Raw genomic sequence first — 216,496 nt, 5'->3', positions numbered from 1 at the left:
CAAGGAAAGCGCCAGCAGCTTGTTTGGATCAACAGGAGAGCAAATAGGATGGGGATAAATGAAATTAGCCCCAGGGGAAATGCCAGCGGACATCTACTCATTCCTGAACCGGAGCCCACTGCTATCCCAATGCTAAGATACCCCTACTGCCCACAGCTCTATTGATGATGTTCAATCCCCACCCACAGCCCCCTGCTGTCCCTGCCCTGGGCTCTTCTCCCACAGCGCTGCTAGTGCCCCTCAGTTATGACCTCCAGCCCTCTGCTATACTAGCCCTGTGCTCTCCCCTTTAACAACTCTGCTGCTGCCCCTAAATCCCACCCTGCATCACTCCCCCTCCGTGTTGCTACCCCAGATATCTGTGTTAAATCGACTGCAGCGTTATTAGGCTTTCAAGGATTAGAATATATTGGCAAATGTTACTAAACATTGGTTTCACCGTGCATGCACAACCGAACGAAAAAATAGTTCCATCAATAATAATTGAGATTTACCGATACGTGAAGTAAGGAACGTGCTGTTTACTTTGTATCTTTTGAGTTTTATTAGCTTCTGAAACGTTAAGTTTTTGAATCTCACCTGTCATTAAATAACTGTCTGCCCCCCAAGCCCCATCATTTCACAGAACCGTGAACATTTAAACGTATAAACATTGAAAACCACTCTTCAAAATGAACATTGATATTACCCACCGAAATTACAAAGGAACAAAGGTTGAGTTTTGCCAAGCTTAAGTAATATTCACTCCATGTTCTGCTGTAACTCTCCCAACTTACCGGTAGGTCAGTCGTGATCAACTTGTGACAACGTTGGCAACTAAAAATAACAAAACCTCTCTTGGCAAGTGAGTATGAGAAGGAACCCAGGGCCCTTAGGGCAATTTCAAATCCATCCCACAAGAGGAATGAACATAGCCCGAGCTGTCAGTAATGATCTTGACCTAACCACATGTTCTCAGAGCCAGCATCTCACCTGGAGCAGCTGTCATAAGCAAAGCTGGTTCTGGCAAGGGCAGGATGTCTAAACGAGACCTCAGAAAGTCAGCAGGTGCTACAGGCAGGAGGGTAGGGGAGGTCTCACCTGACAGACAATGCTTATTCTGATACTCCAATGAGGAATAAAGGGGCTCTGTGATACAGGGAGCAGGGTGCGAATCTCAGTAGGGGGCAGTCTTCCCTGGCAGTGAGTGCTGGTTTGAAAGCCCCAGTGTGGCGCTAGGGATTGTTGTGCTGCAGGGAGTGGGGTGGGAGCTCATTAGGGGGTGCTCCCCTTGCAGCCACTGCAGACCCCAATGCCCCACTCTGTCATTGTACATCCCCTGGCACTTTCTCTCCTCAGTGAGGTATGAACCCTGTTTTCCTGGCATAATGCCACTTTTAGCTGGTCTATTCTTCCCCCTCCTCTGAAATCCACTTGTGCTTTGTTTGGACACAGGATCCTTCTACAATGAAAGCTTTTGAGACGTTGGGATGAACCAGTATGGGTGCTGTAGGAAGGATAAGTTGCAGCTGATTGAATACATGCTGGGCCTCAGTAGACCAATGGAACCGGGCATTTTTCTGGAGGAGAATGGTCAGGGGCTCAATTTGTTTTGAAAAGTTCAGGATAAATCATTGATAAAAGTTGGCAAACACCAGGAAGTGTTGCAGGTCACATACTCTGTGTATGTGTGGGGTGTGTTAAGTCCTTGGGGCAGCTGGTGTAGGAAACAATCACTTGAGGCCAGAGAGCAGACAGCTAACCAAACCCTCCATTTTATTTACAGAAACAGAGAGCTCACTCAGCCGGTTGAAACCGGCTGAGCTATCCCTTAATAGTCTAACTCAGTTGCCATAGTAACAAGACCTATGACAACCAAATACACAACATATTCCTCCCCCCCTAATAAGAACATCCCCTAAATAAAACACACACTAAACTAGAGAAGGAGGGTAGACTGCCTCCATTCCCGGCTAAACCCTGGGGATTATTTTGCCCCATAACCGTGGGTTTGCCCTAACTAAAGATCCAGCCAATGAGGAGGCCTTCTGTCTCTAGGTGGATTACGGCGAACTTCTGGTGTTGTTGCACCCGAAAGTACTAGGGGCTCAGGGTCCGCAGCACGAATAGGTAAGGAGGTGGTATCAGCTCGTGCTGGGCAAAGGGGTATCTCAGCTGCCGGCAGTAATGGAGGAGAACAGTCAGGAACAGGTGACTCATGATTCGGTGTCTCACCAGGAGGGGTGAAGTCAGACCCCTCAACTGCAGATGGGTCCTGAAGACTGGCATGACCTGGCAACAGCTGATCTACATGTCGCCGCCAGGTAAGATTCTCTGCAGTCCGGACTGTATAGGAAACAGGTCCTGTTTGAGTGATGACTGTGGCCGGGACCCATTTAGCTCTGGAAGTATAATTCCGAGCCAAAACTGGCTGCCTTGGGCTAAAGGTTCGGTCTTTTGCTCTGGGTGCCCGTCTGATGACTTGATATTGCTGCTGATGTTGCACAGTTTGTCTGGGTTCAGAAGGTTTCAGCAGATCAAAGCAAGTGCGCAGCTGTCGTCCCATCATTAGAAAGGCTGGGGAAGCCTGGGTCGTAGCATGAGGTGTGTTTCTATAGGAAAGTAAGAAGGTATCCAGACGCTTTTGAATGGAGTGTTGTCCCTTTGCTGATTTCAAAGCGTTTTTCATTGTCTGCACAAATCTTTCAGCTAATCCGTTGGTGGACGGATGATATGGTGCTGACGTGATGTGGTGTATCCCATTTGCCTTCATAAAATTTTGAAACTCCTGAGAGACGAACTGCGGTCCGTTGTCGCTCACAAGTTGTTCTGGCAGACCAAAACGACTAAAGAGTCCTCGTAGTTTTTGGATAGTACTCTCTGCAGTAGTGGACTGCATTATAGAGACTTCTGGCCATTTAGAATGGGCATCTACTGCCACCAAGAACATGCTTCCTTCAAGGGGGCCAGCAAAGTCAACGTGAATACGTTGCCACGGGTTTTCAGGCCAGTCCCATGGGTGTAGGGGTGCCCACTGGGGTGCATTTCTTACACTCTGACATGACATACAAGCTTTTGCCTTCTCTTCAATAGCACTGTCCAATCTAGGCCACGAAAAATAGCTTCGTGCAATTTCCTTCATGCGCACTATTCCACAGTGACCGGAATGTAGCTGTTCTAACATCTGTGATCTCAGGGGTGGTGGAATAATGACACGCCTCCCCCACAACAAACAACCAGATTGGACCGATAACTCCGTCCGCCTGGACATGTAGGGAACAAGGTCGGGTGAGACCGGAGAGGTTTGTCGAGATTTTCCATGCATCACCAGGTCCATAACTTGGGATGATACTGGGTCAACGCGGGTTGCCTTCTTTATCTGAGTAGCACCAGGATCCCACCCTCGTCGCCAGTGTTAAGTCCTTGGGGCAGCCGGTGTAGGAAACAATCACTTGAGGCCAGAGAGCAGACAGCTAACCAAAACCTCCATTTTATTTACAGAAACAGAGAGCTCACTCAGCCGGTTGAAACCGGCTGAGCTATCCCTTAATAGTCTAACTCAGTTGCCATAGTAACAAAACCCATGACAACCAAATACACAACAGGGTGGGGGAAGGGTGGAGGGGCCGTGGCGGGTCAGGCAATCTTGGAGAGCTTGGGTCCATCTGGATCCCTTCTGCAGATAAGATGAAGCTCAAGAATTCTGTGGAGGCCTGATTAAAGGCACACTTTGCTAGCTTGGTGTAAAGGCCATGTTACCATAAGTCATTGGTCCCCAACGCAGTGCCTGCGTCCGCCACGGCGCCCACCGGGGCATCTATGTGCACCTGTCTACTGACAAGGGAGCACCCCACCGCCAAGGAGTGCAGCCGCCGGACAATCAGCTGCCGAAATGCCACCAAGAAGCGGCAACATGAAGAAGCGTCGCTGCCGAAATGCCACTGCTCGGTGGCATTTTGGCGGAGATGCTTCTTGGCGTTGCCGCTTCTTGGAGGCATTTTGTCGGCTGCTTGTCTGGTAGCCGTGATCCTTGGCAGCATTTTGGTGGCCACTCATCCAGCGCCCACTGCACTGAAAGGTTGGGAACCACCGCCATAAGTATTCCAGGACCATTCGGACATGAGCGTAGTCGGCCCAGCCTGCCTGCAAAGTGCCACTCATCTTGTCAGAGCAGGAGAAATAATAATAGATACAGCAGTTATCGATGGGAGAAATGATGGTTCGGTGCTTCTTCATCTGAGCTCTGAGTTGATCTGAGAGAACTGAGCCATAAGGGGGTGGGATAGCTCAGTGGTTTGAAGATTAGTCTGCTAAACCCAGGGTTGTGAGCTCAATCCTTGAAGGGTTCGTTTAGGGATCTGGGGTAAAAATCTGTCTGGGGTCATGTCCTGCTTTGAGAGGGGGTTGGACTAGATGACCTCCTGAGGTCCCTGACAACCCTGATGTTCTATGAAAGGCGTGCTGGAAGTCAGGATCTGGGGTCTTGCCCTTCCAGGGGATGGCTGCTCTGCAAGAGTTGTGCCAATCTCATGTGCTCTAGGGGTCTGTGCCACCAGCCCTGGTTACTGGGACAATGATTAGGTGGTTGAACATGGGCCTTTCCCCTCTAGGGGATCCTGGATCTGAAGTGAGGAGGGGCGGGAACCAGCTGGTTCAGGGGATGGGGAAAGGGACATGAGGCCTTGATGCTCTCAAGGGCTCTGGTTCCAGATTTTGTCATTTCCATCAGTGCGCACTGAGTTGTGGAGGCTCAGCCCAACCCCGAGGTGGACCAGGGCCCCTGTCCCAAAGCCCACCAGCCCCTGAGCAGGGAGACTGAGGGCTGATTGGACCACAGAGTCCCTGCCCCTCAGAGGGGATCTGTGCAGGGCTGGGGGTCATGGGGAGAGGGTGCTGTGTGCATGTGGGGCACTCTCCCTATCCCTATCCCCACTTAGCCTCCTCCCCAGACCCTGCCAGCTGGCTGAGAAAAGATCTGTCTCTGTGGCTTGTATTGTATAATGGCTCACAAATGTCATCAATAAACCACCGATTTCCTTAAACTCCCTGGTGTGTACGGTTCTTCCTCACAGTCCACTGAGCACCATCAAGGAGGGGATTGGGGCTAGTGGGTTAGAGCACAGAGGCTGGGAGTCAGGATTCCTGGGTTCTCTCCCAAAGACTGGCAGGGGAGTGGTCTCTAGCAGGGCCGCCTCTAGACCCCAGCGCGCCAAGCGCATGCTTGGGGCAGCGTCCCGCGGGAGGGCGGTAGGCGGCTCCGGTGGACCTCTCGCAGGCATGCCTGCGGAGGGTCTGCTGGTCCCACGGCTCTGGTGGACCTCCCACAGGCGTGCCTGCGGAGGGTCCACTGGTCCCGCGGCTTCGGTGGAACATCCACAGGCGTGCCTGCGGGAGGTCCACCAGAGCCGTGGGACCAGAGGACCCTCCACAGGCATGTTTGCAGGAGGTACACCGGAGCTGCAGGACCGGCGACCGCCAGAGCGCCCCCTGCGGCGTGCCGCCCTGCTGGGGCGGCGCAATTCCTAGAGCCGCCCCTGGTCTGTAGTGGTTAGAGAAGAGTGGGGCTGGGAGTTAGGACTCCTGGGTGTTATCCCCTGTCTGGGGACGAGATGGGGTCTAAAGGTTAAGAGACGTGTGAGCTGGAAGTCAAAACGCCTGGGTTCTATCTCAGAACTTAGAGGGGATTGGGGTCTAGTTGGTTAGACCGGGTAGGCTGGCGTCAGGACTCCTGGGTTCCATATCTTTGGGTGCAGTGTGTTATCTCTGAATTTTGTCCTTTGCCTCTTCAAACACCAGAGCAGCATTTACCCCCTACGTAATCTTTGTTCCCCATTAACTCAACACAACTCCCATCGCGCCAACACTCTCTTTGTCTCCTGCTCAGGAGCAGCTGGTCAACCTCACACACCAGGGTTCTGTCTCCAGACTGAATATGCTTTAATGCATTGGGGATGGAGGAATTGCTGAGGGAGGGTCAATCTGTGGATTCCCAGCTGGTTCATTAGCAGGATCCTCGTTAATGAATTGCAGGCACTAACAGGAACTGGAGGCTCTTGTCTGCAGGGAGGGCTCCCCCCCCTTCAGGGGATTGTAATTGCTCAGCTCTTCATTCACGGCCCCCCACGCTGGGCACGTCTGCTCCTGTGGGACACACAATGAGTGGGGTTAACAGCAGCGGGATGAGTTCAGACTATGCAGGGGTTGGTCTATTTGTAAACAGGAGAGGAGACCTGCAGGGAAAACCAGGTGCTGCACAGGCTCAGTATGGGATGCTCAGCCCTTATGATCAGTGGTAATCTCTGTGCACTAGGGGGCGCTTTTCTGCAAAGAGCGGCATGCGAGGGGGTCAGGCGAAGGACGTCCCCCCACATTTAGTGCCACCCAGTGCTGTATTCTACCAGTAGGGGACGCTGTTCTGCTTGTTGGAGCCATCCACAAAATAAAGGAGATCAGGATTTTGCAAAGGCACATCTAGTAAATCATCTCTAGGACGAGTAAGGACAGATGTTACAAACACACAATCATGTGGTTCTCCGTCTTCAGGCCCAGGCAACAAAGAGGCCGGATTAAGAACAGGGCAACGAGCCAAAGTAATGTGAGATGAAGATAGCAAAACGAGCTCATATTTTGTAAGAGGAGAAGTGGATAAATGCTGTGTCTTAGGGTATGTCTACACTACAAGAGTAGTTCGATTTAACTTAGGTCAAATTTGTGGATTTGACCTGATGAATTCGAATTTGTGTATCCACACTAAGGACACTAATTCGACTTTGTGAGTCCACACTAACGGGGCAAGCGTCGACATTGGAAGCGGTGCTTCTTCTTCGAGTGATTGCTCCTATGCATTCCAGTCAGGTGTGCGCGCCGCGCGTGCACGGCTCTTCGGAACATTTTTACCCTAGCAACTCCAGCGGGCCGGCTGGCACCCCCTGGAGTGGCGCCGCTATGGCGCCTGTTATATACCCCAGCCGGCCCATCCGCTCCTCAGTTCCTTCTTACCGCCCGTGACGGCCAGTTGGAACTGTGGAGTGCTCTCTGTCCTCCACAACCCTAGCTCTCGCTACTTTTTCGTGTATATAGTTCGTTTAGTGATTATTATAGATAGTTTCTGTTAGTTAGATAGTTAGTTTTTAGGATAAGGTTAAGGGGGGTTTCCCCTCCCTTTCCTCCCCCGGTGCGGGCTCATGCCCAAGGCACCAGGCTTTAAGCCCTGTGCATCTTGCCAGCGGCCTATGCCAGTAGGGGATCCGCACGACTCCTGCCTCCGTTGCCTCGGTGAGAGTCACAGGACAGATAAGTGCCCTATCTGTTCCGCTTTCAAACCCCGGACGCGTAAGGAGCGGGACATAAGATTAGAGCTTACACAGGCACCGAGCCTCCAGCCACCGGCACCACCGGTGCGGGCTGTCGTATCGGTGGGAAAGCCGGCCATGATGATCCGGCCGCCCTCTCCGAATAGACGGCACGGACGATGCTCCCGGTCCCGGTCACGTTCCCGGTCCCGCCGCAGGTCACCGTCCCGTCGCTCGAGATCTCGGCACCGCTCGCCATCATGGTACCGGTCGCCGTCCCGACGCCGGTCGCAGTCCCGGTACCGTTCGACATCGCGGTACCGGTCGCACTCCCGGCGTCGCTCCAGGTCCCGATCGCCTTCGCGTCGGCACCGACGGAGGTCTGCTTCCCTGCACCGTTCCCGGCACCGTGACTCGCGTAGCCACTCCCGGCGCCGCAGGTCCAGATCCTGGTCGAGCTCCCGGCACTGGTCGAGCTCCCGGCACCGCCGCGGACGTTGGTCTCGGTCACCATCCCGGTACCGTGCAGACCGGCACCGATCCTCGGCACCGTCCAGGGACAGACTGCCTCATTCGACGGTGCAATCCGTCAACGCCTCGGCACCTCCATGGCCATCCCGCCCCGCGTCGGTTGCTTCCGGGGCAGACAGCAACAGGCACCTGCCACCTACCCCACAAGGCCAACCTCAGGGGGCACAGCAGTGGGGCTTCTGGGTTCCCTGGACCCAGTATGAGACTCAGGGGGTGCCCTTCCCTCCAAGAGCCCCTGCCTCCGAGCGCAGGGTATCAGAGGCGACCGTCAGCCGACCGCCCCCTTCGCCACCGGGCGTGGTTTCCATACCGCCTGGCCCCCAGAGGCACACGCAGCCCGACCCAGCCGACGAGCAGTCAGCAGGTCCATCGACGGAGGCTGTCGTCCAGGGCTTGTTCTCGTCGTCCTCACCTGACGAGGCATCTGCCAAGGATCCTCCGCCGATAGACCTAAGGGCGCACCAAGACCTGCTTCGCCGCGTGGCGACAGCCATGGCTCTCCCTGTGGCGGAGGTCCAGGAGGACGAGAACCCCATAACAAATGTCGTTGGAGCGGAGGCTCCAGTGCGCGTGGCATTACCGTTCGTTCGGACGATACAAAAGAACGCCACCACACTCTGGCAGACGCCTGCGTCCATCCCTCCTATGGCCCGTGGGGTTGAGCGCAAGTACTCAGTCCCCCCCACGGGCTACGAGTATCTGTATACTCACCCGACCCCGGACTCGTTGGTCGTTCAGTCGGTCAACGACAGGGAGAGGCATGGTCAACCTGCCCCTGCGCCAAAGTCAAAGGGCGCGCGGCGAATGGACCTGTTAGGCCGCAAGGTCTACTCGGCTGGCGGCCTGCAACTTCGCATCGCCAACCAGATGGTCCTCCTCGCCAGGTACGTGTATGACATCATGGCGTCCCTGGCGAAATTTACAGAGCTCCTACCAACAGCCTCCCGCCAGGAGTTCTCCGCGTTGTTGGAGGAGGGGAAGAAATCGTCCAGGTCCTCCATCCAGGCCGCCCTTGACTCTGCGGACTCGGGAGCTCGGACCTTGGCCTCAGGGGTGACGATGCGGCGCATCTCCTGGCTGCAGTCCTCCACCCTACCACCGGAGGTGCAGTATACGTTGCAGGACCTGCCCTTTGACACCCAGGGTCTTTTCTCCGAGAAAACTGATTCCCGGATCCAGACCCTGAAGGACGGTCGCATTGCCATCCGCACCCTCAGGATGCACACACCGGCTCTGCAGCGCAGGTCCTTCCGGCAACAACCCTCCCGGTCTTTCCCTCAACAACGGTACCGCCCGTACAACAGCAGGCGACCAGGCCCGAATCGCCGTCGACCATCCGGCAACAGGCGCAACCAGGCCCAGGCCCCTTCCAAGGCCCCTCAGGGGTCCAAGCAGGCCTTTTGATGGGACGCCTGAGGACGGCCCATCACTCTCCCTACCGGATCCTACCCTTCTCTTCTACAACCGCCTCTCCTATTTCTTTTCGGCGTGGTCCCAAATAACAACGGACAACTGGGTGCTTCAAACAGTCCAGTCGGGATACCGCCTTCACTTTGTTTCGCCCCCACCTTCCCACCCACCCTCCCTGTCCCTCTTCAGGGACCCCTCTCACGAGCAATTCCTCTTACAAGAGGTCCAGACTCTGTTGAGCGTGGGTGCCATAGAGGCAGTGCCTCAAGACAGGCGGGGCAGGGGATTCTATTCTCGTTATTTTCTCATCCCCAAAGCGAAAGGAGGGCTACGTCCTATCCTGGACCTTCGCGAGCTCAACAAATACCTGCTCAAGCCCAAGTTTCGCATGGTCACCCTGGGGACCATCATTCCCTCTCTGGATCCGGGAGACTGGTTTGCCGCCCTCGACATGAAGGACGCCTACTTCCATGTCGCGATCTATCCTCCTCATCGACGTTACCTCCGTTTTGTGGTCAACAACGCCCACTTCCAGTTCGCCGTGTTACCATTCGGGCTCTCCACCGCACCGAGGGTATTTACCAAATGCATGGCAGTGGTTGCCGCAGCCCTCCGCCGTCGTCACATACACGTTTACCCGTATCTCGACGACTGGCTGGTTCGCGGAAAGTCTCGGCGGCTGGTAATGGGCCAGTTGACAGAAATCCTGTCCCTCTTTCAGCGACTCGGTCTTCTCATCAATGCCGAGAAGTCTACCTTGATTCCGTCACAGCAGGTGGAGTTCATTGGAGCAGTCCTCGACTCCTCGTTGGCCCGCACCTGCCTACCGCGATCTCGGCACCAGACGATGGTCTCCATCATCCGGGACCTCGTCACCTTCCCGACCACGACAGTGCGATCCTGCCTCCGCCTCCTGGGCCACATGGCATCGTGTACGTATGTCACCGCGTATGCGTGGCTCCACCTCCGCCCGTTCCAGTCCTGGCTCGCGTCGGTGTAAAGGCCGCATCGAGATCCCATCGACATGGTGGTCACGATCACCAAGCCGACCCTCGAGTCCCTACGCTGGTGGCTAGACCCGGAGGTCGTGTGTGCGGGAGTCCCGTTCCACCCTCCTCGTCCATCCGCCTCTCTGACCACGGATGCCTCAGTGCTCGGTTGGGGAGCTCACCTGGGCGACCTTCACACCCAAGGCCTTTGGTCACCCCAAGAGCTCACTCTGCACATCAATATCCGCGAGCTGCGAGCGATCCGTTTGGCGTGTCACACCTTCCGCACCCGCCTGCAAGGCCGCTGTGTGACAGTGTTCACGGACAACACCACGGCAATGTTCTACGTGAACAAGCAGGGCGGAGCCCGCTCCTCCCTCCTCTGCAAAGAAGCGATGCTCCTGTGGGACTTCTGCGTAACCCACTCGATTCACCTGGAAGCGTCCTTTCTTCCGGGAGTGCAGAACACGCTGGCCGACCATCTCAGCAGGTCGTTCCTCTCCCACGAGTGGTCTCTCCGTCCCGACGTCGTGCACACAATCTTCCGGAGGTGGGGGTTTCCCCGGATAGACCTATTCGCCTCCAAGGCGAACAGGAAGTGCCATCTGTTTTGCTCGTTCCGGGGTCACTCGCCGGGCTCCCTGTCGGACGCCTTCCTGTATTCCTGGAAGGATCACCTCCTCTACGCCTTCCCTCCGTTCCCGCTCGTGCACCGAGTGCTACAGAAGCTTCGGAGGGACAGAGCCAGCGTCATACTCGTGGCTCCGGCCTGGCCGAGGCAACATTGGTACACCCTGCTGCTCGAGCTCTCCGTTCGGGATCCTATCCCCCTTCCGTTATGGCCGGACCTCATCACCCAGGACTTCGGCAGACTCCGCCATCCGAACCTGCAGTCCCTCCATCTTACAGCTTGGTACCTGCGTGGTTGACCCACACAGAGAGGGACTGTTCGGCAGCAGTTCAGCACGTCCTGTTAGAGAGCAGAAAGCCTTCCACTCGCTCCACCTATCTGGCGAAATGGAAGCGGTTCACGCTCTGGTGTGACCAACGAGGCCTCAATCCCTTCGTAGTCCCTGTCCCTACCATCCTGGACTACCTCTGGTACCTTAAGGAGCAAGGTCTTGCGGTCTCCTCCTTGAGAGATCACCTGGCAGCAGTGTCCGCCTTTCGTCCATCTGTGGAAGGTCGGTCCATCTTCTCCAACCAGATGGTTTCCCGCTTCCTTAAAGGCCTGGACCGCTTGTACCCGCCGCTGCGGCGTCCTGCCCCGACCTGGGATTTGAACCTCGTGCTGGCCAAGCTGATGGGTCCCCCCTTCGAGCCCTTGGCCACGTGCTCCCTGCTCTACCTCTCCTGGAAGACAGCCTTTCTAGTCGCCATTACATCAGCGAGACGAGTCTCTGAGCTCCGTGCTCTAACGGTGGGTCCACCATACACCGTCTTCCACGGAGACAAGGTGCAGCTTCGACCACATCCGGCCTTCCTCCCTAAGGTGGTCTCGGCCTTCCACCTCAACCAGGAGATCTTCCTCCCGGTCTTCTTCCCGAAGCCGCATGCCTCGTCTCGGGAGCAACAGCTTCACACCCTCGACGTCCGCAGGGTGCTCGCTTTTTACATCGAGCGGACGAAGCCCTTCCGGCGTTCGCCCCAGCTGTTCGTAGCGGTTGCTGACCGCATGAGAGGCGAGCCGATCTCCTCCCAACGGATTTCCTCCTGGGTCACAGCATGTATCCGGACCTGCTACGAGCTTGCTCACGTGCCACCATGCCGCCTCACTGCTCACTCGACGAGAGCGCACGCCTCGTCGGCCGCCTTTCTGGCCCATGTCCCCATCCAGGACATCTGTAAAGCTGCCACCTGGTCTTCTGTACACACCTTCGCTTCCCACTACGTGTTGGTGCAGCAGTCTCGAGACGACGCAGCCTTCGGCTCCGCGGTATTACACTCCGCCACGTCTCACTCCGACCCCACCGCCTAGGTAAGGCTTGGGAATCACCTGACTGGAATGCATAGGAGCAATCACTCGAAGAAGAAGAGACGGTTACTCACCGTAGTAACTGTTGTTCTTCGAGATGTGTTGCTCCTATCCATTCCAGACCCGCCCTCCTTCCCCACTGTCGGAGTAGCCGGCAAGAAGGAACTGAGGAGCGGACGGGCCGGCTGGGGTATATAACAGGCGCCATAGCGGCGCCACTCCAGGGGGCGCCATCCGGCCCGCCGGAGTTGCTAGGGTAAAAATGTTCCAAAGAGCCGTGCACGCACGGTGCGCACACCTGACTGGAATGGATAGGAGCAACACATCTCGAAGAACAACAGTTACTACGGTGAGTAACCGTCTCATTCTGGGCAGCTATCCCACAGTTCCCGCAGTCCCCGCTTCCCATTGGAATGCTGGGTAGAGCCCCCAATGCCTTCTGGGGGGAAAATGTGTTGAGGGTGGTTTTGGGTAACTGTCATCATTCAACCGTCACTCCCGCCCTCTCTCCTTGAAAGCGCCGGCGGGAACTCTGTTCGCGCACTTTTCTGGTCAGTGACAGCGCGGACGCCACAGCACTGCGAGCATGGAGCCCGCTGCGATCATCGCTGCACTTATGGCCGTTGTCAACTCCTCGCACCTTATCGAACACCTCTTCCACAGTCAGCTGCTGAGAAATCGGGCGAGGAGGCTCCGGCAGCGCGGTGAGGACGTGAAGTGTGAGAGTGGCACAGACCTCTCACAAAGCACGGTACGCCGCGCCGTGGAGATTATGGTGGAAATGGGTCACGTTCATGCTATGGGACGGCGATTCTGGGCCCGGGAAACAAGCACGGACTGGTGGGACCGCATAGTGCTGCAGGTCTGGGATGAATCACAGTGGCTGCTAAACTTCAGGATGCGTAAGTGCACTTTCCTTGAACTGTGTGACTTGCTGGCCCCTGCCCTGAAGCGCCAGGACACCCGGATGGGAGCAGCCCTGAGTGTGCAGAAGCGAGTGGCCATAGCCCTCTGGAAACTTGCAACGCCAGACAGCTACCGGTCAGTAGCGAACCACTTTGGCGTGGGCAAATCTACCATGGGGGTTGCTGTGATGCAAGTAGCCCACGCAATCGTTGACCTACTGCTCTCAAAGGTAGTGACCCTGGGAAACGTCCAGGTCGTCATAGATAGCTTCGCCGCGATGGGATTCCCAAACTGCGGTGGGGCTATAGATGGCACTCACATCCCTATCCTGGGACCGGCCCACCGGGCCAGCCAGTATATTAACCGAAAGGGCTACTTTTCAATGGTGCTGCAAGCACTGGTGGACCATAGGGGACGTTTTACCAACATCTACGTCGGGTGGCCAGGCAAGGTTCATGATGCGCGTCTGTTCAGGAACTCTGGTCTGTTTAGACGCCTGCAGGAAGGTAGTTTCTTCCCGGACCACAAAGTAAGTGTTGGGGTGTAGTAATGACGGAGCCGAGTCAGTCAGTCTGTTTCCGTGGAGCCGCTCTAAATCCGGGGGCGGTATTCCAACCCCCTTAGCGCTTAGGAAGTGTAACGTTCCTACATCCCCTCCTTTACTATTTTATCGACCTGTGCCTGGTCCGCATGTTTCAGGATTTTATAGGCATACATGACGGCCTGGGGTGTAGGCAGGGGTTTGCGCCGACGGGGTGTAAAACACAGCCCAATTATGTTAGGAATACACTGAGCTAAGCAACATAACCCAATCAAGCAGGCGGTAACAATCAAAACATATTGCAGAACAGTTCGGACCCATCCCATGGATGGCAGCCACGCCCAAAGGTTATCCCACCATGATGGGTTCTTGTCCTGCTGAATGTGTTGTGCCATTTCCTGGAGGTTATCTATGTGCGCCTGAATCCGTTTAGAATTATCTGTCAGATTAAAACAACACATGTCATATACCTCTTCACAACCCACATGGCTAAGCAATAGCAGATAATCAATTGCCGCCCGATTATCCAGTATGGCATCGCGAAGCTCCTCCAGTTCTTGATTCAACAAGGCTAGGGCGGCAGACGTATAATTAATATTTTTCGCTAGGGCACATGCCAATCGACTAAGCTGTTGGTGATTGGCTACTCCTAACGCAGGGAGACCCACCAAGGAAACGGCCAGAGAAACATACTCGGCCTGACTGAAAAGGCTGACATTGGCATTACAATCTGACCTCATGGGGGTTGAGCTTCGCCGGCGTCGGGTACGGGCCTCATTAATGTGGGAATCAGTCAACATTGACCTCGTGGGGAGTATCAATGTGAGCCCACTTAGGCAACATTGGGCTTCTGAAATATTGGCCGGAATATAATTAAAGGTCCTCTGACCACATGTAAAAAACCAACCCTCCGGTAACGCGATGTGCCCATAATTGCTGGACACATTATGAAAATGTGTACAATTCCATCCTGGGGTACCCACCCGCAAACATCCTTTTGGGGGCTTGTGACGTGTGCAATTAACCATCCGTGCACAGGTCAAATTGGCATGATTGGCTACCCATGGGGTGAAAAGGGACAAGGCACCCGCGGGTTTCACATAAGTGGCTTGGCCCCACAGGCTCATAAAAGAATATCGAATCTCGGTGGCATTCATAAAATTTAACATCCCCAATGCCTCTGCAGCATCGCCTGGTGCCTTACATACTGGGACCAGGCAGGTGCCCAACAGGCCATGCATCTCAGGGGCCTGCTGTAAACAAAAGGAAGATTGATTGGCAAGGATCGCAAGTCGAGCCCATATATTATAACGCATGCGGCTATGCAATTCGGGTTCGGCCCCGACCGACAACACGCAAAAACAACACAACAATATGGTAAAAGAATTAACAGTCAAACAGGCAAAAATAGCTGCAGTAAAATTTTTGGGGGTAGGCTCGGCCTTGTCATTCTCCAGCGTTTGCCGAGCCTGCTGCGTCAGTCGCTTCACCTGCCCCCAGGTGACCTTTGGTGCCGTCGTCGTGGCTCGGCACGCTGGAAAGGTCTCGGTTAGGTTCAGGTTGAAATTGGGTATCGGGTTCTTGAGGCCTTGATGCCACGTCATCGTGCCACGGTCGCACGTTTTTGGCAGGGACCCACAATGGACCTGTAGGAGTAAGCACAGCGGCATGCCCCCGTCCCCAGGTTATCAGTGGAACGGGACCATGCCAATTAGGGTCTGGGCTCTGCCTATATTTGACAGATGGGCGTGGGAGTGGGGTTTCCGTCTTAAAATGTCGTTCAGTGGCTGTAAAATTCTGAAAAACATTTAAAGTATTTAAGGTAAACAATACTATCGCCAATTGATTTTGTTTGGCGCCCAGGGTTGGCCCATCATCCCCCACTGTTTTGTTTTGCTTTTGTAGGTACTCTTTAAGTGTACGATTGGTTCGTTCCACAATGGCTTGACCTGTGGAATTATACGGAATGCTAAAAACGTGGTTAATTTGCCACTGTGTGCAAAGTTCTGCAAATTTGTGAGAAATGTAGGCGGGGCCATTATCGGTTTTTATCTGTCGGGGGCGGCCCATAACGGCCACTGCAGCAAGGACATGATTAATTACATGTTTGGTCTGTTCGCCCCGTTGGGGGGTGGCCCAAATGTAATGGGAATAGGTATCAATGGTAACATGTAAATATTTCCAAGGAGAAAAAGGGGGGTAAAGCGTGACATCCATTTGCCAAATTTGATTGGATTGAAGGCCGCGGGGATTAACACCCAATTCGGGATAATGCTGAAGACCGGCACAATGATTACAGGTTTGAACAATACGTTGGGCCTGAAATAAAGGAATCATAAAATGCTTCGCCAAGGATTTGGCGTTTTGATGAAAAAAGGCGTGACTATCAATGGGATCCGAAAAAACGGGAGTTAACTGGAGAGGGGAGGGACTGAGTTTCGCCGCTGAGTCGGCGACCCGGTTATCCTCCACTAAAAATCCAGGGAGTGGCTGGTGACTGCGTATATGGGCAATATACAACAACTGGCAACAACTACAAAGAGCCAATTGCAGGGTTATAAATAAGGCCATGAGGTCGCTATCAATAGCAGGAGTGACATAGGCCCCAGGCAGGTGTCGCACAAGGTCGTGCACGTAAAGGCTGTCCGTAATAATATTAACGGGGACATCCGGAAAGGTACGAAGCGCAAGGATCACAGCGGCTACTTCGGCGCGCTGCGCGGACACTTGGGGTAAAGTATATTTCGTCCTCCATTTCCCCATGTCCTGCCAGGCTAATACCCCGTAGGTTGCCCCACCGTCTGTAAACACCCTCGTGGCATCCTGAAGGGGTTGGGAGGCCAGAACAGGGCGAAGGGAAAGGGAAATATGAGGGGAGGCGGTAAACCGGGGATCCTTGGGCCCATGGTACTGAAGCACCCCCACAAAGCCTCCAAGGGCCATTTGTAATGAGGGCGTCAAGGCAATATACTGCTCCATTTCTTGCAAAGGGAGTGGTATTGTGATGGTCTCGGGGTCTTGACCAAACAAGACCAAACAGCAAAAGCGTCCCTTGGTGATAATATTTGCAATTTGGTCCCAATAGGGGGATAACGTTTTTGGTGGGGTGTGAGCCAACGTTACCCATTCCAAAATATGAACCTTCCTGGTGGCTCGATTCAATTGATAAATAGTGGCAGTGGGCTGGCTCAAGGTTGGCAGGATGGCATACTGGGGTGCTTGGCCAAAAACTTGTCTATCAACCCACACAGAAGCAAGGCGTCGATTAAGTTCTTTCAACGCTTGCTCGGCGGGCTGCGTCAGCGATATCAGGTCGCTAGGCTGCCGGCCCAGGGACAACAAGGAAAACACCGGGGACAGCAAGGAGGTGGGAATATTATAATATGGACGGATCCAATTAATGGCACCAAGGAGTTGTTGCAACTTCACATAGGTGCATGGATTTGGAATGCACAATTCGGGCAACACTGGAGTGGCATAGGTTTGCAACATCTTGTGCCCCAAATATAAAAATGGTGGCACTCACTGAACCTTTTCTGGTGCAACACAAAGACCATATCTAGATAATGCAACTTGCAAATCGGCCTCCCAATCCGGAGGAATGCATGGGGCAGCAACAAGAATATCATCCATGTAATGATAAACAATGGCCTCGGGGTGAAGCAGGCGAAAGGGGCACAAAGCCTGTTGCACATAATATTGACACAAGGTAGGGCTATTTAGCATGCCCTGGGGTAAAACTTTCCATTGATAACGTTGGGTGGGTTGGGAATTATTCAGGACCGGTAAAGTAAAGGCAAACCGCTCCCTATCTTTAAAACAAAGAGGGATAGAAAAAAAACAATCTTTAAGATCTATTATCATAAGCTGATAATCATATGGAATAAGATTGGGATTAGGGGTTCCACACTGCAGGGGTCCCATGGGTTGAATGCAGGCATTAATCGCTCTAAGATCATGGAGCATTCGCCATTTACCAGATTTTTTCTTGATAACAAAAACTGGCGAATTCCAGGGGCTGGTGGATTTTTCCACATGGCCCGCCTGGTATTGTTCCTCACATAAGTGACACAATGCAAAAAATTTCTCCTGGGGCAGTGGCCACTGTTCCACCCACACAGGGGTACTGGTTAGCCAAACAAGGGGAAGGGCAGTAAACCCAGTCATAGATGATATCCAAAAAGAACAGAATGGGTTAACTGAAAAAATCCAAAAGTAAACAGCAGCTGCAGTCAAGGACACTTCCGACTGCCCAGACTTGGCGAGCAGCCAAGGACAAGGGGACTTGGCGGACAGCCAAAAAAAACAGCACTGAGTGCGGCAGGACTCAGCCAGACACTAACAAAATGTGTTAACCAAAAAAAAGGGGGGAACAGTAATAACTCAATCATTAATAGTAAGCTGTGATCCAAATTTGCTTAACAAATCTCTTCCCCATAGGGACACAGCAATATCCATAATATAGGGCTTAAGGAGAATCTCTTTTCCCCCTTCTTGTGGAGTTATGGCAATCCATCGGGTGCTGTGTTGAGCAGCCTGCAATCCGCCCACTCCCCAAATGGCTGGCACTTCGGATTTGTCCCAGGTGGACGGCCACTGCCGAGCGGAGATGACTGTAACGTCAGCCCCAGTATCCACCAGCCCCTCAAGGGGGATACCGTTGCAGTAATAGGTACGCTTTTAACATTTCTGCCAGAGAGTACTCCTGTTTGGTCACAACGGACTGCAACGCCTTGCGGCAGTCCGCATTAGCATTCTCATAAGCAAGTTTCCTCATTAATTCCCACTGGGCATCAGGATTATCAACCTGCCTCTGGATAGCCTCCTGTAGTCTGTTAATAAAGTCCACATACGACTCTTGAGGGCTCTGGCGGGTGATAGTAAAAGACCGGGAGGGTTTCCCCGTCTCCGGTACTTTAAACAGGGCTCTTAAAACACAACGCCCCACAACCTGGAGCGTAACAAGAGGGATGTTCGCAGCCTGCTCTTGTAAGCCAGCAAACTGTCCGGCTCCATACAACTGCTCGGGAGTATAGACCCCCCCCCGAGGCCCGCGCCTGTTGTAATGCCTGCTGTTGAAATTCACTATCCCAAATAACATACTGCGCAGGGCTTAAAAGCATCCTACAAAAATCCTTCCAATCTTGGGGGAGCATGCTATACCCATTTGCAATCCCTTCTAACATGCCTCGGGTAAAGGTGGATTTCAACCCAGTCTCGGTAACTGCTCGTCTTGCCTCCCTGAGAACAGAATAGGGGAGGGTTGTGATTTCCACTATGACCTCCCCCTCTGCGTTGCCAGGGAGATGTGTCACCGGGAAGGCAGCCAGTAGCTCCGTTATCTCCTGGCCTGTGAGCTGCCCTGATTCCTTCTCCCTCTGTATCATTGCCTGAAAAGGAGACAGCCGATGATTCAGCTGTGAAGTGCCATCCGTACCCGGGCATGCATCATGGCAGTCGGGTACCGCCTGAAGCGGCTTGGGAGGCAAGATCCTAGGGTAAGGAGGGGGGACCCAAGGCGCGGGGGTGAGAAGGCAAGCCCTGGAGGACGCTCCAATCCCGATTGTCTCCAGAGCCTCCTTGCATCGCTGCCAAAGCAGGAGCCACTGCACCGCAGCTCTAGGCTCTGCGTGCAGTGTCGCCCCTATTTTTATCCAATCATCTACCAACAATGACCCGCGATCCGGGTACCAAGGACATTGGCAATTAATTTCAATTAACAACTGTTCTAACTGGCTCAGGGAGGCTGGCCCGCCAGCCTGTTTTAAAATAGCTTGCAACTCTTTCGCATGAACTTTCTGCCGAGTTGACAAATCCCCCCCATACTCACGAAATGAAGCTTTTCTAGCGAAGGTCGGTGCACCGGGGGCTGTTCCAGCCGATGAGCAGGGGGTATCACGTCGGGGTCACCAGATGTAGTAATGACGGAGCCGAGTCAGTCAGTCTGTTTCCGTGGAGCCGCTCTAAATCCGGGGGCGGTATTCCAACCCCCTTAGCGCTTAGGAAGTGTAACGTTCCTACATTGGGGATGTGGAGATGCCTACAGTGATCCTCGGGGACCCAGCCTACCCGCTAATGCCCTGGCTCATGAAGCCCTATACAGGTGCCCTGGACAGTGACAAGGAGCTCTTCAACTACCGGCTGAGCAAGTGCAGAATGGTGGTGGAGTGTGCTTTCAGACGTCTCAAGGGGAGATGGCGGAGCTTACTGACTCGCTCGGATCTCAGCGAAACCAATATCCCCATTGTTATTGCAGCTTGCTGTGTGCTCCACAATCTCTGTGAGAGCAAGGGGGAGACCTTTATGGTGGGATGGGAGGTTGAGGCAAATCGCCTGGCTGCTGATTACGCTCAGCAAGACACCCGTGCGATTAGAAGAGCCCAGCGGGAAGCGCTGTGCATCCGGGAGGCTTTGAAAGCTAGGTTCCTCAGAGAGCAGGGTAACCTATGACTGTCCAGTCTCTTTACAGAGAAGCTGAACCTGCCCCTGTTTCAGTTACTATTGACTTTTTTCAGCGGTTACATACCCTGTTCACCAGGTTTCCCCCCTTCCAACAGACGTTTAAAAATAAAGTTATTGGAACATTTTTAATTAACAAAGTTTTCTTTACTAACGAATTCTCGTTCAAGGGTTCAAACAGGGACGCAGACTGTGGTGGGTACGGTGTGCAGTGATGTACAGGCCGCTTCTACACTCCAGGACTGACAGGCTCCTGCTCCTACAGTGGTCTCTGGGGGGAGGACGGTTACCGGAGGGTGTGCAGGAAGGGGTGGGTTTGCAGGAAGGGGTGAGGGGTGTGTGGGAAGGGTGAGTAGGTGTGGGGGGATGATGGCTCTGGCTGGGGCTCAGGGCATCGGAGAGGTTCATGGCTAGGGTGGAAGGGCATGGTAAGGGCAGCCTGCCTTGCCATTTGTGGCCAGGCGCTCGGACCCTGGGGCAACATACACCTCCCAGACTGACCTGGGGCAGCAGACACCTCGCAGAGTGACCCGGGTGCCTAGTGACTGCACTCTGTGTGTGACCTGCTGTTGATCCTGCCCCCATGTCTGTACCCTGTTAATGGTGGCTGTCCTATGCAATTAACAAACCCCTCCCCCCACCTTCACACAAAGTCTTCTGCAAAGAAACATGACGGAAACAGTAATGAACAGCAAACTATTTTTAATACTCAACTACACAGTTGGGGGATGAAACTGGGATTTGGGATCGGGTGAGCCAGGAAGCCAAGCAATTCTCAAACTTTAGGGAATGAGAGCTGTTTGGTACATGAGCGCTCTGCTGGGGTGGAGTGACAGTTTTCACGGCCCCTAGTGCCCCTCCTTCTTGTGATTTTGGGTGAGGGGGGGACAGGACTTTGTGGCGGGGGAGGGCGGTTGCAGATACAGTTCAGGGGGGCTCTCTGCTCCTGCCTGCGGTCCTGCAGAACATCCACAAGGCGCCGGAGTGTGTCCGTTTGCTCCCTCATTAGTCCAAGCAGCGTTTGAGTCGCCTGCTGGTCTTCCTGCCGCCACCTGTCCTCCCGTTCGCTGTGTGAGCGCTGCTGCTGAGAGAGGGTCTCCCTCCACTGGCTCTGCTGGGCCGCCTCGGCTCTGGAGCAGGCCATCAGTTCAGCGAACATCTCGTCCCGAGTCTTTTTCTTTCGCCGCCTAATCTGCGCCAGCCTCTGTGAGGGGGATGCCGGGGCAGTTCGGGAAAGAGCCGCAGCTGTGTGATGGGAAAAAGGAAGTGATTTCCTTCCAAAGATACATGTTTGCGAACACTGAACACAGTCTACTCAGTTTCTGTGAACAAGACCATACAGGGCACCTAATCTCATGTGCTCTCAGGACAAGTTCGAATTTTTGGCATTCACTTTCATTGCCTGGGGTCTTGCACTGGAGATCGGACAAGCGGGACAGGACAGCAGAATCCGTGTAGCAGCCAGGCCTGGTAAGCTGTAAACTTTAGGCTGCTTAACAGTTAATGGATAGCAGTGCCCTCCTGCTGCAGGCAATCTGGAAAGCATAAAGTCTGACCCTGTTCCAGCCCCTCGCGGCTGTCCCCGGGAAAGATCCCTGTATGCTTTTCCTCTGCAGCCTACAACACGTGGCTGTTAAACGACGGTCATTGTTATGCAAAGGAAAAGTCAAGCATTCACAATAGTAACATTAAAGTAATTCCCCTAATTAGATGCAGCAGTCGCCGAACGAGATCACCCCGAGGCGGGTCTCCAGGAGAAACAGAGAGCGCATGCTGCGTGAATCCCTGCACAGACCAGGGCCCTATGCTGCCATGCTGGTCGAGGCGATGCTCCCATTATACCTCCTGATGGCCTGGCGCGGAAGAGTGTGCTTCCACGGAGCACCCAACAAGGCACCTCTCCCCAGGAACCTCCTGCGGAGGCTTTTCGAGTACCTCTCAGAGAGCTTCGTTGAACTGTCCCAAGAGGATTTTTGTTCAATCCCTATATGCATTGACCTTCTTTTTATATAGTTTTTATTCCTGTTTTGTTAAGAAATAAATGTTTACATGTTTATAGCACTTACCGACTGATCCTTCCCCTGATTCGGAGTCCGGGTTAACGGCCGGGGAGGGTTGGTAGGGGATCTCTGTGAGGGTGATGAAGAGATCCTGGCTGTCGGGGAAAGCAGTATTGTAACCGCTGTCGCCTGCCTCGTCCTCCACAAACCGTTCCTCATCTTCCCCATCGGCAAACATCGCCGAGAAACTGCCCCTCGACGCTATCTCATCCTCAGAGTCCATGGTCACTGGTGGGGCAGTGGTGGCAGACCCACCGAGAATGGTATGCATTGCCTCGTAGAAGCGGCATGTCTGGGGCTGGGCTCCGGAGCGTCCGTTTGCTGCTTTGATTTTTTGGTAGCCTTGTCTCAGGTCCTTGATTTTCACGCGGCACTGCGTTGCATCCCGGCTGTATCCTCTGAGTGCCATGGCTTTGGAGACCTTCTCGTAGGTCTTTGCATTCCGTTTTTTGGAGCGCAGCTCCGAAAGCACAGACTCATCGCCCCACACAGCGATCAGATCCAAGACTTCCCGGTCAGTCCATGCTGGGGCCCTCTTTCTACTCTGAGATTGCATGGACTCCTCTGCTGGAGAGCTCTGCATCGCTGCCAGTGCTGCTGAGCTCGCCACGACGTCCACACAGGAAATGAGATTCAAAATGGCCAGACAGGAAAAGGAATTCAAATTTTCCCGGTGCTTTTCCTGTATGGCTGATCAGAACATCTGAGCTCGGACTGCTGTCCAGAGCGTCAACAGAGTGGTGCAGTGTGGGATAGCTTCCGGAGCTAGTAAGTTCGATTTGCATCCACACCTAGCCTAATTCGACATAGCCATGTCGAATTTAGCGCTACTCCCCTCGTCGGGGTGGAGTACCGAATTCGAACTAAAGAGCCCTCTAGGTCGAATTAAATGGCTTCCTGGTGTGGACGGGTGCACGGTTAATTCGAATTAACGCTGCTAAATTCGAATTAAAGTCCTAGTGTGGACCAGGCCTTAGATTTAAACAAAAGTGCAGCCACAACATGAGGAACAGCAACAATCAAAGGAGATCCTAAAACAATAGATTCAGATACCTGAACCGAAAGGGCTGCTGCAGCCACAGCCCGAAGACAAGGGGGAAATCCAACTGCCACAGCGTCTAGGGTAGTACTGTAATAAGCAATGGGACGGTGTTTGTCTCCGTGCTTTTGCGTTAGTACAGCCAAAGCAAACCCATTATGCTCATGACAGAAAAGAGTAAATGGTTTAGTATAGTCAGGAAGCCCCAGAGCCGGTGCGCTGGATAGTCTCTTTTTGATAGCAACAAAAGCTCTCTCAGCCTCTGGGGGCCAAGGAAGTGGCTCAGGGGTACCTGACTTAGTCAGATCTTGTAAGGGTTTAATCACTGTTGCATAACCTAAAATCCACTGTCTGCAGTATCCAGTCATGCCCAGAAAAGTACGCATTTGAGAAATAGTACCAGGCCTAGGCATATTTAAAATAGCTGAAATATGAGAATTTGACAAATGACGCATGCCATGAGAAATATCATGACCAAGATAATGAACCTTGGGTTGACACAGTTGGAGTTTTTCCTGGGATGCTTTGTGACCTTTGGCAGCTAAAGCAGTTAAAAGTGTCAAAGTATCAGTTTTACAAGATTCAAAAAAGAAAGATGCCAGCAAAAGGTCATCCACATACTGTATAAGCACTGATTTACCGGGGAAAACCACATCATCCAGATCCTTCTTTAGGATCTGGGAAAACAGGGATGGAGACTCAGTATACCCTTGGGGTAATCTGGTCCAGGTATACTGACATCCTTTGTAAGTGAAGGCAAACAAATACTGACTATCTGGGTGAATGGGAATAGAAAAAAAAGCTGAACACAAATCCACAACAGTAAAATAAGTGGCTGACGGTGGAATACAAGAAAGAATTGTAGCTGGATTTGGAACCACAGGAAAAGAAGGTAAAACAACAGCGTTAATCGCGCGGAGGTCTTGAACAAACCGATAGGTGTTCTTTCCTGGCTTCTTTACAGGAAAGATAGGAGTATTACAAGAACTAATCGTGGGAACAATAATACCCTGTTGTAATAAAGACTCTATGACTGGAGCTATTCCTTCCTCTGCTTCAGGACGCAGTGGGTATTGTGGAACCCTTGGCAAAGTTTTAGCAGGGTCAATAAGAATTTTAACCAGCTCGGCTGTCCTGATCTGTCCCACTTCATTTGCATGACGAGACCAGAGATGGGGGGGCACTTGTGATAACAAATGCACAAGGTCAGGGCTGAGATGTATCTTTGATTTTGTTGGCTCTGCTATATGGAGTGTGGCCAACACCAGTAGTATTCTCATCAGGAACTTGTAGGAATACGCCATCTGGTGTACAATAAATGGTACAACCTAATTTACACAACAGATCCCTTCCCAGCAAATTCACAGGAAAGGAGGGGCTGAGCAAAAACGCGTGCTCGACAGCGAGGGGCCCTAGCAAAACAGCAAAGGGTTTTGTGACAGGATGCGAAACAGGACAGTTTGAAATGCCTACAGCATTAACAGACAACGCTGACAAAGGAATAGAGGGAAACTCTGAGGATCTTAAAGCAGACTTACTAGCTCCGGTATCCACAAGACAAGTAACAGATTTTTCTGCAATTTTACATTGAACATATGGGCCTTCCTGATTAATAGGAATTAAAGGATTCATGATGCAGTTACGTTCCCTCAGGCTGTCCTAGTAAGGGGTATTCTGTGGGGAAAAAGCAGGCGCTTCAGGATTTGGGAACAGAGGAGGGTTTTGAGATAGTCGGTTTGGACTCTCATTTCTCCAGTGTCCCTCCTGACCACAAAAGTGGCATGCAGTGCTCCCAGTCGGGGCAGGATTCTGGGCAGGATACGAGGGACCCCTTCCCATACCTCGCCCACGACCTCGTCCTCGTTTTATTCCCCCACGGCCCCTGTTTTGATAAGTTTGTAATTGCAAAGCCATAAGTTTTGTTTCAGTATTTTCTTTTTTCTGCTCTATGCAAGCTGTACAATGATTGGCAACTGTCACCAATTCTGAAAGGGGTTTAGTTTGCCAGCCAATACAAATAGTTCTTAATGGTTGCTGAACTTTTGGTAAGAGTCCCTGAATAAAAGCAGCTCCTACCGCTTCTCTGGCATTTTCAGCTGGATTAGCAATTCCCGAATGCTGTTCAAAGACCTTTGTCAGTCTATCTAGATAATCAGCAGGGGACTCTCCTTTGTTCTGTTTACAGTTAGTAATTTTTGTCCAATCTGTTTTCTTAGGACAAACCTCCGTAATAGAGGTTAAGAGACGGTTCCTAGCCTCTCTCAATTCAAGCTCAATTCCATTGTCGGTATCAGGCCAAGCTGCCTGTCTGATAAGCCGTTGATGAACTTCAGCTGGCAGTACCGCTCGCAAAAGTTGATTAATATCTGCCCAAGATGGATTATAGCACTGAATCACTGTCTGGAGCTCTTCTCTAAACTTTTCTGGCTCCTCCCTGATTTTAGGAAATTCTTTTATCAAGTTTCTAAGATCTCCAGGTGTCCAAGGGGCATGCACCATATCACTGATGCTGGGAAGGCATTGCAGTGGGATCCAGACTAGACTTGGCCCACTGCCCTTACAGATGCATCAGGAGTACCATCTGATCTGTGGTCATGGAGACATACTTGGACACTTTCTGGGTGAAAGTGTGGACATTCACAGTGCTCCTTCCAAGCATATGGACTGGTTAGGGTGGGTGTGGTTCCCACATACCGAATCCTGCTGGGTCCATCACCAAGACATCTGGGAAATTAAACCACTTGGTATACCTACCTGATTTATAGTCAGTGCCCCAATCCCTTAGTTGTTAAATAAACATTCCACTCTTTTGTCCATTCCTGGGCTGGGGGTAACTAAGCTCAAAAGATCAGTTATATATATATCTGCAAAGCTTCATTGCTTTTTGTCTTTAAAGTTTGAGAAAACTCGCCAAAAGTTTGTTGAGTATTCTCAAAGGGGGGAATTGTTGGTGTCACTAGGCCTGAGTAAACCAAAGTTGTGACTGCAGGCCTGAGTGAACCAGAGGTCTTCCATGCTGTGAACTTTAACCAGCCTAAGATGCTAACAGACTGCAAGCAAAATGTGTAACTGTCAGCTGTTTCAGCTTGCAGATGCAGGAGTTTGAAACAGCAGAAGCGGCGGGGAGGAGGGGGAGAGGGGGGGAGGAAAATCTGTATGCGTTTGTTCTATGAAGGCCAGATATAAGCTTGTGGATGAGAACTTTTTCTAACACGCTGAAATGTAATGCCTAATGTAGCTGCTGCTGGGAAGGGAGGGGTGAGGGGGAAAACCGAACAAAAGGCTTACACAAACAAGGGGGGTATAAATGCTGGGATCCCGCCTGCGCGCGGGTGTGCAGGATTTGAGAATGCTTTTCTCCCTGGCACCTTTTTTTGGGCTCAAATAAACCTGGTTTTGCTTCTCCACCCTGGTGTGATAATTAGTGCGACGCACACCGGGCAACGTACCTGCTGTTGCTCCGCCTCGGGCTCTTTGAGCCGGCAACAATATGGTGGTCATTTTTTGTAAGGGCAGCATCCTAGTTGAAAGGACAAGTGAGAGACGCCATCTTAAGTAAGAGCAAAACTTGACACTCCCTCCCAGTTCAGATCCTCCTATCTATGCCCCCACATTCCCTATCCATGCCCCCCCTCAGAACCCAGGAGTCCAGACTCCCAGCCCCCCCTAATCTAACCCATTAGACTCCACTCCACTCCCCTCCCCGAGCTAGCGTCATAGTTGATGCCAATCTGGAAGTTGAGCAGGGAGCCAGAGAATGAGTGGTACACACCAAGGGGCTCTATTTCCTAACTGGGATCTAGTCTGAACTCGGAGCTCCCTTCTGATGGTAATTAGGCGGCTGGGACTGGATGGGACCCAGCTCCCCCTAGAGGAGAAAGGCCTCGGATCCTGTTCCCTGTAACTCCCTGGGGGCGGGGGGTTCCCTTACAGCTGCCGCAATGCTGGGACTCCTCCCCGCACTCTCCTGCCTGCTCCTCCTCTCCCTGACAGGCCCCAGCTCTGGCTCCGATGACGATGGCACCGTGGTGCTCACCACCAGCGGCCCCATACGGGGCAAGCGCCTACATGCCGGCTCCGGCACAGTGACGGCCTTCCTGGGCATCCCCTACACTAAGCCCCCCGTGGGGGCCTTGCGCTTCCGGAAACCGCTTCCCCACCAGCCCTGGAGCCAAGTCCTGGAGACCACCAACTTCGGCAACACCTGCCACCAACCTCCGCTCCCTGGTTACCCTCAGGCTGATGTCTGGACACCCAAAATACCACAGTCTGAGGACTGCCTCTTCCTCAATGTCTGGGTGCCCCATCCCCAGCCTAATGTGATGGCCCCCATTTTCGTCTGGATCCACGGCGGGGGGTTCTTCACAGGGGCAGCCTCCCTCGATGTCTATGACGGGCGCTTCTTAGCCGACACTGAGAACGTGATCGTGGCCTCCATGAACTACCGGCTGGGGGCGCTGGGTTTCCTGTCTCTGCCCCCGGCCACCCCAGGGAACGCCGGCCTGTGGGACCAGCGCCTGGCACTGCGCTGGCTGCAGGACAACACAGCCACCTTCGGAGGGGACCCAGCCCGTTTCCTCCTTTTCGGCCAGGACGCTGGGGCTGTGTCAGTCAGCTTCCACCTCCTCTCCCCGGGGAGCCAGCCCCTCTTCACTCGCGCCGGATTTCAGAGCAGAGCCTCGAACGGACCCTAGGCTTGGATTTCACTTGAAGAGGCCCAGGAGAGAGACCAGAGGCTGGGCCAGCTGCTGGGCTGCACCGATGGTAACAGCACAGCCCTGGTGGGCTGCCTGCAGGGGAAGGAACCCGGTGAGTTCTCCAAACACGAGTTCTCCATCTTGAACCACAAGAAGCAACTGAGGCTGCCCTTTGTCCCGACACCAGATGGGGATTTCCTCCCTGATACACCACCAAGACTCCTGCAGGCTGAGCACGGCCAGCGGATACCTGTCAGGGTTGGTTTCAACACCAACGAAGGCTCCTACATATTATACTTTGCTGCCTCTAGCCTCAACCTGGAAAACGCCAGCTCCATCAGCTGGGAGGAGCTGCTGCAGGTGGTGAGGCTGATAGTGCCAGGGGTGCCAGACGAGGCCATCCAAGTTATGGCACGATGGTAGATCCAGGAGGGGGAGGAGCAGGGATTGGCACGGTACCGATGGGCCATGGAACAGATTGCTGGTGAGTATGTTGTTGTGTGCCCGATACTGAAGATGGTAAGGCAAGAGGCAGAGGCAAAGGCTGGAAATCCTGTGTGCACCTACCACTTCGCCCACTGTAGCAGCTGCTTGTCCATACCTGAATGGATGGGGGTGCCACAGGGCTCTGAGATTCCCTTCTAGTTCGGGGCCCTGGCATCTGTTGTAGGATCCAATTACACAGAGGCTGAGGTAGCGCTCAGCCACAGGGTGATGCATTACCTTGCGGTGGGCGCCTGGAGCGGGTAAGGGAATCCCCCACAATCCTCTTGTCTCCCCGATCCAGACCATGAGAGCAGCTGTAACTCTTTGGCCAATTGTCCTCCACATCCAGGAACTCCTGGCTCAAAGACATGGCAAAGAAGGGGTCTCAGAAAAACAGATAATCTATTTGGGTGAACCACCTGACCCAGAGCTGAACTTACTTCAGGGAGGTAAAATCTCAGCCCCCTGGTTCCAGGTTAGGGATAATTCCCTTCTTCCCACATCAGGATGTCACTGGTCTTATGAACACACCCAAGTAACAAGGTTTTCAGCTAGTAGTGAATGATCTCAAAGCTCTGCCTGCCCTTTCCCAGCCCTGCCACACAAACTCAGGGGAGGTTTATGCTACAAACACTATTCAGGCCTGGCTACATCAGCTCATCATGTCGATATAGCCTGCAGCAGCAAACGCGGTTGCTCCAGTAGCTGAGAAGCATCATCTTCCCAAAAAACAGGAGCTACATTGACAAAAGCATCTTACCATCGGCATAACTACAGTTACCCTACAGGCTAGGTCAGCATAGCTGTGACAGTCAGGGGGGTGGTTTTTTCACATCTCTGCTTAAGAAAACTGTGGCAATGTAACTGTTAAGCATACAGTACGGCATAGATAAAAGACATGCTCCCTTGCAACAAAAATAAGCAAGCAAACCCCCAAAAGAACCCTCTTCAATATTCCCCATTCTGGTCCCAATCATCCAGCATGGGCTAATTTCTTCCCAGATTAGGGAAGGCAGCTGTGGAAAAACAAAAAACATAATATACCACAGATGGAAGAAAGGAGACGTTTATAGTAATGAGTATAAATCAGACATTAGGAATTGTAGAAAATTGATAAGGGAAGCAAAGAGGCACATGGAGAACTCTATGGCCAGCAGCATTTAGGTCAATAAGAAGGAGTTCTTTGACGATATTAGGAACAAAAAGAATCCTTACAATAGAATTGGTCCATTACGAAATGGAAATGGAAATGCAGAAAAGGCTAAATCTGGGGAAAAAACAAATGATGTAGAAATGATGCACAAATGATGTAGTCTCATTCTATGATAATGATAACACTCTTTCCATTCCACTAGTATCTCTGGAAGCTTTTAAAGAGAAGCTACTAAAGTTAGACATTTTTAAATCAACAGGTCCAGATAATTTATATCCAAATGTTTTGAAAGAGCTGGCTGACGTACTCACTGGCCTCTTAACACTGATTTTCAGTATGTCATGGAGCACTGGGGAAGATCCAGAAGATTGGAAGAAAGCTAATGTCATGCCAATTTATAAGAAAGTTAAATGGGATCACCTGGGTAATTATAGGGTGTTGATAAATTGGAAAGGGTTCAGAGGTAGGATGACCAGATGTCAAAACTGAAATATTGAGACGTGGGAGGGAGGGGGGAGCCTATGCGCAGGAGCCTTTGCTTGTTTGTCCAGTGTCCCGGCCTAACATCGGTCGGGACGCAGGACAAACAAGCAAATATCGGGACAGTCCTGATAAAATCGGGACGTCTGGTCATCCTATCCAGAGAAGAGCCACAAGAATGTCTCAGGGATTAGAAACCTTGCCTTACAGCGATAGACTTAAGGATCTCAATCTATTATCTTAACTAAGAGAAGGTTAAGGGGCCTATAAATACCTACCCGGGGACCAAATCTTTAATAACTGGTCTTCAGTCTGGCAGAGAAAGGTCTGACATGATCTAAAGGTGGCAAGATCAATTCAGACTTCAAATAAGGTATAAATGTTTGACCGTTAGAGTAATTAATGATTGGAACAGTTTTCTAAGGGTCGTGGCAGATTCTCCATCACTGATGATTTTAAAATTAAGTTTGAATCTTTTTATGTAAGATCTGCTCTAGGAATTGTTTGGGGGAACAACTGTGGCCCATGATATACGGCAGGTTCTACTAGATGATCACAATGGTCTCTTCTGGTCCTGGACTCCAGGGAGGGCCACCCCCATGTGTTCGGACACATACCCTGTTCACATCCCTGCTAGTTGCCCGTCTTCATGTTCAGGGAGGCCATCTTAACTGAGGGTAGTCATTGGCTTCTGTCCCTTTGGAAACCAGGGGGAAAGGTAGCCATCTTCCTTGAGGGCAGCCTGTGGCTTCTGCCTCCTTAAGAACAATGGCAGGTGGTGGCCATCTTTCCTAGGAACAACCTGGCTGCCATGCGCAAGGGCTGTAGGCAAATGGCAGCTGACTCAGGGCAGCTGGTGGCTTCAATCACCTTGATCACAGTGAGATATGGTGGTCATTTTTTGTAAGGGGAGCATCCTAGTTGAAAGGATAAGTGAGAGACGCCATCTTAAGTAAGAGCAAAACTTGACACTCCCTCCCAGTTCAGATCCTCCTATCTATGCCCCCACATTCCCTATCCATGCCCCTCCCCGCATGTTGCTCTGCTCCCCACACTGGCCTTTCCTGTCTGTGAGCACTAAGGATGCCCATCTTCTCTGAGGGAAGCCTGGCTTCAGTCCCATTGCAAACAAGGGAAAACAGTGACCATCTTCCCTAGGGGAAATCTCATTTTACAAAGAGTCTCAGCCCAATGGCAGCCATTATTACTCAGGGCGGCCTGTGGCTTCAATCTCATGGAGAACAATGGAATAAAGTGGCCATGTTTATAAAGGGCAACCTGTAGCATCACCCCATATGAAAAGACCAGGAGGCACCACCCTTCTTAACTGAGGGCAGCCTCTGGCTTCACTCTCATTTGCAACAACAAGGGATGGCAGCCATTTTGGAAAGAGGCCAAACTTTTCAAGTTGGCTCATAATCACCCCTGCATCCGGGATGTTAGACGCCAGGTGGGGCACATTCCTGTCCCCACCAAGCCACAGTACTAACCTCAGTGGGGCATGTTCATTTTCCATGCAGGAAACCCATGGTGGGGGAGGGCAGCGAGAAGCAGTGGCCCGCCTACGACCCCGCAAAGGAGAACTTTGAGCGCATCGCCCCGAAGCCGCCCAAACCTGAGACGGCATCATCCACCTCGCGCTGTGAATTCTTGGCATCACTGCTGTCAGAGAAACCAAAGGCCCCAAGTGAGCATCAGCGGGATGAGAGGATGACGGCCCTAGAGGGGAAAGGCCCTGTCTCTCCCCACCCCTCTCAGCCACCCTTGGGCTGGATTGGAGAAGGCTCCCCTCTAGAAGCAAAAGATCCAGGCTCACATTCCCATTTCCATTGGCTCTTCTGGTCTCCTAGAGATGCTCCATTCTCCTGTCTGGGGTACAACTTGCATATCCTGGCAACTCCAGATCCCATCGGCTGTGGTTCTACCCCATCTTCTGGTGCTCAGCCCCTCTGGGTCGGAGGATGACACCCATGTTTCCTCTCCAAGGTCTCCCCGTGTAGCTCCCATTTCAGGGGAGGAGGCATGAGCTCAGACAGAGGGATTCCCAGTAGGGTGAGTGGGGATTGAGGGAAGGATCAAGGACACTGTGGGCTGAGGGTAAGTGGCCTGTAATGACACAGAAGAGAAAGGCGGCAATGAAAGAATGACGTGCAGCTGGCTCTGGGGATCGATGCAGCTGCTGTGTAACTGTGTAAGACGGGGATTCAAGGAGACTCCAATAACCACTCGGAATCCTGTATGCCAGGGGGCCTCTTATGGGAGGCAGAACAGACCCTTGCATGTTGGACTCCGGGGTAACGGATGCTGGGAAACATGGGAACTCCAGCATGTGTAAGCAGGGAAAGAATTAACAAGGATTTGAAGGGGATTTTAATGCATGTCAGTCAGTTAGCAAGAGTTAGGCTAGCTGTAACCCTTATGACGTGAGACTTGTAGAAGCAAGGATAGTGTGAGGCGAGAGGAAAAGAACTGTGTAAAAAGTTATTACGACCTTGTACTGATAACCAAATATGCAGGCTTGCGTCTTCTTGGAGTGAGACAAATAAGATAGCAGAAAGGCTTATGTATAAACAAAATGTAGTTGTTGCTCATTATTGTCTGTATTATTGCTAGTTATTGTCTGTAACAAAGGTATAAAGGCTTGCTGTAATTGTTTACCACTTGAGAGACCTGTCCGGGACTGGGGTGACCCTGTGTCCTGGGGCACTCCCTCCCTCTATTGTAATTACTAGAGAAAGAATAAAGTATTTGATTTTGCTGCACCCAAAGAAAAAGCGAGAACTGAGTTTTTCTCCGACAATTTGGGGGCTCGTCCGGGATGGCAACGCCCACGGACCCACAGACGGCTACTACGGATCGTTCCCCTTCGAACTCCATGGCGCCACAATAGAGGTAAGAGACCTTTTGAAATCTCTATTGGGGTGTCAGAGGAGGACTGTCTGTGGGGACGTCTGTCTCTGTTGGGCTCACGCCATCTGAACTTATTGACTGTGCAGCAAGATCAGATGCAGAGTGGTATTGGGGAAAGGCCCCAAAAAGGTTAGTTTATAGCAGTATTGGGAACTGCTGAGTTGGCCAACAAGGTAAATGCATAGGTAAATGCATAAGGTAATGCATAGGTAAATGCATTAGAATGTACCGGTGCTGAGGGTTTTTTTTACCGCCTCAAGGGGGGTTGTCATACCGCCTCATGGTATTGGTCTGGACCAGGTAAAGATGCATCGTGGTTAAAAAAAAAAAAGGGGGGAAAAAAGAGGCCTTGGGGTGTGTGTGTGTACACCAGTGTGAGTGACCGTTACCGGAAGACGCCCAGAGTACCCTGTGAAGCGAAAGCTCGTGACCAGGACTACTCTAACGCAAGCCCGGTAACTAGTGGATCTTTAGGAGATCCGACCCACGGTGGGCTGACTCGGCCTGGCATAGTCCGGCGAGGAAGCTACCTGGGTCTAGGAGTGTGAACCCATCTTCCCTCCCCTTTCCCTTCCGTGTGGGCTACTGACAGTCTGATCATCTCACTGGATGCAATCAGAGTAAGCGGCGCCGTCTCCCAGAGACTAGCCGACGCTCTTTGCTGAAGGGAGGAGTAGGAGAGTCGTGGTCATCCTCGTTAGTCTCTCCTGTGTGAGTACCCTGTAGGGAGAGATCCTCAGTTTATGATCCGCTAGCGCGGACAGGGCACCCCCCCTGTTTGTGTGATTGGAAAATGGGGGAGGGACAGTCTAAACATTCCACCTTACCCCCTAAGAGTACCCCAGCATATTACATGTACGTACATTATGGTCCTAAAACCTGCAGGTATTTAAATGATTGGAATCTGTACACGCGTGAAAATTCATTTAAACAATACCTATTAGAAGGTACCTTTGAGTTAGATAAACTTACATACCTCAGCGGAACCCTTACTTCACAAGCCTCTGATGCGCAGTGGGAGCAGTTTATGTATTGGTGGGAGGAAGCAACAAAGAGACTCCATGAGTCTCGGGTGCGGAGTCTAAAGGGCTCCCAGGAAAAATTAAAAACTGAAGTACAGGATTTGAAACTTAAATGTAAGACATCCAAATGTCTTCCTGCTCGAGCAAATCCCTCTGCTTCTCTTTATCCCCAATTAGTTAAGGCTGAAAGTGAGGAGGAGACTGCTGAGGACATAGTGGTTTTTTTTAGCAGCATTCCACAGCCGCAGCCAGTACCTCCCACTGCCCCCCCTACTCAGGCTATGTCGGCGGTGGTAATATCGCCGCCGCAAGTATCAACTGCACAAATTGTTCATTCTCCTTCTTCGGAAGAATTGTCTTCTTCACTACTGAGTGATTCTGATCTTCCCAGTAGCCCAATCAACCCTGGTTCTGCTGATAACAATGCCCGCTACTTTCTTAGAAGCACGGCACAGACACTCCAGGCTCCTTTGAGAGACTTGCCTGGAGCTGTAGGGGGGTTAAAATAGCTGGGTCCTGGGTTCTGTAGGGGGGTTAAAATAGCTGAGTTTCAAGAATAAGGCTAGTAGCCTTTTCTAGTTGGCCCAATTTCTTATCATGTTCTTGTCTTTTAAGATATTGACCCTAGCCCACAGGGATTTGCTCAATTCTTTTTCTTTCCAGAGGAAATAACCCAGGCCCTCTGTTGTGCTAATCTAATGGCAGCCCCTTGTGAGCAATCTGGGTATGTAGAAGTGATTTGAAAACTTGATAAGGGCAATGTCATTTAAAATCCAATTAGGGAGGGCAATACATACTGAAGGATTTATCCAAAACACAGGGCACAGCCTGTAGATTAAACCCCAAAATCCAATTAATACCACATTCCCAAGCATGGGTCCCATAAATTTCTTCTTGCCAGTGTACAATTCTTTGTTTCTTCACCAGGGTCAGTTCTCAATGTCCTTTTAGTCAGGAATTCCTGGACTTTGGCAATGTCAGTGGAGTGAGTGTTCCTTCTTCTTTCCCAAAACAATTGTGGTTTAGCATCCTACAGGGGAGAGGTTGCCAGCACATATCACCCTGTAATAGCTTTGCTTTTTCTAGAAAAGTCTAAAGGCACAGTTGGTCTGTCAGTGGACAAGAGAGAGGTTACAAGCACGTCACCTTGTCCTTTTTCCCTGCTGTCCAGAAGCACAGTAGAACTAGAAGAAAGAATAGGCTAATCATCAATAGGAACATTTTTCCGATGTGGAGGGGTCTTTTTGCAGTGAGAATCCTGGGTCCAGGCAGTCAGTCTTTGGCACTTCACAGCAGTGTTGGTACACAGGACTTGGAAAGGGCCTTTCCAGCGTGGAGCCAAGGCAGTCTTTCGTTGATGGATCTTTATGTAGACCCAGTCTTCTGGTTCCAAGGAGCGGCAGGGCTGCTAGGATCTTTGGGTTGTTTCTTCTTTACCTGTGAGAAAAAAACCTAACACATTGCATTAGTGTCTTTGCAGATTTTACAAATTTTATAGCTGCATGGGCAAATTTAAGTCCCCCCTTTTTCTGGTTTTTAGCCAAGTAATGGTTCTTATACTTATCAGTGCCAAAGGAAGGGCATCTGGCCACTTTAAGTTTGTCTCAGCACAAATCTTGGCCAGTTTATTTTTAGCATGTTAACTATTCTTTTTTCTTAGTTAACTCATTTTTTTTCCTTTTCCCATTTTTTTCTTTAACCTATAAAGGAAACTTTTACTTATACACCTTTTGTTAACAATAAACACATACACAGTACATTAGTCTTATTTAACATATGCCACATATACCCTTTCACTAAAATAACCTTATTACAGAGCTTTAGAACAACAAGCCAGGACAAGCACACCCACTTTGATGAGTTCACTTAATATAACCTCTAGTCCAATAGCTTTCCACCATCCCCAGCCCTCTGGCTAGAAATCTAAGGTAGCCAGAAGGATCCCATGTACAATATGGGGAGTGGGTTAACTTTCCATGTCCTTGCTTTTAAAGACTGTTAGTATGCAAATTTTAATAACAATTCTCAATTAAAAGATTTGGCTAATAAAGTTTCTTTCTCTTACTTAGGAAAATGTATTAGACTTTAGTATATCACATTTTTCTGATATATCCAAACACTTTATATTCTAAGTTAAACAAAACAAGTATCTACATTTAAATTTAACACTGCCACTTGATTTTAAATCAGACCATCCCATAAAAATATTAAACACAACAATTCTGGCCACGAGACAAACACCACAAGACAGAACATAGAACACAAAACGTAATTGTTACTCTGTCAGTAAATGCATGATATGTTGAATGCTGTTCAGCTGGCATTAGTTTTCTCTTTGATCATCTGAAAGACAAAAACAAAAGTCTACCCCTTCTGAGCAGTCAATCATTACTTAAAATATACAAATACTCTTGTTAATTCAGGAGAATTACCCCATATTTTCTTTGCCTGAATTTATTTACAAACATTTCAAAGACACCAAAAACTTTTCTCTTTAGCATTTTTACAAAGTTCAACTGCTGTTCCCTCCAGCAACTAAAGAGTTAACTTTTCACTTTCCCTTAAAAATCAGTTGCTCTCCCCTTAAATCACTTGCTTTTTCCTTCAGCAGCCACTTACCAATTCAAATCACCATTCCAAATATCCTTCTGAGTATTTGAAATTTCCATGCTTATACTCACTTACTCCTTCTTTCCACTACACCCTCAAAAGTTTCCAACCTGTTTTCCAATCTCTCTGTTGCCTGCCCGCCTGGGCCCGATCCTGCTTTTCTCGCTGAATCGTCCCTATCCTGGACACAAACTTATTCCACTACCAGTTTAGCTAGGAGGGTGGGCTTCACAACTAGCCCCCACCCTTCTGGTCTTTTCCCTAAAACATTTTTACTCCCAAAACTACTCGAGTCCTCCCTAGTAAGGCTTGCCACCTGGCAAAAATACATGGCCATTGGGTAAAGGCCATTTACTTAACACATAATCCAAACCCCTTTAGGAGGTCTACCCAGAGACCCACCCATTTGTCTGCTGACACTTAAACAGAAAAGAAAATTACACAGAGAGCAGAGAAAATTACAGTCTAAGCCAGATTTTTCCTACTTCTATTACATTGTCCGTTACGGGGGGGCGGGACAGTAGGATCTCAATACAACCTCAGAGCTTCATCGCACACATGGCTTCCACCCTGAGGAATTACGAACGAGAAGTTCAGTTCCGCCCACACACCTAACGCCCAAATGAACAGAGCAGAAAAACAACAGTAACCGGTTAAACAGAATAGAACCAGAACCAGATAGTGCACCAAAACTAGATAGTGTTTCCTTATTCTATTAGGGCTCACCTTTAATCATACAATCCTTATCATATAATACCAACAATACCAAACAAAGCAAACATAAAATGACAAGGGTAAAACAGATAGATGGTGTAAATTCTGCAGGGTTCCCCCATTCTCTATTGTTCACCAAACTGTGACAAATTTCTGTTACCAAGTTATCCCTCATGTCAGGTGATCAGACTGACAGAGCACATAATCAAACTTTAAAGCTTCATTAAAAATAATAAAACAACAATGGAGAGTATTGGGAACACTCCCACATCACTCAGGAAAAATATGAATGCCCCAAGCCTTAAGCCACTTTAATACTTACACATATCCAGACTGGCCACGTCTGTGTATAATGTTCAGAGAAGGGAAATAGGTGGACGGGAGATTATCCTGTATACAGCTTGTCCAGAATTTCCAACATGCTTCCGCTCTTGGGATGGCTGTTCTTTTACACCCTGGACTCTCCTGCGGCGTCTCTTTCAGAGATTCCAGTTCAGGTCAGCTGCCTGTGGCTTTTCCAGTGTCACCGAGCCATACCAGCTACAGGGTTGCAGAAGCACACTGCTGAATCTCACTGGAAAGTTAAGCTTTGCAAATGTAATTTCAGTTCTGTAACTTGTATTGCCTTTGGTTTGCCTTTGTCTCTATTTTCCCACAACCAGCTGGGGCTGAAAGCAGTTTTACTTAGCATAGTCTGTGCTGGTTCTTGACCTTGTACGCAGAGCAGCTCTCTCTTTATCTCTGGGGTTAGCCGAGTTTCAAATTAACCCGTTCCTAGACAAATTGCTCACACTGTGTCAGAGGCTTTTCTTTGTGATTAAAAGCTCCTCTGAGATATATGATCTTATCTAGATTGAAGATACCTTCTAATGGGCACTGTTTAGATGGATTTTCACACATGTGAAGATTCCAATTCTCTAAATACCTGCAGGTTTTAGGACCATAATGTACGTACATGTACTATGCTGGGGTACCCTTAGGGGGTGAGGTAGAATTTTTAGACTGTCCTTTACCCATTTTCCACTTACACACACAGAGAGGGTGCCCTGTCCGCGCTAGCGGCTCATAAACTAAGGATCTCTCCCTACAGAACACTCACACAGGAGAGACTAACAAGGATGACTGACTCTCCTACACCTCCCTTCAGCAAAGAGCGTCGGCTAGTCTCTGGGAGACACAGCGCCGCATACTCTGATTGCATCCAGTGAGATGATCAGACTGTCAGTAGCCCACACGGAGAGGAAGGGGGGAGGGAAGATGGGTTCACACATTCCTAGACCCAGGCAGCTTCCTCGCCGGACGATGCCAGGCTGAGTCAGCCCACCGTGGGTCGGATCTCCTAAAGATCCACTAGTTACTGGGCTTGCGTTAGACTACTCCTGATCATTAGCAATCGCTTCACAGGGCAGTCTGGGCGTCTTCCAGTAACGAACACTCACACAGGTATACACACACACACACACCAAGGCCATTGTTTCCTATTACCACGATGCATCTTATCTTGCTGCACAGTCAATAAATTAAAATGGCATGAGCCCAGCAGAGACAGACATTCCCACAGACAGTTCTCCTCCCAGTGCAGCTCTGGGGCATATGATGAGGGATTTTTTACAAGAGCTCTACATACAAACAGCTTCAGAAACTACCCATTCGCTGACAAAACAGAAGTAATTGAAGGATCATGTTGTAATTAAGTGATCCTTCTGGTGGCCACCTTTCCTGGTCCTCTAACTGATACTGAGGCCAGTCTACTGTATAAAATCTTTTCAGTTCACTTTTAGTCAATGGATCTGATTCAAACACTTTCCAAGTCGCCAGAATGCATTCTAAGGGTGTACACCGTGCCCTGCCTATACTCTGTCCCTGCCCCATACCACGGGCTTGCCCTTGACCCACTATAGAACACTCTCTTGTCTAGTGGGAATTACAACGGCTGGGCGTCCCCAGCCTCAGGCAAAAGTCCACACCACTGGACTGTTCCTACCTTACCACAGGACCGGTTCCTCACCGTCGCCCGCAACAGCTTCTCCACTATCTGAGTTCGTTGCACCGTTGTGTCCTCCAAGGTCAGCCTGACGCGTCTCTGCCGAGGCCCCCGGTAAAGGCACCGGTGCGCGCTGGGCGTCGGCTGTGACCATCGTCCACTGGCCATTGGAGGAGTCCGGGCAAGGCACAATTTTGCCTCGAGCCCACCCAGGGACGCCAAAACTGTTGCCAGCTCAAAGAGCCCGAGGCGGAGCAACAGCAGGTTCGTTGCCCGGTGTGCGTCGCACTAATTATCACACCAGGGTGGAGAAGCAAAACCAGGTTTATTTGAGCCCAAAAAAAGGTGCCAGGGAGAAAAGCATTCTCAAATCCTGCACACCCGCGCGCAGGCGGGATCCCAGCATTTATACCCCCCTTGTTTGTGTAAGCCTTTTGTTCGGTTTTCCCCCTCACCCCTCCCTTCCCAGCAGCAGCTACATTAGGCATTACATTTCAGCGTGTTAGAAAAAGTTCTCATCCACAAGCTTATTTCTGGCCTTCATAGAACAAACGCATACAGATTTTCCTCCCCCCCTCTCTCCCTCCTCCCCGCCGCTTCTGCTGTTTCAAACTCCTGCATCTGCAAGCTGAAACAGCTGACAGTTACACATTTTGCTTGCAGTCTGTTAGCATCTTAGGCTGGTTAAAGTTCACAGCATGGAAGACCTCTGGTTCACTCAGGCCTGCAGTCACAACTTTGGTTTACTCAGGCCTAGTGACACCAACAATATCTCACTGTGATCAAGGTGATTGAAGCCACCAGCTGCCCTGAGTCAGCTGCCATTTGCCTACAGCCCTTGCGCATGGCAGCCAGGTTGTTCCTAGGAAAGATGGCCACCACCTGCCATTGTTCTTAAGGAGGCAGAAGCCACAGGCTGCCCTCAAGGAAGATGGCTACCTTTCCCCCTGGTTTCCAAAGGGACAGAAGCCAATGACTACCCTCAGTTAAGATGGCCTCCCTGAACATGAAGACGGGCAACTAGCAGGGATGTGAACAGGGTATGTGTCCGAACACATGGGGGTGGCCCTCCCTGGAGTCCAGGACCAGAAGAGACCATTGTGATCATCTAGTAGAACCTGCCATATAACACGGGCCACAGTTGTTCCCCCAAACAATTCCTAGAGCAGATCTTACATAAAAAGATTCAAACTTAATTTTAAAATCATCAGTGATGGAGAATCTGCCACGACCCTTAGAAAACTGTTCCAATCATTAATTACTCTAACTGTCAAACATTTATACCTTATTTGAAGTCTGAATTGATCTTGCTTTGACTCCCCACCTTTAGATCATGTCAGACCTTTCTCTGCCAGACTGAAGACCAGCTATTAAAGATTTGGTCCCCCGGTTGGTATTTATAGGCCCCTTAACCTTCTCTTAGTTAAGCTACATAGATTGAGATCCTTAAGTCTATCGCTGTAAGGCAAGGTTTCTAATCCCTGAGACATTCTTGTGGCTCTTCTCTGGATAGGATGACCAGACGTCCCGATTTTATCAGGACTGTCCCGATATTTGCTTGTTTGTCCTGCGTCCCGACCGATGTTAGGCCGGGACACTGGACAAACAAGCAAAGGCTCCTGCGCACAGGCTCCCCCCTCCCTCCCACGTCTCAATATTTCAGTTTTGACATCTGGTCATCCTACCTCTGAACCCTTTCCAATTTATCAACACCCTATAATTACCCAGGTGATCCCATTTAACTTTCTTATAAATTGGCATGACATTAGCTTTCTTCCAATCTTCTGGATCTTCCCCAGTGCTCCATGAAATACTGAAAATCAGTGTTAAGAGGCCAGTGAGTACCTCAGCCAGCTCTTTCAAAACATTTGGATATAAATTATCTGGATCTGTTGATTTAGAAATGTCTAACTTTAGTAGCTTCTCTTTAAAAGCTTCCAGAGATACTAGTGGAATGGAAAGAGTGTTATCATTATCATAGAATGAGACTACATCATTTGTGCATCATTTCTACATCATTTGTTTTTTCCCCAGATTTAGCCTTTTCTGCATTACCATTTCCATTTCGTAATGGACCAGTTCTATTGTAAGGATTCTTTTTGTTCCTAATATCGTCAAAGAACTCCTTCTTATTGACCTAAATGCTGCTGGCCATAGAGTTCTCCATGTGCCTCTTTGCTTCCCTTATCAATTTTCTACAATTCCTAATGTCTGATTTATACTCATTACTATAAACGTCTCCTTTCTTCCAGCTGTGGTATATTATGTTTTTTGTTTTTCCACAGCTGCCTTCCCTAATCTGGGAAGAAATTAGCCCATGCTGGATGATTGGGACCAGAATGGGGAATATTGAAGAGGGTTCTTTTGGGGGTTTGCTTGCTTATTTTTGTTGCAAGGGAGCATGTCTTTTTATCTATGCCCTACTGTATGCTTAACAGTTACATTGCCACAGTTTTCTTAAGCAGAGATGTGAAAAAACCACCCCCCTGACTGTCAAAGCTATGCTGACCTAGCCTGTAGGGTAGCTGTAGTTATGCCGATGGAAAGATGCTTTTGTCAATGTAGCTCCTGTTTTTTGGGAAGATGATGCTTCCCAGCTACTGGAGCAACCCCATTTGCTGCTGCAGGCTATATCGACATGATGAGCTGATGTAGTCAGGCCTGAATAGTGTTTGTAGCATAAACCTCCCCTGAGTTTGTGTGGCAGGGCTGGGAAAGGGCAGGCAGAGCTTTGAGATCATTCACTACTAGCTGAAAACCTTGTTTCCTTGGGTGTGTTCATAAGACCAGTGACATCCTGATGTGGGAAGAAGGGAATTATCCCTAACCTGGAACCAGGGGGCTGAGATTTTACCTCCCTGAAGTAAGTTCAGCTCTGGGTCACGGGGTTCACCCAAATAGATTATCTGTTTTTCAGAGACCCCTTCTTTGCCATGGCTTTGAGCCGGGGGTTCCTGGATGTGGCGGACATTTGGCCAATGAGTTACAGCTGCTCTCATGGTCTGGATCGGGGAGACAAGAGAATTGTGCGGGATTCCCTTACCCGCTCCAGGCGTACACCGCAAGGTAATACATCGCCCTGTGGCTGAGCGCTACCTCAGCCTCTGTGTAATTGGATCCTACCACGGATGCCAGGGTCCCAAACTCGTAGGGAATCTCAGAGCCCGATGGCATCCCCATCCATTCAGGTATGGACAAGCCGCTGCTATGGTGGGCGAAGTGGTAGGTGCACACAGAATTTCCAGCCTCTGCCTCTGCCTCTTGCCACCTCCAGTATCGGGCACACAACGACATACTCACCAGCGATCTGTTCCATGGCCCATCGGTACCGTGCCTCTCCCTGCTCCTCCCCCTCCTGGATGTACCACTGTGCCATAGCTTGGATGGCCTCGTCTGGCACCCCTGGCACTATCAGCCTCACCACCTGCAGCAGCTCCTCCCAGCCGATGGAGCTGGCGTTTTCCAGGTTGAGGCTAGAGGCAGCAAAGTATAATATGTAGGAGCCTTCGTTGGTGGTGAAACCAACCCAGACAGGTATCCGCTGGACGTGCTCAGCCTGCAGGAGTCTTGGTGGTGTATCAGGGAGGAAATCCCCATCTGGTGTCGGCACAAATGGCAGCCTCAGTTGCTTCTTGTGGTTCGAGATGGAGAACTCGTGTTTGGAGAATTCACCGGGTTCCTTCCCCTGCAGGCAGCCCACCAGGGCTGTGCTGTTACCATCGGTGCAGCCCAGCAGCTGGCCCAGCCTCTGGTCTCTCTCCTGGGCCTCTTCAAGTGAAATCCAAGCCCAGGGTTCGTTCGGGGCTCCGCTCTGCATCCCGGCGCGAGTGAAGAGGGGCCGGCTCCCCGGGGAGAGGAGGTGGAAGCCGACTGACGCAGCCCCAGCGTCCTGGCCGAAAAGGAGGAAACGGGCTGGGTCCCCTCCGAAGGCGGCTGCGTTGTCCTGCAGCCAGCGCAGTGCCAGGCGCTGGTCCCACAGGCCGGCGTTCCCTGGGGTGGCCGGGGGCAGAGACAGGAAACCCAGCGCCCCCAGCCGGTAGTTCATGGAGGCCACGATCACGTTCTCGGTGGCGGTAAAGAAGCGCCCGTCATAAACATCGAGGGAGGCTGCCCCTGTGAAGAACCCCCCGCTGTGGATCCAGACGAAAATGGGGGCCATCACATTAGGCTGGGGATGGGGCACCCAGACATTGAGGAAGAGGCAGTCCTCAGACTGTGGTATTTTGGGTGTCCAGACATCAGCCTGAGGGTAACCAGAGAGCGGAGGCTGGTGGCAGGTGTTGCCGAAGTTGGTGGTCTCCAGGACTTGGCTCCAGGCCTGGTGGGGTAGCGGTTTCTGGAAGCGCAAGGCCCCCACGGGGGGCTTAGTGTAGGGGATGCCCAGGAAGGCCGTCACTGTGCCGGAGCCGGCATGTAGGCGCTTGCCCCGTATGGGGCCCCTGGTGGTGAGCACTACGGTGCCATCATCATCGGAGCCAGAGCTGGGGCCTGTCAGGGAGAGGAGGAGCAGGCAGGAGAGCGCGGGGAGGAGTCCCAGCATTGCGGCAGCTGTAAGGGAAACCCCCCCAGAGGGAGTTACAGGGAACAGGATCCGAGGCCTTTCTCCTCTAGGGGGAGCTGGGTCCCATCCAATCCCAGCCGCCTAATTACCATCAGAAGGGAGTTCCGTACTTCAGACTAGATCCCAGTTAGGAAATAGAACCCCTTGGTGTGTACCACTCATTCTCTGGCTCCCTGCTCAACTTCCAGATTGGCATCAACCATGATGCTAGCTCGGGGAGGGGAGTGGAGTCTAATGGCTTAGAGCAGGGGGGGCTGGGAGTCTGGAATCCTGGGTTCTAATCTCAGGTCTGAGAATGGGGTCTGTGGAAAGGGTAGTACCTATTGGTTTTCCGGGAAGCGGGTGGGCGGAAGCTAACAGATCCCGCCCCCCAGCCTAAGGGATGGATAGGGAGTGCATGGAGAAGGAGGTGGGGGGAAAAGTGCAGCCAGAAACGAAGCAGGATATTGGTGAGGAGCCGATATAGGGGCTGCAACCGGGCGCACTCTAAGTAAACGTGCGCCACGGTCTCCCTCCCGCCGCAGAAGGGGCAGGTGTCTGGGGCAGGGGTAAACCACGCCAAATACACGCCCGTGCTCACGGCCCCATGAAGGAGCCGCCAACTGATATCCCCAGCGGGCCTCGGGACCAGGGGAGAGTATAGGCTGGCCCAAGATGGGTAATTACCTAGAGTGATCCCAATTCCAGCTGCTCTTCTACCTCCTTCCCTCCCTTTGCTCCTCTGTCCCTAGCTCGCCAGTGGCACAGACTCACCTGCCCTTCTCCTTGGTGCAATTGCGGCTTTGTGGCTTTCTCTGTGTCTCTCAGCTCAGCACAAAGGCGAATGGGGGATGCTGGGGAAACGGGAAGCCTCCAATGCTGAGAATAACAGCCAGGAAGCAGCCACTGGGGCTTATTTATCCTCAAATCTGTGTCCTCATTGGACTCTGCAAACACAAAGGGGGGTGGGATCTGTGCCAACCAGGTGGGTCTGGAGCCAAGGTGCAGAATCCCTCCCCGCCCCAAACCTCTTCTGGACTTCTCCCACCCACACCCAGCAACCCTCCACGTTCACACCCAGGCTCCTTCCCAGCAATTACTTCCCTCTCCCTCTGACCTCCGTGACCCCGACTCCCCCAACCCTTTGCACTGGTTCTGAGGAGCTGAGAAATACATCTCTGTATTGTAGTCTAAATGAATTATTACTCCGAGTTGTGTATTAGTATGCCTATTAAGGAATAGATTTGTCAGAAAACACTTCCTGAATCTTTTTAGTTGTCTGCATTGCTACAGACATACTTGGCGTCAGGTATTTTGAAAGAAATTACCAAAATAGTTGAAACAGGTGTGATTATATTGTGTTATTTTGCCAAGTAAAATATGCATGATTTTGCAGAATTTTAAAATATTTTGCACTGAATTGTTTTCTGGTGCAGAATTTTTATTTTTTGGTGCAGAATTCCCCAAGAGTAAAGGGGAGAGCGCCCCCTAGTGAGCCCCCCACTCACTGCAGCACAGCACCCCCAACACCATGCTAGGGTATTGGCATTAGCACTGACTTCAAGGGGAGATCACCTCCTACTGAGCCCTGCTCCCTACAACCTTGTGCCTCCTAGGACCAGGCTGGGACATCTGGGTCTGCATTGACTGCAAAGAGAGAAGACTCCCTATTGAGTGTCCCCATTCATTCTGAACAGCGCCCCCTAGTGCCCTGCTGGGGCATGGAGAACAGCACCGACTTCTCTGAGGACAGCGCCCCTCTGTGTAGCATTTGCAGACTTTTGGAGGTTTCCTTTTGAAATCCTGCCCATGCTGCAACCTTCTTACCTTGTGAGAACCGCTCCAGGTGAGATCCTGGTTCTGACAACATGTGGTTGGATTATGATCATTATTGACAGCTCTGGAAATGTTCGTTCCTCTTGAGGAACGGGTCTGAAATTGCCCTAAGGTTCCTCGGTTCCTTCTCATAGTCATGCGGCAATAGGGTTTTGTTATTTCTAGTTGCCACGGTTGGTCACAGTTGACCTAAGTTGCGTGAGTCACAAAGAACATTGAGTGCACGTTACTTAGTCTTGGCAAAACTCAGTGTTTCTTTCTTTATCAGTTTGAGTGATATTTTTCATGTTCATTTTAAACCCTTTCTTTAACTTTTATTTATTTAAACTTTAGGGAAAGGTGGGGACGGGTCAGATCTAAATGTCAGTTTAGATCGAAAAAGACTAAGTGAACATTTTATAAACTGTTACAACCCAAATTGCTAACATCACATCTCAAAAGATACAAAGTAAATAGCTTTGAAGAAGCAGGATTTTCCTTACTTTGCCCATCTGTATATTTCAATTATTACCGACGGAAATATTTTTGGTCACTTTGTGCATGCTTAGTGAAATCAACGTTTAGCAACTTTTATCGACATATTTGAACCCTTCCAAGCCTAATATCACTGCAGTACCTTGAGGATAGATATCTGGGGTGACAACTGGGAAAGGGAACTTCTACTGAGGGGAATCGGCAGTGCTGTGGGATGGGGGGAGCCCAGAGCTGGGTCAGCAGGGACATGGAGCGGAGGGGAACAAGATTGAGGGGAATGGCAGAGCTGTGGGGAATGGAGGGAACTGAGGGATGTGAGGGGATAGCAGGGGGCTGCGGGTTTGGAGTGAGTAGATATTGGGTGAGTTGTTTCCTTGGGCTAATTTATTTTATCCCCATCCCTTTTCCTGAGAAAAGGTTAAAAAAAATGGGGCAGTTTTATTCTTGAGAAGTGAAGACTGAGGGGGAACCCGATAACAGTCTTCCAATATCGTCAAGAGGACGGTGACCAATTGTTCTCCATGTCCACTGAAGGTAGGACAAGGAGTAATGGGCTTAATCTGCAGCAAGGGTGTTTAGGTTAGATAATAGGAAAAACTTTCCAACTCTAGGAGTAGTTAAGCTCTGGAATAGGTTTCCAAAGGTGGCCTGGAGTCCCTATCTTTGGAAGTTTTTAAAAATAAGTTGGACAAACACCTGTCAGGAATGGTTTAGGTTCAGTTGATCCTGCCACCGTGCAGGGGCCTGCACTTGATGACTTCTCAAGGTCCCTTCCAGCTCCTCATTTTTGTAAGTCTATGATTAACCCATTCTGGACCAGAGCCATTTTTAACACCAATAAAGACCCAGAAAATCAGTTCTGAAAGTGTACCAGGAACCAAAAGGATCCACATAAGACAACCAACTTAGACTAACACTATGCCACAGGAAATCTAACTTCAAGTTCCCATTCTGGGCAATAAGCATCTTTGTTGATAGAACGGCACAGAACGCTCGGTTCCAAAGAGACACCGGACCAAAATGATACAGAAAATACAACAAATTGAGAATGATGCTATGCCGTAGAAAACTGCTTCTGAACGTACCGTCAATTGCCTGCCCCTGTCAATAAACAGCTTTCTTGATAAAATCGCCAAGGGCACTCTGTTCTGAAGCGGTACAGAGGGAAAAAATGATACACATAACACACTAAGAATGACACTATCCTACAGAAAATCACTTCCAATCCCACCCGGAAATGCCCATTTCCAGCTCTAAGCCGCTTTATGACTAAACCTTCAGAACGGGGCGTTCTGGGTGGTTTTATTAATAAGGCGATTTACGGAGCGGAGCACTTTATTGAAGGTGGGTTCTGCCAAGGTTTTTTGTAGTACAGAGTTGTTCTCAGAAAGGTGTATTATGTCGATCATTTTAGTCACTGGAGGCTCTTTGGAACCGAGTATCCATGGCGTTTTTATCAGTAGAGCTATTTATTGTCCGGCACCAGCAATTGAAGGTGTTTAGAAGAGGTTTTCTGTAGCATAGCGTTGTTCTCAGTTAGTTTCCTGTGGCATAGTGTTAGTCTAAGTTGGTTGTCTTATGTGGATCCTTTTGGTTCCTTGTACACTTTCAGAACTGATTTTCTGGGTCTTTATTGGTGTTAAAAATGGCTCTGGTCCAGAATGGGTTAATCATAGACTTATAAAAATGTGGGGCTGGAAGGGACCTTGAGAAGTCATCAAGTGCAGGCCTCTGCTCGGTGGCAGGACCAACTGAACCTAAACCATTCCTGACAGGTGTTTGTTCAACTTAATTTTAAAAACTTCCAAAGATAGGGACTCCAGGCCGCCTTTGGAAACCTATTCCAGAGCTTAACTACTCCTAGGCCTTGTCTACACTACAAGACTATTTCGAATCTACTTAAGTCGAATTTGTGGATTCGACCTTATGAAGTCGAATTTGTGTATCCACAGTAAATACACTAATTCGAATTTCTGAGTCCACAGTAACGGGGCTGGCGTCGACTTTGGAAGCGGTGCACTGTGGGAAGTTATCCCACAGTTCCCGCAGTCCCCGCTCCCCATTGGAATGCTGGGTAGAGCCCCCAATGCCTCCTGGGGGAAAAATGTGTCGAGGGTGCTTTTGGGTAACTGTTGTCATTGAACCGTCAATCACGCCCTCCCTCCCTGAAAGCTCCGGCGGGAAATCTGTTCGCGCCCTTCTCTTGTCAGTTACAGCGCGTACGCCACAGCACTGCGAGCATGGAGCCCGCTGCGATCATCGCTGCACTTATGGCCGTTGTCAACTCCTCGCACCTTATCGTCCACCTCTTCCACAGTCAGCTGCTGAGAAATCGTGCGAGGAGGCTCCGGCAGCGCGGTGAGGACAGGAATTCACAGAGTGGCGCAGACCTCTCACAAAGCAGGGTACGCCACGCCGTGGAGATCATGGTGGCAATGGGTCAAGTTCATGGTGTGGAACAGCGTTTCTGGGCCCGGGAAACAAGCACGGACTGGTGGGACCGCATAGTGCTGCAGGTCTGGGATGAATCACAGTGGCTGCGAAACTTCAGGATGCGTAAGGGCACTTTCCTTGAACTCTGTGACTTGCTGTCCCCTGTCCTGAAGCACCAGGACACCCGGATGCGAGCAGCCCTGAGTGTGCAGAAGCGAGTGGCCATAGCCCTCTGGAAACTTGCAACGCCAGACAGCTACCGGTCAGTAGCGAACCACTTTGGCGTGGGCAAATCTACCGTGGGGGTTGCTGTGATTGAAGTAGCCCACGCAATCGTTGAGCAACTTCTCTCAAAGGTAGTGACTCTCGGAAACGTCCAGGACATCATAGATGGCTTCGCCGCGATGGGATTCCCAAACTGCGGTGGGGCTATAGATGGGACTCACATCCCTATCCTGGCACCAGCCCACCAGGCCAGCGAGTACATTAACCGAAAGGGCTACTTTTCAATGGTGCTGCAAGCACTGGTAGACCATAGGGGACGTTTTACCAACATCTTCGTTGGGTGGGCGGGCAAGGTTCATGACGCGCGTGTGTTCAGGAACTCTGGTCTGTTTAAACGCCTCCAGGCAGGTACTTTCTTCCCGGACCACAAAATAACGGTTGGGGATGTGCAGATGCCTACAGTGATCCTCGGGGACCCAGCCTACCCGCTAATGCCCTGGCTCATGAAGCCCTATACAGGCGCCTTGGACAGAGAGAAGGAACTCTTCAACTACCGGCTGAGCAAGTGCAGAATGGTGGTGGAGTGTGCTTTCGGACGTCTCAAGGGGAGATGGCGGAGCTTACTGACTCGCTCGGACATCAGCGAAAAGAATATCCCCGCAGTTATTGCTGCTTGCTGTGTGCTACACAATCTCTGTGAGAGCCAGGGCGAGACCTTTTTGTCCGGATGGGAGGTTGAGGCAAATCGCCTGGCTGCAGTTTACGCTCAACCAGACACCCGTGCCGAGAGAATATCCCAGCGGGAAGCGCTGTGTATCCGGGAGGCTTTGAAAGCAAGTTTCCTCGGAGAGCAGGGTAACCTATGACTCTCCACTTGCTTTCAAGAGAAACTGACCCTGGGCCTGTGTCTGTATGTGTCGATTTCGATCTGCGGTTACATACCCCGTTCTCCAAGTTTCCCCCACTTCCAAAGCACGTTTTAAAGCAAATTAATTGTTATGCTCATTATTAATAAATCTTTGTTTTACTTTGCATTTCTGTTCAGGTGTTGAAACATGGATGCATACTGTGCTGGGCACGGTGTGCACTGATGTACAGACCACTTGTTCCATAGAGGAATGACATCCTCCTGCTCCTACATAGGTCTCTGGGGTGGGGGATGGTTGCAAGTGGTTGTGCATGAAGGGGAGGGATTGCAGGAAGGGGTGGGTTTGCAGGAAGGGGCGAGTGGTGCCTTCTTTGGATAGGGGTTTGGATGACGGCAGTGGGCTGCGGGTTTGGGCGTAGGAAGGGGTGAGGGGTGTGGGGGAAGGGTGAGTATCTGTCCGTTGATGAGGGCTCTTGTTGGGGCTCAGGGCAGCGGAGAGGCTCGTTGCTACGGTGGAAGTGCATGGTAAGGGCAGCGTGCCTTAACATTAAGGGGGTGGCAGGCGCTAGGACCCTGGACAAGCATACACGTCACAGAATGACCCGGGGCAGCATACACCACACAGAGTGACCCTGGTGCCTACTGACTGCAGTGTGTGTGTGCCCTGCAGTTGATCATGCCCCCAAGTCTGTACCCTGGTAATGTAGGCTATACCGTGCAATTATAAATCCCCTCCCCGCCCATATACAAAAAAATCCTCTGACACGAAAGACGTGACCGAAACAGTGAATAACAGCAAACAGCTTTTAATAATCTAATACACAGTGGGGGGATGAAACTTGGATTTGGGACTGGGTGAGCCTGTAAGGGAAGCACTTCTACAAATTTATAGCGTGAGAGGTGTGTGGTACATTAGCGCTATGCAGTGGTGCAGTGACAGTTCTCACGGCCCCTACCGCCCCGCCGTCTTGTACTTTTGGGTGAGGGGGGGGCAGGACTTCTTGGCGGGGGAGGGCGGTTGCAGATACACTGCAGGGGGGCTCTGTCCTCCTGCCTGCGGTCCTGCAGAACATCAACAAGGCGCCGGAGCGTGTCCGTTTGCTCCCTCATTAGCCCAAGCAGCGTTTGAGTCGCCTGCTGGTCTTCCTGCCGCCACCTATCCTCCCGTTCGATGTGTGTGCGATGCTGTTGACATAGGGTCTCCCTCCACTGTCTCTGCTCTGCCGCCTCGGCTCTGGAGCAGGCCATCAGTTCCGCGAACATCTCGTCCCTAGTCTTTTTCTTTCGCCGCCTAATCTGCGCCAGCCTCTGCGAGGGGGATGCCGGGGCAGTCCGGGAAAGAGCCGAAGCTGTGTGATGGGAAAAGTAACTGATTTCCTTGAACAGATACATGTTTGCGAACAGTGAACACAGTCTAGTCAGTTTCTCTGAACAAGACCATACAGGGCAACAAGTCTCATGAGATCTCAGGACAAGTTCGAGATTTCGGAATACGCTCTCATTGGCTGCGGCATTGCACAGGAGAGCGGACAAGTGGGGAGAGACAGCTGAATCCGTCTAGCAGACAGTCCTGGTAAGCCTTACAGTACATTCTGCTTATCAGTTAATGGATAGCTGTGCCCTCCCACTAAAGGCAATCTGGAAATCATATACTCTGACCCTTTTCCAGCCACTCCCGCCAGTGCACGGGAAAGATCAATGTATGCTTTTCCTATGTGGCCTACAACACGTGGCTGTTAAGCGAGGGTCATTGTTATGCAAAGTAAAAGTCAACCATTCACAACAGTAACAATACACTAATTGCCCTAATTAGATGCAGCATTTCATGAACGAGATCACCCTGATGCGGGTCCCTCGGAGTCACAAAGAGCGGATGCTAAGGGAAGCCCTGCAGAGACCAGGACCATATGCGGCCATGCTTGTGGAGGCGATGATTCCCATCTACATAAGGATGTCCTGGCACGGAAGAGTGTGCTTCCACGGAGCACCCAACAAGGCACCTCTCCCCAGGAACCTCCTGCGGAGGCTTTTCGTGGACCTAAATGAGACCTTTCTTGAATTGTCCCTGGAGGATTATTGTTCAATCCCTATATGTGTGGACCTACTTTTCATATAGTTTTTCATTGAAAATTTTATATATAGTATTTCTATTTTTATACCTGTTTTATAAAAAATAAATGTTTACATGTTTATAGCACTTACCGCCTGATCCTTCCCCTGATTCAGAGTCCGGGTTAACGGCCGGGGAGGGTTGGTAGGGGATCTCTGTGAGGGTGATGAAGAGATCCTGGCTGTCAGGGAAAGCGGTATTGTGTTCGCTGTCGCCTGCGCCGTCCTCCACAGACCCTTCCTCATCTTCCACATCGGCGAACATCGAGGAGGAACTGTCCAGGTTCACTATGCCATCCACTGAGTCCACGGTCACTGGTGGGGCAGTGGTGGCAGACCCACCTAGAATGGCATGCAGTGCCTCGTAGAAGCGGCATGTCTGGGGCTGGGCTCCGGAGCGTCCGTTTGCCGCTCTGACTTTTTGGTAGCCTTGTCTCAGGTCCTTGATTTTCACGCGGCACTGCATTGCATCCCGGCTGTATCCTTTCTCTATCATTGCTTTGGAGACCTTCTCGAAGGTCTTTGCATTCCGCTTGTTGGAGCGCAGCTCCGACAGCACAGACTCCTCGCCCCACACACCGATCAGATCCAGGACTTCCCGGTCTGTCCATGCTGGGGACCTCTTTCTATTCTTGGATTGGCCGGACTCCTCTGCTGGAGAGCTCTGCATCGTTGCAGGTGCTGCGGAGCTCGCCCCGATGTCCAGCCAGGACGTCAGATTCAAAGTGCCCAGACAGGAAAAGGAATTCAAATTTTCCCGGGTCATTTCCTGTGTGGCTGGTCAGAGAATCCAAGCTCGGACTGCTGTCCAGAGCGTCAACAGAGTGGTGCACTGTGGGATAGCTCCCGGAGCTACTAAGTTCGATTTGCATCCACACCTAGCCTAATTCGAGCTAGCCATGTCGAAATTAGCGTTACTCCACCTGTCGGGGTGGAGTACCGATTTCGAACTAAAGAGCCCTCTAGTTCGAATTAAATGGCTTCCTGGTGTGGACGGTTGAGCGGTTAGTTCGAATTAACGCTGCTAAATTCGATTTAAAGTCCTAGTGTAGATCAGGCCCTAGAGTTGGAAAGTTTTTCCTATTATCTAACCTAAACACCCTTGCTGCAGATTAAGCCCATTACTCCTTGTCCTACCTTCAGTGGACATGGAGAACAATTGGTCACCGTCCTCTTGACCATATTGGAAGACTGTTATCGGGTTCCCCCTCAGTCTTCACTTCTCAAGAATAAAAATGCTCCATTTTTTTTAACCTTTTCTCAGGAAAAGGGATGGGGATAAAATAAATTAGCCCAAGGAAACAACTCACCCAATATCTACTCACTCCAAACCCGCAGCCCCCTGCTATCCCCTCACAGCCCTCAGTTCCCTCCATTCCCCACAGCGCTGCCAATTCCCCTCAATCTTGTTCCCCTCCCCTCCATGTCCCTGCTATCCCAGCTCTGGGCTCCCCCCATCCCACAGCACTGCCGATTCCCCTCAGCAGAAGTTCCCTTTCCCAGTTGTCACCCCAGATATCTATCCTCAAGGTACTGCAGTGATATTAGGCTTGGAAGGGTTCAAATATGTCGATAAAAGTTGCTAAACGTTGATTTCACTAAGCATGCACAAAGTGACCAAAAATATTTCCGTCGGTAATAATTGAAATATACAGATGGGCAAAGTAAGGAAAATCCTGCTTGTTCAAAGCTATTTACTTTGTATCTTTTGAGATGTGATGTTAGCAATTTGGGTTGTCACAGTTTATAAAACGTTCTTTTTCGATCTAAACTGACATTTAGATCTGACCCGTCCCCACCTTTCCTTAAATTTTAAATAAATAAAAGTTAAAGAAAGGGTTTAAAATGAACATGAAAAATATCACTCAAACTGATAAAGAAAGAAACACTGAGTTTTGCCAAGACTAAGTAACGTGCACTCAATGTTCTTTGTGACTCACGCAACTTAGGTCAACTGTGACCAACCGTGGCAACTAGAAATAACAAAACCCTATTGCTGCGTGACTATGAGAAGGAACCGAGGAACCCTAGGGCAATTTCAGACCCATCCCCCAAGAGGAACGAACATTTCCAGAGCTGTCAATAATGATCATAATCCAACCACATGTTGTCAGAACCGGGATCTCACAAGCTAAGAAGGTTGCAGCATGGGCAGGATTTCAAAAGGAAACCTCCAAAAGTCTGCAGATGCTATGCGAAGGGGTGCTGTCCCCAGAGAAGTCGGTGTTGTTCTCCATGACCCAGCAGGGCACTAGGGGGCGCTGTTCAGAGGGAATGGGGACACTCAATAGGGAGTCCTCTCTCTTTGCAGTCAATGCAGACCCAGATGTCCCAGCCTGGTCCTAGGAGGCACTAGGTGGTAGGGAGCAGGGCTCAGTAGGAGGTGATCTCCCCTTGAAGTCAGTGCTAACGCCAATACCCTAGCATGGTGTTGGGGGCGCTGTGCTGCAGTGAGTGGGGGGCTCACTAGGGGGTGCTCTCCCCTTTACTCTTGGGGAATTCTGCACCAAAAAATAAAAATTCTGCACCAGAAAACAATTCAGTGCAAAATATTTTAAAATTCTGCAAAATCATGCATATTTTACTTGGCAAATAACACAATATAATCACACCTGTTTCAACTATTTTGGTAATTTCTTTCAAAATACCTGACACCAAGTATGTCTGTAGCAATACAGACAACTAAAAAGATTCAGGAAGTGTTTTCTGACAAATCTATTCCTTACTAGGCATATTAATAAACAACTCGGAGTAATAATTCATTTACACTACAATACAGAGATGTATTTCTCAGCCCCCTCAGAACCAGTGCAAAGGCTTGGGGGAGTCAGGGGTCACGGAGGTCAGAGGGAGAGGGAAGTAATTGCTGGGAAGAAGCCTGGGTGTGAACATGGAGGGTTGCTGGGTGTGGGTGGGAGAAGTCTAGAACAGGTTTGGGGCGGGGAGGGATTGTTAGGGATCCTCCCCCAGGCAGACCCTGGCTGACCCGTAGCCTCTCTCATTCAATCAGGCACCTCTGCCCCTGTCCCCATGTGGACCTACCCCCGCCCCCTGTATGTTCTTCTACCTCCACTCAGTCACCCCTTCCTCCATGTGTCCCTGCACCCTCCTGCCCCTGTCCTCAGCTTGCCCTGCACTCCCCCTCGGCCCCTCTCTGCCCCCTGCCCCCATGTGTCCCTGCACCCCCACTCCAATTCAGACCCCCCAATCTGTTCCCCCACTAGCCCTTACGAACCCCACTCTGTGACCCCCCAGCAGCCTCATGTGCCCCTCACTGTCCAGCCCCCCCATATCCCGTGCCTTCCAACCTGGCCCTACCAGCATGGCCCTGTGAAGAAAGCAACCCCTTCTCTTCCCTGTCCACACCTGGGGCTGGCCCGGGAGTGGCTGCTCTCTGTTCTGGCGCCACAGCAGCCCCTGGTGGCTGAAAGACATAACTGCAACAGAATGTATTTTCTGCAGAATTCTTTTTGCGTGGCACATGAATTCTGGGCAGAATTCCCTCAGGACCACCTCTTGCAGCTGGAGCTGTCTGAAATACCCCGCTGGGGTGCTGAGCTGCAGGGTATGCTGCTTTTCACATTTGAAATAACCAACTCTCACTTCTCACTGCATATCCCCTAGCACTTTCCCTCATTGGAGGGGTAGAAACCCAGGCAACTGTCCAATCATCCCCTAGAGTTATTCCATTCTGCCCCTTCCTCTAAAATCCACTTCTCTTTTCTTTGGACATGAATTCCCCATTCACTTCCAAATGCCTAGATGACCTACCCCAGCGTTGGCTGCAATTCAGGGATCAGGGCATCTGCATCCCTAGAACTCTCACGCTGTTTACCCAACTGAGTCTCTGTTTCCAAACCCCTTGGCTCCAGACCCACCTGGCTGGCACAGATCCCACCCCCCTTTGTGTTTGCAGAGTCCAATGAGGACACAGATTTGAGGATAAATAAGCCCCAGTGGCTGCTTCCTGGCTGTTATTCTCAGCATTGGAGGCTTCCCGTTTCCCCAGCATCCCCCATTTGCCTTTGTGCTGAGCTGAGAGACACAGAGAAAGCCACAAAGCCGCAATTGCACCAAGGAGAAGGGCAGGTGAGTCTGTGCCACTGGCGAGCTAGGGACAGAGGGGCAAAGGGAGGGAAGGAGGTAGAAGAGCAGCTGGAATTGGGATCACTCTAGGTAATTACCCATCTTGGGCCAGCCTATACTCTCCCCTGGTCCCGAGGCCTGCTGGGGATATCAGTTGGCGGCTCCTTCATGGGGCCGTGAGCACGGGCGTGTATTTGGCGCGGTTTACCCCTGCCCCAGACACCTGCCCCTTCTGCGGTGGGAGGGAGACCGTGGCGCACGTTTACTTAGAGTGCGCCCGGTTGCAGCCCCTATATCGGCTCCTCACCAATATCCTGCTTCGTTTCTGGCTGCACTTTTCCCCTCACCTCCTTCTCCATGCACTCCCTATCCATCCCTTAGGCTGGGGGGCGGGATCTGTTAACTTCCGCCCACCCAGTTCCTGGAAAACCAATAGGTACTACCCTTTCCACAGACCCCATTCTCAGACCTGAGATTAGAACCCAGGAGTCCAGACTCCCAGCCCCCCCTGCTCTAACCCATTAGACTCCACTCCCCTCCCCGAGCTAGCATCATGGTTGATGCCAATCTGGAAGTTGAGCAGGGAGCCAGAGAATGAGTGGTACACACCAAGGGGCTCTATTTCCTAACTGGGATCTAGTCTGAAGTACGGAGCTCCCTTCTGATGGTAATTAGGCGGCTGGGACTGGATGGGACCCAGCTCCCGCTAGAGGGGAAAGGCCTTGGATCCTGTTCCCTGTAACCCACTCTGGGGGGGTTTCCCTTACAGCTGCCGCAATGCTGGGAATCCTTCCCGCACTCTCCTGCCTGCTCCTCCTCTCCCTGACGGGCCCCAGCTCTGGCTCCGATGACGATGGCACCGTGGTGCTCACCACCAGCGGCCCCATACGGGGCAAGCGCCTACATGCCGGCTCCGGCACAGTGATGGCCTTCCTGGGCATCCCCTATGCCGAGCCCCCCGTGGGGGCCTTGCGCTTCCAGAAATCACTTCCTCACCAGCCCTGGAGCCAAGTCGTGGAGACCACCAACTTCGGCAACACCTGCCACCAGCCTCCATTCCCTGGTTACCCTCAGGGTGATGTCTGGACACGCAAAATGACACAGTCTGAGGACTGCCTCTTCCTCAATGTCTGGGTGCCCCATCCCCAGCCTAACGGGACGGCCCCCACACTCATCTGGATCCACGGCGGGGGGTTCTTCACAGGGGCAGCCTCCCTCGATGTCTATGACGGGCGCTTCTTAGCCGCCACCGAGAACGTGATCGTGGCCTCCATGAACTACCGGCTGGGGGCGCTGGGTTTCCTGTCTCTGCCCCCGGCTGCCCCAGGGAACGCCGGCCTGTGGGACCAGCGCCTGGCACTGCGCTGGCTGCAGGACAACGCAGCCGCCTTCGGAGGGGACCCAGCCCGTTTCCACCTTTTCGGCCAGGACGCTGGGGCTGTGTCAGTCGGCTTCCACCTCCTCTCCCCGGGGAGCCGGCCCCTCTTCACTCTCGCCGGGATGCAGAGCGGAGCCCCGAATGGACCCTGGGCTTGGATTTCACTTGAAGAGGCCCAGGAGAGAGGCCAGAGGCTGGGCCAGCTGCTGGGCTGCCCCGATGGTAACAGCACAGCCCTGGTGGGCTGCCTGCAGGGGAAGGAACCCGGTGAGTTCTCCAAACACGAGTTCTCCATCTTGAACCACAAGAAGCAACTGAGGCTGCCCTTTGTCCCGACACCAGATGGGGATTTCCTCCCTGATACACCACCAAGACTCCTGCAGGCTGGGCACGGCCAGCGGATACCTGTCTGGGTTGGTTTCACCACCAACGAAGGCTCCTACATATTATACTTTGCTGCCTCTAGCCTCAACCTGGAAAACGCCAGCTCCATCGGCTGGGAGGAGCTGCTGCAGGTGGTGAGGCTGATAGTGCCAGGGGTGCCAGACGAGGCCATCCAAGCTATGGCACAGTGGTACATCCAGGAGGGGGAGGAGCAGGGAGAGGCACGGTACCGATGGGCCATGGAACAGATCGCTGGTGACTATGTCGTTGTGTGCCCGATACTGGAGGTGGCAAGGCAAGAAGCAGAGGCTGGAAATCTTGTGTACACCTACCACTTCGCCCACCGTAGCAGCGGCTTGTCCATACCTGAATGGATGGGGGTGCCATCGGGCTCTGAGATTCCCTACGAGTTCGGGACCCTGGCATCCGTGGTAGGATCCAATTACACAGAGGCTGAGGTAGCGCTCAGCCACAGGGTGATGCATTACCTTGCGGTGGACGCCTGGAGCAGGTAAGGGAATCCCCCACAATCCTCTTGTCTCCCCGATCCAGACCATGAGAGCAGTTGTAACTCTTTGGCCAATTGTCCTCCACATCCAGGAACTCCTGGCTCAAAGACATGGCAAAGAAGGGGTCTCAGAAAAACAGATAATCTATTTGGGTGAACCACCTGACCCAGAGCTGAACTTACTTCAGGGAGGTAAAATCTCAGCCCCCTGGTTCCAGGTTAGGGATAATTCCCTTCTTCCCTCATCAGGATGTCACTGGCCCTGCGAACACACCCAAGGAAACAAGGTTTTCAGCTAGTAGTGAATGATCTCAAAGCTCTGCCTGCCCTTTCCCAGCCCTGCCACACAAACTCAGGGGAGGTTTATGCTACAAACACTATACAGGCATGGCTACATCAGCTCATCATGTCGATATAGCCTGCAGCAGCAAACGGGGTTGCTCCAGTAGCTGGGAAGCATCATCTTCCCAAAAAACAGGAGCTACATTGACAAAAGCATCTTTCCATAGGCATAATACAGCTACCCTACGGGCTAGGTCAGCATAGCTGTGACGGTCAGGGGGGTGGTTTTTTCACATCTCTGCTTAAGAAAACTGTGGCAATGTAACTGTTAAGCATACAGTACGGCATAGATAAAAAGACATGCTCCCTTGCAACAAAAATAAGCAAGCAAACCCCCAAAAGAACCCTCTTTAATATTCCCCATTCTGGTCCCAATCCGACGTGTTGTCAGAGTTGTACCGGTGTGGTGCTCTGCTTTCTCCTTGTTGATATCACTCGGCTGCGTGCTTGAGTTCCCTCTGTGTGCTGCCCCAGCTCTGCAGATAGCTGACACAGCAGACCCGACGAGAACCCCCAATAACCACAGAGTCCAGTAAGATGCAAATTCACGTCGACTAGGTTTATTGCGACCTTGGACACAATGGCAGTTCCCTGTAGGTTTCTTAGCCTAACTCAGGGCATACTATGAGAAAGTGCCTCTTGGCAATGGACTCAGCTCAGTCAGTGGTGGGAGTTTCCACTGCCCCCTCGGCTGGACAAAGACACCGCCTTAGGAATGCATTCTTATACACAGATACAAACAAGTTACACATCACTCCTGACGTATGAGGTGCAACCTTTCCACGTAGCACGGTACAACCCCTCTACGTAGTAAGGTGCCGCCTCTCACCTTGTACATGTTGGTTCGATCGAAACAACTCTATCCATCATATTACCCTTTTGCCCCTGTCATTGGGATGGGCCAGCCTGTTCCTTGTTATCTGTGTGGAATGTGCAAGTATGTGAATGTTTAGTACCTTTTAGGTACGTATCAGCCCTTTCCTTGCCAGCTTCTGTGAGCAGGGCCTGCCTCTGGCTCACAGCTTAACTTTGCTTTGTGTTAGCAAAGTCTTGACCATTACTTTAGTTCAGGCCTCAGGCCTCATACCGGGCCTCTGATACCAAGGTTTATATCTTAGGGCCTCCTCTTACTACAACTGCGACCATCAAACATGGGGAAATCCCTGACTGTGCAGCTTTGGGAACTGCATGGAGCATCTGGGAGGTCTGTAAATTACAGCTACCAGCAGGCTGCCTCCAACATCTTTCCTACAGGCAACATCCCTGCTAGTTGCCCGTCTTCATGTTCAGGGAGGCCATCTTAACTGAGGGTAGTCATTGGCTTCTGTCCCTTTGGAAACCAGGGGGAAAGGTAGCCATCTTCCTTGAGGGCAGCCTGTGGCTTCTGCCTCCTTAAGAACAATGGCGGGTGGTGGCCATCTTTCCTAGGAACAACCTGGCTGCCATGTGCAAGGGCTGTAGACAAATGGCAGCTGACTCAGGGCAGCTTGTGGCTTCAATCTCCTTGATCACAGTGAGATATGGAGGTGATTTTTTGCAAGGGCAGCATCCTAGTTGAAAGGACAAGTGAGAGACGCCATCTTGAGTAAGAGCAAAACTTGACACTCCCTCCCAGTTCAGATCCTCCTATCTATGCCCCCACATTCCCTATCCATGCAGGGGTGAGCTGGAGCCGGTTCGCACCGGTTCGCACGAACCCGTTGTTAAATTTAGAAGCGGTTTTAGAACCGCTTGTTAACTAGCTTCCCTGCGAGGGAAGCTTTGATGGGCTCTGCCTGGGAAGCCTGTAATTCCTCCTCCCGGCCGCCGGGGGGCGCTGCGCTGTGCTGCGAGAGCCATGTGAGCTGCCTCCTGGCCCTGTTGCTGCTCCTGCTCTTTGGACCTCTGGCCCTGGGGCTCCTGCTGCTGCCTGGTGAGTCCCCGGCTGCGTCCTGCTGCTCCCAGCCCCCCCCCCCCCCGTGTGAGTGTCTGCGCCCCTCCCCCGCCTTCCCTGCCCCCAGCCAGCCCCTGCCCCCAGCCAGCCCCTGCCCCCAGCCACCCACAGCCACCCCCTGCCCCCAGCCAGCCCCTGCCCCCAGCCAGCCCCTGCCCCACCCCCTGCCCACAGCCACCCGCAGCCAGCCCCTGCCCACAGCCGCCCTCTGCCCGCAGCCAGCCCCTGCCCCCAGCCAGCCCCTGCCCACAGCCACCCGCAGCCAGCCCCTGCCCACAGCCGCCCTCTGCCCGCAGCCAGCCCCTGCCCACAGCCAGCCCCTGCCCACAGCCACCCGCAGCCAGCCCCTGCCCACAGCCGCCCTCTGCCCGCAGCCAGCCTCTGCCTGCAGCCCCTGCCACAGCCACCCCCTGCCTGCAGCCAGCCTCTGCACACAGCTGCCCGCAGCCACCCCCTGCCCACAGCCACCCGCAGCCCGCCCGTCTGCATCACCTGCCCACAGCCAGCCCGTGTCACTCCCTGCCTCCAGCTAGCCCTGCCCCGCGCCCCTATCTGCAGCCAGCCCCACATCCACTGGTGCCCTGCAGTTCCCAGGGCAGTAACCCTGCACACCTGCTTTAATGAGGGGGGGGCAGGGAGCAGCTGGGACCCACACATGTGCACACCCTAGAGTGACCAGACAGCAAGTGTGAAAAATCGGGACGGGGGTGAGGGGTAATAGGAGCCTATATAAGAAAAAGACCCAAAAATTGAGACTGTCCCTGATCACCACCCACACATGTGAAACGGAGCTCATTTCCAGTTCAGCCCCATCTTTTTAAAAAAGAACTTTAGGTAGGGTTAAAATACATCTGAATTTTCCTGGACATGTCAGGCTTTTCGGTTCTAAATCACCTCCTGGGAAAATATGGACGTATGGTAACCCTATGGGTACAAAAAATACATGCTGTCGCACATCCCTTAAATCAGAACTTTTTATAGGGAACCCGTTGTTAAGATTTTGGTAGCTCATCACTGTATCCATGCCCCCCCTCCCCCGTATGTTGCTCTGCTCCCCACACTGGCCTTTCCTGTCTGTGAGCACTAAGGATGCCCATCTTCTCTGAGGGAAGCCTGGCTTCAGTCCCATTGCAAACAATGGAAAACAGTGGCCATCTTCCTAGGGGAAATCTCATTTTACAAAGAGTCTCAGCCCAATGTCAGCCATTATTACTCAGGGCGGCCTGTGGCTTCAATCTCATGGAGAACAAGGGAATAAAGTGGCCATGAAGGGCAACCTGTAGCATCACCCTATGTGAAAAGACCGGGAGGCACCACCCTTAACTGAGGGCAGCCTCTGGCTTCACTCTCATTTGCAACAACATGGGATGGCAGCCATTTTGGAAAGAGGCCAAACTTTTCAAGTTGGCTCATAATCACCCCGGCATCCGGGATGTTAGACGCCAGGTGGGGCACATTCCTGTCCCCGCCAAGCCACAGTACTAACCTCAGTGGGGCATGTTCATTTTCCATGCAGGAAACCCATGGTGGGGAAGGGCAGCGAGAAGCAGTGGCCCGCCTATGACCCCGCAAAGGAGAACTTTGAGCGCATCGCCCTGAAGCCGCCCAAACCTGAGAGGGCATCATCCGCCTCGCGCTGTGAATTCTTGGCATCACTGCTGTCAGAGAAACCAAATGCCCCAGGTGAGCATCAGCCCTGTCTCTCCCCATCCCTCTCAACCACCCTTGGGCTGGATTGGAGAAGGCTCCCCTCTAGAAGCAAAAGATCCAGGCTCACATTCCCATTTCCATGGGCTCTTCTGGTCTCCTAGAGATGCTCCATTCTCCTGTCTGGGGTAGAACTTGCATATCCTGGGAACTCCAGACCCCATCGGCTGTGGGGCAGCCTCAGGTTCTACCCCATCTTCTGTTGCTCAGCCCCTCTGGGTCGGAGGATGACACCCATGTTTCCTCTCCAAGGTCTCCCCGTGTAGCTCCCATTTCAGGGGAGGAGGCATGAGCTCAGACAGAGGGATTCCCAGTAGGGTGAGTGGGGATTGAGGGAAGGATCAAGGACATGTGGGCTGAGGGTAAGTGGCCTGTAATGACACAGAAGAGAAAGACGGCAATGAAAGAATGACATGCAGCTGGCTCTGGGGAGGGATGCAGCTGCTGTTTAACTGTGTAAGATGGGGATTCAAGGAGAATCCAATAACCACTGGGAATCCTGTATGCCAGGGGCCCTCTTATGGGAGGCAGAACAGACCCTTGCATGTTGGACTCTGGGGTAACGGATGCTGGGAAACACGGGAACTCCAGCAGAATAGCATCCCCTACTGGTAGAATACAACACTGGGGGGGCACTAATTGTGGGGGGATGGCCTTCGCCTGACCCCCCACATGCCGCTCTTTGCAGAAAAGCGCCCCCTAGTGCACAGAGATTACCACTGATCATAAGGGGTGAGCACCCCATACTGAGCCTGTGCAGCACCTGGTTTTCCCTGCAGGTCTCCTCTCCTGTTTAGACCAACCCCCGCATAGTCTGAACTCATCCCCGCTGCTGTTAACCCCACTCATTGTGTGTCCCACAGGAGCAGACGTGCCCAGCCTGGGGGGCCGTGAATGAAGAGCTGAGCAATTACAATCCCCTGAAGGGGGGGAACCCTCCCTGCAGACAAAAGCATCCAGTTCCTATTGGTGCCTGCAATTCATTAACGAGGATCCTGCTAATGAACCAGCTGGGAATCCACGGATTGACCCTCCCTCAGCAATTCCTCCATCCCCAATGCATTAAAGCATATTCAGTCTGGAGACAGAATCCTGGTGTGTCAGGTTGACCAGCTGCTCCTGAGCAGGAGAGAGAGAGTGTTGGCGCGATGGGAGTTGTGTTGAGTTAATGGGGAACAAAGATTACGTAGGGGGTAAATGCTGCTCTGGTGTTTGAAGAGGCAAATGACAAAATGCAGAGATCACACACTGCACCCAAAGATATGGAACCCAGGAGTCCTGACTCCAGCCTCCCCGGTCTAACCAACTAGACCCCAATCCCCTCCAAGTTCTGAGATAGAACCCAGGCGTCTTGACTTCCAGCTCACACGTCTCTAACCTTTAGACCCCCTCTCGTCCCCTGACAGGGGATAACACCCAGGAGTCCTAACTCCCAGCCCCCTCTTCTCTAACCACTAGAGACCACTCCCCTCCCAGTCTTTGGGAGAGAACCCAGGAATCCTGACCCCCACCTTCTGTGCTCTAACCCACTAGCCCCAAGCCCCTCCTTGATGGTGCTCAGTGGACTGTGAGGAAGAACCGTACACACCAGGGAGTCTAAGGAAATCGGTGGTTTATTGATGACATTTGTGGGCCATTAGACAATACAAGCCACAGAGACAGATCTTTTCTCAGCCAGCTGGCAGGGTCTGGGGAGGAGGCTAAGTGGGGATAGGGATAGTGCCCCACATGCACACAGCACCCTCTCCCCATGACCCCCAGCCCTGCACAGATCCCCTCTGAGGGGCAGGGACTCTGTCCAATCAGCCCTCAGCCTACCTGCTCAGGGGCTGGTGGGGTTTGGGACAGGGGCCCTGGCCCACCTCGTGGTTGGGCTGAGCCTCCACAACTCAGTGCGCACTGATGGAAATGACAAAATCTGGAACCAGAGCCCTTGAGAGTGTCAAGGCCCCATGTCCCTTTCCCCATCCCCTGAACCAGCTGGTTCCCCCTTCCCTCCCCCTCCTCACATCAGATCCAGCACCCCCTAGAGGGGAAAGGCCCATGTTCAACCACCTAATCATTGTCCCAGTAACCAGGGCTGGTGGCACAGACCCCTAGAGCACATGAGATTGGCACAATTCTTGCAGAACGGCCATCCCCTGGAAGGCAAGCCCCCCAGATCCTGACTTCCAGCATGCCTTTCATAGAGTGGATGCCTTTCGTAGAACATCAGGGTTGGAAGGGACCTCAGGAGGTCATCTAGTCCAACCCCCTGCTCAAAGCAGGACCAATCCCCAGACAGATTTTTGCCCCAGATCCCTAAATGACCCTCTCAAGGATTAAACTTACAACCCTGGGTTTAGCAGGCCAATGTTCAAACCACTGAGCTATCCCTCCCCCCGTATGGCTCAGTTCTCTCAGATCAACTCAGAGCTCAGTTGAAGAAGCACCGAACCATCATTTCTCCCATCGTTAACTACTGGATCTATTATTATTTTTCCTGCTCTGACAGTGTGAGTGGCACTTTGCAGGCGGGCTGGGCCGGGCCATGCTGGGTTTACAATCTGGATAGGCAAGGAAGGAAGTGGGGTTGGGCTTCGGGTTGGCTCAGATCTAAACTCAGGGGTCTGAAGCCAGCTATGGTTGTGAGGAGAGCTGAGCATCAGGGTGATTAGGAGTAGGTTTAAGGGTTCCAGGTTTAAGAGTTAGAGTCAGGTAGTCAGATCTGGGGAGCCAGGTAATAATTAGGGTGTTAGGGTTGGAAATTGGAGCTCAGGGGTTCCAGGTCCCATTGGGTGTTAGGGTTAAGTATTAGTGTGACAGAGATGGCTGGAACCATTAATTTCTGGATTAGAGTGGGATGGTTATGCCTGGGTGTAGTGTTAAGGTGTCAGTGTTAGGATTAGAGTCATGAGGATAGGTTTATGGTTGCTGTGTCATTGTTATCACTACAGGCATAGAGTTCAGGTGTCAGTGTTAGGGTTAAGGTTAAGGTTATGTTTTAGGGTTAGGGTTTCGGCATAGCATTAAGGTATCAGTATTACAGTAGGGCTATGGACATAGGGTTACAATTTCAGTGTTAGGGTTAAGGCTATGGTCATAGATTTAGGGCATCAGAATTAGGGTTGGGGTTCTATGGTTGTAGAATTAAGGTGTCAGTATTAGAGTTAGGGCTGTGGGCATATGGTTAAGGCATCATCCGAGGCATGAGGGGAGATTGTACAGAGAGGGGTCTCCTTGCAGAAATCCTTGTGGCTGCAGCAGCTGTGGTTGTGGATGGTGTTGGAGCTGTGGCTTTGCATTGCCATGTTCTGCTCCATCACTCCCTGACAGGTGCAGCGCAGGTGGCTGTAGCGCACACAGCCGGCTGGGGAGGAGGTGAGGACACGCTCTGTCACAGGCGTTGAGGGTATCTCCTAGCCAGCCCAGCCCCGAACAGGCTCCTTGCCGTGCCGCCGGCTCTCTCGGGTTTTCCACCAGTGATGGGTTTTGAGCTGGGGCTGGAGCCTGTCTCACGATGATGTCCCAAGAAGTTCCAGCCCTTACATTAATTTGAGTCCTGTCATTGGTTACTCACCCTGGTTGCCCACCTCCCAGGACAGTGCAACCAATCAGAACTGCTGTAGCCCGATGCTGTTCTCATGGGAGAGTGAAGTGGGGAGCACAAGGCGCTGGGAAGCGCTGCCCCCTCCTCCCCCGCCCCTCCTGTGAGCAATGGGGACATGACGGTGCCTCTGCTCCTCCCCCCTGCAGCACCCACCTGGGAAGGGGCACTTTGGAGGTGAAAAGCCCCTGGAGCTGCCCAGTCCAGGCTGGGAGAGGGGGGGACACCCTGCTGCAGCCCCCCCAGCCTTGGGGGAGGGGGATGAAGAACCCCAGGAGCAGCAGAGGTGGGGCTGGGGGGCTGAACTGAGGCAGGGCTTGGGGCTAAAGTGATATGAGTAGTGGCTGGGTAGGGGCAGAACTGATGGGGGCAGTGGAGGGACAGGAGGGGTCGGGAGGTTGGGGAGCAGAAGTGGGCAGGGTGACCCGAAGAGGGAGAACTGATGACGCTGTTTAGGAGCATTTCCAACCTGGGGAGGCGCTCACCAAATCCCTCTGCTCCCAGCCTCCGGCATGGGGGGGGAGGCACTGCCCCAGAGTCACTTACCCCAGCCAGCCAGCCTCTTACGGTGCCCTTTGCACAGCGTCACCTTCTCCGAAATGGTCTGGGTGAGACCCCCTAAGGCAGCGGCCATCCTGGGACCAAGAGACAGGCACTCCCCATTCTCCAAGCTAAGCACCCTGTGATAGTGCAGGAATGGGGGGGTGATGCATGACTTTTACTGTCATTCCCCTGCTATTGCCTGGAATGGGCATCACACACACACACACACACACACACACACACACACACACACACATGTTCTCTAGCAGCTGGAATGTGCATCTCACAAACAGACACACACAGAGTCCTCTAGCACCCGTCCTCCATCAGACAACAGCCCTACCACTGCTGCCAGCTAACAGAGCGCTCTTTTCAGTCCAAGGGACAGCTTTCTGCTCTGGTGCTAAAAGTCCTGGGTTCTCTCCTGGCTGCTGATCTTGGGGGGTTGTGTGTAAATGAAGGCACATCAGAGTGGGAAGTGGGGGTGTCTCAGACTCACACTGGATGACTGTGATGATGCTGCAGAACTGTCCTGGCCTGGCAGTGCAGGTGTCCCCCTTCGGCGTGCAGCCAACCTGGGGGATCGCGATGGTGCACTGCAGGCCCCCCGCAGCGGGATGCAAATGGGCATGGAAAGAGAGTCAGAGAGATGGCCGGGGGCGGGAGAAGAGAGAGATGTGGGGAGGGAGAGAGGTGGGTGCCCATCCGCACACAACCCCCCCCCGCCACCCCCTGCAGCCAGCACAGCCCTGTGGGGTACACCCTGCAGCAGAATCCCCCTGGTGGCCCCTAGTCTCAGCATGGGCCACCAGGCAGAGCTGTCCCCAAGTGTCAGCATGGGCCAAGGCATGCCACCCCTCCCTCCAACCTACTCCAGCCCAAGGCACAGCATGGCAGCAGCTGCGAGGAGCAGAGCCCTGGCCCTACTGGCCTTCTCTGCATCACTGACAGACACTGGGCCAGGGAGAGACGACTCCCCCGCGCAGATTGACGACCACTTCCCGGTGTAAATAGCACCTGGGAGATGGCAGATCCAGTTCTGAGGCCTAGGAACCCCCCTCCCCGGGCGGGAGTTTCCCAGAGGGGAATTATACAGGGTATAGTAGAAAGAGGCAGGAGCATTGGGCCTGCTGCACCATCTGAGGCCTGAACCAGCGGCTGTGAACTAAAGTCAGGCCGTGTATTAAAGCAGATGCTCAGAAATTCACTATCTAGTACATGAACTTGGGGACGTTGTTGGTAATATTGTAGGCATGAGGCATGTACGTCAATATAGTCCAGCTAGTACAGAGACATCCCAATCCGGTACAAGAGAAGATGGTTTCACAGAACAATGAATAGAGATTTTTTGTTCGAGGTATCAGGAACAAGGCGAGGTAGCAGACAGATGTCATGAAATACGTAAATTGTGTATTCCCGGTTTTTGCCTCAGCCTATAAATGTTGCGTCTTAACCCTTTGTCCAGCATAGGGGGCAGAGGAATGTGCCACCGCTGACTAAGCTGGGTCCATTGTAACGAGCACCTTTGTCACCGGACCGAGCCTGTGGTCTTTGTTTACGAGTAACATTGAGGCCTGCGCTGAATGAACATGCTGCACTACCTACGAATGACATTGCAGCTCCAAGGCCAGACGCACCAAGTGGCCTGAACGGCGTTACTAATGATGTTCCATCTTCGGCACTTAACAATGCTGGGTAGTGCTATTGAGGTCGGCTAAACCAGCTCTCTGCACAGAGCTGCACAGCACATGGAAAGAACACACACACACACACACACACACACACAAGCCAACTGATAACCCAACATGTGACTTGTTTGGATCAACAGAAGAACAAACAGGATGAGGATGCATTAAATTAGCCCCAGGAAAAAATTCAGCTGATATCTATTGTGACAAAGTTCCTCCTCTACCTTCGTGGGTCCTGTGCTTATTGGCGGATTTGCTCACCTCAGTGAACTTTCCCTCTGGTGGAACCCACAGTCTGGGTCAACTCCTTCTGTGTCTGATCAGGAGTTGGGAGGTTTGGGGGGAACCCAGGCCCGCCCTCTACTCCGGGTTCCAGCCCAGGGCCCTGTGGATTGCAGCTGTCTATAGTGCCTCCTGTAACAGCTGCATGACACCTACAATTCCCTGGGCTACTTCCCCATGGCCTCCTCCCAACACCTTCTTTATCCTCACCACAGGACCTTCCTCCTGGTGTCTGATAATGCTTGTACTCCTCAGTCCTCCAGCAGCAGCACACCCTCTCACTCTCAGCTCCTTGCGCCTCTTGATCCCAGCTCCTCACACCCCAAACTCACTGACTAACTGGGAGACTTTTAACTAGTTCCAGCCAGCCCTGGATTGGCTTCAGGTGGCCCAATCAATGTAACTATCTCCACTGCCTTCTAGAAAGATCTCAATTGGCCCCAGGTGTCTTGATTAACCTGGAGCAGCTGCCATTTGGTTACCATGGTACTAGGGACAGGGGCGGCTCTAGGATTTGCGCCGCCCCAAGCAGGGCGGCAAGCCGCGGGGGGCCGCTCTGGCGGTCGCCGGTCCCACAGCTCCGGTGGACCTCCCGCAGATGTGCCTGCGGAGGGTCCGCTGGTCCCGCGGCTCCGGTGGACCTCCCGCAGGCACACCTGCGGATGCTCCACCGAAGCCGCAGGACCAGCGGAGCCTCCGCAGGCACGTCTGCTGGAGATCCACCGGAGCTGCCTGCCGCCCTCCCGCGGGACGCCGCCCCAAGAGCACGCTTGGCACACTGGGGTCTGGAGACGGCCCTGACTAGGGATTTGGTTAGCCTGGGGCTAACATACCTGTTTCTTACTACTTTACTGTAGCCATCTGGCCTTGCCCCCATCACACTATTCACTCCTGACCCACAAGCCCTCGGCTAACCCCTCACTGCCCTGGGCTCCCCCACTCCCCACAGCTCCACCAATGGCCCTCAATCCCAATCTGCATCCCCCTGCTATCACAGCTCTGGGCTCCATCCCTCTCCCCCAGCTCTGCCAATCACCATCAGTCCCCTCCTGCAGCCCCATCCAAGCCCTCACTTCCCCCCACTCCCCACAGGTCCTGACCCACAGTCCCTTGATTTCCCAGCTGTGGGCTTCCCCCCTCCACAGCTCTGCCAGTTCTCCACCATCCCACCCAGCAGAACCTCCCCTCCTCTGTTGCTAAATCTCCTGTAGTGATATTAGGCTTGGAAGGATTAGAATACATTGCTACATGTCACTAAACACCAATTTCACTGCGCACACACAATCTGACAGGAAAATATTTCCATTGATAATCAATGAAATTTACAGATACTCAAAGAAAGGAAAATCCCGCATGAAAATGTATTGGAGTTCAACTCACTTTATATCTTTGGGGGGCGGGCAGGAGTGTTGATAATTGATGTTTTTACAGTTCATGAAACTTTAACTTATTGGCTGTCACCTGCCATTAAATAATTGTCTGACCTGCCCCCAGAATGTCCCAAAAGTTGAAATTAATAAAGATTGAAAAAAAATCCTGTAAAACGAACTTTGATATTATCCATCAAAATTATAAAGAAATAGATGTTGACTTCTGCCAAGCCAAAGTAATATGCAGTCAGCGTTCTGCAATGACTCACCCAACTTGGGTCAACAGTGACTAACTTGTGACTAGTGGTGGCAACTAGAGTAAACAAAACCCCAATTGCCACATGAGGATAAGAAGCAGCCCAGGGCCTTATGGCAATTTGAGACCCACTCCCCGCCCTTCCAGGAGTAACAAAGATGCCCAGAGCTGTCATTAATGTTCATGACTCAACCACATGCTGCCAAAACCAGGATCTCGCCTGGAGCTGCTCTCACAAGCTAAGAGGGCTGCAGCATGGGCAGGATTTGAAACGGAGACCTCCGAAAGTCTGCAGATGCTACAGGGAGCTGGGCAGCGGCGGTGCCCCCACACAGGTTTCAGAGTAGCAGCCGTGTTAGTCTGTATCAGCAAAAACAACGAGTCCTTGTGGCACCTTAGAGATTAACATATGTATTTGGGCATAAGCTTTCATGGGCTAGAACCCACTTCATCAGATGCATAGAGTGAAAATACAGTAGGCAGGTATAAACACACAGCACATGAAAAGATGGGAGTTGCCTTACGAAGTTGGGGGGTCAGTGCTAACGAGGCAAATTCAATCAAGATGGATGTGTCCTATTCCCAACAGTTGACAAGAAAGGGTGAATATCAACAGGGGGAAAATTACTTTTGTAGTGCTAATGAGGTCAATTAGATAGATAGATAGATAGATAGATAGATAGATAGATAGATAGATAGATAGATAGATAGATAGATATGCCATCATGTGCCAGCAATGCTCCTCTGCCATGAACATTGGCCAAATCGGACAGTCTCTATGCAAAAGAATAAATAGACACAAATCAGACATCAAGAATTGTAGCATTCAAAAACCAGCAGGAGAGCACTTCAGTCTCCCTGGACACTCAATAACAGACTTAAAAGTGGCCATTCTTCAACAAAAAAACTTCAGAAACAGATTTCAGTGAGAAACTGAGGAACCGGAATTAATTTGCAAACTGGACACCATCAAATTAGGCCTGAATTAAGACTGGGAGTGGCTGAGTCACTACAGAAAGTAATTTTGCCTCTGTTGATACTCACCCATTCTTGTCAACTGTCGGGAATGGGCAACATCCACCTTGGTTGAATTAGCCTCGTTAGCACTGATCCCCCCCACACACACTTGATAAGGCAACTCCCATCTTTTCATGTGCTGCATATTTATACACCTCTACCCCATATAAGGTGACCTGATATAACACAAATTAGGATATAACGCGGTAAAGCAGCACTCCAGGGAGCGGGGGAGGGCTGCGCACTCCAATGGATCAAAGCAAGTTCGATATAACGCGGTTTCACCTATAATGCGGTAAGATTTTTTTTACTCCAGAGGACAGCGTTATATCGGGGTAGAGGTGTACCTGCTACTGTATTTTCACTCCATGCATCTGATGAAGTGGGTCATAGCCCACCAAAGCTTATGCCCAAATATATTTGTTAGTCTCTAAGGTGCCACAAAGACTCCTCATTGTTTTTGTCCCCAGACAGTTAATGCTGATCCAAATACCCCAGGGTGGCGTTATGGTGTGCTGTACAAAAGGGATGTATGCATTCACTAGGGGGCGCTCTCCCCTCACAGTCCGTGCTGACCTCAATACCCCAGCATGGCACTAGGGGGATCAATGCAGCCGGGAGGGGCGCGGGGACTCACTAGGAGGCACTCTCCCCTTGGAGTCGGTGCAGTCCCAAATGCCCCAGGATGTCGCTGTGCAGCAGCAAGTGCTCACCTGCACATTAGCCATAAGCCCCGCTTGTCACTGAACATCTCCTCACACTTTCCTTCCATGGCGGGGAATGCGCCTGGGTCCCCTGGCTAAACACCCCCTTTAGTTTTTCCATTTTGCCCCCTACCCAAATATCAACAGTGGACACTGAATCCCCCATTCATTTCCTGTTACCCAGCTGCCCCTCCCCAGAGGTGGCTGCAATTCAGGGATCACGACCCTTAAGTCCCTAGAGCTCTCACCCTGTGAACCCAACTGGATCTTTGTTCCCAAAGCCCTTGGCTCCTCCCCAACAGTCCCACCCAGTCAGCCCAAATCCTCCCCCCGCGTGTGTGCACAGCCCAATGAGGACACGGATTTGAGGATAAATAAGTCCCTGTCGCTGCTCCCTGACTGTTAGTTTTGGCATCTGAGGCATCCACTCAGCTTCCATTCAAGCAAGATGCGAGACCCAACGAGTGTGCCAAGGAGAAGGGCAGGTGAGTCTGTACTACCCAGGGCCCCACTGCCTCAGAGCTAGGGACAGAGGGGCCCAGGGAGTGAATGAAGTGGAAGAACAGTGGGAATTGGGATCATTCTGGGCAGTTACACACCTAATAGCCTTCCTACAGACCCCATTCTCAGAGCTGGGGAGAGAACCCAAGGAGTCCTGCCTCCCAGCACCCCCTGCTCTCCCACACTGGTCCCCACTGCCTTTCCAGAGCCAGGGACAGCACCCAGGACTCTCGACTCCCGGCCCTCAGTGGTATAATCCGCCATACCCCACTCCCTTCCCAGACCTGGGGATAGAACCCAGGAGCCCTGGCTTCCAGAGCCCGTCACTCTAACCCATTAGACCCCACTTCGCTCCCAGAGTAAAACCCAGGAGTCCTCAATCCCAGCCTCTCTCCCAACTCTAACCACTAGATCCCACTCCCTTCCCAGAACAAGAGTCGGGATTGATGCAGACCAGGGAACACAGCAGTGAGATAGAGCATGGGTGGAACAGACCAGGGGACTCTATTTGCTAAAGGGGATCCAGGTTGATGTAGGGAGCATCCTTCTGCTGTCTGAATTTAGGTGGCTGGGACTGGATGGGAGCCAGCACCCACTAGAGGGGAAAGACCCCAGATCCCGTTCCCTATAACTCCCTCTAGGGGGGGTTCCCTTACAGCTGCCGCGATGCTGGGACTCCTCCCTGCGCTCCCCTGCCTGCTTCTCCTCTCCCTGCTGGGCCCAAGCTCTGGCTCCGATGATGACGGCACCGTGGTGCTCACCACCAGCGGCCCCATCCAGGGCAAGCGCCTCCAGGTCGGCTCCGGCACAGTGATGGCCTTCCTGGGCATCCCCTACGCTGAGCCCCCCCTGGGGGCCTTGCGCTTCCAGAAACCGCTTCCCCACCAGCCCTGGAGCCAAGTCCTGGAGACCACCAGCTTCGGCAATGTCTGCCTGCAGTCTCCACTTACTGGTTACCCTGAGGCCGAAACATGGACACCCAAAACGCCGCAGTCCGAGGACTGCCTCTTCCTCAACATCTGGGTGCCCCATCCCCAGCTCCCCGCGCCGGCCCCCATAATCATCTGGATCCACGGCGGGGGGTTCTTCACAGGTGCAGCCTCCCTCGATATCTATGACGGGCGCTTCATAGCCGCCACCAGGAACGTGATTGTGGCCTCCATGAACTACCGGCTGGGGGCACTGGGCTTCCTGTCTCTGCCCCCAGCCGCCCCAGGGAACGCCGGCCTGTGGGACCAGCGCCTGGCGCTGCGCTGGCTGCAGGACAACGCAGCCGCCTTCGGAGGGGACCCAGCCCGTTTCCTCCTTTTCGGCCAGGACGCTGGGGCTGCGTCAGTCGGCTTCCACCTCCTCTCCCCGGGGAGCCGGCCCCTCTTCACTCGCGCCGCGCTGCAGAGCGGAGCCCCAAACGCACCCTGGGCTTGGATTTCACTCAAAGAGGCCCAGGAGAGAGGCCGGAGGCTGGGCCAGCTGCTGGGCTGCACCGATAGCGATGACACGGCCCTGGTGGGCTGCCTGCAGGGGAAGGCAGCAGGGGAGTTCCCCAAACAGGAATTCTCCGTCTTGAACCACAAGAAGCAACTGAGGCTGCCCTTTGTGCCGACACCAGACGGGGATTTCCTCCCTGATACACCACCAAGACTCTTGCAGGCTGAGCATGGCCAGCCTATGCCCATCGTGGCTGGTTTCACCGCCAATGAAGGCTCCTACATGCTATTCTTTGGTGCCCCCAGCCTCAACCTGGAGAATACCAGCAATGTTGGCTGGGAGGAGCTGCTGCAGGTGGTGAGGCTGACAGTGCCAGGAGCCCCAGAAGAGGCCGTCCGGGCCGTGGCACAGCGGTACAGCAAGGAAGGGGAGGGGCAGGGAGAGGCACGATACCGATGGGCCATGGATCAAATCGCTGGCGACTACCTCTTTGTGTGCCCGATAGCCGAGGTGGCTAGGCGAGAGGCAGAGGCCAATAGTTCCGTGTATGCCTACTACTTCACCCACCGCACGAGTGGCTTGTCTACACCTGAGTGGACGGGGGTGCCCCACGGCTCTGAGCTGCCCTACCTGTTCGGGACCCTGGCGTCCGTGGGACAAGCCAACCACACGCACACGGAGGCCGAGGCGGGGCTGAGCCAGAGGATAATGCAGTACTGCGGGAAGTTCGCCAGCAGCGGGTAAGGGAATCTTCCTGTGCCCCTGGGGCAGCCCGGGAAAACAGCTAGCCTGGAGCTCTTTGGCCCAGTGTCCACAACATCCAGGAAGCCCTGGCTCAATACCATGGCAAAGGAGTCCCTTTGAAATGTAGATAACCTGTTTGGTTGAAGGCCCTGACCTACAACTGAACTTACTTCTAGATTAGGGCTAATTCCCTTCTTCCCTCATCTGGATGTCAGTGATCCCATGAACACCCCCATCCTCATTCAAGGAAACAAGGTTTTTAGCTAGGAGCTACACTCAAAGCTCCGCTTGCTCGTTCCCAGCCCTGCCACACAAACTCAGGGGATTGCTCTGCTACAGAGACTATACGGGCATGGCTACACCAATTATCATGTAGCTGCAGCCTGCTCCAGCCAAAGGGGTTGCTCCAGCAGTGGAGCAGCAGTCAGGTGCGTGGTTTTCTCACATCTCTGATTGTGTTAAGTGTGGCCACTTCACTTTTAAGCATACACCAGGGCATAGATACAAAGGCATGCTCCCTTACATCAAAAATAAGCAAGAACATTTTCCAAAAAAATAATCTCTTCAACATTCTCCATTCTAGTCTTATCCACCCAGCTTGGGCCCATTAATTCCCAGATTAGAGAAGGGAAGGCAGCCATAAAAAAGTAATAATAATAATATACCACACATGGAAGAAATGAGAAGATGATAGTAATGAATATAAATCAGACATTAGCAATTGTAAAAAATTGAGGAGGGAAGCAAAGAGTCACAAGGAGAAATCTATGACCAGCGGAGTTAAGGACAATAAGGAGTTTTTTAACAATAGTAGGGAAAAAAAGAATCCTGACAATGGGATTGGTCCATTACTAGGCGGAAATGGCAGAATTATCAATAATAATGCAAATCTACAATGAATAATTCTGTTCTGTATCTGGGGAAAAACGGGTGATATAGTCTCATCGTATGGGGATGACAACACTCTTTCCATTACACTAGTATCTCTGGAGGATGTTAAACGGAAGTTACCAAAATTGGACATTTTTAAATCAGCAGGTCCAGATAATTTGGGTCCAAGAGTTTTAAAAGAGCTGACTAAGGAGCTCTCTGGCCCATTGATGTTGATTTTCAATACATTTTGGACCAGAGGGGAAGTTCCAGAAGATTGGAAGAAAGCTAATGTCATGCCAATTTATAAAAAAGGGTAAATGGGATCACCTGGGTAATTATAGGGTGTTGATAAATTGGAAAGCGTCCAGAGAAGAGCCATGAGAATGACCAAAGGATTAGAAAACCTGTTTTATAATGATAGAATCAAGGATCTCAATCTATGTAGCTTTCCTAAGAGAAGGAGAAGGTGTCTATAAATACCTACCTGGGTACCAAATATTTAATAATGGGCTTTTCAGTCTAGCAGAGAAAGGTCTGATGTCAAAGCAAGATAAATTCAGACTTCAAATAAGGTATACATTGTTAACAGTTAGAGTAATTAATTACTGGAACAATTTTCTAAGGGTCGTGGTAGATTCCACTGATGATTTTAAGCTTAAGATTGTATTTTTTTCTAAAAGATCTGCTCTAGGAATTGGTTGGGGGAACTCCTGTGGCCTGTGTTATAGAGGAGGTCAGATGAGATGATCACTATGGTCCCTTCTGGCCTTGGAATTTATAAATCTAGGAAGGGCCATCGTCTACCCTTTACCCATGTGTTCCCATCCCTGAAGTAACACAGCCAATGTGACACATATTGTGAGCTTTACACATGGGAAAATCCCCAATTGTGCAGCGTTGGGCACTGCATGGAGCGCCTGGGATGTCTGCAAACTACCTATTAGCAGGCTGGTGCCCCTTCTACTTTCCCATGTACCCACAGGGTGAGCCGGGGAGCTGCATATGCAGATTAGCCCAGTGTCAGGCAGGAAGCTGGCCTCTGTTCCTCTACTTTGCCTACAGAGGGAGCCATAGAGTTGCTGTTCCCACAGGCCACTTCCACCATCTTTCCTCCAGGCAATGTCCCTGCTACTTGCAGGGCTTCAAGGAGAGGGAAACCAACTAAACTTAGGGCAGCCTGTGGCTTCTGGCTCCTTAAGAACAATGGCAGGTGGTGACCATCTGTCCTAGGGACAGCCTGGCTGATGCGTGAAAGGGCTGTAGGCAAACAGCAGCTGATTCAGGGCAGCTTGTGGCTCCAATCTCATTGAGCCCAGTGCGAGATGGTGGCCATTTTGGGTTAGGGCAGCATGTGACCTCATCCTAGTTGGAAGGACAACTGAGAGGAGCCATCTTAAGTGAGGGAAAATGGTAGCTTCAGACTGCCTTCCAGTTCAGATCCTCCTACCTATGCCCCTATGTTCCCTGACATCCCAGTGTCACTCCTTGTCTCCCCCACCTCCATCCGCACATGTTGCTCTGCACCTTGCATTGCCCCTTCCTATGTCTATGAGCACAAAGGATGTCCATCTTCCGTGAGGGACGTCTGGCTTCAGTCCTATTAGAAACAATGGGAAACAGTGGCCATCTTTGCTAGGGGCAGTCTTACTTTACAAAGTGCTGTAGCCCAATGGCAGCCATCATAATTCAGGGCAGCCTGTGACTTCCGTGTCATCAAGATCAATGAGGACATTGCTCATCTTTATAAATGGCAACCTGTAGAGTCACTCCATATGTAGAGAACAAGAAGCAGCAGCCATCTTAACTGAGGGCAGCCTCTAGCTTCAATCTCATTGGGAACAAGGGATGGCAGCCATTTTGGAAAGTGGCCAAGTTTTTCAAGTTGGCTCCTAATGACTCCTGCAACCAGGATGTCAGACTCAAGCCAGAGCATGGTCCCGTCCCTGCCCAGGCCTGGTACTAACTCTGTGGGGTATGTTGAATTTCCCCACAGGAACCTCACGGGAATAGGGGGCAGTGGGAAGCAGTGGCACCCCTACGGCCCCACAAAGCAGAACTTCTTCCGCATCGGACTGGAGCCGCCCCAAGTCAAGGAGACGTCCCCTGCCAACCGCTGCAGCTGCTTGGCATCACTGCTCAAAAGGAACCAGAGCCATATTGGTGAGCATCAGAGGGCTGAAAGGACAGCAGCCCTAAAGCGGAAAGGCCTCATGTCTACCTACCCCTCTGAGCCAGCCAGTCCCCCAATCCCTGGGGCTGGATTGGAGCTGGTGCCCCCTAGAGGGGAAAGACTCTGGATCACCTTCACAAATCCATGGGATCTTCTGGCCTCCTAGAGAGGCCCCATTTTCCTGCTTGGGGTAGATCTCACATCCCCTGGGAACTCCAGAACCATCTGCTGTGGGGCAGCCCCAGGTTGGCCCCATCTTCACAAGCTTAGCCCCCTCTGGGTAGGACAACAACACCTTTGTTTCCTGTACGAGCCAAACTCCATATAGATCCCTTTCCAGTGGAGGAGGCATGAGCTAAGACAGAGTGATGCCTAACAGGGTGGGTGGGGATAGAGGGATGGAGAGGACAGCAGGGCCTGGGGGCAGGTGGCCCATAATGGCACTGAAGAAAAAAGAGGCAGTGAAAAAATAACACACAGCTGGCTCTGGGGAGGGGCATGGCCATTGTGTAACTGTGCAGCACAAACAGTGAAGGAGAATCCAACAACCGCTAGGAATCCTTTGTGCTGGAGGTGGTGGGACTCTTATGGGAGGCAGAGCAGAATGTTGCACGTTGGACACTGGGATTCACAAATGCTGGGAAACACAGGACCTCCACCAGCACAGCATCCCCTACTGTTACAATATAGTACTGGGGGAGCACTGACTGTGTGGGGACAGCTCCCTGCTGAGCCCCCCATGAAGCTCTTTGCAGCAAAGCGCCCCCTACTGTAGAGGGATTAGCACTGACCGTAAGGGCTGAGCACCCCATACTGAGCCCGTGCTGCACCTGGTTTCCTCTGCAGGTCTCCCCTCCCATTTGCAAGTAGACCAAACCCTGCACAGTCTGAGCTCATCCCCACTGCTGTTAACCCCACTCTCTGTGTGTCCTGCAGGAGCAGACCCAGGACGTGCCCAGCCCGGGGGGCCGTGGATGAAGAGCTGAGCAATTACAATCCCCTGAAGGGGGGGAACCCTCCCTGCAGACAAGAGCATCCAGTGCCTGACAGCTCCTGCTGATTCATTAATAAGGATCCTGCTAATAAACCCCCTGGGAATTTACAGATTGACCCTCCTTCTGCAATCCCTCCATCCCCAGTGCATTAAAGCATATTCAGTCTGGAGACAGAACCCTGGTGTGTGAGGTTGATTAGCTGCTCCTGAGCAGAGGGGATAGAGTGTATGTGTGTGTGTGTGTACACGCACATTTGTGTGTGTGTTGGGGGTTGTGATTCAGTGCTGAAATAATGAGGGACACAGATTACATTGGTGGTGGGGGTAAATGATGCTCTGGGTTTTGAAGAGGCAAATGACAAAGGCCAGAGATCACACTGTGCACCCCAAGCTAGAAACGGAACCCAGGAGTCCTGATGCCCAGCCTCCCCTGGTCTAACCAACTAGATCCCAATCCCCTCCCAGAGCTGGAATAGAACCCAGGCATCTTGGCTTCTATATCACACTTGTCTAATCCATCAAACCCCACACTTGCCCCCAGAACAGGGCTGGCTCCAGAGTTTTTGCTGCCCCAAGCAGCAAAAAAAAAAAAGAAAAAAAAAAGCTGCAATCACAGTCAACTCTATCGCTGCCGCTTCAGTCTTCGGCGGCAATTCGGCAGCTGGTCCTTCCCTCCGACAGGGAGTGAGGGACCCACCGCCGAATTGCCACAGAAGAGACGGACATGCCGTCCCTCCCCGTTGGCCGCCCCAAGCACCTGCCTCCCTGAAGCCGGCCCTGCCCCAATATGGGGATAATTACTCCTGGGGGGAATTCACCACCACAAAATTAAAAATTCTGCGCACAATATTTTAAAATTCTGCATATTTGAATTGTCAAAATAACATAATATAATCAGACCTGTTTCCATTTTTTTGGTAATTTCTTTCAAAATACCTGTCAGCAAATATGTCTGTAACAATACAGACAACAAAAAAGATTCAGGAAATGTTTTTGACAAATCCTTTCCTTGCTAAGCATATTAATACAGAACTTTGAGTATTAATTCATTTAAATTACAATACAGAAATGTATTCCCACCCCCCCCAGAAGCAGTGCAAAGGCTTGTGGGGGTCGGGGTAATGGAGGTGCTGCAGGAGAGTGAAGTAATAGCTGAGAAGGAGACTGGGTGTGAACTTGGAGGGTGTGGTTGGAAGAAGTATAGAACAGTTTTTTGGGAGGGGTGGGAGGGATGGTTTGGGAGCCCCAGCCATGCAGACCCTGTCTGACCCATAGCCTCTCTCATTCAGTCATGTACATCTACCCCTGTTCCCATGTGTCCCTGCACCCCCACTCAGCCATCCCCTTCCCCCCATCCCCAGGTGGTCCTGCAACCCCTACCCCCCTCCCCATGTGGCTCTGCATCCCACTCCAGTCTGTCCCTCGCCCATCAGCCCTTATGAACCCCAGTCTGTGACACACACCCCCAGCAGCCCCATGTGCCCCACTCTGTCCGTCCCCCCATATCCCTTGAGTCCTCACCTGGCGCCAGCAGCGGGGCGCTGTGAGGAAGGCAGCTTCTTCTCTTCCCTGTCCACAGCTGGAGCTGGACCAGGAGTGGCTGCTCTCTGTTCTGGAGCCACAGAGGACCCTGGAGGGCAAAAGGCATAATTGCAACAGAATATATTTTCTGCTGGGAAAAAAATTCTGCACAACACATGAATTCACATACTCAGTGGCGCAGAATTCCCCCAGAAGTTGATAATACCCGGGAGTCCTAACTCCCAGACCCACTCTGTTCTAACCACTCCCCTCCCACTTCTTGGTTAGGCAAGGAAGGAAGCGGCATTGGGATTGGGTTCAGACCTAAGTTTTGGGAGTCTGAAGCTGGCTAAAGCTGGGAGGGGCTTGAGGAGAGCTGAGGGGTGGCAAAGGTTAGTCTTAATGTTAAAGGTTGAAGAGTTCGGGTCAGATTTGGGGAGCAGCGTTATAATTAGGGTGTTAGGGTTGGGAATTGGGATGTATGGGTTCCCGTTCCAGCTGAGGGTTAGGGTTAAGTGGCAGGATGATGGGGGATGGGTGGAAATGTTCAGTTCAGAGTTAGGGGGTGACTGTTAGGATTGTAGAAGAGGCAACAGGCTTATAGGGTAGGACTGGCTGGAGAGTTAAATGGTGGGGTTCTCGGTTAGCATTAGTGCGGATGTGGTGGAGTGTAAAGGGGAGAGAGCGAGAGGGCTGGGAGGCTGGGCGAGATGGTGGGTTATAGGGTTATGGGATATACGGAGCATAATAGGGCTTGAATTAGGGGGTAGAATAAGGGTTGGGAGACAGGATTAAGGGACAGTATTTGGGCACTAGCAAGTGGGCAGGTTAGGACTGGGGTGTCAGTGGTAGGGTTAGGCCTATGGGCATACGGTTAAGGCATCAGTGATAGGGTTAAGGTGTCAGTGTTAGGATTAGGGCTATGGACATAGGGTTAAGGCAACAGTGTTAGGGATCGGGCTATGGGAATGGGGTTAAGAAATGAGTGTTAGGGTTGGAGTGTTAGGGTTAGGGCTATGGGCATAGGATTAAGGTGTTAGGGTCAGGGTTAAGGCTATGGGTATAGGGCAGTGGTTCTCAAACTTCTGTACTGGTGAGCCCTTTCACATAGCAAGCCTCTGAGTGCGACTCCCCCTTATAAATTAAAAACACTTTTTATATATTTAACACCATTCTAAATGCTGGCAGTGAAGCGGGGTTTGCAGTGGAAACTGACAGCTCGTGACCCCTATGTAAGAACCTTGCAAGTGACTGTCCCCACCAGATAATAGCCCTACCACTGCTGCCAGCGAACAGAGCGCTCCCTTCAGGCCAAGTGACAGCTCTCTGTTGCGGTGCTGAAAGATCTGGGATCTCTCCAGGCTGATGACCATGGGGGGTTGTGTGTAAATGAAGGCCCATAGAGGTGGGGCGATGAGGGTGTCTCGGACTCACACTGGATGACTGATGATGCTGCAGAACTGGCCCGGCCTGGTGGTGCAGGTATCTCCCTTTGGCATGCAGCCGGCCTGATGGGTCGTGCTGGTGCACTCCCAGCACTGCAGGCCCTCCGCTGAGAGGTGCAAACAGACATGGAGAGGGAGTCAGAGAGATGGACAGGGTGAGGCGGGAGACAGAGAGATTCGGAGAGGGAGAGGGGTGGGTGTCAGCCCCCGTCCCTGTGCCCCCTGCTGCCAGCTCACCCTGTGGGGTACTTGCTGCAGCAGAATCCCTGCTGCTGTCCCTTGGGGGCCGAGACAGCCAAAGCTGTCCCTGAGTCTCTGCCAGGGCCGACGAGAGGGGGGGAAGCCGGTACAAATTACCGGGGCCCGGCAGTCCGGAAGGGGGCCCATGGCCCGGTTTCCCCGGCTTCATCGGCCCTGTTTAGCCGGTCCGCCCTTGCTGGGGGCCCAAAAAAAAATGTCACTGGGGCCCGATCCTGCTTTCGGCAGCCCTGGTCTCTGCACCAAATGAGCTGTGCCATCCCTCCCCCAGACCTACCCCCAGCATGAGGCACAGCAGGGCAGCGGCTGTGAGGAGCAGAGTCCGCGCCATGCTGGGCTTCTCCAGGTCACTGGCAGATGCTGGGCCAGGGAGAGACGATTCCCCAGCACAGAGAGACGACAGTTTCCCTGCTGCCCCGGAGGCAGCAGATATTTCTGAGGCTTGGGAACCATCCTGGCAGGAATTTCCCAGCGGGGGATCATTCAGGGAAAGGGACAGTGGCTTTTTGGATCAACAGGAGAACAAACATGATGGGGAATACATGAAATTAGCCCCAGGAAAAAATTTTGCTGACACCAAATCACTCCTGACCCACAGCCCCTAGCTATCACCTCACAGCCCTGGGCTCTCACCACCGCTCCGCTACTGCTCCTCAATCCCAACCTCCAGACCTCTGCTATCTCACTCCTAGGCATCCTGATACCCTTCAATGATGATCCACAGCCCCCTGGCATCCCAGCTCTGAGATCCCGCACCCCACAGCTCTGCTGGTGGCCCTCAGTTCCAACCCACTGCCTCCTGCTAACCCTTCCCTGAGCTCATCCCACACCCTGCAGCTCATCCGATGCCCATCATTCCCAACCCCCAGCCCTGGGCTCCCCTACTCCTACAGCACTGTCAATGCCCCTCAATCCCACCTATCAGTGATTCTCCTACCCTGCTGCCACAACAGATTATCTAGGCTACATTTTTTGGTATAATATGCACTCAGGGTCCTACGGTGACTCACCCAACTTGTGACAAATGGTGACAACTAGAAATAACAAAACCCTATTACCAAGTGACTATGAGAAGCAATGCAGGAACCTCAAGGCAATTTCCGACCCACCCCGCAGGAGAAACAAACATGCCCAGAGCTGTCAATAATGTTCATGACCCAAGCACGTGTTGTCAGAACCAGGATCTCCCCTGGAGGGGCTCTCACAAGCTAAGAGGGTGGCAGCACGGGCAAAATTTCAAAAGGAGATTTCCAAAAGTCAGCAGATGCTACAGGGAGTGGGGTAGGGATGCCCTCCGCTGGCAGTCGGTGCTGTCCCCAGTGCTCCAGTGTGGCATTAAGGGCGCTGTGCTGCACAGATGGGGGCACTCAGTAAAGGATGCTTTTCCCTCGCTTGCAGTCGCTGCTCTGCTGGTTTTCCCATTAGAACTAACCAACTCATTGGCCTCGCTTCTCACTGAACATCCAGTGAATGCCAGTGAAAATGAGGTAGGATCAGAGGCTAAAATAGGGAAAGAACAAGTTAAACATTATGTAGACAAGTTAGATGTCTTCAAGTCACCAGGGCCTGGTGAAATACATCCTAGAATACTCAAGGATCTAACTGGGGAGGTATCTGAGCCATTTGCAATTATCTTTGAAAAGTCATGTGTGATGGGAGAGATTCCAGGGGACTGGAAAATGGCAAATATTGTGCCCATCTATAAAGAGGGAAATAAGGACAACCTGGGGAATTAACTTCAGTACCTGGAAAAATAACGGAGCAAACAATGAATTAATCAGTTTTCAAGCACCTAGAAGATAATAAAGTGATAGGTAAGAGTCAGCATGGATTTGTCAAAAACAAATCATCTCCAACCAGCCTGGTAGCTTTCTTGGACAGGGTAACAAGCCTTGTGGATGGGGTGGGGAAGCGGTAGACGTGGTATATCTTGACTTTAGTAAGGCTTTTGATACTGTCTCGCATGACCTTCTCATAAGCAAACTAGGGAAATACAACCTAGATGGAACTAGTGTACTATAAGATGGAGCTGCTACATAACTGGTCGGAAAACCATTCCCAGGGAGTGGTTATCAGCGGTTCACAGTCAAGCTGGAAGGGCATAACGAGTGGGGTCCTGCAGGGATCAGTTCTGGGTCCGGTTCTGTTCAATATCTTCATCAACAATTTAATTAATGGCACAGAGAGTACACTTATAAAGTGTGCGGACGATACCAAGCTGGGAGGGGTTGCAAGTGCTTTGGAGGATAGGATTAAAATTCAAAATGATCTGAACACACAGGAGAAATGGTCTGAAGTAAATAGGATGAAATCTCCAATTAGGAAGGAACAATCAGTTGCACACATACAAATGGGAAATAACTACTTAGATCAGGAGTTCTCAAAGTGGGGATCCGGACCCCTTAGAGGTTCTGAGGTTATTATATGGGGGGTCACGAGCTGTCAACCTCCACCCCAAGCCCTGCTTGCATCCAGCATTTATAATGGTGTTAAATATATTAAAAAGTGTGTTTAATTTATTAGGGCGGTGGCACTCATAGACTTGCTGTGTGAAAGAGATCTCCAGTAAAAGAGTTTGAGACCCACTGGACTAGATATAGTACTGCAGAACGGGATCTGGGGGTCACAGTTAAGGCTACGTTTTAGTCATAGGTATGTTTAGTAAAAGTTATGGACAGGGCAGAGGGAGTAAACAAAAATGTACGGCCCGTGACCTGTCCATGATTTTTACTATACATTGCTAAGTAAAACTTGGGCCAGGGGGCTGCGGATGCTCTGGGAGGGCAGACCAGGGGCACCGTGGGTGCTGGGGGGATGGCATGGGACCTCTGCTGGTGCTGGGTGTGAGGCGGGCAGCAGCACACAGCACGGGAACCCCGCTGATGCTGGGTGGGGAAGGTTGGTGGGGCTCACAGGCTCTGTACCCAGTTTTGTGTGTCCCTGCAGCTCCTAGGCAGAGGGGCAGCCAGGAGGGCTCTGTGCGATGCTCCCACCAAAAGCGCCAGCTCAGCAGCTCCCATTGGCTGAGACCTGCAGCCATTGGGAGTTTTGGGGTGGCACCTGCGGACATGGGCAGTGCATGGAGCCCCCGGCCCCTCTGCCTAGGAGCTGCAGGGACATTCTGGTGGGAGCTGGGCCCCACCCCCAGCTAAGCGCCGCCCTGCATCCCAACCTCCTGCCCCAGCCCTGAGCCCCCTTCCACACACCCAAACTGCTGCTGCTGGCCTAGGGGCTGCGCAGCCAGGTTCCTGCAGCTTCCCTGAACCCACTTGAGGAGAACAGGCAGTCAACTGAAGTACTAGGAGCCAGTTAGGCCCTTAAGACACTGATATCTTCCCTCCAGGGCCGGTGCAACCATTTAGGCAAACCCTTCTGCCCGTCACAATTGGCAGCAACAAGGGCTGGGTTTAGTATCCAGGGGTTCCATTTCAATACCACAATGCAAAACCGGCTCGAGCCCCCACCTAGTGACCTGGGACAATTACACACACACACACCCCCGGGCGCCTCTACGAGGCAATGCTTCCCCTCTCTCAAGCACAGAGTCTGAGTGTAACAAAAGCCTTTTAATAAAGGAGGGAAACATTGCAGCACTATGTTGGGGAAACATCACAAACAGGATTCATAACACAAAACATTGCGGCATTATGTTGGGGAAACACCACAAACAGGACTCATAACACAAGCCATGAGAAAAGACCCTCCCCCAAGTAAGTGGGCAGTGTCCTTTTCCCCTCAGGGTCTTAAGTCCAGCAACCCAACAGTCACCCCCACCCACAGTTTCTGTCCTTGGTCAGTGCAGCCCCCAGAGTTCAGAAGTTCATCTGCAGAGTTTACCTCCCAGCCTGGGTGGAAGTGTGGGGAGGTGTGAGAGGGAAGCTGACATGCTTCGCTGCTCAGGTCGACGGCCGAATGCCACGCCTCTCCGCGGGGTTCTGCTACAGTCTTCACTGCCAGCCGTCCTGCTGGCCACTCCTCTCCGCCCGCCATCCTGCCCACCACTCCACTCCACCAGCTATCCTGCTAGCTGCTCCTCTCCACCAGCCATGCTTCTGTGCACCTCTATACTAGCCACCCTGCTAGCTGCTCCTCTCCACCAGCCGTCCTGCTAGCCACTCACCAATATGTCTTCAGGACCCCCTTACTTAACACAGCTATCAGTGATTTCAGCTGTTAGTAGAGGGGCCCCAGTACTGGCACACTCAGAACCACTTGCCCAAAGTAGGTCTAGTGCTTAGACCTAGAAATCAGTGATTTCAGCTCTGCAACATGTAACAAGACTCCCAACAAAGTCAAAATTAGCTCTGTTATTACACAGTGGAGAGATTAAAGCAGGGGTAGGCAACCTATGGCACGCATGCCGATTTTCAGTGGCACTCACACTGCCCGGGTCCTGGCCACCAGTCTGGGGGGCTCAGCATTTTAATTTAATTTTAAATGAAGTTTCTTAAACATTTTAAAAACCCTATTTCCTTTACATACAGCAATAGTTTAGTTACATATTATAGACTTATAGAAAGAGATTTTCTAAAAACGTTAAGGTGTATGACCAGCACACAAAACCTTAAATTAGAGTGAATAAATGAAGACTCAGCACACCACTTCTGAAAGGTTGCTGACCTCTAGATTAAAGTGATGTTTAGAATCCTCAGGCAAAACCCACAACACCTGATACACATACCTCTCCCACAGCCTCTCTCAGTTTACTGGACTTGAGAACCCATGTTCCTTGCCTAGGGAGTGCTGCTTAGGTGAGGGCGAGTCCCTCTGTCATAAAATGCCAAGTACAGTTCTACTGCCCTTGATTCCATAATCAGGATAACACCACTTTATTACTCCTGACCCAATAACAAAGAGATTAGGGGTCCCACAGCAGACAAAGTGATTATTTGGGCAAGCAGTCCCTTCATGCTAGGCGGGGTGGGTGTGCCCATGCAAATGAATCAGTCCCTGAAGTCCTTTTCCACAACTCATCACAAGATGTCAGGGTAGAACTCATTCTGACTCTGCTTACATCCACCCCACAGCTGAGAATTTGTCGTCCCGACATACCAACTCATTGGTTCCCTCCAAAGGGCCTCAGGAAGCTCACTATGGCTTCCACTAGCCTGTGTGCTAAACATACTGGCTCCTCACTAGTCACCCCAGGTGCATCACAAGTTAACCGTTTTACTGGTCTTATTACCCTGTCCCGTCTATTGAGAATCTCTGTTGCAGGGGTAGATGGGACATCTTTTTGAGTGACAGATGGAGAGGTTTCCTTTGAGGGTCCCTCGGCTACTAGCATAGGCCCCTGCACCTCTGGTTCTAACAGTGGAAAGTCCAAGGTGCTCAGGACACCCTCCACCTGTATGTCTCCACTGTCCAATAACCTGCGTGTGTCATCACAGGGGGGTCCCATCGGCGGCACAGGATGCCAGTAACGGGCCTCAATACTTCTGCCATGGGGTTTAGGGCTGAGGAGGGGGAGCTCTCTCTTGGTTCAGCTGATCGAGACCGAAATCTTGTCTCCATTCTAGGATACACCATGGTCTTCCTCCTCAGACTCACGCTCAGATGTGTTGAATAGGGGTAGGTTAGCTGCAGGGAGCCTGCTGTCCGTGTTGGATGGCGGCTTTGGTCTGGCACTTTTGTCCTGCCCGGTTGCCCATCTCATAAGGGGCGCCTACCAATTCCCCCACAGGGAGCAAAAGGTTTCTATGCACCATCTTTATTTGCCCAGCACCCACTTCAGGTTTGATCTTGTAGACCAGCAGATCTCCCAGCTTTTCCATCACCAGGTAAGGTATTGCCTTCCACCTGTCAGCTCTCTTGTGTTTGCCAGCAATACCCAAATTTTGCAGCAAGACTCTGTCCCCCAGCTGGAGCTCCTGCGAACACACCCTAGCATCATATCGATGTTTGTCGCGGTCTGAGCTCTTCCGAGCTGCAGACATAGCTAAGTGATAAGCATCCCACAGCTTTTCTCTTAGTCAGGATACATATTGCTGATGAGTTTCATAGCTATCTCCATCCTCTGATACACCAAAGCACAGGTCTATGGGCAATCTTGGTTCTCACCCAAACATCAAGAGATATGGGGTGACTCCTGTAGCATCGTTCTTTGTGGCATTGTAGGCATGCACCAGAAATGCGACATGCTGGCTCCAGGTTGCCTTCTGCTCTGGTCGCAAAGTCCCCAACATATCTAACAGGGTTCGATTGAACCTCTCTGGTTGAGGATCACTTTCCAGGTGATAAGGTGTTGTCCTAGACTTTTTAATTCCTGCTACCCTCAGCACCTCCTTCAGAAGGTGACTCTGAAAGTCCCACCCCTGGTCAGAGTGTATCCGAGCCGGGAATCCATAAACTGAGAAATATTTCTCCCACAGTACCTGAGCAACAGTGGTGGCCTTCTGATCACACGTGGGATATGCCTGCACATACCGCGTAAAATGGTCAGTCACTACTAGAATGTTCCCGACATTCCTCTTGTCTACTTCTACAGACAAGAAATCAATGTATACCAGCTCCAAAGGTTTGCTGCTGGTGATGTTCTTCAGATATGCAACCCTCGTGGGCAGAGTTTTCCTCTGAACACATCGAGTGAAAGTCTCACATTTCCTGAGAACATCTTCAGCCATCCAGGGCCGATAGAACCTACTACGAATAAGTTCCAGAGTCCTCTCCATCCCTAAGTGTCCAAAGTCATCATGCAGGGTCCTCATGGCCAGGGCTCTGTATTCTTTTGGCAGCACTAGTTGTGCTCATTGCTTTTGTAAGGGGCCCATGATCACTCGGTGTAGCACTCCCTGAATCAGTTTTAGTTTGGTCCATTCTCTCAATAGTAGTTTCCCTCCAGGTTAGGTGGAACAACTACAGCTGGGCTTCACCCCTCCCTTTTGGCAAGTAGTGTATCACGAATGTCAATATCTTGCAGCTGGGCTTCTTGCCAGTTGGCCATGTTGAGCATGGGCAAGGGGATTGGTCCAATGCAATATAGTTCACAGAAGCAGCAGGCACGCATTCAGGGGGCAGGCCCAAAGCTTCTGCAGCACATCCATGAAGGCTCCAGTGGGCCTCTGGCTCTCGACGACTCACACTGCAAATAGCTCTCACTCCATCCATGGGTATCACAGAAACTTCCGGTGCCTGCAGACGCCTAAATTGCTTTTCCCTGATCGGTACTGAATGCTGAAGTCATAGCTAGCCAAAGCGGCCACCCATCTTTACCCTGTAGCATCCAGCTTGGTACTTGTTAACACATAAGTCAGTGGGTTGTTGTCTGTCCACACCTGGAACTGAGCACCATAAAAGTAGTCTCGAAATTTCTCAGTGATGGCCCATTTCAAGGCCAAGAACTCCCGCTTGTGGGTGGGATAGCGAGTTTCACTATCAGACAGTCCTCGGCTGGCAAAGGCTACGTTTGCCTTCCACTTCCTGGTACAGGACTGCTCCTGGACCCTCCAAACTAGCATCAGTATGCAGGATAAACAGTTTGCCTGGGTGAGCAAAGACTAGGACTGGAGCATGAGTTAGGCAAGTAATGATTTCTCAAAAAGCTCCTTCACATCTCTCATCCCACCGTGTCCCAAATGGTTCGAAGGGGACATAGTGTCTCTGCACAGGAGGCTTTGGGGACCTCCCTTTATTCTTGGTCTTAGATTTGTTCTTGCTGGACTGGTAGCCCCTGGTAAGATCATTCAGAGGCTTTACAACCGTAGCATATGTAAGCAGAGTCAGGATGAGCTCTACCCTGACATCTGGTGGTGAATTATGGGGAGTGTGGAAAGGAATTTCAGGTATTTGCATTGGCACACCCACCCCACGTAGTATAGTTCACGGCAGCCTGGGATGGTTATTTTGACAGCTCTGGGATCCCCAATTTCTTTGTTATTGGGGCAGGAGGAATAAAGTGTTGTCACCCTGATTATGTGAATGCTTTATGACAGAGATGTCTCAACATCAATTAAGTAGCACTTGCTAGACAAGGGACATGGGTGCCAAAACCCAGTGAAAGGAGAGAGGTTGGGGACTGGTGTGTGTACCTGATGGTATGGGCCCCTTTTGAGGGCCTGGAACACCAATTGCACATCCTTCTCTCTCCACTGTTGAAGAGCAGAGCTAATTTTGATTCCATTAGGAGTCCATCTAGAGGCTGCTGAGCTGAATTCACGTTGGGCTAATGGTGCATCAGCACCGGGGCTCCCCTACTATAAGCTGAAATCAGTAAAAGAGCTAAGCTTACTGAGCTGAGATCACTGAGTGCTGTGTTAACTAGTGGGGGAGCCTGAAGATCTATCGCTAAGCAGCTGGCAGAGCAGTTTGCAGCATGTTGGAGCAGCCCATGGAACAGTGAGTGGAGCAGTTTGCAGGGACGGCTGGAGGAGCGGACAGCTGGTGTAGTGGAGCTGGTCGTGGTGAAGGCTGCAGCAGAACTCCACGGAGAGGTGGAGCAGTTGGTCCTGGCCCACGTAAGGTGCCCCTTAACACCCTGTGTGTGCGCCCCCCCCCATTTCCACCCAGGCTGGGGGGGTAAAACTCTGCAGATAAACTTTTGAACTCTGGGGTGGCACTGACCAGAAAGTTTTGGGTTGTTGGACTTTGGGGTGATTGGACTTAAGACCCTAAGGGGGAAAGGACATTGCCAAACGTACTCGGAGGTGGGTTTTTTGCTTATGGTTTGTGTTATAATCCTGGTTGTGGTGTTTCTCCAATGTGATGCCGCATTGTTTCCCTCCTTTATTAAAAGGATTTTGCTACACTCAGACTCCGTGCTTGCGAGTGGGGAAGTATTGCCTCCTAGAGGTGCCCGGGGGGGTGGTATGTAATTGTCCCAGGTCACTGGGTGGGGGCTCGAGCCGGTTTTGCATTGTGTTATTGAAACGGAACCCCTGGATACTGAACCCGGCCCTTGTTGCTGCCAACTCAGAGGGGCAGAAGGGTTACACATCATTTTTCACAAATCTGCGGTAGTAGCCACTAAATCCAAGCAAGGTCTTGAGTTCTCTATAGTTGCTTGGACATGGCCATGTAGTGAGTGCTTCTATTTTATCAGGATCAGTACTCATACCCTCTTGGGACACGATGTGACCCACATACTTCACTCAGGTTCTGCAGAACTGGCCTTTGTCAATTGAAAGCTTCACACCATAATCCTCCAACTCATCAAGCACTTTAAAAAGTCTTTCTTCATGCTCCTCCAAGGTTCTTCCAAACACAATCAGGTCATCCAAATAAACTAACACTTGCAGTAAATTCATGTCTCCTACAACTTTTTCCATAAGATGTTGAAATGTGGCAGGTGCACCAGAAATCCCTTGGGACATGCATTCAAATTGGTAAAACCCTAATGGGGAGAAGAAGGCTGTCTTCTCCTTATCTTCTTCTCCCAGAGGGATCTGGTAGTATCCTCTCCAAAGATCCAACACAGAGAACCACTGGCTTCCCAGCAAACAGTCTAAGGCATCTTGGACTCGAGGCATTGCGTACTGGTCAACCACAGTACGGCTGTTTAGGGTGCAGTAGTCAATACACATCCGGATTTTCCCATTCTTTTTACGGACCACCACAATGGGTGAGGCATATGGGCTGCAGGAGAGCAATCCTCCTAGATCTCTCCCTGAAAGGTCGAGAGTCATGTAGTCTAATGTTGTGCTCTACTCCTTTTGCACATCCCACATTCCACTCATGCAGTGAGAACATCTTGGATCTTTCACAAAGTTTCTTCCTTGGGCGATCTTTCCACTCCTCGGACAATGGTGAATCTCCAAAGTCAAACTTTGCTGAGTCTATTGTCAGAACTTGAGTTTCACATTAGGGCAGGGATAGGTAACTTATGGCACAGGTGCCGAAGGCGGCGCGCGAGCTGATTTTCAGTGGCACTCACACTGCCTGGGTCCTGGCCACCAGTCTGGGGGGGCTCTGTATTTTAATTAAATTTTAAATGAAGCTTCTTAAACATTTTAAAAGCCTTATTTACTTTACATACAACAATAGTTTAGTTATATATTATGACTTATAGAAAGAGACCTTCTAAAAATGTTAAAATGTATGACTGGCACGCGAAACCTTAAATTAGAGTGAATAAATGAAGACTCGACACACCACTTCTGAAAGGTTGCTGACCCCTGCACTAGGGTTTTACAATTGATTCAGGCTCAAAGAGGTCTGCTACCTTTTGTCCTTGTTTCACAACAACATCATGACTTGTTTCATTAGCAATCAGCATAATCACCTTTCCTGGGCTTCAGCTGGTAGGGTTATGACTCCACTGGGGACCAGCACTCCTTCCGGGAGTTCTCCCTCAACCGGCTGCTCTACCATTGCTAATGCCCCTTTACTGCCTTTCAGCCTGGTACTCATGACAAGCATTTCTTGCTCCATCCTTGCAGGCACTACTAAGGGGGTTGTGCCCGCGTACTTCAGTGCCCCAATCGGTAGCTCAGATGTCTCCTTTTCAGTGCTCTCAATCTTCCTATAGGCTTCAGCACAAAGTGTATGGAGTCTTGTTCCATGCTGCAGAGCTGAAATCACTGATTCTTAGGTCTAAGCATTAGACCTGCTTTGGGCAAGTAGTTCTGAGTGCGCCAGCCCTGGGGCTCCCTACTAACAGCTGAAATCACTGAGAGCTGTGTTAAGTGGGGGGGCCTGAAGACATATTGGTGAGAGACTAGCAGGACAGCTGGCGGAGAGGAGCGGCTGGCGGGCCGGCTAGCGGAGATGGCTGGCGGAGAGGAGCAGCTAGCAGGACGGCTAGCGGAGAGGAGCGGCTGGCAGGACAGCTGGCAGGATGGCTAGTGGAGAGAAGTGGCTGGCAGGACGGCTGGCGGAGAGGAGCAGCTGGCGGTGAAGACTGTAGCAGAACCCCGCGGAGAGGCGTGGCATTCAGCCATCAACCCGAGCAGCGAAGCATGTCAGCTTCCCTCTCACACCTCCCCCCACTTCCACCCAGGCTGGGAGGTAAACTCTGCAGATGAACTTCTGAACTCTGGGGGCTGCACTGACCAAGGACAGAAACTGTGGGTGGGGGTGACTGTTGGGTTGCTGGACTTAAGACCCTGAGGGGAAAAGGACACTGACACACTTACTTGGGGGAGGGTCTTTTCTCATGGCTTGTGTTATGAATCCTGTTTGTGGTGTTTCCCCAACATAATGCCGCAATGTTTTGTGTTCTGATTTGTGTTATGAATCCCGTTTGTGATGTTTCCCCAACATCGTGCCGCAATGCATTAATAGGCTATTGTCCCAGGTAACTGGGTGGGGGCTCGAGCCGGTTTTGCATTGTTGTTGAAATGGAATCCCTGGATACTGAACCCGGCCCTTGTTGCTGCCAGCTCTGACGAGCAGAAGGGTCACATTAGCAACAGGAAAAAAACTTCACCTGACACCTACTCACTCCTGACCCACAGCCCCCAGCTATACGCTGACACTCCTGGGCTCCCCTATTCCCCGCAGCTCTGCCGATGTCCCTGAGTCCTGACCCATAGCTTCCCTGCTATCCCAGCTCTGGGCTCCCCCACCCCATATTCCACAACTCTGCCAATACCCCTCAGGTCTGACCCACAGCGTCCTGCTATTCCAGCTCTGCTGAGGCGTTTCAACCCCAGCCTGCAGCCTCCTGCTATACCAGCCCTGGGCTGCCCCCCATCTGCCCCCACAGCTCTGCCATTTCCCCGCAGTCCCACCCCACAGCGCTGCCCCTCCTCTGCTACCACACCAGATATCCAGGTGACACTTTTTGATGTAACATGCACTCAGCATCCCGCTGTGACTCAGCCAACTCAGGTCCACAGTGACCAACCTGTGACCAATGCTGGCAACTAGAAATGACAAAACTCCTGTTGCCGAGTACCTATGAGAAGCAACCCAACTTGGGGCAATTTCAGACCCAGGAAGAACAAACTTTCCCACAGCTCTCAATAAAGATCATAACCCTACCACATGGTGTCAAAACCAGGATCTCGCCTGGAGCAGGCAGGATTTCAAAGGGGCCCAACAGATATCTGCAGATATGACAGGGAATGTAGGGGCACCATCCCCTGACAATCAGCACTGTCCCCAATGTCCCAGTGTGCCACTAGGGGGTGCGGTGCTGCGGGACGGTCTGCCTTGCACGTGAGAAATCACTATACTTGGGACAAAGCAATTTTTAACGGTAAATGTCAGGTGACATCGCCTCCATTGTAATCAGGTGCAAACAATATTTCCACTGATAATCATTGAAATTTACAGATAGGTCAAGTGAGAAGAAACATAGAAATGTGGGACTGGAAGGGGCCTTGAGAAGTCATCAAGTCCGGCCCCCTGTGCTGAGTTAGGACCAAATAAACCTAGGCCACCCCTGACAGGTGTTTGTCCAGCCTGTTCTTAAACACCTCCAGTGAGAGATTCCATAACCTCGGCTGGACATCTGTCCCAGAGTGTAATTCCCCTGCTGCTTGAGGATGCTGTAGATTTAAGGCTACTGACTTTGTGTATTTTGCCCCGTGACGGCGACCATTTGTGTTTTAACGGTTTATAAGGCTTTACCTTTTTGAATCGCCACATCTACTGTCATTAAATAATTACTGTCTGACACGCCCCATTGTTTGACACACACACACCCCATAACTTGGTGGGAAATTTTAAATAGATAGAAATAGAAATATCTGGTTAAAGATAAAGATCAATATTCTCCGTCAACATTATTTTTTTTTAAATCGAATTCTGCCAAACCAATGAATAACCAAATCACTGTCCCTGCTTTGTCTTTGAACATCCCCTAGCACTTTCACTCATCGGTGGGGTATGAACCCCTGTCTCCTGGCTAAATGCCCCCTTTATATAGTCCATTCTGCCTGCCCCTCTAAAATCCACTTCTGCTTTATTTGGATACAGGATTCCCCATTCGCTTCCTGGTACCCAACTGGCCCACCCCAGTGGCTGCCTCTCAGTGCTGGGCAAAGGAATTGGAACAGTTTATTGTGCAGCTGTTATCAGCTGTCCCACCCCAGAGGTGGCTGCAATTCAGGGGTCACAGCCCTTCCGTTCCTAGAAATCTCATGCTTAAGATTTTGGCATAGGAATTTTTATTAAAATGCACAGGCAGGAGACAGGCAATAAGATATAATCACGGAAGTCAAAGCCCTGTGCTATGGGGACTGACAGCCAAGCCCCGCTGGCTGCGGAGGGCTGACAGCCAGAGCCCCACCAGCTGCATGGGACTGATAGCCGAAGCCCCACCAGCTGTGGGGGGCTGACAGCCAGAGCCCCGCTGGCTGTGGGGGGCTAAAGCATGGGCCCCACCATCCATGATGGGTTGACAGAGCCTCACTGCCCGGGGCTGAAGTGGAAGTCATGGAGCTCTGTTAAAGTCATGGAATCCATGACCTCCGGGACCAAATCATATCCTTACTCATGCTGTTTACCCCCCTGGATCTCTGTTTCCAAATCCCTTGGCTCCAACCCAACTGTGCCATCCAGCCAGCCCAGATCTCCCTCCCCCTGCGTGTGCAGAGCCGACCTGAGGATAAATATGCGCTGGTGGCTGGTTGCTACTCTCAGCACCTGAGGCATCCAGTCAGCTCCAGCACCAGCCGATATCCTTCGCACTCAGCACGAATCCCTGCAAGGGCCACGAAGCTGCGACTGCACCAAGGAGAGAAGCAAGTGAGTCTGTGCTGCCTGGGGCCCACCAGCTCCAACACGGGGGGCCAAGGGGACCGAGTGGGTGAATGATGTGTCAGAACTGGAACTGGGATCTCCCCATTCATAACCCTTTCAGCAGGCCCCAGTTCCTAGAGCTGGAGATAGAACCCAGGAGTCCTGTAAATAAATTAATGGAGATATCTTATCTCCTAGAGCTGGAAGGGACTGTGACAGATCCAAACCAGTGGGGTACAGGAGTCTGGTAGAGGGCAAATATACTGGTCACTGGATGAGTAGTTTTCTGTTCCCTGAGTGACCAGGGCAGGGGCTGCACTAGAGTAATCAGGAACCTGCGAGAACCAATTAAGGCCGACAGGCTGATTAGAACACCTGCAGCCAATCAAGGCAGGCTAATTCGGGCACCTGGGTTTAAAAAGGAGCTCACTCCAGTCAGGGATGGGAGAGTCAGAGGAGAGGAAGTGTGTGTGAGGAGCTGGGAGCAAGAGGCGCAAGGAGCTGAGAGTGAGAGGGAGAGGATGTGCTGTTGGAGGACTGAGGAGTACAAGCGTTATCAGATACCAGGAGGAAGGTCCTGTGGTGAGGATAAAGAAGGTGTTGGGAGGAGGCCGTGGGGAAGTAGCCCAGGGAGGTGTAGCTGTCACGCAGCTGTTCCAGGAGGCACTATAGACAGCTGCAATCCACAGGGCTCTGGGCTGGAACCCGGAGTAGAGGGTGGGCCTGGGTTCCCCCCAAACCTCCCAACCAGACACAGGAGAAGTTGACCCAGACTGTGAGGAAGATCACTGAGGTGAGCAAATCTGCCAATAAGCGCAGGACCCACCAAGGTAGAGGAGGAACTTTGTCACAGGACCCTAAAAGGTCATTGAGTCCAACCCCCTGCCTTCACTAGCAGGACCAAGTACTGATTTTGCCCCAGATCCTTAAGCAGCCCCCTCAAAGACTGAGCTCACAGCCCTGGGTTTAGCAGCCCAATGCTCAAACCACTGAGCTATCCCTGCCCCCCTGCTCCAACCTGCTCCCCTCCCACTGCCAAGGTGAGAAGTACTGACTCCCACTCCTGCCACTTTTCTAACCCACTAGAGCAGTGGTTCCCAAACTTTAACAACCCACGAACCCCTTTCACTAAAATGTCACATCTCATGGACCCCCTCCTAAAAATGAATATTTCCAGGGATTTTCTCCCTTAGCTCAACATAAATTATAAAAGCAGTGATCTTGGCAATATACAATTTGTTTTTATGACATGCTTATTACACACTATTTATTATTAGTTATCATTACAGTATTTTTATTACGTTGTGAAAACGGCAACTCTTCCAAGATCTCACTTTTGTAGCTTATCACTTTTGATTAAGCCTGTTATAAGACAAGGCTCCTATCAGAGGTGCCAGTAGAAAAAAAAGGTGTGCACCCTAGGGCCTGGGGGGGGGGCACTGCCAGAAAAGTGGGGGGGCCTTGCAGTGGCCATGGGGAAAAAAGTGGAAAGACTTGCGGAGGGATGTGTCGACGCGGGGGCGGCACATGACCCTTGTCGTCCCCCTCACCTGTACTGGCACCTCTGACTCCTATGTTTCATCAAGGAGCATCAGATGTGAAACAGCAAGAAGGTATTTAAGAAGCCAGCTCAATGAGTTCCTCCTACACAAGCATTCAGGTCTTGAGCAACAACGCACATTACAACAAAGCTTAAACTTGTTCTTCATAATAATTTAAAAACAACACTAGCTGCCTATTTAATTTTAAAAACAGCACAAAATATCCACCTCCCTTTCTGATAAAGAGTTTTGAAGTTTATGTCTCCTCAGTGTGATAGATACACTTGCTTTGATCTGCCTAGCTCCTGGAAGTCCCCAAGGCTCCAGACTGCCCGGGGTCCCTACCGAGAGCTGTCTGCCCTTAGGGAATTTTTTCCTGAGAACCCCCTGTAACATTTCACAAACCCCCCCAGGGGTTCCCAGACCCCTGTGTAACCACTAGGCAAACTAGGAAGCTGCCTGGGGTTCCCAGTTTGGGAACCACTGCACTAAACCCTATTCCCCTTCCACTGCCAAGGAGAGAACCCAGGCACCCTGGCTCCCAGCACCCCCTGCTGCAACCCCTTTGATTCACTCCCCTCCCATAGCTTTGGATAGAACCCAGGAGTCCTGACTTCCAGCCCCCCCTGCTCTAGCCCACTAGACCTGATTCCCCTCCCAGTGCCAAGGAGAGAACCCAAGAGTCCTGACTCCCAGCCCCCCCTGCTCTAACCCACTAGACCCCACTCCCTTCGCAGGGGAGGGGGAAATTCATCATCCCTCCCCCACACCCACCTTGTGGTGGTTCCCCCTGGCTATGCTGTGGAATCTCACTAACTACACCTACTTCCTCAAACCGTAATTTCCTGCCTCCTCCAGGCACCAAATGGGTCACACCCAGTGGGGGGAGCCAGGGAGGCATTCTATACCCAGCTGTAGGAGGGGAGTTTGGGTCTAGCCAGGGCCAGTGTAACCACTAGGCAAACTAGGAAGCTGCCTGGGGTGCCAAAAAGCAGTGCCCCACAAAATTTTTTACACTACTGTATTCATTTTTGAAAGTTTACAATAAGCGATGCTCCAGGAGGAGGAGAGGGGAAGGAGAGGCACAAGGTGGAAGTTTCGCCTAGGGCACAAAATATCCTTGCCCCGGCCCTGGGTCTAGATGTTGGAGCAGGGCAGGTTGAGAGCCGGGCTTCCTGGGTTCCCTCCTTGGCACAGGGAGCGGAGTGGGGTCTAGTGGGTTGGAGCCGGGGGTGGGGCTGGGAGCCAGGACTCCTGGGTTCTATCCCCAGCTCAGGCAAGGGGTGTGTAGATGCCTGTCCCAGCCTGTCAAACTTGGTCCCTGGCAGGAAGGGGCCTCTTGACCCCCCACCCCCACCCCGTGGGGAACAAAGCAAAGTGCACTGACATGGAGCGGGGAGCTGTGGGGGGAACAGACCAGAGAGTTGTAAGTGCTAAAGGCCATCGATTCTGATAGCAGGAGCTCCCTCCTGCTGTCTGTATTCAGATGGCTGGGTGAGAGCGCCCCCATCCCATTCCTTGTGACAATGTTATTCCCACCTGTGAAAGTAAAGGCTCCACTCGATTCAAACCTGCCACTCTCGGCGATGTGCACCCCTTCTTCCCCCTGGCTCTCCTCCATCTACCTTGACTCCTCTGTCTGGTGCTGACTCGGTTTACCTGTCTGTCCTAACCCTCCGGGGTGGGCTGCACTCATCTCTTGAGCACCCCCTTGCTGCCCCAGCGTGGTACTGCTGGTTATGAACAAAATAGTTTCTTGCCCTTCTGTCACCTTCTGCGGAGCGATCCAGACCAGTGGGGGGGCTGTCACCACCTGCTCTGCAACCTGGGGGGCCTTTTGCTGCTGTAGCTCCCAACCTGGGTCCCTCACAATCCGCCTGCCAGCATGCGCGTCACCAGGGACGGCTCTAGGTTTTTTGCCACCCCAAGTAAAAAAAATTTTGGCTGCCCCCCACCCCAGCCCTGGGCTCTCACCCCCTTCCATGCCCTCCCCCACCCACACCCCCTGCCGCCCCAGTGCTGGGCTCTCTCTTCCCCCCCGCACATCCCCTGCTGCCCCAACCCTGGGCTCTCTCCCGCACCCCCACCCCTGTCACCCCATCCCTGGGCTCTCTCCCCCCCCCACCTGCACCCCCTGCTGCCCCAGTGCTGGGCTCTCCCCCACACTCCACCTGCACCCTCTGTCACCCCAGCCCTGGGCTCCCCCCGACCAGCGCTGACTCCGCCCGCTCCCCCCTCACCTCCAGCCGGTCCAGCGCTGGCAGGGTCGGGCTAAGCAGCGGGGCTCCCCGGCCGCGCCTCAGCCCAGGGTCCCTCCAGCCAGGGCTCCCGCCTCCAGGAGGGCTGAGCTGGGGGACCGCCACAGCAGGGGGCTGAGGAACCGGGGCAGGGAAGCCCCAGAGGGAGTGAAGCTCCGGAGAGCGGGACGCGGGCTCCGCACGGCAGCATCCCGCCCTCTATGGCCCCGCTGCTGCTGCTTCTTCTGGCCGCCCTGCCGCAGCCCCTGGGCGGCTCAGGCCACTTCACCCAGCCCTGGCTGCGGTGCTGGGGACTGGCTGCCCTGCGGCAATCACAGGTGGCTCCATGTGCCCCGTGGGGCAGCCCCCAGCCTGAGTGTCCCCCGCTCGGAGCCTGCCCGGCCTGGCCACAAGGTGCGGGCGCCGCTCCCCGCAGTGCAAACCGCAGCGGCCCCAGGGCGCCCCCCGCGCACGACGCACTGCTGCTACCAGGGCCAGCTCGAGGCTTTTGCTGCCAGAAGCAAAAGGAAAAAAAAGACGTCCGGAATGCCGCCCCTGAAAATGTGCCGCCCCAAGCACATGCTTGGTTTGCTGGTGCCGAGAGCCGGCTCTCCGCATCACACCCGGAGTGTCTGTGTATAGCCACAGCCCTGGTCCAGCAACTCTGACCCCAGCAGCCTGTCCGCAAACACCAGCCACAATCTGGCTTCCTGCAGCCTTGGTTACCACTCGCAGGGTGATACGAACACTCCTAGTCCTGGATTCCCCCCCCCCTCCGCTTCCAAAAATAAAAATAAACATGTGTTCTGCACTGTCCAGCCCTCTCCTGGACAGTCCAGGTATATTAGATCCATTGCTCCTCTAAGGGGATCAACATACAGCAGCCTACTACCTTAACGGGAGTTACCCAAACGATCCACAACACTGGGTAAGTTTCAATTAAAGAATAAAACAAGTTTATCTAACTACAAAGAGACAGATTTTAAGTGATGAGGCATGAAGTCAGGAACGACTACAAAAAAAAAACAAAGATAAGATACTTTCTAAACTCAACAGTCCCTGTGTTCAGTGCATTGCTGACCAGACTCTCAGGCCAGGATGTGTTCCCAAAGCCTGATGGCTGTTTCTTTTGTCGTCTTAGATGAAAAGAGAGATGAGTAGGGAGAGATCCCATTGGGGTGGTTTTGCCCCTCACTTTTATAGTTCAGTCACCCTCTCAAATGTATTTTTCTGAGCGGAACCCCTAGATAAAGTTATTTCCCACTGAGAGCAAGGAGGCATGGAGTCTGGGGGTGGGAGAAGGAGGTTTCCTGCTCTTGCTTGCTAAGATCAGAATGTTTGTTCCTACCCGCACACACACCCCGCGCGCACGCACACACATATACACACACACACACCCACTTCCTTACCAAAGAATGGCCACTTGACAGCCCATCAGCTTTGATGACACCTGGCAGGGGTGTCACCTTATCCTTAAGAAACAGGTTTACCCCCTGCCCAGACTTGTCTGAAAAACACCGGATTTCGGCTTATGGTCATAACTTTACACAGAATGTTGCTACACACATTTCACCATGACGGTATTGACCAGCGAGTTATTCGTTTTCAAATGAGACCTCACACGGCATATTTTGCACAAAGGTTATTGCAATAGCGTGAAGGGTGTGAATGCAGGGGTGTATTCTGTCCCACCTTCAGGGTTAAATCCCCTCTCGGGGATTGAATCAGCAGGGCTCCTTCTGAACACCAGCCACTGATGGTGGCCCAGCCTGGGCCACACTCAGCTTGGGTCTCAGTCCACTAACTCCAAGAACTGCCATACTAGCAGCCAGTAGGTCCTTTAATTTCAGCCTGCGGGGTCTTGATTGGCCCTTGCTGATCCCCAGCCCTTCTAGCAGCTGGGGAAACAGAGATCACTGAAGTGTCCAAAATAGCTGCCAGCTGGGAGGTCTAATATTCCCTGCTCTTTTCCTCTCAGAAAGCTGTTTCCTGGGCCAGGGTGCAGCAGATTAGCAGGGGCTCCAGCCTGGGCCACAAAGGCCTGGCACCCCCTCCACAGGCCCTTGTTAACAACCTTCTCGTGTGTAAATCACAATTAGTAACCTAACCTAATGCATTTTTACTTCTCCTGCTAAACTTGACTTGCATCTGTCTGGCTTCCAGCCCATCTCTGCCTTGTTCTTACACATCCACACACCAGCCAGGTGTTCTGACCTTCCAACAGTTCTTACTGCTCTGTTTCTGTGGTTTGCTTCTTCGTGCCCAGCCGGCATTAACAGCTCCCTCTTGACTCTCTGCTTCATCCTGCTATTTGAACAGCCCGGGGATTTTGCACAAACCAGTTACTGGATGTGGAAACGGTCGCAGCAAAGTCAAAAGTGCTGTATTATCAAAATCACATGCAAAAGCAAAAACTCCCCTATACTTTCGTATACTGTTATATATATATATATAATATTCATGCCGCTCGCATTATTGAGTATATATTTGACTAACGCAATTCATTACACAGTTCTCCAGCACATCCCTTCCAGCTGCTGCCATGATGGGACTCCTCCGCGTGGTTCCCTCCCTGCTCCTCCTCTCCCTGCCGGGCCCCGGCTCTGGCTCTGATGACGACGGCACTGTGGTGCTCACCACCAGCGGCCCCGTCCGGGGCAAGCGCCTCCCAGCCGGCTCCGGCACAGTGACGGCCTTCCTGGCCATCCCCTATGCCAAGCCCCCCGTGGGGGCCTTGCGCTTCCAGAAACCACTTCCCCACCAGCCTTGGAGCCACGTCCTGGAGACCACCAGCTTTGGCAACGCCTGCCACCAGCCGCCACTTACTGATTACCCTGATGCCGACATTTTCTTCGTCAATACACCACAGTCCGAGGACTGCCTCTTCCTCAATGTCTGGATGCCCCATCCACAGCCTCCCGTGCCGGCCCCCATCCTCGTCTGGATCCATGGTGGGGGGTTTTATATGGGTGCAACCTCTGTGGAGCTCCACAGTGGCCGCTTCTTAGCCGCCACCGAAAACGTGATCGTGGCCTCCATGAACTACCGGCTGGGGGCCCTGGGCTTCCTGTCTCTGCCCCCGGCCGCTCCAGGAAATGCCGGCCTGTGGGACCAGCGCCTGGCACTGCGCTGGCTGCGGAACAATGCAGCCATCTTCGGTGGGGACCCGGCCCGTTTGATGCTTTTCGGCCAGAGTGCTGGGGCTGGCGCGGTCGGCCTCCACCTCCTCTCCCCGAGAAGCCGATCCCTCTTCACCCGCGCCGCGATACAGAGCGGAGCCCCGACAGCACCGTGGGCTTGGATTTCACCCACAAAGGCCAAGAAGAGAGCCCGGAGGCTGGGCCAGCTGCTGGGCTGCACCGATAGCGATGACATGGCCCTGGTGGGCTGCCTGCATGGGAAGGAACCCGGTGAGTTCCCCAAACATGAGTTCTCCGTCTTAGGCCGCAAGGACCTGCTGGGGCTGCCCTTTGTGCCAATACCAGATGGGGATTTCCTCCCTGATACACCACCAAGGCTACTCCAGGCCCAGCATTACCAGCCTATAATACCCATCCTGACCGGCATAACTGCCAACGAAGGCTCCTACTTACTAAGCAGCAGTGTCCCCAGCTTCAACATGGAGAACGCCAGCTCCATCGGGTGGCATGAGCTGCTGAAGCTGGTGAGGCTGATAGCGCCAGGGGCACCAGAAAAGTCCGCCCAGGCCGTGGCACAGCAGTACAGCCAGGAGGGGGAGGAGCAGGGGGAGGCACAGTACCGATGTGCCATGGAACAAATCATTGGTGACTACTTCGTTGTGTGCCCGATAGCCGAGATGGCTAGGCGAGAGGCGGAGGCGGGCAATCCCGTGTATGCCTACGACTTCACCCACCGAAGCAGCGGCTTGTCTTCACCTGAGTGGATGGGGGTGCCACACAGCACTGATCTGCTCTTCATGTTTGGGACCCTGGTGTCTGTGAGAGGAGCCAACCACACGCACACGGAGGCCGAGGTGGGACTGAGCCGCAGGATGATGCGGTACTGGGCGGAATTCGCCAGGAGCGGGTAAGGGAATCCCCCACAATCCTCTTGTCCCCCTGAGCCAGACCATGAGAGCAGCTGCCACTCTTTGGCCAGGTGAACACAACACCCAGGAAGACCTGACTCAGTGCCATGGCAAGAAGGACGCCCTGTGAAAAATAGTTAATCTATTTGGTTGAAGCCCCTGACCCAGAGGTGAACTTACTTTGGGGATGTAAAATCTGAGCCCCCTGATTCCTGGTTAGGGATAATTCCCTTCTTCCCTCATCGGGATGTCAGTGATCCCATGGACACCCCCACTCTCATTAAAGGAAACATGGTTTTTAGTTAGTAGCCAATGATCTCAGAATTCTGCCTGTCCTTTCCCAGCTCTTCCACGCAGACTCAGGGGGTGTCTATGCTACGAAGACCATATGGTCATGGCTACAGCACCGTAGCTAGACCGGAGTCACCTCATAGTGTAGACACGGCCTACCTTGAGGGAAGGGGATTTTCCACCGGTGTATGAACACTGCCTCCCCAAACCACAATTGCTGCATTCACAGCACCCTCCTTCATAGGCGCCGACTCCGTGGGTGCTCCGGGGCTGGAGCACCCACGGGGAAAAATGAGTGAGTGCTCTGCACCCACCGGCAGCCAAGCTCCCCTCACCCCGTGCCCTGGCCCCACCTCTTCCCCGCCTCCTCCTCTGAGTGCGCCGGGTCCCCGCTCCTCCGCCTACCTCCCAGCGCTTCCCGCCCCGCAGCTGCCAAACAGCTGTTTGCACTCTCCGGGAGGGAGGCGGAGGAGCGGGAATGTGGTGCGCTCAAGGTAGGAGGCGGGGAAGAGGCGGGGCCTGGACAGGGATTTGGGGAAGGAGTCAGAATAGGGGCAAGGCAGGGGTGGGGCCTCATGGAAGGGGTGGAGTGGGGGTAGGGGTGGGGGCGGGGGCAGAGGGAGGACGAGCACCCACAGAAAAGAGGGAAAGTGGGCGCCTATGCCCTCCTTCCACCAACATAACTGCAGCTACACTGGGTGTTGGGTCAGCACAGCTTCCTCAGTCAGCTCTGGCAGCCTAACTTTTAGGGCTTAGATAATGGAAAACAGTGGCCATCGTTCATGGGTGGCACGTGAACCACCGGCTGGGGGAGGCTAAGCCGCCAGCCCCGCCCCTTCCACCTGAGGCCCTGCCCCTTCTGTACCCCCCACCAACGCCCAGAACTGTCCCCACCGCAGCCACTGGCCCCCACCCGAGGCTAGTGCCCCCAGCCCCGGAGCACCCCCAACCCCGGAGCGACGAGAGAGCAGGTGGCGTGGCCCCAGCCGGAGCCACCCCACAGGGAGACTGGAACCGTGCCGAGTGGAAAGCGGGGGGGTGGACGGACATGGGGGCGGGGCATGGGCGGGGCCACGCCTGGCTGTTTGGGGAGGCTCAGCCTCCCCCAGCCTCTGATACCCGCCGCCCATGCCATCATTCCTAGGAGCAGTCTCACTTTATGCAAGGGCTGTAGGCCAATGGCAGCCATCATAACTTAGGGCAGCCTGTGGCTTCAAACTTGAGAACAACTGAAGACAGCAGCCATCTTTATAAAGGGCAACCTGTGGCATCACCCCATGTGAGGAGAAGTAGAGGCAGCCACCATCTTAACTGAGGGCAGCCTGCGGCTTCACTCTGACTGGGAACAACAAGGGATGGTAGCCATTTTGGAAAAGGGCTAGACTTTGCAAGTTTAATGACCCCCTGGTCTGGGATGTCAGACTCCAGTGGAGCATGTTCCCATCCCTGCCCAGGCCTGGCTCTGTGTGGGGAGTGTGATCTATGGGCTTCATCAACTGTCTGTTGAAACCTCAGAGCATCATTCACCTCCCCGTGTGGGGCGTGTCCCCCCCCAGGAATCCCACAGGGGCAGGGAACAGCAGGGAGCAGTGGCCCCGCTATGACCCCATGGAGCAGAACTTCTTCCGCATCGGCATGGAGCCGCCCCAGGTCAAGGGGCCATCACCTGCCCGGCACTGCAGGTTCTTGGCATGGCTGACCAGAGCGCAGCAGAACGCCAAAGGTGAGCAGCAGTGGGGTGAGGGGACAGCAACTCTAGAGGGGAAAGGCCGCATGCCCCCTCCTCCCCGAGCCAGCCAGTCCCCCCTCCGCACTGGACCTGGATCAGAGCTAGCGCCCCCCAAAGGGAAAGGGCCTCATATCCAGTTCCCCTCACCCCATGGGAACATGGGATGTTACACCTCCACAGTGTGTCTTCCCAAGAGTCAAAACTTGCTTGCACACTAAAGAACTTTGGAAGACTGTGTACCAGCGCCACCTAGTGGTGCTTCCTCTTGTTCTCTTTCTTCTCTTTATATCCCCCCAAAAGCATGATTTTGTCCCCAGCGTGAGGATGCACCCCCTTCCCCGCCCCATGGTTCATTCGCCGGTGTCTTTTCTCCTGTGCTAAGTTCACATCCTCATATGGACGCCGTATGTAAATGGAGCTTCATTTACACGAGCACCGAGGTAGACAGGCAAATAAGCCATTCTTTGCCCGCCAGAACTCTGCTTTTCCCTTGGTCTCTAAGACATATTTTCAGTACTTAAGCACAGCTCCTTAAACATCCTCCGTACGTACATCTCGCAATGGTTACGGGGCTCGGTATAACAGAAGCTTCACATGACGGAGTTTATGGATAAATACCGTGAAAGCGGGGGTGTTAGGTGTAGTGAGTTTGTCAGGCCTCTCCGAAGTGGCTGTTACAGACCAGTAAAACCTTTGCCAGCTGGGACCAGCTCTGTGTCAGCATGGCAGGATGGATCCAAAGACAGAGGATGCTGGGGGCCACTAAAGGTGAGGAAGAAAAAGAAGGTGATGAAAGAATGAAATGCAGCTGGGTTCGGGGTAGGGGGGAGGCTGGCCGCTGTGTGACAAGAGAGTAAAGGAGAAACCAATAGACACTGGGAATCCTATGTGCCCCTGGCCTCTTATGGGAGACAGAACAGACCCTTGCATGTTGGACCCTGGGGTCACAGATGCTGGGAAACACGGGAACCCCAGCAGCACAGCATCCCCTACCAGGGGCGGCTCTAGGAATTCCGCCGCCCCAAGCAGGGCGGCGCGCCCGGGGGGGCGTTCTGGCGATCGCCGGTTCCGTGGCTCCAGGGGACCTCTTGCAGACGTGCCTGCGGAGGGTCCGCTGGTCCTGCGGCTCTGGTGGACCTCCCGCAGGCATGCCTGCGGATGCTCCACCGGAGCCGCAGGACCAGCAGACCCTCCGCAGTCATGCCTGCGGGAGGTCCACTGGAGCCGCCTGCCGCCCTCCCGGCAAAATGCCGCCCCAAGCGCGCGCTTGGCGCGCTGGGGTCTGGAGCGGGCCCTGTCCCCTACTGCTAGAATGTAGCATTGCAGTCGGAACGGACTGTGATGGGAAAGCGCCCTCTAGTGAACCCCCACCCTGCTCCCTGCAGCACAGCGCCCCCTAGTGCCACACAAAGGTCAGCACTGACTGCCAGGGGACAGCACCACCTACTGAGCCCCCACCTTCCAGCCCCTAAGTTTCGGCTGCAGGTTTCCCATCCCGCTTTCAACCACACCAAACCCCGCTCAGGCTGAGTGTATCCCCGCTGCTGTTAACCCCACTCACTGTGTGTCCCGCAGGAGCAGACCAGGATTTGTGGGGCCCAGGAAGTGGCGCATGAGGAGCTGAGCAATTACAATTCCCCTGCCGGGGGGACCCCGACCCTCCTTGCAGATGACAGCATCCAGTTCCTGTTAGCGCCTGCGGCACCTGCTGATTTATTAATCACACTGATAAACCCCTCAGTCATCGCTGGACTAAACCACCCCCTGTAGCCTCCTGGTGCATTAAAGCATATTCAGTCTACAGACACTACCCTGGTGTGCAAGATTGGTTAGCTGCTCCTAAGCAGTGGGGAGAGGGAGAGCGCGCGCGTGTGTGTATGTGTGTGTGTGTGTGTTGGGGGCAGGGAGGTCCGTGTCCAGATAACGAGGGGCACAGATTATATGGGGAGGTGAATGATGCTCTGGGGTTTCAACAGACAGTTGACGAAGCCCAGAGATCACACTCCCCACCCAGAGCCAGAAATGGACCCAGGAGTCCTGGCTCCCAGCCGCCCCTGCTCTAACCACCAGACTCCACTCCCCTCCCAGAGCTGGGGAGAGAACCCAGGAGTCCTGGGTTCCGGCCCCCTACTCTAATCCTGGACCTCACTCCTGTCTTTGCTGGTGCTCAGTGGACAGTGAGAAAGAGCCGTACACACTCAGGGAGCCTCAGTAATCAGTCCTTTATTGATGACAAGTTGTGGGTCATTATATAATACAAGCCACAGGGACAGTTCCTGCCTGGGCAGTTGTCACCCCGCACATGCCAGGGATGTGGTGGAGGCTTCTTTGTATCCCAATATACAGAGACAGGGGTCGGGGGGACAACAGGCTAGATCAGAAACAGAATCCCCTGGAGGGGAAAAGCCTCATGTCCCATTTCCCCCCCCCCGGATTCTATATTTGCCATTGCTCCCACGAGATGCATTTCCAAGCAGGGGTTGAAGCGCCGAACCTGGCTCTCCAGCGCAAACGTCAATTCACATGTGCACTAGTTACACACAGCTTGGTTGAAACCTTTCAAGCCCTAACCCTCTCCCGCATCCTTCCCCCCAGCTGCTGGAGCAGGGAGTCGATCCTTCACTTCAGCTGCCAGTGGGGCAGCCGCTCTGCCATGTACTGCCTGGGGCAGAAAACATATTTCCCCCAGGTCTTTCCAAGGAGGCCTGCCCCCTCCCCAGCGTCAATGAACCCCCAATGCGTCCCCCACTCCCAGTAAGATATGGGAGGTGAACTCTGCCTTCCCAGCTCCTATGCAATCCCCTGACTCCTAAACCGTGTGCTCAACGGCTGCTGTGCCCCACCCCAGAGGTGGCTGCATCTCGGTGCCGAGGGAGTGATACCCGTGCAGCGCTGCTGGGTGGATGTTATCTGCTGCCCCACCCCAGAGGTGGCTGCATTTCATCCAGGGGAGCCTTTCCGCTGTGTATCGAAGCCTTTGGCCCCTGCCCTGGACTCTCTTTGGCCGGCCCATGCCCCCTCCCCCCATGCATGTGCTGAGCTCAGCAAGGTCACTGCTCTCAGGATCAATAAACCGCGGGGGCTGTTAGTCTCTGGGTTGGAGCCGTCCAGTCGGCTCCATCATCCCCCGTTTGCTGAACTGTGAGCCGCAGCGAGAGCCACAAAGCTGCAACTGCACTGGGGAGACAGACAGGTGAGTCTGTGCTGCCGCTGGCCCCCCACGGGAGAGAGGGGTCAAGGGAGGGAACGATGTGGCATCGAGCGCTGGATATTGGATCTGCCCTGCTTATTACCCGTCCAATACACCAGTTCTCAGACCCCACAGCAAGAGCTGGGGATAGAACCCAGGAGTCCTGGCTCCCAGGCGCCCCTCCTCTAACCACTAGACCCCACTCCCCTCTTTGCTGGTGCTCAGTGGACAGCAAGGAAGAGCTGTATTCTCCAGGGTGCCCAAGAAAATCGGTAGTTTCTTGATGACAGTTCCAGGCCCTTATACAATACAAGGCGCAGGGAAAGGTACCTTCCCCGGCCAGCTGGCAGTGCACATGACAGTCACCCCACCCCACACACACACACACACACACACACGACGGTGGGTAGGGGAGTTGGATGAGTCTTCTTTCTACCCCAATGTACAGAGACAGGGGCAGGGGGATCGGAGCCAGCATCCCCTGGAGGGGAAAGGTCCCCTGTCCCCTTCACCACACTGGGGGCAGACAACAACCAGTGTCCCCATGGAGGAGAAAGACTCTGGGTCCCATTCCCTACCCCCTAACCCAGCCAGTCCCCCACCTTGGGCCTGGATTCTATATTTGCCGTTGCTCCGCATTTCCAAGGACGGTTTGATGCTCCGAACCTCCCTCTCCAGTTCTGACTCCCAGACCCACTGCTCTAACCCACTGGACCCCACTCCCCTGCCAGAGTTGGGGCTACAACCCAGGACTCCTGAGCCTCCTCCCAACCCACTAGATCCTGTGCCCGTCCACACAGACCCTGCAGCTTCCTCCCCGGGTCTGGACCATCTGTTTGTCACTGTGTCCTCATTACCTCTACTCTATATGGTTCCTCTGCTCTCTGCTGCCTTGGTCAGTATCTTGGGTCCCACAGCTGCTGGGCTCAGGGTACAATTTGTGAAGCCACTGTGTGAGATGACCATGTGCCGGACTCCTGGGTTCTATCCCCACCTCTGGAAGGGGAGTGGGGTCTCATGGGTTAGAGTAGAGGGGGCTGGGAGTCAGGACTCCTAGGTTCTATGAGTCTAGTCGTTAGAAGTGGGGGAGCTGGGAGCCAGGACTCCTGGGTTCTACCAGTAGTGGGTAGGGGATTGTGATGGTTGCCATCCTGCCCAGGCTCATTCTCCCCGAGGAAGAAGGGTGCTCTCACCTGCAGTGGGGTGAAGGACGTACCAGGGTAAGCTCAGCAAAAGGCTGAATGACCGGAGGGGCTGTATTTGCTAAAGGGGAACAAGGAGAGCAAAGGAAACTATCTGCCCCCATCTATTGGTGGAGGGCTTGGATCAGATCAGGACTGTGGCAATGGCTGAAGGGGAAAGGCCTTATGGCCCTTCCCCTGTAACTCCCTTGTGGGGGGTTCCCTTCCAGCTGCCGCGATGCTGAGACTCCTCCCCGGCCTGCTCCTCCTCTCCCTGACGGGCCCCAGCTCTGGTTTTGATGACAACAGCACTGTGGTGCTCACCACCAGCGGCCCCATCCAGGGCAAGCGCCTCCTGGCCAGCTCCGGCACAGTGACAGCCTTCCTGGGCATCCCCTACGCCGAGCCCCCCGTGGGGGCCTTGCGCTTCCAGAAACCACTTCCCCACCAGGCCTGGAGCCATGTCCTGGAGGCCACCAGCTTTGGCAATGCCTGCCACCAGGTTCTGCTTACTGGTCACCCTGAGGCTAATGTCTGGACACCGAAAAGACCGCGGTCCGAGGACTGTCTCTTCCTCAACGTCTGGGTGCCCCATCCCCAGCCTAACGGGACGGCCCCCGTCCTCATTTGGATCCATGGCGGGGGGTTCTTCACAGGTGCAGCCTCACTCGACATCTATGACGGGCGCTTCTTAGCTGCCACCGAGAATGTGATCGTGGCCTCCATGAACTACCGGATGGGGGCGCTGGGCTTCCTGTCTCTGCCCCCGGCCGCCCCGGGGAACGCCGGCCTGTGGGACCAGCACCTGGCACTGCGCTGGCTGCGGGACAACGCGGCTGCCTTTGGTGGAGACCCAGCTCGTTTCCTGCTCTTCGGCCAGAGCGCCGGCGGTTCCTCAGTCAGCTTCCACCTCCTCTCTGCGGGGAGCCGGGCCCTCTTCACCCGCGCCGCGCTGCAGAGCGGAGCCGCCACTGCACCATGGACTTGGATTTCCCTCGAGGAGGCCAAGGAGAGAGGCCGGAGGCTGGGCCAGCTGCTGGGCTGCGCCGATGGTGACGACACCGCCCTGGTGGGCTGCCTGCAGGGGAAGGAACCTGGGGAGTTCCCCAAACACGAATTCTCCGTCTTACGCCGCAAGGACCTGCTGGGGCTGCCCTTTGTGCCGACACCAGATGGGGATTTCCTCCCTGATACACCACCAAGGCTGCTGAGGGCCGGGCACAGCCAGCCTATGCCCATCCTGGCCGGGTTCACCTCCAACGAAGGCGCCTACATGTTAAAATTCAGTCCTCTTAACTTCAGCCTGGAGAACACCAGCCACATCGGCTGGGAAGAGCTGCTGCAGGTGGTGAGGCTGGCAATGCCAGAGGCCCCCGAAGAAGCCGTCCAGATCGTGGCACGGCGGTACAGCCAGGAGAGGCAGGATGAGGCACGGTACTTATGGGCCATGGATCAAACCACCGGTGACCACCTCTTTGTGTGCCCGGTAGCTGAGGTGGCTGGGCGAGAGGCGGAGGCCGGCAGTCCCGTGTACACCTACTACTTCACTCACCGCATTCCTGGCTTGTCTTTACCTGAGTGGATGGGGGTGCCACACGGCTCCGAGGTGCCCTACCTCTTCGGGACCATGGCATCCATGTGGGGCGCCAACTACACTCTCACGGAGGCTGAGACCGGGCTGAGACGCAGAGTGATGCGGTACTGGGCGGAGTTTGCCAGGAGCGGGTAAGGGAATCCCCCAGAATCCTCTCGTGCCCCTGAGTCCTAACATCCCAAAACGCAACCCCAGCGATCAAACCAGCACAGCAGATGTCCCCCTGGAGCCAGTTGCCCACAACGTGGTCCGGCAGCCAAGTCTCAGAAGAGTTCCTTTCTAAATATAGGTCACGATATCTCCAACTTACACCCCTGGCTGGAGGGAGAGCTAAATTTTTATGAGGGAGGCAAAATTTTAAACATGATGATTCATAGTTAGTAACAGTCCCCTTCCTCTTTCACATGGATATTTTGAAAACACAACAACACTAACACGCTCCTGCAGGAAAACACGTAGCTTAGATAACAGCCCCTGGCTGGCTCCTCTTCCCCAGGCCCGCCCTGACAAAAACAAAGCTACAAACCCCAGATACTCAGAAAACCCTGATACTACCACCACCGCCACCTGTGGCTTCAATCCCATTGAGAACATTAGAAGGAAGTGGCCCTCTTTAGTTAGGGAAAGACATGGCTTTCTCCTGTTTGGAAGGGCAAGAAACAGTGGACATCTTAAATGAGGGCAAACTCTGGCTTCAGCCTCCTTCCCGCCCAGGTCTGTGGCCCCATGTTTCCCCACCACCACAGTGTCCTTCCCTCTCCCGCTATGTTGCTCTGCTCCCGACACTGCCTATTCTATGTCTGAGAGCACAAAAGGAAAGCCATCTTCACTGAGGGCAGCATGTGGCTTCAGTCTCATAGAGAAAAGTGGCACCCTGAGTATTAGTCCATTTGAGAAGAACAGGAAGTGGCAGCCATCTTAACTGAGGGTGGCCATTTTGGAAAGGAGCCAGACTGTGCAGGTTGACTCCCAATGACTCCTGCATCTGGGTGTCAGACTCCAGCTGGAGCACATTCCCATCCCCACCCAGGTCCAATTCTAACCTCCACGGGACGTGTTGAATTTTCCCCCAGGAACCCCACAGGGTCAGAGGGCAGCCAGGAGCAGTGGCCCCTCTACAACTCCAAGGAGCAGAACTTCGTCCGCATCAGCACAGAGCTGCCCCAGACCAAGGGGACATCGCCCGCCCAGCATTGTGGCTTCTTAGCATCGCTGCTCAAAGAGAAGCCAAGCCCCACAGGTGAGCATCAGTAGGGTAAGAGGATTGCAGCGCTAGAGGGGAAAGGCCTCATGTCACATTCTCTGTCCCCCTGAAGCAGCCAGTGCCCCCATCCTGGGGCCAGATTGGAGCTGGCACACCCTATAGGGAAAATTCCCTCTGTGCCATTCCCTGCCCTCCCGAGCCATCCAGTCCCGTCGATCTGGGGGTGGATTACAGCTGGCATCCCCTAGAGGGGAAAAGCCCAAACCACAAACGCTGCATTCACAGCACCCTACTTCATAGGCACCGACTCCGTGGGTGCTCCGGGGCTGGAGCACCCACGGGGAAAAATGAGTGAGTGCTCTTCACCCACCGGCAGCCAAGCTCCCCTCACCCCGTGCCCTGGCCCCACCTCTTCCCCGCCTCCTCCTCTGAGCGCGCCGGGTCCCCGCTCCTCCGCCTACCTCCCAGCGCTTCCCGCCCCGCAGCTGCCAAACAGCTGTTTGCACTCTCCGGGAGGGAGGCGGAGGAGCGGGAATGTGGCGCGCTCAGGGGAAGAGGTGGGGTCTTGGCGGGGATTTGGGGAAGGAGTTGGAATAGGGGCAGGGAGGGGGTGGAGTTGAGGCGGAAACTTTGGGGAAGGAGTCGGAATAGGGGCAAGGCAGGGGTGGGGCCTCATGGAAGGGGTGGAGTGGGGGTGGGGTGGGGGTGGGGGGCAGAGGGAGGTCGAGCAGCCACAGAAAAGAGGGAAAGTGGGCACCTATGCCCTCCTTCCACCAACATAACTGCAGTACACTGGGCGTTGGGTCGGCACAGCTTCCTCAGTCAGCTCTGGCAGCCTAACTTTTAGGGCTTAGCTAACGGACAACAGTGGCCATCGTTCACTGGTGGCACGTGAACCACCGGCTGGGGGAGGCTAGCCGCCAGCCCCGCCCCTTCCCCCTGAGGCCCTGCCCCTTCTGTACCCCCCACCAACGCCCAGAGCTGCCCCCACCGCAGCCACTGGCCCCCAGCCGAGGCTAGTGCCCCCAACCCCGGAGAACCCCCAACCCCGGAGCGACGAGAGAGCAGGCGGCGTGGCCCGAGCCGGAGCCACCCCACAGGGAGACTGGAACCGTGCCGAGTGGGAAGCGGGGGGGGGGGGACCGGGAGCGGGGCATGGGGGGCCATGCCTGGCTGTTTGGGGAGGCTCAGCCTCCCACAGCCTCTGATACCCACCCCCCATGCCATCGTTCCTAGGAGCAGTCTCACTTTATGCAAGGGCTGTAGGTCAGTGGCAGCCATCATAACTTAGGGCAGCCTGTGGCTTCAAACTTGAGAACAACTGAAGACAGCAGCCATCTTTATAAAGGGCAACCTGTGGCATCACCCCATGTGAGGAGAACATGAGGCAGCCACCATCTTAACTGAGGGCAGCCTGCAGCTTCACTCTGACTGGGAACAACAAGGGATGGTAGCCATTTTGGAAAAGGGCTAGACTTTGCAAGTTTAATGACCCCCCTGGTCTGGGATGTCAGACTCCAGTGGAGCATGTTCCCATCCCTGCCCAGGTCTGGCTCTGTGTGGGGAGTGTGATCTATGGGCTTCATCAACTGTCTGTTGAAACCTCAGAGCATCATTCACCTCCCCGTGTGGGGCATGTCCCCCGCCAGGAATCCCACAGGGGCAGGGAACAGCAGGGAGCAGTGGCCCCGCTATGACCCCATGGAGCAGAACTTCTTCCGCATCGGCATGGAGCCGCCCCAGGTCAAGGGGCCATCACCTGCCCGGCACTGCAGGTTCTTGGCATGGCTGACCAGAGTGCAGCAGAACGCCAAAGGTGAGCAGCAGTGGGGTGAGGGGACAGCAACTCTAGAGAGGAAAGGCCGCATGCCCCCCCCTCCCTGAGCCAGCCAGTCCCCCCTCCGCACTGGACCTGGATCAGAGCTAGTGCCCCCAAAGGGAAAGGGCCTCATATCCAATTCCCCTCACCCCATGGGAACATGGGATGTTACACCTCCACAGTGTGTCTTCCCAAGCGTCAAAACTTGCTTGCACACTAAAGAACTTTGGAAGACTGTGTACCAGCGCCACCTAGTGGTGCTTCCTCTTGTTCTCTTTCTTCTCTTTATATCCCCCCAAAAGCATGATTTTGTCCCCAGCGGGAGGATGCACCCCCTTCCCCGCCCCATGGTTCATTCGCCGGTGTCTTTTCTCCTGTGCTAAGTTCACATCCTCATATGGACGCCGTATGTAAATGGAGCTTCATTTACACGAGCACCGAGGTAGACAGGCTCGTCATTCTTTGTCCGGCAGAACTCTGCTTTTTTCCCTTGGTCTCTAAGACATATTTTCAGTACTTAAGCACAGCTCCTTAAACATCCTCCGTACGTACATCTCGCAATGGTTACGGGGCTCGGTATAACAGAAGCTTCACATGACAGAGTTTATGGATAAATACCGTGAAAGCGGGGGTGTTAGGTGTAGTGAGTTTGTCAGGCCTCTCCGAAGTGGCTGTTACAGACCAGTAAAACCTTTGCCAGCTGGGACCAGCTCTGTGTCAGCATGGCAGGATGGATCCAAAGACAGAGGAGGCTGGGGGCTCGGGGCCACTAAAGGTGAGGAAGAAAAAGAAGGTGATGAAAGAATGAAATGCAGCTGGGTTCGGGGGGGGCGGGGGCTGGGGGCTGTGTGACAAGGGAGTGAAGGAGAAACCAATAGACACTGGGAATCCTATGTGCCACTGGCCTCTTCTGGGAGACAGAACAGACCCTTGCATGTTGGACCCTGGGGTCACAGATGCTGGGAAACACGGGAACCCCAGCAGCACAGCGTCCCCTACTGCTAGAATGTAGCATTGCAGTCGGAACGGACTGTGAGGGGACAGCGCCCCCTACTGAACCCCCACCCTGCTCCCTGCAGCACAGCGCCCCCTAGTGCCACACAAGGGTCAGCACTGACTGCCAGGGGACAGCACCCCCTACTGAACCCCCACCTTCCAGCCCCTAGGTTTCGGCTGCAGGTTTCCCATCCCGCTTTCAACCACACCAAACCCCGCTCAGGCTGAGTGTATCCCCGCTGCTGTTAACCCCACTCACTGTGTGTCCCGCAGGAGCAGACCAGGATTTGTGGGGCCCAGGAAGTGGCGCATGAGGAGCTGAGCAATTACAATTGCCCTGCCGGGGGAGACCCGACCCTCCTTGCAGATGACAGCATCCACTTCCTGTTAGCGCCTGCGGCACCTGCTGATTTATTAATCACACTGATAAACCCCTCAGTCATCGCCTGACTAAACCACCCCCTGTAGCCTCCTGGTGCATTAAAGCATATTCAGTCTACAGACACTACCCTGGTATGCAAGATTGGTTAGCTGCTCCTAAGCAGTGGGGAGAGGGAGAGCGCGCGCGTGTGTGTGTATGTGTGTGTGTTGGGGGCAGGGAGGTCCGTGTCCAGATAACGAGGGGCACCGATTACATGGGGAGGTGAATGATGCTCTGGGGTTTCAACAGACAGTTGACGAAGCCCAGAGATCACACTCCCCACCTAGAGACAGAAATAGAACCCAGGAGTCCTGGCTCCCAGCCGCCCCTGCTCTAACCACCAGACCCCACTCCCCTCCCAGAGCTAGGGAGAGAACCCAGGACTCCTGGGTTCCGGCCCCCTACTCTAACCCTGGACCCCACTCCTGTCTTTGCTGGTGCTCAGTGGACAGTGAGAAAGAGCCGTACACGCTCAGGGAGCCTCAGTAATCAGTCCTTTATTGATGACAAGTTGTGGGTCATTATATAATACAAGCCACAGGGACAGTATCTCAATATACAGAGACAGGGGTCGGGGGGACAACAGGCTAGATCAGAAACAGAATCCCCTGGAGGGGAAAAGCCTCATGTCCCATTCCCCCCCGGATTCTATATTTGCCATTGCTCCCACGAGATGCATTTCCAAGCAGGGGTTGAAGCGCCGAACCTGGCTCTCCAGCGCAAACGTCAATTCACATGTGCACTAGTTACACACAGCTTGGTTGAAACCTTTCAAGCCCTAACCCTCTCCCCCATCCTTCCCCCCAGCTGCTGGAGCAGGGAGTCGATCCTTCACGTCAGCTGCCAGTGGGGCAGCCGCTCTGCCATGTACTGCCTGGGGCAGAAAACATATTTCCCCCAAGTCTTTCCAATGAGGCCTGCCCACTCCCCAGCGTCAATGAACCCCCGACGCGTCCCCCACTCCCAGTAAGATATGGGAGGTGAACTCTGCCTTCCCAGCTCCTATGCAATCCCCTGACTCCTCAACCATTACGTTACCTTCCCTTGTGCTCAACGGCTGCTGTGCCCCACACCAGAGGTGGCTGCATCTCGGCACCAAGGGAGTGATGCCCGTGCAGTGCTGCTGGGTGGATGTTACCCACTGCCCCACCCCAGAGTTGGCTGCATCTCGGCTCCGAGGGAGTGATGCCCGTGCAGGGCTGCTGGGTGGATGTTACCCGCTGCCCCACCCCAGAGGTGGCTGCATCTCGGTGCCGAGGGAGTGATACCCGTGCAGCGCTGCTGGGTGGATGTTATCTGCTGCCCCACCCCAGAGGTGGCTTCATTTCAGCCAGGGAGCCTTTCTGCTGCATATCAAAGCCTTTGGCCCCTGCCCTGGACTCCCTCCGGCCGGCCCATCGCCCCCTCCCCCCATGCATGTGCTGAGCTCAGCAAGGTCACTGCTCTCAGGATCAAGAAACCGCAGGGGCTGTTAGTCTCTGGGTTGGAGCCGTCCAGTCGGCTCCATCATCCCCCGTTTGCTGAACTGTGAGCCGCAGCGACAGCCACAAAGCTGCAACTGCACTGGGGAGACAGACAGGTGAGTCTGTGCTGCCGCTGGCCCCCCCAGCTCCCAGATGGGGAGAGAGGGGTCAAGGGAGGGAACGATGTGGCATCGAGCGCTGGATATTGGATCTGCCCTGCGAATTCCCCATCCAATACACCAGTTCTCAGACCCCACAGCAAGAGCTGTTGATAGAACCTAGGAGTCCTGGCTCCCAGCTGCCCCTACTCTAACCACTAGACCCCACTCCCCTCTTTGCTGGTACTCAATGGACAGCAAGGAAGAGCTGTATTCTCCAGGGTGCCCAAGAAAATCGGTAGTTTCTTGATGACAGTTGCAGGCCCTTATACAATACAAGGCACAGGGAAAGGTACCTTCCCCGGCCAGCTGGCAGTACACATGACAGTCACCCCACACACACACACATGGTGGGGGGTAGGGGGGGTGGATGAGTCTTCTTTCTACCCCAATGTACAGAGACAGGGGCAGGGGGATCTGGGCCTGGATCGGAGCCAGCATCCCCTGGAGGGGAAAGGCCCCCTGACCCCTTCACCACACTGGGGGCAGACCACAACCAGTGTCCCCATGGAGGGGAAAGACTCTGGGTCCCATTCCCTACCCCCCAACCCAGCCAGTCCCCCACTTTGGGCCTGGATTCTATATTTGCTGTTGCTCCGCATTTCCAAGAGGGGTTTGATGCTCCGAACCTCCCTCTCCAGTTCTGACTCCCAGCCCCCCTGCTCTAACCCACTGGACCCCACTCCCCTGCCAGAGTTGGGGTTAGAGCAGGGGTGCTGAGAGCCAGGACTCCTGGGTTCTATCCGCAGCTCTGGGAGGGGAGGGGGGTCTCATAGGTTAGAGTAGAGGGGGCTGGGGCTCAATCCCCACCTCTGGAAGGGGAGTGGGGTCTCATGGGTTAGAGTAGAGGGGGCTGGGAGTCAGGACTCCTGGGTTCTATCCCCACCTCTGGGAGGGTAGGGGAGGGGAGTCTAGTCGTTAGAAGTGGGGGAGCTGGGAGCCAGGACTCCTGGGTTCTACCAGTAGTGGGTGGGGGATTGTGATGGTTGCCGTCCTGCCCAGGCTCATTCTCCCCGAGGAGGAAGGGTGCTCTCACCTGCAGTGGGGTGAAGGACGTACCAGGGTGAGCTCAGCAAAAGGGTGAATGACCGGAGGGGCTGTATTTGCTAAAGGGGAACAAGGACAGCAAAGGAAACTATCTGCCCCCATCTATTGGTGGAGGGCTTGGATCAGATCAGGACTGGCAATGGCTGAAGGGGAAAGGCCCTATGGCCCTTCCCCTGTAACTCCCTTGGGGGGGGTTCCCTTCCAGCTGCCGCGATGCTGGGACTCCTCCCCGGCCTGCTCCTCCTCTCCCTGACGGGCCCCAGCTCTGGTTTTGATGACAACGGCACTGTGGTGCTCACCACCAGCGGCCCCATCCGGGGCAAGCGCCTCCAGGCCGGCTCTGGCACAGTGACGGCCTTCCTGGGCATCCCCTACGCCGAGCCCCCCGTGGGGGCCTTGCGCTTCCAGAAACCGCTTCCCCACCAGGCCTGGAGCCATGTCCTGGAGGCCACCAGCTTTGGCAATGCCTGCCACCAGGTTCTGCTTACTGGTCACCCTGAGGCTAATGTCTGGACACCGAAAAGACCGCGGTCCGAGGACTGCCTCTTCCTCAACGTCTGGGTGCCCCATCCCCAGCCTAACGGGACGGCCCCCGTCCTCATTTGGATCCATGGCGGGGGGTTCTTCACAGGTGCAGCCTCACTCGACATCTATGACGGGCGCTTCTTAGCTGCCACCGAGAATGTGATCGTGGCCTCCATGAACTACCGGCTGGGGGCGCTGGGCTTCCTGTCCCTGCCCCCAGCCGCCCCGGGGAACGCTGGCCTGTGGGACCAGCACCTGGCGCTGCGCTGGCTGCGGGACAACGCGGCTGCCTTTGGTGGAGACCCAGCTCGTTTCCTGCTCTTCGGCCAGAGCGCCGGCGGTTCCTCAGTCAGCTTCCACCTCCTCTCTGCGGGGAGCCGGGCCCTCTTCACCCGCGCTGCGCTGCAGAGCGGAGCCGCCACCGCACCATGGACTTGGATTTCCCTCGAGGAGGCCAAGGAGAGAGGCCGGAGGCTGGGCCAGCTGCTGGGCTGCGCTGATGGTGACGACACCGCTCTGGTGGGCTGCCTGCAGGGGAAGGAACCCGGGGAGTTCCCCAAACATGAGTTTTCCTTCTTTCGCCGCAAGAACCTGCTGGAGTTTCCCTTTCTGCCGACACCAGATGGGGATTTCCTCCCTGATACACCACCAAGGCTGCTGAGGGCCAGGCACAGCCAGCCTATGCCCATCCTGGCCGGGTTCACCTCCAACGAAGGCGCCTACCTGTTAAAATTCAGTCCTCTTAACTTCAGCCTGGAGAACACCAGCCACATCGGCTGGGAAGAGCTGCTGCAGGTGGTGAGGCTGGCAATGCCAGAGACCCCCGAAGAAGCCGTCCAGATCGTGGCACGGCGGTACAGCCAGGAGAGGCAGGATGAGGCACGGTACTTATGGGCCATGGATCAAACCACCGGTGACCACCTCTTTGTGTGCCCAGTAGCCGAGGTGGCTGGGCGAGAGGCGGAGGCCGGCAGTCCCGTGTACACCTACTACTTCACTCACCGCATTCCTGGCTTGTCCTTACCTGAGTGGATGGGGGTGCCCCACGGCTCCGAGGTGCCCTACCTCTTCGGGACCATGGCATCCATGTTGGGCGCCAACTACACTCTCACGGAGGCCGAGACCGGGCTGAGATGCAGGGTGATGCGGTACTGGGCGGAGTTTGCCAGGAGCGGGTAAGGGAATCCCCCAGAATCCTCTCGTGCCCCTGAGTCCTAACAGCCCAAAACGCAACCCCAGGGATCAAACCAGCACAGCGGGTGTCCCCCTTGAGCCAGTTGTCCACAACGTGGTCCAGCAGCCAAGTCTCAGCAGAGTTCCTTTCTAAATATAGGTCACGATATCTCCAACTTACAACCCTGGCTGGAGGGAGAGCTAAATTTTTATGAGGGAGGCAAAATTTTAAACATGATGATTCATAGTTAGTAACTGTCCCCTTCCTCTTTCACATGGATATTTTGAAAACACAACAACACGAACACGCTCCTGCAGGAAAACACGTAGCTTAGATAACAGCCCCTGGCTGGCTCCTCTTCCCCAGGCCCGCCCTGACAAAAACAAAGCTACAAACCCCAGATACTCAGAAAACCCTGATACTACCACCCCACCACCGCCACCTGTGGCTTCAATCCCATTGAGAACATTAGAAGGAAGTGGCCATTTTTAGTTAGGGAAAGACATGGCTTTCTCCTGTTTGGAAGGACAAGAGACAGTGGACATCTTAAATGAGGGCAAATTCTGGCTTCAGCCTCCTTCCCGCCCAGGTCTGTGGCCCCATGTTTCCCCACCACCACAGTGTCCTTCCCTCTCCCGCTATGTTGCTCTGTTCCCGACACTGCCTATTCTATGTCCGAGAGCACAAAAGGAAAGCCATCTTCACTGAGGGCAGCATGTGGCTTCAGTCTCATAGAGAACAGCGGCACCCTGAGTATTAGTCCATTTGAGAAGAACAGGGAGTGGCAGACATCTTAACCGAGGGTGGCCATTTTGGAAAGGAGCCAGACTGTGCAGGTTGACTCCCAATGACTCCTGCATCTGGGTGTCAGACTCCAGCTGGAGCACATTCCCATCCCCACCCAGGTCCAGTTCTAACCTCCACGGGACGTGCTGAATTTTCCACCAGGAACCCCACAGGGTCAGAGGGCAGCCAGGAGCAGTGGCCCCTCTACAACTCCAAGGAGCAGAACTTCGTCCGCATCAGCACAGAGCCGCCCCAGACCAAGGGGACATCGCCCGCCCAGCACTGTGGCTTCTTAGCATCGCTGCTCAAAGAGAAGCCAAGCCCCACAGGTGAGCATCAGTAGGGTAAGAGGATTGCAGCGCTAGAGGGGAAAGGCCTCATGTCACATTCCCCGTCCCCCTGAAGCAGCCTGTGCCCCCATCCTGGGGCCAGATTGGAGCTGGCACACCCTGTAGGGAAAATTCCCTCTGTGCCATTCCCTGCCCTCCCGAGCCAGCCAGTCCCGTAGATCTGAGGATGGATTACAGCTGGCATCCCCTAGAGGGGAAAAGCTCAAACCACAATCGCTGCATTCACAGCACCCTCCTTCATAGGCGCCGACTCCGTGGGTGCTCCGGGGCTGGAGCACCCACGGGGAAAAATGAGTGAGTGCTCTTCACCCACCGGCACCCAAGCTCCCCTCACCCCGTGCCCTGGCCCCACCTCTTCCCCGCCTCCTCCCTTGAGCGCACCACATTCCCGCTCCTCCGCCTACCTCCCAGCGCTTCCAGCCCACAGCTGCCAAACAGCTGTTTGCACTCTCCGGAAGGGAGGCGGAGGAGCGGGAATGTGGCGCGCTCAGGGGAAGAGGTGGGGTCTTGGCGGGGATTTGGGGAAGGAGTTGGAATAGGGGCAGGGATGGGGTGGAGTTGAGGCGGGGACTTTGAGGAAGGAGTCGGAATAGGGGCAGGGCGGGGGTGAGGCCTCATGGAAGAGGTGGAGTGGGGGTGGGGGTGGGGGCGGGGGCAGAGGGAGGACGAGCACCCACAGAAAAGAGGGAAAGTGGGCGCCTATGCCCTCCTTCCACCAACATAACTGCAGCTACACTGGGCGTTGGGTCAGCACAGCTTCCTCAGTCAGCCTCCCCCAGCCTCTGATACCCGCCGCCCATGCCATCGTTCCTAGGAGCAGTCTCACTTTATGCAAGGGCTGTAGGCCAATGGCAGCCATCATAACTTAGGGCAGCCTGTGGCTTCAAACTTGAGAACAACTGAAGACAGCAGCCATCTTTATAAAGGGCAACCTGTGGAATCACCTCATGTGAGGAGAAGTAGAGGCAGCCACCATCTTAACTGAGGGCAGCCTGCGGCTTCACTCTGACTGGGAACAACAAGGGATGGTAGCCATTTTGGAAAAGGGCTAGACTTTGCAAGTTTAATAACCCCCTGGTCTGGGATGTCAGACTCCAGTGGAGCACCACAGCGTCCCCTACTGCTAGAATGTAGCATTGCAGTCGGAACGGACTGTGAGGGGACAGCGCCCCCTACTGAACCCCCACCCTGCTCTCTGCAGCACAGTGCCCCCTAGTGCCACACTAGGGTCAGCACTGACTGCCAGGGGACAGCACCCCCTACTGAGCCCCCATCTTCCAGCCCCTAGGTTTCGGCTGCAGGTTTCCCATCCCGCTTTCAACCACACCAAACCCCGCTCAGGCTGAGTGTATCCCCGCTGCTGTTAACCCCACTCATTGTGTGTCCTGCAGGAGCAGACCAGGATTTGTGGGGCTCAGGAAGTGGCGCATGAGGAGCTGAACAATTACAATTCCCCTGCCGGGGGGACCCCGACCCTCCTTGCAGATGACAGCATCCAGTTCCTGTTAGCGCCTGCGGCACCTGCTGATTTATTAATCACACTGATAAACCCCTCAGTCATCGCCGGACTAAACCGCCCCCTGTAGCCTCCTGGTGCATTAAAGCATATTCAGTCTACAGACACAACCCTGGTGTGCAAGATTGGTTAGCTGCTCCTAAGCAGTGGGGAGAGGGAGAGAGCACGCGCGTGTATGTGTATGTGTGTGTGTGTGTGTGTGTGTGTTGGGGGCAGGGAGGTCCGTGTCCAGATAACGAGGGGCACAGATTATATGGGGATGTGAATGATGCTCTGGGGTTTCAACAGACAGTTGATGAAGCCCAGAGATCACACTCCCCACCCAGAGCCAGAAATGGAACCCAGGAGTCCTGGCTCCCAGCTGCCTCTGCTCTAACCACCAGACCCCACTCCCCTCCCAGAGCTGGGGAGAGAACCCAGGAGTCCTGGGTTCCAGCCCCCTACTCTAATCCTGGACCTCACTCCTCTCTTTGCTGGTGCTCAGTGGACAGTGAGAAAGAGCTGTACACACTCAGGGAGCCTCAGAAATCAGTCCTTTATTGATGACAAGTTGTGGGCCATTATATAATACAAGCCACAGGGACAGTTCCTGCCTGGGCAGTTGTCACCCCGCACATGCCAGGGATGTGGTGGAGGCTTCTTTGTATCCCAATATACAGAGACAGGGGTCGGGGGGACAACAGGCTAGATCAGAAACAGAATCCCCTGGAGGGGAAAAGCCTCATGTCCCATTTCCCCGCACCCCTTCCCCCCCCCCCCCCCGGATTCTATATTTGCCATTGCTCCCACGAGATGCATTTCCAAGCAGGGGTTGAAGCGCCGAACCTGGCTCTCCAGCGCAAACGTCAATTCACATGTGCACTAGTTACACACAGCTTGGTTGAAACCTTTCAAGCCCTAACCCTCTCCCGCATCCTTCCCCCCAGCTGCTGGAGCAGGGAGTCGATCCTTCACTTCAGCTGCCAGTGGGGCAGCCGCTCTGCCATGTACTGCCTGGGGCAGAAAACATATTTCCCCCAGGTCTTTCCAATGAGGCCTGCTCCCTCCCCAGCGTCAATGAACCCCCGACGCGTCCCCCACCCCCAGTAAGATATGGGAGGTGAACTCTGCCTTCCCAGCTCCTATGCAATCCCCTGACTCCTAAACCATTACGTTACCTTCCCTTGTGCTCAACGGCTGCTGTGCCCCACCCCAGAGGTGGCTGCATCTCGGCTCCGAGGGAGTGATGCCCGTGCAGCTCTGCTGGGTGGATGTTACCCACTGCCCCACCCCAGAGGTGGCTGCATCTCGGTGCCGAGGGAGTGATACCCGTGCAGTGCTGCTGGGTGGATGTTATCTGCTGCCCCACCCCAGAGGTGGCTTCATTTCAGCCAGGGAGCCTTTCCGCTGTATATCAAAGCCTTTGGCCCCTGCCCTGGACTAACCTGGCCGGCCCATCGCCCCCTCCCCCCATGCATGTGCTGAGCTCAGCAAGGTCACTGCTCTCAGGATCAATAAACCGCGGGGGCTGTTAGTCTCTGGGTTGGAGCCGTCCAGTCGGCTCCATCATCCCCCGTTTGCTGAACTGTGAGCCGCAGCGAGAGCCACAAAGCTGCAACTGCACTGGGGAGACAGACAGGTGAGTCTGTGCTGCCGCTGGCCCCCCCAGCTCCCAGATGGGGAGAGAGGGGTCAAGGGAGGGAACGATGTGGCACCGAGCGCTGGATATTGGATCTGCCCTGCGAATTACCCGTCCAATACACCAGTTCTCAGACCCCACAGCAAGAGCTGGGGATAGAACCCAGGAGTCCTGGCTCGCAGCTGCCCCTGCTCTAACCACTAGACCCCACTCCCCTCTTTGCTGGTGCTCAATGGACAGCAAGGAAGAGCTGTATTCTCCAGGGTGCCCAAGAAAATCGGTAGTTTCTTGATGACAGTTGCAGGCCCTTATACAATACAAGGCGCAGGGAAAGGTACCTTCCCCGGCCAGCTGGCAGTGCACATGACAGTCACCCCCACACACACACACACACACACACGACGGTGGGTAGGGGAGGTGGATGAGTCTTCTTTCTACCCCAATGTACAGAGACAGGGGCAGGGGGATCTGGGCCTGGATCGGAGCCAGCATCCCCTGGAGGGGAAAGGCCCCCTGACCCCTTCACCACACTGGGGGCAGACAACAACCAGTGTCCCCATGGAGGAGAAAGACTCTGGGTCCCATTCCCTACCCCCTAACCCAGCCAGTCCCCCATTTTGGGCCTGGATTCTATATTTGCCGTTACTCCGTATTTCCAAAGAGTGTTTGATGCTCCGAACCTCCCTCTCCAGTTCTGACTCCCAGCCCCCCTGCTCTAACCCACTGGACCCCACTCCCCTGCCAGAGTTGGGGCTAGAACCCAGGACTCCTGAGCCTCCTCCCAACCCACTAGATCCTGTGCCCGTCCACACAGACCCTGCAGCTTCCTCCCCGGGTCTGGACCATCTGTTTGTCACTGTGTCCTCATTACCTCTACTCTATATGGTTCCTCTGCTCTCTGCTGCCTTGGTCAGTAACTTGGGTCCCACAGCTGCTGGGCTCAGGGGTACAATTTGTGAAGCCACTGTGTGAGATGACCATGTGCCGGACTCCTGGTTCTATCCCCAGCTCTGGGAGAGGAGTGGGGTCTCATGGGTTAGAGCAGGGGGGCTGAGAGCCAGGACTCCTGGGTTCTATCCGCAGCTCTGGGAGGGGAGTGGGGTCTCATAGGTTAGAGTAGAGGGGGCTGGGAGTCAGGACTCCTGGGCTCTATCCGCAGCTCTGGGAAGGGAGTGGGGTCTCATAGGTTAGAGTAAAGGGGGCTGGGGCTCAATCCCCACCTCTGGAAGGGGAGTGGGGTCTCATGGGTTAGAGTAGAGGGGGCTGGGAGTCAGGACTCCTGGGTTCTATCCCCACCTCTGGGAGGGGAGGGGAGTCTAGTCGTTAGAAGTGGGGGAGCTGGGAGCCAGGACTCCTGGGTTCTACCAGTAGTGGGTGGGGGATTGTGATGGTTGCCGTCCTGCCCAGGCTCATTCTCCCAGGGCAGGAAGGGTGCTCTCACCTGCAGTGGGGTGAAGGACGTACCAGGGTGAGCTCAGCAAAAGGGTGAATGACCGGAGGGGCTGTATTTGCTAAAGGGGAACAAGGACAGCAAAGGAAACTATCTGCCCCCATCTATTGGTGGAGGGCTTGGATCAGATCAGGACTGGCAATGGCTGAAGGGGAAAGGCCCTATGGCCCTTCCCCTGTAACTCCCTTGTGGGGGGTTCCCTTCCAGCTGCCGCGATGCTGGGACTCCTCCCCGGCCTGCTCCTCCTCTCCCTGACGGGCCCCAGCTCTGGTTTTGATGACAACGGCACTGTGGTGCTCACCACCAGCGGCCCCATCCGGGGCAAGCGCCTCCTGGCAGGCTCCGGCACAGTGACAGCCTTCCTGGGGATCCCCTACGCCGAGCCCCCCGTGGGGGCCTTGCGCTTCCAGAAACCGCTTCCCCACCAGGCCTGGAGCCATGTCCTGGAGGCCACCAGCTTTGGCAATGCCTGCCACCAGGTTCTGCTTACTGGCCTCCCTGAGGCTAATGTCTGGACACCGAAAAGACCGCTGTCCGAGGACTGCCTCTTCCTCAACGTCTGGGTGCCCCATCCCCAGCCTAATGGGACGGTCCCCGTCCTCATTTGGATCCATGCCGGGGGGTTCATTTCAGGTGCAGCCTCACTCGACCTCTATGACGGGCGCTTCTTAGCCACCACCGAGAACGTGATTGTGGCCTCCATGAACTACCGGCTGGGGGCACTGGGCTTCCTGTCTCTGCCCCCGGCCGCCCCAGGGAACGCCGGCCTGTGGGACCAGCACCTGGCGCTGCGCTGGCTGCGGGACAACGCGGCTGCCTTTGGTGGAGACCCAGCTCGTTTCCTGCTCTTTGGCCAGAGCGCCGGCGGTTCCTCAGTCAGCTTCCACCTCCTCTCTGCGGGGAGCCGGGCCCTCTTCACCCGCGCCGCGCTGCAGAGCGGAGCCGCCACCGCACCATGGACTTGGATTTCCCTCGACGAGGCCAAGGAGAGAGGCCGGAGGCTGGGCCAGCTGCTGGGCTGCGCCGATGGTGACGACACCGCCCTGGTGGGCTGCCTGCAGGAGAAGGAACCCGATGAGATCCCCAAACACGAGTTCTCCGTCTTACGCCGCAAGGACCTGCTGGCGTTTCCCTTTGTGCCGACACCAGATGGGGATTTCCTCCCTGATACACCACCAAGGCTGCTGAGGGCCGGGCACAGCCAGCCTATGCCCATCCTGGCCGGGTTCACCTCCAACGAAGGCGCCTACCTGTTAAAATTCAGTCCTCTTAACTTCAGCCTGGAGAACACCAGCCAAATCGGCTGGGAAGAGCTGCTGCAGGTGGTGAGGCTGGCAATGCCAGAGGCCCCCGAAGAAGCCGTCCAGATCGTGGCACGGCGGTACAGCCAGGAGAGGCAGGATGAGGCACGGTACTTATGGGCCATGGATCAAACCACCGGTGACCACCTCTTTGTGTGCCCGGTAGCCAAGGTGGCTGGGCAAGAGGCGGAGGCCGGCAGTCCCGTGTACACCTACTACTTCACTCACCGCATTCCTGGCTTGTCTTTACCTGAGTGGATGGGGGTGCCCCACGGCTCCGAGGTGCCCTACCTCTTCGGGTCTCTGGCATTCCTGTGGGGCGCCAACTACACTCTCACGGAGGCCGAGACCGGGCTGAGACGCAGGGTGATGCGGTACTGGGCGGAGTTTGCCAGGAGCGGGTAAGAGAATCCCCCAGAATCCTCTCGTGCCCCTGAGTCCTAACAGCCCAAAACGCAACCCCAGCGATCAAACCAGCACAGCGGGTGTCCCCCTGGAGCCAGTTGTCCACAACGTGGTCCGGCAGCCAAGTCTCAGAAGAGTTCCTTTCTAAATATAGGTCACGATATCTCCAACTTACACCCCTGGCTGGAGGGAGAGCTAAATTTTTATGAGGGAGGCAAAATTTTAAACATGATGATTCATGGTTAGTAACTGTCCCCTTCCTCTTTCACATGGATATTTTGAAAACACAACAACACGAACACGCTCCTGCAGGAAAACACGTAGCTTAGATAGCAGCCCCTGGCTGGCTCCTCTTCCCCAGGCCCGCCCTGACAAAAACAAAGCTACAAACCCCAGATACTCAGAAAACCCTGATACTACCACCACCGCCACCTGTGGCTTCAATCCCATTGAGAACATTAGAAGGAAGTGGCCCTCTTTAGTTAGGGAAAGACATTGCTTTCTCCTGTTTGGAAGGACAAGAGACAGTGGACATCTTAAATAAGGGCAAACTCTGGCTTCAGCCTCCTTCCCGCCCAGGTCTGTGGCCCCATGTTTCCCCACCACCACAGTGTCCTTCCCTCTCCCGCTATGTTGCTCTGTTCCCGACACTGCCTATTCTATGTCTGAGAGCACAAAAGGAAAGCCATCTTCACTGAGGGCAGCATGTGGCTTCAGTCTCATAGAGAACAGTGGCACCCTGAGTATTAGTCCATTTGAGAAGAACAGGAAGTGGCAGCCATCTTAACTGAGGGTGGCCATTTTGGAAAGGAGCCAGACTGTGCAGGTTGACTCCCAATGACTCCTGCATCTGGGTGTCAGACTCCAGCTGGAGCACATTCCCATCCCCACCCAGGTCCAGTTCTAACCTCCACGAGACGTGTTGAATTTTCCCCCAGGAACCCCACAGGGTCAGAGGGCAGCCAGGAGCAGTGGCCCCTCTACAACTCCAAGGAGCAGAACTTCGTCCGCATCAGCACAGAGCCGCCCCAGACCAAGGGGACATCGCCCACCCAGCACTGTGGCTTCTTAGCATCGCTGCTCAAAGAGAAGCCAAGCCCCACAGGTGAGCATCAGTAGGGTAAGAGGATTGCAGCGCTAGAGGGGAAAGGCCTCATGTCACATTCCCCGTCCCCCTGAAGCAGCCAGTGCCCCCATCCTGGGGCCAGATTGGAGCTGGCACACCCAATAGGGAAAATTCCCTCTGTGCCATTCCCTGCCCTCCCGAGCCAGCCAGTCCCCTAGATCTGAGTATGGGTTACAGCTGGCATCCCCTAGAGGGGAAAAGCCTTGTGTCCCATTTGCCACTTTTCACGTGAACATGGGATGATCCTCTGGCCTCCTAGAGGGGCAGACACCTGTGGGGAGCTCTCCCATCCCCTGAGGTTCCCAGAACCCACGTGCTGTGGGGCAGCCCCAAACTCAAGCCCAGTTTGTGGTTGTTTGAGCCTTTCCAGTGGCAGAATGACATCTGCGTTTCCTCCCCCAGCTGAGACCCACAGAACCGCTGACCCCTCAAGGAAGAAGGAACATGAGGAAGAGAAGGAGAACTGAGCCCCATAGAGGAAGCCAGGACCTGCAGCATCAAATCCCAGACGCCTACCACCAGCTGAGCAAAGGGAGTAATTCCCCCAGCGGGGAGTTAGGAGGCGGCTGCTATAGTAATTAATCTGGCCACTAGATGGAGATATCATCCTATTCACTTAGCACTGACTACCTTGCATCCGAAGAAGTGGGCTGTAGCCCACGAAAGCTTATGCTGAAATAAATTTGTTAGTCTCTAAGGTGCCACAAGTTCTCCTGTTCTTTTTTCCAGGCATGGTTCCTAGCAGTATGTCATTCAGCCATTAGATGTCACTGTGTGCAGCATCTGGCTCCAGCCAATGTGTCCCTGGTAAACAAGGAAGACCACTCTGGACCGAGAGCTGTGTAGAAGCCTGTTTGCGTCAGGAGCTGCTTTCTTTAATAAACACCTTCTGTTATTATTATTTATTATGTGCATCACCAACTGAGATAGAAGAACCCAGGAGTCCTGACTCCCACCCCGCTCCAACCCAGTAGGCCCCACTCCCCTCCCCAAGCCATGGATAGAACCCAGGAGTCCTGACTTCCAGCCCCCTCCAACTCAGTAGGCCCCACTCTCGTCTCCAAGCCATGGATAGAACCCAGGAGTCCTGGCTCCCAGCCCCCCACACTCCAATCATTATGCATTGCAAAGGGACACCACTTTTCCCCTCCTGAGGTTCTGTCAGTTTGACTGGGTTACCCCAGACGTCTCCATGGCCGAGCAGAGATCTGGTGGGTTGCTGACCCGAGACGTGGCAGGGTAGTGGCCCGTGCGTGACTGAGAGGGACCCGGGGCTGTGATTCATCCTCTTTCAGTGGCACTGCGGGGGTTGTTCACCCTGGGTTGACTCAACCCCCTGGTGGAAAAGCTGCCTGTGCTGAGCACGTAACGCCTGGCATGGCAGGCAGAGACCAGTGATCCCCATCCACACCCCTGACTCCTCCAAGGAGATCTCTACCTCCACCAAGGATACTAGTTGACACGCCTTTTCCAGGGCAGCTGGACGTGTGCATCTCATTAGAGGGTCACGGATACCACACCAAGGGGCTGATTTCAGCATCTTCAACACTCATTTGTCCACCCCAGAGGAAAGGGGGCTGTGAGTGAAAACTCCTGGGTCCTATTGTTGGCTCTCAAAGGGGAGTGGGGGAGCTGGGAGTCAGGACTCCTGGGTTCTATTCTCAGCTCTGGGAAGGGAGTGGAGGCTAGTGGGTTAGAGCAGGGGTTTGGGGGGGGGGAATCTGGCAGTCAGAACACCTGGGTGCTTTTCCCAGCCCTGGAAGAGGAGTGGGGTCTAGGGGGTTAGAGCCAGGGGGGAGGGGCTGGGAGTCAGAACTGCTGGGATCTATTCCAGCTCTGGGAGAGGAGTGGGGTCTAGTGGTAAGAGCAGGGCAGGGGGTCCGGGATCCAGAACTCCTGGGTTCCATTTCAGCCCTGAGAGGGGTGTGGGGTCTAGTGGGGTTGGAGCAGGGGGCTGGGAGTCAGACCCTAGGCATGCTGGGCTTCTCTGAGGGAATACAGAGGTGCAGGGAGTACAGAGGTCTGAGACTGATCACAGGGGTGCTGGGGACTGGCTTTATCCTTCCATGCCGTGGCCAGCCATGCATGGAGCATCGCCCAGGGGTGGGGGGCTGGCTGGAGGGACAGAGCAGAGCCACTTCATAGTAGTTGCCCACCCAGAGAACAATCACTGCTGGGCATGGATCAGTCTCCACGGCTAGATTCAGTGCGGCGGGACTGGGAACCCGGACTCCTGGGTTCTCTCCCTGGCTCTGGAAGGGGAGTGAGTCTAGCAGGATAGAACCAGGGATGGATCTGGTGTATTCAGAGTCTTTATTTTACATTTTATCTCCAGGCACCAGGGTCAGTTCTGCCTGCGAAGGGAGAGCGCCCCCTACTGAGCCCCCACCCCAATCCCTGCAGCACAGCGCTCCCTAGCGCCATACTGGGGTTGCCCCTGACTCAATAGCAGGTAAATATGAGGGAGGCAATGTCCTAATTCCCTCATGAACAGATCAAGCCGAACCCATTAACTGTGAGAACAAAGTGTTTGTCCTCATTTATGCCAGTTCATCAGGATGCAGCCCACCTCCACACAGGGTATTTATAGCTTCATAGATCCATGTATTCCAAGGGCAGAAAGAGCCATTGTGATCATCCAGTCTGACCCCCTGTGTAACGCGGGGCAGAGAACTGCCCCCCACAATAATTCCTACAGCAGATCTCAGAGGGTGAGGTTACATATCGGAAACATATTTCATGGCTGATGCAATATTGTTTACAAACTAGGGAAAAAGTCTTGCCAAAAAACAATGGTGGGCCTAGGACTAGAACTGAGAATCCTGATTCCCTGTGTCCCCTGCTCTAACCACTACATCCCACTCCCCTCCCAGAGCTGGGGGAATAGAACCCAGGAGTCCTGGCTCCCAGCTCCCCCAGCTCTAACCACTAAACTCCACTCCCCTCCCAGAGCTGGGGTCGGAACTCAAGAGTCCTGGCTCCCAACCTCCCTCACCCCAGCCTACTAGACCCACTCCACTCTCACGGTCAGGGAGAAAACCCAGGAGTTCTGACTCCCAGCCCCCGTGCTGAATGTATCCCTGGTGGAGGGAGGGGGGGTGCTGCTTCTGGGCAGCGGCTGTTCTCTGTGTGGGAGTCCACCTGGCAATCTCCTTGGACATCAGCCACAGTCCAGTGACTCCAGTCTCGCTGTCCTCCACCCCCATGAGTGATCTGCGGGCGTTGGCCCTCAGGGGATTGTGGGAGGATAAAGCCAGCCCCGAGCCCCCCTGCAATCATCCAGGAGTCTGCATCTCCACCAGCTGAGAACTCTCCACTCCCCTGACCCAGCACCTGCCTCGACCCAGAGGAGCCCAGCATGGCCCGGGCTCTGCTCCTCACAGCCTCTGCCCTGCTCTGCCTCATGCTAGGGGGTAAGTGCCGTCTCGGGCTGCAGGGGGAATTCCACTACAGTGTGAAATATACAGACCCCGAGCTGCTTCTGCTGTAGGGGATCCCTTTCTCCTCCTATAGCTGGAGATAGAACCCAGGAGTCCTGACACCCAGCCCCTCTGCTCTAACCCACTAGACCTCGTCTCTCCTCTAGAGCTGGGGATAGAACCCAGGAGTTCTGGCTCCCAGCTCCCCCCTGCTGTAACTACTAGACTCCACTCCCCTCCCAGAGCCAAGCCCCAGAGGTTGCAATAGGGGAAGCCAGTGGTGGGTGCTGCTGGGGACCACTCCTTTGGGGGGACGCCTGGGTGACAAGTTGAGCGGCCACAGCCTGATGGATGCTCATCTCTCACGTCCCTCCACAGCTGATGCCCTGCGCTGCCGGCTCTGCAGCTCCTTGCACCCAGGGATGCCCTGCATGCCCCAAAAAATGAGCTGCAACTCCCACCCTCCCAAGGAAGCCTGCCTCTCCATCACCATCTCCTACGGTAAGGACCCAGGCGTTCGGCTGCCCTTGTCTCCTGTCTCCATTAGGGGCTCTGCTGGCACCCATCCAGAGGCAAGAGCCTCCCCCTGCTCACTTCTGTCTAAAACTCTTATTCCCCTATGCTTCACACCCCTCACCTTATCCCCCACCCACATCTGAGCGGAGGTGGTTAGCTCCGCCCACAGCATTGGCCACACCCACTAAAATCAATAACCACACCCCTTTCCTCCTTGGGCTATTATTGGCCTCTCACCTTCCACTGCTGGCCCATCAGTGTCTGAGCTGGCCCTGCCCCCTCTGTTGGCTGCACCCACCTAGAGGCCATAGACCCGCCATCCCCATCCTTCCAAGACATAGCTTGCATTATCTGGACCACAGCCCATGGCATAGCTTTAAATTGCATCCCATCCCCCCACCGTGCTTGGCCCTTCTTTATAGGACCCCTGTGGTTCCACCTCCTTTGCCTCCAGCCAATCAGCACCTCCACTTTTCCATGCCCCCTAGGGGGCACTGTGATCTTTCTCCCCCCTCCAATAACCTCCCTTCCTCCTGCACACACTAGCACACCTTGATCCCACCCAACTCTCCGCATGGGATGGGATCCAACCACTGAACCCCACATGCTGCTAAGCCTCCTGAGGCTGGGTGGTGACTGATCATTGCTTCCCGCTCTGACTCTCTCAGGCACACTCCCAGGTGCACCCCATCTCCTACACGCATGTTGGCAGTGGGGACCCTGCAGGTCATCTGCCTAGGCCCTGAAACCAGTGTCTCTGCCCTACCGAGTCTCTCAGTTACTCAGACATATTCCCTGGGAGTCAACCTCAATGGGAGAGTTATGGTTTCTCTAACACACACACACACACACAGAGTCTCTCTCTCTCTCTCTCTCTGTCTCTCTCTCTCTCTCTCCCTCTCTTATTTTCATCTAGGCTACTCCTGTATAACTAAGCTTGGCAGACTTCAATTTTTATCATTTTGACACATAATATCAATGTTTATTTTTAAGCATTTGTATATCTATTTAAATTTTCACAGTTGTGCAAAATTTGGGGTTTTCAACATTTTTTTCCCCAATTTTTATCGATTTACGTTTTCATAGTTGCAGGAAATTGGAGGGGTTTCAGGCAATAAGGGCCGGGTTGGACAATAATTATTTCCTGACGGTAGTTGTTGAGATCTGAAAAGCTAAAGCTTTTATAACCCATAAAACACAAATTGCCAACATCCCATATCGAAACGTAGAATGGAAATAGCCTTAAAGCAAACTCTGATAAGTTCGTAAGCAGCATTTTTCTTACTTTGACTGTCTACAAATTTAAAGTATCAGGGGGTAGCCATTTTAGTCTGTATCCACAAAAACAACAAGGAGTCCGGTGGCACCTTAAAGACTAACAGATTTATTTGGGGAATGTACCAAATAAGCTTTTGTGGGTAAAAAACCTCAGCTTATGCCCAAATAAATGTTAGTCTTTAAGGTGTCATCGGACTCCTTACAAATTTCAGTTATCATAGGAAATGTATCTTGTCAGTTTATGTGTGTGTGGTGAAATGGACATTTGCTGATAAAAACAGAGTCTTTCCAAACCTATACATAACACAGGCTGTGTTGTTCACCCCATACTCTGAACCCCTGATGGCTGAAAGCTGGGACTGGATGACTGAGGTTGGATCACTTGATAATCACCCTGTTCTGGTCATTGCCTCTCAAGCATCTGCTGCCAGACACTATAGGAAGACAGAAGACTGGGCTAGATGGACCACTGGGCTCAGGGCCGGCTCCAGACCCCAGCGCGCCAAGCAGGCGCATGGGGCGGCATTGTCGGGGCAGGGCGGCATTTGGCTCCGGTGGACCTTCCACAGTCATGCCTGCGGGAGGTCCACCGGAGCCCCGGGATGAGCGGACCTGCCGCAGGCATGACTGCGGAGGGTCCACTCTTCCCGCGGCTCCGCTTGAGCTCCCGCAGGCATGAGTGCGACGGGTGCGCTGGTCCCGCAGCTCGGACGGAGCTCCCGCAGGCATGACTGTGGATGCTCCACCGGAGCCGCAGGACCAGCACTCCCGCCGCAGAGACTTCTGCCCTGGCCGCGGGACCGGGGAAGGGCGGCGCCGCGCCCCGCCCTGCTTGGGGTGGCGTAATTTCTAGAGCCGCCCCTGACTGGACTGACACAATATGGCCGTTCTTATGGTCATATTCTGGGTGACCCTTAATCGCTGACTGCCGGGAACTGGGAGTGGATGACAGGGGCTGGATCACTCAATAATTGCCCTGTTCTGTTCATTCCCTCTGAAGCACCTGGCAGTGGCCACTGTCAGAAGATAGGACACTGGGCTGGATGGACCTTTGCTCTGACCCAGTGTGGCCATTCTTATTTGATCACTCAGTGCGTAAGCAAGCGCTCTGGTTTCTTCAGGGCCCTGCCCCAACTGGCTGCACAATGCTTTGTGGGCAGTATCCCGCCGGGTCTCTCTGTCTGGGAAGCTCAGCCCTCAGAGGCACAGTCCCCCATGACGACCCAGGCCATTCTGTGTCAACCCCCCCATACCCACTGGAGGCGGGCTTGTGTCCCTTTCATCCCACCGGGGGAAGCTAAAGGGGCTCAACTCGCTGGTGCAGGCAAGATGGGAGCCGCTGGCTCACCCCTGCTCCCTCTGCCTCCCCCCTTGCAGGCGACCAGGTGGAGCAGAAGATGCTGGGCTGCATCCAGGCGGATAACAAGAAGTGTGGCCTGACGTGGGACGACCCGAAAACCGGGCGCCACGCCGAGTACAAGTGCTGCTCCAGCGGCGACCACTGCAACGAATAGGGGCCCCAGCTCCGGCGCACCCCAGGTCGGGGGGGGTGGGTGATGGTGCAAACCAGGCGCTCACGCCCCCCAACTGGTGCTTCCAGCCCCCACAGCGGGGTCAATACAGCTGAGTCCAGAGCCCTGGTGTCTGTGGGGTTCATTTCAATCGGGGTTGTCGTAAGCTCTGAAAAACCCCACACCCACGTGGGAGGGGACACAGGGCAGTGGGAGAAAGAGGGGTCAGCTTGATATGCTCCACATGCAGGGAGGGGGGTATGCATTTGGTACATTCCACAAAGGGGGGTATGAATTTGGTACATTCCACAAAGGGCTGGGTGAATTTGATGTATTCCACAAAGGTGGGGATGAATTTGGTACCCACAAAGGGGCGGCTATGAATTTGGGATGCTCCACAAAGAATGGATATGAAATTGGGGGGGTAATGAATTTGGTACATTCCACAAACGGGGATGGGGGCTATGAATTTGGTACATGCCACAAAAGAGCGGCTATGAATTTGGTATGCTCCACAAAGGGAGGGTATGAATTTGGTACATTCACATTCCACAAAGGCGATATGAATTTGGTATGCTCCACAAAGGGGGGGGTATGAATTTGGTACATTCACATTCCACAAAGGGGGTATGAATTTGGCACATTCCACAAACGGGGGGATGAAATTGGTACATTCCACAAAGAGACGGCGTGGACATTTCCGGTCGGGGCAGACCCATTTTCCTGCTTCGAACGTCAACTTCTGCAAGCCGCTGGCTGGCGTCACTTCCGGTGAGGGCGAAGAGCCCTGTGAAACGTCGGCGCAGGGACTTCCGCTCTGTGGCCGGAAACCCGACCCCCCTCCTCCCTCACCTCCGTACAGTTTCCGCTAGGGGCGGCCGTAGCCTCCGTGTCGTCACTTCCGCCCTGGGCCCAGAGCGGGGCGGCCCTCGGCTCCTGTGTCCCCACCGGGAGGAGGAGGCGGGCGGAGGTGAGTGCGGGGGGGGTTTCTGTGAGACCCACCGTAATTATCCCTCCCCCCAACCGTGGGGAGAGAGACACCCCCCGTCAGCGGGCCCCGCCCCGCCCCGGCAGAGACCCCGCATCCGAGAGCCGCTCCCGCACACGGGGGGGCGACACCCCCGGCCCCTCCCCTGGGTCCAGGAGCGAGATCCCCTCCCCCCATCCCAGGAGAGACCCCTCCCACTGCCTCACAGTCATGGGAGAACCCCCCTCCCCCAATCGGGGCAGCAGTTGCCTCCCCCAGAAACGCCCCCACCCCCAGCAGGGCAACAGGCGTCACCCGAGCACTGGCGGGAGTCACGGATTCGCTGCTTCCAAATAAATGGTCCCCCCGCCCCTCCCATCCCATCCCCCCCTTACCAGTTCCACCTCCGTCTTTCACACAGCCCCAGAGATCAACTGCAATAATTCATCCCCCACCTCCCTGCCCTTCCCCCCCCCACACACACACTAATTGCAATGCTGAGAAATAGCATCCCTAGGGCATCAGAGGGGTAGCCGTGTTAGTCTGGATCTGTAAAAGGAGCAAAGAATCCTGTGGCACCTTATGGAGTAACAGACGTTTTGAGCTTTCGTGGGTGAATACCCACTTCGTCGGATGCATGTCATCCCTAGGGCAGCGGCTCTCAACCTTTCCAGACGACTGTACCCCTTTCAGGAGTCTGATTTCTCTTGCCTGCTCCCAGGTTACACCTCACTTAAAAACGACTTGTTCACAAAATCAGACATGAAAATACAGAAGTGTCACAGCCCCTAGCACTGAAAAATTGCCAACTTTCTCATTTTTACCATATAATTATAAAATAAATCAATTGGACTATAAATATTGTACTTACATTTCAGTGTATAGTCTATAGAGCAGTAGAAACAAGTCATGGTCTGTATGAAACTTTAGTTTGTATTGACTTTGCTAGTGCTTTTTATGTAGCCTGTTGCAAAACAAGGCAACTATTGAGATGAGTTAATGGAAGATCTCTGCGTACCCCTGACTCAATATAGTGAGTCCACCTTGCTAGTTCTTCCCCAGCAACTGCAGAGGCCCCCCCAGTCTCCACCACAAGTGCCCTTCACTCAATTAAACAGAAATCACTTTAAAAAAACCCAAAATCTGTTCTGGTAACACCCACTTAACTCAAATGCCCAGTCAACGGGTAGGAGGGAAGTTCTGCGTTAAAGATTTGTCGCCTGGTGTAAACCGTTCTGCCATTAATAGTCTCTTGTGAGGAAAAAATTAGGGTAAATAAAATCAGGATTTCTAAATAAAATTATTTTATTTTACCCTGCTAACTCTCTTTGCAGGCTGCCTTCTTCATAAAGAAACTGTTTTAAGAAAGAGCAGAAACCCAGTTAATTTTGTCCTTCCCTGGTGGCTTCAAAATCTGTGCTATGGAGGCAGAAAAGCGTATCGTGAATAACACCTTGGATAGGAAGTGGGTAGAGCACTGGACTGGGAATCAGAACTCAGGTCTCCTGCTCCTGGCTCTGCCGCTGACTTTGGACAAGTCAGATTCCCTGGCTGCTCCTTCATTTCCATCTCCCGTCCTGTCTAGTTAGACTGTAAACTCTTCAGGTCAGAGACTGGCTCTTATGATCTCTTTGTACCAGGGTCCCTGATCTCTAGGTGTTAACATAATAAATAATAACAACCTTCCCCCTAAGGCCTTAATGTAAGGGGGAAATTGTGAGCACCCAGGGGCAGGGGCCTCTTGTGTAGCATTTGTCTGTACAATGCCACCTTTATTCTTAATAGGCTAACTCAAAGGGAAATAGTAAGGTTAGCGAGACTCATAAGTGTAGGTCTGGAAGGGACCTCAAAAAATCATCAAGTCCAGCCCCCTGTGCTGAGGCAGGACCAAGTTAACCTCCTAGACCATCCCTGACAGGAGTTTATCCAACCTGGCCTTAGAAACTTCCAGTCATGGGGACTCCACAACCTCCTTTGGAGGCCTGTTCCAGAACTTAACTGCCCTCCTAATTCAGTTTTCTAGTATCTAACCTAAATCTCCCTTGAAGCAGACTAAGCCCATTACTACTTGTCCTTTCTTCAGTGAACATGGAGAACAATTGATCACATTTATAACAGCCCTTAACATTAGCAGGTCCCCCTTCTGTTTTCTCGTCTCAAGACTAAACAGGCTGAGTTTTTTTTAACCTTTCCTCATTGGCCAGGTTTTCTGAACCCTTTATCGTTTTCTCTTATAACTTGTCCACTTCATTCCCAAAGTGTGCCCAAAATTATACACAATACTCCATCTGAGGCCTCACCAGTGCCGAGTCGAGCAGGACAGTCACCTTCCATGTCTTACATATGACACTCGTGTTAATACAATCCAAGAAGCAATCTCTTGGGCTCTGGGCATTTGGGGATAGCTGTTCCAGGATTCCCACGGTGCACTAGTCAATGGATGGACAAAGAGATTGATTTCTCTTCAGTGTCTTTGGGTGGTAATTAAGATCTAGTTCTTGCTGTCAGTTGTTGGCTGCGTGTGTTCTCTCTGTGTGCTCTACTGACTGGCCAGGTAGATGGCAGAGCAGACCTCCATCGAACTGCCCAAAAAGGCCACAGACTAAGGTGCTTGCCCAGGTTTATTGTCGACAAAGCACGGTACTAGCACCCCATAGACTCTACAGGAATACTACTATATGTACGCCCATGACAAAGGACCAGCTCAGTCAGTGTCGGGTCTTACCACTGCGCCCTAGGCCGGACAAAAGGTTAAGGCGAGGTACCTCAACTTTTATGGACTGAGACACCAGACAAAACACCCCCTATTCATCACTTCTGTCAAACTATCTTGTGCCCAGCTGGGGTGTCCCTGTGTTGGCCTGCTGGAATGTGTTTACATATTCAGTGTGTTTTAGCGGTGCCAACTGTACTTGTGCCAAGTTTATGTACCAGACAATGAATTTGCTGGCAAGCATCTGCTTTATGACAGGGCCTGCCTTTTGCTCATAGCATAACTTTTCCTGGCTTTGGTTCAGGCCCCAGGTCTTCCACCAGGCCCATGCTTCAGGCTCTGTCTTCCTACTATAGTCCCCCTCCATTTAGCTTTTTCTGGGGAGGATGTTTACCCATCATCCCGGAAAAGCATAATGCATGAGGTTTGGATGGCCCAGAGGGCTAAAGGCTGTTACATGGCCACCTTACATTAACATCCACACATTCATGCCTTGCCTGTCCTTTGGCCTGCACATTCCCTTGATTAGATTTTCATTTGTAGTATCCTTAGTCCCCTATAGTGGGCCTGGGAATGTTAGGTCCAGGACTTTGGTTAAGGGATATAGTTTTAGGCATTATTACAATGTGTCCCATAGTGCTATGTGTATGAGGAATAAAACAGAAATTTGGAGTAGTGACATCACAAGTGAGGTCTTCGTGTATACATTTTTTGTAATCAGTTACTACACAGTACTGCCCATCCATGTTATAGGTTACCCTTCCCCAGTGGTGACATCCAGCAGTAAGTTTCATTGGGCAGGAAACAGGAGCGGCTCGCTTTTCTGTATCATTCATATGGCCTGAATTATCGTGACTACACACCGGAGTTGTGATATCAGCAACGTATCTGGCATAACAAGCCACGGTGCAATGCTCTATAGGTTTGCCTTGCTGTGTGGTACACCAGTAGTTGACGTAGATCCAGTTGTTCCTTCTAAATGCTGTCTTCCAGATAAATTGATTACTGTCCATTAAGTAGGTTTCAGAGTAGCAGCCGTGTTAGTCTGTATCCGCAAAAGAAAAGGAGAACTTGTAACACCTTAGAGCAGGGGTAGGCAACCTATTCGGCACACGAGCTGATTTTCAGTGGCACTTATGCTGCCCGGGTCCTGGACACTGGTCCGGGGCGCTCTGCATTTTAATTTAATTTTAAATAAAGCCCCTTAAACATTTTTAAAACCTTATTTACTTTACATACAACAATAGTTTAGTTATATATTAAAGACTTATAGAAAGAGACCTTCCAAAAATGTTAAAATGTATGACTGGCACGCGAAACCTTAAATTTGAGTGAATAAATGAAAACTCGGCACAGCACTTCTGAAAGGGGCACACTGACCCCTGCCTTAGAGACTAACACATTTATTTAAGCATAAGCTTTCGTGGGCTACAGCCCACTACCGGACGCATAGAATGGAACATATAGTGAGGAGATATATATACATACAGAGAACATGAAAAGGTGGGACTTCCCCAACCAACTCTAAGAGGCTAATTTATTAAGATGAACTGTTGTCAGCCGGAGGGGGAAAAAAAACGTTTTGTAGTGATAATCAAGATGGCCCATTACAGACAGTTTGACAAGAAGCTGTGAGGATACTTAACATGGGAAATAGATTCAGTATGTTTAATGGCTCAGCCATTCCCAGTCTCTATTTAAGCCTAAATTGATAGTATTTAGTTTGCATATTATCAAGTTCAGCAGTTTCTAGTTGGAGTCTGTTTTTGAAGCTTTTCGGTTGCAAAATTGCCACCTTTCAATCTGTTACTGAATGGCCAGAGAGGTTGAAGTGTTCTGCTACTGGTTTTTGAATGTTATGATTCCTGAGGTCAGATTTGTGTCCATTTATTCTTTTGCGTAGAGACTGTCCGGTTTGGCCAATGTACATGGCAGAGGGGCATTGCTGGCACATGAGGGCATATATCACATTGGTCGATGTGCAGGTGAATGAGCCCCTGATGCCGTGGCTGATGTGATTAGGTCCTATGATGGTGTCACTTGAATAGATATGTGGACAGAGTTTTTCCATTAAGTATGTTATCAAGTATTGCTGTGTCAGGGATTTAATATTGGAACAAGATTGTATTAAATAACATGTGCATCCGTTAGGATGCAGTGTCACTGACCCCAAATTATGACTGGTGCTAACAGGGAATTTGTCCATATGACTTGTCGTATTTCCAGTTCATTGTTTTTGTTATACACTGAGCACAAAGCTAGTTAGCTGTGAATTGCTAATAAAGTCAGGCAATATTCTCTTCTTTTTTTTTTATGTTCTCTAATGAGTTGATTATGGAAGTTATTATGTAAATCTCATAAGCAGTATAAATCATTTCTTTACCAATTTGTTTTTTCCCCTTGCTTTCATATTGTTTGCTGCCATTAGTTTGTTAATTTTCACTTGTGTTTGCTTAAAACGTTTAGCAGCGTCATGCACATTGTAAGTGGTGTAACTGTTTCTTCAGTAGCTAGGCCCTTAATATCATGAATTAGTTTCTGCTGCCTAGTGGTCAAAATAGTTAATGTTTTGTTAAATATATATATTTTTTCATGTTGTCCCTGTTCCAACTTGGTCTCCAGAGTCAAACAATCTCGAAATGCAACCCATAATTCCCTCTAGATTTTGGAGTCTCGTATTTTAAGAGATTCCAGACTGCTGAATCGTCTCTTACCCAACCCTTAAGTCTTGTGCACATTCCTGATAAGATGCTAGTATTATCAATTAACAAAGTATACAGCAATAACACAGTTGCTTTTACACAATAAAACCACAGGCTCATGAATTCACTTTTCTCAGATAGTTACATGACAGTTAGACCTGGTCCAATTTGTTGATTCTAGCTGATTGCCTTCTTAATTGTCCATATATGTAGACTGAGGAGTATTTGACCAGTCTGTTATTTATAAAGCACTTTGTTTTTCTTTCTTGATGCCCCGGGGGTTTCTTCACTGTGCATTGATATCTTCTGGAATCTTTGCTCAGTGGGATGCACCCTTAAACAGCTCAAGTTGGGTAACATAGCAAAGATTTGGCTTGTTCGCTTGTACATTTCTCATGTTTTCAATAACCCAAATTTAATACACAGATTAACTTTGTTTGTTTATACTGTGACCAAGTCTTTTATAACACAAGCGATGCTTTTGTTGTTTTTCCCAGTTCTTCAGCGCAAATAGACCTGTTTTAGATACTTTTGCTGTTGTTGCATAGACGTTCCTTTTTATTTAATGTGTGCATTACCAATTTTTTCATAATATAATGCTTGACTGCTAAAATGGGTGCTAACAATCTTCTGTGAGAAGGTGTACGGCTCTCCCCTGTTAAGCACTTTGTTTTAGCAAAAGTTAGTAACAGAATTTTTACCAAGCTTTTTAGAGTTAGTTTGCTTGCCATCTCAATTCCACCTTTGTTAACTGTTTGAAAGCATAAACTTTACTAACCACTACTCCCCTTCAGTATAATATAAAAGAAAAGAGTATAAAAATTAAACCAAAAATGAATTTTAAATGTAGGTCTGTGCAGGGTATAAAACTTTCATGATGCTTGATTGTATTTGGGAGACACAGGTGGAAACCTGGTGAAATTGGTTTGCTTTAATGCTTTGCAACATAACCAGGCATGATATATATTGTTGTTTGGTTTTTTTTACATTTTTGCTATGGCATTCTTATAACTATATTTCAATATTTAATAATGGTGAAAACAAGTTTATAAAAACCCAAACAAGAAATTGACATTATGTTAAGGCTACCTTTACGTTAATGTTGAGGTTTCCCCTTATGTTTTTTCCTTTGAATAGAAAAAAAAATCTATGATGAATAAAAGATCATTTTTTTGTGTGCAATTTCATTATTTGTTGGGGTACAAATATATGTATGTATATTTAAAATTGAGGCCTTTTTGAGCTTTGCAAAAAATAAAAATTGGTGATATGATGGTTATCCCACCATAATATTAAAATAGTGTGGTACCACTTATAAAAAAGTATAAAATTGACTTTTGTTGCAACAAAATTGAAACAAAACACTTACAACACACAGCACAGGACAGAATATGTGACATACAGGACAAACTTACAATTAAAGGTGAATGGTGCCGGAATTGTATTAATAACTATACAAGATAAGGTGTTAAGAGGGATAGCTCAGTGGTTTGACCATTGGCCTGCTAAACCCAGGGTTGTGAGTTCAATCCTTGAGGGGGCCACTTAGGGATCTGGGGAAAAATCTGTCAGAGACAGTACTTGGTCCTGCTGTGAAGGCAGGGGGACTGGACTCGATGTCCTTTCAAGGTCCCTTCCAGTTCTATGAGATCGGTATATCTCCATATAATATTAACGCAATGCATGTTAGAAAAGAAACAGGTAAACAGAAGTTAAACATCTAAATAAGCAAATTATATTTTTTAAACTTTTAATAAGAATTGATAAAAATGTATATTTGCCCACTTTGATAGGCATTTTTCATTATTTTAATATTTTATTTAAAAAACTCTGCAATATGGAAATAAGGAAAACCCGTGTTTCAAATATTAGTCAATGGTCAGGATAAGAAGCAGAGTCTGCATTTCTGTTGCTTGGCAATCATATCTTTAAGAAAGTTAGGAGTAATTCCAGCTGTTGCATTCCAGAAGGGTTAAAATAATTAATTTGCTGGGCTTATTTAGCATACAGTTTTTACCTTCTCTTCTCTTTGTTTTGTTTTCAGTTGCTTCCTCTTTTTCAGCAATGGAGGTGTCTGTAATAACTATAACTTTTAAAACAAAGAGAGGGCAGAAGTGAAGAGAGGCGGAGGGAGGTGGGGGAGGAGCAACCTAGGAAGGGAGGGAGACCTGACCTGACCTGAACCAAGAGAGATCAATTAACTCCGGGAGGTCATTTTAAAGTACAGGCGGCAGCAGCAAGTTTAGCAAACAGAGGATATAAAGGAAAACTAAGGGGTATGTACAAATATTTGCGAGAGACGATTACATCATTGGCTGTGGGCGACGAGCGGGGCTCAGTGGGTTGAAGCCGTTGGGAACCTGCACTCCGGGTTTGTATCCGGGCTCTGAGAGGAGAATGGGGGGTCTTTTTCTGCTCTTCCAAAACCTGAATTTGTTCCCCCAGTGTCTGTTGCTTCTGTCTGCCTGCCAGATGGATTGCAGGAGCGCCTTTCTCTGCTGCCCTGAACCGTTTCTGGGCAACTCCATGCATTCATGCTACGATTCCAGTTGTTAACCCTCACCCTCTCAGTTTTTCCCTTTGAAATTCTTTTGTATGCACTCCACGGCGATCATGTCGCTTGAGGCAGTGGTTTTCAAACTTTTTTTCTGGGGACCCAGATGAAGAAAATTGTTGATGCCTGCGACCCAATGGAGCTGGGGATGAGAGGTTTGGGGTGTGCTAGGGGCTTACGGGTGGTGAGGGCTGCGGGGTGGGACTGGGAATGAGGGGTTCAGGGTGTGTGGGGGGCTCTGGGCTGTAGCAGGGGGGTTGGGGTGCAGGAGGGGGTCAGGGCTCTGGGCTGGGGGTGCAGGTTCTGAGGTGGGGCCCAGGAGGAAGGGTTTGGGGTGCAGGAAGGGGTTCCAGGTTTGGGGGGGCTCAGGGCTGGGAATTGGGGCGCAGACTCCCGGGCAGCAGTGCAGCCGGGGGGTGCAGAGGCAGGCTTCCCGCCTGTCCTGGCACCGTGACCCGCACTGCGCCCCGGAAGCAGCCAGCATCAGTTCCGGCTCCTAGGCAGAAGCGTGCCCGCAGGCACCCCCCCACTCAGTTACCGGCCAATGGGAGCGCGGAGCCAGTGCTCAGGGTGGGGGCAGCGCGTGGAGCCCCATAGCCTCCTGCCTAGGGGCCGGACCCGCTGCTGGCCACTTCCAGGGCGCAGCACGGTGTTGGAAAAGGTAGGCACTAGCCTGTCAGCACTGCCAACAGGACTTTTAACATCCGTGTCGGCCGTGCTGACCAGAGCAAGGCCACCCAGCGCCTGACATGCCGTGACCCAGTAGTGGGGCGCAACCCCCGGTTTGAAAAACACTGTTTTAAGGTGCTCTGTTTACCCTACTGTTTTCTCCTGATTTACCAGTGCAGTGAAAGGATTGCAGTACTTGGGGTACCTTAGAGACTAACAAATTTATTTGAGCATAACCTTTCGTGGGCTCCAGCCCACTTCATCGGCTGCATGGAGTGGAACATATAGTGAGGAGATATATATACGTACAGAGAACATGAAAAGGTGGGACTTGCCCAACCAACTCTAACAGGCTAATTAATGAAGATGAACCGTTGTCAGCAAGAAAAAACTTTTATAGTGATAATCAACATGGCCCATTACAGACAGTTTGACAGGAAGCTGTGAGGATACTTAACATGGGAAATAGATTCAATGTGTGTAATGGCTCAGCCATTCCCAGTCTCTGTTTAAGCCTAAATTGATAGTATCTAGTTTGCATATTAATTCAAGTTCAGCAGTTTCTCGTTGGAGTCTGTTTTTGAAGTTTTTCTGTTGCAAAATTGCCACCTTTCAATCTGTTACTGAATGCCCAGAGAGGTTGAAGGATTGTTTGCTACTTTTTCCTCCTGTGCACTTACTTGGTCATTCCCAATGTCTCCAATGCGGCACCCGTTCCAGTCTTTCCATGCTCCAGCTTTTAATTGTGCTCCGAGCACCTTTTTCCATTTCTGGCCTAATTCTTCAAGCACTAAGTAAGTACCTGAAGCCCGTTGTCGCCCACAAGATTCGTAACGAGGGGACGGCACTTTTCTTTTTTGCAGATTTTCTACAGCTGTTTCCAATGTTCTGTTCTGTTCCTGTGCTTTCCTAGCTTCTTTTCACTCTTTTCTGGTTTCTGCTACTTGCCCCGCCAGTTCTGGGGCATGTTGTCTTAACCATTTAACAGCCGTGGTCATGGTTGTTATTTTGTAAAGCCTTGGTCTCTGCCATCGCTTTACATATTCCAGGCCACGTTTCCCTCACTGTCTTTTTTGAACTCACGTGGACCTCCGTAGCTTGCCACCCAGCGCGTCCATACTTCATATAACTCTGGGGATTGGAAGGGAGGGTGTAGGAAGGCAGAGCACTCACCGGCGCGGTGCCTCCTGCTGGTTGGTCTGGGAATTAGCTCTTCCAGCTTCGCAGCGCTTCCTGCTGGCCGGTGTCTCCCTTGCTGCCGCCTGCTTCTCCCTTTTCTCCACCACACTTTAGTTCAGGCCTCCCGGCCTGTGGTGCCCCTTTGCTCGGGCACTGCCCCCTGGCAATACCCCACATTCAGGAGTCCTCCCCTCCCTGGGGAACCCCAATCCCCCTAAGCCCACCTTGCCTCAAGGGCAAACTGTAGTCTGAAATGGCCGCTCATCATTGGCAAGGAGCTTTGGACCTGCTTCCTTTTCCTGGTCTGGCTGCCCCGCTGCAGCCTCAGTACCCACACAGGCCCTTTTAGCACGGCCTCAGCCTGGGGACTCGCCTGGCCAGAGTTCCCCAGCTCGGCCTGCCCTTCCCCAGCACTGCTCTATTTGAAATACCCTTCTCTAGCAGCAGCCGGGGCCTTCCCACTCCACCACTGGCGGGAGCTTCCAGCCCTTTTATCAGGGCCAGCTGGACCCTAATTGGGTGTGGCCACACCTGCGACTGCCAACCCAATCAGCCGCCCTCCGCGGCTTTCAGCCCCAGCCCTCTCCAAGGGCTGGCTTTTAACCCTCTCCGAGCCGGAATGGGGTGATCGCCCCACTACAGAGGGGATAAGGGGATTCCCTAGCTCAGGGGTTTCTGCCATGTTAGATCGTGATCCCTACAGCGGGCAGCTCGCCTGCTTACCAAATCAGTGGTCGGGGTCACCAGTGTTGTCAGTTGTTGGCTGCGTGTGTGTTCTCTCTGTGCTCCAGCCAGGTCAACAGCACAGCAGACTTCCATCGAACTGCCCGGAAAGACCACAGACTTGGCTTAGTGGCAATAAAACTGGCCAAGCGCCTTGGCCAACAAAGCAGGGTTCTGGCACTCCATACGCTCTACAGGAGCATTACTACATGTACGCCTGTGACAATGGACCAGCTCATCGGTAGCAGGGCTTCCCACTGCCCCCTAGGCCGGACAAAGGGTTACGCCGAGATCCCGCAACGTGTATAGATTTAGTGTTTATAGACAATCTGAGATAAACAACTCAGGTGGTGTTTCATGACACGTTTGTTACCTCCCCTTGTACCTTTCTCCTGCTTCAGACAAAACATCCCTATTCACCACCCGTCTTTGTGCTTTTTTCCTCATGTTCCAGACAAAACACTCCTCTTCATCACTTCTGTCAAAACATCTTGTGCTAGGCTGGGGTGTCCCTTTGCTGGCCTGCTGGAATGTGTTCATATATTCAGTGCGTTTTAGCAGTGCCGGCCGTACTTGTGCCAAGTTCATGTGCCGGACAGTGAACTTGCCGGCAAGCATCTGCTTTTTGACAGGGTCTGCCTTTTGCAGCTTATCTTTTCCTGACTTTGGTTCCAGCCACAGGTCTTGCACCGTGCTCAAGCTTCAGGCTCTGCCTTCCTACCACTGTTCTGATACCTCACAACACGCCGGCCTTCAAATGCTTTGACCAATCCAGGCTGGCAATTCCCAGCCCTCCAGCGCTTTGATTGGTCTGTTGATGTGAAGGGAGCCTAAGAAAATTCGTGATTCTTGGAGAGTAAGGCAATCAAATCCTCTCTTGACAGCCCCCGCTAATTGAGAGCGCCATCCGAGGGGGAACCATCCCCCAGGTGCCCAGAGGTTGAGACCAGGTCGGATCATCCCTGGAGCCCCCCAGACGGAGGCAGGATTTTAGAATGACGTTCACACCATGATCTTAGTTTGGGAAGAGGGGGGCAAAATGGCGAATGGGGGGACGTTCACGTTGGTGGTCTGGTGGATCTCCGTCAAACACTTGGGGTTTCCAGAGGAGCGTAAGGGAGTGAAATTCAATCGGATTTGGCTACCACCTCGCTTACGCTGTCTTGGAAACCCCAACCTCAATATTGAGCTGGTTGGTGGACTCAGAGTAGCTGTGGAGGTCTCACTGTGGTAGGGATGTCAACTTGGGGAGGGAGACTGGCTGGCGGCTGGTATACAGGCCCTTTTTCCTCTGGGGGACACCAGCTCTGGTCTGGCCCCACAGTGAAAGGACTGGAGGACTGTTGGCCGAGGGAGATGGTGGAGAACGGGACCTTTCCCCTCTAGGGGGCGCTGGCTACAGCCTAGTCTGAGGTCAGTCGTGACTGAAAGGCCTTCCCGTTTGACAGGTGTTGTGCATTCATGAGACTAGTTGGTGGACATCAGTCAGACCTCTGCCAGGACATCGGAAAACAGCAGCCCCTTTGCTAGTCACTAGCTCCCTTGTTGGGAAACTTAGCAAAGGGTCAAGGAGTGAATGGGCCACAGAGATTGCACATCCTTCTTACACACAGGAGCCGTGATCCCAGTCCTGCCTGCACTAACCACTAGACCCTTCTTCCCTCCCAGAGCCAGGGATAGAACCCAGGCCCTGCTCCAACCATTGGACTCCACTCCTTTGAGTTTAGTGTCATATGTTTTTATAACGAAAACCTCCCCTTTTATTTCAGCGTGGAACAGCCCCAAACGTGTTTAATTCGCAGAAGCTATTTCCAAAACCCATTTCAGTGATCACTGATTTTTTTTTTTTATAACTCCTGTCAAGGTTAGAATCAAGACTCACAATTTGTCAGACCACTCTGTTTTTATTAGCGCAGCGCTCCGCCAATAACACTCAGATAATGTGAGTGGCCATGCAAGACCCAAACAGTCTTATTTATACAGATAAAAGAGCGGGAATCAAACAAAGGGACAAAGAGAGAAAAACAGCAAAATTCACCTGGGGCATAGCATGCGTATTCTACTTCCTTACTAACTTCTATAGATCTAAGGCTAATGCTTCACCAATTGCCCTTAAACGGTGCAATTGTTCTATGTTAATGTCTGTATTCCTGACACCTGGACTCCAGCATTCCAGCGATTTTCCTTAAAGGTACAGACAGCATTTATTTAATCCTATCTATTTTTGTAATATAATTAATTCTACTTTCACAATCCCTCCTTTTGGTCACGCTTCGCCATGACCAACGATGGACTGGGTTTCACATATTAACCGTTCTTTATCTTTTTGTTCATCAGCGATATTTAAAATTATCATATTAGCACTTTGTTCTGGGGCAGTCACCTGAGTGGCATGCCTTACACCATTTTGGGTACAACAGGAGACTAACTGAAAACATACAAAAATTATTAGGATTCCAAACAGGATAGTCAGGGCTCCCTGAAACAACCAGTTTTCTAGGCCAGAGAAATTGAACAGGTTGCTTAGCCACTTCCATAAAGAACTCGGCTCTTTATGGGGAAGATATGCGATTTGTTCTAAGTGGCTAGCGCAATCTATTACCTCATTGGTATCGTCAGGTATATGCACACAACATTCTTTTTCAATGAGTGCACAGGTCCCTCCTTTGGCCGCCAGCACTATGTACAATGCCTGACGTTTTTGGAGGGCCACCTGTCGGACCCTGTTTTTTTTGGCCAGGGCTTTTAAACTTTCTTCAGTTTTATTTGCCATTATTTTAACTACTACTTTTAACCTCAGGAGCCTTTTTGCCTGGTGTATTACTCCCCCAAGTGGGTTAAAGGAACTGCCAATAGTTTTTTCCCAGGTGTCATTACTGTTCCATATTGTGTTAAACGGACAAGGTCCTCCAGTGGGTCTGGGGAATTGAGTGGGACAGCCAGGACAGGAACATCAGTTTGAGAGTGGGCTGGGATGTGGCTGCAGACCCAGCATTTAGAAATATTAAGGGTCTGAGCTATCCACACTTGCTGCTGGATAAAAGAATTGTTATTGTGGACTCCCCAGACCTTTAGACACCAACAGCCGAGGAACAGGCACCACCAGAGGTGCATGTTGGAGGCAGGGCCCTTCTGGTTCTGACAACTTCAACTGAGGGAACTGTAGTCACAGTTTTATGTCCACCAGGCAGCAGGCGCTAGGCTCACTACTGCTTTTTCTTGGGCCTTGCTTTAGGTCGTCGTCTGCTTCTGGCAACCCTTACGAGAACGTTGATTGTAAGGTATTGCAGACTGTTCCTCTACGTCATCTTCTGGAGTCAAAATTGACTCTGCGTGGTCCTGAGGTGATGATTGGTTCGCTGGGGGTGGTGCATTCTTACACTGCAAAGCATGTATTCATGCTGCGGATGCCAGAAAGTTTAACAGCCGTCTGGGTAGTAAGCAGTGCCTGATGATTGTTTGATGCTCTTTAAGTCTTTTTGCTTCTTTCCTTGACTCTGGCTATAACAATGACCTTTACACCTTATTTTTTCCTGATGCATTCATTCCTCATTCACACAAACAGATTGAGAATACAAACAGTAGTATTTTATATCGAGCAAAAAAGGCATTGCAAATTAAACCTTGCTAAGTTTTACAATTAATAACCAAGACAATTTACATTGAGACCCAGGCCTTCAATGTTTCTCTAATTTACTTAACATAGACACAATAGAGAATCCTGTCTTTTACTACCTAAATCTTAAAACAAAGAGTTAGAGAAGGCCCAATTTGTAATGCATATGGGAAAACAGAATCTTATAGTCCCAGAGGGTCATTTCTTTCTGCTATTTAAAAAGGGTGTCTAGCAGGATGAAATTAAATTATACTTTAATTTTTACGGGACGTTATAAAATCCTGCTTCTACATATCCCCCTTTTGACACTAAGATTATTAATCGCCAGTGTCACTTCTTATTTAGTTCACATAATAGAAAATACTGGGATTTGGGCCTGTGGCTTTAGCTTTGCATACATTTGTTTTATTCACCAGCACATTTTAAACATTTGAATTAAACACATATAATTTAAAACCAAAAACAATTAGGGGTAGTAACATTAGTATGCCAATAGTTGTGGGAGACCATCCAGATAATATGAATGGTTCTGTTTCCCACATTGTTTTGTTTGTTTGTTTTTGTTTTTAGGAACTATGTTACCTTTTTAAACAGATGATTGGTAACTGTTTGCCATTTAATGCCAAGACTGATAGAGAACTCAGCTAAATCAGTGCTTACAGTAAGCTGAGACTTTTTGGTTGTGGCAAATAGTAAATGTGATTATTGGTAAACACAGTACTTACATTACATGTACATTTGTCTACTGGTGGGTTGCTAACACTTTTATCCTTTTAAAACACTTCTTTTCAAGAATTAACACACACATTGCCCGTTATACAATACTTTGGTCTAATTATTAATTTTATCCCACATACAGGATCCTAGTGAGATGTCTTTACTAGAGGGCTTTGGAGCAACAGGCATGGATAAGCATACCCACTTTTGAGGAGTCCACTTGGTACAACCTCTAGTGTCCAATAGTTTCCCTTCCTCCCAGCCCACTGGCTTGAGGTTTGAGGTAGCCAGAAGGATCCCAGGTGCAATCTGTGGAGTGGGCTAGCTTTTCATATCTTTGCTTCCAGAGCCTGTTGGTGTGCAATTTTAACAACAATTTTTTTACTTAACAAATTTTGTCTTACCGTACTGGAGACATACTGCATCCAGTTATATTGATTGTTTAATACCTATTTTTTTTTTGCTTTAACAGATGTATTAAAACCTTAATATTCTCTGATATTACCCAAAACATCTTATGTTCTAAATATTTGCATTTTAGTACATTTCATAGCTATTGCAGTATGTTTTTTTTTAAACTTTTATTTGTTTGTTTTTTTTTTAATAGGTTGTTCTGTAGCTGGTATTAGCTTTTTCTGATTTTCTGAAAGACAAAAATAACATTTTTCTACCCCTCTCAGGGTGGCATTGATTGTTGCTTAAAAGATTCCTTTCTTTTACAAATACCCTTACTGATTGCAGGCAAAACAGAGGAATTACCCCCATATTTTCCTGTGTGTGTGTTTTAAGTTTATTTACAGGTAATAGCTGAGAAGCATCATTACCATATTACCTTCAAGGATTTTTCCAAAAATCATACACACTATACGTTGTTACAGGGGTACTTACTAACATTAAATTTATTTCAATGTTTAATATTAACAATAACATTTAGCATCAAATCTCTTAAAGGGATCTTGTTATACCATGTCTTTTATTTAGGCAATTTCTTTTGTGCTGGCAGTTTTTACCTTCCTTTATCAGTTAGGTAATTTGCATCAACACAGGCTTGGCTTTTGGATTCAAAGCCATCAGCAGAGCTCAGAGACTCTGTCTTAAAAGGGACACAATCAACTTTCACCAGAGTTTTGATTTCTTTCCACTTTTAACTCCTGCTTACAAAACACACAGAGATCTGAAAAAGAAAACAGTCTATTGCGGCTCTTTTTGGAGCCCTAATAGGATTTTAATTCAGTAGCATATTTCATTTGTATTTCTTTTACCCCTTTTTACAATATACACTGCACATGTCCTAGGGAAAAAGCACATTTCTTCTATACTACAATTTTTTTTTAAACATTAGCCTTATCAATTTTTACATACGATGTAACTATTTCTTTTTTTTTTTTACAGAGTTTTCATGTACCCTTATCAAAAGTGACAGTCTGATTACACAGAGCCATTTTAAGGCTCAGTGTTTTTAACATTGCTTCTTTTTGTTTTGTGCACCTTACCTCTGCTGTTGCTTCAGAGGGGCACTGTTAAAAAAATTTTTTTATTCTTTCACTACAGCTCTTATCTGCTATTGTTACCAAAAAAAACCAACAACCAACCAAACAAAAAGACTCCAGAATCTCTCCCTATTCTCCTGATTTTGACTGCCCTATTGCAGCCATGACTTGGTTTTTATTTAAAAAAACATTTTAAATTTTATAAAGAATCAAGTTACCCCTTAAGGGTTAAATGCTAAATCCCAAAGCCAAACAACACTAATTACCTGTGTCTTGCAAAAGGTCTGTCAGTTTTGCAACTTTGAATTAAGAGTCAAATGAATTTTTAGTGGCAACAAAAACAAAACTAATTTATCTTACACCTACAAAACAGGAGTTTTACAAACCAGATGTGCTGGTTTAGATTCTTAGAACTTTACATATTTTCACAGACAAATAGATACATACACATTTTCACAAAATTTAACTGCTTAATTCTCTCCAGCCTTTGTAGAGTTAACTTTTCACTCTCTCTCCTTAAATCACTTGTTTTTCTTCCAAAATAACACCTTTATCACCTCAGATTTCACCATTTTAAGTATTGTTCCAAGGGTTCATGCCTGCACTTACTGCTTTTCTTACTCCTTACACTATGCCCTCAGGGCTTCCAACCTGTTTTTCAGTTTCTTTATCTGTTGTTTGCCTGCTTTTAAGGGGTTTGGATCGATCCGGGGTGGAGGTTTTTTTTTTTGTTTTTTTTTTTGAGAACGGGGTAAAGGGGAGCACTCGGTCTGGTGGTGGGAGAGGAGGCTTTTAATAAAGCTTTTAACCTATTTGAATATTTGAGAGAGGCGAGTTTTGATTTTGTCCAGCTACGATTTGCCTCTTCCCACCACTGAATGAAACAATTAACCTCTTCTTTAGCCAATTTAGCTTTAGGTTGGCCGAGTTTGTCATTTAAGACGTCCACTCGGTCTTTGTTCCAAGATTTTAACAGTGGCCACTGAGTTTTGGGATCCCCCTGAGTTAGCCTAGACCATTTTTCCAGAAATGTACAGGAGTCCGGACCCTTCTTACAGGAGTCTGGACCCATCCTAAATATATAAAATGAGCCAGCGTTCGTTTAGGGAACTGTCCTGACTTAGACGTCTGGTTACCCATACAGGAGGACTTCACACACCAATCGCACAAGAAGGAAATTCGGGTTCGTCAGAGCAACACACAAAAGGAGCCCACAGGCTACTGCCTCAATCGCCCTTGCTTTCACACCAGGGGTTTTACCCAAAGTGTGGTGCGGCTGCAATTGTGCAGATTCCACTCACTCAGACCGCGGGACAGGAACCCCTTGGTCGGCCGATCCCCGGACAGAGATGGCACCCAGACTCAAACACTCCACAGGAAGACAGATAGACACAGAGACAGGACAGTCCTCAGTCCGGACAAAACACAGAAATAACTACCTGACCAGATTCCTGATGTCAGATCCCGGGATCCCTACCAGAACAGAGTGGGAACCAACAGGTTCGATGGCGTAGACTTCACTGTGGTCGTGCGCCTTTCCGTTCTGGTGGAGGACCGCTCGGGCCAAATGCCCAGGTGCCGGCTGCCACGATCGTCCCACAAAACGGTCAGGAATCACACAGCCCCAGTGAAGACGGTTGCCATCTCGGTGGAACCTCCAAATTGTCAAAGTTAGAATCAAGACTCACAATTTGTCAGACCACTCTGTTTTTATTAGCGCAGCGCTCCGCCAATAACACTCAGATAATGTGAGTGGCCATGCAAGACCCAAACAGTCTTATTTATACAGATAAAAGAGCGGGAATCAAACAAAGGGACAAAGAGAGAAAAACAGCAAAATTCACCTGGGGCATAGCATGCGTATTCTACTTCCTTACTAACTTCTATAGATCTAAGGCTAATGCTTCACCAATTGCCCTTAAACGGTGCAATTGTTCTATGTTAATGTCTGTATTCCTGACACCTGGACTCCAGCATTCCAGCGATTTTCCTTAAAGGTACAGACAGCATTTATTTAATCCTATCTATTTTTGTAATATAATTAATTCTACTTTCACACTCCCTTTCTAAAAGGCTAGCAGGGTGGCTGAAAGAAATGGAAAGCAGTACATTGAAAATGATCTATCTTGGGCCCCTATGGCTATAGTACTTGAGCACCTCACAATTTGTTATGTATTTATTTTCACAGTGTCCCTGTTTTCCCATTCTATAAATGGGGAAACTGAGGCACAGAGACTCAGCAGCTTGCCACGTTCACACAGGGACTCTATGGCAGAGCCAGTAAGTGAACCCAGAACTCCCTGACCCTAGGCCAGCACCTTAACCCCCTGGACCATGATAAAACTGACAGAAGGAAATACTATATTTTGCACAGCCAGCCTGTGGAACTTATTGCCTCAGGAATCGCTGAGGTGAAGCGCTAGTGGAATTCTAAACAGGTTTGCACATTTAGGTGGGTAATAAAAATATCTGGACTTGGAAAACTGCTACCCCTTTTTGACCTGAGCTGTTAGCTAGCATTCCAGCTCTGCAGGTGGTTACCATTAGGAGGAGAAATTGGTGATGGAGTAGGTGTTTCTTTGATGCAGTCCCTGTTTATTTATAAATTCTTGTTTCCCTGAACACAGGGGGGAAATCAAACAGGAAACACTCTCTTTGTTCACAACTCCAAGCCCCTCTCCTGCCAGCACTCTGCCCAAAAGCGCTCTCTGGGCTGTTTCGTAGGGTCACATTCCTGCTATTTTTTTCTGGCAGGCCTGAGCTTTCTTAGAAACATAGTAATGTAGGGCTGAAAGGGACCTCGAGAAGTCATCTACTCCACCCCCCCCCACCCTACTGAGACAAGATGGAGCATAGCCTATTCTTGCTGCCTTCTCTGTCAGCTTCTCTGCTTTTTCTGCTGCTTCTCTCACAGACACACACAGCTCCTTCCAGCCTCTCCACCACTTAACTCACCTAAGCACATGTTATCCCATCATTGGCCACTGGGGGGTGGTCTCTTGTGTCTTCCTCTGAAGCATCTGATGCTCGGTCCAGTTGGAGATGGGATATTGAGATAAAAGACCCCCCTGATCCACTTTCCTATGTCCATAAGTAGGTGTCAGCAAAACCCCCAAGATGTTTCTAAAGCAGTCTGGGTATAAATCTCTTTTTTAGGTGGATCGGGTTTGACTTGCTTCGGATCTGTGATAAAATCCGACCAATTCTTCAGTCTTCCATTGAGACTTCCAGGGTAAACAGGACTTGAATTTCTAATTGTGGGATGGTAGGCGAGGGGAAGAAATTAGTTTAGCCTTTTCAGGCCTTCACTGTGCATCGCAAAGGAGCAACAGTACCCAACTTTATTTCCTCCTCAGCTGGGGGATCAGGGCGTCAGCCACTGCCACTTCTGGGGTGGTTCCTCAGAGCTGATCACGTGTATAACGCAGAAGTGCTCCAGGGACCGTTGACAATCATGTAATGTTTGAGCTCCTTGTAATGGAATTGTTTCCCGTACAACATCCATGTTTCCGCACTCTGTGCCCTCAGCTCACCGCTGCCCAGATTGGGGGAGAGGGCGCCGCTTGCCCAGAGACATCTACGGAGTGTGTTAGGATCAGCTGCTGGCTCGTCGCTGCCGCCTACTGCGAATGCTCAACCCATTCCTGTGGAGTGAAACCAAAAAGTGAGTAGGATCTTCTCTCTCCTCCCGACTGTTTGGTGAAAGGTCCCGTGTCCCATTCCACGCCCCCTCCCCCAAGCCAGTCAGTCCCTCTGTGCAGGGGCTGGATCAGAGCTGTCTCCCCCTGGAGGGGAAAGGCCCCCATACCCCATTCCCACACAGCGATTCCCCCTTGTCTTGCAGGTACCATGGCTACCACCAACCCCCTGGAGAACCTGCAGGTGGAGGCCAGCTGCTCCGTCTGCCTGGAGTACCTGAAGGACCCGGTCATCATTGACTGCGGCCACAACTTCTGCCGGGTCTGCATCACCCGCTGGTGGGAGGAGCTGAACCGGGACTTCCCCTGCCCCGTCTGCCGTAAGACCTTCCGCCACCGCACCCTCAAGCCCAACCGGCAGCTGGGCAACATGGTGGAGATCGCCAAGCAGCTGCAGGCCACCAAGCGCAAGGTGCGGGACGAGAGCTTGTGCGGGAAGCACAACGAGGTGCTCAACCTCTTCTGCAAGGAGGACCAGGAGGCCGTCTGCCTGGTGTGCGAGATCTCCCACGACCACCGCTCCCACACCGTGGTGCCCCTGGATGACGCCTCCCTGGAGTACAAGGTGGGAAGCTGCCCAAGAGGTGCCACCCGGCCCTTTCCCCAGGGCTGGTGCCCTACAGTCCATGAGCTGGAGAAGGTCTCCCGGGGTCCCTCATCCGCTTTCACTCACCCTCATCCAGTGAGGATGCAGAGCTGGTCGTCCTCCAGTGCCTTCCCACAATGCCGCCTGTGTCCCTGGAAGGACAGACAAGTTCTCCCACAATTCACTGGGAAAGAACCAGCTCGGATTGCCGCAGGGCTGAGATCCAGGGGATGTGCCCCCAGAAGTCCTAGTGATGCGCACAAGGGAGCAAGCGCAGCACCAGTGGGATCTAGCGGGTGAGGGCTGGGAGCCAGGACTTCTGGGTTCTGTCCCCAGCTCTGTGAGGAGAGTAGACCCTAGTGGTTAGATGAGGGACGACTGAGACTAGACTGTCCACAGGGGTCTGGGTTCTCCTCTGGCCTTGACTGTGCCTCCCAGCAGCCGTAAGCCCTTTCCCTTGCTATAGTGCTACCCATGGCCCATCTAACTGCCAGGGAACTGATCATCTGGTTACTGTTGCTTTGCGCCTGACTCTTGTGGCCAGATCCAGCTTGTTAAATGTTCTTTGTCCTCCCAGGAGAAACTGCAACAGTGTCTGGAGCCGCTGGAGCGGAAGCTGCAGGACATTGCCCACTGCAAATCCCAGGAGGAGAAGAAACCCGGAGAGCTGAAGGCAGGTGGCAGGGGCTCAGGGGTTTGCTCTGTCACCTGCGGCTGGGTCGTCGGTCAGATGTGCTGATCCAGCCATGAGTTGCGGAGCTGGGTTGGGCAGGGTCCCGGCTCGGATGGGAGACCTGCGGGAGGCCTCAGTAGGGGGCGCTCTCCCCTCGCACTCAGTGCTGGCTCTCGATGCCCCAGCTAGGGGGTGCCATGCTGCTGGAAGGGCCACCTTTGAGACATGTTGGAAACCCTGCTTGTGTGAGATGAGTGAAGATTTCCTGTCGCTTATCTCAGGAGTCAGAGCACTGACCCGGGGGTCCAAATCCCAACTCGGGGAGCTCCGTTCTGCCTCCCTGAGCCCCCTGCAGTCTTGTTTCAGGGGGATACGAGGCTCCCCTTTTCATCCTCCCCCACGCTATCCTGCGGCTTTGCCTTGTGGTGTCACAGCCGTCACGCCACGCCCCAGAGATGGCTGCATTTTGACAACCGGTGGAGCAATCTACATATACGCTCTGCAAAGAGAATAACTGTCTCTGCCCATGTAAACGGGCCAACTAACCCCTGCGGCGCCTCCTGCTGGTGACTCCTGGGAATTAGCTCCATTTCCAGCACGGAGCGCCCTCTGCAGGCCAGTGATCCACCTGTTCTCTGGCCCCCGTGTCCCTCCCTGGACCCGGTGCCCTCTTACATGGGGTGCTGCCCCCTGGCAGTAACCCCTTTCTCTCTGGGTCTCCCCTCCCCAGGGAACCCCCACCCTCTATCCCCACCTTGCCTCAGTATAAGGCTACTGCCAGTCATTGTCTAGCCCCACGCCCTGGGGCAGACTGCAGTATCAGCCTACTCATCACTGGCAAGGAAGGTTTGGACCTGCTGCCTTGGCCTACCCCTGGGCTGCCCTTTTAGCCCAATGCTAGGCCGCAGCCTGGGGCTTTCCAGGCTGGAGCTCCCCAGCTCCTCAGCCTGTCCCCAGCCCTGCTCCCCTCAGGTACCTTACGTCCAGTTCCCTGCAGCCAGGGGCCATCTCCCTCTACAGCTAGAGAGAGACTGATCGGGCTTCTGGCTTCCCTGGCCGCCTTATAAGGCCCTGTTGCTCAGTTTGAGGCGTGGCCCCAGCTGCAGCCACTTCCCCAATCAGCCCAGCCTTCTTGCCCCAGCCTAAAGGCTGCTTTCTCAAGCCACAGCCCCTTCCCAGGGCTGTTTTTAACCCCTTCAGGGCAGGAGCAGGGGTCCACCCTGCTACAGCCCACCTATAGAGAGACCCCACCCAGGTTCCCACTACACTCCTCTCTGTTCAGCTCTGTGGAGACATCCCACACAAATGCACCTGGGATAATCCCTCTAGTTGGATCTGGGGCAACACCAACACCTGGGACCCCAGGTCTGGGGAACCCCTCCCATCCTGAAACCCCCTGCTCCCTTCCTCTGTAGCCAGATCTGGGGAGACTCCCTGTTCTGCCTCTCTGTGGCCAGATATGGGAGAGACCTGTGCTCATCCCTTGCCCCATGGGGCAGTGCCCATCCTGGCTTTCCCCATGCCTGACTCCAGCTTGGTCCTCCCCTCTCCCCGCCACTGCAGAGAAAGGTGGAGAGCCGTCGGCAGCTGATTGTGAGCGAGTTCGAGGAGCTGCACCAGTTCCTGGAGGAGGAGCAGCAGGTGCTGCTCCGGCGGCTGGAGGAGGAGGAGAAGGAGATCCTGCAGAAGCTGAAGGACAACGTGGCCCGGCTGTCGGACCAGCGCCTCTCCCTCAACCAGCTCATCACTGAGATCGAGGAGAAGTGCCTGCAGTCGGGCATCGAGATGCTCAAGGTGAGGAGCCCTGAGGGGCATCCTCTTTTCCTGGCCCTTAGGTTGGTACTCAGCGAGACGTGGCTGAATCCCTGGGCAAACGCATGGATTTCCATCCTACCCACAGAGCTTGCTCCAGAGAGGCTCAAAATGGCACCTTTGTCTGGAGTTTCCAGAGCGGGGGAGTTGAGGGGCTTCTGTCCTCAAGAGCTTTCTCCCAAGCCACTTCCAGCTCTTAAGGCTGGAAGTAGCAGCCAGAATTCCCATCCAATCCCTGGAGCTCCCACCCAGGAGTCTCCCGAGGGGCACTGTTGGACATCTCCACGCGGATATGGATGAAGCTCCGTCTCCGTCCAAGGAGGCACCCAGAATTTCCATCCTGTCCCAAAAGTTTCTTCCGGGGCCTGTTCCGAGTTTGCTTCTCAGATACCAGGCTGGCTTCCTGGAGAATCCACAACAAGGACATTTAGCCACCCCTGCCTTGGAGCTTCCTGCCAAGGGACCGGCCACCTCCTTCGACCTTGTCTGCCCCTAGTACAGAGACCGTTCTACTGGCTGCAAGTGCTCGCACCAGGGTAGCTTATTCCACTTCAGCAAAGTGAAATAAGTTAGACTGGTCTCAGCCTCCACCTCATCCCGGCATAACTCTGTCAGTAAAGTCACACACACACCCCCAACCAGCATAGCTATTCTACAAGTGTAGACCAGGCTTTGGCCATCAGGAGGTCCCACTTGGATGGGTCAGCATGACTATGTTGGGAGGAGGGAGGTTTAGGGACCTCTCTCTCTCAAGAGCTACTTCCCAACTCCTTGGTCTGCTCTGCTCCTTAGAGGTGCCCCACTGAGGATCTTAGCAGGGCTCCGGCTGGAGCTCTGGCCAGATCCAGAGGAGGCCCTCATATCTCCCAGGCTTCCTCAACGTGTGGGGGGAAACTGGCCCCTGAGATGCCGTTGTGTGCAGATGTGCGAAGAGCCGAGACAGTCCACTGCTGAGCCACGAGCTCTGTGGTTGAGCCACTGCCCATCAAGGAGACTGTCATGCCGGGGGAAGGTCTGGGAGACCCGTTGCTTGCTGGAGACGTCTCAAACCAGGACGGGCCAGAACGCTGGGGAACTGGCTGTAGGGGGCCCACCCTGGCCGCCTTTTGGTACTGGGCGAGATGGGCCCTGATTGGGGCATCTTCAGATCTGATAGGCAAAGCACTGAGGGACAGGACATAGGAGATGATCCTGGAATAGGCGGTGGATGGGCCTTGATGGGGCATCTCTCTGGGGAGCAGGCTATGGGAAACCTGTCCCACCCTGGGATTTGGGCAGCTCGGATACTGCCTGACCGATTCCTGGAACCTCCCATGATCCGCTTCTTTTCTCCCCCTGCAGGACATAAAGAGCACCCTGGAAAGGTAAGGCCTCCGTTCCCCGGTCCTCCCCCTGGGAGCAGAAGACAGCACCGCCCAACCCCCTGCACTCAAAGGGGAAAGGATCTGAACAGGGCAGGGGCCTAGTGGGTGGGTCAGAGCGGCAGGAAAGGACAAACAACTGAGCCAGCCCGTGTCTTGGACCAGACTATCAGAGAGGGGTCCAGTGGCTTAGCGCGGGGGTGGGGCTGGGAGTCAGGACTCCTGGGTTCCATCCCTGGCTCTGGAAGGGGAGTGGGGTCTAGTGGTTAGAACAGGGGAAGGGGGGACTCGGAGTCAGGACTCCTAGATTCTGCTGCTGGCTCAGTCCATTGTTCGGCTTCTCCGTGCCTCAGTTTCCCCTTCCTAGCCCTGTGTCTTGGGCACAGGCAGGGTTTGTGAGGCAAGATAAGTGTCTCTGAAATGCCCCATGTTAACAGCCTTGCCCATCCTCTCAGAGTGCCGGGAGGATAACTACGGTACAGGCCATGCAGCACTCAGATACAACAGGAAGACAGGTACTTTGGATAGGGTAGGCCGGGGCTCTGGCCCCATGGGCCACTGTCCTGGGAGCTCAGACGCAGCTGATGTGGTGCTAGCTGTGTGTCGTCCCCTTCAGGTGTGAGACGGTGCAGGCCATGGAACTGGCCTTGGTCCCCATCGAGCTGGAGAAGAATTTCTGCAGCTTCCCCCGGCAGTACTTTGTCTTGCGCAAGATCATCAAGAGACTGATCGGTGAGTGGGGCTGCCGAGGGCTCTGGCCTGGGTGGGGTCCCCTCCTTCCCTGGCCCTGGGGGGCTGGTCCCTCTCCCACCCTGTTTGCCAGAGAACATACAGGGCGTGGAAGCCCTGCTGGCTCTGGAGGTGTAGGTGCCTCGGTTAGCGAGACCTGGGAGGGGTGGAATGAGTGCGACCCCTCTCCCAGTGCAGTTGGGGGCCATGGGGGGGGTGGAAATGGTGCTGGGGGGAAGGAGGGCCATAGGGGTGGGGAGTCACGAGGCTGAGAGCGTGGTGGCACTGGTTTGGAGGAGGTTGGGGGATCAGTTGGGTTGATTTGGAGGGAGGGGTGGGGCAGGCACGAAGGGGATTTGGGAAGGGTTGGCAGTGGGGTTGGTTGGGAGGGGGTGGGGCGGGTTGAGCGGGGGGTTGGTTGGGGGTGTGGCTGGCACGGGGTGGATTTGGGAAGGTGGTGGCAGTGGGGTTGGTGGTTGGGAGGGGGTGTGGGCCTGGCACAGGTGGGATTTGGGAAGCGGGTGGCAGTGGGGTCTTGGTTGGGAGGGGTGTGGCAGGGTGAGTGTGGGGGGGTGTTGGTTGTGAGGCAGTGGGGCTGGCATGGGCGGGATTCGGGAATGGGGTGGGAGTGGGGTTGGTGGTTGGGAGAGGTGAATGGGGTGTTAGTTGGGAGGGGTGTGGGGCTGGCATTGGGGGGACTCGGAAAGGGGTGGCAGTGGGGTTGGGAGAGGGGTGAGGGGAGGATTTGAGGAAGGGGTGGCAGTGGGGTTGAGGGGTGAGTGGGGGTTCGGTTTGGAGGGGGGATTCGGGAAGGGGTGGCAGTGGGATTGGGTGAGGGGTGAGTGGGGGTTTGGTTTGGAGGGGGGATTCGGGAAGGGGTGGCAGTGGGGTTGGGAGAGGGGTGAGGGGAGGATTTGAGGAAGGGGTGGCAGTGGGGTTGAGGGGTGAGTGGGGGTTCTGTTTGGAGGGAGGATTCGGGAAGGGATGGCAGTGGGATTGATGGGTGTGGGGCGACCCCAGGGCAATATGGAGTGGGGCAAAGGACTGACCGCCCGGCCCCTCACCCCCTCCAGGAGACGTGACCCTGGACCCTGAGACAGCCCACCCCAACCTGGTGCTGTCCGAGGACCGCAAGAGCGTGAAGTTCGTGGACACGCGGCTGCGGGACCTGCCCGACACCCCGCGCCGCTTCACCATCTACCCCTGCGTCCTGGCGACCGAGGGCTTCACCTCGGGCCGCCACTACTGGGAGGTGGAGGTGGGCGACAAGACGCACTGGGCCCTGGGCGTCTGCAAGGACTCGGTGAGCCGCAAGGGCGAACTCATGGCCCTGCCCGAGACGGGCTACTGGCGAGTGCGGCTGTGGAACGGCGACAAGTACGCGGCCACCACCACCCCCTTCACCCCGCTGCACCTCCCCGTCAAGCCCAAGCGGGTGGGCGTCTTCCTGGACTACGAGGCCGGGCGGGTGTCCTTCTACAACGTGACCGACCGCTCCCACATCTACACCTTCACGGACACCTTCACCGAGAAGATCTGGCCCCTCTTCTACCCGGGCATCCGCGCCGGACGCAAGAACGCCGCCCCCCTCGTCATCCGCACCCCCACGGACTGGGAGTGACGGGGCCGGAGGCCGCTCGCGCCAGCCTCCTTGCGGACTGGGGCTAGGCAGGGGGCTTGGGTCTGGTTTCTGCTGTTCACCCGCATGCCCTGACTGTGATGAGCCCCGTGGCTTTTACCCCCCTCCTGGGGACCCTGCCTGCCTGTGGGCCGGGAGGGCCGGGGCAGGGCCGGACATGGATTACCGAAGGCCCCACCCCTCCCCACAGACTTGGGGGGGGGCACCTTGTTGGCCGTGCCCTGATTTAGTCCAACCCTCATGCGTTGGGCTTTGCAGCCCCCTGCCGTGCACGCTGGAACCAGCGATGAAGGAACTGCTCCGTTCCATTTCCGCCCCCGCCGTCCAGCCAGCCTTCCTGGACAGGCGGCTAGATCCCGTTTCGGCAGGCGCGGGGGGATCTCACAGCTCTCTGACGCCGCTGCCTTTCCAGGCTGTGAGGGACGACCCCCACCACCCTCATCTCTCCCCCTCAGCACAGACATCAGACTCCAGTGCAGTCCCGGAGGACAAGACCTTGGGTTCCCTCCTTGGGCAGGTGCTCCCCCCCCCACCCAGGAGTGGGGGGACCCTGCCGTTCAGGGGGATCTGGACCCAGGGACTAGTAAATTTCCCCCACTAGGTTAAACCCCTGGGGATCTCTCTTGAGTGTCTAGATGGTAAAAAGTCACTATGGACTGCAACGGGAGAGGAAGAGGCGGGTGGGGGGGTCTGATTAGAATTGGGGGAGACAGGCTGCAAAGGACTGTGGGGGTGTCAGCAGCTCTTTCTGAGGGGCATTGCATAAATGGGGATCCAACAGTTTTATGGGGTGGCCCCTCTCTCAAAATCACTCTGTTCCCTCCATGATGTGGCCCTATCTCCCTCTCTGGAATGGACTCAAGGGGGCGGATCCGTGCTTGTGTGGCTGGGTTCTCAGTCCCGGAGTCACTGTGATCCTGGGCTCCTCTCACACTTGTCTCCTGATTTTGTGGGGCGGGGGGAGGAGGGGAGCAACTGTTGTTTCCACCCGCCCATGAAAATGCATCACATTGGACTGGCCAAGGTGAGTCCTTGGGAGAGGCAGTGGACTTGAGGGAGAGAATCCTTGGCCTTGTACGACTCAAGTTTATTCCCTTTCTGGAGCAGAGCAGGCAGGGTGAGGCCCAGTCGATTAGGTCTGGGGAGTCAGGACTCCTGGTTTCATTCCCAGCTCTGGGAGGGGAGTGATGTGTCCAGTAGAGCGGCAGGGCAGGGTGTCAGGACTCCTGGGTTCTGTGTCCTGCTCTAGGAGGGCATACTGGTACCTACCACGCTAGATGAACCATCAGCTTGATCTGGTGCCAGCAGAGAGGTGGCGTAGCAGACTAGATGGATGAATGGGTACCCAGAAAAGGAGCATGTTGAGCCTTGTTTCTCAGTGTTCCAGGTTGCTTGAGGGGGCATGACCCCTCGGTTTCTTGATAGTGGCGTATCTTCTTGGGAAATCACCTGTCACCCTTGTCTAGGCCAGAGGAAATGTTTAGGACTGACCAACTCCTGTCTTTTTGGGCTGAGTCCTCCCTCTCGCTCTGGGGTGAACTCTGTGGAAGGCCCGTTATAGTTCCTCACCACCGATTGGGATTTGTTTGTGGCAGGGGTGGAAGTCGTTGGATTCACCTGACCCTCTGTTCTAACCTGTGTTAAACAGGAACGCCGATGAGTGAATAGGCTACAGAGACTGAACTCCCCTCTGCTTCCTCAATGAGAGGGTGAATTTTACCCAGTAGCCTCCATTCTGGGAATACCAGGAGATCTTGCACTGTTCCCAGCCCCTCCCATTCCACCCCACTGCAGCAGCTTTGAAAATGCATCTCCATGCTTTCTTTGCCCTCTGCCGCTCGCTCTTCAGTAACCCATCAGGTGCATCCATAGCTGTGCTGCTCTGAGCCCTGATCTATTTTTAACATGAAATAATTGTGTGTGTGTCTTTTGAAAAGAAAAAGCGAGGAAATAACTTCTGAGCAATGAAGAACTCCGTTAAAGCAAGGAAGTAGGCTGGGGCACCCAAAAAACTATGTCACTGCGCAGTTACGGTTGGAAATCAACTGTCAAAACTGGCCCTGTCTCCTCCCTGAGTTGTCTCTGTGACACATGCGAGGTTTTCATTCTCCAGCGAGCTGGTTTCTTCCCTGCCTCGTGTGTCGTTTTCAGATGTCAGCTGGGAGATTAGAAGAGCCAATCGTTCAGCCCTGATTGGCTCAAGAAGTGGCCGCGAGGGGAATTAAATAGGATTTTCCACCAGGGGCTGTTTGGGTGAGGAGAATCCAGACCTCATGTTCCCTGCCGTTGCCGAGTGGTGGCACATTGGTCTTGCATGATCTCCGCTTTTGGCACTTAACGGTTAAGTCCCCTGAGGATTGAAATGCTTTAGTCTAAAGTCTTTGGACTCAATACAAGGGTAACTGGGTGTGTTGATGTTGCCCATATTTACAGGTCAGAAATCTCCATTGCCGTTCCGGGACTAACTGCATCTCTCGCTCCTTTTCTGAGCTGAGCGCACCCCCACTGGCCCTCGAGCCCTTCCCTTTCCTGCGGTGTGATTCCCCGATTCTCCCACTCTCAGCCTGCTTCCCGGGCTCCGGCACCCCAAGAATCAGCTCTGCTTCTCTGGCAGGCCCTACAGAAGTTGGCCCGTAGGTTCAATCTGTTGGGCGCCTTGACCCGAAACCAAAGGATTGATGGTTGTTAACAGTAGGAACCAAGCACAGAAAGAGAGAAACGGATTTTAGAACAGCAACCGGCCTACAGGCGAAACTCACAGTGGTGGGAACGTATTTGCGGACAGTGAACACTATGCCCTGGATACCACATGGTGAGCTACTTAAATTATCGCAGGCCGCTCCAGATCTGTCCCCCTTTGAGTCTGGGTTCAGGCCTTTGAAGCCCCCTCAACATAAATGCCGACCCAGGCAAAGGTTTCTGCCACCCAAGGGCTTTTCAGTCCAGCTGGCGGCAGCCACATGGGAGCCGACAGCCGGGAGTTGAAGCGAGACAGATTCCGAGCGGAGGCAAGGTGTGGATTTTCCACAGAACGGGCTAGTCACTCTCGGAGCCACTTCCCAAGGGAGGGTATCTATCGCTGGGAGTCTTTAGCAAGACTGGGTTAGTGTTTCGAGAACGTACGGCCAAGCCTGATCACTATGCAGTGGAACACTCGCCTGGGTTACGCAGGAGCTGATGATTATTTGTATTTCAATAGTAGCTAGTTCCCAGCTGAGATCAGGACCACGTTGTGCTGTGCGCTGTGTGCCCATGTGTAGTCAGAGATGCTCCTTGCCTCAAAAAGCTTCCAATCTAAATGGTCTGGCTCAGGTGAGACTTCCTGAAATGCAGCCACCTCTGGGTAAAAGCTGCCCAGCAAATCGGCAAAAGCTGTGCTCAGCCAGCACTGAGATGCAGCCACCTCTGGGGCGGAGCAGCTCTTTAGGAGTGCAGATTTTGCAGGAGCTGGGACGGAGGGCTCAGCTCCTGACTCATGGCGGATGGGGAAGTATCAAGGATTCATTCATGACCAGGAGGGGTCAGAGCCTCATTGGGGAGATGCTTTTCTGCCCCAGGCAGAGAGGGGCAGGGTGGCACCTCAAAAGGCTCCGTATTTGAGTAGCTGTGTGTGAAGGAGGGGTGAGAGGGGCACCGCTTGTAATGCATTAACTAGCTGTGTGTGTAACTAGTGGCCCGGGACAGGGACTGGCTGGCTCAGGGCAGGGCAGGATGGGACGCGGAGCCTTTCCCCATTAGTTTGGGTGGGTAGCTGGCTCGGGCAGGGTGGGGGGGAATAGCACACAGGACCTGTCCCCTCTAGGGGGCGCCTGTTTCCATCTGACCCCATTTTCACACAGGGCAGAAGTGTGTCCCACTTGGTGCACCCATGTGTGTAATGAGCTGGTGGGTCTCAGCAGAGAAGGTGCCTTGATCCCCACCTGCCCTGACACGCCCCAGTGCCAGCCACCTCAGCAGGAAGGCCAATGAAGGGGCCCCAGCTCCCCCCATCACCCAGAGGGGGATCCCTGCAGGGGTGGGGCTGTGACTCGTCAGCAGGGGGTGTTCCGTGGTGGGGGGCTCACTCCCTGCTCCTGTCCTCTTTGTGGGGGGAGTACAAAGAAGCCGCCTCTGCACCCCTGGAATGTGGGGGCAATCGTCTGCGCTGCGGTCTGTCCCAGCTGGCCGGGCAAGAACCTGTCTCTGTGGCTTGTATCGTATAATGGCCTGCAACTTGTCATCAATAAACCATCAATTTTCTTAGACTCCCTGGTGTGTTCGGCTCTTCCTCACGGTGCACTGAGCACCAGCACGGAGGGGAGTGGGTTCGAGGGGAGGCTGGGAGTCAGGACTCCTGGGTTCTATCCCAGGCTCTGGGAGGGGAGTGGGGTCTAGTGCTAAGTTCCCTGTAAGCTGCACAGCTGGGTGACAGCCCAGCAGGCTATCAAGTGCCGCACAGTTCACTGCTGTGTGATGCTCCTGACCTCTGCCTTGGAGCTGCTCCCGGGGTCCTCCCGCTTGCTGTGCAGAGTGGGGAAGGGGAGAGGGGTGCAGATGTCAGAATGTCCCCCTGCCCCTGTACCCCATCTCCAGAGCGGGGGGGACAGGATGGGACGGAGGGAGCTTGTTGGCAGCTGCTGCTGTGTCTGAATTGCTGATCTACTTAAAAGGGCAGCGTACTTAAAGGGTAACACACCTCTCTCTCTCTCTCTCTCTCTCTCTCTCTCTCTCTCTCTCTCTCTCTCACACACACACACACACACACACACACACACACACACACACAGTGTGTGTCCGTCACACTAACCTCCCAACACACATTTGTGGTGGTGGTACTTCTTTCAAAGTGTATTATTTTATTTTTTTGACTGGTCTGTGCATTTCATATTATTTATTTCTCTTACGCTTAAATTTCATTCTTTGAGTAGTGAGTACAAATGCCTGACCTGTGCTGGCTGGATCAGTTATCCCTATGGTAACTTACATATTGTATCTCGGTTTTTGGTTTCTGCTGGTGGTGCCCATCCGCACGCTCCCTCGATATAGTGCACATAACAAAATTCATTCCGCACACGGATGGAAAAAATTAGCGGGAACAGTGGTCTAGCAGTTAGAGCTAGGGGGTGCTGGGAATCAGGATTGATGCTGGTCGGCGAACAGCCTGAAGCCCCAGAGAGAAGACATCTTGCTCTGGAGGCCAGAAGAGTAGCCCAGAGCTACTTGAGAACCCCAGGTTGGCCAGGGCTCTGAAGCAGAGGGCACACTCTGCTGCCACCTGCTGGTGAGCAGAGGGAAACAGCTGGTATGGCGCAAGCCTCATTTGCATTTTAATTAGGGTTATGGTTGAAATTGGAGCAAAAGTTCTGTTTCCATGAAGCTTTCAGGGGGGGAGCTGATTCAGATTCACCCTGGAATTCGTGCTCAGAACCAGACAGGAAGAGCCAGCCCCACACCAAGAGAACCAAGTGGTTCGAGTCTGTAGAAATTTTGATACCATCCTCATCATTGTAGTATCTGAGCATCTCCCAATAGTGTGTTAAGCCAGGTGTCTACCCATCCGTCACGTGGGGTTTGGTCTCTTGTCCTCTACCCAGAGGACGACGGATGCTGTGGAGCATCTTGTTTCAGTAGCAACTTCAGATCTACCCGCTGCTGTGTGTTTGCTAGAGAAGGCCCAGCTGAAGAACTAGATGGTGCTTGTAGGGAGAAACGGGTGGAAGTTTGGGATGGGCCTCGGTTCTTGGGGAAGTTCAGTAGGGCACATGGCTGCGATGTGGATGACCCAGTTTCAAATCTTTGCTCTCAATCAGGTGTGCAGGAGTCTCTCTCTCTCTCCTGACAAGTGGTAACAAAACCAGGAGGGTTCTGTGGAAAGTGTCTCTTTCACAGAAGCAGCATTTTGAGATGGAAAGAGGTTTAGATGCGGAAATTCCAGTCAGCTCTACTCAGGACTCCTGGGTTCTATCCCTTGCTCTGGGAGGGGTGTGGGGCCTAGTAGGTTAGAGCAGGGGAGGCTGGGAGCCAGGACTCTACCCTGGCCGGAGGTGGGATGGATCCTGATGAACCCGCGCTAATAAGGACAAACACTTTGATCTCACAGTTAATGGGATCGGCTTGATCGGCGTGGGAGGCTGTTTGCGAATATGGGGGAGGCAGTTCAACCAATGCTGACCCCAGTGCGGCACTAGGGGGCGCTGTGCTGCAGGGTGGGGGCTCAGAAGGGACTGCTCTCCCCCCACAGTCAGTGTTGACCCCAATACTCCAGTGCGGTGTAGGGGCCCACTGCGCTGGAGATGAAATGTAAAATCCAGACCCTGGCCCATCCAAAGCTCTAACCCACTAGACCTCACCCCCTCCAGGAGCTGTGGATAGAACCCAGGAGTTCTGGCACCCTGCCCCCCTTCCCCCCCCCCCCCCCCCCGCCCTGCCGAATCTATTTCTGGAGACTAGTCACCTCCCTGCAGGGACTGTTCTCGGTGTGGGCGGTTACTTCAAAATGGGTCTGCTCTGTCCCTCTAGCCGCCTCGGGTGATTCTCCCTGCATGGCTGGTCACCGGCACAGGAGGATAAAACAAGCCCCGGAGTCAGGACTCTGCTCAAAGCTCTGTGCTCCCCCAACCCACTGCCTGCCTGACCCAGAGGAGCCCAGGATGGCCTGGGCTCTGCTCCTCGCAGCTTCCACCCTGGTTTGCCTTGCGCTGGAGGGTAAGTGCCGTCAGGGAGCTCGGGGGAACTCCACTCTGGGGTGACACAGGCCTGAGCGGCTCCTGAGGCAGCAAATGCCTGTCTCCCCTGAGTGCCTAGAATAGAATTCAATAGCCCTGACACCCAGCCTCCCCCACTCTAACCGCTAGACCCCACTCCCCTCCTGGAGCCAACAATAGCAGGAGTCCTGGCTCCCAGCCCCCTTCCTCTGGACAAATGAGTGTTGGAGATGCTGAAATCAGCCCCTTGGTGTGGTGTCTGTGTCCCTCTAATGAGCCAACTCACATGCACACGTCCAGCTGCCCTGGAAACGGCCGTATCAATTGATTTCCCTGGTGGAGGGGGAGCTCTCCTTGGAGGACTCAGAGGTGTGGATGGGGATCGCCGGTCTCTGCCTGCCATGCCAGGGTCCTCAACGCAGGCAGCTTTTGCCAGGGGCTTGAATCAGCCCAGGGTGAGCAACCCCTGCAGTGCCGCTGAAAGAGGATGAATCTCAGCCCCTGGTCTCCTCAGTCACGCACGGGCCATTCCCCTGCCACGTCTCGGGTCAGCAACCCACCAGATCTCTGCCCGGCCATGGAGACGTCTGGGGTAACCCAGTCAAACTGACAGAACCTCAGGAGGGAAAAAGTGGTGTCACTCTGCAAGGTATAATGATTGGGGGGGAGCCAGGACTCCTGGGTTCTGTCCCTGGCTTGAGGAGGGAAGTGGTATCTAGGGGTTAGGGTTGGCTGCCTGCAGGGATCAGGGGCAGCTCCAGGCACCAGCACACCAAGCAGGTGCCTGGGGCGGCAAGCCAATGGGGGGTGCTCTGCCGGTAGCCGCGAGGGCGGCAGGTAGGTTGCCTTCGGCAGCATGCCTGCGGCGGGTCCACTGGTCCCGTGGCTTCGGCGGACCTCCCGCAGGTGTGCCACCGAATCCACGGGACCGGGGACCTCCCGCAGGCAAGCCGCCGAAGGCAGCCTGCCTGCTGTGCTTGGGGCGGCAAAATACCTAGAGCCGGCCCTGCAGGGATGGTGGTTGTGGGGTGTTTGTGCCCATCTCTCATTGCATCTCCCCTTGCTCGCCCCCCACAGCCAGCAATCTGCGTTGCAGAGAATGCGCCCTGGAGGAGCCCTACATCGGTTGCCTCCCCGGAGCGTCTGAGTGCACCCCTAAGGCCGGGCATCCATGCATGACTGTCAACATCAGCTATAGTGAGTGTGTGTGGGGGGGGGGGGTTTCTCTCTGTCCCAAATGCCCCCACCAGTACTCATCCTTACTCCTTTCTGGGCAAGTTGCTGCTTGGCTCTGGCCTGACCCCTTGTGGTCAGGCTCAGAACTGCAATGTGGGCTCCCAGCCCCCTCCAACTCCCACCACCCCACCAAGCTCTAACCCACCAGACCCCACTCCCTTCCCAGAGCTGGGGATAGAACCCAGGAGTCCTGACGCCCAGTCCCCACCTGCTCTAACCATTTGACCCCCACTTCCCTCCTAGACCTGGGAAAAGAACCCAGGAGTCCTGGCTGTATCAACATCCCATGAGCCAGGAGAGCTTTCAGCTGGTGATGGAACAGCTAAGCGGCCTGGGGTCGGGATGGCCTGGTTTCTGATCCCATCCGTGCTCTGGGCTTTGGGGTGGCGTGTTTGAGTGGCGTGGTTCTGAGCTCTGCCTCTCTGTCACCCCCTGCAGGAGGCGAGGTGCAGTTCCTCCTCCAGGGCTGCATCATGAATCCCAGCCGCTGCGGGATGGTGAAGGAGCTGATGGTCCCCGAGTACCACATCAATGTCACCTGCTGCTCCCACGCCTCCTTCTGCAACGAGTGGGTCCCGCTGCCCCCTGGCAAGGGAGGGCACTGAGTCTGACCTGCCACCCTCCTCTGTCCCTGCCTGTCCTCAGTCCCGGTCCCCGTCCCTCCTCCCCCTCCTGCAGTTCTCCATCCATCATCTTCCCTCCTTTCTTCTCTTCATCATTCACCCATCCCTCTCTCCCCATCCTCCCTCCGCCTCCTTCCCTTCTGCCTTCCTCTCTCCCTTCTTCCCACCCATCATCCCTCTCTTCTCCTCTTCCTTCATCTGTCCTTCCTCCCCTTTTTTTCCTTTCCCTTCCTCCTCCTGATCTTCCTTCCCCCCATCTACTCTTCCTCCACTGACGCTCCCAGTGTGAAACCTGCCCATGTTCACTGATTCATGTGATTAATTAATTGTTCTGGGGTTGTACCGTTCTACCCAGCTGGAGAGCCTGGGGACAATATAGTCAGAGAGAATGGGGGTGGGGCTGGGAGTCAGGACTCCTGGGTTCTATCCTTGCCTCTACGGGAGTGGGGTCTAGTGCAGTGGTCCCCAAACTGTGGGGCATGCCCCCGTGCGGGGCATGGAGGAATGTGTGGTGGGCACGGTGGGTCTTGGCCAGCCCCCGGGGAGGCAGGGAGGGAGCGTCACCTAGTCCCACTCTGCCCTCAGCTGCAGCTCCGGCCCCGGCCAGAGCTCCAGTCCCAACTGTGGCCCCCTGGCTCCTTGCCCCATATACAGTGAAAAACATTAGTCTAAAAATACTAAATGCTGAAAACCATTCCTAACTCTCTAGCTAACATGAGAGGGTCTAAATTAGCTGTTACCCCTCAAGAAAGAGATCCTGGAGTTATTGTAGAGAGGTTTCTGAAACCATCTGCTCAGTGTGTGGTAGCAGTTTAAGAAAGCTAACAGAATATTTGGAATTGTTAGGAAAGGGATCGATAATAAAACAAAAAATATAATGCCGCTCTATAAATCTATGGTACACTCACAGCTTGACTAGTGTGTGCTGTTCTGGTCACCCCCTCTCCAAAAAGATATATGAGAACTGGAAAAGGTACAGAGAAAGGCAACAAAAACGATGAGGGGTGTGGAATGGCCTCTATAAGAAGAGAGATTTCAAAAGCCGCGGACTGTTCAGCTTAGCCAGAGACAAGGGAGGAGGGGTATGAGGGCCGTCTCTAAAATCTTAAACTGTGCGGGGAAAGTGACCAAGGAATGATTTACTCCGTTACATAACACAAGAACCAGGAATCACCCAATGAAATTAACAGGCATCAGGTTTAAAACAAACAAAAGGCAGTATTTCTTCACACAACGCACAGTCAACCTGTGGAACTCCTTGCCAGAGGATGTTGTGAAGGCCAGAAGTATAATTGGGTTTTTAAATAATTAGATAAATTCATGGAGGATTGGTCCATCAATGGCTATTTGCCAAGATGGTCAGGGACACAACCCCATGCTCTGGGTGCCCCTAAACCTCTGACTGCCAGATAGTGGGACTGGACAACGGGATGGATCACTCAATAATTGCCCTGTTCTGTCAGTACTTCGGAAACATCTGGTGCCAGCCACTGTCCGAAGACGGGCTACTGGGCTAGCTGGGTCATTGGGCTGACCCCTTAAATTATGCTTGGATTTGTTTTGACTAAAACCTGTAACGAGCTTCACTTGCGAAAAAGAAAATTAGCTCAGTGTTGGGCGCTAATGCTGGTAATGCACTGCTAAAGCAGCAGGGAGTTAGCACTGTTGTAGTCTAACAAATGTATTGCACTGACAAAGCAGGGCTTTGCGCCAGCTAACTTTGGCTATTGATGCACTGGCAAGCAGGGATTTGAAAATGCAATCGCAACCCTCCTTTGTCTCCACTGTTGTCACTGTGGAGGAGGAGCGCTCCCCTGGTCATCTAGTGCCTATTTATACACTGCACATAAAGGTATCACTGTAGGGATGCTAGGAAAAGGGATGAGTGTGCCGGATCTTGTCTCCATCTAGTGGCCGGTCAGCATTACAAAAATGCTACCAATGCCCAGCTGGGAGAGTTAGGCCAAGATCCTCGAAGCTATTTAGGCAGCAAACTCCCATTCGGCTCCTAAATACCCATGAGAATCTGGGCCTAACTCCCAGTCCCATAGCTGAGATGGCGGAGGGGGGATTTGGCTTTTCCTGCTGAAGATCCTGTGTTTCTCCATGGTGCTCAGTCTGCCGGACGTTCCGTCTCCCCTGCTGGTTCAGAGGTTCCTTTGGGCTGGGCTAAGAGAGAGGTATGGAGGTTACTGTCCCACCACTAAAAAGCCGGGCCTAGAGTCAGGCGGCAGCCCAGGCATGTGAATTCCAGAGGCCCACGGATGGGAGGGCTCCCCACAGGTTGTGCCTGGAGGCCAGACTATCCCCCATCTCTATGGAAAGCAGGAACTGGCTGATGGGAGCATATTATGGTGTCCTTTTCCCTCTGGGGGGCACCGGCTCCAATCCATCCCCACGCTGGGGGGGCTGGCTAGCTCACGCACTAAGGGTTACTGGGTGACACAGCCCCCTCACTGCTCCGGATTGTGCCCCAAATTGTGGCACTCACCCGTGGTACGCTGAAAATCTGGGACCAGTGATGTCAAGAAGCCACAGAGCCGGGCGGGCGACGTCCCCTCCACCTGGGGTGGCTCCGTTCCAATATGGAAAAAATTCTTCTCTGTGGCATTGTAACGAGGCCACTGCTCCCCGCTGCCTCCTGCCCCTGTGGGGTTCCTGGGGGCAAATGCAACTATGGTCAACATGGGGGAAGGGAATGAATTCCAGCCACAAGGAGGCAGACAGGAGGATGCCCTGACCAGGTGTCCTTCACTGCAGCAGGTGGCAGCAGAGAGGGACGGGGACATACCCAGCCACCCACAGTCTCCAGCCAGGTCTCACTGAGGCTTCCCACGAGCTAGGAAGGATCAAGAGCCAAACAACCCAGTTTTGCCCTCTTCCAAAATGGCCACCCCGCCATGTTGTTCTTCACAGGCTGAAGTCACAGGCTGCCCTCTGGTGGCAAAGTGGGGAAATGGTGGCTGCTGCCATGCCAGCTGCCAGGTTGAGCTGATATATTTGGCTCTGATGGGGAAGTGGGAGGGGCTCAGGACCAGCTGGCAGGTGTAATTTGCATAGATATCCCAAGTGTCATGTAGTACCCCTCCAGCTGCACAATCAGGGCTTTCCCCAGCTTCCACGCTCACAATCTGTCTCGCATTGGCTGGGTGACCACAGGGACATGGACGAGGTGGAAAGGCTTAGAGCCAGTGGATGTTAGCAATTAGGAAGCATGGCTCACCCTAGCCTCGGAGTCAATGGGCCCAGGTTGGCTAGTCAGGACCAAGGTATTCTCAGATTTCAGAGGGGAAGTTTTGTTGTTTTGTGTAGGGTGGCAGCTACTGGGGAAAAAAGAAATAAACAGGAGGGTGATCATCTAGTAATAATTGATTCTACTATTGGTAGGATTGGATTCTGCCTGCCCTGGGGGTACCAAATTTGAATGCAGGTTCGTGGAGCAAAGCTAAAAGTACAGGTAGATCCAGGCTGGCTGGCACTCAGGGTTGCAACTTCCTAGGAGTTCCCTTACCCACTCCTGGCAAACTCGGCCCAGTAGCGCATCACTCTGCGGCTCAGCACCACTTCGGCCTCCGTGTGCGTGTGGTTGGCTCCCCCCACGGACGCCAGGGTCCCGAACAGGTAGGGCACCTCAGAGCCATGTGGCACCCCCGTCCACTTGGGGGAAGACAAGCCACTGGGGCGTTGGGTGAAGGTGTAGACGTACACGGGACTGCCGGCCTCCGCCATCTGCCCAGCCGTCTTGGCTATGGGGCACACCACATGATAGTCACTGATGACGTGAGCCATGGTGCGGTGGTGCCATGCCGGGCCCTGCCCCTTCTGGCTGTACTGCTGTGCCACCGCCTGGATGTCCTCCCATGGCAGCCCCAGCATTGTCACCCTCAGCACCTCCAGCAGCTCCTCCCAGCTCATGTGGCTGGCGTTCACCTTGGTGAAGTTAAGGGCACTGATGATCACGTAGGAGCCTTCGTTGGCCGTGACGCCGGCCAGGAGGGGTATAGGCTGGCTGTGCCCTGCCTCCAGGAGTCTTGGTGGCTCATCGGGGAGGAAATCCCCGTCGACGGTTGGCACGGACGCAGACATGGACATAATGTGTGTCCCACTGTCTCCCAGCTCCTTCCCCTGCAGGCAGCCCACCAGGGTGGTGTCATTGAAATCGATGCAGCCTAGGTCACGGCCCAGTGCCCGGCCTATCTTCTTGGCCACTTCCGGGCTAAACCAGGCCCAGGGAGAGGTGGGGGCACCGCTCTGCAGTGCGGCGCGGGTGAAGAGGGGCCGGCTCCCCGGAGACAGGAGGTGGAAGCCGACCGAGGCGGCCCCAGCGCTCTGGCCGAAGAGCAACAAACGGGCCAGGTCCCCACCGAAGGCGGCTGCGTTGTCCCGTAGCCAGCGCAGTGCCAGGCGCTGGTCCCACAGGCCGGCGTTCCCCGGGGCAGCTGGGGGCAGGAACAGGAAGCCCAGCGCCCCCAGCCGGTAGTTCATGGAGGCCACGATCACATTCTCGGTGGCAGCTAAGAAGCGCCCATCTTGGAGTGCCACGGAGGCTGCACCTACAAAGAACCCCCCGCCATGGATCCAGACAAGGACAGGGGCCGGCGCAGGGGGCCGGGGATGGGGCACCCAGACGTTGAGGAAGAGGCAGTCCTCGGACTGCGGCATTTTGGGTGTCCACATATAGGCATCAGGGTGACTAGGAAACGGAGGCTGGTGGCAGGCGTTGCCAAAGCTGGTGGTCTCCAGGACTTGGCTCCAGGGCTGGTGGGGAAGCGGTTTCTGGAAGCGCAAGGCCCCCACGGGGGGCTCGGCCTAGGGGACCCCCAGGAAGGCCGTCACTGTGCCAGAGCTGACCTGGAGGCGCTTGCCCCGGATGGGGCCGCTGGTGGTGAGCACCACGGTGCCGCCATCATCGGAGCCAGAGCCAGGGCCCGGCAGGGAGAGGAGAAGCAGGCAGGGGAGCGCAGGGAGGAGTCCCAGCATCGCAGCAGCTGGAAGGGAAACCCCCGCAGAGGGAGTTACAAGGAACTGGCACCTTTCCCCTCTAGGGGGCACTGGTTCCAATCCAACCCCTGGTCATGGGTGGGGGGGGATGGCTGGCTCGGGGAGTGGAGAATGGGATATGGGGCCCTTCCCCTGCTGGGGGAGTTGCTCTGCCACAGCCCAACCTATTTAAACCCCCATGCGAGCAGGAAGCCTGGCTCCCCTTCGGTAAACAGTCTCCGGTCAGTCACCCCCACCCTGCCCCGGGCTCCAGCTCTCCGCTGAGCTCTCAGAGCTGTATCACCGCCCTTTGCCCTTTGCCCATTTCCCTCTGCCACAAGAGGCCCCTTAATGCCAGGGGGAAATGCTGAAAGGCTGGGACAAAAATCCACATGCCCCCCTCCCGGAGCTGGAGAGAGAACCCAGGCGTCCCAGCTGCCAGCCCCCCCGCTGATCCACTAGACCCCACTCCCCTCCCAGAGCTGGGGAGAGAACCCAGGAGTCCTGATTCCTGATTGATAGGACTCCTGGGTTCTAGCCCCAGCTGGGGGGGCGGGGAACTGAGGTCTAATGGGTTAGAACAGAGTGGGCTGGGAGTCAGGACTCCTGGGTTCTCTCCCCAGCATGGTGAGGGCAGTGGGGTCTAGATGTTGGGCGGCGGGGGCCTGGAAGTCAGGACTCCTGGGTTCTCTCCCCAGCTCGGGGAAGGGAGTGGGGTCTGGGAGGTCAGAGACAAGTGGGGCTGGGCATCAGAACTCCTGGGTTCCATCCCCAGCTCTCAGCATGGGGTCTGTGGAAGGGGTATTAGCTGGGAATCTACCAGCCAACTTCCCCTGACACCAGTCACCCCTTGACCACTCTGTGCCCATCGTGGAGCCCGAGAGACCCCCCTCCCACCTCAGCTACACAGACTCACCTGCTGCAGGCATGGCTCTGTGGCTCCTACTGCAGCTCCCAGCTCAGCGCGAGGGGGGGATCTGCTGATGCTGGAGCCAAGCAGCTCTCGTCTCCGGCACTGAGAGCAGCAGCCAGGGCGCAGCCACTTGAGTTTATTTACCCTGGCAGCAGCAAGCTCGCTGGGCTGTGCGCACACAGGGCCCAGGTTCAAAGTGGCTGGAAGGATCCTGGGGCAGGGTCCATGGGCTCAGAGACCCAGTTCGGCACCTCTGTGAAATGCAGCCGCCTCTGGGGTGGGGCAGCTGGGGCCCAGCCGCACAGCACAGTTGCCTTGGGCTCACTCGCCGCTGCTGAGATGCAGCTGGCTCTAGGGTGAGACAGCGGGGTAACGGGGGGTGAAGGGGAAATCCCATAGCCAGTTCAACCCACAGCTGGATTTTGGTGGTGCCAGAAGGGAAGCCCCCTTTGGTGGGACGGGACGGGACATTTTAAACTTGAGGGGTCAGGGTTCCAGCCTCATCTTGGGCTTGAAATGGAAAACGACAAGAGGTAGGCGAAGATGTTCATTAGCCCTGCCCACAAGCTGAGCCCCGCCCACCAACCTAGCTCCGCCCTCTCAAGGTGCCAGCAGGGCGCCGTGCCCATCATCCAGGAGTCTGTTCAGCTCTGTTCAATATAGGATCCCGCGGGCTCTGCTGAGCTCCCCACAACACATTTCAGCTACGTACTGGGGCAGGCAGAGAGCTGAGCCCATCGCTCCGAAAGCGGGGAATGCTGCCCCAAGTGTGCCCAGAGCAGCAACTCCCCGACCGTCCGCTCCCCATCCCCTTTTTGGGGGGCTGCTTAAAAAAGAGACTTTGAAAAAAATAAAAGAATCATTCTCGTCCCCCAGCTCATATATCCGCCCCCACCTGGCCAGCTCCCCTCATCTCAGCTTCCAGGACCCCGGCAGCAAAACAGATTAAGGGATTTTCATCCCCAGGGGGAGCCGAGTATTAGGGTTACTAAGACATCCAGCACCACAAAGCCACGTAAGCTCCTGTATGGTTTTCTCTTCTCTTGTTCTGTTGCTTTCTGCCCCCCGTCCCCACCCTCCATCCTGTCTCTATTCTTTCAGCTTCCCACCTGCAGCACCACCACCTGAGAGGACCCCAGCCCTGCCTAAGGAGAAAAGCCCCTAGAAGGATAAGGCCTTTGTCTGCAGCCATATTGCAAGGCCTGAAGCCTTCATTTGCAGGCAGATTAAACGAGCAGCGGAGAAGCAGGAAGTCACATCCTCACATTCCCTCTAAATTACATTAAAACGATGTAACGTCAGGCTGCTAAGGAGGAGACCCCGTCCTAACGGCACCTACTGTCGCCAGATAAAGAAACAGCTCTTAAGATGGTTAAAGAAAACTTTCTTTGATGGCATCCTGTTTGGCAAGAAACCACTTATCAGTAGCTGTGGTTGTGAAATCCTCACTTCTGTGTTGTTTTTCTTTATGATCCCCACTTCCCTAGTGTGTGTCTGGATGATCTGGCTGGTTCTTTGATTATTTCTGTCCGTTACATAATTAATTTTGCTAGGTGTATTCATTAAGGGGGTGGGGTATGATTGGTGAGAGAATTTTGTTAGGACTGGTTCGTAAAATTTTAGTATATTGATTGGTTAAGATATAACTAAGCAGGGGTCAAGTTTCACTATATAAACCAGGGTCCCAAAGAAAGTTCTTGGGGAACCAACTCCAGGACACGGCCCCAAGCTCAGAGCTGTCGGACCTCAACACTCTGCCAGTGACACCGGTCAGAAACTGGAGTCCCCCAGATGGACCTGATCCTGACGGGCCATCGAGAAAAGTTCATGTGTCTTGGCGGAAGTGGCGAGCGCTGTATGTGTAGGGTGTGCAGTCTGGTTTTTGGTGATGGTTAAGAAATAGAGGTTACGTGGGATATTACTGTGTAAGGCTCTTTCACTGGTAAAAGACCCTGTAAACCTGCAAAAGATTAAGCCCTGAGTTCACATGGAAAGGGTGTTAGCCCAGAGCCCACAGAGGAGTAGAACCCAGAGCTCATGCAGGGGTAAAGTTCGGTGCCTTTCACCTGGAGCCCTAGGACCAGGTAAGGGGAGGTGCCTAAATTAAGAAGATTGCGCCTTGAGCCCTAGGACCCAGGTAAAGGCAGGTGCCCTGGAGTGTGTAACAGAGAATTTTGTGCGGGTAACACCCCAACCAGCTGACGGCCCAAACCGGGAAGCGAACCGGGGCCAAGCAAGAGGTGCCACGGCCGACCAGCCAGGGCTGCAAACGCATCCCATGGGACATCCCAGCCCCTAGTATTCCCACTGGTAACGGTAGAGGGTTTCTCCCACCAACACCCCCATCACGTCTAGCAAGGACCATATAGTCCCTCCGTCTTTGAACCACCCCCCCGCCCCGGAGTCCCCTCCACTGTATTCCCCACTTCCCCTACACGTAATCCTAGAGGGGTAGCATCCATTACGGTCCCGCCCTCCCACCAGCTTGTTTTAAGCCAAAAAAAGATCCTGAGGCAGGAAACGTGCTTCTAAAAATACACACGGAGATGCAATTTGATTTTATGTTTATAAATAAACAAGGGTCCCAAAAAACACCCACCAAATCAGAATCGATGCCCCCTAGAGGCCCCATGTCTCGTTCCCCACCCGCATAGCCAGCCAGTCCCCTGCCCTGGGGCTGGATCGGAGCTGGCACCCCCTAGTGGGGAAAGGCCCCGCATCCCATTCCCCACCCCCGTGAGCCAGCCAGTGCCCCAGGAGTGGATAGTTTTGAGGGGGTCGCTCCTCTTCCTCCCCGTTTTCGAATCAGTCTTGGCACCTCTCTTACGAACGGAGTCTCCTAAAACCTGCCCCAGGCCTGTCCTTACCACCCCCGGCTGGGATCAGGCTCCAAGCCACTGCCCACTGCTCGCGGCCATCCCCGGGGGTCACCTCCTGCTTGGGCCCCCTTTCCCCATGCGGCTCCCAGCTTCTGCAGTCCCCTGCGGGGTGGGGCAGCTCTGGAGACCGGAGGTCGCACTGGGGGTTTCGGCCTTCTGTGCTGAGGGCTCCTTCGGGGGACCCTGGGGGGCTGCAGGTTTCTGGTCTGGAGGGGAAGAGATGAGATGGAAATGCAGGAAATTCCCACTGCTCCCCTGCCTTCAAATTCTCCCCTCTCCCCCCTTGATCCTGATATTTGCCCCCTACACGGCTAACCCCACCCTAGCCAACCCCAGACCCTCCCCCACCCCCAGATCCCCTCCCAGCTTGATCCCAGATTCCCCTCCCCAAAGTCCCCCACAGTCCAATCCCATCTTCTCCCCGTACCAATCCCAGTCCCCACCCCCCCAATCCATACCCCTCTCAGAACAACCCCAGCTCTTCCCCCACCCAATCCCTTCCTGGCTGAGCCCAGCTTCCCTCCCCCCCTCCCACCCAACACAAACTCCCCATGGACAGATCCCAGCCCCTTCCCCCACACCAATCCCAGCTCTGACCAACCCCCCCCCAGCTCCTCCTCCCTCCAATCCCCCTCCCCACAACTGATGCGAGCTTCACCGCCCCCCCCCCAACAAATCCTGGCTCCCCCCCAATCCATACTCCTCTCTGACCAATCCCTCCCGATCCCCCCCCAGATCAATCCAGCCCCCCCCTTCCCCCCCACACACACAGTTAGAAAACAATCCAGAGCCTGGCAACCCCCAACCCCCCACCCCAATCCTCCCTGCTGAGCCCTGCCTCCAGATGCCCCATTCCTCCCCTCCAGCCCCACAGTGCCCCCATTAACCCTTTGGATGCTGCCCCCTCTCACCAGCTTGGGGCTGGTTCTCCAGCAGGGCCTCAGGCTGCTCCGCCCACAGCTTGTACGCAGGGTTGCTTGGGAAGCGCTTAGTCTGGCCGCAGCAGAGACACCGTACGACTGACCAGCGCCGGCCGCGGCACCCTGGGGAGAGGGGGAGGGAGAGGAGCAGGGAATCAGGGACCTGGCACAGACAGGCATGGGGAGAGGCTTTGTCACCTGACTCCACTGCCCTCTCAGGGTCCTGACTGCCAGCCCCCCTGCTCTAACCACTAGACCCCACTCCCCTCCCAGAGCTGGGGATAGAACCCAGGAATCTAGGCTCCCAGCCACCCAGAGCAGGACTGAGGGGGCAGCACTCACGTCTCTGGCGCATCGTGGAGCTGATGCCAGGGACCAGGAGGGAGGAGCAGGATTTGCAGATGGTTCTCTTCACTGACGGGTCCCTGGGGGGGAAACACAGACAGGGGCTGGGCCTGAGGAGATGGGCCTCTAGAGGGGAAAGGCCACATGGCCCAGTCCCTGTCCCCATCTCCTGGGACCAGATGGGGCCTTTCCCGTCTAGGGGGTGCTGGCTCCCATGTCCCGACACTCACTGTCTCAGGACGAGCCTGCGGCTGATGCTGCGCTGCGTGTGGCAGTAGAATCGCACCAGCTCCTGGTTCTCGGGGTTCTGGGCAAGGACACAGTGAGCTGCCTGCGGGGTGGGCAGGGGGAAAAGAGATGCAGAGTGAGGGGAACAGCCCCACATCGCCCCCTGCTCCATGTCACCCCCAATCCCTCCTTCCCTGAGCCCCATGTCGCTCTCCCCTCCCCTCTGATCTCCCCCCAGTCCCACATCATCCTACTGATCCCCCCTCCCCCAGCCCCACGTCGCTACCCCCAGCCCCACTGATCTCTCCTCCCCCAGTCTCACTATTCCCTCACCCCCATCTCCCACCACCAATCCTCCCTTCCCCAGCCCCATCTCCATCCAACCTCCCGTCCCCCAGTCCCATATCACTCCCCTCATCTCCCACAGCTCCACATGACCCCCTTGCCCTACCAATCCCCCCTCCCTCCCAGGTGCCCCAATCCCATCTTTCTCCAATCCCCCCCCCCCACACACACAGACACCCTAACCCTCTTTGCCCATGCTCTGTTCAGGAATCCTGAGGGAAGCCCCAGAAATCCCCCCTCCCCAGGCCCCACAGAGACCCCCAGCCCTGGGGCTAGAGGGAATTGCTCCCAGGGTCTCTCTCAGGCAGTGGATCTCAAACTTTTGTACTGGTGACCCCTTTCCCATAACAAGCCTCCGAATGTGATTCCCCTTATAAGTTAAAAACACTTTTAAATGTATTTAACACCATTAGAGATGCTGGATGCAAAGCGGGATTTGGGGTGGAGGCTAACAGCTCATGACGCCCTATGTAATAACCTTGTGACCCCGAGGGGTCCTAACCCCCAATTTGAGTACCCCTGCACTTCAGGGTGTAACCCCCATTCCTGCTGGGATCCCAGCACTAGGGGGCCCCACCCTCACCTGGTAGAGGAAGCTGAGCCTTTGGAAAGCCTCTTTATCCTTCACCTGGGCCGACATCGCTGTGAGGGGCGGGTCTGGAATGGGGGAAATACTTGAGTGGGGGGCAGCCAGTCCCCTAAGGGGCTGTTAGCTGCCCCTCCCCCAGTAGGCTCCATGCTGCCTCCTGCAATTACCCCAGGGTGGGGGCGTTTTCACAATCCATCCCCCTCCCCATTTCTAATGGCTCCCCACCACACACACAGAGCTGGGATCTGTCCCCAAGAAACAGGGGGCGCCCAGGCTTTGTTATTCTTCCAGGAGGGGCAACAGCCCCCCCTACCAGAATGGGGCCCTGCTGCCCCCTTGCCCCCCACTCTTGTAGGGTTACACCTGCTCCCCCCAGATCACCCCCAATAGACCATCCCCCACCTCCTCGTTAAACCCCCACCCCCTCCAAAATCCTCCGTCTCCAGCCCTTATGTACCCCTCCCAGCCCCTGCCCCAGACCCTTATTGCTTCCCCTGCCAGCCCCTTTTATTCCGCCCCCCCGCCCCCGTTTGCCCCGGACCTCAGTCACATGGAGACACCAGCAGCTGCAGCCTGTTCCTGCTCAGCCCAGTCCCCCGACGTATCTGCAGCAGCAAAGGCCTCTGGGAAATGTAGTTCTCCAGCCTGCCTGGCTCTGCCGCACATCATGTGGGGGGAACAGCCGTTCCTCCTGCACCTGCCCCTGCCCCCTCGGGTCCCCCAAGGCAAGACTCAGCACAGCCCTGGCCCTCTGCTGGCCATTCCCCCTCCCTCCAGCAGGGGGCGCCCTGCGCTGGCAGCCAGTGCTGACCCCAAGGGGGCGCTGTGTTGCAGGGAGTGGGGTGAGGGCTCAATAGGGGGCGCTTTTACTCTGCCTAATTTCAGATAATACTGTATGGGGCTGGTTCCTTTTTTTGCGAGGTTGGATTAACTGCATTGCATTGGCTCGCTCCCAGCTGAGGCAGACATGTATTGCCATCCCTGGAATTCATCTTGGGGGTGTCGTTGGATTTAAGAGGCTTCCCCCGTCCCTTCTGGTCCTAAATTGTCATGGTTCAGTGTTTAGTGGTAGTTAAACAGCTGCTGCCTTCCACCCCAGAGGTGGCTGCATCTCAGTGCTGGATGCAGCATCTCATCATGCAACTGTTTCCCCAGCTGCCCCACCCCAGAGGTGGCTGCATCTCAGAACTGGCGGGGAAGGTACAAAGATCCCAGGCATCTGCCTTGACTTGCTGATTTAAAAAAAAAATGATGGAAATGTATGAACGCTTTGGATGCGGCCGTTGGGCCAGGGGCGACAGAAGGTCCCTAAAAGTGGGGCAGCCATGGGCACCGAACCATGGCCCCACCCTGATGCTCACCCCGCCAGTCACTCGCACTTAGGGCCAGTAATTCCGGTGCCCCTGCTTTGGGCTGCTGCCAGGGCAGCCATGTGCCCAAAGCTCGGCACTCCCAATGGAGCATTTCGAACAAAACAAGGGGTCGGGGCGGGGGTGGTCAATCCCAGGTGACCAGTTTGCCTGAGGGGAAAGGGGATGTGATGCTGCCCAAGCAGAGCCCCAGCGATCGGTCCTTGCTTCCACCTCTGGAGCAGATACTTCAGCAAAGCCAGCCCTGATCTCAGCTGGGGCAGGGACTGTCCCTCACTGTGTGTCTGTGCAGCACCCAGCACAACGGGGCCCTGATCTCAGCTGGGGCAGGGACTGTCTCTCGCTGTGTGTCTGTGCAGCACCTGGCACAACGGGGCCCTGATCTCAGCTGGGGCAGGGACTGTCTCTCGCTGTGTGTCTGGGCAGCGCCCGGCACAACGGGGTCCTGATCTCAGCTGTGGCCTCTACGTGTTGCCCTACTACATCTAATCCTAAACCCTTGTGATGATTTGCTGGATGTGTCAAAGCCGCATAATAAACACGACAATCAGGCTGAAGTTCAACAGTTGCCCCAGGGCAGGCTGGGAGGATGCCCTGAGGCGATCGGAAGAAACTCCTGGAGAAAGAAACAGCTGAAGGGATCCAAGGCATGGGCTGTAATACTGAGTTAGCCTTTGCTCTCTAATTCCATGAGCAGTATGGGCGAGAATATTGTGGCAGGGAGTTCTGCAGGAAAATGGGGAGCAGGATGCTTCTGCAGCCAACCAAAGTTTGAAGACTAAAAGGACCAAGCCTTTCTGACAGATAGATATGATCCAAAATGAACAGGCCCGAGCAGAGACCACTGCTCTGAGCCAGGGCAGCAAAGACCAGGCTGGGATATTCAGCTGCGTGGACCCATGGATCTGATCAGGGAAGGCGGGATACCAGGCTAGGTGGGCCCATGGGTCTTATCTGAGGAGGCAGGAGACTAGGCTAGATGAGCCCATTGGTGTCATGCAGCAGGGAGGTGGAGATCCAAGGATAGATGGACCAATGGCTGGGGAGGGAGACCAGTGTCCCAGGCAATGACGGAGGCGGGGTCTGGAAATAAACATCACCTTTATTCATATACAGAGGCTATAGAGCATTGGAATGAACATGGAGAATGGGGGCGGAGCTCAGCCAGAGCAGGGGGCGGAGCCTGTAGCCAGGCCCTCCTCCGCCCCCCTTTTCTCAATCTGTCCAGCAGGGGGAGCCACTAACATTCGTCCTCCCCCAGCAAAGCAAACAAGTTCCGGCTTGAGAGTTTCCCCTTCAGCACCCTCCTGGGTGGGGCCTGGGCTGGGGTGCTGCTCCCTCCCGCACTGGAGGCAGCTGGCTCTTCCTCCTCCTCCTCTTCCTCATCGGCATCACGGTCCTTCTCCTCATCCTCCTCCTCCCCAGAGCTGGAGATCTCCTCTTCCTCCTCCTCCTCTTCCTCTGAGCTGCGCCGGCTGTGCTTGCGGTGAGCCTCCTGCAGGGCGGCGATCTCTGCTGTCTCGGGATGGTGCTCCCACATGGCTGCAGGGACAGACGGACAGTCAGGGGTGAGCTGTAAAGGGACACCACCACGCTCTAACCACTAGACCCCACTCCTCTCCCAGAGCCAGGACTAGAACGCAGGGGTCCTGACTCCCAGCCCCCCCTGCTCTAACCCTTGAGACCCCCAACTCCCCTCCCATAGAACCCAGGTGTCCTGGCACCCAGACCCTCCACTGTAACCACTAGACCCCACAACCATCTGCAAAAAATTTTTGGATTTTTCAACCTGATTCAATAGAATGAAAAAAAAAAAGGCAAAATAGAATTTCCTGCATAATGGTAATTCTGATTTTCACTCATCGCTTAGATTTTCTGTATGTGCACACACACACACTGACCGTTAACACGCGAGTACCTGAACTGTAACATATTTATACAGCACACTTCTGTGGCGAGAACGAAGAAAGCAGTCACTGTTAACTACTGATTATCATCCGTAAACTTATTTTGAATTCAACGGAGCAGAGACTCGTTAGCAATGAGTAACTATTGATGTGACTATTGATGGCCCATCAGCGAGTTTATGAACTGATCCTAAAATACTCCTTGGGGAAAATCATTGCTCGCTAACTTCATTAATGGATTCTCAGGCCAACATCCTCTCGCCTGACCTCCTGCATAACACAGGCCCTGGTTTAAGCCGTGTGAACCAGAGCAGCCCTTTTAAAACATCCAAGGTTGATTTAAAAGCTGCCCGTGACCCACCACAGCTCTTGGTAAATTGCCCCACTGCCCCTCGCTGTTCAAAAAGTACGTCGTTCCACCCTGAATCTGTCTGGCGTCAACTTCCAGCCGTTGGATCTTGCTCTAAAATAGCCACAGCATCAATAATCGCCGCAGTGGAGAAAGAAGGATTTTAGAATTATGAATAGGTCGGATATCGGGATAAACGAGCCTTAAAAACTCATCAGCCTTTCGCTCAGGGGCTGAGATTAAAATTCTGTCAGAGGATGGTGCTGAGTCACTGGGGTGAATTCCCAGCCATTCCTGCCTTTCCCTGAGGGGGGCAAGCGGGGTAGAAAAATCACTAGCCCAACACGACTTGCCACTGGCTACTCCCCCTCCCGTAGCCATTACAGGCAACCTTCCATTTGGATCGCCCAGACTCCCAGAGGGATGCTGGGTAAATACCCACAATGCCCTGGGAGGGCAGTCCCCTCCCCAGCCCAGTACCTTTCTGAGTGGAATAGCTGGAAGGCCGCAGACAGAGGCAGAGGCGCCCGTCCACCGCCAGCCGCAGGATGCTGTTGGCAGCTCGGTACACGTCGTTACGAGCCGCTTTGGCCGTCTTGTAACCGCGCTTCTCGGCCCAGGCTGGGGAAAGAGGGCGAGATGGGGTCAGCACGGACCACAGCACCCCCTAGTGCTGCACTGGGGCCAGCACGGACTGCCAGGGGAGAACGCCCCCTACTAAGCCCCTGCCCGGCTCCCTGCAGCACAGCACCCCCCAGTGCCGCACGGGGGCCAGCACGGACTGCCAGGGGAGAACACCCCCCTACTGAGCTCCCTGTCCCACTCCCTGCAGCATGGCGCCCCCTAGCGCTCAGACCCCATTCACCTTCACAGATGTCCCAGGCGCACCACCTGGTCTCGGGCTTGCCCTCCTCGGCATTGGGGTGGCGCAACTTGAGCAGAGCTTGGATGGGGATGCGGCTGGCCAGGTATCCCACGGCGTTGTAGGGCTCCTGGATCTGGGAGATGGGGTAGATGCCAGACAGGATCTGCAAGGAGAGACAGGAAGCAGCGCTCAGCTAGGGCAGGGAGACTAGGTGTAATGCCAGCACCCGCCAGCAGGGGGAAGGTGTCTCACTGCCGCCATGACCAGGGATTTGGCGTAAGTTATCCCAATATTACATGGGGGGGGGGGAATTTATGTACGGGGAGGAGGAAGAGAACGGAACCCAGGAGTCCTGGCTCCCAGCCCCTCTCCTCTAACCACGAGATCCCACTCCCCTCCCAGAGCTGGGGATAGAGTCCTGACTCCCAGCCCCCACCCCTGCTCCACCCACTAGACTCCCCCCCCACCCAAGCTGGCTGTGGGGCGGTACCTGTAGCTCCCTGTGCACCAGGGAGGGGAAGATGAGGCCGGGGCAGTCGCACAGGCGCACGGTGGGGGTCAGGAAGTAGGTCTGGAAGTACTTGGTGTGGCCGGGCGTCCGGGACACGCTCACCACCTTGTGCCCCACCAACCCGTTCATCAGCGACGATTTGCCCACGTTGGGGAACCCTAGGGGAGGGGGCGGGGTCACAATGTGGACGGAGCCCCCCAAGTCCGCCCCCCCAAGGTCCTCCCCAATTCCGATCCAGCCCCCAACCCCACTTTCGTCCCCAAACCACCAGCCACCCCCACTCATAGACTCATAGACTTTAAGGTCAGAAGGGACCATTATGATCATCTAGTCTGACCTCCTGCACAATGCAGGCCACAGAATCTCACCCATCCACTTCTACAACGAACCCCTAGCCTATGTCTGACCTCAAGCTGCAGAGAATCCTCCAGAAAGTGCCCCGTGCCCCACTGCATGCCCCCTTCTCCCCACCCGCCCGCAAGACATCCTGTGTCTCCCCTTCATGCACTGCCCCCCAACCAAGCGCCCCCCTCCACATCCTGCACCACCCCTTCCCTCCAACAACCCTTCCACAGGAGCCACCCCCCACCTTTTCCCACCTGCCCCGACACTGTCCCCCTCAGACGCCCCCTTAAAACCCCATGGAGATCCCTCGTCCTCCACCCAGACACCCCTGCACCCATTATTCCAAACCCCTCCAGCTACTGCCCCCCCCGATCCTCAGCAGCCTCAAGCCACAGATCAGGAGTCCGACGCCCTCCCCCTTCCAGTGGGGGCGCTCTCACCCACACAGCCCACGGTCAGAACGCCGTCCTTGTAGAGCTCCTGGGAAGGAACCCCGACATCCATGGCCACGTCAGTCTGGTGTTCCACCAGCACAGCCGCCCCTTCGTCGTCCTCCTCCTCCTCGTCCGAGTCCTCGGCGGGCAGGTGGGCGCTGGCCGCGTCCCGCTCAATCTTCTCCTTCCAGCTGCTCAGGTCCACTGGGGAGGGCAGAAGGGTCAAAGAGAGGCCAACCAATGACTCCGTAGCAGGGCTGGGCAAGTGTGAGGGAAACTAAGCAGGGTCTGCTCTGCTCTGCTCAATGCGTGGATGGGAGACGGCTCCAGGGGTGCCGTACTGCAGGGGGCAGGCTCTCCCCTAGCAGTCATTGGTGACCCCCATGTGGCACCAGCAGAAGCTATGGAGCAGGGGAGGGGATAAGACAGTTCTGACCCTAAGGGGATGTTAGAAATGGTCCAACCAATTCCAGGACTCATGGAGAGAACCCTGGTGCGCTGGCCAAATTCCAAGTCAACCCCTTCCTTTTCTGCCTGCCTAAAATACCCGATGCGTTTCCCCTCGCACAGGGGGGTTGCCATCCCTTCCCAAGCTCCAGTGCTGTGCGGCTGTTCTCCAGCTGCCCCACCCCAGAGGTGGCTGCATCTCAGCGCCGGGCGAGCGATCCCTATGCAGTGCTGCTATGCGGCTGTTCCCCAGCGGCCCCACCCCAGAGGTGGCTGCATCTCAGCGCCGGGCGAGCGATCCTTACAACCCAGAAAGAGCTTCGGGACCCCGCGGGGGCGAACGGCACCCTGTATAAGAGCAATGGATTGGGGATACCCCCCACCCCGGCTGAATGGGAAGCTGTGGAGTCCTCACCTTTCCCTGCAGTGATGGTCTCGCAAGCGTGGAGCAGCTGCTCTGGTCCCATGGCTGTGCTCCTGCCCTTCCTCCGCTTCCGCCGCTTCTTAAACACTGACGCACGAACAGGGAGAAGCCAGAGGTTAGACTAGGGGCCAGGACTCCTGGGTTCTATCCCTGGCTGGGGGAGGGGAGTGGGGTTCTAGTGGTTAGAGCAGGGGGCTGGGAGGCAGGACTCCTGGGTTCTATCCCTGGCTGGGGGAGGGGAGTGGGGTTCTAGTGGTTAGAGCAGGGGGCTGGGAGGCAGGACTCCTGGGTTCTATATCCAGCTCTACGAGGGGAGTGGGGTTTAGTGGGGTAGAGAAATGGGGGGTGGAAGCCAGAACTCCTGGGTTCTATCCCCCATTCCCAGCTCAGTACTAAAGTTTTCCAATGTCACATCCCAATATCCAGGCACTAATTCATCTGTAGGCAGATCAGAGCCGCGTCCCCTACAGGGGGAAGGCCCAGAGTCCCATTCCCCAAACCCTGAGCCAGCCAGCCAGACCCCCCGCCCTGTGGCTGGATCAGACCTGGCGCCCCTTAGTGGGGAAAGGCCCCGGGTCCCATCCCCTGAGCCATCCAGTCCCACACCCTGGGGCTGGATCAGACCTGGCACCCCCAGGTGGGGAAAGGCCCCGGGTCCCATCCCCTGAGGCAGCCACTCCCCCGCCCTGGGGCCGGATCGGAGCCGGCGCCCCTGAGCAGAGGCGTTACCTGTGCTGGGATCCTGGCTTTGCTGGGGGTAGGAGGTGAAGCAGACGACGTGCACCTGGGGGAAGCGGGTCTGGAAGTAATGCTTCCAGGCCACCACCAGCGCCGGCGGCGCCAGGTCAATCTTGTTCAGCACCAGGATCAGGTTCTTCCTCATCTCTTTGGTCACAAAGTCGTACAGCGCAGGGGAGAAGTTAATGACCTGGGGGAGGGGGAGACGGGGACGGCTGAGCCAAGGGAGTCGGCTCCAGTGGGTTAGAGAGGCGGGGCTGGGAGTCAGGACTCCTGGGTTCTATCCCCAGCTCTGGGAGGGGAGTGAGGTCTAGTGGTTGGGGGGGGTCGGGGGAGCCAGGACTCCTGAGTTTTGTCCCCTGCTCTGGGGCGGGGGGGGGAGGGGGCAGGATGTCTGGATTCTGTCCCCAGCTCTGGAAGGGGAGTGGTGTGTAATGGGTTAGAGCGAGGGGGGGCGGGGGCAGCCAGGACTCCTGGGTTCTGTGCCCAGCTCTGGGAGGTTGTAGTGGTCATCAGTGGTCACCGCCCCAACCATGCTGTCCCCTTCAATCCGGTTAATTTCAGGAGCTGGGATGGCAGCAGCTTCAGGCCAGGACACTGGCAGTTGAGGGAGGCAAACAGAGACCATGCAGGGGCTTTACAGACGTGGGGAAGGGAGCGGTATCCTGGTTTGATACCCTGTAATGCTGGGACGCGGGAAGGGACCCAATGACCCACAGGGTCACGCCCAGCTGCCACAAGAGACGGGAGACCTCAGGGCTCCCCCCACAATTTGTAAGGGCCCCCCCAAGAGCCCCCGGGGCAATCGCTCCAATCTCCTGTGTCGGCCGCCTTGGGACAGGGCTCCTGAACCACTCCCACGGCAGGACCCCGGCGGCCGGGAGTGAGGCTCTCCAACCCCCCCCTCCCCCACAAGCTGTCCCTGCCCCTTTGCCCTGGGATCCCAGGCAGGGGAGGGGCCCTTACCGGATGACGGACATCTGTGATCAGCAGGATGATGTCTGACATCTCCAGCACCCGCCACAGCTGACGCCAGGTCTGCAAGGCAAGCGGAGACGGGAAAGCCCCTGAGCCAGCCAGTCCCCTTATCCTGGGGCTGGAGCAGAGCTGGGGGGGGGGAAAAGGCCCCGTGTCCCATTCCCCGCCTCCCTGAGCCAGCCAGTCCCCGGCCCTAGGGCTGGATCGGCGCCAGCATCCCCCAGAGGGGAAAGGCCCCGTGTCCCCTGCTCACCTCCAGGTTATGCTCGAAGTAGCTGAGCTGGCTGGGCTGGTAGGTGCTGTAGATTCCCTCCAGATAGTCCCGGAAACACTTCTCCTCCCGCACCAGCAGCTGCTCCTTGCTCATCTGGTAGCTCCAGGGGGGGCGCTTGGGGAAATCCAGCACTGGAGGGGGTGGGGGGGGGGAGAGCGGTTAGTACGGAGGGATCCCAATCTTGAGAAGCTGTGAAAGGGCCATCCAGCAACCCCAGCGGATGGGAGCCGTTCCCCGGGAACTGGGATTCCATCACCCACCCATGCATGGTCCTCAGCCAATGTTCCCCACCCCCGCCATGACCCGCTGTGCCCACACAGATCCAAGTTCCTCAGAAAGCAAGCGGGGGGGGGGGACAGCCTGGGGAACTCCCCGCCACAGGATGTTTGCACAGACGGAGCCAGGAGGGAGGGGAAAAATTCAGGAGGGTCCTGGCCCCTCCGGGTGACGTCCCCTCCCCACTGCAGCCCCTCGCTCACCAGAGCCGGATCTGTAGACATCCTGTATGTCCAGCTCCTTCTCGCTCTCCGGGACGGGCTCCAGGATCTTCTCCTGAGCCACCTTCTTGCGCCGCTCCAGCTCCTCCCGGCTCTCGCGCTCAAAGTGAAGCCGGTACCTGGCAGCCGGGGGGAAGTTACAGAGCATCAGGCCAGCTGGGAGACCCGGGGGCAGAGATCCTAGTTGTCCCGGTTCTCCTCCCCAACGGGGGCTCCCAGCGCTGCCAAGATGCCAATCCAGGTCTCCCACCCGCATCCGGACCCAAGCCAACGCTGCTTAGCTTCAGATCAGATGAGAGGTGTCTCAGCGGCTTGATCTAATGCCAGCCAGGGGAGAATGGCACATGGGGACCTTCCTATCTAGGAGGCGCCGGCTCCGATCTGATCATTCCTGTCTGGGTGCAATGCGTTGTGGGGTCTCAGCCCCCCGCAGTGCAGGCGCCCTGTCCCCACCCCACAGCCCAGCCCCTACACTGGCAGCCTCATCAGGGAAACTGAGAGCTGAACCGGCCACGGAGCCCCAGCTCCCCCCTGCCCCCTAGGGGCAGATCCCTGCAGGGGCAGGGCTGAGGCCTATGAGCCGGGGCGCTATGTGTGTTGGGGGGAGCTCTCCTCGACCCAGCAGGGAGACCCCCGACGCAGCCCCCTCTCCCTAGCTGATCTGCCATGGCTGGACTCGTTGCATAGGGCCCTCGGTGGGCCACGGAGGCTGAACCCCCTTTGGTACAGCGGGATCCGGGCCTTGAACACCAGGATAAGCAGAAAGGCCGAGGTAAATCGCTCTCCCCCTCCACTATAACCCCCCATCCAGCAGCAAGGCTAGACCTGCCCAGGACGGGGCAGACCTCAGAGCCAACCCCGGAGCACCAGGTTGGCCCAAATTCATCCCAATGCAGCTATCAACAGGGGGGTGGGGGGAAGCCAGGACTCCTGGGTTCTATTTCCAGCTCTGGAAGGGGAATGGGGTCTAAGGGAGCAGGATCTAGTGGTTAGAGCAAAGGAGCTGGGAATCAGGACCCTTGGGTTCCACACCTGATTCTGCCACATACACTCTGTGTGACCCAGCTCTGTGCCTCAGTTTCCCCCCGATCACCGCCCCTCATTACCTGTTGGGGTCATAGCTGCGGTCCCCCAGCCTGCGGACTGCTGGCTGCTGGTTGAGTTTCCGGACCTGCAGGGACAGGGACTCGCTGTCCGACGTGTCTGTGTGGTCCTCCCGCCGCTCATGGCTGCCACTCCGGCTGTTGGAGCTCGACCTCACGCCATCAGGCAGACCTGGGGCACGGAAAGGGCGGAGTCAGGGACCTTTCTCCACTAGGAGGCGCTGGCTGCGAGCCGGCCCAAGACAGCGTAATGCACCTCCACAGATCAAGGCCCCAAGGTCAGACCCAGGCTCTGCAATGCAGCCCTGCAGGGCCTGTGACGCTGCGTCAGGGCTGCTCAGAACCGGGGACGCTTGCAGCGTGTCGCGTGTCTGCGACAACAGAGGTGGGGGCTGGATCCAGTCTCCCTCCCACGAGAGACTCCATCCCCCTCAGAGTCTGCAGAGGGGATGGCATCATTCCTCATGAAATGGGAGGAGAGTCTAGTGGGTTAGAGCAGAGTGGGGGCTGGGAGCCCGGATTCCTGGGCTCTATCCTCAGCTCTGCCACAGCGTGACTCTGGGCAGGCGCTGGAGTTGAGCAAAGGATCGCCGCAGGCAGGAATTTCTGAGGCACCCCGAGCGGATGTCAGCAGCACAGCGAGGGTCACCCAGGGGCTGAACAAAGGTGGGGTGAGATTAGTGTGGCCAGGGTGGGGCCCCTTATCGGCCGCTCCCAATCTGTTTGCGAGGCAGGGCTGAGAGCTGAGGAACGCTGACTCGCAGCCTGCCTCAGCGGCAACAGTCAGGACTCCCTAGCGCAGGGCAACACCATCCACCAAGCGTCAGAGGCAAGCACAGGGCCTGGCACAGTGTGGGGGGCCCCCTGTACCACTCCCTGCAGCACAGCACCCCCTAGCACTGCACTGGACACTCAAGTGGCAACAGCAGCTGGCAATACCTTAAAATCATAGAATACCAGGGTTGGAAGGGACCTCAGGAGGTATCTAGTCCAAGCCCCTACTCAAAGCAGGCCCAATCCCCCAGGCAAATTCTTGCCCCAGATCCCTAAATGGTCCCCTCAAGGATTGAACTCACAACCCTGGGTTTAGCAGGCCAATGCTCAAACCACTGAGCTATCCCTCTCCCACCACAGCTGCCCTTCTGAACAGATGGCCTGGCCTGGCCGCACTGACCCATGGCCCCCCCTTGTGAAGACATTGGAGGGTGCCAGGGCTGGCGCTGCATGCCAGGGGCAAGCTCCTTGTCAAGGCACAGATGAGAGAGTCCTGCACATTGTGCTCTCGACTGGCTGCCAGCTGAATTCTGGGTAACAGGACTTTAACACAGCTCCTTTTTGCCTGGGAATTGCCTTGGTTTATTGTCTAGGTGCTCAAAGTCCAATGGTGCATCTCAGTTTGGGGATATAGGGATTTTCCCCTCTAGGGATGCCAGCTCTGATTCAGCCCCAGTTGATACCACTTTAACATAGCCTGTTCTCTATTTTATAGCTCTCACAGAGCTTTTTGCCTAGCAATTTCCCTTGTTTACTGCCTCCAGTGCTTTAAGAACAGGCACCAGGCTGCATGCGCTCTCTCTCCAGGGGGCTGAGCTTGGGAGGGGGCGGTGGGGGAGAACAGGGACATGCCCAGGGCAGGGCTTGCAGCTCCGGGACTGGCTACCCCCAGATGTCAAGCTGAACTAGGGGCTTGCTAGATTGGTGCCTAATTGCCACAGCGCAGCACTCGGGGAGAGCACCCAATTGTTTTGCTCAGAGAGAGGCCTTTGTGTCCAGGGAGGTTGTCCAAATTTCTACAGGGCACTGGGATACTCCAAGGCCTCTCACGTGCCTAAATCCCCCACCACCATCACCACCACCATGTTCCAGGGGCCCCAGGCAATTTCAAGTGCCAGGACTGGGTCAGCCCCCAGATGTTGGGGTGGGGAGAAGGATGCCCAGATGTTTTGGGATGAGAAGGGGGGTCCCCCAATACTGGGGTCAGGAGATGTACTTTTTTTGTAAGGAAAATGTTCACTCCCCAGCTGTTGGAAACGGGGGAGGGGGGGAAATGGGTCAGTCTCCAGATACTGGGAAGGGGTTTGGTGCCCAGATGTTAGTGGGGGCAGGGGAGGGGTTGGTGCCCAGATGTTAGTGGGGGCAGGGGGAGGGGATCGGTGCCCAGATGCTGGTAGAGGGAGGGAGAAGGTCAGTGCCCAGATATTGGTGTGGGGGGGGTGTCGGTGCCCAGATGTGGGGGGAGGGGTCGGTGCCCAGATGTTGGCGGGGGAAGGGGTCGGTGCCCAGATGTTGGTGGCCGTGGCCCCCTCCTCACCCCGTTTCCGCTCCCTCTTGTCCTGCAGCTGCTTCTTCTTCTGCTTGGCGCTAAACGGCCTCTTGCGGGGCATGTCCCGGCCCGGCCACCGTCCCGCAGCACCGGGAGGGAAGCGGGAAGAACCACTCTGCAGGCCCGAGGGGGAGGGGGCGGAGCAAACCACTGTGACTGGAAGAAACCACTGAGAACCCGGGCGGGAGAAATCTGGGAGAAACCATGGCGGAGGGAGGAATAAACCACTGAGACGGGGGGGGGGGGAGAGGAATCTTGGAGAAACCACTGAGGAAGGGGGGAATAAACCACTTGGAGCGTGGGACAGAATAAACCATTGAAAGCCGTGGGTGTGGGGGAATAACCCACTCGGCAACTGGGAGAAACCACTGAATGGGGGGGAGAAGAAACCATATAGATCCCAATAGAGCGGGGAGGTAGAATAAACCATTAAAAGATATGGGGAGGCAGAATGAGAAGGGAGAGGAACTATTAAGACCAGACTAGTCTGGGATAAACCATTTAGCTGGGGGGATATAAGAGTGGCAGGAGGCTGGGCTAAACCATTCAGATCTGGGGGCAGTGAGACTGGGTTGTACCGTCAGAGGAAAAACACTGGGCTCTACCATTTTTGTTAAAGGTGGGTGCAGTAGGCTGAATTATTTACAGGGCAGAGATGTGGCTGAACCATTCTGTTGCTGGGGGTGGGGTGCTAGGATTGGGTTGAACCATTTTGAAATGGGGGGGAGTTAACCCATCCCATCCCTTCCCGTTTAGGCTCAGGAGGAGGAAACATGGAGACAATGATAAATCTTTCAGTCTAGCTGTATGGGAGCAACTGGGCTGAACTACTCAAGCTAAGAGAACAGGAGGGAGAGTGGACTAGAGATGGAACCCAGAAATCCTGGCATCTGACTCCTAGTCTCCCTGCTCTAACACACTAAACTTCACTGCCCTCCCAGAACTGGGACAGAACCCAGGAGTCCTGATTCCCAGCCTCTCACCACCCACTCCGAACCCACTGGACATGTCAAACTTTACATTATGTATACGTTTTTCTCTTGCTAATTGATAAATGATAACTACAACCTAAGTAGATTTGTCTATCCTGATTTTGTAACAGCTGAACACCACATCATTTTCTTTGGGGCTCTGGGAATATTTAATGTCCAAATCAGACCATTTTTCCCCAACAGAAGTTGGGCCAATACTATATATTACTTTGTCTCATGTTTCAACTGGTTAGTTTTGTGAACAGAGAGTAGGATACTTCACATGTTTGACAAGGACTCCTGGATTCTATTCCCAGGACCATCCCAGCCCTGCCAGCATGATGGCACTTGCAAGGTCATGCCACACTGGGTGGGGGGACAGACCATTTTTAGGAGCATGCTGTCTCATTCCTGCTGGCATGACAGTGCCTGCGAGGTCACGCCACATGCAGGGAGGGTGGTGTGCTCTTTAAGAGCCAGAGGGGGTGGAATTGCATTCCCCCATCCAACACCAGAGAAAACCACATCTGGTTTTGTCCCCATACTGGATGAGGGACGAACTGCTCAAAAAAGAGGCCTGCCCAGGCATGTGGCCTCCCTGGGATAGAGTTCCTCTGGGCAGCGTCCAGGGGTGGCGGGTGTTGTTGGGGGTTCTCTGCTTGGCACCCCTCCTTTGGATCCCTGATGTTCAACCTTTGGCCCTCATTCCTGTTCCTGTTGCTCCCCTAGTGCTTGCTCCATGGCTGCGCTTTCGTGTTTCCTCCCCCTAAACCAATGGTTCTCAAACTATTGTACTGGTGACCCCTTTCACATAGCAAGCCTCTGAGTGCGAACACCCCCTAAATTAAAAACACTTTGTTTATATATTTAACACCATTATAAATGCTGGAAGCAAAGCGGGGTTGGGGGTGTAGGCTGACAGCTTGCGACCCCCCATGTAATAACCTTGCAATCCCCTGAGGGATCCTGACCCCCAGTTTGAAAACCCCTGCACAAAACCACCTGGCCCAGCCCAGCACCCACAGACAGCACAGCAAGGACCGAACCCAGGAGTCCTGGCTCCCAGTGTGGGGAACAGATGGAGGTAGCACAGCGGCATTTGCTTTGGTGGGACAGTTGTGTGATGGGGCCTTGGGGTGCTGTCTGCCCTATGAGCAGGAATTTGGGGGGACAGGAAGGGACCCCCCCAGGCTGGGCCTGGCTTGGAGAGGGGGACTCCCTGCCCCCAATCAGCAGCCCCCGCTTCCATGGAAGACTGAACCACATCATTGGGGTTAAGGGACTTGTCTAGCCACACAACAGTGCGTCTCTACTGCTCCGCGGCTCGCTGGGCGCTGCATGGTGCCGCGGGAGCCACTCTGGGCTGGGCGCTTCCGGCACTCGATGGTCAGGCCGGGCCGCCCCGCGCAGGCGCAGTGGTGAGGTTTCCCAGCTGCTGGCCGGGGCTGCATGTGAGCGCTGGGCGCGGTGACCGGCCATGCCGAAGGGGGGGAAGCAGCAGCCGCCGCGGCCGCCGCAGGAAGAGTGGATCGGGGATGGGGAGCAGAAGGTCGGGGAGGCCGCAGGTGAGCGGAGCGGACCGGACCGGGGAGAGACAGGGGGGATTGGGGCAGGGGGTGGCTGGACCGGGCCGGGGGGGGGCAGGGAATCGGGGGGGGCAGGGAATCGGGGGGGGGCAGGGGGGGGGGCTGGACCGGGCCGGGGGGGACAGAGAACGCGGGGGGTGGTGGTTGGACCGGAGGCGGGGGGCAACTGAGAACCGGAGGCGACTGGGGTGGGGGGACTGGGCCGGGGAGGGTACACGGGCCCCGGGTGGGATTGGGGCGGGGGGGTGGTTGTACCAGGCTGTGGGGAGGGGCACTGGGAGGTGGGGTGATGACAGAGAACCAGGGGGTGGGGGGAGGGATTGGGCTGGGGAGGGGACTGGGCCAGGGCAGGCAGACTGAGAACTGGGGGGTGATTGGGTCGGGGGAAGTGCCGGGGGCGGAAGTACTGGGTGGGACTGGGCTGGCTGCGGGGGAGGGGACTGTGGTGGTGGTGGGGTTAGAACCTGGCCAAGGAGTGGAATAAAAACTGAGGGACTGAATTGGGCCAAAGCAGGGGGAGAAGGGGCTGGACCCTAAACTGGCTAAAGTGAGGGATGTGGGGGAAGAACCCCTGGAGGAAAGTGGCGGGGAGTGGAAAGGAGGTTAATGGGGAAGAGACTGGCGGGAGGGGGAGTTCTGGGGTTGGGCTAGATGGGGAGGAGTGGAGCTGGAACGGAAGCTGGATTATTTGGTGGGAGGGGTTGGGTCAGAACCAGGTGAGACACTGGGGTGAACCAGGCTCAGAGGGAGGGAGCAATGGGATGAACCAGGCTCAGCCAGGGCTGATCTGGACTAAGGTGGGGGTGGAGGACAAGATGTGCCCACACATCCCCCCACGAGAACTGCCCAGGTGGGACCCAGCCGGGCCTGGGCAGTGGAGGGAGTGGCTGTGGATAGAGAGGTCTGGAAGCCAGGACTCCTGGGTTCTATTCCCTGCTCACGGATGGGAATGGAGTCTAATGGATTAGAGTGGAGGGGCTGGGAACCAGGACTCCTGGGTTCCCTCCCACCCACCTGGATTAATCTCGCCTGACTTGTTTTAGACAAAGTGGTGAAGAAAGGCAAGAAGGACAAAAAGACCAAGAAGTCGGTAAGAAGTGGGACTGAGCCGGGCCATGCTGGGGGGCGGGGGGTGAGCTCTGGTACAGGAGCCTAGTGGGCAGGGCATTGGCCTTTAACTCAGGAGACCTCGGTTCACTTCTCTCTGTGCCTTAATATCTCCTCCCACCGTATAGCTAGTTACATGGACTGTCTTTCATTGTGTCTCTGTGCAGCGCCTGCCACAACGGGGCCCTGATCTCAGCTGGGGCAGGGACTGTCTCTCCCTGTGTGTCTGGGCAGCATCCGGCCATGATCTCAGCCGGGGTTTGTCAGTACTAAAAATGGGGACAAGTAGCTGTGTCTCAGACCTCACTGCTAGGGGACAGGCAAGGGAAGGTGGCTGGATCTCCCATAGCACAGTGCAGTCTCCCATTGTGTGGGGGGGTGAAACAGGGAATGGTCACCAGCTGGAGTGCCCTTCCCTCACCACTGGGGCAGGGAGACTCCTGGAGGGTGGGGTGGGAAGCAGAGCTCTAATCTATCCCTGCTACCCTCCCCAGTTCTTTGAGGAGTTGGCCGTGGAAGAAAAACAAGTCAGCGAGCAGCAGGCTGTCATTAAAGAGAAGGAGCAGCAGCAGCAACAGGTGAGCAGCTAAAGCAGGGGGTTCTCAAACGGGGGGTCGGGACCCCTCAGGGGATCGCGAGGTTATTACGTGGAGAGTCGCTAGGTTATTACGTGGGGAGGTTGCGAGCTGTCTGCCTCCACCCCAAACCCCGCTTTGCATCCAGGATTTATAATGGTGTTAAATATGTTAAAAGGTGGTTTTAATTTGTAAGGTGGGGGGGGTTCACTCAGAGGCTTGCCGGTACAAAAGTTTGAGAACCACTGAGCTAAAGGAACTCCCTGGAAGGCTGCTGGATGTTATTTGTAGGACCTACAATAACTATGCTGCTAGAAAGGGATGCCTTACTTAACCAGGGCTACTCCGCACCCCAGCTTCTCATGGGCTGTGTGCATGGGGGAAATGACCCCCCCGACACGCCTCATCTCTGTCTCCTCCACCCCAGCTTCAACAACAGAAAAAAAAACGAGAGAAAAAGAAAGACAAGAAGAAGAAGGAGGCAGAGGAGGATGAGGAAGAGCAGCAGCTGATCGAGAAGCTGAAGAAGCTGTCGGCTCCGGGCAGCGATGAGGATGAGGAAGGTGAGACAGGATGAGGCTGGAGGCCAGGACTCCTGGGTTCCATTCCCAGGTCTGGTAAGGGAGTGAGGGCTAACTGTTAGGGCGGGGGTGGGATCTGGAGGTCAGGCCTCCTGGGTTCCATACCCCCAAGTCATTAATCTGGACAGGAGCTCAACTTGCCACAGTTCCACGCCCTGGAATATAGTGATCGTTTTTGGTGTGTGAGGGGTTAACGTGGTGGGTAACGCCTGGCGCAGCGGGGCAGGTAGACAACGGCTGTGGTGCCATCTCCGGGGTATAAAAAGCGACGCCATCCTGCCAGCAAGCCCGGGGAGGGGGCCTCTCCAATCCCTCCTGAGACCTGCCCCATGGGATGGGAAGCACGGGCCTCTCTTCTCCATGGCCTGCCTTTTCCTAGCCCCTGCCCCCGCGGCAGGAGAGCCCAGCCCCACGTGCGTCAGCAGGGAGCTAGAGGATGACAACCCACCAGGAAGCCCTCTCCCTCCCATCCCAGATCTCCCAAGGTGCTGGAGGACCAAGAGCTCTATGGGGCTAGCTCCCCATGGCGGGAGCGGTTGCGTCTCCATTCCATCGATCCCTAAAGTCCTTCTCTTGTTTCCTTTCCAGCGACCGTTCCCGTCACCAAAGGCGGGAAGAAGAAGAAGGTGAGATTCGAGGCTGGAAGAGCCGCAGGGCTCAGGAGAGCTCTCTAGGCTTGGGCTGCAAGGCGCCCTGCACAAGGGAATGGGCAGTAACGGGGGGTGGGCTGGAAGGAGCCCCAGGGGTTGGGGTTGTTGTCTACACACGGACTGTGCAGGGCCCTGCGCTGGGGAACGGGCTGTAGGGGACAGTCCTGCCCCGGTTGAGATGGGACCTGATGGGGCATCTACTTGAGGAATAGGTTGTAGGGGGGTGATCCTGCCCTGGGTTTCTCGGTGTGGGGGAGAGAGGAAGTGTCCACCCTTTGCTAACGACCTTGGCTTTACCTTCCCCCAGGGAGGGAATGTGTTTGCCGCCCTGAGCCAGGAGCAGAGTGAGGAAGAAGAGGAGGAGGAGGAAGAAGAGACGCCGAGACCTGCCAAACCCAATAAGAACAAGATCAACCAGGTTAGCTCGCTCGGATGAAATCCAGCACGGAGTGGGAGTGGGGACGTCTTCTAGTGGGTTAGAGCAGTGGGGCAGGGCAGGGGGTCAGGACTCCTGGGTTCTCTCCCCAGCTCTGAGGGGAGTGGGGTCTAGAGGTTAGAGCAGGGAGGGCTGGGAATCAGGACTTGCGGGTTCTATCTATCCCTAGCTCCGGCGGGGGGAGTGGGGCCTAGTGGTTTGAATAGGGAGGCTGGAAGGCAGAACTCCTGGATTCCCAGATCTATAGCAGGACAAGGAAATGGGGGAATAGCCCCTCCCAACAGCCTGGGGGATCCTCCCCCCCCAAGGGAGGGTCCAGGAGCCCCCTGTGCTGGAGCTGTTCCGTACCAGGCCTGGCCGGAGCCCAGGGGGATTAGACTGCGGGGGGTCGCTCCTCCCCTGGGGGTGAGGTAACTCTTCCAGTGCCAAGTTGTGGGGCTGACACGTTGCCCCTTGCAGGCCCCACCTGACGACAAAGAGGAGAAGCAGCCAGGGAAGAAGTTGACAAAGGACGACAAGCCAAAGGCAAAACAGGTCAGTCTCCCATTGCCCCCATGTTGCGTGATTCCCATTGGTCTTAGCCGGGACGGGCATGGCTAGGTCTGGCGTGGATTGGAGCCAAGACTCCTGGGTTCTATCCCAGCTCTGGGAGGGGAGTGGGGGCTGGGAGTCAGGACTCCTGGGTTCTATCCCCAGTTCTGAGAGTGGAGTGGGGGCTGGGAGTCAGGACTCCTGGGTTCTAGTCCAAGATCTGGGAGTAGAGTGGGGGCTGGGAGTCAGGACTCCTGGGTTCTATTTCCCAACTCTGGAAGGGGAGTGGGGAGCAGTGCGAGCTGGGAGCCAGGACTCCTGGGTTCTATCCCCAGCTCTTGAAGGGAATTGGGATCCAGTGGGTTAAAGCCGGGGGTGTGTGTCTGGGAGTCCCATTCGGCTTAGCCAACCAGCTGCATTATGAGCTTTGGCTCCGCTGGCCAGGGGTCTAATTGGGGCAGTGGGGCGGGGATGCTGGGCTGGGTCAGGTACAGTCAGAGACACCGCGTCTCACTGGGCCAGGATTTGCTCTGTGCTCTCAGCAGGACGAAGAGGACGATAAAAAGAGGAAGAGCAGGAAAAACGAGAAGAACAAAGGGAGGCAGCAGGTGCGAAGGTGGCATTTACAAGATTCAGCGGGATTGGCGTGTGGAAACCAGTGCCCCAGGGCTGCACTAGGGGGCGCTGTGCTGCAGGGAACAGGGTGCGGGCTCCGTAGGGGGCACTGTCCCCTCGCAGCCAGTGCTGCCCCAATGCCCCAGCGCCGCCCTAGGGGGCGTTGTGCTGCACAACATGTATCTGGTGTTAGGAACCGAGGTTATTGACTTAATCCGACCCTGCTGTCTATAAATGCTCTTGTTTCTCCCACGGCTCCCAGGGAGGGGGATCAGGCTTTGCTGTTCTGGCCCAGAGCGAGGAAGAGGAGGAGAGTGAAGAGGAACCCAAACCCAAAGGCAAAGCAAGCAAGGTGGGCAAGAGAAGTGCTGGGCGTGTGGCGTCTAGTGGGTTAGAGCAGGTGGGGCTGGGAGCCAGGACTCCTGGGTTCTATTCCCAGTGCTGGGAGGGGTGTCTAGTGGTTAGAGCGGGAGTAATACATTTTTATGTTTTTAGAAGGTCTCTTTCTATAAGTCTATAATATATAACTAAACTATTGTTGTATGTAAAGTAAATATGGTTTTTCAAATGATTAAGAAGATTCATTTAAAAGTAAATTAAAATGCAGAGCCTCCCGGACCGGTGGCCAGGACCTAGGTAGTGTAAGTGCCACTGAAAATCAGCTCACGCGTGCCATGGGTTGCCTACCCCTAGTCTAGTGGGTTAGAGCAAGGGGGGGACTGGGAATCAGGACTCCTGGGTTGTCTCCCCTTCAGGCAGAATGGCCCAGCTAGCTTTATGAGGGTTGGCTTCCCATGAATACTCCAGAATTGGCCTCATTGGTCTGATGTGGCACAGTGCAAAGGGAGGCCAGCGTACCAGGCTAGATGGGCCCTTTCGTCTGATCCAGACAGGGAGGTGTGAGACCGGGTTGGATGGGCCTATTGGAGTGATCTGGGGTCCCATGGAGGAAGGGGGGGGGCGGGATACTGGTTAGCTGAGTGTCCTGAACTCCTTCATACTCCTCCTTCCAGACTGTGAATAAACAGACGGAATCCAGTGAAGCTGGGAAAAAAACAAAAGGAAAAAAGAATCAACCAGCCCAAGTGAGTGTTCATGGGGGGCTCCCTACTACTGGTGGACACTAGGGGGCGTTGTACTGCAGGGACCAGGTGGAGGGCTCAGTAGGGAGCATTCTCCCCTCATAGTCAGTGCTGGCCCCAGTGTGGTGCTAGGGGGCGCTGTGCTGCACAAAGAGTCTCTGTGCAATATCGCTGTGTGGCCAGTACCCAGCTGCCCCACCCCAGAGCTGGCTGCAGTTTGGCTCTGGGAGAGCGGTCCCTGCTCACTGTGGTTGGATGAGCTGGCTTCTGTTCTGCTGCAGAATAAATTTGCTGCTCTGGAGTCCGAGGAGGAGGAGTTGGAGGAAGACGAGGAGGAGCCAGAGAAGAACAAGGAGAAGCCCAAGCGAGGCAGCGAGCCCGTAAGACAATCCTCTCGGCGGCGGGGGTGGGTTTGCTCTGTTCAAACCAAACCGCATTCATTGGGCTGGCTCAGGTGTCAGACAACTTGGTGGGTTCTCAGCTCATTTCCCAGCATCCAGCTGGCCCCCAGTCCCTCACAGGCAACCTCAGTAGAGAGGCCCAGGATGAACGGTCATGGAGCCAACCTCCCCTCTGCCCCCTGGAAGGGGATCACTGCAGAAGTAGGGCTGAGGCATATCAGAAGGGGATGAAGCTGTGGAACTGGTACCCAGGACTCCTGGGTACTATCCCTGGCTCTAGGAGGGGAGTGGGGTCTAGTGGTTGGGTGGATGCTGGGCGCCTGGACTTTTGGGTTCTATCCCCGGCTCTGGGCGGAAGGTGTTATTGGTAACCAGCCTCCTGTGGTCGGTACAGCAGTCGGAGGAGGATGAGGAGGACGAGGGGGAGAAGAAGGACGATGACCCCTATGCTCATCTCAGCAAGAAAGAGAGAAAGAAACTCAAGAAGCAGGTGAGCTCTGGGTGGGAGGATCCTTCTTGGAGGGGTCGGAGCTTCTGCCAAACAGGCTCCTCCAACCCCTTGTGTGTGGTGATCACCCCCCTCCAGTGGGGTGGCTCCCAGCTGTCTTTAGCCGCACTTCTTGTTCACATGCCAGTGTTCCCAGAATCCTTTGCAGCCATCCAGTTGGTACTGAAGCATCATAGGAATTGCTTGCGGTGGGGAGGAGAGGCTAACTCATGTGGATCCATTTTGTGGGGGTCCCCCTACCCCCAGAGCGAGTCCTGGCCCGATAGGCTCCTCACTGGGGCACCCACCTAGCTGGGCATGATGGCCCCCAGGCAGGCTGGGTACTGGCGGGGAGGGTCCCTTGGCTAGAGGGGAGGGGAAGAAAGAGTCCCTTGGTCAGGGCATCACCTCAGGCTTTCCCGCAGCTGGAGTTCGAGCGCCAGGTGGCAACGCTGAAGGCGGCCAATGCGGCGGAGAACGACTTCTCGGTGTCTCAGGCAGAGATGTCCTCGCGCCAGGCCATGCTGGAGAATGCCTCCGACATCAAGGTACCTCCCCCACCCCTGAGTTTATTTGGAATGTGCCCACCCCCCTGCCCCCCACTCTCCCAATATGGTCAGCAGTTGGTGTTTCCCGCTGTGATGCCTTCAGCAGCCATGTGGAAGGGGTTAATATCCCATAATTCCACCCCCTTCTTTTCCCTCCCCTTCTCCCCTCCTATGTTGATGGAGTTGGTATTTCCCACTACAAGGAGGACCAGCAGCAGCATGGAAGGGGTTAAGCCCCTCCCTTCCCTCCTTGGTGGGTCTGGGTTGTGCCATATTGCAGGGGTTGGATGGGAGACTGAGTTGAACCATGTGGTAAGAAGGGAATGGGAGTGGATCACACCACCTGATGGGGGTGTGAGGAGTGGACAGGGGGAGCAGGTTGTACCATAAGATGGCGGGGGCATTGGTGGTGGTGGTGGAGGACATAGTGGATTATGCCATCTGGCAAGGATATAGAGTGGGTGACACAGTTATATGGGGTCATATTATCTGGGGAGTGGGTTATGCCATCTGAAGGGGGGGTTGCACAAACGGGAGAGGAAATGGGTTGTACCAAGAGGTGGTCGTGGGGACCATTGGGTGGAGGGAGGGTCATACCATGAGATGGCAGGGTATTCTGGGGTGGGGGGGGTGACTCCCCCAATGATGGGTCATACCATTTCACACATCTGGCGGGGGGGGAGGGTCATACCATCTTGTCCTGATCTCTCTCCTGTGTGGTTGCAGCTGGAGAAATTCAGCATCTCAGCTCACGGCAAGGAGCTCTTCGTCAACGCGGACCTGTACATTGTGGCCGGGCGTCGGTACGGCCTGGTGGGACCCAACGGGTAGGTAGATGGATGGATCCCTCCCGGGGACGCTCTCCCCTCGCGGTCAGGGCTACCCCTGTGCGACGCTAGGGGGCACTGTGCTGTAGATTCCCCTTTGCTTCCTCTCTCCCTGCTTCACCCTTTCGTTCCCTCCCCCTTTGTAGGAAGGGCAAAACCACCTTGCTGAAGCACATCGCAAACCGGGCCCTGAGCATCCCTCCTAACATCGATGTGCTGCTGTGCGAGCAAGGTACGTGGGGGCTGGGGGGAGCCAGGACTCCTGGGTTCTTTCCCCGGTTCTGGGAGAGGAATGGGGCCTAGTGGTTAGAGCAGGGGAGGCTGGGAGCCAGGACTCCTGGGTTCTCTCCCTGCCTCCGGGAGGGAAGTGGGGGCTAGTGGTTAGAGCAGGGAACCTTGCACTCACTGAGTCCTCTTCCGCCCCTATCCCCCCACCCCCAGAGGTGATAGCGGATGAGACCCCTGCAGTCCAGGCGGTGCTCAAGGCTGACACCAAGCGGCTGAAGCTGCTGGAAGAGGAGAAGCGGCTGCAGGCTCTGCTGGAGAAAGGGGACGACAGCGTGGCTGAGCAGTTGGAAAAGGTACTGGGGGGTGTGGGGGAAGGGAGATAGCTGGGAGGGCGGGGGGCTTAGCCGCTGTGTACAGGTTTTTATACCATTGCAGCTGCTGGGGGGAGGGGAGCAGGGTGGGGGAGTGCAAAGCGGGGGGGGTGCAGGGGGATGAAGGAGGGTTGTTGTAGTGTGGGGGAGCAGAGAGTGGGCAAGGGGGTGAAGCATGGGGGCAGTTGAGGGGTCTGGGGAGGGGGGAAATGGAGGGATCTAGGGACTGTAGAGGAGGAGGCTCTAGCATCAGGAGGAAGCGAAGGCTTCCGGATTAATTAATTAATTATATTATAATATTAAATATAATATTAGAATATTAATTAATGAATCTGCCCGTCTCCCCCTCCGCAGGTGTATGAGGAGCTCCGGGCCACGGGGGCGGCCGCAGCGGAGGCCAAAGCCAGGCGCATCCTGGCCGGTCTGGGCTTCAACCCCGAGATGCAGAACCGGCAGACCAAGAAGTTCTCAGGCGGCTGGCGCATGAGAGTGTCTCTGGCCAGGTGAGGCTGGGGGGGGTGGGGGCAGCATAATGGGCCCGTGATCCCACATGTGCTGACCTGGGTGAGTCCATGCAGTAGATCAGCTGGTGGGGGCGTGTCACACACCACCCACCCACACACTGGGGCACCTGCCCTGCTGGGGGCTGGGCTGAGACCCGGTAGCTCGTTACACCCAGATGGGAACGATCCAGTCTGGAACCAGGGTCCCCTAGACGGGAAAGGCCCTTTGTCCCGTTCCCTGCTCCCCCTGATCTGGCCGGTCCCCTTGCCCTGGTGCAGTCCTGCAAGGAGCCACTAGGGGGCACCGCTCACCCACCCCGTCTCCTTCAGGGCCTTGTTCATGGAGCCGACCTTGCTGATGCTGGATGAACCCACCAACCACCTGGATCTCAACGCCGTCATCTGGCTCAACAAGTGAGTGCCCAGCCCTGGAGAAACCTTTCCCCTCAGTGCCGGGGCTCCCCGGCTCCGATCAGCAGCTGCCAGCTCTGCGGGGAGCCCGTTCAACGAGCAGCAACTGTATGGGGGTGGACCCCAGAAGTCCTACACAACTGGGACTCTGGGTGTGGGAATTGTGCTCAGCCCCTTGTGGGGCGAGGGGTCTCGCTGGCTGTCAGAGGTAGATGGGGGTGGGGGGCAGCAGTCGGGCGGGGTTATAAGCTGTGTTGGGGGGAGGGGTTTTCTATTGTGGCAGGCTTTGGGCTCTGGGGGTTTCCCCCAAGGGGCAGGGGTCTCAGCAGAGGGTCAGGATTTGGACTGGCTGGGATTCCCCCTGGTGGGGCGACAGGGAGGGTGCGTGGGGCCCAGTTTGTGGGGGGGGTTCAGAGGAGAGAGCCCCCATTTGTAGATTCCCCCCACTGCTGGGCTAACTGAGGCTGCCCTACATCCCACCGTGGGGTGTACATTGGGGGTTCTGGCTCTGTCCCCTCCCCCTTGGCCAGGGTGTCCCTCCTAGCCGCGGACCAGGGTCCGTCTGTCTGTCTGATTCTCCTCTGTCTGTCCCCGGTTCACCTGCCCAGCTACCTGCAGACGTGGAAAAAAACTCTCCTCATCGTCTCCCACGACCAAGGCTTCCTGGACGACGTCTGCACTGACATCATCCACCTGGACATGCAAAAACTCTTCTACTACCGGGGCAACTACAGTGAGTTGGGGGAGCAGCTGGGGCAACTACAGTGAGGGGGAGGTAGGGGAACTATATGAATGGGGACCGGGGAGCAGCTGGGGCAGTTTCAGAGACTGATCTGCTCGGGGTGGGGATTAAGAGGGGATTGAGTCACCCAGAGTTCTGAGCCCATCTGTAGGCTGGTTTGCCCCTAGATCTCCCTGCAGGGGTAGGGTTTGTGGGCTCTTGGTGCATCATGGGAGTTGTAGTTCAGTTGCCCCATGCCCCCATTCTTCCCTATGGACTGAGCTCCTTGGCCAAACTGTTTCCCATGATGCATCCCTCCCACTGAGCTGCCAGATTGCCTCATGGTAGCCCTGTGTCATAGTACCTCATGGGAGTTGTAGTCCAGCCAGGGAGCTCAGCCCAGAGCATACAATGAGAGCGTGAGGTGCCTGAACTACAAGTCCCATGAGGTGCCGCAGGGGCATGTGAGAACCCCAAGTTTTCCATTGGCTGAAAACCCCGCTTTCCCCCCTAAAAAGAGTTTTGATGGGAAATTTTTGACTCGCCTGAATGGTGAGCTTCCTCCACAGGCCTTGTCCTCTAGTCTTAGGAGTCGAGATCACTTTGTTTACATCCAGAGGGTCCCGGGTACAATCCCCCAGGGAGGAAGCGGGGCAGGGAGGGGAAGTGGCCGAGTGGGAAGTCGAACCCGGATTCCTGCCTGCCCCCCCAGTCCCAGAGCAGCGCCCTAACTACAACCCCTCACCCCCCATTCTGCCGCAGTGACCTTCAAGAAGATGTACCAGCAGAAGCAGAAAGAGCTGCTCAAACAGTACGAGAAACAGGAGAAGAAACTGAAAGACCTCAAGGCTGGTGGGAAGTCGACGAAACAAGCGGTGAGTCCTGAGATCCAGCCCCAGGGCAGGGGGGACCAGCTGGTTGGGGGTTGAGGAATAGGATATGGGGCCTTTCCCCTCTAGGAGGCCACTGGCTTCAATCCAGCGCTTTCCTACCTTGAATTTAGCCCCATCATGTTGACCCAGGGAACTCACTGCTGCAGGATTTTACTGAATTAAGAATCTCTTTCCCAACAACAATGGGGTTAACACTCACCCCTCACGCTGAGGGGTGGCAGCTGAGCCCCAGCTGGGTGTCACATGAAAATTATCCCTTTCTTGCCATGGGACTGTACTGCCCCCAGAGGTACAGTGTGGTGGATTGTACTTCCTTGGACTCTGGAGCTAGGGGTACCAAGCTAGATGGGCCTCCTGATCTGATGAGCTGGATTAGAAGGGCCCATGGGTCTGATTGAGGGGGCAGGGAAGGGGCACGATATGAGGCTAGATGGGCACATGGGCTTGATCCAGAGTGACAGGGAGGAGGTGGGATACCAGGCTAGATGGGCACATGGCTTTAATCTGGGGTGACGGAAGAGGCGGGATACCGGGCTAGATGGGCACATGGGTTTGATCTGGAGTGACAGGGAGGGAGGCGAGATACCGGGCTGGATGGGCTCATTGGTCTGTCGCTCTGTTCGTCTCCAGGAGAAGCAAACCAAGGAGGCCCTGACGCGAAAGCAGCAGAAATGCCGCAAGAAAAACCTGGATGAAGAGGCTAATGAGGCCCCCGAGCTGCTGAAGAGGCCCAGGGAATACACAGTGAAATTCACCTTTCCCAACCCGCCGTCGCTCAGCCCCCCGATTCTGGGCCTGCATGGTATGTCCCCACACAGCATAGGGGACCTTCACAGGGGCGCTCTCCCGTCACAGTCAGAGCTGACCCCAGTGCCCCAGTATGACACTAGGGGGCGCTGTGGCATTATTAGAACTCCCCTGGGATGTGAACCCTGCTGTTTTGGCCAAATCTAATCCCCCCTCCACACACACACACACACACACACACCACGTTCATTCTGTCTCCCAGATGTCTGCCACCCTGTGGCCACAAATGGACACCGGATTCCCCCTCACTTCCTGCCCCAAACTGTTGGGTGACATTGCCGTGCACCTGTTCTCCAGCCACCTCACCCCAGAGGTGGCTGCATTTCAGCACCCAGTGAGCACCCCCTTTTCATCCTCTGAGGATACAGGATGCCGAGGAGTTTTCTTTCCGACCCCGGTTTCCCAGGGGCCCCAGAGCTGAGTGGTGCATTATGGGCAGGTCCCCCTGGAGCACTGTCCAGCAGTTGTGCACCCGCACCCCTCACCCTCCTCCCTGTCCCTTCTCCGCAGGTGTCGTGTTTGGCTACGAGGGACAGCAGCTGCTGTTCAAGAGTCTGGATTTTGGGATCGACATGGAGTCTAGAAGTGAGTGACCGGCTGGTGTTTGAGAGACCCTACAATAACAAACTGACCTGCGCACAGCCCCAAAACTCCCTCTGCCTATAACCCCAGCGACGCTATGAACCAGGGTATACAGGCTGCACCTGTGGGCAAGACCCTGTAATAACCTCACCCAGTAACTCGATGATGATGATGAACTAGTTGGTGCAGGCACAGCGCTCCTGAGAGACCCTACAATAACAAACCTGCACACAGCCCCAACACCCCTACGACAATGAATTGGACTGTTCAGCCCCAGGAAAGACCCTACAGTAACAGCCTGCGCAACCCCCCTAGCACCCCGAGAGACCTTAAAATAACAAACCAGCCTGTGCAGCCCCCTAGCAACCCCAAGAAGACCCTACAATAACACACTAGCATGCCTGAGAGACCGTATATAACAAACCAGCGCATGCAGAGCCTGTAGCATTGTTCCAACTGGCCGTCACTGGCGGTAAGAAGGAACTGAGGAGCGGACGGGCCGGCTGGGGTATATATCCAGCGCCATAACGGCGCCACTCCAGGGGGCGCCCAGCTGGCCCGCCGGAGTTGCTAGGGTAAAAATGTTCCGGAGAGCCGTGCACGCGCGGCGCGCACACACACCTAAATGGAATGCATAGGAGCAATCACTCGAAGAAGAATCTGACGTTAACGAAGCGGCCCTCATAGCACCCTCGAGAGACCCCTCAATAACAAGCCCCCCCCCCCCCCAGTCATGGGGCGGGTAGTGGGGAGTCCGATGCTAATGAATCAGTCCCAGCCGAGCCCCCGTGCTAACCCACCGCCCTCCTGGCCTGGTTGAGTCACTGATGGCTGCTCTCTCTCCGCCTCTCAGTCTGCATCGTGGGGCCGAACGGCGTAGGGAAGAGCACACTGCTGCTGTTGCTGACGGGGAAGCTCACACCGGTAAGGGGCCCCTCCCGGAATCCCCGAATCCAGACTCAACCCAATTCTGTTCTCCCTCAGTGTGTCTTCAGTTGGGGACAGGATTCCCCTTCCCTCCTGTCCTAAACTGCTGTGCAGCTCTTCCCCCAGCTGCCCCACCCCAGAGGTGGCTGGGTTTCAGCACTGGGTGAGCAATCCCTATGCTGTGTCGCTGTGCGGCTCTTCCTCAGCTGCCCCACCCCAGAGGTGGCTGCGTTTCAGCACTGGGTGAGGGCTTGCTGTGTGCTGTTAACACACTAGAGGGCAGAGGAGAGTAGTATCCATTCACCCCTTTCTCTTCTCCTTTCAGACAAGAGGGGAGATGAGGAAAAACCACAGACTAGTAAGTAATAACGGGACCCAAATGCTGAGGTTTGTGGGGGTAGCGGAGCCCGATTGATTGGGGCACCTGCAGAGCTGGGGGGCAGCCCAGGGCTGGGATAGCAGGGGGGCTGCACATTGGGATTGGGGGCACTGGCAGAGCTGGGGGGAGCCCAGGGCTGGGATAGCACGGAGCTGGAGCTGCAGGTTGGGATTGGAGGCCAGGGCTGGGATAGCAGGGGGCTGTGTATTGTGGGGTACTGGCAGAGCTGGGTGGGGGGAGGCCAGGGCTGGGATAGCAGGGGGGCTGCAGGTTGGGATTGGAGGCACTGGCAGAGCTGGGGGGCGCCCAGGGCTGGGATAGCAGGGAGCTGCAGGTTGGGATTGGAGGCCAGGGCTGGGATAGCAGGGGGCTGCAGGTTGGGATTGGAGGCCAGGGCTGGGATAGCAGGGGGCTGTGCATTGGGGGGTATTGGCAGAGCTGGGCAGGGGGAGCCCAGGGCTGGGATAGCAGGGGGCTGCAGGATGCAATTGAGGGGCACCAGCAGAGCCAGGGTGCGACAGGGAGGGGAACCGGCAGCAAGGGGGCGGTGCTTTTGAGTGGTGACTCCGCCCCTTTCTCTCTCCCGGTAGAAAATCGGCTTCTTTAACCAGCAATACGCCGACCAGCTGAACATGCAGGAGACGGCGACCGAGTACCTGCAGCGCAACTTCAACCTGCCCTACCAGGACGCCCGCAAGTGCCTGGGGCGCTTTGGCCTCGAGAGCCACGCCCACACCATCCAGATCTGCAAGCTCTCCGGTACGGGGGCGGGGCCTCAGGGAGGGGGCGGGGCTGGGGGGGCCTTGGACAGGGCTCTAGGGAAGACTTGGGGTTCAGTATACAGAGTTAAGCGGCAGGGTCTGGAGAAGTGGGGGGGGGGCACCCAGGGCTGGTTGGGGTTGGGGGCGGGGCCGGGGTCTGGGTCTGGGCAACCAGGAGAGGTGGGGGGCACGGGATGGGGGAGGGCACCCAGCAGCTTAAGTTGGAGGTGGGAAGAGCTTGGCTGTCCGTGGTGGGGGATGATGCAGACAAGTGGGGAGGGGGCTCCCTGTCTCATCCCTCACCCCGCCCCACTCTCTCCCTTCCCCCCAGGCGGCCAGAAGGCTCGCGTGGTGTTTGCTGAGCTGGCCTGCAGAGAGCCCGATGTCCTCATTCTGGTGAGTGTCTCTGGGGTGAGAGGTGGGACAGGGCCCCGGAGAGCACCAGGCCCAGTGGGTTAGAGCGGGGGGTGGGGCTGAGAGCCAGGACTCCTGGGTTCTATCCCCGGCTCTGGGAGGGGAGTGGGATCCAGTGGGTTAGAGCGGGGGGTGGGGCTAGGAGCCAGGACTCCTGGGTTCTATCCCCGGCTCTGGAAGGGGAGTGGGATCCAGTGGGTTGGGGGGGGCTGGGAGTCAGGACTCCTGGGTTCTCTCTGGGATCTGCCCCTTTGCCATCTCAGCCCATTGTCTCTTCCCCAGGATGAACCTACCAATAACCTGGACATCGAGTCCATCGACGCCCTGGCTGACGCCATCAATGAGTATAAAGGGGGTGAGTGATGCCAGCGGGTGCTTGGACGGGGCTGGAAGGGCCCATTGGCCTGGTGGGGAGGGAATTCCAGGCTGGAACAGCCCATTAGTTTGGTCTGGGTCGGGTGTGGGGAGGGAATTCTGGGCCGGAAGAGCCCATTGGTGTTGGGGGGGGGGGGGGAATTCCAGGCTCGAACAGTCCATTGGTCTGGTCCAAGGGTGGGGAGAGGGAATTCTGGGCCAGAAGGGTCTGTTGGTCTGGTCTGGGGCTGGCACTGGGGTGGGAATTCCGGGCAGGATGGGTCCATTGGTCTGCTCCGGGGGGAAGGGAGGGAATATATGAGGCTGGATGGGCCCCATTGGTCTGTTCCGAGGGGAGAAGGTTGAAAACCCTTCCTATAATGCCCCTCACCAAGTGACACCACTCCACAAAAGGGCCTGCACAAACTACCCGGCATGTGTTTTCCTGGGCGATACCCTCAAACATATGCCCCTCCTCCCCCGTCTGAGATGGTATTTCCCACCTCTTGGAATGGGGGATCCCCCGGCTCCCCTAACCCCCCCACCCATTCCCCTTTCAGCCGTCATCATTGTGAGCCACGACGCCCGGCTGATCACGGAGACCAATTGCCAGCTGTGGGTGGTGGAGGAGCAGAGTGTGGAGCAGATTGACGGTGACTTTGACGACTACAAGCGCGAGGTGCTGGAGGCCCTGGGCGAGGTCATCATCAACCGGCCCCGCGAGTGAAGCAGGGGCGAGGCCTCCCAAAGCTCCTCCCCCCCATGATGGACTCTCCATTCACCCGCCTGCCCCTTTGCAGCAGGACTTTTGTGCAGCTGGATAGCGGAGGAGGCGTGGCTATAATGATGGGGTGGGGCTCGGCTTTGGGGGTGGGGCTAAACCTGTGAAAGGGGGTGGATTTTGCCACCCACTTCCTTTCTTGGAAGGGCCACCGGTTATTTATATGAAGGGCGGCGAGGTGGGGGGCTGGTTTGTATTGGAATGGTCTTTTCTGGACCAGGCGGGGAGGGGACTGTGCCCCATTGCTGGACTCTTCTCACCCCCCCAGCTGCTCCGAAGATGGTTCGAGCCTCTTTCTACTTTGTGACAGGATTCAATTAAAACAGGAAGGAAAAAAGTGGCTGGTGGTGGCTTTGATTGTGTGTGGGAGGGGATTCATCATGGCCGGTGAGGGTTGGGGGCGGAGGGTGTTTGTCCAGCCCACTCACTCCTTCAAGGGGGCAGAGGGGAGCTGGGGCCACTTCTGCCCACGTGGCTGAGGGGGAGGGGGCGTTGGGAGCAGGGTGCCTGCCCTGCTGGAGGCTGGGCTGAGCCCCCACAACTCGTGACGCACATGGGGCCAATGGTTGACTGGGATGGATCCATCTGTGTTACTGCCATAGAGAGGGAAAGGCTGAACCATGTAGAACGGGGTGCAGGGTCTGGCACTTGCACCTCTCTCTCCCTTGCAGCCTTGGGTACTGGAGCAGCATGAGCCCAGTGCGGGGCTGATCAGCAGCTCTGCCACCTGGCAAACTTGTGCCAGCAGTGGGCGGTTCAGGCCACCTCTCTGGTTGCAGGCTCACAGCTGTGTTGATGAGGAAGGAAAAAAGACAAGTCAGGGGTGGGGGATAAAATCATGCCCCATGTGGGGGCTGAGATTTCGCTACAGCAAGCAGAGGGGTCCTCTGGGTCCCTCTTCGACCCATTCTGCTCACGTAGGCCTGGGGTCCCAGAAGCCAGCAGGGGAGGCTGCTAGACAGTAGCCAATTTCACTCCAGTAGCCAATTTTTCTCCCTTGAGTCTCTTTAGAACCCTCAAAAGGAATGGGGGGGGCAGACTAGCCCCCTGCCCTCAGTTCATACCTCTCTTGGGCCTAGTTTCTGACACATTGGTATTGGGGTCATGGAGATCAGGGTTGACACTGTTGTTCTTAACCAGGCCTGACCTTAGCCCAGGCCTGCTCGAATTCCAGGCCTGTGTGTTTGGGCTAAGCCAGGAAGCTCTCCCCTTTCAGACCTTTTCCAGTCCACAAGGTTGCTATGGTGTCATCTGAGGAACTTACTATCTACAGGGGGCTCAATTAGGATAAAATCATAGGCCCAATTCTCAACTGGCTGGAGCAGAGCCCAGCCCCCCAGTGTGGAAAGGCCCCTGTGTCCTGCTCCCTAAATCAGGGGTTCTCCATTGTTCCAGGCTACTGTACCCCTTGCAGGAGGCTATTTTGTCATCTCACTCAAAAATGACTTGCTCACAAAATCAGATGCAAAACTTGCTTTCTCATTTTTACCATATAATTATAAAAATAAACTGATTGGAATATAAACATTGTTCTTACATCGCAGCATATAGAGCAGTATAAAGTCATTGTATGAAAGTTTAGTTTGTACGGATGTGCCTAGTGCTTTTTTATGGAGCCTGTTGTAAAACTAGGCAAATATCTAGAGGAGTTGACGTACCCCCATGGAAGACCTGGGTGCACCATGAAGGGTGTGTGTCCCCCTGCATGAGACCCACTGCCTTAAGTGAACCAGTCCCTGGGAGCTGAGCCCAGGCTGGGCAAGTGTAGACACCCCCTTGTCCCCCTGCCAGCACATTAGCCTGGTGCCCTCAGAGCCACAGACCCTGTGTTCAGCTCCGTCAGGCCTATTCAGCCCTCGGTGCATCCTGCTGTTACCCTGCCTCTGTTGGGAGTGTGTCTGTTCCTTCAGCTGCTCTCCTTTAGCACTTGATTCTAATACACCCCATTGAGCTGATGCTGCATGGGGGGTGGGCCTCAGCATTAGCTATTAAATGCTCCATGGATCAGCAAAAGCAGCAGGGGGAACTGAGCTGAAGGTGACTGCAGCAGGGCCTCTAGGTGCTAGATATGGCAAGGATGAGTTGAGGCTGGAAGTGACCTTGATTTTGGGTCTGTTTTCCCCCAGGTGGTTTCAGTGAACATGATTCACTGACAGTAGTTAAGGATGGTCAAGTCATCGCTGGTTGGCTTCAGACTCAGCACTCCCTGATGTGAGCAAGGTGAGGGGGCTGAGCTGTTCATCTCAGACCTCTTTATTACAAGTCCCTGCAGCCCATCAAATCCCATTTACCAGTTGCACTGTCAACAGCAGGTTTCAGAATTAACATCTGGCAAGTTGAATGGCCAGTATAGTAGATTGGCTTATTGAGCACTGTACAGCTGTCCTACTTGGACCACCTGTGAATGCCCAACCACCATCCGTAGGTTTCAGAGTTAACATATCACTGAGGTGATTGGAGAGAACGCCACAACATGGCCATTGTACAAGTTGTTGTGGCTCGAGGCACTTGTGGAAGCTTCTCTGCACCCATGAAAAGGCTGGCATAGGACAATCAGGTGCACTATTCCACCAGCGTGGTGTGTTGCTGGTTCTGATCACTCAGTACCAGCCCTTCTACCCTGGCCTCCAGCCTGCTGTGGGGAAGTAGCAACACACAATCCTGCTTCCCAGGAGGGAAGGGATTAAACCCCAGAGTCTGATACCCCATCTGCAATTTCTTAGAGCAACCCATGCAGCAGGAGGTGCTCACCATCCCTCCCCCCAGCAATGATGGCACAGGGCCCCTTTTTATAAAGCAAACTGTGGCATCATACTGACACCTAGCAAGGTTGGAGCCTTTAGGTCCACCACCCAGCCCTCTGCCACTTGAGCTAC

General features: G+C 54.0%; 10 protein-coding genes and 3 pseudogenes across 18 annotated transcripts; 9 read left to right on the top strand and 4 right to left on the bottom strand.

Annotated features, from left to right (window-relative positions):
* LOC123346349 overlaps positions 1-32,452 on the top strand; it is a 218,890-nt pseudogene extending 186,438 nt beyond the window's left edge.
* Positions 32,453-42,276: 9,824 nt separating this feature from the next.
* On the bottom strand, positions 42,277-43,777 carry LOC123345905 (annotated as a pseudogene).
* A 12,808-nt stretch (positions 43,778-56,585) lies between these two features.
* LOC123346166 (acetylcholinesterase-like) lies at positions 56,586-63,127 on the top strand. The gene is made up of 3 exons (XM_044983415.1): positions 56,586-58,081; positions 61,870-62,036; positions 62,924-63,127. The coding sequence occupies exons 1-3, from the start codon at positions 56,586-56,588 to the stop codon at positions 62,956-62,958; spliced, it is 1,698 nt and encodes a 565-aa protein (XP_044839350.1). The 3' UTR covers positions 62,959-63,127.
* Positions 63,128-72,670: 9,543 nt separating this feature from the next.
* Positions 72,671-95,138, top strand: LOC123345903 (acetylcholinesterase-like). Its single transcript, XM_044982964.1, has 4 exons — positions 72,671-74,175; positions 77,046-77,231; positions 78,787-78,865; positions 94,917-95,138. Exons 1-4 carry the CDS (start codon positions 72,674-72,676, stop codon positions 95,136-95,138), a joined length of 1,989 nt encoding a protein of 662 aa, XP_044838899.1. The 5' UTR covers positions 72,671-72,673.
* On the top strand, positions 94,978-106,716 carry LOC123345803 (acetylcholinesterase-like). Its single transcript, XM_044982857.1, has 4 exons — positions 94,978-95,069; positions 101,354-102,888; positions 104,737-104,903; positions 106,485-106,716. Exons 2-4 carry the CDS (start codon positions 101,384-101,386, stop codon positions 106,523-106,525), a joined length of 1,713 nt encoding a protein of 570 aa, XP_044838792.1. The 5' UTR covers positions 94,978-95,069; positions 101,354-101,383; the 3' UTR covers positions 106,526-106,716.
* Positions 106,717-107,981: 1,265 nt separating this feature from the next.
* On the top strand, positions 107,982-122,441 carry LOC123345802 (acetylcholinesterase-like). 4 transcript variants are annotated; one of them, XM_044982853.1, is made up of 5 exons: positions 107,982-108,102; positions 109,511-111,005; positions 111,948-112,114; positions 113,728-113,894; positions 115,167-115,385. In XM_044982853.1, the coding sequence occupies exons 2-4, from the start codon at positions 109,519-109,521 to the stop codon at positions 113,868-113,870; spliced, it is 1,797 nt and encodes a 598-aa protein (XP_044838788.1). In that variant the 5' UTR covers positions 107,982-108,102; positions 109,511-109,518; the 3' UTR covers positions 113,871-113,894; positions 115,167-115,385. The 4 variants fall into 4 exon arrangements, with proteins under 4 accessions (XP_044838788.1, XP_044838790.1, XP_044838791.1 ...); XM_044982855.1 differs by lacking the exon at positions 113,728-113,894; XM_044982856.1 differs by lacking the exons at positions 109,511-111,005; positions 111,948-112,114; positions 113,728-113,894; positions 115,167-115,385 and adding exons at positions 118,188-119,682; positions 120,630-120,796; positions 122,209-122,441 and having other exon boundaries at positions 108,020-108,102.
* Positions 122,442-123,810: 1,369 nt separating this feature from the next.
* On the top strand, positions 123,811-128,934 carry LOC123346541 (acetylcholinesterase-like). The gene is made up of 4 exons (XM_044984000.1): positions 123,811-123,951; positions 125,609-127,103; positions 128,046-128,212; positions 128,636-128,934. Exons 2-4 carry the CDS (start codon positions 125,617-125,619, stop codon positions 128,698-128,700), a joined length of 1,719 nt encoding a protein of 572 aa, XP_044839935.1. The 5' UTR covers positions 123,811-123,951; positions 125,609-125,616; the 3' UTR covers positions 128,701-128,934.
* A 6,819-nt stretch (positions 128,935-135,753) lies between these two features.
* LOC123345451 (E3 ubiquitin-protein ligase TRIM39-like) lies at positions 135,754-167,029 on the top strand. Its single transcript, XM_044982347.1, has 8 exons — positions 135,754-135,927; positions 155,816-155,951; positions 156,132-156,550; positions 157,149-157,244; positions 158,808-159,038; positions 160,398-160,420; positions 161,034-161,149; positions 162,220-167,029. The coding sequence occupies exons 3-8, from the start codon at positions 156,137-156,139 to the stop codon at positions 162,765-162,767; spliced, it is 1,428 nt and encodes a 475-aa protein (XP_044838282.1). The 5' UTR covers positions 135,754-135,927; positions 155,816-155,951; positions 156,132-156,136; the 3' UTR covers positions 162,768-167,029.
* Positions 167,030-169,300: 2,271 nt separating this feature from the next.
* LOC123345308 (lymphocyte antigen 6 complex locus protein G5b-like) lies at positions 169,301-171,368 on the top strand. Its single transcript, XM_044982084.1, has 3 exons — positions 169,301-169,469; positions 170,546-170,665; positions 171,143-171,368. The coding sequence occupies exons 1-3, from the start codon at positions 169,307-169,309 to the stop codon at positions 171,307-171,309; spliced, it is 450 nt and encodes a 149-aa protein (XP_044838019.1). The 5' UTR covers positions 169,301-169,306; the 3' UTR covers positions 171,310-171,368.
* Positions 171,369-172,663: 1,295 nt separating this feature from the next.
* On the bottom strand, positions 172,664-177,666 carry LOC123345013 (annotated as a pseudogene).
* Positions 177,667-179,927: 2,261 nt separating this feature from the next.
* Positions 179,928-183,134, bottom strand: RPP21 (ribonuclease P/MRP subunit p21). 3 transcript variants are annotated; one of them, XM_044983441.1, is made up of 6 exons: positions 183,007-183,024; positions 182,521-182,594; positions 181,595-181,695; positions 181,362-181,444; positions 181,011-181,142; positions 179,928-180,305 (listed from the first exon to the last, which is right to left on the bottom strand). In XM_044983441.1, the coding sequence occupies exons 2-6, from the start codon at positions 182,575-182,577 to the stop codon at positions 180,148-180,150; spliced, it is 531 nt and encodes a 176-aa protein (XP_044839376.1). In that variant the 5' UTR covers positions 182,578-182,594; positions 183,007-183,024; the 3' UTR covers positions 179,928-180,147. The 3 variants fall into 3 exon arrangements, with proteins under 3 accessions (XP_044839376.1, XP_044839377.1, XP_044839375.1); XM_044983442.1 differs by lacking the exon at positions 183,007-183,024 and adding an exon at positions 182,929-182,947; XM_044983440.1 differs by lacking the exon at positions 183,007-183,024 and adding an exon at positions 183,068-183,134 and having other exon boundaries at positions 179,929-180,305.
* Positions 183,135-184,980: 1,846 nt separating this feature from the next.
* GNL1 (G protein nucleolar 1 (putative)) lies at positions 184,981-195,309 on the bottom strand. Its single transcript, XM_044984451.1, has 12 exons — positions 195,080-195,309; positions 192,772-192,940; positions 191,648-191,784; positions 191,148-191,299; positions 190,883-190,954; positions 189,908-190,106; positions 189,170-189,265; positions 188,314-188,511; positions 187,508-187,686; positions 187,018-187,180; positions 186,633-186,773; positions 184,981-185,438 (listed from the first exon to the last, which is right to left on the bottom strand). The coding sequence occupies exons 1-12, from the start codon at positions 195,150-195,152 to the stop codon at positions 185,137-185,139; spliced, it is 1,881 nt and encodes a 626-aa protein (XP_044840386.1). The 5' UTR covers positions 195,153-195,309; the 3' UTR covers positions 184,981-185,136.
* Positions 195,310-197,477: 2,168 nt separating this feature from the next.
* ABCF1 (ATP binding cassette subfamily F member 1) lies at positions 197,478-213,960 on the top strand. 4 transcript variants are annotated; one of them, XM_044983860.1, is made up of 28 exons: positions 197,478-197,627; positions 198,692-198,738; positions 199,250-199,333; positions 199,758-199,893; positions 200,500-200,532; positions 200,867-200,979; positions 201,457-201,531; positions 202,071-202,136; positions 202,406-202,495; positions 203,157-203,228; positions 203,507-203,605; positions 204,021-204,116; positions 204,539-204,661; positions 205,388-205,488; positions 205,635-205,720; positions 205,930-206,069; positions 206,442-206,590; positions 206,921-207,004; positions 207,610-207,734; positions 208,485-208,597; positions 209,246-209,417; positions 209,933-210,007; positions 210,858-210,928; positions 211,257-211,289; positions 211,901-212,069; positions 212,403-212,467; positions 212,768-212,840; positions 213,400-213,960. In XM_044983860.1, the coding sequence occupies exons 1-28, from the start codon at positions 197,540-197,542 to the stop codon at positions 213,564-213,566; spliced, it is 2,745 nt and encodes a 914-aa protein (XP_044839795.1). In that variant the 5' UTR covers positions 197,478-197,539; the 3' UTR covers positions 213,567-213,960. The 4 variants fall into 4 exon arrangements, with proteins under 4 accessions (XP_044839795.1, XP_044839796.1, XP_044839794.1 ...); XM_044983861.1 differs by having other exon boundaries at positions 200,500-200,537; positions 200,869-200,979; positions 202,074-202,136; XM_044983859.1 differs by having other exon boundaries at positions 200,500-200,537; positions 200,869-200,979.
* Positions 213,961-216,496: the final 2,536 nt, after the last annotated feature.

Source organism: Mauremys mutica, chromosome 12, assembly GCF_020497125.1.
Source record: "Mauremys mutica isolate MM-2020 ecotype Southern chromosome 12, ASM2049712v1, whole genome shotgun sequence".
NCBI lineage: Eukaryota > Metazoa > Chordata > Testudines > Geoemydidae > Mauremys > Mauremys mutica.
Note: the sequence above shows the minus strand (reverse complement) of the source record. Positions and strands in the feature narration are given on the sequence as shown.

What these genes read in the sequence shown, in the direction of transcription:
- LOC123346166 (XM_044983415.1), top strand. Translation starts at nt 56,586, where the DNA reads ATGCTGGGAATCCTTCCCGCACTCTCCTGCCTGCTCCTCCTCTCCCTG. An exon ending in GCGGTGGACGCCTGGAGCAG is followed by an intron (nt 58,082 to 61,869) that starts GTAAGGGAATCC and finishes TTTTCCATGCAG; the next exon opens with GAAACCCATGGTGGGGAAGG. An exon ending in AGAGAAACCAAATGCCCCAG is followed by an intron (nt 62,037 to 62,923) that starts GTGAGCATCAGC and finishes TGTGTCCCACAG; the next exon opens with GAGCAGACGTGCCCAGCCTG.
- LOC123345903 (XM_044982964.1), top strand. Translation starts at nt 72,674, where the DNA reads ATGCTGGGACTCCTCCCTGCGCTCCCCTGCCTGCTTCTCCTCTCCCTG. An exon ending in GGGAAGTTCGCCAGCAGCGG is followed by an intron (nt 74,176 to 77,045) that starts GTAAGGGAATCT and finishes ATTTCCCCACAG; the next exon opens with GAACCTCACGGGAATAGGGG. An exon ending in TGCCGCTTCAGTCTTCGGCG is followed by an intron (nt 78,866 to 94,916) that starts GCAATTCGGCAG and finishes CTGCGTGTGCAG; the next exon opens with AGCCGACCTGAGGATAAATA.
- LOC123345803 (XM_044982857.1), top strand. Translation starts at nt 101,384, where the DNA reads ATGATGGGACTCCTCCGCGTGGTTCCCTCCCTGCTCCTCCTCTCCCTG. An exon ending in GCGGAATTCGCCAGGAGCGG is followed by an intron (nt 102,889 to 104,736) that starts GTAAGGGAATCC and finishes GTCCCCCCCCAG; the next exon opens with GAATCCCACAGGGGCAGGGA. An exon ending in AGCGCAGCAGAACGCCAAAG is followed by an intron (nt 104,904 to 106,484) that starts GTGAGCAGCAGT and finishes TGTGTCCCGCAG; the next exon opens with GAGCAGACCAGGATTTGTGG.
- LOC123345802 (XM_044982853.1), top strand. Translation starts at nt 109,519, where the DNA reads ATGCTGAGACTCCTCCCCGGCCTGCTCCTCCTCTCCCTGACGGGCCCC. An exon ending in GCGGAGTTTGCCAGGAGCGG is followed by an intron (nt 111,006 to 111,947) that starts GTAAGGGAATCC and finishes ATTTTCCCCCAG; the next exon opens with GAACCCCACAGGGTCAGAGG. An exon ending in AGAGAAGCCAAGCCCCACAG is followed by an intron (nt 112,115 to 113,727) that starts GTGAGCATCAGT and finishes GTCCCCCGCCAG; the next exon opens with GAATCCCACAGGGGCAGGGA.
- LOC123346541 (XM_044984000.1), top strand. Translation starts at nt 125,617, where the DNA reads ATGCTGGGACTCCTCCCCGGCCTGCTCCTCCTCTCCCTGACGGGCCCC. An exon ending in GCGGAGTTTGCCAGGAGCGG is followed by an intron (nt 127,104 to 128,045) that starts GTAAGAGAATCC and finishes ATTTTCCCCCAG; the next exon opens with GAACCCCACAGGGTCAGAGG. An exon ending in AGAGAAGCCAAGCCCCACAG is followed by an intron (nt 128,213 to 128,635) that starts GTGAGCATCAGT and finishes TTCCTCCCCCAG; the next exon opens with CTGAGACCCACAGAACCGCT.
- LOC123345451 (XM_044982347.1), top strand. Translation starts at nt 156,137, where the DNA reads ATGGCTACCACCAACCCCCTGGAGAACCTGCAGGTGGAGGCCAGCTGC. An exon ending in AGAAACCCGGAGAGCTGAAG is followed by an intron (nt 157,245 to 158,807) that starts GCAGGTGGCAGG and finishes CCGCCACTGCAG; the next exon opens with AGAAAGGTGGAGAGCCGTCG. An exon ending in GATCATCAAGAGACTGATCG is followed by an intron (nt 161,150 to 162,219) that starts GTGAGTGGGGCT and finishes CACCCCCTCCAG; the next exon opens with GAGACGTGACCCTGGACCCT.
- LOC123345308 (XM_044982084.1), top strand. Translation starts at nt 169,307, where the DNA reads ATGGCTGGTCACCGGCACAGGAGGATAAAACAAGCCCCGGAGTCAGGA. An exon ending in GGTTTGCCTTGCGCTGGAGG is followed by an intron (nt 169,470 to 170,545) that starts GTAAGTGCCGTC and finishes CGCCCCCCACAG; the next exon opens with CCAGCAATCTGCGTTGCAGA. An exon ending in GACTGTCAACATCAGCTATA is followed by an intron (nt 170,666 to 171,142) that starts GTGAGTGTGTGT and finishes CACCCCCTGCAG; the next exon opens with GAGGCGAGGTGCAGTTCCTC.
- RPP21 (XM_044983440.1), bottom strand. Translation starts at nt 182,577, where the DNA reads ATGTCGGCCCAGGTGAAGGATAAAGAGGCTTTCCAAAGGCTCAGCTTC. An exon ending in GGCTCAGCTTCCTCTACCAG is followed by an intron (nt 181,696 to 182,520) that starts GTGAGGGTGGGG and finishes CCCACCCCGCAG; the next exon opens with GCAGCTCACTGTGTCCTTGC. An exon ending in CGCAGGCTCGTCCTGAGACA is followed by an intron (nt 181,445 to 181,594) that starts GTGAGTGTCGGG and finishes TTTCCCCCCCAG; the next exon opens with GGACCCGTCAGTGAAGAGAA.
- GNL1 (XM_044984451.1), bottom strand. Translation starts at nt 195,152, where the DNA reads ATGCCCCGCAAGAGGCCGTTTAGCGCCAAGCAGAAGAAGAAGCAGCTG. An exon ending in AAGCCAGGATCCCAGCACAG is followed by an intron (nt 189,266 to 189,907) that starts GTAACGCCTCTG and finishes TTCGTGCGTCAG; the next exon opens with TGTTTAAGAAGCGGCGGAAG. An exon ending in TCTGACCGTGGGCTGTGTGG is followed by an intron (nt 187,687 to 188,313) that starts GTGAGAGCGCCC and finishes CCCCTCCCCTAG; the next exon opens with GGTTCCCCAACGTGGGCAAA.
- ABCF1 (XM_044983859.1), top strand. Translation starts at nt 197,540, where the DNA reads ATGCCGAAGGGGGGGAAGCAGCAGCCGCCGCGGCCGCCGCAGGAAGAG. An exon ending in AGGAGCAGCAGCAGCAACAG is followed by an intron (nt 199,334 to 199,757) that starts GTGAGCAGCTAA and finishes CCTCCACCCCAG; the next exon opens with CTTCAACAACAGAAAAAAAA. An exon ending in AAGGCGGGAAGAAGAAGAAG is followed by an intron (nt 200,538 to 200,868) that starts GTGAGATTCGAG and finishes ACCTTCCCCCAG; the next exon opens with GGAGGGAATGTGTTTGCCGC.